Raw genomic sequence first — 243793 nt, forward strand, 5'->3', positions numbered from 1 at the left:
GCGGAGTAAATGTATTTAAAGTTTAAACGGCTTACCTGGAGCTCAGCAGCCCCACTTTCCCAATTTAGTCTAATGAAATGGCGCCTAACGCACTTAAGATATTCATGCGCCATGGCAGGAACATTTTTTATGTTGTAATCAGAAATAAAAAAACATAAAACATTACTTAACTGACAATTAATAAAGCATTCTTTTTACAAAGACGTTTTTCCTTGTTTAAAAAAAAAGGTTATTTTTTTATTTGGTCTATGTTTTTGGGCGAAGGGAGCACACCACTTAGTGCGTAAGCTGGCTGCTGAGTAACGGTCATCATAGAAACAGATAATGGCATTCTGTACAGAACTATTGCGCAGCATAAATTTAATTTGTGTGATCTCGTCTGATGGTAGAAACCCAACTCCACTGCATAACTCATGAACTAAACCCATGCTGGAACTGGAATGGAGTTGTCTGCTAGCTAGCAAAATTATCTTTTTAAACTAGCAAGCTAACGACCTGCATGTATTCCATGCTGGTTTATGCTGGTCCAGTGAAAACCCATAGAAACCATTAAGTGTTTCAATTGGTTCCTGATGGTTTTGTAATGTGTTTTGGTGTTTTATTGGGTTGGTATCAGGTAAGGGATCTTAACGGTTAACCAGGTGACCAATAGCTGATTCTTCAGTGTTTCCTAATGGGATGGATGGTCTACAGGAAACTAGTGGTCTCTCTTGTAAATCATTAAGCCAGTTCCCATTAGAAACCAAAACCATTTGGTTTTAATCCTAATGGTCCTTTTTCAGCAGGGTGGTCACCCAGCATGGTCAGCTGGTTTATTATTATTATTATTATTATTATTATTATTATTATTATTAGTATTAGTATTACATTTATTCACTCCATGCACTATTTAATAATTCTTCTTCTTCTTATTATTGTTATACAGTATCTAACTGTAATGTCTGTTACAATATAATAATCTAATTACATATAATATTTACTAATACTGTCAGTTTTACAGTTGTGAGAGGGCAGCATCTCAGCTTGCTTTAAACCACCACTGTCAGAACTGGCCCACCTCTTAAACACTAGTGTAACCACTCCAATTTAAAACTTCTGACAACCACATCTGACCCACTTGTGAAGCAAGCATGTGGCCCAGAGTCTGAATGCAATGACAAATTTTAATTGTGGCTGCCAAAATTAAGTGCTTTAATCATCCGCTATTTGGGCAGTCAAGAGAAAAGCCCAACCTGATGATACTGTAAAACAATGAATTTATGCCATTTATGAGACTGTTAAATATTAGCTAACTAGATGTTTGTGTAAACTGGCAAAAATTAGTCACCTAGTTAATATGCTAGTTGAAATGCTGCTGTAGTTGTGGATCTGGTGAACAGGGCTATTTAGAGTAAGCTTATTGCAAACATGCCAAGTTTAGTCTAATGAATGGGAACATGTTTCACACATTTCCCCTGAAACAGCTAATCATTTATGAAGTTGAAAGCTAATGTGATCAAATTCTTCACCACATCTAGCAATGTGTGTCTTGATCTCAGATCCACAGACAACTATTGGTCTAAGATCAGGTCAAAAAGAAAGCTCCTACCACTAAATTTATAATTTTTTTCTAAGAATAAAGTTCTAGAAAACATCTGTGCTTGACTTGGAATGTATTAACTGAAGTGCAGCTAACCATTTTTAAAATGACAATGTTATTTAACATGTTAAAATCAAAATAACTGACTTGCTAAAATCAAACCAGTGATAAGAGTACTCTGGCCCAAATGAAAATTTTAGTCAATTCTTACTAAGCCTTCTCCAAGTCCACAAAACACATGTAGACTGGGTTGGCAAACTCCCATGCCCCCTCAACAATCTGTGAGAGGGTGAAAAGCTGGTCCAATGTTTCATGGCCGTGACGGAATCTGCATTGTTCCTCCTCAATCTGAGGTTCAACTGTCGGTCGAAGTCTCCTTTCCAGCACCTTGGCATAGACTTTCCCAGGCAGGCTGAGAAGTGTGATACCCTGGTAGTTGGCACACACCCTCCGGTCCCCTTTCTTAAAAATAGGGCACCACCACCTCGGTCTGCCAGTCCAAGGGTACTGATCCCAAAGTCCATGCAATATTGCAGAGGCGTGTCAGCCATGACAGCCCCACAATATCCAGAGCCTTAAGCATCTCTTAACGAATTTCATCCACCCCCGGTGCCTTGCCACCAAAGGGCTTGCCAACTACCTCAGTGACCTCCACCAGGGAAATGGAAGTTGACACGCCAGAAGTCTCTGGCCCTGACTCCTGTGAGGGAGGCATGTCTCCTGGATTAAGAAGTTCTTCAAAGTGCTCCTTCCACTGACCGACAATATCCTCATTTGAAGTCAGAGTTTCTCCACCCCTGCTGAATACAGCTTGGGCGAAGCCACCCCGACCGCTCCTGAGTCGCCGGGCATTTGTCCAGAACCTCCTTGAGGCCGACTGAAGGTCTTTTTCCATGGCTTCACCAAACTCCTCCCCTGCCCTGGATTTTGCTTCCGCCACTGTTGCTGCTGCCACCTTTTTTGTCTGTCTGTACCCATCTGCTGAGTCGGGAGTCCTTTGGGCCATCCAGTCCCTAAAGGCCTTCAGCTTGACGGCCTCCCTCACCACCGGTGTCCACCAGAGGGTTCTTGGGTTACCGCCCTGACAGGCACCCACAAGCTTATGGCCACAGCTACGCCTTGCCGCTTCCACAGTGGAGGTTTTGAACAGGGTCCATTCAGACTCCATGTCCCCCACCTCCTTCGGGACATGAGAAAAGCTCTCCCAGAGGTGGGAGTTAAAATCATTCCGAACAGGGGCCTCCGACAGTTGTTCCCAGCACACCCTCACTATTTGCTTGGGCCTGCCGAGTCTGACCATCAGTCTTCCCTGCCATCTGATCCAACTCACCACCAGATGGTGATCAGTTGACAGCTCAGCACCTCTCTTCACCCGAATGTCCAGAACATATGGTCCCAAGTCAGCTGAAACGACAACAAAGTTGATCATTGACCTTTGACCCAAAGAGCTGTGGTACCATGTACACTTATGAACATCCTTGTGTTCAAACTTGGTGTTTGTTATGGACAATCCATTCAGTTCATCACACAGTGCTTTCCCAGCGACGCTGCATGGATTAGTCAAACAAATCAGCCAACAGAACCCAGTTAGCAAAATTTATCTGTACATTGAACAAACTGATCTGGTCCATATCTGGCCCGCATACTGTAAAGTGAGTGGAACTAAGGGATCTGGCCCAGCTCTGGCCCATATACTGTAAAGTGTGTAAGCTTAATGGCTGTGGTCTAGATCTTGCCCATACACTGTAAAGTGAGCATATTTAAAAGGTGTGGATCAGATCTGGCTCATAAATGGCACACAGTTGGTCCCTGGCCCAAATGTGGCCCTGCCGGATGCTACACTCATTTACTGCAGAACGTGTAAAATATTAGTAATATTTATTTTTAATAATCAATACATGTCAAAAGCCATTTCAGAATGAAAACTCCATGTTGATTTTGTTTAAATAAATAAAAAAAGTAAATTTATGAAGGAAAAAAGGCTTCGTCTTCATGATACGTCGGTGTCTGCAGTCTTTGCCTGTACATCCTCAAGAACATATGCGGCTGGCCATTCGGCAGACCATCTGCATTGAGCCAAAGAGTACTATGTTTTCCACATTAATAAATACATTTTTCACAATATTTCTGCGCAAGTTTTAAACCATGGTGGAAAAAAAAATTCTTGAGTAAAGAGAAGAGGCCACTAAAATACAGGCTAAATCTGACATCTTCCTTGTGTTTATAAGTGGCTTTAGAATATCATTTTTTAGACATTTTATTTTGAATCAGAGATGACAAAAATGTCTGAAAATGTATACTTAAGCAGTCTGTGGAACAATTACAGTCATATATGTACCTGAAGTACACATTTCAAACCATTCAGTGCGCCTTTATAAAATATATGAGATCAAGCCAACTGTGTATGAGACTGTGTATGTATTTGGAATTTAACTTGAAAAACAGCATTACTGATGCTATATGCAATAATTATCATAACTACTAGATTTTTTTTTCAAAGTTAACAAATACAAAACTGGATAAACTTCTGTTTTCCTAATGATTGATTGATTTGAAATTCATGATTTCATCCTATATTATGTGAAACATTTCTGAGATGTGCATTGAATCGCACTTCGGCAAGAGGTGGTAGTAACCTATGTAATTATACAGAGACTTTTAACTGTTTCCATCATGTACTTACGTGGATAAATTATCATAATGCTTTCTCAAACAAAACAAAAAAGCAAACACACCTAGACGGTAGACATATTGTTTATTGTGCATCACAATTAAAAACATTTTCAAATTACAAAAATTATTAATGCACAAAAGCAAATTCACAAACTAGAAATGTTTTGGTCTACTGTAGATTAGCCGTATACAATAGCTGAATGCACAAGTTTGGAAGCAAGGACTTAATGTCAGCAATTCACTGTTTGGCCACCAGAGGTCTCACTCTCCTGAGTACTAGCACTGTTCCCAAATCAAACCACCTGTACCTCATCTCCTAAACAGTCACACCTTAAATACTCCTCCCATTCAGCCAGTCAGTGCAAAGTATTGCCAGTTCCTTTGTATCTGACTACTGAGTGTTTGTTTTGTCTGTCTTGCTGGTATTTTGAGCCTCTGCCTGATCTATTGGATTCTGCTTTTGCCCCTTTTGCTCTGTCTGCCTGGCTTTTTGGACTGATTTCTGTTATGATCCTTTCTGCTTTGCCTTTTGACATTGAGTTTTGAATTGCCCTTTTTGTCAATAAATCTGCACATGGATTCTTCTCAAGTTCCTGAGTCTGCTTCGTCACACTTAATTTAATTAAAAACATTAATTATTTGTTAATATTTTTAACCTATAGTAATATATAATAAGTAACATAAGAACATATGTTTGAAGTAATTTGTTTTTCAAAGATGCTAGATAGTGGCAGTTATTCTGTGATATTAAAATAATAAAAAGTTCTAAAGTAAAAACTTACCACATATAAACATTCCTAAAATTCTACACCAGTCAAATCCTTTCCACTTCCTGATGCTTGAAGACAAGGAATGAAAAGAAAGGAAAAGTATTCAGCTATGATTTACTTTAACAGATTTCCAGATAATACAGGTTTTGTGTCAAACTGAACAACACACCTCAACCTGACAATCTGGAATAACACCACCTGTCAGCATTTCCATCAGATCCCTCTGCAGACTGAATGTGCTCTGTATCTTTGGAAGTTGTTCCACTGTAAGCAGTCACAGAATTCCAATGACAGCATGTCTGGAATAGATGGGTTTTACTTTAGAAACTGAATAATGAGCCAAGAACCTCACACCTGCAAGATCTGTAAACAACAGGAAAGTTTTATTCTAACAAACATTAAGAAACCCATAATTAAACCCATAATTCAGTTACTTATAGGTGAACCTATATTGTTATCACAAAGGCACCATGTTGACTAAAGGCTTTCAACAGAAGCGGAATAAAGGCTGATTTAAAGCTGCAAACCTAAACCCTCTTACCGTCAGCTCCAACAACAGGTAACAGCTCTGACGATTTCAACATCTTTAGGGAAGCAATCTGATCACTTTTATTGAATGACCCTATATTTTTCTGTACTTGAGTCACAATGTTAGAGCCTGCAGGCTCTCAGCCTCTCCTGAGACCGAAAAGTGCCAAAACCACCTCAGTCACAGAGGATGACACAGTGAGGTAAGTAGCTAATGTCATCTGTGTTCGACTGAGCGCTGCATCAACAGAAAACCTTTCAGAATAATCGACACTCCATGCATGACTATTGCTTAACCAAGTTCTTAAATAATGCCCTTCCTCTTTATGTCAGCAGATGGCGGTGTAGGCTAAGACTAATCACTTCCACCAGCGTTTCCCTCTGACCTGCACATTGTCCCATATGGAAATGTGATATATGGCCATACATGCCCATATATCATAAAAGGGACAGGCATATATTGCAGAATATTTGTATACATATGTATAGTGCACCTATATGTAAGTATCAAATATTGGATATGTGGGTGAATATAAATATGCATAGAATGGGAATCATATAAATACTGTGTGTCTGATATACACTATGTTGCCCAAAGTATTCGCTCGTCTGCCTTCACATGCATATGAACTTGAGTGACATTCCATTCTTAATCCATAGGGTGTAATATGATGTCGGCCTACCCTTTGCAGCTATAACAGCTTCAACACTTCTGGGAAAGCTTTCCACAAGGTTTAGGAGTGTGTTTATGGGAATTTTTGACCACTCTTCCAGAAGCGCATTTGTGAGGTCAGACACTGATGTTGGACGAGAAGGCCTGGCTCGCAGTCTCCACTCTAATTCATCCCAAAGGTGTTCTGTCGGGTTGAGATCAGGACTCATCCATGTCTTTATAGATGTTGCTTTGTGTACTGGTGTGCAGTCATATTGGAAAAGGAAGGGGCCATCCCCAAACTGTTCCCACAAAGTTGGGAGCATGAAATTGTCCAAAATCTCTTGGTCCTCTGAAACACTAAAAGTTTTATGGTGAAAAACAACCCCACACCATAATCCCCCCTCCACCAAACTTTACCCTTGGCACAATGCAGTCAGACAAGTCCCGTTTTCCTGGCAACCGCCAAACCCAGACTCGTCCATCGGATTGCCAGACGGAGAAGTATGATTCATCACTTCAGCGAACACGTCTCCACTGCTCTAGAGTTCAGTGGCGGTGTGCTTTACACCACTGCATTCAACGTTTTGCATCGTGCTTGGTGATGTAAGGCTTGGATGCAGCTGCTCGGCCTTGGAAACCCATTCCATGAAGCTCTCTACACTGTTCTTGAGCTAATCTAAAGTCCACATGAAGTTTGGAGGTCTGTAGCGATTGACTCTGCAGAAAGTTGGCGACCTCTGCGCACTATGTGCCTCAGCATCCGCTGACCCCGCTCTGTCATTTTACGTGTCCTACCACTTCGTGGCTGAGCTGCTGTCATTCCCAATCGCTTCCACTTTGTCAAAATACCACTGACAGTTGACTGTGGAATATTTAAAAACAAAGAAATTTCATGACTCGACTTGTTGCACAGGTAGCATCCTATCACGGTACCATGCTGGAATTCACTGAGCTCCTGAGAGCGACCCATTCTTTCACAAATGTTTGTAGAAGGATTCTGCATGCCTAGGTGCTTGGTTTTATACACCTGTGGCCATGGAAGTGATTGGAACACCTGAATTCAATGATTTGGATGGGTGAGTGAATACTTTTGGCAATACAGTGTATCTTTTTTGTGAGAATAAATCAGATGTAATTAAAGTCCACTTGTTGATAGCACGACTGAGACATAACAACAACTTGATCATAAAAGATTAATCAAAGATACATCAACTGTTAAATAATCTGCAGTTAAATATGAATTTAAAAAGATGCTTTTCTTTAAATGTGACAGACAGCACAAGCAATAAAAAATCAGGTTTCTGTGCTATTTCCCTTTGTGAGAAAGGATGAATTCTTTTTTTTTTTTCATGTTCACACTGTGGTCTGAAGAGCAGTCATGAGCACATTATGAGCATCTTCAGCCAGGCCATCAAGGCAACGCTTCAGTGTGATATAAACAGTGGCAAAGGACAGCGGACCATTTACCAGAGATCCCAGAATAGGGATAAAACCCAGCCAGAATTCAGCTGCTGTGTCTAAAGCCAAAAGAGAGCTACTAGCCAACATCATCATTATCAGCTGATGGTTTATTCCTGTTTCGATTATTTCTTTATTTAAAGAAAACTTTATTACAGATTTCAGCTCATCTATTGATTTCCCTGATCTGTCAGAGAGCCTCTGCAAAGAGTCAGGATCGAGACTGAAGGCATTGTAGAATTTTGTAATCGCTGTCACTAAGATCGTCACATCTACAGTTAATGAAACAGCTGCATTCACTACAGGGATTGGAACAGCTGCAGCACTAGCAGACAGCAGAGCCAGCTTCCATATTTCGCTCTGCAATGCTTTTTTCTTTCTCTCATTGACCTCCAGGGTAATGTTTGGAATGGCCAGCATCAGCACATGTCTCTGGTGCTGGGGAAGGTCAATCTCTAGAGTCTTCTGAAGATTGTTGAAATCATAGAGGGCAAGGTGAACGCTTGAGATCAGGAAGACCACAGGAGAGTCTACACCAGCCTCTTTTAACCCTAGAATGAAAAGCAAATGTTGATTTTAAAACATTGAATTTAAGTAACAACACACTCCCTCATATTAGCATTTATTTAACTTTCCTAATTAGATTTGATATGTAATACATTAACTTAGTCTTAACATATGGATATTATAATATGTTGATAAGTAAACCTTCAATGCCGTTTTCTCGGATATGACCCAGAGTCTTTTTCTCATCAAATGTCATCTTTCTTTTCTCATCCTCAATGCTGTGGTCAATCTTTGATCGAACAAAATAAAACTTCTTGTCCATTTTTACTATCTCTGCTGCTAAATTGGCGTGGCATTCTCTGAAGCGATCTGATGCGATGATGATGAAAAAATCATAGCATTGAAATTTAACCTGTTTAAGATATTGATCAGCTTTGAACTTTGGTGTTCCAATGCCAGGGAGATCCCACAATTTGACATTTGGGTATTTTGGATTTAGGGCCCATAGTGGTCTCTACAACACCAGTTGGTGCAGAGCCCTCCTCCTCATCCCCCATTCCCCTGAAAGCATTGATGAAGGTGGATTTTCCAGAGCCGGATTCTCCTGTTACAGCAACGTTCAGTTTCACACTGTCTTGCTGTTCAAAATAATCCTTAATCTTGTCAAGTGCTGAAGCCAGATCTTCACTGGCCAGCGTCTCTTTAATATCTTCAAGGGTAATGGCTTCTTCAGCAGTAATAGTCCCCTCCATCTATGAAATAAAGTACATAAGCCTTGTTTTAGTAAATGAATTTATGACTGGATTATATTATAAGTAGATGAAAAATGTGAAAGTAGTTTCCTGTGGTTTTCTCCACAATTTATTACATGTAATCAGGAAGATGAGCCAGTCATGCATTTCATTATATAGACACCTTCATTTGTAGACACCTTCACTTTGTAAATAGTCTTCTTTTTTTTATTATTTTTGCTGATGCTTTGCCACAATTAAGCTAATTTAAGCTATTCAGTTTCTTACACTGCAACGGTGAAAACAATGATTCATTAATTCATATTAATATGATCAATATTTCAACAATAAATGTAGTGATTAACACCATGTTGTAAGACAGATATTTCATCTTGTATAATACTATTGGAGGTTACGATTTGCAGGGAAATTCCACTGATTTTCAACATTGCTACATTATTTAATCATTGACATATAAATAATAGTCATTTACAATGACTTGATGTGACATGGTGTATCATAGAGAAACATCCTGACTGATTTATTTACAGTAGTGGTGTGTGGTGTCCACCGACTCGATGGCAGCCGCCAGAGCCAGCAGAAAGGCTAATTAGCCTCACGTTCGATCCAGGCGGACAAGCTGTGAGCGGTGGGTGGTGACAAAGAGGTGGAGCAACAAGCTCTCGTTCCCTCTCGGCTCAGGAGCCAGCTGATACTGATCTGGCAGGCCGCATAAGGGCCTTTTAAAAAGAGCAGAGAGGGAACAGAGAGAGAGAGAGAGAGAGAGAGAGAGAGAGAGAGAGGGGGGGGGGAGGGACGAGCAGCAGCAGAAGAAGAGACTGAGTGAGAGCTTAAAAGCTCCAGTGAAGAAAATGACTGAGAAGTCTAGATAGAAGCCACTGAAAAGTGGGCAGCATAGCGATGGTTTGCTTTGGGTACTGTTTTTCCTTACAATGTCCTACATGTACATCTCTTTTTAAAAAAGCATGTTTTAGGCCCAAACCTATTCAAAACTATTGTATTGTGAAATGGTGTGACAGGCATCAGGTAACATATTCAAACATAATTCATGCAGTACCTTTTAGTGAGAGAGCTGATAGGGCTATCAAACCCTTCAGATATTGTGAACAATTCTGAACCCCATTGAGAACAGTTCTAACTCAGCAAGTTTCTCTAGAACAGAGCATTTCCCATCCAACCACTCTGACTTTGTTAACATTATTGACTGAATTACCAGAATTTTGAAAAATCAGTAGAATTCCCCTTTAAAAGCAGACATTTTAAGCTTTTAAAACATTAATGTTGATTTTCTTTTTTACTTTGTATGTCACAGTTTTTTCCAGGAATCCTTCAGTAAATGTTACAGGTTAAAACCTAAATCTGAATACACATTTTAGTAAACAAGTACTAAAATGACTTTGGATATCTTGGGTATCTGTATTTAGTACCCTTGCCCATATTAGTACCTAATATTTGGATGATGAGCCACTGTCAGCATACTGACAATATCAAAAAGGTAGTATTCGAATTCATTATATCTTTTTAAAACTGTTACTGTTAAACAATGTAAGTTATGTAAGTCATGGTGAAAATGTTGAACTACAGATGACTGGTTCAAATAAGCTGACGTTTACAAGGAGACTTATTTGTTGATAGTGAATTGTACAATATTTATTGCAAATCCTGGTTGTCCAAAAACAGAAAGCCACTATAACAAAAACGTATCACCAAAATGGTAACTTTACAGGAGAAGGCAACAATTATCTTAATTGAAGTTAATAAAATGTAGTTTTATTCTAAGTGATATTAGACCATTTCTATTGGTCCACTCATAATTATTTTTTTACACAATGTAAAGAACAGTTGCCATGTTCAAATGTTGTAGAAAAATAAAAGAAAAAGGACAAAAATAATGTACTGTTAAGTATAAAGGTGGATATATTATGCTTTGGGGCTTGTGTAGCAACCAGTGGCACAGAAAATGTTGTAGTGATAGAAGGAGGAAAGGATTCTGCTAAATATCAACATATCCTGAAAGCTAATGTCCCACAATCTGTGAAGAAACTGAGTAGGAAAAGAGGCTGAATATTACAACAAGACAGTGATCCAAAATATACATCAAAATTAACCATGAACTACTTCATGAATTTAAAGATTAAGGTTTTGGAACAGCCTTCACTGTCCCTTGACTTTAATATTATTTTAAATCTGTTGTTAGATCTGAAACATGCCATGCATGAAAGATAACCTATGAATATTTATATCTGGACTAGATGCATTCAGCAGGGAAAAGTGAAAAAAATACTAAAACAAGAATAGGAAGGATATTTTATTAAGTGGGCTTGCACCCTCTCAAAAGCCACTTGTTAAATTTTAATTTTGGTTGCATAGTATAAAATATATTTTAAAGCATGTTAATAATTTGAAAAACATTTAAGAAACATGATTAGGTCAAATAACCAAAGCATACGAATTATGCTGTCTGACAGAATAAGGGAGGATGAGCTTCAAGCCACATCATACCGATCAGTATGATATCATATCATCTATCACTTAACAAAGAGCAAAATAATGAGGCTTATAGAAATACTTTTTAAAATATTAATAAATATTCAACATTCACTTGTGCCTTACTTGCCCCTTAAGCAATTAATTATGACAGTACCTTTAAATCAGTTTAATCAGCTAAGCATCTCCATTACCGATTTTTCAAAATGTCAGAGCACTCAGAGTGCTATGATGTGAAATGCACCGTTTTAGGTAGAGTTTAATGCTATTTCTGATTTTTTTCCAGATTTACCACTATTTTAATATTATAAACTTCCCATACTAAAAAAAAAAGATCATAATTTTGATTCCGATCACCACATCTGTAAAGAAGTCAGAGTCAGTACGTTTCTCTACAATGCACCATTTTACTTTGTTTACATCTCAATAATTAAATTTTGCAGAATTAAAAAAAAATCAGTGGAATTTCCTTTTAACTGGTCCAGTAGTTTCAACATTTTTGATCAGTGATCAATGTTTTTTTACATTTCTGATAATGTGTTGATAAAAATGCTTAGTATTAAACAATCAGAAATCTGTGTGTGGGTTGTGTGTGAGTGTGCGTGTATTAGTCCAGGGAAATGTGGTCAGTGTTGTGCAAGTACGCAGTCTGCTCTCCCTAGACATGTTAATCTCATACGCCCCATGACACGGCAGTCTGGACATTATGCTTTCACATTTTACAAAATGCATTTTGTTCTCTAATTTTGACTTCTTATGAAGTTGAATATCACATTCAGGATTAAAATGTGTTTGTATGCAATTTAGCTGCTGTACTAGTTATTAGTTAGTAATTACACACTTCTGTGGCATGCTAAAATTTAAACTGTCTCCCCTTAAACAGGACAAATTTACATTTCACAGATAAACTCACCTTGATTTCTTTGCACAGAGCTCCTTCTTATCACTTCTTATTGCTCAGACACACACCCTGTTCTCAAATGTTTCTCTGGGGAACTGCTGCAGATGATGTCAGACCCAGCAACAGAAAAATCAGTCAGGGAGGGCACCACTCTCTCTCTCTCTCTTTCTCTCTCTCTCATTTCTCTGTCCCCTCCCTTTCCACACAGACAGACACACACACATTCAGAGTTCTGTTGAGTACTAAACAGGGGTTCCCAAACTCTCCATACTCCTTTAGGAGACCTGCACTCAGAAGTTACTGGTTACTGATCAATCAGCCCTTGTTACAAAGAGGACAGGATTGTTTCTGGGGTCATTATTTGTGTCTTGGATTTTTTGTGAGAGTAAGAAAAACACTTTAGCTCAGGGGTGCACAACTCTGGTCTTGGAGGAAACACACCTGATTCAACTCATCTTTTAATGGCCAGGTTTAGTGAGTGTGTTTGAGTGGGGGAACAACCATGAGGTTGTAGATCATGTCTTGCCAGACCACATGTGTCAGGCTCCAGTCCTTTTGGGACTCAAAATCTGGTTCACTGGTTCAACTTTTTTAATGACACATGTTATATAAATCCCACATGTGTGTGTGTGTGTGTGTGTGTGTGTGTGTGTGTGTGTGTGTTTGTGTGTATGTGTATGCACTACGTACCTAATTACTTAGTCTAGCAGTTATAAGCACCCCTTACAGGTGATATGTCTGAAGTTCAAATTAACCATTACTCAATGCGATGCTTTCATAAATGCATAATTTGTGGTTTATTGTTGTGATTGTGGTGACGAGTGTGTCCCTGACAGCTTGAAGCTGACTGGGGTAAAATCCCCACAGGTGTTTGGTACTGCACCAGAGAAGGCAATAAAGCTTGTAGAAGTCGATTCCTCTTGCAAGCTCTACTCCCGACACTGAGTCTCGCCTCGCTGAAGCAGAGCTTGGTGACCATCTAATACACAGTTAATATACACGTCAACCAAGAGGTCACTTGTACAGTCTGAAGACAAAAGGGCAGGTGCTTATGGGGAGTAATTTATAGTGAAATACACTTAAACATACACACAAACAGACTGCAGTCATTGGTGTGTGTGACACTTTTTAACATGTACAGAAGTCATTTCACTGTAACAGGAAGGTACAGTATTACAAAATAAGAGCATGTACAAAGAAACTGTGTCTAGAAATTGAGGTTTAACAAAGGTTGAACAAAGAAGTGCTCTATCAGTTTAAACAGCCTGACTTACCTATTACCTATAACTCACCTTTAGTTTTATGAAGAGCGCTACCTATAAATATATGCTTGGACATTTCAAGAAGGTAAGGTAAGTCATCTGAACACTGGGCCATCAGGGGTTGTTAAACTACTAAAATATTACTTCCTGTCTTTTTTCTTTCGCACTGTTGTTAAAGGAGACTTAGATGCTGATATAATGACTCCTGTGGAGTCATGCATTCTCTCTCTCATGCCCAGCTATTATGAGGGAATGAACAGTTCTTGTGTGGTGCTCCAGTTCAGTGAAGTGTCTGTCTAGCAGGTCATCTGGTATGGATTCTACACAGTGTAGGATGTGGTATAGAAAAATTAAAAATATGCTCCCAGTCTCCAACAATTCTGATAAGCTGGTTAAAGATGAAATGGCTGATTAAACTAAAAGGAGCACATCCTTGTTCAACTTTAGAAGGGTTTGAAAGGAATTTTTTTTCCAGAAAATATTTTCCTTTGTGCTGCTTTGCATGCTCTTATTTTGTAAAATTCTGCCTTCCTGTTACAGTGAAATGACCTCTGGGCTTGCTGAAAACTGTGCACAATCATTTACACACTCACGTACAAGTAGTATTTGTGTATGTGCGAGTATTTCATAGCTGTGTGTGAGGATTGTGCGTGTGTGCAAGTGCTTTAGTGTATTTCATCCTAAATGGCTCCCTATAGGAGCTCAAGTCAGTGCACAATGTTCTGAAGCCCAACACGAGTTTGATTAGTCTTATCTGGGAAGGTATTGTTTAAAGCACAGTAGTGACTTTCTGAAGATTGCTGTCAAGATTGGAGACACAACATGATTTACAAGAATACACTTAATACAATACAATGCATCATCCAAATTCCAACATTTGCAATGCGGTGTATTGAAAAAGTCCACTAGGTGGCAGTAGTGTCCCAGATAGCAGACAGTTCTGGGCCAATTCTGGCTTACATCCACGAGTGTTGGTTGAGTTCCGGATAGATATTAGGCATGTGGGCCACAACTGGGCCAGATGCTGGACAGCCGTGTAAGGTTTTGACTCATATTTACGTTTAAGGGCCAATTCTGGTATGAGTGTTGTGGCCCAACAATGTGCTTGAAGGAAAAGGGCCACAGCACAATTAAGTTGCGGCAGATTCGTGCTCGGTTGATTTACACCTCAGTACTTTTGGCCCAAGTCTGGCATGTCATAAGTGGTCCACTGCAATAGCAGACCGTCCTGGGCCGATTCTGGCTTATATACGTGAGTGTTGGTTGACTTCAGGATGGATATTAGACATGTGGGCCAGAATTGGGCCAGATGCTGAACAGCTGTGTATGGTTTTAACTCGCATCTACTTTTAAGGGCCAATTCTGGCATAAATGTTGTGGCCCAACAGTGTGGATAAAGGAAGAGGGCCGCACCTTAACGCTGTGACAGACCAATGCTCATTGATTTGCGTCTCAGTACTTTTGGCCCAAGTCTGGCATGTCATAAGTGGCCCATTACTGAAGTTACAAAAAATAGCCAACACTTGCTGTAAGGGTTAAAACCCTCATTTAACATATTTTCCCACCCAAGTTCATCATTTTCAAATGGACAAGCCAGCAGCCAGGGCTGAAGAGAAGGCAAAGTCTCTTCAAGAAGACAAAGAACAAGAGGGTAAGTAATATACTTTAAAATCACATGTACATACATTAACATGATTTGTGATGTGTAAGTTTAGTTCAGTGAGATTAACTATTTTTAATTATTGTTCCAGTATGGAAAATGAAAAGTTATAACTATAGCTAACACTTGAAAAGCACAGGCTAGCTAGATTAATGAAATGGTCAATAAGTTCAAGGTTTAGTTACGTTATCCTTCGTTGCTAATTCGTCATGAATAATGTTAACGTATTCCTTTTAGCTAAAGGTTCAGAGTAATTAACTAACGTTAGCTTGCGGTTAGCGGGTTAGCTAGGAGCTAGCGCGTTGTCTTGACAGCAGTGTTAAGTCCTCTCATCTGCACACACATCACCCTTCTGTGTAAGTCAGTAAAACCAGAAGAAAACAGTTTGAAACAGGTGCTGTGGTTGTTCACCTGAGGTGATATTTCCTAGTTCATTTTAGGGTTCATTGTCAGGAGCGCTTTACATTAGTTAGACCTGTAAGTAGCTTATTTTTGATTATGGGTTTCTTAATGTTTGTTAGAACAAAACCTTTCTTGTTGATGACAGATCTTGACAGAGCAGTCGTTGAGTTCTTGCCTCCTTATTTAGTTTCTAAAGTAAAACCCTCTGTTTCAGACCAGCTGTTATTGGGGTTCTGTGACTGCTTACAGTGGAACAACTTCCAAATAGACAGAGCTCATTCAGTCTGCAGAGCGAACTGTTGGAAATGCTGATTGTGGTGTTGCTCCAGATTGCCAGGTAAAGGGATTTGTTGTACAGTGGAACACAAAAACTGTGTTATCTGGAAATCCGTTAAAGATGTAAATGATAGCTGAATGCTTTTCCTCTTTCCTCAGGCATCAGGAAGTGGACAGGTTTTGACCGATGTAGAATTTTAGGAATGTTTATAAATGGTAAGTTACATTAGAACGAGTATTTTGAAAACTTTTACTATTATTATTATTATTATTATTATTATTATTAAGGTCACTGAATAACTGTCATTGTGTAGTACTTTAAATATATTTTTGAACAACAAATCACTTCAAACTAGATTATTTATTATGTTACTATAGGTTATGTAATTAACAAAAAACATACATTGCTTGTTTTATCTTGTGTATTCAGTAACCTTTTTGTGTTTGCTTCTGTGCATCAATATTTTTTCTACTTTGAAAATGTTTATAATTGTGATACACAATAAACAGTCTGAATATATTCTAAATGTTTTTGCTTTTTGTTTTGTTTAAGGGATTCTGCACTGGTAAAAATTAATGTAAACGAAGCAAAATGATCATAATATACCCACGGAAGCTCATGATGGAGCCAATTTCTAAACCCACCTCTTACTGAACTGGGATCCAATGCAAATCCCAGAAAGTGTCCATGTTTAACATAATATAGAATGAAATCATGCATTTAAAAATCATTAGGGATACAGCAGATTCTCCAGTTTTGTGTTTGTGCACTAAAAAAAACTTTAGTAATTATTGCATACAGAATCAGAAAAAGTAGCAGTTGATCAAGCTAAATCGTAAAACAGTGTCACATACACAGTTGGCTTGATCTCAGGAATGTATGTATTTTATATAGACATACTGAATGGGTTGACATCTATGTTTTAGGGACATACGTAACTGTTTTCATTCCACAGACTGCTTATAATATTATAATTATAAAGTATAATTTTTCAGACATTTTTGTCATCATTGATGTAAAATAAAATGTCTGAGAAATTACATTCTAAACCCAATGAACATATAAGATTTAGCCTCTATTTCAGTGGCCTCTCCACTTGGCTCAAGAATTTTTCATCCGCCACTGTTTAGAATGAATGCAGAAATATTCTTAGAAATGTATTTATGAATATGGAAAATATTATACTTTTTGACAAAAGGCAGATGGTCTGCGAAAAGACCAGCATTATATGTCCTTGAAGATGTACACACAAAGACTGCAGATAATGACCTGTCACAAAGGTGAAGCTTTCTGTTTTTACTTATTTAACCAAAATCAACATGGAGTTTTCATTCTGAAATGGCTTTTGTCAACACTTATCAATCATTAGGAAGAAATATTACTAATATTTTGCATGTTCTGCAATAAATGAGTGTGGCATCCTGCAAGGCCACTTCCGTGCCGGGGACAAAGGTGGGTGGTCAGCCGTAACTGTGTGCCATATATGAGCCAGAACTGGCCCACACCTTTTAAATATGGTCACTTTACAGTGTGTGGGCCAGATCTGGACCACAGCCATTAAACTTGCACACATTACAGTACATGGGCCAGAGCTAGGCCAGATCCCTTGGTTCTACTCACTTCACAGTACGTGGGCCAGAGCTGGGCCAGATCCCTTGGTTCTACTCACTTTACAGTATGTGGGCCAGATCTGGGCCATATCTGTTAGTTCTACTCACTTTACAGTATATGGGCCAGAGCTGGGCCACATCCATTAGTTATACTAATTTTATAGTGTGTGGGCCTCATCTGGGCCGCATCCATTAGTTTTTCTCGTTTTACAGTATATGGGCCAGATCTGGGCCGGGGACCCAGCCAGAATTGGGCCAGAACTCAACCAAGGATGTGGCCCACAATGGCCAGATAAATTTTGCTAACTGGGGTGTTTTCTATGTAGTCCTACACCGAGGTTTTCCCATAGCCCATAGTTGACTGGATCTCTCTCTCTCTCTCTCTCTCTCTCTCTCTCTCTCTCTCTCTCTCTCTCTCTCTCTCTCGCAGGCTGTTGGATGTTTTGGGTGACTCATTTTGTCCTAAAGGCTTTTTTTTATTCAAAGGAGTTCAGTTTAACTAAGTTTCAACATTTTCTTCTTTGCAAGTGTAAGAATACAGTTTAAAAAAATCAAAGGTGGGACACAAGAAATTCTCTTTGATTGGATGTATTCTCTGATTTTTATTTTTAAAAACATTGTCCAAGAAGGAGTGTGTTGCTATTGTGAAACACTTTCCCTTTTTGAAATCATGTTCATTCATGAGCAAGACATTTTTTCCACTGTGCTAGCTGAGTTTGAGATTAGCAATCCAACCAGTGTCACTGTGTCATGTTAAAGTGATGTTGAAGATTGTTTTGTGTGTGTGTGTGTGTGTGTGTGTGTGTGTGTGTGTGTGTGTGTGTGTGTGTGTGTGTGTTTGGGATGAGTTTAGTAGTTTATTTGTCATGATGACTCATGAGATGATAGTAGCATGACTTTGCAGGACATCCTATAGAGATCTCTGATACATACAGACAGATTGAGATTAGAGCAAAGCAATGTCATCTTATGAATGGTAATTGTAATTTACTTCACTTGTACAGCAGTGTGATTGTTGTCACAGTGACTATTACCATTAAAGAAGTTTGGTTGCAGTATGGTGTGATTTCTAATAAGCACACATGGAGACTGGTTGTCTTTGAGTTTAGCTCTATTGCTGTGCACTCAGTGATGATCTCCACATCTGTTGGAGAGTAATTGTGTTTTACATAAGGCTTTCAGCTGGATGTCTGAAGAGTCTCAGGCCTCCTTAGGAGAGTCTCCATAGTCACAGAGTTTGTTTCTGCAGTTCAGGGAGGGATGTATTTGAGAATTAGAGGCTCAGCTCACTTGTGGAAGCTTCTCATTTACGCAATGAATGTTTTATACTTTCCATTTTCTTTTTTGACTTTCTCAGTTTTGCTGTGTGATTGTGACCCTCAACATATTGCATATTCATGACCATTTTTTGATTAACAGCCTATGTTGAATGTAACAGTGCAGTGCACAGATTCATCACAACCAACCTGAATTCACTGGCAGAGAACACTGATATAACACAAGATAAGCTATCTGAATTCATCACAGAAATGAAAGGTTTAATAAACATGCTAAACAAATCGTATATAAAAATACTTTTTTTAAAAACAATCAGGTCAACACAGGTTTGATCCTTTTTATTTTTAAATAACTAATAGACTCACTGAAAAACTAAGTAAATGTTACATGGAAGTCTTACAAGCTTCTAAGGTCAGTCTACAACAGAAGTATTAAACCTTCAGTGCAAAAGCAAATAAACAGCACCATTAGCTTGATGCTAACATGTAATGGTGAATTCCATAAGGGTGCTAGCAGAAATTAGCATTGTTCTTGCTGGATTAAAAGCTTTACATAAAGGGAGGTTTCAATATTAAACTATGCTGCTGCTACATCTTTCAGAAAGTAAAGTTAATGATCTTCCTGGAAAATGCCATGCTTCATTCTCTTTACTTTAGATTGTGCTAAGCTGTGGAATAAGATGACAACAGGCAAAAAGCAGCAAGAAAAAAAAATCCACTAAAGACTCGCAAAGAAATTTGAGCCTTTTTAGTTTAGTATCATTATTTGGAATTTTGCAGTGAGAGTGAGCATACCTAACTCCAAAGTGTGACATACTGGGGATCCTGGGGGTCCAGTACCTTCTAATTACACTAATCTGGCATAGCATTATGACCATCTCCTTGTTTCTATGCTCATTGTCCATTTTATCAGCTTCACTTACTATATAGGTGCACTTTGTAGTTCTACAGTTACAGACTGTAGTCCATCTGTTTCTCTGCATACTTTTTTAGCCCCCTTTTACCCTGTTCTTCAGTGGTCAGGACCCCCATGGACCCTCACAGAGCAGGTACTATTTGGGTGGTGGATCATTCTCAGCACTGCAGTAATACTGATGTGGTGGTGTGTTAGTGTGTGTTGCGCTGGTCTGAGCAGATCAGACACAGCAGTGCTGCTGGAGTTTTTAAACACCTCAGTGTCACTGCTGGACTGAGAATAGTCCACCAACCAAAAATATCCAGCCACCAGCGTACTGTGGGCAGCGTGCTGTGACCACTGATGAAGGACTAGAGGATGACCAACACAAACTGTGCAGCAGCAGATGTGCTGTCGTCTCTGACTTTACATCTACAAGGTGGACTGACAAGGTAGGAGTGTCCAATAGAGTGGACAGTTAGTGGACACAGTATTTAAAAACTCCAGCAGCAATGCTGTGTCTGATCCACTCAGACCAGCGCAACACACACTAACACACCACCACCACATCAATGTTACTGCAGTGCTGAGAATGATCCACCACCCAAATAGTACCTGCTCTGTGAGGGTCCATGGGGGTCCTGACCACTGAAGAACAGGGTAAAAGGGGGCTAACAAAGTATGCAGAGAAACAGATGGACTACAGTCTGTAATTGTAGAACTACAAAGTGCACCTATATAGTAAGTGGAGCTGATAAAATGGACAGTGAGCGTAGAAACAAGTTATGTTATAATGTTATGCCTGATCGATGTAATCTCTTGGACCCCTGCATATCTCAAAATTCTGTGGGGTCCCTGAAAATAAACTTACTATGAAGTTATGATGTTTGTTAGGGAAAAATAGACACTCAAAGACAAATTCAGGTAAAGCTAATTATTTATCATACTTCACAATCAGCAAGCTTCTATCTTTATTATTCTTAATTAAATATGCAGCACTGATCTGCCTCAGGGTGGCGCTGTAGCAAATTAGTTTACCAAGGTGGTCCTTTATAGCCTAGCAACTGTAACTATGCTTGGAATACCTTGAAAAACTTTACAGTATTCTGTGGCATATCTGTAAATCTGAAAACTTGCCCAAATTCGAAAGAGGTTGGTGGAAAGAATGAATTGTTACTCATTTCGCAAACCAAAGACAGTAGAGGAAATGTGTAAGATCTCAGTTAATGTGAGTAAGACTACATTATCAAACCAGAAAAGAGCCTTTCTGAAGAAGAACTGTTGAACCAAATATTTTGGTGCCACTAAAGCTAGCATCAGCACCGCTAAGGTGAGTTACCAGTTATCCAATGCTGGAGTAGCCAGCCGACATGGAACCCCCAAATACCAAGAAATATTTTGCACACTGTATCCTTTGTGTCTCAACAACAGTTTAGTTCTCAAATATTCAAAGTACTCAAAAGTGAGTATTTGTAGACTCTAACACTGTACAGTAGAGTGATGTGAGTTGATTTCATCGTTTATGAATATGCAATATGTCAACTGTAATTTGCTGTAGTGTGAAGTGTAGCTCCAAAAAGAAAGGCTAGGGGGCAGTATAGAAAGATTTTAAAACTTCAGAGGTAATTCTCTGCCAGTCTCAGTTCACAATGTATCATGAGCTTTAGGACAGGTGCCACCAATCTTATCCACAAAGGCCTTGAGTGGCTGCGGGTTTTCATTCCTAGCACAAAAAAGCACACCTGATTCTACTTGTTGCATCAGTTGGTCTCTGTCTTCAGATATATATGGTGTGCATCCTGCTTGTAACAAAACACTGCAGTCACACCTGTACTGAGGAATTCATGCCAAATTGAAATGCAATCACTACAGTCGGAAAATGTGAAATGCAACATGACACATGACTACTTTTCCATAGTGACATGCACATCGTGTGCCAAAGTGAAAAGCAAAATCTCTATGACCTTGTTTGCCCATCACTTGACCTCTTTACTGATAGGCCTACATTAAGAGTTACATAAAATTGTTCATTGAATTCATGTTGATCACATTTCAAGGTGGAGCCATGTGTGCACTGCATTTCACATTTTCCACTGTAGTAATTGCATTTCAACTGAGCACAAATTCCTCTTCATAGAGGCTTCCTAGCTAACTGATATCCCTAGCTAATTTACTCAATCTGCAAAGCAGCAATTTAGCTACCAGAGTAGCAAAATAACAAAGACACTCTTACTTAAAGCTAGCTAGCTAAAATAATGTCAGTCTTTAACTGCAATTGTCTCACAAATTTCTAGCTCGCATGCCATTACATTATGGAATCAATATGAGAATTTAAGAATTATTCACATAGTTACTCACATAGTTAAACTCAGATTACCAAAGAATGCATTTAAATGTCCGGTGCACAAAAAAAAGTACATTTTAAATGTTTCATTTCAGAGATTTTGAGTGTGAGCAATACACGCATACTCATACAGCTGCAGAGAGAGAAATTTTAAATGTTAATATATGGCAAAAAATACATACCAAGAAATGAGCACTCTGGGGCCTTTTTTTATACTGCTTTTCCTGCCGCATACCAATGTAACACTATCATCATACTACTTTGCTTCTCTACATGTTGAGCACATAGGATAATACACTTACACTGTCCCTGTGTGTTCTCATACTAATGTAGTACAGTAGATTTATACTATGATGTATACCTGCTAAGATGCTTATTTCTTGATATTTCTTTATAATTCTCATTTGGATGTACTTTAATTAACATGTTGGTCATAGAAACACAGCCCATGGAAGCTGTGCAAATATTTGAAAATAAAATGAATGTAATACAGTATACTACACTGTATTATTTGTACTTTATATTTACCTACATTTCCTATATTTTGAGTATTTATGACAAGAGAGTCTGAATCTTGAACAGTGAGGTAAAGTTTCTATTCGAGTTTGGGTTTGTCACAAATAGAACCTTATAATTCTCTACATAATGAGATCTCTCAGAGGTTCTCCCCATGTGTCCATTCCAGAGAAGGCTATTTCCAGATATTCTTGCAATATTGAAGTTCAGTGGTCAAAAGTAACTCATGGCAATAACTTTGTTGGGATATCAAAGTTAACTGTATTACATAAGGCTTAGGCTATTTTGAAAGTGAAATGTTTGATTTTCAATATCTCAAAACTGCACTGAACGCAGACAAAACCTTATAATTCTAAGCTAACAATATGTTGCGCTGACACAAAAGTGTGCAGATGATCATAGACTTGCTCTTGGGTAAAGATTATGAATGAAAAGGGAAAATTCTGTGTTGGGCCTCTAAAATGGTAGCATGTAAAATGCTACATGCAGATAGATTAGTCTTCACTGACACTGGTCACAAAATTTGCAAATTACTCTCAGCCAATTACAATGTCTCACCTTAGAGGTAGGTTCGTACCTTTTAAATTCACACACACACACACACACACACACACACACACACACACACACACACACACACACACATACACACACACACATACACACAAACACACAGCAGACATATGGCTCAATGTTGGTAAACAAACCATTATAGCACTTCGCGTGGCTTTGGTCATATGAACTGAGTGGTCAGATCAAGGATGTACGTTCAGCGGTCATCGTGTGTGAGTCGTAGCATGATTTGTTCTGCCAGTGAAAACCAACAGTATCAAGGTTTATTTCAAGAAGGACTTATTACGAGATAGAATGAATGCTTTGTGAATTATGTTCTTATAATAATTTTGAATGTCATGTATTGTATTTTTTATAATAACAATCACAGAGTAAGTCAAGTAGCTGGAAATGTAAACTCCACATCATTGTGCTATTACAGTAATTTGTGTTTTTATTAGAGTGAATCCTTCTCTTTTAAGTTGCTTTTAAGTTGTTATATTTAAACAGAAAAGTAATGATAATCAATATCTCATCCTCTCTGCTGAATAATGAACAGTGTGATTCATAAAGGGATGACATGGCCAAATTAAAATAGCTTAAGCCTCTTTAACACTTTTAGAACCAACTTATTCAGGTCAAACCAGTTTGATTCCAGCTATTGCCAAGGCACGGTGTGTGTAGTTTGCCCTGATACACACATCATGTCACGTAATTCAAAACTTTAAACATGAAGGTAACTCTTAAATGGCAGCCTTGAGCAAGGCCGCAGGAAGACACAACATTTTTAAAAAATCCACTCAAATTCCTCTGAGAGTGTTTTCTTTTAAAGTGGGACATGACAGTGCAGAGATGTGCCCGTCTGTTGAAATTCAGGTTCAGTAATCAGCTGTACCATGTGGTTTGGATTGTGGTTCAGAACTGGATTCTGCCTTATTCTACCAATACTGTCATATGATTCGAAAGAGAGCTAACATGCTGAGACTGGCTATAGTTCTAATGGGTCATTAATAAAAATGGGTTTAAAATAGTAGAAATAAAATTAAAGTGTTGTCCTCACTAATGTTCACAAATGCTTATGGCAATTTTTTGAGTTTGGTGAGAACATGTCTGTGTTTGGCTCACCACAGAACACTGTAATTGATTATATAACCGCAGGACAATAGTGGTAATGTAGGCAGCCTCTGGCCAACTCTCTCTCTCTCCCTCCCTCTCTCTCTCTCTCTCTCTCTCTCTCTCTCTCTGTTTGTGTGCGTGCATGTGTGCGTGTGAACACTCCACGCTGAGTGCTCTTTTTGAATTGCATCACTGACAGGCACACAAGATGCGAACTGACAGGCTATGTGTTTTGTGAGTACGTATGTGTGAGAGACAGAGTGAGTGAGATATGTTTATTCCAACATTTGTGGCTTTCCTGTATTGTTCTAACTTTTTCCCACAAGAGTCTTTTTTATTCCTCACACAAAACTTCCAGCCCCATCATCCTGTTTCACCATCTAAAATGTTTGGTTTTAATTTTGGCGTGTGCTCACTCTGTGATTAGTGCGTTAATTGCAGCACAGCATCTCTGAGAAGCAGAATAATTATACATGGCCATTTACAGGCATGCTGCTGGGAGTTGCAGAGAAAGCGATGCAGGTTTGAGGGGTTTGGTGAGTGTAGACCTTCTGAGGGTCATTTAGAGGATGCAATGGGTTGTGTGTGGAGAGAGGGATACTTTGAGGAGGTTTTAAGGGTCTTTGTGAAGCAGAGACAAAACAAAATAAAATAAAAGCAAAGTCATTCAGTACTGGTTCTGCAGTGTGACAATGAGTATGTTGCAAAGACTACCCCACCATAAGACCAAATCACTATAAATATACTGCAGGAGAGACCTTACTGCTGTGTGTGCTAAGAATCCTGCTTTACAGCAATAGTTCATTGGAAATAAAAGTTTTCCTTTCACCTTAAATAGTAGTTAATCAGCCCAGACATGTGTGGTGTCTAAAGTTTGCTTCTTTAGTTTTGCACTGAGGCTGCAAGACTAATGTAGATAAGCCTATACTCACTAGGCATGTGCATTCCAATTAATTTTGATATTAGAAAGTCTGAAAGAAGTAATAAATGGATATCCAGTTAAAAACCAAGTCTGTTTAGGATTATTTTATGACTCAATACATTTCATAATGATTGTGAAGTGTATGTGATGATTTACATGAACATGATGCTAATTTATGGAGATTGAACTTCCACATTTATTAGCTACATTAGCCCCATAGCCTCAACTGAAAGCATATCTTGGCTGTTTGATAACAGGGTAAGATGAAAATGGTATACATTTGATTTTTGGCTTAACCATGGCTTTAAGACAACAGGCCTGCAGGTACACAAATGCAGCAAAACCTCAGCACAAATACCCTCATCTCTCTGATATTGTTTATCTCTAGACCTCTTCTGCTTTTCTTCTCTTTCTCCTTTATGATTGTGTTTCAAATTATTATTACAGTATTACCTATTATAACCTGTCTAGATATTCATTATTGTCAAGTTTGTAATTATTAGTGAGTCACAGAGACGTATGTTGTTTATCAATTGTTATTTTCCCGTGTGTGCTTATCAGTGAAAAACACAAGTATTATATTATATAAACTGTATTTTGACCTTGTATTTTTGAGAATGTCAGATCATCAAAAGCAAGCTTCTTTCCATGTTTCTGTCTGTTCATTCCCTCACTCATCCTGCCATCCTCTTCTCACTATCTTTCATCCCCCCACCCTTTTCAAGTCCTCTGATGTTTTCTCTTCGCTGCAGCCCTGTGGTCTCTCTGTGTGAACACTACAGACACAACTTTCTTGTCTGTGTGTTGTGTGTGGGTGCTGAAGTCTCAGTGTTCTCACTGGAATGTGGTTTTGTCTGGCTCTCATTCATCTAACCATGACCCTTCACCTCTTAAAGCTCTAAATACTCTAACCTCAGGCCACATGGGGAATACAACAAAACACACACACACACACAGATTCAAGATTCATCAGCTATGCACTGATGTGTACAACCATGATCTCTTTATTTAGGATTTATTACCATAGTTATCAGGGTGACAAGTGACACAGTAATAACCTCTGTTTGTGCAGTGTTAGTGCAGCAGTAGGTAGTGCAGTGGTGCCATTGTCATAATGTCTTGTTGCTCTGAGGGGTTAGAATATAAGTGATCACAGGTCATTACCAAGACTTATACAATTAAATCCAACCACACAGTCTGATTGGTTGAAAACCATTCTGTGTGTATTATATCTTAACAGCATGTTTCTCTAATCATACGTGTATCATTCTGGGAGACCACTAAGTAACAACAGTCTTTGCTTTAAGCTGTTGGGATGATTTATTGACAATAGAAATTGCCCATGTTAAAAGTATACATTTGAAACAATGTTCAGGACCTTGTTTTACTATTTCCATTATTTTGCACAACTGTGTAAAAGCAATATAACACTGAAAGACATGTGTGATAGCAAGTAACATAATGGCTGTGTTGATCTGTGCTCTATGCGATCAAATAAAGCCATTTATGAAAAAGCATTCCTTCTCGTGTTATGCTACCTAAATGACCGAATAACAGTAACACTTCAAAGGGACCAGAGGGCCCAGCAGAGACAGATTGAGGCTCTAGGAAGTGGTCTGAAGTTGGGAGAGGCAGGGAGAGGCAGTAATTGTGTGTAGTTTTTAGCTGCTGCTATATATAGTCTTTAAGCACCATGTTTGTATTAACTGTGGTGGGTGTGTATTTGGTCTTTTGCCACTGTGATTATGTTATAGTTTGTAGCTTTTAGCTTCCAGTATCTGACCAAATATAGGCTCAGTACACATTTTAAGTATAAGAATATGCTGGCCCTGCTCCTATGATTCCCATCATGTTCCTACTTTCCAAAAACATTTTAGCCAACCTCATTGGCTAAGAAATATTGTGTGAATCTACATGAAGCGCAGGCCAAAATGAACCAATTCCAAGCTGCATGCTAATAGCACTACGCATGGCTTTACTACTTTTGCAACACAGCCATGGGGTAAGATATATTACACACATTTTAGATTCATTATGAGACAGACTATGTTCAGCTATGTGTTCAGTCACTTGTTAGCTAAATAAAATTAATTAAAATCGCACTGAGTTTACTGAATGCTAGAGAAAATGCCACAATGCTTCCTGTGGTTAGCTAGACATTCCTCTCCTCAGACTAGTTTACAGTTAATCACTGTTTAACTAGTCAATGAGTCATCTTCAACCAGACCCTCAGATATAGGCATGTAAACATATCTTTATTAGCCCTCACCCTCTCCACTCTGTTTTGTGCCTCCAAAATGATTGAGAGTGGATCGCAAAGTCCTTGTGGAATCTGCATCAGTGCTGTCTCTTAAAGCCCATTTTCATAACCTCCAGTTCTTTGAGATCTAAAGGAATCAAACAGTAGCTTGTTCTGTACTGTTTGAGCCAGACTGAATTTTAGTTCAGTAAAAGTAACCTACAGATTGCATACTGACAGTCATATATATAAACATTACCTTCCATAACTTGTAAACATTGGTTCCAGAGTAACAATAGACCTACAACAGGCTTTTCCTGTTCAGATAACTGCAGGTTTATGATGCAAGAAACATGTTTCTGGTCAATAATGGCAGTGTTTATAAAATATTTCATTTGTTTAAAACCAACAAAAAACAAACAAAAAGATTCCATTTGTTCTGGAAGGGGCATGTGAATGGAACTTAACAGAGTGACGCCTGCAATAAAGTTGGCCTGAGTAGGGGACAAGCTGAAGGCCATATTTAGCATGTGCCACATATCATTAATACCAGCGCAGGTTGAATGTAAACTATGCCTCTCACAGCAGCGTACATCTTAATTTAGTTGTCTCTGCTTAAGGTTAAATGTAAATATTTATAAATGTATTAATATTATCGAAGTGTTATTTTAAGCTCTGCGTAATGTACTTGAGCTCACAAGAATAATTGTACAACATGTGTGTGCTTGTTTGTTTGCCCTAACTTTGTAGAAAGACCAGAGAAATTCAGAAGGAACCCACAATGTAAGGATGAATAAAATGATCCTGGCTTTGTAAAGAGCATTTGTTACAAAACAACATGTTTGAGATTTTAAAACTGAAAAAGCAGAAACCATTTGTTTTTAGCTGCTGAGGTTAACATTAGGGTTATTGCGTCCATGTTACATAAAGGTAGTATACTCGTTTGGAAGCATTTCGGATATAATGGGCTCGGGACCAGGCAGAATTAGATTGTGATGTGGTGAGCTTTACACCCCATCACCAGCCCTGATACACTCTAGAGACTTGTAGCACAACCATCAGGAGTTATGGACATTTGAATGATATAAAATGTTACTTACCTGTATTCCTTTGATGAGCATCCTTTAGGGGATGCTGGCGAGAACAGGGGCTCCTCTTATCTCAGTCGGACGAAAGAGAAAACATTGTTATAGGTATCATGATCTTTATATATGTAACGTTTGCATATACTTACCGGGAAGACTGTCATGGGTTGCAACCAGGGGTATGTTTTGTCATTACCGTTGTGTGTGTGTGTGTGTGTGCTAGTTTTGAATCCCGGGGTTGGTTTTGGTGTAGGCTGGGGCGGAGCTTAGCGTACAAGAGCTCCAGGTCAGCCATTCATAAAAATCTCACCTGTACTCACTACTAGCCGCCCGTGTATATTAAAACAGCATGTGTTGGAGACGCATGTGTGGAGTTCCAGCCTCGCGGCTTTTACCCCAATATACTTGTACATAGCGTATATATTATTGCGTTTTCTTTCCGTTTTGTTCAGTGTTTTGTTTGTTTGTTCCTGTCCCGTCATCTAATAAATTCATTTCTTGCACCTACTCTGAGTCATCCGGTTAGTAAGCGCCGGCCCACCTACCCAGACCTTGACCACAAATCCCACGTAAAGCCGAAGTCCTCGAAGTCTGGGTTTCCTGCCGGAGATGCGAGAAAAAGCAGCTGTAACTGAGCTAAAGCTTAAAGCAGAGCAAAATAAGTCTGCATTTTTGTTTATATTATATTTTTTAGCCTAAACTAGGACATTAGCACATACTGAGACGTGTATACAGCCAAGATGGTGAAACGTTACTTCAATAAAGAACGTTACTTCAATTAGATTTTTGTTCAAACTGGACAAAATGGCTCTTCTTAACATTGGGTTGCTGACCCCAAGGATGTAATGAATTCTTTAAAAGAATAACAGCTGAAAAAGACATTTTCTCTCCAATAAAGGTGTTTTTAATCATAATATATTTGATATATACTGATATATATAAGTCCACTATCATGAAAAAAAGAAAATGATTGAAATTATCTATAATGCATTTTGGAATGAAACTTTTCACATGTAATACACATGGGACATTGTGTAAATTAAGTAATTTGTATGTGTCTGTGCGTGTGCGTGTGTGTGTGTGTGTGTGTGTGTGTGTGTGTGTGTGTGTGTGTGTGGGTGTAGGTGTGAGTGTGTGTGTTTGTGTATGGGATTAGAGTGAGAATTGTACACTCTAATCCCAGCACTGCACTGCACTGGTACTGCTTTCTCCATCTCTCTCTTTCGTTTCTCTTTCCCTCGAAACTGGCAGAGCTGAGGCGAGAGCTCTGAAAAGCACCAGAGAATAATGCAATGTTGTCCTGTTCATTCTCTAAAACAATCCAGACTTTCAGCTCTTGTTCCTTAGTCTTGGCTCTTGTCCCTTATGCTTTCACAAACAACTTTAACAATGGTCAAACTATTCTTTTTTTTCCCCTTCAACAGCTTCACTTTGTTATGGTGGAGGAGTTTGGATGTGATTTTGCTTTGTCAGGGGAGCAGTTAAACAGCCCTGTGCTGTTTTGATACTGCACCCCAGCAACCTCCAAAATCACAGCATTTCAATATCCCACAACAGAACATACATAGAGTCTTTATCATCTCTATGGTTTGTTGACACACAGGAAGTGACCTGGACATGAGCCCTCTTAGGCAGACTGCTCAGGACACACAGGAAATTATGGTGATGTCCTACACTTCATTTCTCCCTCAATCTCTAATCTCTGCCTTTCTCCCTCTCTCCATTCTCATTAGCTATCTTCTCTGCTCTGTTTTTCATCTTGGCCTTTTATCTCTCTCTGTCCCTCCTTCTCGCCTGTGCTATCTGTTAATCTTTCTCCACGTTTCTTATCATGTTATAGGGTGACACTGTGTCTCTGCTATGCAAACTCAAAGGCTTTTTTTGCTGAAACCCTCAGGAGTTACTTTTCAATAAAGGATCCGGGCTGCATTTCACAAAGCCCCTAAAATACAAGGGTAATTATACTAGAGACATTAATGAATCTCATACTGTACAGTACACACCGTTTACAATTATACAATGTCATCCATTTAGTGAGTCTGTATATCATATAAATGATATGCTGGTTCACTATGTATTTTACATTTCACTTTTAAAACCTTTTTCTTTTCTTTTTATTGTCTTTTTTACAGTATTAAAAAAAAAACAACTGCTCTATACATTTTGTGAACATTTCATGACAAATGGACCAATAGAAATGAACCGAAATTAATAGCAATAAAATCTTGATACAAACACAAATCAAAACAAAAACAGGAAATCCTTTGTATTCTGAGATACAGGGTTTTGTTGCAACATGAAGAATTATTTTTTAATTAATATGAATTATTGCCCCTTCATTGCTAAATGAATTAAAGGGGGAAACTGTGCCAAAAATATGAATTCTAAACTTTCAGTCAATACATTTGTGCAAATCTGTTGATACTGAATGTAAATTTATTGTATATGTAATTTAAACAGTATAGCAGAAGTCTAACATTATCATTAGCAACTTTCTATATATAGTATATTTCTATATAACACTAAGACTTTCTATATAATTCTATATAACATAAAGAATTATTATCATTCATGTAAATTATTTCCCATTCACTGCTAATTGAATTAGAGGGGGAAATTGTGCCACAAGTATGGATTCTTTTAGTCAGTACATTTTTGCAGACTCGTAAGCATTCAGTCTGGCCATGCATGGCGTCCTCACTTCTCTTTTCTCTGGCTCAACTCATCTGTTTCATAAACAACAAAAATGTAACTCCACTCCATCCCATACCCCTCCCTTCCTCTCTCTCTTACAATCTCTCTCTCTCTCTCTCTCTCTCTCTCTCTCTTTTTTCCTTCTCTCTCTTTCTCTCTCGTCTCTCTCTCTTTCTTTCATTCTCTTTCCCTCTTTCATTCCCTTCTTCATCCTCTCTCTCTCTCAGAGGGAGGATGTATTTCACTGGTTCAGGCAGAGAGACAGGCCGTGTAGTTCTAAATGGAACCAGATGTTCCTGTTGTTGGGAACTGGTGAAGTCCAGGCCCAAACACAACCCACTCGACTTTACACAACACGCACACAACCCAAACTTTACACAACACACATTCACAGCCACAGGTTTGTGCGGCCTTGTCTGCCAAACACTCTCTGCTGGCTCAAAATACCCAAAGAAAAACATCTCCTGTGAGTGCTGTTTCTGTGTGGTCAGTGTGGGAGAGAGTGAGAGACAGACAGAATATCTACATTGTGTTTTTTGTGTTTTTTATTTCGTTTAAACCATAAGCTTCAAGGCAGTAACAGAGACAGCAGTTATGGGTGTTGCCTTCTTAATCACATTGAGTTGTAAATGAGATTACCGCAGTTGTCTGGTGTTTTGTCACTACAAATCTGCTCTTTCAAAATGGCATAAAATGGACAGAGGCAGTGTGTGAGTGTGTGTGTGTGCATTCATGTGTGTGTTTATATGTCTCGTGAGGCATACACAGGAAATGGGATTGGGTGTGGTGATAATGTAGGGTTTTAAGAAGCAGAAAAAGCTTGACATTCCCAAACTTTCCAGCACTGTAGAGGAAAACAATACGGCCCTTTGAATGAGCACCACAACTATCCCTACTTAACTCTGTGTAATCTTATTAACCACTCTACCAACTCTACTCCACCTCCGCTTACCTCTACACTTTTCAGAATATAGGGTTCCTTGGCGCAATGCCATCCAAGAAACACTTTTGCTTCCTTAAAGAAGTGGTTTTCGTTCATAGCTCTGGGTGACCCCTTTCTGTGCTCATTTCAGTGTTTTTTCTGCTCTAGTACACCTGTTTCAACTCCTCAGCTAATTAACAGGCTTTTGCTGAGTCAAAGCTTGTTCCTTGCAAATGCAGGTAAACATGCCAGCTAGTAGTGGAAAAAAAATGTGTGGTTGTATTCTGCCTACTTTTACATTTTACAATGAAGACAGGATACATTTTCAAGTCTGTGGATTTCATCTGTTCACTTTCATAAGGATTTTAGACAGTACAGCACTCAAATGACAACAGCACAAGTAACGGGTGCTGATAAGGAAACTGATGTAGTGATTAACAGTGATGAAGGTGAATGCAATGTACAGCTTTATAAAAACACATATGACTTAACATCCGCTTCTTGAGCTGCTCAGAGAGGGGGAAGAGATTAGTAAATTGAAGAGTAACCAGTGTTGCCTGCATACATGTTCAGACATGTCCAGTCTTTCAAAAGAATCCAACCTACTTCTCTCAGGGCATCCAATATGCATTCACACACTCACACACACACACACATACATGGAAGGTTAACGCCTCTCTGTGCTATGAATTTAGACTTTGTTATAACCAGTTCAATTATGTTCAAGATGGAAAAGGGTTGAGACTTGCCTATAATGTCAAAACCGCATGTGTATGTGTAAACTACCTGCAGTTATATCACACACACACAAACACACACACACACACACATATATATACAAGCAGAAATCTGACCTGAGCAGGAGAATATGCCTCTGGATTCTACCATTTTCTAGTATGCAGTTTCCATGGCAAACTCCACCCCTTGACCTGCCCCACTTTGTCTCTCTGTGTCTTCACAGCCTCACTCTGAACCAAAACAACATTTTTAAAAGTTTAACAGCTTAAATCGGCAAACTGATAAAAAACAGTATCCTTGTAAACATTCAGCTACAGAACAGTTATATCTGATGTTCCGTTTAGAATATTATCATTCCATATTCTATCTGGCTTAAATATGTTTGCTCTGTAAAGAAAATCTGATCATGTCCCTGAACTGCAGAAAGAATTCTAAATCCCTTAGACAAGTTTACAGTGCTAACAGATCTAACCCTACTGAGCTGAAACACACCAACGATTTTCTAATACCAGGTGAACACTGTTGTGTACTGTTGAGACTGCTGAGGTTTTGTTAGCTTGTTTCCTGGAAGAACAGACTTTGTAAAAGTAGTTTGTTCAGCTTGATTCCAAAGAGCTCTTGAATCTTGAAAATCCAGAATGAGATTTCCAATTAAGTTAAATGTTTTTGTGATGCTGTCATACAGGGGTGGTGCCATATCTCCAAAAGCAAAACTAATCGGTTGTAAAATAACTCTAAACTCTCTGCTAAAATGTACCAGCAGAACAGCGACAGACTGACAGGCAAATGGCAATTTTCTCTGACTGACTGCAGACTTTCTCCACTACATATAATCTAGTTCATAGCTGTAACATATAATATCAAGTCCCAATAAACCTTTTCATGAATTCTGCCAGTATTGTTTGATTTGACCCTGCAGGGTTCACTGGGCGCTGCTTTAACAGCTGACTTGGCTGGCTCACATCTCTGAAGACCCTAGCCTAGCAAGGTAGCAAGTAAGAAGTAATGTGACTGACATTTGGTCAGTTTCACACACTGTGTTGATATAAACTGTACCCAAGTGCGTAATATAAGCTTGTGCATTGCAGTTAAATATTTACCACATTAGTGAGCTGAGGTAGGCCTTTCACCAAACATCAATTCACACAGGTTAGACCTTTTGGGAAGTGCCCCACTCTGCAGCTGAAATGGATTTTAATTTGCCTCAACATAGTCAGAAAATGGTGTGGCATTGCCCCGGTACTTTTAAAGATGCTGGAATGCTAGCTTGCCCCCATTATACCTGACAGACTGTCCTATATAACATTACACATTTCTATAATATTACCTAGTTAACATTCTCTACAGCATTCTCATAGATTTAACACAGCTGCGGCAACTCAGGAGAGGAGAGGGGCAATTTAAAGACCCAGCTCTCTCCAGCATGGAGAGAAGAGAGGGCTTTAGATAGGAAACTCCATGACTAGAGAGAGATTCTGGTTCACAGCCTAAAAAGATCTTAAGAGTCTAAGTCAGATAAATTTAGGTTGTTTTATGTTTGCTCACAAACTGTAAATAAAGCTTTTCATGTTACATCCGTGCTGGTTTGTCTGGGTGTTTTTATGTTGCATGGGCTCTCTTGCATGGGCCAGAGCTTGGTCTCCTCCTAGGACACAGCCTATGTATATATATATATATATATATATATATATATATATATATAGGCTGTGTCCTAGGCGGAGGCCAAGCCTTTATATATAAATAAATGTATGTATATATAACGTTAATGTCTTTGTCAGCAAAAGTGTGTGAACCTCTGCTTCTCTGCTTTCAGGAGCTGGTGTGACCCCTTTGAGCAGCAATGACTTTTACCAGATGGTTCCTTTAACTAGTGATCAGCCCTGCATTGACTTGGAGGAGTCTTGGCCCATTCCTCCATACAGAACTGCTTCAACTCTTAACTTGGTGGGATTTCTTGCATGAACCTTCTGCTTCTATTGGATTATGTCCTATCCTGGCCCAATAGCAGCAAAATAGCCCCAAGCTATGATACTGCCACCACCATGTTGCAAAGTAGGGATGAGGTTCTAATGCTGGAATGCAGTGTTTGGTTTTGCTAAAAATCTATTATTTAAGCCATATAGATCCATTTTGTGTTATTCATCCACAGAACATTATTTCAGAAGTCTTCCAGCTCATTCAAATGTTTAGCAAAATTTCTTTAGTCTTTAGGAAACCTCGTAGGCCAGGAGCCAGGTCTAGCATATTTTCTGCTACCTTTTTTCACTATTATTTCCTGTTAGCCTATAGCTTCGGCCATCACAAGTTGATAATGAGCAACCTCAACTCAGGGCTATTTGTTCTGGGGGAGCCTGAAACCCCCTTTTTGGGACCCGTTTATAAGAAAAATAATGTAGGTTCAAATATTGAGGTACTACAGTGGTATAGTCATAGAGGCTTGTCAGGAAGTATCTTGAAAAAAGTAGTAGTTGAGAAAACAAGATTTAGAGGTTTACTGCCATTCAATTACAAAATTTTATGTGCAGCAAAAAGACCAAAAACTCACTGTCTGCTTGACAAATATCAAAAATTAATTTTTGTTAGCACTTAGAAATTCAAATTCAAAAGCTTCAATGTAACTCAGCCTTTCTATCTTGAAAATCATGCTTGCTAGGGCCAAAATTCTGTCACTATACCTCAAATTGGAAAATGCAGACACAACACTTTCAAATGAACTAAGATACTACAAATAAAATTCTCATGACTTCGATCATTTAATGACAGTTTTTTAAACAATGTTAGATTTGGGCATTGCCGGTGTAGACATATTGTTTGCATCATTGTATGCAAAAGTTTTGGCACCCCTGGACAAATTACATGTTTTTTGATTTTCTAACTGAAAACTTACCTTCTTGACCCTAATAATGAAATATCCCAAACTAGTTATTCTAGAGGTTAACATGCTTTTGCTAACAAAAGACATTTAATGTTGGATCATTTAATAAATGGATAAACTATACAGCTATTGTGCCGTTTGTTTTATTCGGTTCTCTTTATCTACTGTTATGACTTAAATGATGATCTGATCATATTTTAGGTTACATTTATGTAGAAATTTACAAAATGATAAAGGGCTTGCAAATTTTCAAGCAGCATTGTATATGTGTGTGTGGATTAAATTTACTTTACTTTTTTAAGCACAGCCTTTTATGTCACAACATGTTTTCCTGACATATTGGAGATTTTTGCAGTGAGAAAGGCTGGGATAGGGAGGAAGCTGGCTGAAAGTCAGCGGTTTGAGGCTATGAAAAAGGAACCAGAATATATGATTTGATTCCAGCACGGGTCCCAGTGATGTTGACTCTGAACTGGAGAGCCACCACTTTCTCTTTTTGAATGTTTTTCATTGTAGTAGTTTATGTATTGTGTGTTTGCGTTTTCTGTATTGCACACTACATATATACATTACTCAAAAAGCAAAAAATAAGGCACTCACAATTTAATGTTTGCATACAGGATACCATCCAAAATATAAACCCTTTAAGACTGTGATTTGTGTGCAGTCTTTCTTTCTTTCTTCCATACTTCCTTCCTTGCTTTCATTCCAGGCTTCTACGCTCTGAGTGTGAGGCTGTGCGTTAAGTGCTGGGTGCGTCACTCACCTCCACCCTTCTGCTCCCACTCTGCAATTAGAGTAAGTATAGCACAGCAGCTGAGCCAAGATCTGCACGGTATGTGTGTGTGTGTGTGTGTGTGTGTGTGTGTGTATGTCTGTGAAAGTGTGTTAACAAGGAGTACTCTGGAGTAAGAGGTAGACGTTTCTACTGCAGACACAGAAGTGATGTAATGTGGACCCCTGGGGAATCCGGTGGTGCAGACTGATGATGTAACTAAAGGATATGTTTTACAGGCTAAAGAATCTGAAGACTCAGATTTTATAGGGCTAAAAATGTGTGTGTGTGTGTGTGCCTGAGTATGAGTCCTTGAGACTATATACTGCATTCAGCTACAGAACAGTTATATCTGATGTTCCGTTGACATTATCAAAATGTTTACTATATGGCTGAACAAACAAAGGTAGTCAACCAATACCGTGGTATTGTTATTGTCCATAATTTATGATCTTTGTAGTGAATGGATATATAATAATAACAATGTGGCATTTTGTCAATGTAATTTTGCAATGCAATAATACAGTAATTATATGTAATAATACTGTAACAGATTTTTGCAGTAACATTCATAATGACTGGCCTGATGGATGGTTTTTGCACTGATATTTTATAAGCCTGTCTTATATCTCACAAAACAGTACAGATGAACGATTCATATTCAGTATATTGAGACTCCATCTTAGAGTCATATTAAGCAGGTCAGATCACCCACGTGGCATAAAACTTCAAGGATATTTTTAGCAGCGATGCCTCCACACCCATGCTGAACTGGGAAGAGGTGAGACTGTCTCGGTGGACCGGTAAGGTTTTAGCTGACCACACTAATATTCAATAACAGTGCATTTCTTAAAGTTGAAGATTTTGAGTAAAGATGGTCAAAACACAACATCCCCCAAATTAATTTGATTGGTTGATTTGTTATCGATAAATGTTTTTTTTTACTATGAATACTATAAACATTTATGTTTCTAGTATAATGTAAAAAGAGATTTGATTTTAGAGGTATAACTAGCTGTTAAGATGTTTCCACACCCATCCTGCTTAAAGTATGTTTCACAAACACACACTGTGTGTGTGTGTGTGTGTGTGCGTGTAGTGTGTGTAAAAAGCAGAGTGAATATGGAGGATGTCATATGACTTCAGCTTTGTTGGGATGCTCTTCATGCTTCAGAGAGCAAATCACCATCAGTCACCACCATCATCCCTCAGAGGCTGCAGTGGGTATGTATATGTCCATTTGTCCAGTACAGATTTATATCTGGTTTTAGAAGCGCCAGTGCTCTTAAATCCTCATAAGTCTGCATGAGTCGACCCACACTTCTACTCACAACATGAAGTGAAAGCAATGTCCTGCATATGTGCAGAACACTTCACTGCATTTTAACATAATTTCAGGCAGAATTTCTGTTAACTTAATTTTTTTTGCCAGTACATTTTTCATTAATTTATGGATTTTTTTTTAATTGTAGCACCATTTTTATATACTGTGAACTTTTATCCATAGGTAAATGCGTTTATGATTAAAATGTGCTTCAGACAAATATCATTAAGGTGATACAAACATATGGTTGGAATACTGGTCTCTTTCTCTCGCTCTCTCTCACACACACACACACACACACACGCACAAACACACATGTAATCCTAAACATCAGTCTGTGTTACTCTGTCGCTTGGCTCAACCTCAATTCTCTCTCTATCTCTCTCTCTCTCTCTGGCCCCTCTGTCTCATCCCGTCTTTTCTCATTTGTCTACACACTTGCATAATACATAGTGTAGAATATATTACCTAAAAATTTTATGTTTATATGCAATTTTAGTTTAACTCTCACTTCCTGAACTCTGAACAGCTGCACATCGAAACTCACACAATCGCACACCAGCACAGTGGAGTCAAATATTTACTTTAGTTTTTTCTTCTTACTTTACCCAAACCTCATACAGCAGCCTCTAACCTCATGAACACCTAACAAAATGTTAAAGTTATATATAGAGCCATGCCAACTCAGACAGCCATCTGAATGTTAAAAGTTTCTTTTCAGTTTAGAAAACGGGCACATTTTTTATGAGTGTCCACACAGTTATGCTGTAGTTGTTTCCACAAGGTTCTTCTTCTTTTTTCTTCTTTTTATTATCACGTATTATCATGTAATCACAGTGAAGAAACACCTGTTGTATATAGCTCTTTAAAGAACCATTTAAAATTGTTCTATATAGCACCAAAAAGGGTTCTGTGATTGTTAGAATTTTTATTTGGTGATACATAGAACAGTTTTATTAACTGTGTACTCCATAAGGCTCTGAAATGTGTCAACAGCTCAGACTTTATTCATATGAATAAAGGGGGGCTGGAAGGATGACACAGCTCAAGCAAAGATTAACAGTTACTGGACATTAATGTGATCATTTGACAATCGCACATTCTGTCTGAACTAATAAAACAACAGACAGTTATTACTGCTCGGGCTGGTGGACCAGTTCCAAAGACCATATGCTCAGCATATTGTCCGCATGCACACTACAGCCATCCTAATAGATGCATAATGTAACCCTGACATGTCTCTCTCTCTCTCTCTCTCTCTCTCTCTCTCTCTCTCTCTCCCTCTCTCTCTCTCTCCCTCTGTGGGTCATGGGGCTGTGTAGATTCTCAGGTCTGTATCTGGCTGGCCTTACTGATAATTGGGATTCCTGATATCTGTTGGAAGTTCCTGTGTCGGAAGCATGAAATTCTAAACAGCAGCTGTGTAACCCTGAGCCACTAATTCAACATCTCTCTCTCTCTCTCTCTCTCTCTCTCTCTTTCTCTCTCTCTGTCTGTTTGGAACTCATTAAGGCATTAAGGTTAGGGTTAGGTTTAAGGTTTTAAGGACATATAGGTTATTATATATATATAATTTGTTAGGGATGCACTGATATGAGAATTGTGGGCTGATGCTGATATTTTTCACAGATATATGTGCTGATAACTGCCGATACATTGACATTTTTATATTGTAGACATTGGGAAACACCTACATGGATTTGCATTAAAGCGTAATATAACACTTATTTGTAAGTTGAGTCTTACAAATGCAGTAAAATGAACAAAATGCAGATATTTTAGTACAGTAGCCTAGTGTTTTCTAAACGTTCTGCAATAAATGCATTATCAAATGTTGTTTTGAAATATTGGCCCGAATGATTCAGAAATGATTGTGCATCCCTTTAATATTTAGGTGTTATATACACTGTCACTCAAATGTTTTAAATCACTGAATTTCATTAATATAAATGTGTGTTGCAGGTCATGTGTAAAATTCTGTTAAGAAATACTAGTCTCTACAACTTCAATAGTTCTAGGAAGCTTGTAATTTGTAGAGAAAATAGAAGTAGAAAAAGAAATTTTAGACATGATTGATGAAGAGAGAGGTAGATGATTCCATAATAAACAAGATGTAAAAAAAATCAAGAATGAAGTTATAATAAAAGTAACATCCAGAATGCCTTGTGATTGAAAAGTGGTAGTCAAATCTGGAGGCAAGTAACGTATCACAGAATTACTGTGAATAGATAATTACAATATGTTATTTATTAATACCACTTTTGCTGTTCCCAAAAAACATTAAATATGAAAGGGCCCATGTCCTACATTTTCTTGTAATTATTTTTTGATGAGGTCCTCTTATAACATTTGTGTGTTTTTATGTACCATATAATGCTGCAATTCAAGACTGATATAAGATAAATCAACTCTACAAGACTGGCTGTCTTGTATTGCACCTCATTTAAAAAGCACTCAAAACACGCCCTAGAACTTCAATATGAATTGGCGGGGCTAAACTACTGTAGACAGAATGAGTGGACCAATGTAAATGAGTCAGTTCTCGAGACATTACTATATACACATCATCTAAATTGCTTATCCTTCTGGGTCGCGGTGGGGTGCTGGAGCCTATCCCAGCTGTCATTGGGCAGAAGGCAGGATACACCCTGAACAGGTCGCCAGTCCATCGCAGGGCAGACGGACAGACATACACATTCACACACACACTCACACCTAGGGGCAATTTTACCATGTCCAATTGGCCTGACTGCATGTTTTTGGACTGTGGGAGGAAACCGGAGTACCCGGAGGAAACCCACACAGACACGGGGAGAACATGCAAACTCCACACAGAAACGACAGCTGGGAATTGAACCCAGGCCATTCTCGCTGTGAGGCAACAGCGCTACCCACTGCGCCACCGTGCTGCCCTCGAGACATTACTGAAACAGTGAATTCAAAAAATTCTGTTTTTGCAGCTTGGTTCCCATATGTGGACTGGTAGTGAATAGTATGTGTTGAAACTGACAGTGTTCATATATTATTTCCATCTCCTTTTTTTAAAAAAAAAAGTAAAGAAAATATTAGTAGTTTTCCATGATATGAGCTCTTTAAATAAAGCATCCTAAAATACATTCTGGTGCCTGGCTTATAGTATTTAATTCTGCAACCATATAAGTTATTATAGAATAAAATAACAGTTGTTAACATGATCCCATGTCCTGAAGCTGTATTAAAACAAACCTACATGTATGTATTCTATCATAATTCCTGTCTTTGGTGCATCAGATCTTGTAAAACTGCTCCATGCCTACAACTGAAGGAGGTCAAGGTAAACAAACACACACGTGATGGCTGAGCTGGGAATAGCTGCAGGCTTTGGCAAGCGAGCAGCATCTCTGGTTTTATAGGCCGTGCCCCTCCACTCTAAACATGGGCCCGGTGTGAGTGTGTGCTGTGTGTGTGAGTGTGTTTGTTTGCTCCTCTCTCTCTCTTCTCATGTGTGTGAATGAACTCCTCTGCTACTGTGCAAAGCAGATATATACACTCTCACGGGGCTGTGACCCGGAATCATCTCATTCCGTTTGTTTATTTTTCATTAGTCCTTTTTGCACCCCTCCCCTCCACTGCTGTCCTCCCTCAGGGTGTAGACTTACTCGTCCACCATCTGTCCTGTAGAAAGTGACTGGGGACAGCAGCACAGCGCTGTGTGTTTGGGTGCAGCAGAGTTTCTTGGTGTGTGTGTGTATGTGTGTGTGTGTATGTGTGTGTGTGCATGTGTGTGTGCATGCATGTGTGTTTGGGTACAGTGAAGGTGGAAATCAGCACATTCTTGAAGTTTACAGGAGTGAGTCTTTGATGGTGCCTCTGACCTCTGGTGTACTTACCTCTCTTTGACCCCCCTCTTTTGTTCCCAGTGGGACCCTGAGGCTGATAGGCATCAGCAGATGTTCTTCTGTTCATGTTGGCACCAGTGTAACTGATCTGATCCCATAGCATGGAGTTCATGTGCTTTCAGAATCATTTGTGATAATGTGTGTTGTTGTATTTGGAACAGCAGCGTGTGTGTAAAGCGGCTTGTTTGCGCAGGGTGATTGTGTAATGGTTGGAAGATGTTGTGAGATTCAAGTCATATCAAAAGCTTGTAACTCAGATTTGATCATTTTACAATATCTGCAATTGTCAGCTGCCTTTTTCGTGAACACTTCATGATGAATGGACCAATCAAATGTCCTAAGATACTAGACTTTATTCCTAGTTGGAATAGAATCTAGTACCGTAGTGCTTACATACGTACATTAAAGACACATTTTTTTCTTTCTCATGTAAAATGATCATCTCTTACATACAAGGTATTGTTATGACAGTAATGATTTATATCTGTAATTCTGTATGTTCATCTTGTTATGTATAATGACCTATACATGTTTACTAGCTCTGTACACTTATGTCCAAAGTTTTAAAATGAAGATTATGGTATAATCAGTCAATACTGATGCACTAATATATAGGAGTGTAACAATGCATCATGACATTGTGATATTGTCACACAAAATGATGACAGTGTACATGGTGGAGATGTGAAAATGCATAGTCAACAATGTACATTTTATTATGCCATCTAATGAGAGAGCAGGACATGTTTCTTAGGGGGCAAGTTAACACATTTGATTGACAAGCAGGCAAACACAAGACAGCGGTTTGAGAGAACATGAAAGATGAGAGATAAACCTTCTGAAACTGACATATGTAATAACAGGTAGAAAATATAGATCATATTTCTGTAAACATTTTTCTTTTGGAGAAGGCAGTGACCTCCAACTCCTTGACCCTGAACAATGTTAGCAACTACTGATGCATGAACACACATACACACACACACACAGAGAATGAGATGCCTCCTGGCTGTGCAGGCCATAGTCGTTTTTTGAAACATGATCCACCATTCAACAAGGTCCTCCCAAAACACAACTAAAGTACCATAAATAAATACTGGTGATATTTTTCTTAAGTGTTTAGCCCTACACTGGAACTGTACTGCTTTCTCTTTCTCTCTCCCTCTTTCTCTCTATCAATCCACCTATGTATCCTTTTGTTTTTTTCTTTCTTATTCTTATTCTTATTTATTTCTGATTCTAGTTTTCTGTTCTGTTCTATTCTGCTTTAGTAAATTTTAACACTGATATTTCTAAAACAGCACAGGCCTCAGTAGAATTAATGAAGATTAGCCTTCAGTTACTGTGATGATGTATTAGCCTGTATTGTGTTCCAAGACGCAGTGTGAGTTGTTTTAAAGGAATGTTTCACCAAAAAAAGTCAAATGCACAAAATCTTCCCTTGCCCGAAAGGAGTTGATCAATCAAGAGTCCCCAGTGTGTTTCTGTAATTTTGCAGTGAAGCTATGAGGCTGATGTAATGGAAGTCTACACAGAAAGACATTATGTTTAACTAGCCTACATAAACCCTATAATTCTAGTGCAAAACTAAAAAGCAAACTTTGGACACCAAACATGTCCTGGCTGATCGACTACATTTGGCATAAGAGGAAAATTGTGTAACTGATTTTACTGATGAAGCATTCCTTTACGGCCTATTCCGAACATACAGCAGTGATTCATTAGGCTGTGGCAAAATACGCCCTCCACTTCACATCAGTCCATTACCATTCGGCAAATGGGGTAATGAGCCTATCCCAGCTGAGTCACGCCTTCTCAGTTCTGCATTTCTGCAATGAGGTCCCGCTGCTGGCGCCATGACTCCCCCCACCTCACCTAACCCCCCTCCCCCCGCACTGCTACAGTTGGGACGAACGGCATGACAAGCAGCCGTGGACGCTACCAAATTTCTGGGGGGTGCAGAGTACTGACTCACTTTTAGTGTCTCCAGCGCTCAACGCTCATCTTCAACACAGTACGGTTCTCCGAACGCCTTCGGCCACAGCGCGGTCTGAGGTCCCGTCCTGGGACTCACTTCGACATCCGCGCCGCCCCTCTCTGCGCGGTTGGGTCAGTCCACCCACCACTTCCACATGTTAGCTTGAGTTGTTAGCCCTCCGGAGCTGCTGCAGTTCTCCACAGAGCCGATGCTGGAGGAAGACCCAAACGGAATTACTGCGTTCTTGTTGGATTAAATTCTCCGGTCGGAATCAGCTGACCTGTCATCGAAAGGGTGAGTTGAGCGCTCGTGCGTGTATTTCAGCGTTTATCATCTCCTCTTCGACTCTCCTCGGCTGCAGTCTGTGAGGTAGAGGGGGAGAGGGGGGCTGCCCTCAGCACTTCAGAGCCCCAACATTCAACGTGGCAGCGTGGAGACTCGCGCTAAACTCAGGTCTCCGGCTGTAGCAGTGAGAGCTCTGCAGCGTCGCTTTAACCCAGTCAGGCTGATGTCAGCGGTCCGCTGCGTTTGGAGACGGCGCTCCTCACCGCGGCTTCTCCAGGAGAACGTCATCAAACTAAATAGTTGAAGCCTGTTTTCTTTTCGTTTTTCTCAGCCGAAAGTTGGGTGGTTTCTTCAGGAATGCCTGAAGAAACCAGTCTGCCCGCTTTTGGAAAGGCGAGACGGAGCGGTCTGTTCTGAGGGGCTCTCAGCTCCGCAGAGCTGCGCACTTCTGTTTCCACTTTAAGACTTTAGGAGGACGAAAACACAGTTTATTAAAATCAGAAGGATAGTGGGACAAACCTTTCACTCGCTCTCGCAACACACGGTTATTTTTGCACACATTGGAAATACGCACATTCCCATACAGTTATCAGCATCGATATAACTGCTAAAGCCCTTTTCGCAGTGTAATATCAGGCACTCTGTGTTTCTGTAGAACAGATGTGTGTGTTAGTGTTCGTATGTGTTAGTGATTAGGAGTCAGTGCGTGGTGAAATGGGGACTATAGAGGTGTAAAGCAACAAACTATTAATCTTATAACGTTAACTTATGGGGCAGGGAATGTTAAATGGGTCATATTAAACTATGGGAATAGGAAATGTTCACCTGTAGGACTGGGTAATGTTAAACTAGTCTGTGGGACAGAAAACCTATTTAAGTGGGTAACGTTAATGTTAACTGGGCATTATTAAACTACATAAATAGACAAGGTCGGAGTCCCAGAATGAGTCATGTTAGGTGATGCTATAGGAGAACATTTAACTTCTCATTCTGGATTCCTAAGTTTCCTAATATAAAGTTCTCCCCTCCTCTCTTTCCCCCTCAATCCTTGTCTCTCTCTGTCTCTCTCCGTCTCTCCCTCTTTCCCTCTCTCTCTGTGTCTCTCCTTCTCTCTGTCACTCTCTCTCTGTCTCTCTGGGTCCAGGCTCTGTCTCTGTGGCCAAATGGCTCCAGGACTGAAGAATGTTCACTATTTCCTCTCTGTAATAGTAGCACACAGCTCACCACCACTCTCAACGAGCAGCTGCTCTGGACTGTTTAGAGGCCTATGGCTGCTCTTCTAAGATTTTATTCTTGTTTGTCACTTTAAAACCTCACTATTTACACTGCTAGACCTTTAAGAGTTAGCCTTTAAAGCTTTTTAAGACATCTTTTTTGGTTGTCTGTTAACTACTGAAACTACTATACTGAAATCAAGAGATCTGTTCACAGGAGGGCTCTTAATTTATTAGATGTAAACATTCAGGTTCTCATCACATCAACATCCTGGGTTCAGGATGGTGTATGTGTTTTTTTTTTTCCACGGAAGCAGTGGCTTTGTCCTTTGTTGAACTCTGAACTCTGGATTTATTTTTGTGGATTGAAAGTCTTGTTTTCTCAACATTCTCAACTCGGGATAATGTTGCAAATCCTGGATTAAACTTTACAGCCCAGGTTTAAACTGTGGTGTAAATATTCTGAATTAGTTCTTGGTGATAAGAGTAATCCTTAGTTGATGGACTTTGTGCTTATTTTGATTTCATGTACTAGTTGAGTTTCTTTTGCATTAAGTTCCCATTTAGCACCAGAACATCATGAGGGTCAGTGGCCCACTTTCTACCTTGAATCCTAATTATTCGCTTATTAATCAAGTCTTATTATACTGTAACCACTATGATTTGTAAATAATGCATCTTGAGATTGTGTCTTTGTATCAGTTATGCCAGTGCAGATGCACTATTTGTACATCAAAGTCAGCCCCAGTCAACACCTAACTCAAGCACTTCTCCTGCCTCTCAGCTCTAGTGCCATAGTTAAGTTGAGCAACAACGTAATTGTAGTCATTATTTTTCTTCTTTTGAATTTAGCTCAGAATACCAAATCATGAACCCAGTCTCAGGAACTGAACTGAAATGTAGGCTGAGGATATCGTTTTACGATATTGTGAAAGTCAGAATTGAAATGTGGACCATATACAGACCTTTATTGTTTATGGAATTAAGCTTAGTCCAGAGCTAAGAATTATTTTGCAGTAAAATACAACAACACTCAGGATTACTTTTAATCTGTACTCTGAATATAGCGGTTAGAGCCAGCCTTACCCTTAGTACATCATACTTTCATCAGTTCTGTAGTTTCCTCTCGTTCTCTGCTTCTCTCTAACTTTACTACATGTAAGTTTTTAGGAAACAGTGGAGGGGCAGCATGTCTTTTTTAGTTACATGTCACATGAACCATACATGCAATATGCCAGGAAAGAAGTAACATCACTTTTTTTGACAGTGCTTTGGCCTTCATGTTACAATATATAGTGCTCAGTTGACTACCTGAATATAATCTGTGTGTGTGTATGTGTGTGGTTTCTCATGTGGGTTTGGTCTCATTTTTTGCCTCAAGTAAAGCTAGAGTAGCAGATCAGTTCTACTTTGCGATTGGATCAGCAATGTTGGATTGCCCTCCAATGTATGTGTGTACTCTGATATGCACCTGTATAAGAGACTCCCCAGGAAACAGGTCAATTCCCGACCCTCCTCCTGCTTCCCTCTTTTTTTCCCCTTCCTTTCTTTTTTTCAGCCTCAGGATGTTTTTCTTTGCTGAGCTGTTCTTCTTTTGTGTGAGGAGCCTGCATGTGTGCATGTGTGTGTATGTGTGTGTGTATATGTGTGTGTGTGTGTGTGTGTGTATGTGTGTGTTTGATCATTATGTCTCACCTGACGAGGCAGCTTAGAGCCACTGGTGTTTAAAAGAAAACACATGCGGATTGGACCAATCAGCTGGCTTGTCTGGGGTGATGGGTGGATTTACCCCGACGTGGGCTGTGTTTAGCGCGAATGAAGCGTAGCAAAACTGCTTTGTGAAGGCTGTCGTTGAGAACATCAGACTCTGCTGCGGCATTGATGCTGGCTGGTTTCATTGCCTGCAGTTTTGATTAAAATGAATCCTAATGCAAAAACAGTCAATTTACGTGTTACACATGTAGCAAGTTGTGTAACACAAACTTTTAGAATGACACTTAATGAATCTTGATTGAAGAATGTTTAATGAGACTGATGCAAAGTGACATTTATTATCTACAATTCTGGCAAACATTAAGCAACCTGAATTGTATGCACATGCAAACTCTTCTCATTTGTTACAGCTTTATAACTTGTAACATCTTGTGAAGGCTCACTGTGGTCCCTGAGCTGACAGTGTCATTTTTTAATGCAACTGCTGGTGTGACACAGGATACATTTAGCAGTCTTAGAAGTGAAATAGTGCCAAACACATGCCTGTTAAAAGGAATCAACATGTTATTGCTACATTAGGTTGTTTAACCACTTAAACTGCTAGTTTATTACTATTTAGTAACTACTATGAATGATTTGGGAACTACTGTGATGTGTGTGAATGTGTAAGCTATGTAGTTTTGAGGAGAAAAAGGTATTGAAGGGTTTAAGGGCTTAAAGAAGCACATTTGGAGCCTGTATTTTAGGGATCAATTTTGTATTGTATAGAAGAATTAAGCAGTGTAAAACAGTAAGCTGTGTGCTGGCTTGTCCCTCCAGAACTAGAACTGGTTAATTCTGGTTGGATGATTTAGTGAATGGTGCATTAGGAGCTGTGGTTATCACAATCGTATGGACCGTTGCAACTCAGCTCGTTTGTTCGAGGTAACATATTGCCACCAAGCTCTGTTTTCTCCTTGCAGAAATATCCTAGCCTGGTGCCAGACGCTTGGCAGTGCACGTCTGTGTTTCAGTCTGGAACTGTTCAGAGTGCCTGGATACTTTTAGCAGTCTTAGCAGTAAATTCACCGCCATTGAATTAACTCTTACAGTGCTCACTGGGAACAATAATTAAAAACAGTAATAATTCAGTCTTGGTGGCCTCACAGTGTGATTGGTCAGGGGCACTGAGTGTTGTTAATAGATACAGAGATGTACTTTACTAATCCCAAGGGGAAATTTGGGAATTTTGCAACCATTGAAGAAAAACACAGAACAATAAATACACCTTATAAATGGCCACAACCACACACATCTACACATAGTGAAATTCTGTCTGTAGGTTTAAGACCGGTGGGGTTTAAGACTGTTGTTGTAGTTTGTTTTGTTTTGTTGCATTCATTATTACTAATTGTGATGGCATGTCTGAACCACAGGCCAAACAGGAAGCCTTAAAATTTTTCAACAAAAAAAGGAAGACCTGGGTGTTCCTGATGTCCAGTTAGCCTGCTGCGGTGATAAAGAAACAACTTGGAGATTTCAGGTTGGATAATGACTAGAAAGAAAGCAAAGAGCATACATTAATGACAGAGCTGGGGCTTTAACTGAAGATAACTGACTAGCAAAACTTGCTTCAAGAAAAAGGTGCTTTGAATTTATGATTCAAATGAGTCAAATACTTGCAAATGAGTAAAATGTTTTACATGAACACAATTATTACCAAAACAGGTTCATTTAAAGAAAGCAGTTGTGTTGACTAACGTTTTATTTGTGCACAACCATTTGACACAAATCCCGATTAATTTTTGCAGTGTAGCACAGAGAGAGTTTTAGTTAGATACTTTAAAGCACATGTGTAGTGTATAATACGACTGCTACAGGAGTCGTGTTCAAGCATGAAGGACTCTTCTTTGGCAGTAAAGCTATAGATATACACTGTAAAAATGTCTCATCAGTTCAATCTAAAGAAATTACTTGATGTAGTAACAAGTAATTGAACTAGTTTTATTCAACTCAGAAAATTAGTTTAGTTGAAAAAAGGTAGTTTATTTACTTGTTACCACATGAAGTATTTTTTTAGGTTAAACGCATGAGCCATTATTTACAGTGTAGTATTAAAAGTAGAAAAGAAAGGACCTGAATACTTTTCCAAGACACAATTAATACTTCTGTAAATATTTTTTTTTCTATTCGTAAAGATTTTTTTTTATGATGCTGACACAACATTGAAAGCAGCAACATAACATGTAACCCCTTACAATCTCAGAATTATGAAATCCTAAGGAATTATTATTTAGTAACTACAGGACTGCATGGCAAACTAGTAATTTCAAAAGAGTAATTCTTAGCTTATGGAAATATATAATAAACGTTTGGTGGGTCCTGGACAATTAAAGTGTTAATCATTAAATATATTTGGCATGCTCACCCAAATTAGCATTAAACTGTACATTATGAGTTTTACGTGCCTTGTGTGCGCTAACCCTATCGAACCGAGCATTTCTCCGGCGATCCATTCTCAGAATTTGCTGATGGTCCCTTTAACTTGTTTAAATCTGCCCCCAGAAAAGTTACAGTGAATGCGTGCCCGTGTTGGCCATGCCCATGTCCTGTGCTCATGCTGGCCATAGTGGAACAGGCCAACGTGTAGAATCTGCATCTTCTGTGCAGTGTTTCTGTCACCGTATAAAAGATACACAAGGCTTCCTTTATTGTTGGATTATTTTTGGTGATTGGTTTATTGTTGGTTATTTTTTTCTGAGTGAGCCTGCAAGGTCATTCAGAGCACAGTTTGGTTCAGTAAGCACTGATCTGTTTCACATAACTGATGTGTGACATATTTCTATATTTTCTTGTTTTAAAAGGTAGCGCGTGAGTTAAACAAAATAAAAATCGACTTGGCTTTGTTAGACCACATTCTTTATATCAAATAAATGCAGGAGCAGCACTCAGAAATCATGTTATTAAGATTTAGGATATTAAGCATAAATAACTACATTTTTGCGTCTGCCTTTCAGGGTTAATTTTGTGCTTTTATGTGCTTGTTTTGAGTTAAAATAGTCATAATCGCAACCCACAATCCCATAACCTGTATGCCGTTCTGTTTTCTGTGCTTATAATTATGTAGACAGAATGAGTTTCAAATACACCTGAAGTTCAGACCATGAGGACATTATTTATTAAACAGCAGCTTGAAAACATGTAGAGCTCAAAGCTGCTGCTTTCGTCTTTAATCACAGGGTGTTTAGGGGTGTAACATTTTAATACAGATAGGCTAAGATTTGTATTGTGAATGGCTAAAACAGTCTAGTTATATTTGTGTGGTGAAAAAGCTGCTAGGCTGTTTGGGAGGTGAATCACAGAGTGTGTAACTGTTGGCCTCTTTGCTTTATCAAAGCATGTTGGGACGTGTTGATGCAACGTGCATGTTATTTCCTTCTTTCCTCCTCCCTCTCAACCTACCTTGCCCTTCTTTCTCTTTCTCTCGCTCCCTTTCTCCTACCCAACACATGGATTCCAGATGTCTTAGTATATAGTCACGTGTTCCTACTCGGTTACTTTAATGTTAGAAGCAGAAGAGCAGTGAGAGCAGAGACAGAGATGCTGTAAGTAGCTCTCCCATGTTGGCACTGGTTTGCCTCTTTGTCACTTTGTGGTTTTGTCTAACTTTATTTAGCCTAGCCTATAATTAAAAACCTTAAAGCTGCAGGTGAATTTCCCATGTTATAAAAAATATCATCCTGCAATGAAACAGTACAGTTGACCAACATAGACCAAGAATCAATAAATGGCCAGTTGTGGATTTCTTAACTTGATTAAGTCTGAAACCCTTGATTATGTCTGAAATGTCTTATTGAATTTTGAAACCAGTCCACACAATGAGGAGATGTGACTTATCATTTGCTGAACAATGCTTAGTTACCATTCCAAGTTCATCATTAAAGTTGCATGTTTGTCTAAATGTACATTTCTGTAGCATCCAACTTGAAGCAGTCAGGGGTTTCCACTTGAGATTCCTTTGTGGCCCTCAACTCTGCCAGCGTGTATCAGTGTGCAGCTATAAGAAAACTACCGAGGAAGAGAGATTGCCATCGGGAAGGTTTGTCCACTGATGTGACAGACTGAAAGCACTGATGGGGCAGAGAGGGGGTTTTTGGGCTCCCACAATAATTAAGCACATGTAGAAAATTACAGGAAGTGAAGGTATAGACCCAGTTACTAAAGTTAACACACAATGGCAGACCCCTGTGGAATTGTGTAGGGGGCCTCTTTATATAGTAGGGTATAGCAGGCTTATGCCATGCTAAGAGACAGAGGTTCTAATATAGCTGTGTGAATGTGCACAGACGTGCTACTGTGAGTTTCATTTTTTAGACACATAGTCAAAACTCACCTCTTTTAGCTGCATCCTTGCTAGGCAGAAGGTGAAAGCAGCTCTGCTAAAATTATATTCTGTAATACGTTCCTGTTACCACTTCAGGCAACACTGCAGAGCTGTCCTGTGAAAAGGTTGTAGGTTGGGTGCCAGTAATCTAGGCCTGTCACAGTTATTACACAATCACCTGATCGCAATTATTTTAGCTGACTGCAGTTATTTTCCACTGTTGTTGGCTTTCACAGTCATATCGTTGCTGTCCAAAATAAATCTCCATTTTTTTTCTTTTTCTTTTTCTTGTTTCATTTCTTTTTAACACAACGGTGGTTCTTTATAGTGTGTGAGAATTTCATGATGGACCAATAGAAAATGCTCCAGAATTACTTGGAATCATATCTCTTTCCATTACCTTATGTTAAAAAGTTCTGTCAGAGTTTGGTCCATTACACTCTTATTGATTATCCACATTGCTGTCTGTATGCACCACCAGGTTTTATAAGTCTGATGAGAGACTAACTTTTGTTTATCAAGCTTCAGTTAGCTAATGACCAGTAGCAGTTTGCTTGCTATGCACACTTTGACAACAATGTGTGCCCTGGAACAAGATGTAGTCGCTGGTTGGAAAAAAATGTCATGGCATCCCTTCTTCAAAAGTCATTCATTTGAATTGGTAAGTTAGTGTCATGCAGGTCTGTTTTTGTTTTTGCCATTTTTTGCATCACCTGCATTGATAAATCATGCTAAAACAACGCTCTGTGATTGTTTAGTTAGCATGTCAGACAGATCATACAGAAACAGGAGTCTGGGAGTGAGATGAGCGGAGAGCACATCTCAAGGGTGTCGGGCAGAGGCAAAGCAGGTATAACTAGGAAAGCGAGGGGTTAATGAGGCTAATTGTAGGGTGGAAAGAAATCAAAGTGACCCTTAGGCCCATAGATTACTTCAATCAATCAATCAATCAATCAATCAATCAATCAATCAACCTTTATTTAAACTCTTTAAAAGTGTAGCTGAGCCGATACAGAAATCAGGGATTGAAAAAATTTCGTTGTGAAAACACATCAAATGCTAAAAAATTAAATAAAAATGAACAAATTAATCAAATTAATCTAATCAAAATAAACCATTAAAAGTGCAAAAATAAAAAAAATGTAATAAGTAACAGATCATATAGGGATAAAATAATAAAAACAGTTAATAAAATAAATAAAAGAGTAGAATGGGTATTGTATGGATAACCAGTCATCTTAAAGCAGAGTCTAAAGATTTGACGGTAGTTGCAGATGCATTTCTACATATCACATCACCACAATCCAGAATAGACAATAGCTTTGTTTTAACAGTCTTTTTGCTTGTGTGCGTTGGGAAACACATTTTGTAGTGATAAAGGAAGCCAAGTTTTACCTCAGTTTACATGTAAGCTCATTAATGTAGTATTTAAAATGCATTTGTCACCTTATCATATGCCAAGGCATTTTTATTCACTAACTCTTTCAATGTTAGATCCCTTCAGGATTGTGGTTTTAAAAGTGTTAAAATCAATGTTGGAGGCTCTCAAACATAAAAACCAGCATAAATTTAGTTTTCTCAACATTTAAGACTAGTTTATGATTGTAAAAAAACAATTGTAAGGCATTAAAAGAATACTGTAGTTTATCCACTGCGGCACCAATATAGTTAGCTGGGCAGTACAGATTGATGTCGTCAGCATGTAAATGTACTTTGCAATCGACGACTTGTGTGTTAGCTAGCTGATTATAAAGCTCATGCATGTAAACTGTAATTTTGTTTGGGCAAAATGGCTTCATTATTGGACACTCAGAAGAAGTAGGGGGCAAAATGACGGTATTTATCTTTATCGTGATAAATTATGTCACATTATATCACAGTATATATTGTGGATATTGAACCACTGACCAACTGCAGGTTTCATTAAAAGAAGAATAATAAGGCCTGTTTAATTGTTTTTTAAGAGTAGATACACAGGATCAGGACAATGACTCTTTGATAGTTGATCAAGCTGGTTTTAGACAGAAACAGTGACAAGTACATTCTATAAACAGAGATGTCGATGCAGGAAACACCTGTAATTTGCTTACAGAAAACTCAGCAGAAATATCAGAGATGGTCAGCCGCTCAAAGTGCATCCGGAAATTACCGTGGTGTTTTAGAGCGCTTGTTTACTAAAATAGCATTTCTTGAGTTCAGTCTTTCAGAAATACTACAAGTTGGGTCTCATTAATCACCACTTTTCATGATTAGCTAATTACAAAAGAAAATATTGTGATAATTATATTTTAACATATGAATTATTTATTTTATGAATAATTGTGCAGCTCTACTGTTTGAATGCACTAAAAAATGATTTATGATGTAATTGTGTCAAATGGTTGCACCTATATCAACACAACTGCTTTCTTTTAAGTTTACTTGTTTTAATAGTAACTGTGTTCATGTAATACATTTTCTTCATTTGCAACCATTAGACACATTTGAATCATTCAAAGCATCTTTTTTTCAGTGTAGTGTGTTTCATCAAAAATCACTGGAAGGAGACACTGCTGTAAATACATACATGATACGTCGGCCAGCAAGACCAAAAGCACAAAAATGTGTTGCATTAATTAAACTTGCCTGGCTCGTTAGCTGGCTGACATGTCATAGTTATGCTGATTTTACAGGTAGGCTCTACAGCTCATTCCCATTGCGATACAGTGATATTAGTTATCTTCTCAAATAAAAGTTACGTTACATTTACTTTTGAACGTTTATACATGTGTTACATATAATGGCTCCATCCCCTTTGAGTGTATTCTGGAAACATTTCCGTTGTGTTGTGACTGACTTGCAGCCTCTCTGATGTTTTCTTTATTTGAGAAGCATTTGTTTGCTCCTGTATTGCAGCACATATGTTGTTATTCTGATGAAAGTGTTTTCTTAGTTTGCAGCTCGTATTTTATTGTGCAGTGCATTGGGTCTTGTTGGCCACTGCACAGGTTTAAACCTAGATTTATGCCATTGGAAACTGAATGTGAATCATAGTTATTAAAATATGTTAGAGTGGCTATCTCAGCTTCTGACCACATCCATCATCATGCATATGCAGACGAAGCGATCAAATTTGGCTGTTAAAAATGTACACAATCGTTGCATTCGGTAAACATTTTCTTGAGATTTGCTGAAGAGCGTTTGACATCTGTGTACGCAGTGTGATGCAGTGCCTCCAGGATCAGTGACAACTGGTGATGTTTTGATTTTGTATGTCGATCCAGGCGAGCGTGTTCTCTTGGAAGATATAACGTGTGTGTCTGTGTGCAAGTGTGGTGTGTCCAGAATCAAAGGCGTCCATTGTTGGAATGAGAAGCAGATGTTAGACTGGAATTCTCCTGACTACAGCAGTTCTTCTCTCTTGCGCACACTTTCTCTCACTCAGTCTCTCACAAATCCACACTGGTCTTTTTTCTCCACTCCTCCCTCGCCATCTTATATTCTCCCATTTTATAAAGTGTTGTGTTTCTGTTATTATTTGTTATTTCCTTCCTCTGTGTCTCTCTCGAACTGCAGCATCTTATCGTTGGGCTGCTAATGTAATTCTGCTGATACACTAACATGCACTGCAGTCACATAGATGTTCATGTCAGACTACAGCACACATGATTTTACATGAACTTGGTTAAATATGTCTGTGTGATTTGCTTGTACACATAAATGAAAAGCAGTAGAGAGAGATGTGTGTGTGTGTGTATGTGTGTGTGTTCTGCCACGTTGTCAGCACGGCTGAATGGTAGGAAGTGACTCAGGCTCACTTGGTTTTAGAACGGCTGCCTCTCTCTCTCTCTCTCTCTCTCTCTCTCTCTCTCTCTCTCTCTTTCTTTTCTTTTTTTTACTTGTTACAATTACTAAGTTGTAACTTTTAAGTTCAGTATTATTACAGAGGTGATGGGTGTGGATATAACTGAAATAGGGTTGAAATTAAATGAAATTTGAAAATCAGAGAAAAGGAGTGGGCTGTAGTTAACCTAAATTAGTATATTCAGCAGCTGCAATCCTTCTCTCCAAACAAGAACACAGTCAGTTGACTCTATAGCTGTGTCTGTGTGACCATAGCACAATTTTCAAATATCCACTTAACCCACTGAGTACTGGGTCCAAGAAAAAAAAGACAGTGAAAACACATTTTAATTATATATATATATATTTTTTTTTTTGGGCTGACAGCGATTATCTATCTATCTATCTATATATATGTATATATATATATATATATATATATATATTGTATGATATATATATTGTATCACATAATGTGTCAGCCCAAAACCGTGTATATCTTTTGAAAATGCCTGTTATCCTTAATAATGGGTCAGATTTTCATGCTAAATGGAAATGTTCCTAAAATACACAGCCTGGACACACATCTTCAGTATTATCAACTGAATGCCAACAGAACTTAGAGGACATGGGAACATAATATGGAAACAGACTAGTCACTCCAGTTAATTCTTATGTAAGTCAATATGTGTTTGTCCAAGTAATTTTGGAGCATTTCTATTGGTCTATTCATCATGAAATGACTGCTACTGTGTTCAAATGATGTTGAACAATAAAGATTGACAAAAACAGAGATATGTTTTGTTTTTGTTTTTTTGGATAGTGATGATATCCTATCATCTTTCTTTGAATAAATATGAAGGTAGAAAGAAAGAGACTAACCTGTGTAAGAGGTAATGACATTAGGAACTTTTTCTTTATATAAGCTCAAATAACCGACTGTTATGTGTATGTGGGTGTGTGTGGATGGGGAACAAGTCAGTGAGATTTGTGTCTGTGCAGGCAGATGTTCAGATTGTCACCAGCAAGCGAAACATTCTTTGATGATGAGATCAGAGCAGCGGGACGGGTGTGTGTGTGTGTGTGTGTAGAAATGTTTGCGCCACTAGTCTGTTAGAATGCATTTGAAAATGGAAATCTCTCTTGGTTTATTTAACTGTTTTCTCTCTCTCTCTCTCTCTCTCTTTTTCTCTCTACAGGGAGTTGACCAGTTGTGACACTGGCGTGAGTGTGTGTGTGTGTGCACGTGTGTGTGCTGGTACTAGTAGAGCTGTTTGTGTATATGAGTTTACTGGTACCAATACAGGAGTGAGAGAGAGAGAGTGAGTGGGCGTCTCTTGGGGCGGAGCTCCGAAGAGGGGCGGAGTTTCCAGGCAGAAGTTGGTCAAAAATGAACAAATTGACGTTCCACAACAACAAGACCATGCAGGACCGCCGTTGTGTGTGTGTGTTTCTCCCTAATGATGACACACTTAACGTCATTGTCACTGTGAGTTTACCCGCCACAATTCCAAAGCACACACTCTTACACACGTGATGACTAAACACATCCTGACATGTTTCTGCCGGCACATTCGGGATTTCCCTTAGAACATTTTCCAGCATTGCCTGCTGGAGGGCAGAGCATGGACCAGCGGAATTGTGTAATATATTTCAGTTAGTGTAAATGTTTAACATGATTGTAAAGGTCAGTATTACTACAAAGCATAAGAGAAGGACTAAAAAATCTTTTATCCTTCATTCTACAGTAGTAGCCAATAGACAACTTGCAGATAATTTTCTAAAAGATGTAAGGTTGTTAATGTAGAGAAACCATTTAATTTAATCGTTGCTTGATTGAGAACCTCAGATTGGTCTCATTTTCACTTATTTCATGAAATTATACTGAAGTTATTAAGTTTTGAGAGATGGGCTAACATTATGGACTTTTAAATTTTTATGTCCATAACCAATTTTCTATGTCAAGTAAGGACTGTATTTCTCATGGAAGCCATCCAGGATCTCAGTAAAACACCCTATTCACGTTATGAACACTTCATGAATGGCTCAAATGCTTTTCACTAACATGGGTTGGTTGCAGTTGGTGAAAGTCACAGTATACTGGTTATAGTATAGGTTACAGTTGTTAATTGTTCTTGCACATGAACCATCCATTATTTTATTTTGCTGCTCACCCCTACTAGTGAATTCTAATGAAGGGGATAACTGTCTATGAATCGTTGAATAAAACTTCACAACCAATTCCAAATGAAAACATCCAGCTACTAAATATATTCAAAATTATTGGTCTGCTTTTGCCTTTCTCAGAACACCAAGTATATTGTTTTAAGAATTATAACAGGGTGGAATTAGGAGATCATGTCTACGTCCAAACCACCAGTGTAGCTTATTCACAGGTATCATTAGTTTGTGGAAAGCATGGTCAGTGTCTGGACGCCCCTGCTGCAAGCTGTGTAGTTTGCATATGGGTCAACACTATTATTAGCAGATGCTAATGATTATTATAAACTGATGTTGATAACAGGGTAAGATGTTTTCCATAATTGATTACTGGATGCTGTTCCTCTCTCTCAGGTGAAGACTTTGTGTCAGGAACTGTTGGTGCAGGTGTGTGATCTGCTCCGTCTGAAGGACTGTCACCTGTTTGGCCTCACTGTTGTTCAGAGTAAGACATGCTATGTGCATGCAAGTTTCTGTACAAGTCTTGTGTTCTGTGTTGTTGTTTTTATGTGTATGTGTGGATTTTAACTTAGGCTATCTTGTGTTCTTGTCTCAGACAATGAGCATATCTATATGGAGCTGGGACAGAAGCTGTCAAAATACTGTCCAAAGGAGTGGAAACGAGAGGCGAGCAGGGTAACACACACAGTCCAGTGCATGCAGATTTGTATGTCATATATAAAATTGAGTGTTAGCCAGATAGCTAACTGCTGAAAAGCCAAATATTTCATTGCAGCTGTATAACGGTAGTAACTGTGTCTAAAACATCATCAAAACAGAGAGAATGGATTACTCAAATGACAGGAGTGACTTGTCAGATGTAAGGTAGGGATGGGTGATATGGCACTTTGGATATGGATTTTCATGATACATATTAAGATATTTTGAGTCACAGACACAATTCACTAGTAACGCCACATTTAAAACCATTGTTTTGTATTTAACATTTGACACACTGTTCTGTGTCAATTAAGCAGGACTAATTATGTTCTCTTTTTAATAAAACATGCTGTGCTCTTTTAGTACTGATGATACCTACGATATGCTGAGAAAAGCATATTGTGAATCATGATAATAAAAATGTATTGCAATAAAAATATTTACATAATAAATTTATTATTTATATATTGCCCACCTCTAATGTGAAATAAAATTAGCTAAAAGCTAAAGTTAGCTACCAGGCTGTATAGATACTTTACCTCAGTTTGGCTCCTTTTTCTCTGGCATCCATTTTGTGGTAAATAAAGATATTTTCTTGACCTTTTTGTTCAACAACAGAAATAAGAGTTACACTACTGTTAGCTTGGCTGTAGTTATTAGCATAAAGATCACTGGCTAGCATTCAGGATTAGTTGATCCCACAGGGATTCCCAATGAGTTATTATGTATTTGCATAATGTATGCTGGGTATTGTAGTAAGAGAACATTGCTGAATAAAAATATGAAAACAGTATAAAATTGTAATAAAATGGTGAATTCTCTGAAACCGCTGAGACCGCTACAGAATACAGCATAACATGACAAATAACATATTAAAATCTGGTTTAATGCCATATGTCATTAAAATAAAGATATGTAACAATATATAAACAATGATGACCTATAAGTCTGAATCCTGATTAATTTAATTTTTGCAATCTATTAAAGGGAATTGATCAGTTTGGACCTCCGATGATCGTACACTTCAGAGCTCAGTACTATGTGGAGAATGGCAGGCTTATCAGGTAAGAGAACATGTAACACAGATGCACATAAATACACACAGTGGTAACAATGTTTTTGATAGTCTTTTATATTCTCTGATTTTGTCACTTCCAGTTTGGATATAAAAATATTTTAAAATAATGGCAGTAATATGATTGTTTACTAAATCCTAAGTAAAACCTTTTATTTTGGCATTAATTGTGTTTTTGTTTGTAAAACTACTATTTTTCATTAGAATAAATGCAAACATAAATACAGTAACTAGAATTTCTTTTTTGTAGTAGCAGTTGAAATCGTGTGAGCTAGTTTGAAAAACAAATTTTGGTTCCTGATGTGTCCTGGACACTCTTAGCCATTATATGGATTTTTTAAATTCCATCATTAGTATACTTTATCATAATGAAGTATTGATTAGCCAAACCATATGTCCTTTACAGCTTCTTTCTCTCTCTTACACAGTGATCGTACAGCGAGGTATTACTACTATTGGCATTTGCGGAAGCAGGTGTTGCATTCCCAGTGTGTGCAGCGAGAGGAGGCTTATTTCCTGCTAGCTGCGTTTGCTCTGCAGGTCGACCTGGGAAATTTCAAACGGAACAAGCACTTTGGGTCCTACTTTCAACCGGAGGCCTACTTCCCTTCCTGGGTGAGCACTGTACTATATTCCTTATACCTTTTAATCTTCTGTTACAAGATGCTTCACTTGTCCTGTGATACGTTTTAGACATCTGGTGGTAACTTCATAGATCTTCTTTCCATGGGCAGTTTACTGGTGTGCTCTGTCTCTTCAGTGCATTTGTAATCTTATATCTTATACACAGACACTCAAATATATAACACTACAATATAGGCCTATGGTTCCCAGCTGTGTCCAGGAGTATTCAGTTCTGATATTGTAGGGCCAGAGTCCAGCGCAGTTTGATGATTTGGCTGCTCAAGCACATTTGATTAAACTCATTACTTAATTACCAGGATTAGTGGATATGCTGGCTCCAGTTTTCAGACTATAACACACCCAATGCGAAGACAATAAGCAACATGACTATAAAGTTAACTATTCAGACATTATTTTTTTTACTTTCTGCCTCAAAATTATACACACTGGACACAATGCGATTTTTAAAAAAGTTTAGCCATGCCATTCGCACTGTGGAAAGAAAAGAACAACAGGCAGAGTGTCTTCAAGCGAGAGAGATATCCTTCGCTCCTCACAAAACAGGCAAACAGAAACACTGGGCAGGCTACCTTTCATTTTGGAAAAGCCAAAGGAGAACGGACAATTTCACCCCTTCATTCAGGAGCTGAAATAGCATTTTTGAACATAGCTTGGATGTCTGTCGCCCAGTTTGAGCTACTTTTTGAGATGCAGCAATGGGACAAACTAACCCCTTTGACGTTTGTCAAAAGATGCTGGTTGCTGGCATGGAACACAGCCAGTCATCTTGGTCATTGCCATGCAAGTACCAGAGACAACAGTGATTGGTCCATGTCACCCACAAAGTTCGGAAAAATTATACAGAGGGTGAATAAAACGTTGCATTTTCTCCTTGCAACAAATTGTGTTCGAAATGTACAATATATCGTCATATATGTATGTGTTGGAATAAAATTATTAATGTCCAGATAAATTGTGTTCAATATTTGAAGGCCAATAGAGAAGAGAAACTGATGAGCCCTGATGTAGACGATATAACACTCCATATAAAAATGGAGTATTCAGTAGGGCTTGGGTTACAAAATCATTTATAAAATATGGACCACTTGAAAAAAAAAAGATATGAAAACACATGATCTAGCCCCAATGTACCCTAATAGACAACACTGAATCCTCACATGTCCTATAGTACAATACTGTATCTTTCTGTATCACACTGTGCTCTTATAAATGAACACATATATTGTTTAATGTGCATTAAATGAGTGTGACACACTATGGATTCGTAGTCTGTCCTCGACCACTCCTTTAAACTAGTTACTTTTCAGCTCATTCTCACTGCTTCAGTTTCCCTCAGGCACTTAAAAGATGTGAGTGGAATGCAGTGGAGGTCCGTTGCTGCACATCATTCAGTGCAGTTTTAATTGCTCTGCTCTAAATTTCACTGTGGTCCTATTCCCAAAAAATAGTGTACATTTTTATCCTTTATTATTTTGTAGCATCTTCAAAACATTTTCTTTTCTTTAACATTTCACTCTGGTTTCTCAGGTTACCTCGGGTTTCCTCTTATTTTGTATCTTCTAAATGCAGGTGGTTGATAACAGCAAAAGAGCTGTGTGCTAAGGGAGAGCACTTATAAAGCAGCTCATCACTCCAACTTTGTTGTCCTTGTAGACTGAAATGTTGCAAACTGAGACTGTCTTTTGCATTTGACCCCTCTCTCTCTCTCTTTCGCTCTTCCTCTCTTTCTCCCACTATCTTTCCAGGTGATCACTAAGAGAGGGCGAGAATATATTCTGCGTCACATTCCCAATATGCATAAGGAACAGTTTGCTCTGACTGCTTCAGAAGCTCAGCTGAAGTACATCAAAGAAGCAGCACTCCTGGATGACGTCACTGTCCACTACTACCGCCTCTACAAGGTCAGAGGGGAAGTCTGTGTGTGTATTTATGTTTGTGAGTGAGAGAGAGTTTTGAGAATAACTTGCTGAATATTTCCCCTTTAGGATAAGAAAGAAGTGGAGGCGTCTCTCACTTTGGGACTTACCCTGCGTGGGATTCAGATCTTTCAGGTGAGTCTGTGTTGTAGTCAGTATGCATTTTTTTCCATATTTAAATGTGTTTCTGCACTAGGTAAAATCCAGTGTTTCTACTTTAGAAACTTGAGAAAATATCAGCGAGTTGACAGACAGATTATATTTTTGTTGTTGTGGTTTAGAATGTGGGCGCTGTGAGGCAACTCCTGTATGACTTCCCCTGGACCAATGTGGGCAAACTCGTATTTGTGGTCAGTACTACATACAGCTAGACTTGGAATGATTTTGCCTTCATACACAATTAAAAAGAATATTGAAATTTCATAATCATTTTAACAGAGTAACCACTGCACACAATGCTATGTTATTATACTACTTTATAATTCTTTATAATAATACTTTATAAATACTTTATAACTTTATAATAATAAATACTAATTATATAAACCTCTGTTCATGCTCTCTCTCTCTCTTTCTCCCTCTCTCTCGCTCTCTCAGGGGAAGAGGTTTGAGATCCTGCCCGATGGCTTGCCCTCTGCCAGAAAGCTCATCTACTACACGGGCTGTCCTATGCGTTCCCGCCACCTCCTACAGTTGCTTAGCAACAGCCACCGCCTGTACATGAACCTTCAGCCTGTACTTAAGCAGGTCCGGCGTTTAGAGGAGAATGAAGGTAACACAACATGTCCACATGTTCACCATGTTAACATGTTTTGCAGAAAGCATTGCAAAATGCCATGGCGTTCTAAAGTGGTGATCAAAGACAGATAACTTAACAAGAACTTACTATAAATGCAAAATTACAGTGTGGTATCTATTAATTAACTTGTTTTTCCAAAAAACAAAAATTCCAAATTCCTTCCAGTATGTAGTTTCTAAGATTTCCATTAAGTTATTATTAAATAACATTTATTGACATTACAAGTGATTTCAAACCTTTAAACATTAGAGTATGTCTGTGTGTTTGCAGAGAAGAAGCAGTATCGAGAGTCGTATATCAGTGATGCTCTGGAGCTGGACATGGAGCAGCTTGAGCAGCGTTCTCGTGCGAGCGGCAGCAGTGTGGGGAGCGTCTCGCGCCAGAAACGCTTCTCACGACACTCCACAACCAGCCACAGCAGCTCCCACACATCAGGCATTGACACAGACAGCTTCCGTACCCCAGCACACACATCCCACCGGCCGTTACGCACACACTCTTCCTCCAACACTAGCCATGCCAGCACACACACATCCGGCATTGAGAGCAGTGGCAAAGAGCGAGGCCTGGATGATGATGGTATGCATCTTACACCCACCCTTAAAGTTTGTTCATTAGCTTATTTAAAAAAAATTATAAAATGGAGTTTCTGGAATTGAAGTGTGCAAATTTGAGAGTGGGAACCCTCTAGTAATGGGTGCATGTTGTGAGAGATACGTTATATTACTGTTCATATCACAGCCCTCAAGATCTGAGTCTGTTTATACAGACTGCGACTTGTCTTTTAGTCTTAAAAATAAAAATTTAATATTGAAAGAAATAAAAATAATATAAAATATTATAAATAGAATATAAATATATTATAAAAGAATATAAAATATCCAAATAATGTAAAGGTTCTAGTAAGAACCTTTAAACTGATATAGAGACTTTACATTACATGACATTATGTGAAGGTTCGATAAACCCTTAAGAAGGTTTTTCATCATGCATCGTATAAAGAACCCTTTATGGCACCTTTTTAAAAGAGTGTAGGGTAGACATTAGCACGGTTTTAGGAAAAACCTTTATTTTATCTTTCTAAAATAATCTTTACATTATGAGAAAGTTGTTTAAACTAAAGGATCTTCACACTTACACATCACACTCACACAACCATTTACAAAAATGGTTCTTTAAAGAATCATCCACTGAAACATTCCTTGGTGAACCAAAAATCGTTCTTCTACGGCATCTCTCCAAAGATCCCATTTTGTTATCTTTATTTTCAGACTGCTGCCTAGGGGTCAGGTCAAATAGTTAGAATAACTGTTCAGTTAACTACCAGTCGTTACAAAAACCCTGAACTGAGTTTAGATACCACCGATGTAATCAGATAGGAAAGACCACAACTGTGTAGTCTGCATGAGTTAAATCTTGTGCAGTTATTGATACATGTGTTCAGAGTTATATTTTGTGTTTCTGCAGAGATTGAGATGTTGGTTGATGACCCTAAAGACTACGAGGAGCTGCATGAGTTAGCGCTGGACCTCAGTCAAGACCTCTGCATTCATATCACTGAGGACATGCTATCATCTGCACAAAACAATGGATACTCGGGTATGAACACACACACACACACACACACACAGATTGCTTCACTTTCCAAAACACAGTGTAATGTTCTGATCATTTAAGATTGATAATCTTGATGACAGCAGTGTGTAATGATCTTTTGTAAACTGAACATATGAATTAATGATGATGGTGTGCACACAGGTTTAGTTGTGAAGGAAGTGAGCTCATCAACATCTAGTTCTTCTGAGACTGTGGTGAAGATGAGAGGCCAAAGCATTGAATCCCTTCCTCAGGTAACACTCACTCTCACACTCACTTCTTTATTGTTCCATGACTATAATCTACAACAGTTACCGTTCAATGTTTTCGCAGTGGGTAGGAAATGTGTCGACTACGCCATCTGCTGGTTGAATTCAAAACATTTTGAATCACCAGTTATTTTGCCATAGGGAAAATATTGTTAACAAATTAAAAAATGGAACTTGGGTGAAACCATCATTTTGCTACCATACATGCACATTAGCTACAAATGCAATATAACTGCAGAATATTTAGTGAACTATATAACTATAAAGATTAATGAAATAGGTAATGCGTTCATTACATATGTAAAATTTTATTACTTAGAAACATAACAATTCCCTAGAATGTAGATAGGGATCCATTTCACAGCTGTACTTTCTGTTGTTAGTTGTCATTGTGTTCAAGTGGATGTTTAAGCAGTTATAAATCACTTGAGACTCATATCACTTACTAGATTCTGTTTTTACTGGACTCTGAATGGATGAATGTATGTTTTGTAGACGGTGTCAGGCAGGAAGTCTCAGAGCTCAACAGATCGGCACAGCCAGTCTCTGGATGATGTTCGTCTGTACCAGAGGAATTGCCAGGAGTGGGCGGAGCTCTGTCAGGATACTGCCCATAGTTACACGTTTGGCTGTGCTGAAGACCTTGGCGATGGTGTCGGCTGTGTCTACCAGGGACTTGCGGAACAGTGTGCTGGTATCCGTGACAACCAGCACCCTTTCCCCATCAAAAGAACCAACAAGTACTTCTCCCTGGACCTGACTACAGAGGAGGTGCCTGAGTTTGTAGTGTGAGGGTGATAAAAACAAAACAAAAGGACAGAGGACTTTTAGTGTGTGTGAGAGAGTGTGAGGAGAATAATGTGATGGAGCTGCTGATTTCAGCCTTTGGAAGTGAAAGGGAAACTGCGCCAGTCTGTCTCACCAGTCAGCTGCTTTAGGCAAGAGTGAACTCTTATCTAGGAGAGTGTGTGTGTGTGTGTGTATGCTGGTCTGTCTGTCTTTGCATGCTAATCAGAATGGGATATTCCATTTCATGTTTATTACATTAATCAGTGCTATTGGACCTTAAGGCACACCCACACTGACACTAACATCTCTGTACTATAAGTGCAGAGTGAGTTGAGGAATCTGCCACTATGAGATTAGAAGGACAATATAAGAGTCTTTAAGACTCAGGTGTCAGGTTATTTTAGTGTCTATGTGTGTGTGCCACAGTGTTTCAGTGGAAGTGTTACTGACAGACTCGATCATACCATATGAGCTATGAACCAAAGACAGGCAGCACTCAGTGTTCAATAAGAAAAGGAGTATACAGCCATATTGTAAAAATCTTTGAGGACAGGAAAAGTGTGTGCGTGTGTGTACTAACGTGTATTATGATGTGGTGCTGGCCACGCTGTCTGAACCACCTGTGCCTTTCTTACACTATGCAAATTCTGAGACCCATAAACTGTTCTCTCAGCTCCTCAGTCTTGCACCAAATACATTTACCCCAACACCAAGCAGACAGGCAGAGATCACTCAAAACTGCTACAGACAGTTTTGAATGAGGATCGTGGTGGAAGTTCCTTCTCTGATGTTCTCTAAGCTGAACTATGATAAATGGAAAGACCAGTGCAAGAAAAAAGATGCAAAAATATCTAAATTCAGATTTTTTTAGGTCTTCCACACACTGACAACTGGTGCTTTGAGTTTACATGATTCAAACATGTCAGTTGGCACATATCACAAGTCAAGTGTGCTTCTTTGTGTGGTTGTGTTATTCACATGCAGCTAACTGACAAATTTGAATCAAAGCACCATTTTTTCAGTGTTGTTAGTTAAGCCACCTGTCTGCTCTGTGGTGAGACACACACACACATATATATATATATATATATATATATATATATATATATATAAGCAATTAATGAGAGAGCCGAATGTGGATGTCTTTACAGGTAGAATGATGGACTGGCTGTGTGAAATGCATGAGGCTGTTTTTTTATTATCATACTTTTGTACTCAAAGTGCACTTGACTAACTCTCAGTGAATGGGACAAAGTGGACTTGGAGTGTAAAAGTTCAGAGATTGAAAAATGGCTAGTGCCAGAGTTCCAGCCAGAGAGCTGTCTGAGTAGGCACGTATTACACATTGGGGAGGAATTCTTTGATCATAAACTAAAAGGGAAGCTGGGGTTCCTCAAGACGTTGCAGCCCCCCGTTCAGAAGCCTCTAAAGCAAACCTTTCCTGTGTTTTCATCATTAAGACCATAAGCTTTTTCTTTGTCATTTCACTAATTGTTGATCACATTTCTTTGTTAGTTATTTTATAAACTGGAACATGTAACTTAAAAATGTTTTATTGAGAATTTTAACTGGTATAATGCATGAATTGTTGCTGTAAGAGTGAGAGCCATGTATTTTTGTTAGGTCTGCCATATGTCAGTATTATTCCTGAATGGAAGTCAGTATTAGAAACCATTTCTCCCTTCTGTGTGTGTGAGTGTGAGTATGTGTGCATATGCTTATTCTCACTATGAAATTAGCCAATAACCTCTCAATAATCTATCAATAACTAATGAAGACTTTCCAGCTGAACCTGTGAGCAATACGTCATCCTCTCACTAATAATGTCAGAGTGAAGCTGGAGTGTGTTGGTTTTTATATACACACACATGCTCCCTTCATCACATTTAAAAAAGAGCAAAGACCCGTTTAAAAGTTTCCTTTATGTTATGTTTTCTTTTTTTGGGGTCTTCAGCAGCACTTTTAAATGCCCTCATGCATGTGGGTAGCCATTTCAGGTTCTTGTACATTCTTTTGGATAACAGTACAACCACACTTGTGGTGTAGTTATTTCCCATGTTCATGCTTTATATTACCACAGGGTGATAGTACATTTGTCGCTCTTTTTCTCTTTGACTTAACACTTAACACAGCAACCAATATTGTAAACGTTTTAATAATATATGTTTTCTACATTTTAATCAGTTATTAAAACTGCAGTTCATAAGTAAGACAGATAAATCAAATCCCTAACATTGTATTCAGATATGTGATGTTCTCTTCTGCTGGATGAAAAAAAAACATTCTGCACTCACAGAGATTTAAATCACTTTTGCTTGTGACACTCAAGAGCTAATGCACAAGCACAATATAACTGGACTGAAATGGGGTTCTGCCTGCAGATAACACCCACGTCTGTTCTTGCCCTTTTTCATTTGTCTGCAGTTAGTTATAGTCCTTTCTGTGAAAGGAAATGCCCTTGTAAAAAAAAGAAAGAAAGAAAGCAAATTAATATTTTTTTTTCTTTTTTGTTTTGTAAACCCTTTTGATCAATGCTTATGTCCCCGTAATGAAGTCTGATGCGTGCCTTGCAGGTACTAATGTCCTCAAATGTACGCAATAAAAGGTACCTTCATTTTTCATGTCCTGCTTTTTGTGCTTTTTTATCTTTATTCTCATATTGATTGCATTTTTGTATACATTAATATTTACTCTCCTAAATATTTTAACACAGAAGAAATGCCTGCTTAATGAAGCATTAAACTAAAAGGTGAATGGAGCCTGATCTATACATCAACTCTGTTTTTCTCATACAGCATTACTGAAAGGCAAAACACATGAATGCTTTTGGTTTTCCAGTGTATACTGAAGAAATTTATTAAAAACAAAATATGATCAAAGTACAATGTACCAAATATTGACAGTAAAACAAAAACACAATTATCAATGCAGTTCAGAATTGTGTAACACTATTCTGTGTTAAATGAGGAGAAAATACATCAGTTGTTGTACGTCTAAAAACAACATTTAAGTCTTCTGTCAGAGTAACATATGGGAAGAAGTCATTGTTAAGTTCGTTTTGAGTAACTGAAAAAAAATCATTTAACAGTTTCATTATTATTGTTAGTTGTTTAGCACTGTGGGATCCTGACACAGAAAAATGCCAGAGTGGTTGCACAGTTCGTGTTTGCCCAACCAGCTATAAAAAGAGAAAAAAAGATTTGTATTAAAAGTCTGATCCCTGTTTCGTACTGTATGAATTCCTGCTACAGCAGTTATTAAATACAACAGACATAAATATGATCAAGAGATCCAATTAATGAATATGAATCAACAGGTCCAAAACATGTTAGTAGCAAACAAGAATAGAACCCAGTCGTCATGTATAGCACTCATTATCATAACCTTTAATGGTGTGGCAACATTTATTGACCAACTGTACTAAAATGCATAAATGGTGAAAATAAAAAGTGACAATTTTCTTGATTGCAGTAACAACATCATTTGGGATAACAAATTCCAAATGATATTGTTTATAACTGTTTTCACCTTATATAAAGGCAAGAGTACCATTATTAATATATAATAACTTTATTGTGAAATCATTATAAAAAGTTATTTTGAGTCTTTTATTAATGGATTTTAACACTTTTATTAACATCATAAGACCTCACATGTTTCAATAATGCATCTGAAGCAGGTAAATCAAAGTGCTGCTTTTACAGCTGATGTGGTGAAGGTTCTTACCGCGTGTCTGCAGGTAAGCGCAGGGGTTGCTGGACACGCTGCTCAGTGACTGCCAGTTACTGTAGTAGAATCCTGCCCTGTCAATCCACATCCATGTGTTCTGGAGAGAAAAGACTGTGTTACACTAAAGCCAGTATTACAGCTGCATGTGCAGTTTAACACTAACTTCATAAATCATCACCTGGAAGTTGAAGGCACCAATCCATGCAGATGTCTGGCCTCCGAGGTCAGCCAGATTCTGCAGGAACTGATACTCAGCTGGACTTTGGACAGAGGCTAGACTACCCTGCTGACTGACACAGTGGTTCTGGAGAGAGAGAGAGAGAGAGAGAGAGAGAGAGAGAGAGAGAGAGAGAGAGAGAGTTGGGGGGTGTTAACTCAGCTAATCAGGATCTTTTTACTATCCTTTACTTTTCCCTCCAGTCAACTCTGTGGTGAAACTGAACCAGATGCAGATCTATCACTGCACTCATGGAGGCTGGAACTGAGACTACAACACACTTTACCTCTGCGTTGAGCCAGGACATCCGAGACCTGACCAGCAGAAAACAGCGGGAGCCGTGCCTGAACCAACCAGCAGGACACTGGACAAAAGTAGCTGTGAAAGACAGTATAATCATTGTTAAGCATTACCCATTGTTAGGAAACCACAGGTTATCAGAGAACTTTGAAGGACAGAGTCATTTTCCATTACCTATATCTGCAACCTCAGCTGTGTCCTCAACTACAGGCTCAAACTCAGCTAGGAGAAAAGTACAATTATAAGCATGTGTTGTTCACTTAAAATCAAAGTAATGTTTACAGCTCAGAGTCAAATATTTCAATAATATTTACAAATTCTGATTCTATTTATCTATTATTCTACCTATTCTACTTATTATGCACATGGTACATAGATCTACTTTGTGTTTGTGCCGCACATTTACAGGCCGAATACATTGCATTTAATTGCTTAATTAAACATAATTTTTGATACATGCTAAAGGTGCACCAACTTCTAAAGTGTTTAAACATTCACTTTATAAGTGAATGATGTTTTATTTTAAGTGATGTATTAAGTGAAATGAACACAATATAATACTATTTTACATCTTAGATTTAAAAGCTTGTGTCACTGTTGCTTGAAACACCAACAAATGAAGTCCAGAAACAAACCTGGAGAAGGGTCCAGATGCTGGTCATTAACGGGTTCAACAGCTTCATCTACATCAAGGGAGAGAGTAAATCAGTGCGTAAACAATGCTGCTATGAGTTTCTTCAGTTATAGCACTTGTCCTTAGTTACAGACAACTGGGGTCACAACACTATGGATGAGTATGAGACCACAACAATATATGTTGTAATTTCTTGCAGCTGATCACTAACTGGTGCTTTGAATCAGGTGTTTTAGATCAGTGAAGACACTGAACTATGAAGTAATTTGGCTCTCCGTGCTTGGCTTTGAGGGACATGCTGTTATATTTTAAAAACATCCTATGAGTTGGTATAAATGTGAAGTGATACTCACCAACCGGAGCTCCGTAACTAAAGCTGACACAAAAAAGACACAGCAGAACCAAAGTGTTCATGGTGATGGTGGTGATGATGATGAAGGCAGTCTTGTCTGAGAGAGAAAAGAAAGAAAGAAAAAAAAATAGTTGAGATTATTACACATAGTTAGTTGGTTCGATCATGCCAATTGACAACATAACAAACAGAGCAACAGTCACTAAAACCTTTCCTAAATCTGCTACAGAGACTCCAGACTCTTTTTATTTGCACTGAATTAGTAAGTAAATATGATGTCAAATATATTACATTGTATAAGACTCTGCAACCTAATATCAGAAAGAGAACTGAAAAAAGAGTTTTGGGTAAATCAGGTTAAAGACTTTAACCCCTTAAATGGTCAGGGCCCATTGAGGGCCTTAAAGTCTTATTACACATTTCTATAACCTAATTATACATCAGCCAGTTTGCACTGAAGTCCTTGTAGTTGCGGAATATTAAGCCTTAGTATATAATAGTGAGATTTTAAGAGTTAAAGACAAAAAAGTGTCACAAAAGATAAGATCATATATATAGTTGGAAAAACTAAAAGCAGATACTACAAATTAAAACTGAATAGAAAAGAAATAATGAACACTGACCTGTGAATCAACCTGTGAGTCTTGCAGATCTGTGCTGACAGTTTGAGATGTGCAGCGTTTTATACTCTCTAAACCCCCATAATATCCAGGAAACACTTTCACTTTCATTTTTTGGGTCATTGATCAGGTAAATCTGCTGACTAAGAGACATAGTTTATCACATCATGCCCCACAGTATTATCACTTCATTCACCCAACCTGCTAGATTTTGACCGTCATAAAAAGTCTTCCTTAGACCTAAATTGGCACTTATGTTCTCAGTGTTCTGAAAATGTGATGATGTAAAACCTGACATAATCATTGATGAGAAGTAATAAAGATGTTCACCTGTGAAACTGATGTTGTGAAAGACTTCATCTGTTTTCTTATGAAAATGCACATAAGTTATAAGTAGAACTCAATAGCAGAGTGACTGGATTCAACACTGTATTTATGTCTATTCTCAAAGAATATTAGAGCACAGACACCGACACAGAGTTCTGTCAGTTCAAGTTTCATTCTCTAATCTAGTCTTTGCCCCAAATGTTAAAATAATCTGTGTTTGGACCTGGAAAGCCAAACAGGTTATATGTGTTACCTCTACAGTACAGTATGAAGACCATTCAGTAGCAGACAACTTTAGTGTGTAGAGGAAAGATAAACACTGCTGTTGCTTTAGTGCTTTTACATTAAAACATTACCTTTTATTGCTCTCGTTAAATGATAAAAGGCGTAAAAGTGTATTATCTTTTTTTACTCAAGTATAGTCAAGTTTCTCACAGCAGATACAAAGTCATTATTACATTCTGTTCACCATCTTTTAAAATGAGGTAAAAACACTTTGCACAGTACATGGAAAGGTTAATGTTTATGCATTAATATGCCAAATTACTAATTAAATAATACAACATAATATATGCAGGAAGATAGACATACATCTCTACATATGAAGATGTATGTTTAAATGTTATAAAGCATTACATAAAAATAACTGTCTAACCCTTTCTATCATTTACATCTTTGAATGAATGTGTGAATTAAGTACTAAGCTGTTTTTCTATAGCTTACTGGAATCCACATAACTTTGGCTGATAGTTAACATACAGCACTTGACCTGTTTAATTAAGCATTGACTACTGTTAATAATTATACCTCAATAAGCATGTAACATAACAGCTTATTGTAATAGAACAATAAAACAGTTTTTTGCCTAGAGTTATCTGCAGAGCCTGGTTGTAAGTTCTGCGTAATCAATATCAGACTGCTTCCTGGTGCAAAGAGTGCAACTGATGGGATATTGTAACGTATAGAGAATAATATGAACTTCACTCAACACATTACTCTTTGACCTGACATCTAGCAATAAATAGTTTTCTCACTGAGAGCAAAATTAGTTTATTCTAACTGAAGTTATTTGGGCCCAACTTTTTTTTTTTTTATGCACTGTGATTTTCTATGAGCCACTCTTTTAAACATGATATGTTTGTGTTTTATTAATTTAAATTGGATTCAAATATCTGGCAACTTTAATTGCCAGTGAGCAAAAAGCTTGAATGCACAAAGCACAAGCACTAAAATCAAAACTGTTGAGATAAAAACAGAGGGTTATTTAGTGACATGCTCATTTTATAAAATCATAAGATTCTGATTACAGGCTTATTTAGAACAAGTCAAATGTTTGAGAAAACCTAATGAAGGATTTTTCTTTTTTACTATCTTCTCCATTAAAAAACAAAAATGCAAACCACATCAAAATTAGGATAGAATAGAATGCAAATAGATTTCAAAATGATTTATTTCACTTGTAAATCATTACAGAACAATGTAGTAAACTGTAAATGGTTTAATTGAGCATAAAGTTTAGTAAGTCATTTTACAAGTGCTCACTATGAACCTCCTTCAGCTGTACGGACAACATCAATGCCATACTCGATTGAGCATGTCGGGTGTCACTGTATTCAGAGCTCTTTCAGTGCAGTTTCGGAGATCATCCAGTGTTGTGGAACCGATGACGATGGTCTCCGTCTCCTCGCTGACTGAAGGGATTCATCTTCTAGTGACAGTCAGAAACTACAACAATTGGTATGGGATTGGTTTCTAGGCACCTCACAGTTGTAAAAATATGGTGCTTTGAAATCAGATGAATCTTTTTGAATCACCCTGTAGAACAGATACAGCCTGTCATTTTAAATCTGGCTAGCCAGAGTTGGACCAGATGCGGGCCACAGGTTTGTGTTCGTTGGGAAGAGAAGAAAATCTACTATATAAAATCTATAAAAAATAAAAATACACCAATTTTCATAGCCTTTACCTGTGTAGCAACAAGATTTACCAAAATTCTATGCCATGATACCATGTGAAAACGGATGATAAATTTGATTTGATAAACTTCATATGATGTAGCTCTAAAACTGAGCTCCAAAGTCACTGTTAATAATTAGTGCTCCAACAGTTGTTTTATTTTAAATGTTTTGTCAGTGAAACATCACATGCTCTAACAAATTTCACATGGTTTAATGGTTATTATTCTTTTGTAATATTAATATTCTTCACCTTATTTAAATGCATCAGTAGCAATAAAGTTTCCTATTTAATTCATATAAGGATCATTCTGATTTGGTTCAAAATCAGAGTTAAAAACATGTTTTACGTTAATTATGTTTATTTTATTAAACAAATAATTGAACATACTGTTTTGTCACTAATCAGAATGACTAGTAAACACAGCTTTAAACAGTTGTACATAAATAAAATCATAATATTTTTATTAAAACATTAAAAGGTTTACTTAATTGCAGAATATGTGTTTCGGGAGTCACTATTCTTAAGGTTACACACTGATTTTCAGACTTTAGGACACATTTACATTTATGTAAATGTGTCGTTACAGGAAGAAGACCCTGGGTTCGATACCCAAGCCAGGCAACTAGGGTCCTTTCTGCATGGAGTTTGTATGTTCTCCCCTTGTCTGCGTGGGTTTCCTCCCATAGTCCAAAGACCATCAGGCCAACTGGGGATGCTAAATTGGCCTTTAGTGTGAATGTGTGTGTGAATATGTATGTCTGTGTGTCTGCCCTGAGATGGACTGGTAGCTTGTCCAGGGTGTTTCCTGCCTTCCTCCCAATGAACACTAGAATAGGCTCCAGCACCCCCCTAACCCACAGGGATAAGTGGCTTAGATGATAAATGGATGGATGGATAGATGGATGGAAATAAAAAGGTAATCCTGCTTAAAAACAACAATAATGTTTCCATGGTGCCCTTTTTTTTACTTTACAGTGGTACAAAACAAAAAATAATACACTAATCTTGCTTAAAATGTTAAATGTCTTTAACTTTGTGCCTTTTGAAAATCAGTTCATCTTCTACTCACTTAACTAGTCACAGTGACAAATTTGATCGGGGTGTCGAAATGTTTGCTTGCCACTGTATCTTGATTGTTGTTGTAATGGTGCTTGTGCATTTACAAACTATTTGCTCACAAACAACTAAAGTTCCCAGACATTCAAATTCAATTTTCTTTAAAATGCACAAAAATGCACAAACAATAAATGTTGATCATGTTTAAAAGAGTCACTTGTAGCACATCAAAGTGCACAGGAAAACACTGGGCATAAATGAGTTTAGTTAGAATAAACTCATTTCAGTGTCAGTGAGAAAGACAGACAAACTACTTGGCACTAGATGTCAGGTGAAATGTCTTTCACAGGTTGAGAGTAATCTGATGAGTGAGGTTCACGCTGTTCTTTATGCGCCACAGATTTCCCATCTGTTGCACTGTTTGCACCAGGAAACTGTCTGATTCTGATTATGTAACAATCACAAACAGACTCTGCAGATAACACAGAAAGACATAAAATATGTTTTATGGTATATTATGTGCTCATTGAGGTACCATTTTTAACAGTGTTCAAAGGTTTATAAAACAGGTCAAATGTTATCTGATTTATATTAGCCAACATTTATGTGCATTCCAGTAAACTGTACATGAAAAAACCTGGTGATAATCTTTTTACTGCATTTAAACAGTTAGATTATCATTAAAAAGATTCTTCAGTAGTTAATGTACACATTCATTCTAAGATATCAATGATTTTTACATAAGGTTTTATAACATTTAAAGTCTTAACATGTGGAGACATATGATGAATTTACTTACTATCTAAATCCATGTGCACTGTATAACAAACCCAGTTCCAAAGAAGTTGGGAGAATATGTGAAATGTCTATTAAAAACAGAAAGCAGTGCTAGTAAACTCTTTTTGAGCTGTATTAAATTAAAATGATACAAAAACACAATACTTAATGTTTTCTTGATGAAATACACACACGCACACACACACACACACACACACACACACACACACACACACACACACACACACACACACTATCTAAGTCGCTTATCCTCCTGGGTCACTGCCATCACAGGGCTGTACATATATACTAAATCCAATATGATGCAAGCAACATGTTCCAAAACAGTTGGGACAGGAGCATGTTTACCGCTGTGTTGCATCACCTTTCCTTTTAACAACAATTAATAATCGTTTGGGCACTAAAGACACCAACTGATCCAGAAGAAATTGATAATAGATAGTAACAGATAATTTTAACACTTATTTAACAACTCATTTTAACACATGGTTTGTAAATACAGTGTTAACTCCAGTCACTCTGCTATTGTGTTCTACTTATGATTTTTGCCTCTGTAGTTCATTGTAGTAATAAGAAAATAGATGAAGTCTTTCACAACATCAGTTTCACAGGTGAACATCTTTATTACTTCTCATCAACAACAGCATCACATTTTCAGTAAACTGTGAACACGTGCCAATTTAAGTCTAAAGAAGACTTTTTTATGATGGTCACAATCTAGCAGGTTGGGTGAATGAAGTCAGTGATAATACTGTGGGGCATTGCATGATAAACTATGTCTCTTAGTCAGCAGATTTACCTGATCAATGACCCAGAAAATAAAAGTGAAAGTGTTTCCTGGATATTATGGGGGTTTAGAGAGTATAAAACTCTGCACATCTCAAACTGTCAGCACAGATCTGCAAGACTCACAGGTTGATTCACATGTCAGTGTTCATTATTTCTGTCCTCTTCAGGTTTAGGTGTTAGTATCTGTTTATAGTTTCTCTAACTATGTATGTGATATTATCTTTCATCTTTTCACTGACAGTTTTGTGTATTTAAAGTCTTTAACCTGATTAACTCAAACTCTTTTTTCAGTTCTCTTTCTGTTACTTAGTTGCAGAGTGTTATGCAATATAACCTGTTTGACATCACATTCACTTACTAATTAAGTGCAAATAAAAAGAGTCTGAAGCCTCTGCAGCAGATTTAGGAAAGGTTTCAGTCACTGTTGCTCTGTTTGTTATGTTGTAAATTATGTATGACTGAGCTAATTATCTGTGCAATAACCTCAATTTACCTTTTTCTTTTCTCTGTCAGACAAGACAAGACAGCCTTCATCATCATCACCATCACCATGAACACTTTGGTTCTGCTGTTTCTTTTTTGTGTCAGCTTTAGTCACGGAGCTCCGGCTGGTGAGTAGCACGTCACATTTATACCAACTTTTTTAAGATGTTTTTAAATTATATCATGTTCAGCATCTTCTCTTATCCAAAAGACCTGATTCAAAGCACTGCTTAGTGATCAGCAGCAAGAAAATCATAAATATTAATGTTGTGGTCTCATACATAGTGTTGTGGCTCCAGTTGTCTGTAATTAAGGATGAGTGCTATAAGTGAAGAAACTCTTCTTACGCACTGATTTATTCTCTCTCGATGTAGATGAAGCTGTTGAGTCCATTAATGACCAGCAACCAAACGCTGTTCCAGGTTTGTTTCTGAACTTCATTATGTTGATGTTTCAAGCAATAGTGATACAAGCAGTCCATCCTATCGTTGTTTATATATATACATACATACATACATACATCATCTAAACCGCTTATCCTTCTGGGTCGCGGTGGGGTGCTGGAGCCTATCCCAGCTGTCATTGGGCAGAAGGCAGGATACACCCTGGACAGGTCGCCAGTCCATCGCAGGGCAGACAGACAGACAGACATACACAGTCACACACACTCACACCTAGGGGCAATTTAGCATGTCCAATTGGCCTGACTGTATGTTTTTGGACTGTGGGAGGAAACCGGAGTACCCGGAGGAAACCCACGCAGACACGGGGAGAACATGCAAACTCCACACAGAAATGACCCTGGTCGCCCGGCCGGGAATCGAACCCAGGCCCTTCTTGCTGTGAGGCGACAGCAAAATCTCATATATATATATATATATATATATATGAGATTTTGATATTGTGTTCAATTCTATTTTTGAATGTAAAGCTTAAAACACTGCATTACTTTAGAAGATGATGCCCCTTTAGCATTTTTTAAATGGCTTTATTGTGCATTATCAAGTATTTTTATTTGATTAAGGAATGATATCTGTATATGTGCACAAACACAAAGTAGATCTATGTATTGTGTGTGCTATAAGTATGATAGGTAGAATAAATAGATAAATAAAATCAGAATTAATAATTATTACTGAAATATTTTCAACTCCAAGCTGTTAACATTACTTTAAGTGAACATGCTTTCACACATGCTTACAGTTGTACTTTTCTCCTGAATTTGAACATGTAGTTGAGGACCCAGCTGAAGTTGCAGATATAGGTAATGGAAAATGACTCTGTCCTTCAAAGTTCTCTGATAACCTGTGGTTTCCTAACAATGGGTAATGCTTAACAGTGATTATACTGTCTTTCACAGCTACTTTTGTCCAGTGTCCTGCTGGTTGGTTCAGGCACGGCTCCCGCTGTTTTCTGCTGGTCAAGTCTCGGATGTCCTGGCTCAACGCAGAGGTAAAGTGTGTTGTAGTCTCAGTTCCAGCCTCCATGAGTGCAGTGATAGATCTGCATCTGGGCCAGTTTCACCACAGAGTTGACTGGAGGGAAAAGTAAAAGTCTAAATATCATTCAATGAGAGATCCTGATTAGCTGAGTGCTCTCTCTCTCTCTCTCTCTCTCTCCAGAACCACTGTGTCAGTCAGCAGGGTGGTCTAGCGTCTGTCCAGAGTCCAGCTGAGTATCAGTTCCTGCAGAATCTGGCTGACCTCGGAGGCCAGACATCTGCATGGATTGGTGCCTTCAACTTCCAGGTGATGATTTATGAAGTTAGTGTTAAACTGCACATGCAGCTATAATACTGGCTTTAGTGTAACACAGTCTTTTCTCTCCAGAACACATGGATGTGGATTGACAGGGCAGGATTCTACTACAGTAACTGGCAGTCACTGAGCAGCGTGTCCAGCAACCCCTGCGCTTACCTGCAGGCACGCGGTAAGAACCTTCACCACATCAGCTGTAAAAGCAGCACTTTGCTTTACCTGCTTCAGATGCATTATTGAAACATGTGAGGTCTGGTAATAAAAAACTCAAAATAACTGATGATTTTGATGAATAATGATGAATAAATGATTTCACAATAAAGTTCTAACTGTTTATTTCTTTATTATGTATCAGTAATGATCATGATACTATTGCCTTTATATGAGGTGAAAACAGTTACAAATATAAACAATATCATTTGGAATTTTTTATATTAAGTGATATTTTTGCTGCAATAAAAAATAGCAATTTTATTGTCATTTTTCTGCATTTTAGTACAGTTGGTCAAAAACTGTTACAGTAAAGTATGAAACAGTGATCAGACTTTTAATGCAAATCTTTTTTTCTCTTTTTACAGCTGGTTGGGCAAACACGAACTGTGCAACCACTCTGGCATTTTTCTGTGTCAGGATCCCACAGTGCTAAACAACTGACATTAATAATGAAACTCTACAACAACAACTGATGTATTTTCTCAAATAACACAGAATAATGTTATGCAATTCAAGACTGCATTAATAATTACAGCTATGTTTGTATTAATGTCAATATTTTAATACTTTGTACTTTGATAGTATTTTGTTTTTAATAAATGTCTTTAATATACACTGGACCACTAAAAGCATTCATGTGTTTTGCTTTTTAAAGTACTGGGGTGATGCCATGCCACTTTTTCCTAAGTTCAGGACACTTGCATCAAAAGGAAAATCTCTGCTCTCCCTAAACTGCACAGGGAGCTGACTTATAGAGACAACACAAAAAAAGGATATGGGTTGTCCGTAATGGGCAAAAAATAGGAGAAATCTTAGAGATGACCTGAGATTATATTGAGATAATTATCTTGATATGTTTTCTTGGTATAATTATCTGAAGACAAAAGTTTTGAGATATTTATGTATAGATAATAGGCCTCATTAACCAATGTCTTTTCTTTAATTTGTTCTTGAGAAAGGTCCCAAGAAAAAGTCTATGTCAGATTCATGTCTAATGGTGCTGTGATATAATGTAATCATATCTGTTGGTGAGCATAAAGTGCTATAGTGGGCAATTTTTCTCTATATATCTCGAGACAATTATCCTGAGATAATTATCCCATGAAAATGATCCGGGTATAATCTGCCTGTTTTAATGTTTTACTTTTTACAAACACTCATATCATTCCTGCAGCATGAGCTGCTGTGAATAATTACATCTAGCCATAAAATAATAGCAAAGAGATCATCAGTAAGTATCAGTTACAAGATTGGTTATATTGTAATTGATAAACCAATCATAAAGAAGCAGATGTCAAGTAGAGTTATTATTTTTGCTTTGTTTGTGAAACATAAAGTGCTTCTAATTTCTATTTTGATTTTGGCAAATGTAAGAGTAACAGAACGTTTACATGCCTGCACCATTTCTGACCAATAACCGAACACCCACATGGTACACTTTAGCCTTTGCAGGGTGAAAAACTGAACACTATATCACAAAAAACCCAAACTGTGGGACTTTAGAAAATGAACTGGGTATGAAAACAGCCTGATGTTTTTCAGAGATGTTAGCTCGCAATGTTTGCTATCTGAGGCTGAACACAAAGAAATACAAACACTGAAACCATTTATAAATAGGTTATAGAGACATGAAAGGCAATATTAGTTAGTATTAATTTTGAGTGTTATGTGAAATATCCAGCAAAGCTTGAATGAAAAGTATAACATGATATATAAAATAAAATATGATACAACACTTAAAAAGGCTGGACTATGTGGGCATGGATAATCAGCAGCTTGATTGACAGCTCTCTGTCCAACACTCCTAGCCAGCTCTGTATACTTATACAGAACTCAGGATTACAGTTCTCAGTTCTAACACATCACAAAATTCAAAATCTTTATTCTGTTCTGCCAGCTGCCTAATAAGATGGATTACTCGAAGAGTAGGTCTAAAGTGAGTGTGATTGAGGGAGAACTGGTACTAGTGTTATTTAACAATCAGCAACGGTAAAAACTGTACTGTATGTTGAGCTGTATGTTGACTAGTCATTGCTGGTTTGTGTATTATAGTATTTCACTCACAGTCAGGCGAGTGAAAATTTAACTCCCTCTAGTGCTTCACTGCAGTCGCTGGAATTGTGACACTGGGCTAAACAATGTTTACTTTTTCAGGATGTTTTCTTTCTCCACAAAAGAAAAAAATGTTTTAAAAGCATTTTTTAATTTTACAATTTTCTTTGAGAGAAGGGAAGTTGTGTTGAAATGCACGTTCTGTTCACTTTCTGAGAAAAAAAGCCTTTGCCCTTTTTTACCCAGTTAATCAAACATTGATTTATGTGTTTTCTCCAATACTGATAAAAAAATATAAATAATAATTTTTAAAACACATTTTTTCAAAATGATTTGATGTGATCGTGTAGAACATTTATTTAAGATGACTACAAGCTCCAAGGTGGACAGGAAAGAGATTTTTTATTGTTTTATGATAGAAATATAGGTCATTAACTTTCATTTATCATTCATTTGTTCATTACATAAAGGGGCAGGCTGGGCTGCTGTAATGACTGTAATGTATCACACAGTGCATTGATAGAATGCATTCAGTTTAAAGATGCCTGATTCACAAGATGAGCAATAAAGCAATAATGACATTTCAAGTAAATCTTCCACAGATTTGACTCATCTGCATTGCAAAAAGTGCTGAATTGACAAATTTTATTTTTAGTCTATCAGGTTAAAACACTAGGGAGATTAAAAGTAGTCATTAGGCATGAACTTACAAGTGAAGAGTAACGAAATAATGAACTATTATCTGTGAATTAAAGCCTTTATCTTGCAGATCTGTTGCTGTTAGTTTAAATTGGGCATTTATACTTTCTAAATCTTAATATTTGCACAGGCTCACCAGTAAATCAGTATTTCTTTATCTGCTGACTAGACAGCAGAGTTTATTATGCCATGTCCTCTGCAATGTTATCACTGACTTTACACGCTGCTTTTAGGTTACAACCATCATAAAAAGAGCAGAGGGGTAGGAGGGAATGCCTGCCATCCACCCAGTCAAACAAAATGACAATAAAAAACATTCCCCTTATAAAGCACCTCTTACACCTTTCCACCCCCCAGATTAGTGTAATATCACAGAAGATATCTAGATACAATATATAGCATTTATGCACAAACTCAGTTCCAAAAAACTTGGGACAGTATGTGAAAAGCAAATAAAAACAAAAAGTGTTGATAGGTAATCTCACTTTGATCTATAGTTAAACAAAATCAGTATAAAGACAAGATATTTATTGTTTGACTTTATCAGCTACAGCGTTTTTGTAAATAAACAGCTTACAGATGTTCCTCAGCAAGCAATTGTGGAATTTTTGCTTTATTTTATGTATTTTAGGTATTTTATGCAGTACAGTGCATGATACATGACATCATCAAAAGATTCAGGGAATTTCGGAAAAATCTCTGTGCATAAAAAGTTAAGCCAAATACCACAACTGAATGCCTTTGATCACTCAGACGGCACTGCATGCTTTTGTGATGGATATCACCACATGGGCTTGGGAATATTTTGACAAACCATTGTCAATAAACACTGCTCATTGCTGCATCCACAAATGTAAGTTAAGACTGAAGGATGCACAATCATTTGCCATATGTCAACAACATTCAGAAACGCTGCCAACTTCTCTGGGCTCAAGCTCATCTGAAATGGACTGATGCACAATGGAAATGTGTACTGGGGTCCAACTTTTCAGACTGTTTATGTAAATAATGGATTTTGTGTTTCTTGGGCCAAAAGAAGTAAAGAACCATCCCAATTGTTACCAGCATGAAGGTCAAAAGCCAGGGGCTGTCATGGTATGGGGAGTTATTAGTGCCAATTGCATGGGCAACTTGCACATCTGTGAAAGCACCATTGAGGCTGAAAAATATATATTTTGGAACAACATATGCTGTCTTTTAGATGCTGTCTTTTTCAGGGGCATCCATGATTATTTCAACATGGCAATGCCAAGAAACATTCTGCACATGTTACAATAGCATGGCTGAGTAAGAGCTGGGTAGCGTATGAGTGCTAAACTGGCCTGCCTGTCTCTATTTTACAACATTTGGCACTTTATAAAGTGCAAAATTCGACAACGAGAGCCACGTATTGTCGCACAGCTGACATATTTTATAACTAAAGAATGGCAAAAAAATCCCTTTAAAAACTGGATCAGTTTGTGTCTTCAGTTCTCAAATGATTAATAAGCGTTTTTAAAAAGTAAGGTGATGTAACACAGTGATAAACGCACTCCTGTTTCAGCTCTTTCTGGACATGTTGCAGACGTCATTAGGAATTAGCATATATTTACAAAACAATTAATAAAGTTTATAAAGTAAAATATCAAATATCATGGTTTTATACTGTTATCAATATGATGCAGTGTAATACAGGCCAGACAGAATGCTTACTGTTTTTAATTGGAATTTTACATACTGACACAAGTTGGAATTGGGTTTGTAATCAATGTTCTGAAATGGATGTACAGACTGACAGAGTCGTTGATGAAAAGTATTAAAGATTTCCTACAGAAATTAAATGAATTACAGAGACAAGAGACACATAAGACAGAAGTAGAGACAAAAGCTGAGTGATTGGAGTCAAACGTGTATTTATGTCTGTTCTCAAAGAACATTAGTCCTGTTCTGTCACATCAAGTTTCATTGTCTAATCTAGTCTTTGCCCCAAGTGTTAAAATAATCTGTGTTTGGACCTGGAAAGCCAAATAGGTTATATGTGTTACCTCTATAGTACAGTATGAAGAACATTCAGTAGCAGACAACTTTAGTGTGTAGAGGGGTAATGAACCCCTCTGTTGCTTTAGTGCTTTTACATTGAAGCATTACCTTTTATTGCTCTCGTTAAATGATGAATGGCAAAACATACTATTATCAATTTTTTGTTTGTTTGACTCATCAAAATCAGACTGCTTCCTGGTGCAAAGAGTGCAACTGATGGGATATTGTACTGTATAGAGAATAATGTGAACCTCACTCATCACATTACTCTTTGACCTGACATCTAGCAACAAGTAGTTTGTGTCTCTTTCTCACCGACACTGAAATTACTTTATTATAACTAAATTCATTTGTGGCCAACTTATTTCCTGAGCACTGCGATGTGCTAAAAGATACTCATTTAATCATTTAATTTGGTCAACATTTGTTTTCTCTAAATGTTTGTGCTTTTTAAAGAGAATTGGATTTGAATATTTGGCAACTTTAATTGCTGGTAAGCCAGTAGCTTGTATGAACAATGGACAAGCACTATAATCACAGCTGTCAAGATAAAAACAGGGTTATTTAGTGACATGCTCATTTTATAAAATCAGAAGATTCTAAATACACTGTAGGCTTATTTAGAACGAGTCAAATGTTTAAGGACGCCTAATAAAGACTTTGCCATATGATACAATGTGATACAAGAGATGATAAATCTTTAAAATTTAATAAAAATTCATTCAATGTAAAAAAAGTCATTTTAACTGACCTCCAAAATTAAGTGTTTTGTTTCTAATGTGTTTTGTCAGTGACTTAGCAAAATAAAGTAATAAACAACATCACATGCTTTAACAGATTTCAAATGCTTTAATGGTTATTATTCTTAATATTCATATTAATATTCTTCACCTCATTAAAATGCATTAGTAGCATTATTTGTATAATAAAGTTTTCAGTTTAGTACATACAAGGATCATTCTACTGATATAGTTTAAACCTTATATTTATTTTTTTAAAACAAATGATTGTACATACTGTTTTGTCAATAACCGGAATGACTAGCAAACACAGCTTAAAACTGTTGTACACGAATAAAATCATAATATTTTTATTAAAACACAAAAGGTTTACTCAGAGGTGAAATATGTATTTCGGTAGTCACTGTTCCTAAAGTTACACACCAATTTTCAGACTTTAGGACATATGTACATTTATACCTCACAGCAAGAAGGCCCTGGGCTCGATTCCCAAGCTGGGCAACCAGGGTCCTTTCTGTGTGGAGTTTGCATGTTCTCCCTGTGTCTGTGTGGGTTTCCTCCCACAGTCCAAGGACAGTCAGGCCAATTGGAGATCCTAAACCCACTGCTATAAAGCTCTACAGTGAGCCTCCTCACTGCAGAGAGGGTGCTGATCTCCTGCTGTCTGAACTGTGCTGAACCATTTCACTATATCACCTCTCTTGTTAATACACACTGTGCAATGTATCATAACCTGCTGCAGTAATGATACTTTGACTATGCACTTCAGACTGGAAACGGAAAGTGCTGATACTGAATCTAAATTGCCCCTAGGTGTGAATGTGTGTGTGAATATGTATGTCTGTCAGTGTGTCTGCCCTGTCATAGATTGCCAGCCTGTCCAGGGTGTTTCCTGCCTTCTGCCCAGTGAACACTGAGATAGGCTCCAGCATCCTCCACGACTCGGAAGGAAAAGCAGCTTAGACTATGGATGGATGGATGGATGGATGGATGGAAAGATGGAAATTAAAAAAGTAATCTTGCTTAAAAACTACAAAAAACATGTGCATGGTGCTTCTTTTTACTCTAAAAATGTATAAAACAAAAATAATACACTAATCTTGCTTAAAATGTTAAAAAGAATGTTTCATCTTTAACTTTGTGCCTTTTGAAAATCAGTTCATCTTCTACTCGCTTAACTATTCACAGTGGCAAATTTAATTGGGGTGCCCAAACTTTCGCTTGCCACTATATCTTGATTGTTGTTGTAATGGTGCTTGTGCTTTTACAAACTATTTACTTACAAACAACTAAAGTTCCCAGACATTCAAATTCAATTTTCTTTAAAATGCACAAACATTCAGAGTTTAATACACAATCAATAAATGTTGATTATGTTTAAAAGAGTCACTTGTAGCACATCAAAGTGCACAGGAAAACACTGGGCTTAAATGGGTTTAGTTAGAATAAACTCATTTCAGTGTCAGTGAGAAAGACAGACAAACTACTTGCCACTAGATGTCAGGTGAAATGTCTTTCACAGGTTGAGAGTAATCTGATGAGTGAGGTTCACACTGTTCTTTGTACACCACAATTTCCCATCTGTTGCACTCTTTGCACCAGGAAACTGTCTAATTTTGATTATGTAACGATTACAAACAGACATACAATATGTTTCATGGTATATTATGTGCTTATAGAGGTATAATTATTAACAGTGTTCAAAGGTTTATAAAACAGGTCAAATGTTATCTAATAACTATCAGCCAACATTTATGTGCATTCCAGTAAACTGTACATAAATGCCTCTGTCACTAGTGATAATCTTTTTACTCCATTTAAACAGTTAGATTATCATTTAAAGATTCTTCAGTAGTTAATGTACATATTCATTCTAAGATATCAATGATTTTTCCATAAAGATTTATAACATATAAAGTCCCAATATGTGGAGACATATGATGAATTTACTTACTATGTAAATCCATGTGCACTGTATAACAAACCCAGTTCCAAAGAAGTTGGGAGAATATGTGAAATGTCTATTAAAAACAGAAAGCAGTGATTAGTCAACTCTTTTTAACCTGTATTAAATTAAAACCGTTCAGGTACAGTCTATCCCAGCAATGATATGTAGAAGGCAAGAAATACCCTGGACAGGCCACCAGTCCATCACAGGGCTGTACGCATATACTAAATCCAAATATGACGCCAGCAACATGTTCCAAAACAATTGGGAACAACAGTTAATAATCATTTGGGCACTAAAGACACCGACTGATCCAGGAGAAATTGATTGTTTTGCCATTTTTCAGTTATAAGTCTTCAGTTTTGGAGCTGTATGAATAAATCTTTTGACAGTTTTCTGCACTGTTGAGGAAGCAATACCTAAAATCCTTGCAAATGTTCATTGAGAAACGTTTGTAAACAGTTGGACTATTTGCTGATGCAGTGGAAAAACTGAACCATCCTGGCTGATAAAGGTATAGGCCTTTCCTGGATCTTCCTTTCATACACAAGCATGAGCACATCATCACTCAAAAATACTATTCCTGGTCTTAAATTGCCTCAGTCACAACTTTTTTGGAATGTGTTGCAGATGTCAATTTCAGAATGAGTGTTTATGTACAAAAAACAATGAAGTTGATTAGACAAAACATTAAATATCTTATTTTTGTATTGGTTTCATTTAAATACAGGTCAAGGTACATTTACAAACCACTGCTTTCTGTTTTTATTTCCATTTTACCGACATTCTAAAAATTGGCTTGTTCATTCAACCTATAAAATGATAATGTGGTAACAAGTAAATTACATAGTTTTATTCAACCCAAATAAATACTTTGAACTTTGAAGTCTGCTGTGAGAAACCTGACTAAACTTGGGTCAAACTTGAAAAGCCCAGAATAGACTCTACTAAGACGTACTTGCTGTTTTGAGGATTGGATGTGACTCAAAAACCATAAAAATATGACTAGCTGGGATTTTAAAAAATCTTTTTTCAATCTTATTTGTTAATTTGCTATTCATAATAAGTTTTGCTATTCATCATTTGACAAGAAAAGTTAAAGTTAATTTTTCAATATAAATGCAATAAAGCAACACAAACTCAGTCTTTTTTTCCCCTGTGCACAATAAAGTTTTCTGCTACTGAATGTTCTTCATACTGTACTGTAGATGTAACACATGAACTTTCCTGAATTGTTAAGCCAGGTCCAAACACAGATCATTTTAAGATATGGGGAAACACTAGATAAAGAAACTAGAAGCATCAGGAATTCAGTACATGGACAATTTGTTTAAAACGGCTGTGTTTTTCTGGAAATACCACTACAAACTTATTTGGTTTATTTGGCATTAATTATATGTGTTCCATATATCCATATCATAACATCGGACTCGACTTCAGTGTCTGTGCTCTAATGTGGTTTGAGAATACAGATAGAATTACAGTGTTGACTCCAGTCACTCTGCTATTGTGTTTTACTTATGACTTATGTGCCTCTTTTCCCTGTAGTTCATTCCCGTAATGAGAAAATGGATGAAGTCTTTCACAACATCAGTTTCACAGGTGAACATCTTTATTACTTCTCATCAACGATTATGTCAGGTTTTACATCATCACATTTTCAGTAAACTGTGATCATGAGTGCCAATTTAGGTCTAAGGAAGACTTTTTTATGATGGTCACAATCTAGCAGGTTGGGTGAATGAAGTGATAATACTGTGGGGCATGATATGATAAACTATGTCTCTTAGTCAGCAGATTTACCTGATCAATGACCCAAAAAATAAAAGTGAAAGTGTTTCCTGGATATTATGGGGGTTTAGAGAGTATAAAACTCTGCACATCTCAAACTGTCAGCACAGATCTGCAAGACTCACAGGTTGATTCACATGTCAGTGTTCATTATTTCTTTTCTTTTCAGTTTTAAGTTTTATTATCTGCTTTTCGTTTTTCAACTTTATATGTGATATTACCTTTCATCTTTTTACTGACTCTTTTGTGTCTTTAACCCCTTTAAATCCCAGGCTTATTATATACTATGGCTTATTATTCCGCAGCTACAAGGACTTCAATGCAAACTGTCTGATGTATTATTAGGTTATAGAAGTGTGTAATAAGACTTTGCGGCCGTCAGCGAGCCATGACCATTTAAGGTGTTAAAGTCTTTAACCTGATTTACTCCAACTGTTTTTTTTTTAGTTCTCTTTCTGATACTAGGTTGCAGAGTCTTATGCAAAGTAATATATTTGACATCATATTTACTTACTAATTCAGTACAAATAAAAAGAGTCTGGAGTCTCTGTAGCAGATTTAGGAAAGGTTTCAGTCACTGTTGCTCTGTTTGTTATGTTGTGAATTATGCATGACTGAGAAAACAAACTGAGCAATAATCTCAACTTACCTTTTTCTTTCTTTCTTTTCTCTTTCAGACAAGACTGCCTTCTTCATCAGCATCACCATCACCATGAACACTTTGGTTCTGCTGTGTCTTTTTTGTGTCAGCTTTAGTTACGGAGCTCCAGTTGGTGAGTATCACTTCACATTTAAACCAACTCATAGAATGTTTTTATAATATAACACCATGTTCAGTGTCTTCTCTGATCCAAAAGCCCTGATTCAAAGCACCAGTTTGTGATCAGCAGCAAGAAAATCATGAAATATAGTGTTGTGGCCCCATTTGTATGTGACTAAGGATGAGTGCTACAACAGAAGAAGCTCAATGCTTCTGATTTATTCTCTCTCTTGATGTAGATGAAGCTGTTGAGTCCATTAATGACCAGCAACCGGACCCTGCTCCAGGTTTGTTTCTGGACTTCACTATATTGATTTTTCAAGCAACAGTGATTCAAGCAGTCTGTCCTCTCTTTTTTATGTCTGAGATTTTAGTAATGAGTTAACGTCTATTTTTAAATGTAAAGCTTGAGACACTGTATTTTTACTTTAGAATATGATGCCTCTATATTTATTAAAATGTCTTTAATGTGCATTACTCTTGTAAGAGCATTATCATGTATTTTTATTTGATTAAGGAATAATGTCTATATATACGCACAAACACAAAGTAGATCTATGTGCTTAATAAGTAGAACAGGTAGAATACAACAATAAATAAAATCAGAATTTATAATTATTATTTAAATATTTTCAACTCTGAGCTGTAAACATTACTTTGATTTTAAGTGAACAACACATGCTTATAATTGTACTTTTCTCCTAGCTGAATTTGAGCCTGTAGTTGAGAACACAGCTGAGGTTGCAGATATAGGTAATGGAAAATGACTCTGTCCTTCAAAGTTCTCTGATAACCTGTGGTTTCCTAACAATGGGTAATGCTTAACAGTGATTATACTGTCTTTCACAGCTACTTTTGTCCAGTGTCCTGCTGGTTGGTTCAGGCACGGCTCCCGCTGTTTTCTGCTGGTCAAGTCTCGAATGTCCTGGCTCAACGCAGAGGTAAAGTGTGTTGTAGTCTCAGTTCCAGCCTCCATGAGTGCAGTGATAGATCTGCATCTGGGCCAGTTTCACCACAGAGTTGACGGGAGGGAAAAATAAAAGTCTATATCAAAATATCATTCAGTGAGAGATCCTGATTAGCTGAGTGCTCTCTCTCTCTCTCTCTCTCTCTCTCTCTCTCTCTCTCTCTCTCTCTCTCTCTTTCTCTCTCTCTCTCTCTCTCTCTCTCTCTCTCTCTTCTCTCTCTCTCTCTCTCTCTCTCTCTCTCTCTCTCCAGAACCACTGTGTCAGTCAGCAGGGTAGTCTAGCATCTGTCCAGAGTCCAGCTGAGTATCAGTTCCTGCAGAATCTGGCTGACCTCGGAGGCCAGACATCTGCATGGATTGGTGCCTTCAACTTCCAGGTGATGATTTATGAAGTTAGTGTTTAACTGCACATGCAGCTGTAATACTGGCTTTAGTGTAACACAGTCTTTTCTCTCCAGAACACATGGATGTGGATTGACAGGGCAGGATTCTATTACAGTAACTGGCAGTCACTGAGCAGTGTGTCCAGCAACCCCTGCGCTTACCTGCAGGCACGCGGTAAGAACCTTCACCACATCAGCTGTAAAAGCAGCACTTTGATTTACCTGCTTCAGATATATTATTGAAACATTTGAGGTCTTATGATGTTAATAAAATAGTTAAAATACATTTTATTAATGACTTCATAATAAAGTTCTAACTTTTTATTTCTTTACGATGTATTAGTAATGGTACTATAGGTGACAAGTTATAAACATTAACAATATCATTTAGAATTTGTTATCCCAAGTGTGTGTTTTCACTGCAATAAAGAATATTTGCAATTTTATTATTTTAGTACAGTTGAAAATAAACATTGCCACACCCTTAAAGGTTATGATAAACAGTATTATACATCACGGGTTACTAGCTTGTTTTGAACCAGTTAATTCATATTCATCAACTGGATCTCTTGATCATATTGATGTTTTTTTATATTTAATAACTGCTATAGCAGGAATTCATACAGTAAAGTATGAAACAGGGAACAGACATTTAGTGCAAATCTTTTTTTTCTCTTTTTACAGCTGGTTGGGCAAACACAAACTGTGCAACCACTCTGGGATTTTTCTGTGTCAGGATCCCACAGTGCTAAACAACTAACACCAATAATGAAACTTTAGAACATGAACAGATGTATTTTCTCAAATAACACAGAATAATGTTATGTAATTCTAGACTGCATTAATAATTACAGCTATGTTTGTATTACTGTCAATATTTTAATATTTTGTACTTGAATAGTATTTTGTTCTTAATAAATGTCTTTACTGTTCACTGGACCCCTAAAAGCATTCATGTGTTTTGCTTTTTAAAGTACTGGGGTGATGCCACGCCACTTTTTCCTAAATTCAGGATGCTTGCATCAAAAAAAAATCTCTGCTATCCCTAAACTGCACAGGGAGCTGACTTATAGAGACGACACAAAAAAAGGATATGGGTTGTCTGTAATGGGCAAAAAACACACTTGTCTTAGAAATGACCTGAGATTACATTGACATAATTATCTTTATATGTTTTCGTAGTATAACTGTCTGAAGACAAATGTTTTGGGATAATTATGTAAAGATAAAGGGCCTCATCAATAAATGTCTTCCTAAATCTTTTCTTTGTTTTGTTCTTGAAAAAGGTCCCAAGAAAAAGTCTATGTCAGATTCACAACGTTCTTAAAGCGCAGAACTGTTCAGACCTTTGTGCTTGAGTGTGTGTACATTCTGCTCTTACCTAAGAGCAAATCCCACATTAAAAAAAACATTGGTGCCTGACAGAATCTTCCTGAAAACTCTTTTTAGAAGAAATTTCTTCTTAAGAACGGTTGGTGAATGAGGCCTACTGTTCTCAGGAAAATGTAAGGGTGTTATACCCACTCTGGACGCTAGATTCAGCTTTAACTCCTATGTTGGGGTGTTCTGATTAAAACTGATATTGAAGTCACACTGATATTGGTTCAGGAAACCCCTCTGAAACAGTCTGTTGAGTTTTAAAACGTGTCTAGTGGTGCTGTGATATAATGTAATCATATCTGTTGGTGAGAACTGAAATAAAGTGCTATAGTGGGCAATTTTCATTAGAATACTTTCAGTCACGGATACACAACTTCCGCACCACTGAAAAATGGACAGTGGGCTTGAAGAGATATTAGTGAATGGAATGCTGCCTGAAAGGCATATTGGTGTCATCTACAGGGCGGATTAGGGAATATTCAAGTTTTCTCTATATATCTCGAGACAATTATCCCAAGATAATAATCCCATGAAAATGATCTTGAGATAATCTGCCTGTTTTAACAATTTACCTTTTACAAACACTCACATCATTCCTGCAGCATGAACTGCTGTTAATAACTCCAAACTAGCAATAAAATAATAGCAAAGAGATCATCAGTAAGTATCAGTTACAAGATTGGTTATATTGTAATTGATAAACCAATCATAAAGAAGCAGATGTCAAGTAGAGTTATTATTTTTGCTTTGTTTGTGAAACATAAAGTGCTTCTAATTTCTATTTTGATGTTGGCAAATGTAAGAGTAACAGAACGTTTACATGCCTGCACCATTTCTGACCAATAACCGAACACCCACATGGTACACTTTAGCCTTTGCAGGGTGAAAACAACTGAACCAAATTAAAAAGATACAATATCACAAAAAACCCAAACTGTGGTGCAGACCTTAGAAAATGAACTGGGTGTGAAAACAGCCTGATGTTTTTCAAAGATGTTAGCTTGCAATGTTTGCTATCTGAGGCTGAACACAAAGAAATACAAACACTGAAACTGTTTATAAATAGGTTATAGAGACATGAAAGACAGTATTAGTTAGAACCAGTGGCCTAGTTGCATTTTGTCATTCATCAAGTTGAGTTTTTTTCTTAACACCACTTTTGAAGATGTTGCACCACCACTCTTATGAAATAGTAAAAATGTTTGCATGATACTAAACTTGAGTGTTATACTAAACATTCTGCAAAGCCTGAATGAAAAATATTAGAAATAAGTATGATAAAACACAACTTAAAATCGCTGATCAGGCATATCTGAGAATTCTGTGGGCGTGGCTAATCAGCAGTTTGATTGACAGCTCTCTGTCCAACACTCCTAGCCAGTTTTGTATACTTATATAGAACTAACACAGAACTCAGAATTACAGTACTCAGTTTTAACACTGCACGAACTTCTCCATCTTTATCCTGTTCGGCTAGCTGACTAATGAGACGGATTACTTGAAGAGTAGCTCTAAAGTGAGCGTGATTGAGAGAGAACTAGTACTAGTGTTATTTAACAATCAACAACTGTTTTGAGAAACTGTACTGTATGTTGAGCTGTATGTTGACTAGTCATTGCTGGTTTGTGTATTATAGTATTTCACTCACAGTCAGGCGAGTGAAAATTTAACTCCCTCTAGTGCTTCACTACAGTCGCTGGAATTGTGACACTGGGCCAAACAATGTTTACTTTTTCAGGATGTTTTCTTTCTCCACAAATGAAAGAATGTTTTAAAAGTATTTTTTATTTTACAGTTTGTTTTGAGTGAAGGGAAGTTGTGATGAAATAAGTGTTTTGTTCACTTTCTGAGAAAAAAAACTTTCCCCATATTTTCCAAGTTAATCAAATATTGATTTGTCATGTGTTTTCTCCAATAATGATATTGGAAATATACTTAATTTTTTTAAACACATTTTTTCAAAATGATTTGATGTGATCATGTAGAACATTTATATAAGATGACTACAAGCACAAACGTGGACGGGAAAGAGATTTTTTATTGTTTTATGATGGAAATATAGGTCATTAACTTTCATTTATCATTAATTTGTTCATTACATAAAGGAGCACACATCACACTGTCACGCTCCACTGTCATGCAGGTTCAGCTGCTGTAATGACTGTAATGTATGGCACAATCACATGCATTGATAAAATGCATTTAGTTTAAAGATGGACGATTCACAAGATGACCAATACAGCAATAATAACATTTCAAGTAAATCTTCCACAGATTTGACTTATCGGCATTGAACATTTGCATTAAAAAAGTGCTGAGTTGACAAAAACAATTTTAGTATTTTAGTCTATCAGGTTAAAACACTAGGGAGATTAAAAGTAGTCAATAGGCATTAACTTACAAGTGAAGAGTAACGAAATAATGAACTATTATCTGTGAATTAAAGCCTTTATCTTGCAGATCTGTTGATGTTAGTCTAAATTGGGCATTTATACTTAAATCTTAATATTTGCACAGGCTCACCAGTAAATCAGTATTTCTTTATCTGCTGACTAGACAGCAGAGTTTATTATGCCATATCCTCTACAATGTTATCACTGACTTTACACGCTGCTTTTAGATTACAACCATCATAAAAAGAGCAGAGGGGTAGGAGGGAATGCCTGCCATCCACCCAGTCAAACAAAATGACAAAAAACATCCCCCTTGTAAAGCACCTTCTACACCTTTCCATTCCCTGGATTAATGTAATATCCCATAAGATATCTATACACAATATATAGCATCTATGCACAAACTAAAATCCAAAAAAAGTTAAGACAGTATGTGAAATGCAAATGAAAATAAAAAGTGTTGATTTGTAACCTCACTTTGATCTATACTTAAACAAAAGCAGTATAAAAATTAGACATTTAATGTTTTATCCTTTCAATTTCAGTGTTTTTTGCAAATAAACAGCTTACAATTGTTCTTCAGCAACCAATTGTAGGATTTTAGGTATTTCATGCTCTACAGTGCATAATACATAACATCTTCAAAAGATTCAGGGAATTTGGAAAAAGCTCTGTGCGTAAAAAGTAAAGTCAAATACCACAACTGGGGACGTCTGTACTTTTTTCGACATGACAATGCCGAGATACATTCTGCACGTGTTCCAACATCATGACTGAGTAAGAGCTGGGTAGAGTATGAGTGCTAAACTGGCCTGCCTGTCTCCCTTTTAAAACTTGTGGCACATAATGAAGTGCAAAATATGACAAAGAAGGCCTTGTATTGTCACACAGCTGATGTATTTTATAACTAAAGAACAGCAAAAAACATCCCTTTTAAAACTTGATCAGTTTGTTTCTTCAGTCCTCAAATTATTATTAAGCATAAAAGCATAAAGGAAAAGTGATGAAACAAAGTGATAAAATAATCTGTGTTTGGACCTGGCTTAATAAATCAGGAAAGACAACCAGGTTACATGTGTTACCTCTACAGTACAGTATGAAGAACATTCAGTAGCAGGAAACTTTAGTGTGTAGAGGGGAATTAAACACTGCTGTTGCTTTAGTGCTTTCACATTAAAACATTACCTCTTACTGCTCTCATTAAATGATGAATGGCAAAACTTATTATTATCTTGTTTTTTATTTCACTCAAGTTTAGTCAAGTTTCTCACAGCAGATACAAAGTCATCATTACACTCTGTTCACCATCATTTAAAATGAGGTGAAAGCACTTTGCGCAGAACATGGAAAGGTTAACATTTGGACATTAAAATGCCAAATTGCTCATTAAATAATACAACATAATATGTACAGACAGATACAGACATATGTCTCTACATACTGGGAATGTAAATGTTATGAAGCATTATATAAAAATAACTGTTTAATCATTTCTATCATTTACATCTTTGAGTGAATGTGTGAATTAAGTACTAAGCTGTTTTTTATACGGCTTACACACAGCACTTGACCTGTTTAATTAACCGTTGACTACTGTTAATAATTAGACCTCAAAAACAGTTTCCTGTAATATAACAATAAAACAGTCTTTTGTGTTGTGTTATCTGCAGAGCCTAGTTGTAGTTGTTGCCCAATCAAAATCAGACTGTTTCCTGTGAAAAGAATGCATTTAATGGGATATTGTGGTGTGTAGAGAATAATGTGAACCTCAGTCATCAGATTACTCTTTGACCTGATACCTAGCAACAAGTTTGTCTCACTTTCTCACTTTGTCAGTGACTTAGCAAAATAAAGCAATAAGCAAGAACATCACATTATAATAACGTAATAATAACGTTTTAATGGTTATTATTCTTAATATTCATATTAATATTCTTCACCTCATATAAATGCATCACTAGCATTATTTGTATAATAAAGTTTTCAATTTAGTTCATACAAGGATCATTCTACTGATTTGGTTCAGAGTCAGAGTTGAAAACACATTTTACTTTAATTATGTTTATTTTTTTAAAACAAATGACTGAACATTCTGTTTGTTATTAACCAGAATGACTAGCAAACAGCTTTAAACAGTTGTACAAAATAAAATCATAATATTTTTATGAAAACACAAAAGATTTACTTGATTTGGCAATATGTGTTTCAGTAGTGGCTATTCTTAAGGTTGCGCACTGATTTTCAGACTTTAGGACATATTTACATTTATGCCTCACAGCAAGAAGGCCCTGGGTTCAGTTCCCAAGCTGGGCAACCAGGGTCCTTTCTGTGTGGAGTTTGCATGTTCTCCCTGTGTCTGTGTGGGTTTCCTCCCACAGTCCAAAGACAGTCAGGCCAATTGGAGATCCTAAACCCACTGCTATAAAGCTCTACAGTGAGCCTCCTCACTGCAGAGAGGGTGCTGATCTCCTGCTGCCTGAACTGTGCTTAGCCACATCACTTTATCACCTCTCTGCTGTAATCACACTTTCACTATACACTTTAGACTGTAAACACTGCTGATACTCATAGTTATGCTTGGTAGCCTACCTCATACCAATTAGTGCAATACCTGCTCTCATATAAATACAACAAATCTGTCTTTTATGCTATGTAAATATGCAACAGATATACTTTTATTCCTACTCTCTCATAGTTTTCTTAATTTATGTCTATTTTTCTATTTCTGCCTAATTTATATCTATCTAAATTGCCCCTAGGTGTGAATGTATGTGTGAATATGTATGTCTGTCAGTGTGTCTGCCCTGTCATAGATTGCCAGCCTGTCCAGGGTGTTTTCTGCCTTCCGCCCAATGAATGTTGAGATAGGCTCCAGCATCCTCCGTGACTCAGAAGGATAAGCAGCTTAGACTATGGATGGATGGATGGATGGATGGATGGATGGATGGATGGAAAGATGGAAATTAAAAAAGTAATCTTGCTTAAAAACTACAAAAAACATGTGCATGGTGCTTCTTTTTACTCTAAAAATGTATAAAACAAAAATAATACACTAATCTTGCTTAAAATGTTAAAAAGAATGTTTCATCTTTAACTTTGTGCCTTTTGAAAATCAGTTCATCTTCTACTCACTTAACTATTCACAGTGGCAAATTTGATCGGGGTGTCGAAACTTTCGCTTGCCACTATATCTTGATTGTTGTTGTAATGGTGCTTGTGCTTTTACAAACTATTTACTTACAAACAACTAAAGTTCCCAGACATTCAAATTCAATTTTCTTTAAAATGCACAAACATTCAGAGTTTAATACACAATCAATAAATGTTGATTATGTTTAAAAGAGTCACTTGTAGCACATCAAAGTGCACAGGAAAACACTGGGCTTAAATGGGTTTAGTTAGAATAAACTCATTTCAGTGTCAGTGAGAAAGACAGACAAACTACTTGCCACTAGATGTCAGGTGAAATGTCTTTCACAGGTTGAGAGTAATCTGATGAGTGAGGTTCACACTGTTCTTTGTACACCACAATTTCCCATCAGTTGCACTCTTTGTACCAGGAAACTGTCTGATTTTGATTATGTAACAAGTACAAACAGACATACAATATGTTTCATGGTATATTATGTGCTTATAGAGGTATAATTATTAACAGTGTTCAAAGGTTTATAAAACAGGTCAAATGTTATCTAATAACTATCAGCCAACATTTATGTGCATTCCAGTAAACTGTACATAAAAAACCTCTGTCACTAGTGATAATCTTTTTACTCAATTTAAACAGTTAGATTATCATTTAAAGATTCTTCAGTAGTTAATGTACATATTTTTTCTAAGATATCAATGATTTTTACATAAGGATTTATAACATGTAAAGTCCCGATAAGTGGAGACATATGATGAATTTACTTACTATCTAAATCCATGTGCACTGTATAACAAACCCAGTTCCAAAGAAGTTGGGAGAATATGTGAAATGTCTATTAAAAACAGAAAGCAGTGATTAGTCAACTCTTTTTAACCTGTATTAAATCAAAACCGTTCAGGTACAGTCTATCCCAGCAATCATATGTAGAAGGCAAGAAATACCCTGGACAGGCCACCAGTCCATCACAGGGCTGTACGCATATACTAAATCCAAATATGACGCCAGCAACATGTTCCAAAACAATTGGGAACAACAGTTAATAATCGTTTGGGCACTAAAGACACCGACTGATCCAGGAGAAATTGATTGTTTTGCCATTTTTCAGTTATAAGTCTTCAGTTTTGGAGCTGTATGAATAAATCTTTTGACAGTTTTCTGCACTGTTGAGGAAGCAATACCTAAAATCCTTGCAAATGCTCATTGAGAAACGTTTGTAAACAGTTGGACTATTTGCTGATGCAGTGGAAAAACTGAACCATCCTGGCTGATAAAGGTATAGGCCTTTCCTGGATCTTCCTTTCATACACAAGCATGAGCACATCATCACTCAAAAATACTATTCCTGGTCTTAAATTGCCTCAGTCACAACTTTTTTGGAATGTGTTGCAGATGTCAATTTCAGAATGAGTGTTTATGTACAAAAAACAATGAAGTTGATTAGACAAAACATTAAATATCTTATTTTTGTATTGGTTTCTTTTAAATACAGGTTAAGGTACATTTACAAACCACTGCTTTCTGTTTTTATTTCCATTTTACCTACATTCTAAAAATTGGCTTGTTCATTCAACCTATAAAATGATAATGTGGTAACGAGTAAATTACATAGTTTTATTCAACCCAAATAAATACTTTGAACTTTGAAGTCTGCTGTGAGAAACCTGACTAAACTTGGGTCAAACTTGAAAAGCCCAGAATAGACTCTACTAAGACGTACTTGCTGTTTTGAGGATTGGATGTGACTCAAAAACCATAAAAATATGACTAGCTGGGATTTAAAAAAATCTTTTTTCAATCTTATTTGTTAATTTGCTATTCATAATAAGTTTTGCTATTCATCATTTGACAAGAAAAGTTAAAGGTAATTTTTCAATATAAATGCAATAAAGCAACACAAACTCAGTCTTTTTTTCCCCTGTGCACAACAAAGTTTTCTGCTACTGAATGTTCTTCATACTGTACTGTAGATGTAACACATGAACTTTCCTGAATTGTTGTTGATTATTTTAAGATATGGGGAAACACTAGATAAAGAAACTAGAAGCATCAGGAATTCAGTACATGGACAATTTGTTTAAAACGGCTGTGTTTTTCTGGAAATACCACTACAAACTTATTTGGTTTATTTGGCATTAATTATATGTGTTCCATATATCCATATCATAACATCGGACTCGACTTCAGTGTCTGTGCTCTAACGTGGTTTGAGAATACAGATAGAATTACAGTGTTGACTCCAGTCACTCTGCTATTGTGTTTTACTTATGACTTATGTGCCTCTTTTCCCTGTAGTTCATTCCCGTAATGAGAAAATGGATGAAGTCTTTCACAACATCAGTTTCACAGGTGAACATCTTTATTACTTCTCATCAACGATTATGTCAGGTTTTACATCATCACATTTTCAGTAAACTGTGAACATAAGTGCCAATTTAGGTCTAAGGAAGACTTTTTTATGATGGTCACAATCTAGCAGGTTGGGTGAATGAAGTGATAATACTGTGGGGCATGATATGATAATGATAAATGATATGATATGATGATGTCTCTTAGTCAGCAGATTTACCTGATCAATGACCCAAAAAATAAAAGTGAAAGTGTTTCCTGGATATTATGGGGGTTTAGAGAGTATAAAACTCTGCACATCTCAAACTGTCAGCACAGATCTGCAAGACTCACAGGTTGATTCACATGTCAGTGTTCATTATTTCTTTTCTTTTCAGTTTTAAGTTTTATTATCTGCTTTTCGTTTTTCAACTTTATATGTGATATTACCTTTCATCTTTTTACTGACTCTTTTGTGTCTTTAACCCCTTTAAATCCCAGGCTTATTATATACTATGGCTTATTATTCCGCAGCTACAAGGACTTCAATGCAAACTGTCTGATGTATTATTAGGTTATAGAAGTGTGTAATAAGACTTTGCGGCCGTCAGCGAGCCATGACCATTTAAGGTGTTAAAGTCTTTAACCTGATTTACTCCAACTGTTTTTTTTTTAGTTCTCTTTCTGATACTAGGTTGCAGAGTCTTATGCAAAGTAATATATTTGACATCATATTTACTTACTAATTCAGTACAAATAAAAAGAGTCTGGAGTCTCTGTAGCAGATTTAGGAAAGGTTTCAGTCACTGTTGCTCTGTTTGTTATGTTGTGAATTATGCATGACTGAGAAAACAAACTGAGCAATAATCTCAACTTACCTTTTTCTTTCTTTCTTTTCTCTTTCAGACAAGACTGCCTTCTTCATCAGCATCACCATCACCATGAACACTTTGGTTCTGCTGTGTCTTTTTTGTGTCAGCTTTAGTTACGGAGCTCCAGTTGGTGAGTATCACTTCACATTTAAACCAACTCATAGAATGTTTTTATAATATAACACCATGTTCAGTGTCTTCTCTGATCCAAAAGCCCTGATTCAAAGCACCAGTTTGTGATCAGCAGCAAGAAAATCATGAAATATAGTGTTGTGGCCCCATTTGTATGTGACTAAGGATGAGTGCTACAACAGAAGAAACTCATAGCACCATTGCTTCTGATTTATCCTCTCTCTTGATGTAGATGAAGCTGTTGAGCCTGTTAATGACCAGCAACCGGACCCTGCTCCAGGTTTGTTTCTGGACTTCACTGTATTGATTTTTCAAGCAACAGTGATTCAAGCAGTCTGTCCTCTCTTTTTTATGTCTGAGATTTTAGTAATGAGTTAACGTCTATTTTTAAATGTAAAGCTTGAGACACTGTATTTTTACTTTAGAAAATTATGCCCCTATAGCATGTATTAAAATGTCTTTGATGTGCATTACTGCTGTACCAAGATTAAGGAATAACATCTGTATATATGCACAAACGCAAAGTAGATCTATGTGCTTAATAAGTAGAACAGGTAGAATAAAACAATAAATAAAATCAGAATTTATAATTATTATTTAAATATTTTCAACTCTGAGCTGTAAACATTACTTTGTGTTTAAGTGAACATGCTTACACACATACTAACAGTTGTACTTTTCTCCTAGCTGAGTTTGAGCCTGTAGTTGAGAACACAGCTGAGGTTGCAGATATAGGTAATGGAAAATGACTCTGTCCTTCAAAGTTCTCTGATAACCTGTGGTTTCCTAACAATGTGTAATGCTTAACAATGATTATACTGTCTTTCACAGCTACTTTTGTCCAGTGTCCTGCTGGTTGGTTCAGGCACGGCTCCCGCTGTTTTCTGCTGGTCAAGTCTCGAATGTCCTGGCTCAACGCAGAGGTAAAGTGTGTTGTAGTCTCAGTTCCAGCCTCCATGAGTGCAGTGATAGATCTGCATCTGGTTCAGTTTCACCACAGAGTTGACTGGAGGAAAAAATAAAAGTCTAAATATAATTCAATGAGAGATCCTGATTAGCTGAGTGTACAAAACATGAAGGAAAAGGCTTTAAACGCCACAATAAATACAGTGTACTTAGTACTCAGGTGTGTGTGTGTTTATTTGATTCATCAGAAGAATATGGTTCATTAGTTGAGTTTTGATTATGCTGTTTTTGACATAATACAAAATGAATATGTTTCTCTCTATATACATATATCTACATTTCCCTCTCTCTTTTCCACCTTTGTTAAACCTCTCCCTCCTCTGTCAGATTACTCTGTGGTTTAATGCACTTGATAGGCAGGCAGGTTTATATTATCAGAGGGGAGTTTCACTGCATACACCTCTCTCTCTCTGCGCATGCGTGGGTGTGAGCGGTAGAGTGAGCGGAGCGCGGTGAGCGTGGTTGGCGTTTTGCCAAACTTCTTTTCTCTGTTGTTGCGTCGTTGTCCGTCTGTATCTGTAGTTTGTTTGAGTGAGTTTGTGTGTGAGTGTGTGTGTGTGTGTGTGAGTGAGGTGTGGTGGGGTGTGTGCGGGGCGTCTGTTACCGGCGTTTTGCTGGGAGCATGGCGTCCCAAAGCCCCAGGCTGTATGAAAGCCTGTCTCGCCGGCATGGTGTTAAGGTGGAGTGCCGCGCGAGTGTGGAGGAGTGCTGTTTGGCGGCGGGGAGCGTCGTCGGGTACAATAATGTTGTGTCTGCTTCGCGTATGAATAGTGCTGTGGTGATGTTCCTGTCCACTGTGGACAAAGCCAACGAGTTGGTGCAGAGTGGACTCGTGATTAATGATCAGTTCGTGTCTGTTCTGCCCCTCAGTACTCCCTCCAAAAAGATCATTCTGTCCAACGTCCCCCCGTTTATCTCTGACGAGCTGATCGCTCAGGAGCTGTCCCGATTTGGAAAACTTGTCTCCCCCATTAAAAAGATCCCCCTCGGCTGTAAATCGCCCCTGGTGAAGCACCTGGTGTCGTTCAGGAGGTTGGTTTTCATGGTGCTGAGAGATGGTGAGGACGAGCTGGACCTGGTGCTGAAGTTCAGAGTGGAGGGGTTCGAGTACACGGTGTTTGTGTCGTCTGACACCAACATGAAGTGCTTCAGGTGCGGCCAGACCGGACATCTCGTCCGAGCCTGCCCTGAAAAACTCGGTGCTAACGCGAATGATGCCGGGAGCGCGGAGCGGCCGGGGCCTGCCGCGGCTGAGCCCGCGGTGGCCGTCCCCCCTGCGGCTGCTGCTCGGCCGGCTGCGCGGGACCCGGCGGCTGCGGCGCCTGCGGGGGAAGAGCCGGCTGCGGCCGTGCCAGCCTCGGAAATGTCTGCTGGGGTTGCGCCGACCGCGGACGAGCCTTTCCCGGCGGCGCTAACCGCGGAGGAGCCCGCTGTGGACGAGCCTGGTGGTGAGGAGCAGGAGCGGGGGATTCCTGACCCGGGGGAGCAAGATAACCAGGTAAGGGACAGCGGTACTGAGATCAGTCTAGCTGGTACAGCAGTGGAGGCTACAGTGGAGGTGGAAATGGAAGTGGAGACTGTTTTTAAAGTTCCTAATAAAAGAAAGAAGCGGAACCGAGGGAAGGGCACTAAACAGGCCAAAACAGACAGCAGTGCGGTGAATGAGGTGGAGTCTGAGAGCGAAGGCTCTCTGTCTGACTCGGGCTGGTCGGTGTGCTCGCAGGAAGAGAACATGGCTGTGCTCTATAAAGTTGACGATATAAGAAAGTTCTTGCGGGTCACTAAAGGCCAAAAGGGAGTCCGTGTTGAGGAGCATTTCCCAAACAGTTCACAGTTCATTCATGATGTCAGGCATTTTAGGAGGGAAGGGTCCTTCACCGCTTTAGAAGTCTACAGGCTGAAGAAGATTCTGACCAGACTGAATAAAGTGAGCACTGAGGATGAGGTCTGACACTTCCTGCCCTCCCTGGTTCAGAATGGCCTCTGTTTTTAGTGTTTTTTATCTATTTTATTTTTTAATGGGTGATGTCAGAGTGGCGAGTCTGAACATTAATGGGGCGAGAGACTGTGGTAAAAGGGCAAAGCTATATGAGTTGGTGAAACAGAAGAGACTTGATGTTATATTTGTACAGGAAACGCATAGTGACGTCAGTAACACTGCAGACTGGGCTAAAGAGTGGGAGGGGCTTGCCTTTTTAAGTCATAACTCTTCTTTTAGTGGTGGGGTGGCTGTTCTTTTATCACAGAGTTTTACTCCTTATTCTTATTCAGTGGATGAAGTTTTAAATGGCACACTTTTAAAAGTGACAGCGTGTTTTGAGAACACTGTTTTTGTTTTTATTTGTGTTTATGCCCCAACTGGGGGGATGGACAGGATGTCCTTTTTGGATACTCTGGACACTGTAATTGCAGGTTGTGGTCCTGATGAGTTTTTAATACTGGGAGGGGATTTTAACTGTACAGCAGACAGCATGGACAGGAACCATATGGAACCGCATGCTGCGTCCCGTAAGAGATTGTGTGGGATGCTGGAGGCCCATGACCTGTGTGATGTCTGGAGGAACTTCCATGGAGGGCAGAGACAGTATACCTGGGCACATTCAAGAGATAACACACTCTCATTGGCAAGGCTGGATCGATTTTATGGTTTTAGGTATCAACTTTCTGCTTTTACACGCTGTCTTATCTCCCCAGTTGGTTTTTCAGCATACTGGCATTTTAACACTGCGCTTTTAGAGGATGCCAATTTTAGAGAGTCTTTTACTTTTTTTTGGGATGTTTTTAGCTCAATGAAAACATCTTTTAGCTCCCTGCAGCAGTGGTGGGACATAGCTAAAATACAAATTAAAGTATTCTGTCAGCAGTACACTCTCAATGTCACAAGGGACATAGCCAGATCTCTCAAAGCTCTGGAGACTGAAATAGTGGCGCTCCAGGGTTTAGCAGAGGCCACAGGAAATCGGGGGCATATTGAAGCTCTGAAAACTAAAAAGACTGCATTGGCTGACCTTTTAGGCATAACAGCACAGGGGGCGCTGGTCCGCTCACGTTTCCAGTGCGTGTCGGAAATGGATGCTCCTTCAAAGTTCTTCTTTGGTCTCGAGTGCAGAAATGGACAGAAAAGGTTTATGCATGCTGTGCGTACAGAATCAGGGGATCTCTTATCTGAGCCTTCTGAAATTCGTCAGCAGACAATCAGCTTTTTCTCAAAGCTGTACGAGAGCGAGTGGGCAGAGGCACGAGAGGTGGAGGAGGGATTCTTCCGTGACCTCAGCCAGCTCACGCGAGAGTCTGCTGCAGTGCTGGATGCCGATATCTCTCTGGGGGAGCTGTATGAGGCTCTCCAGGGCATGGAGAATGGTCGGGCGCCAGGTATTGACGGTCTCCCTGTTGAATTTTATAAAGCGTTTTGGTCAGTGTTGGGGCAGGATGTGCTGGATGTCCTCCAGAACAGCATAAGGGAAGGGAAGCTTCCGCTGAGCTGTCGGAGGGCCGTTCTAACCCTGCTACCCAAGAAGGGGGACCTAGCTGCACTGAAGAACTGGCGCCCCGTCTCTCTGTTGTGCACTGACTGTAAGCTGCTCTCAAAAACGTTAGCCTCGAGACTGGGGAAGGTGATGGAGCAGGTGGTTCACCTTGACCAGACGTACTGTGTGCCTGGAAGGTCAATTTTTGACAATGTATATCTAATTCGTGATGTTTTGGAAGTCTCCAGACTATTGGGCTTAAAGACTGGTCTCATTTTTTTGGATCAGGAAAAGGCATTTGACCGGGTTGAACACGGCTATCTGTGGAAAGTTCTGGAGAACTTTGGTTTCAACCCAGGTTTTATAGCCATGATCAAGGTTTTGTACAGTGACATTGAGAGTGTACTCAAAGTTAATGGTGGTTTATGTGCTCCTTTTAAAGTGCACAGAGGTATTAGGCAGGGCTGTGCTCTGTCTGGCATGCTGTACTCTCTAGCTATTGAACCTCTGTTGTGCAAACTGAGAGACTGCATCTCCGGTTTGTTTATACCTGGCTGTTTTGCTCCACTGTGTGTCTCAGCATATGCAGACGACCTTGTTGTGATAGCAAGTACCCAGACTGATGTGGATGTTTTAGCTGGAATTTTAAATGATTTTAGGGTTTTATCGTCTGCAAAAGTAAACTGGACCAAAAGTGAAGCAGTTTTAGTTGGTGATTGGGATGGTGGGGAACCCGCGCTTCCAGATGGGTTGATGTGGAGAAGGGGTGGTTTTAAATATTTGGGGGTGTATCTGGGGGACAGTATCTGTAGTGCACAGAACTGGGATGGCATGGTGGAAAAGATTAAAGGACGCCTCAGTAAGTGGAAATGGTTAGTCCCCCAGATGTCCTATCGGGGAAGGGTGCTTGTTATCAACAACCTCGCTGCATCATCGCTCTGGCATAAACTGGCCTGCGTGGACCCCCCACCGAATCTGCTGGCGAACTTGCAAGCCGTGCTAGTGGACTTCTTCTGGGATCGACTGCACTGGATTCCGCAGGGAGTTCTACATCTGCCAAAAGAGGAAGGGGGACAAGGACTCGTCCACTTGGCTAGCAGGGCCGCTGCCTTCCGACTCCAGTTCATCCAGAGACTTCTTGCTGGTCCCAGTGAGCTGGTTTGGAGGGCGGTATCATGCAAAATATTACACACAATAGGTGGTCTGGGGTTGGACAGAGCATTGTTTTTAATGAGCACCAAAACACTGGACATTGCTGGGTTGCCTGTTTTTTATCGAGGACTTTTTAAAATCTGGAACTTTTTTAATGTGAATAAACAGGCTGGCTCCGCTTTGCACTGGCTGTTGGAGGAGCCTCTTTTCAACGGCACACGACTGGACTTGGCGGGCACGATCACCCCTGCACTGACTAGAGTCTTGTTGTCATCAGGAGTCACAACCCTACGCCGGCTGGTGGACGTCGCCGGACCAGATCTCACTCGGGTGGAGGACGTGGCTGCGAGGCTGGGGATGAGATCTCTGCGAGTTGTGGCTCAGCTGCTCGAGGGCTGGAGGACAGCTCTCTCTCCTGAGGAACGCGAGCAGGTGAGGGCCTACAGTGCAGGGGTGGTCAGTCCTACGGAGCATGACCCATTCCCGGACATCACTATCACGCCGGACCTACAGGACTGTGAAGGTCCCCCTTCTGGAGTGTGATGGGGGAGTCCAGAATGAACTTGGGGACAGTGTCTGGTAAGCTGCTGTACAGAGCCTGTGTGAAGGTACTGAATAAGAAAAGACTGCACAGTAGAACCGACACACCGTGGCGTGATGTTTTTAATCTGAGTGATGATGTGAAGCCGGAGTGGAGAGCACTGTATAAACCACCATTGACTAAAAAAGTAGCTGACCTGCAGTGGAGGATTTTACATGGTATTGTCTCAGTCAACGCTTTTATTTCTGTTTTAAATCCTGAGATTTTACCACAGTGTCCTTTTTGTCCCCAGAGAGAAACTGTGTTTCATGCTTTTATGGACTGTTTTAGGCTTTGCTCTTTGTTTGAAGTTTTAAAGACTGTTTTTAGGTCTCTTAATGTGACTTTTACACTCCAGACTTTTATCCTTGGTTTTAAGTACGTCAGAAGAGAGAAATCCAAATGCCAACTGATCAACTTCATTCTTGGGACGGCGAAAATGGCGATATATATCAGCCGTAAGAACAAGGTGGCGCATGGTACTGACTGTGAGGCCACAAGGATTCTCTCTAGGCTGGTGAGATCAAGGATTTTAATTGATTTTAATTATTATAAGAGCGTATGTGATGTGGAGGCCTTTGAGGCGATGTGGTGCTGTGGTGGGGCCGTGTGCTCAGTGTGCGAGGGTGAGCTCTGCTTCGCTCCTGAGCTCAGATGAGCCGGACTGGGTTTTATTTGTTTTCTTGTTTTTATCTATTTATACAGTGTTTGTCTTATTTTTATTTAATCAATTCATTTATTTCAATATAGTCTAAGATGACACTTTGTGACGGATGACTGTTTTTAAAAAAAATGCTGGTTCAATAAAGGACCATCAAAAGTCAAGTCTCTCTCTCTCTCTCTCTCTCTCTCTCTCTCTCTCTCTCTCTCTCTCTCTCTCTCTCTCTCTCTCTCTCTCTCTCTCTCTCTCCAGAGCCACTGTGTCAGTCAGCAGGGTAGTCTAGCGTCTGTCCAGAGTCCAGCTGAGTATCAGTTCCTGCAGAATCTGGCTGACCTCGGAGGCCAGACATCTGCATGGATTGGTGCCTTCAACTTCCAGGTGATGATTTATGAAGTTAGTGTTTAACTGCACATGCAGCTGTAATACTGGCTTTAGTGTAACACAGTCTTTTCTCTCCAGAACACATGGATGTGGATCGACAGGGCAGGATTCTACTACAGTAACTGGCAGTCACTGAGCAGCGTGTCCAGCAACCCCTGCGCTTACCTGCAGACACAAGGTAAGAACCATCAGCTGTAAAAGCAACACTTTGGGTTACCTGCTTCAGATGTATTACTGAAACATGTGAGGTCTTATGATGTTAATAAAAGACTCAAAATAACTTTTTATAATGATTTCACAATAAAGTTATTATATATTAATAATGGTACTATTGCCTTTATATGAGGTGAAAACAGTTATAAACAATTTCATTTGGAATTTGTTATCCCAAATGATGTTGTTACTGCAATCAAGAAAATTGTCACTTTTTATTTTCACCATTTATGCATTTTAGTACAGTTGGTCAATAAATGTTGCCACACCATTAAAGGTTATGATAATGAGTGTTATACATGATGACTGGGTTCTATTCTTGTTTGCTACTAACTTGTTTTGGACCTCTTGATCATATTTATGTCTGTTATATTTTATAACTACTGTAGCAGGAATTCATACAGTACGAAACAGGGATCAGACTTTTAATACAAATCTTTTTTTCTCTTTTTACAGCTGGATGGGTAAACACGAAATGTGCAGCCACACTGGCATTTTTCTGTGTCAGGATCCCACAGTGCTAAACAACCTACACTAAAAATGAAAATTTTTAATGAGTTACAATAAATTCACCAATGGTTTCTTCCCATATGTTACTGTGACAGAAGACCTAAATGTTGCTTTAAGATTTACAACAATATCTGATGTATTTTCTCAGATAACACAGAACAATGTCATGCAATTCTGAACTGCATTAATAATTACGGCTATGTTTGTGTTAATGTCAATATTTTAATACTTTGTGCTTGGATAGTCTTTGTTTTTAATACATTTCTTCAGTATGCACTGAACCCCTAAAAGCATTCATGTGTTTTGCTTTTTAAAGTACTGGGGTGATGCCACACCACTTTTTGCCAAGTTCAGGATGCTTACATCAAAAAGAAAATATCTGCTCTCCCTAAACTGCATTAGCAAAACCTGTCAAAATGTCCATTTCACCTGGGGGGGCGAGGCATTTCAGTAAACAGTAAAGCCTGAGTGAGCTTGTGCTAAGTGAGAGGAGCTGCCTGCAAAAGGACATCTGGACACAGGGTTAAAAAATAAAGGATATGGATTTTTTATAATGGGCAAAAAAAACACTTGTCTGAAAAATGACAGATTATATTGAGATAATTCTTTATTGAGATAAATCTTGATGTGTCTTCTTGATATAATTTTCTGAAGACAGGTTTTTGGGGATATTTATCTAAAGATAATGACCCTCATTCACCAATATCTGTCTAGTTTTTTCTTTCACTTGTTCTTGAGAAAGTCCTAAGAAAAAGTCTATGTCAAATTCATGGTGCGTTCTTAAACTGCAGAATTGTTCACACCTTTGTGCTCTTGAGTGTGTGTAGATTCTACTCTTAACTAAGAACAAATCCTAAATGGGAAAACATTGGTGACTGACAGAATCTTCGTGAAAACTGCATAAGTGGGTTTTAAAGAGAAATTTCTTCTTAAGAACGGTTGGTGAATGAGGCGTACTGTTCTCAGGAAAATGTAAGGGTGTTATATTGCCAGAATGACAATATAATGCTTTTCAGGCAGCATTTTCACTTCATCCCAGCCCTGCACCCCTAGTTTGGAGTGTTCTGGTTAAAACTGACATTGAAGTTTGTGGTTCAGTAAACACCTCTGAAACAGTCTGGTGTGTTTTAAAAAGTGTCTAATGGTGCTGTGATATAATATAACAATATCTGTTGGTGAGAACTAAAACATCCAAGTTTAAAATAAAGCGCTATAGTGGGCAATTTTTATTAGAATAGTTTTAGTCACGGATACACAACTTTCAGCACACTGAAAAATGGACAGTGGGCTTGCGGAGATAATACTGAACAGTGAATGCTGCATGAATGGCATATTGGTGCCATCTACAGGGTGGAGTAGGGAACACTCAAGTTTCACCATATATCTCAAGACAATTATCCTGAGATAGTTATCCTGTGATCTGCCTGTTTACACATTTTGCTTTTTAAAATCAAAATAGCAAAGAGATCAGTATCAGCGACATGATTGGTTACATTCTAACTGGTAAACCATTCATAAAGAAACAGATGCCAAGTAAAGTTTACTGTTATTGCTTTGTTTGTGAAACACATGAAGTGCTTCAATTTTCTATTTTGATGTTGGCAAATGTAAGAGTAACAGAACGTTTACATGCCTGCATAATTTCTGACCAGTAACCGAACCCCCACGTGGTACACTTTAGCCTTTACAGTGTGAAAACAACTGAACCAAATGAAAAAGACACAATATCACAAATAAACCTTATACTGTGCTGCAAAATGAGCTGTAAAATAGTAAAAATGTTTGTAAAAGTAATAAAGTAAAATAAAAATGTTTGCAGGATACTAAGTTAATGAATTAGACATCCAGCAAAGCTTGAATAAAAATATAAGACATAAATATGATACAGACAAAAATACGACTTAAAAACGCTGACCAGACCCAATCTGAGAACTGTGTGGGCGTGGCTAATGAGCAGCTTGATTGACAGCTCTCTGTTCAACACTCCTAGCCTGCTCCGAAACTTATACAAATCATTCAATTTTAATGTGATGGAAACTGGATGAAAAAAGTCACAGACGAACAGATGTGCAGACGGACGGACGAACAAACGGGTGGGTGAAGGAACACGTGAACGAACAATGTCCGTGTATGGATAAACGAAAGAACGGGCAACAGATCTTTACAGCCAGATGGTCTGACTAGCTTTTGGTTATCCAAGGTTAGCTTTAGCTCGCCAAGTTTTTCTGACTCTGAAACTGTTTTGTGTGGGCGGGGCAAGAGATGTCAGCCTTATGATTGGTTTGGAAATGCTTACGAATGCGTGACCCACTATTAGGACCACCAAGTTTACATCAATAGTAGAGGAGTATGGTGATGCGTGTTGGTCATTAATTGGTCATTGGAACATTATTCAAAGGGCACACTTGGTACATGTTTACTCATTCAGTCTATGCTACAGACACGCAGAGTACAGAGGTTTAAACCAGAGCTTGGTGCTGCGAGGCAGACATCCATTACAGAGTGGAATAGTAAAAATGTTTGTATGATACATAAACTTTTACGGTAATTGAACATCCAGCAAAGCTGGAATAAAAAATATAAGACACAAGTATGATAAAACACAGCTTACAAAACGCTGATCAGACACACCTGAGAACTATATGGGCATGGCAAATGAGCAGCTTGATTGACAGCTCTCTGTTCAACACTCCTAGCCTGCTTTGCCACTTATACAGAACTCAGAATTACAGTACTGGGCCATCACACTACACTGAATTCTCATCTTTATCCTGTTCCGCCAGCTGCCTAATAAGATGGATTACTCGGGGAAGATCTAAAGTGAGCATGATTGAGGGAGAACTGGTACTAGTGTTATTTAACAATCAGCAACTGTGAAAAACATGAGTGTTCTGTTCTCTTTCTAAAAATAAATATTTCCCCATGTTTATCCAGTTAATTAAACATCAATTTGTCATGTGTTTTCTCTAGTACTAATATTGAAAATATAAATAATACTTTTTTAAACACATTACTTTGAAATAATTTGATGTGGTCATGTAGAACTTTTATTTAAGATGCCTACAAGCACAAAGGTGGATGTGAAAGAGATATTTTATTGTTTTATGATGGAAATATAGGTCATTAACCTTGATTGATCATTAATTTGTTCATTAAATAAGGGGGCACAAATCACACTGTCACGTTCCACTGTCATGCAGGCTGGGCTGCTGTAATGAATGTAATGTATCACACAATCACATGCTTTGATAGAAAGTGTTTAGTTTAGAGATGCTGGGTTCACAAGATGACCAATTCAGCAACAATGACATTTTTGGTAAATATCCTGCAGATTTAACTCATCTGCATTAAATATTTGCATAAAAAGTGCTGAATCGACAAAAATGATTTTAGTCAATCAGGTTAAAATCCTCCTGCCTTGCGCCCAATGACAGCTGGGATAGGCTCCAGCACCCCACCGTGACCCAGAAGGATAAACGGTTTAGATGATGTATGTATGTATGTATGTATAGGTTAAAACACTGACTTTATCATAAAAAGAGCAGAGGGGTATTAGGAAATGGCTGCCATCCACCCAGTCAAAGAAAATGACAAACATAGATTAGTAAAGCACCTCCTACACCTTTCCACCCCCTAGATTAGTGTAATATCACATAAGATATCTATAAATGATATTTTCATTCCAACCATATGTGAGATTTATACACCCAGTAGTCCTGGATGTATCAAAAACATAAAGGATAAAAAGCATTAACCAGTAAAATAATGGAAAATAAGTTAACAAAACTGAACTGCTCCTAGCTTCATCTCTCTGGTTAAAAATAAATAAATACTAACATGAAGCACTAATAAATTAGCACTGCATATAGTAAGTGGTAAGCATGCCACCCCCACACCCCCCACCCCCACATACAACTATGTAATCAGTCTTCCGAAAACATGATGGTGCCCGGGCTGATTTAATCGTTGATGAGAAGTCATTAAGGGTGTTTTCACAGTGAGAGTGAAGGGTAAAAACAAAACGCTTATCCATTTCCTTATTACAGATATAAACTACAAAGAGAGCGGACATGTAAGTCATAAACTGAACACAGCAGAGTGACTGATGTCAGTGCTGTATGTCTCCCAGTATTTACAAAGCACATAAGTGTGCATGGCCACTGATTTAGATGCAAGTCATCATAAACAATTAAATAAGGAGCGATTTCAAATCATTTCAGTCACGTTTTCACATGCATACAACAGATTAATAATTAAATAATACATCACACTACATACATTACATACAATATATGTCCATCTGCACTGAGAATTGAAATGTTATAAAGCAGTATGTTAAAAAAACAAACACTTCCTGTTAAAAAACAGAACAGTTCAGAGGATGCAGAGTAAAACTGATTTGCAATCATTAGCACTGACAGAACTAGCGATAGAATAAAATTTTGTGGAGAATTATTTTTCCTGAGACAACTAAACTGCATACACACACGTTTTGCTCCCCACGTGCAGGTGACAGTTCGTGTGCAACACTTGGCTGGTTAAGTTAGTGTTAATTATTATACCTAAATAAGCATGTAATATACAAGAAAACAGAAATGTTTTATCATTTGCTTGTTATCTAATCATAATCGTTGACTGTTTCCTGGTACAGAGAGCGTAAAATAGGGACAGTGTGGTATATAAGGCACACTGCAAAGCCATCTCATCAGATTACACTTAACCTACCACAGAGATACAACCTGACAACTACCAATAAGGCTGCAGGTAAGAAGTTCTTCTTTTTCTTCACTGACACAGAAATTTGTTTTTCTAAGTCTACATTAAAGAGGAATTCCATTGATCTTTCAAAACATCTGCATAATTAAATTGTTAAAATTTGAACAGAGTCATTCAGGGTGGTTTGATGTGAAATGCTCCATTGTAAAGAAACTTTCTGAGTCGGAATGCTTTAAAGTGGTGTTGAGGAACCAGAATCCCAGAGTAATAAATGGCTCTAAAAGCTGCATCGCAGAAAGAAAATGGCTGATACCTGAAACATTGTTTTACTTTTGTTTTGAGATACGATTTTGGCCTGAAGCCTTTTTTTTAAATCACATTATGGTGAAGTAATACAAGCAGGGTGCTGTAAGTCAAAAAGGTCCCCAGAGAAAACGTATCTTTTCAGATTTACCACTATTTACCATCATCAGCATTGAATAGAAAACTTAGAAGACAACAAATGTTATGTTAGATAATAAACAATAAACAGCTATATTTGCATTGTAAAGATTCCTGATCTCCACCACTGTAAAAAAAAAAAAATCAGAATACTTTCTCTACAGTGCACCTTTTTTGCATCAAACCACTCTAAGTGACTTTGTATACATCTCAACCATTTAATTATGTAGAAATACATTTTGAAAAATCAAAATTCCTCTTTAAGTGTGGACTGAGGGCTAAAATACACAGTATTGTTGACTTTTTAAAAAGTAGTGTACATCTACCTTTGCTATGTTCCACATTCATTAATGAAGTGTCCACCTACTCAGATCACAAAGAGAGGCAGGGAATAGGGTTGTTGAACTACAGCTGTTTGATACTGGATCACTTTGGGGAAAACATGACTTTGTTCCTCATCCCTATTCACCTTTAGTTCAGTCATCATCATGAAGATCTGGATTGTATCTGTGCTGCTGTGTGCTGCCTTTGTTCTGCAGACCACAGGTAAGAGACTTATGACAAAATATGGCATTTATAGTCAGAAAAAAACAAACCATGGCTGGTCAGCTGCAGCTTGCAGTAATTAATGATACATACAGAGTGAGTGTAAGTTAAATTTATAAGATTACTGAGAAATGCTTGTCATTTCTCCAGAGGGAGCAGTTGTGGCTGAACGTGAGCAGAATTTGAATGAAATTCCAGGTTAGTGCCCATCATTAAAGTTTGGGATATAAAGGGATATAAAGAATTTTACTTGTCTACTAAAACAAAATCTCCTGGACTAGTACCACACTATTTAATGGGTAAACCTCTAATTTTGTCCTATTTCTATATTATACAGCAACATTATTTTTTCACACATGCAGGATGTGGAGGTTAACCTCTTAAATGGCCTTAAAACGTTTTCTTACACACTTTTATAACCTAAGAATAGTTTAGCCAGTTTACACAGAAGTCCCTGTAGTTACTGAATAAGCCTGGGATTTTAAGGGGTTAAGTACATTGTGGCTGTCCTGACCTTACAATAATATTTCTTAGTAGAAAGTCTAAAGGCTGAAAATGGAGTGGAAGATCTCTCTCTAGGAGGTATGTATACAATTTAAAAAGCTCAATTAAATTTTTAAAAAGCTAAAGTAGTCTTTTAAACAATGTTCATTCTTTGGTTTATTTCTACAGGGGAAGCTGGTGAACTGAGTGTTGAGGAGCTGGTTGCTGCAGGTCAGTCATACTTCTGCAAATAAATGCAATAGTTAAAAATGGCATTGTATTACTCCATTAAGTAAACTGCACTTGTTCATTAAAAAGACAACCTACATTGCTTCTTGTAGTCTTTGTCATCTTGTAGTGCAGTCTTTGTCATCATTTCAACAACTGTAAACAATCTACATTACAAACTAATACTAAATTTGAAAATGTTCTTTTTTCATGATATATGTTGTTAGGAGTGGTCTTTATACCTGCCAGAAATATCAGTGCTATATTAGGAATATTACCACCTTCTTCAGAGAAATAAAAATGTGTTTTCCATTAACATCAGCTGTTATTCCTTTCAAAAACTCATTATATCCCAGATTATTACGAATGGATATACAGCATTTCAGAATGAAACTTAAGATCAAGATCATTTCTCTTTACAGCTGATGATGAGAGACAAGACAGTGGACCAGTGAACTTGATTGCAGGTAATTTCAATGACCAAGTCAATAAAACGTTTCATTTTGGTGAAAGCATTTCTAAGTGATAAGTTTCTGTTAAATCCAAATTACTGTGGTTAAAACAGAGCTGCATCTTGTCTTTTTGTGCAAAGATCGGGCAGTGCTCTGTCCACCTGGCTGGTTTAGACACGGATCACGCTGTTTTCTGCTTGTGAAGACAACAATGACATGGCTTAGTGCTGAGGTAAATATCTGCCTTCACTTGCCAAAATTTCTCTTACAAACACAATCATAACTGGCGGTTGTTCTGTGCTCGGAGTGCCAGTAGCAATGGCAGGGGTGTGACACAGGAATTTTCTTCCTCTATTTTTTCATAACCACACATTATTCTCTACTCCAGTACAAATTTTTAGGGGTGCATATCTTTTGTGGAATGAAAAGAGTTTGATATTGAGAGTCAACATTATTAAAAAACATACCATTCTGTCATGTTGTCTGTTTTTTTTCTTCATTTCATTCATGTACTTTCTCTCTCTCCAGAGCCACTGTGTGAATAACCAGGCTAGTCTGGCTTCTGTGCGGAATCCTGATGAATATAACTTCCTCCAGAGTTTGCTTACAATCGCTGGTATTTCAACTGCTTGGATTGGTGCTTACAACTTTCAGGTAATATGTTCATAAAGTGATGACAACTGACTTTACATTTCCCTTCTCACTTTACACATTTAAAACGTGCACTGGCAATACGCATGGAAGACCACAGATTCCCCTCTAACTCCTAAAACCACCCTGAATGAGCTCATAAACATGATAAATGACCACTTATTAAATGAGTTTAGTTTGAACATGCACACAAACAAAAATGTTTTTTCAAAAATGAAATCATTATCATTTTAAGATTATTGTGTAAAGCCATACAACAGGTACCAATGAGATTTTTTAAGTCCAATTATTTAACTCCTCGCACATTGTACTAATTGTTTTCAATAGCACATACTTTAATGAATAATTACTGTTGAATTACAGCTGACTTAAGACATTCCTGTGAAGTCCTCTAGTAACTGTGTGAATTGTGTTTTATCCAGAGCACATGGATGTGGATTGACAGGGCAGGATTCTTCTACACTAACTGGCAGTCACTGAGCAGCGTGTCCAGCTACCCCTGCGCCTACATGAGATCCACTGGTAACTTTAATTTATCAGTTTAACACCCATTTGCACTGCTGTCTGCTTTCATTCAGATGAAACGTGTTTTCTAAATTCTCTCTCTCTCTCTTTTCAGCTGGCTGGGCAAACACAAACTGTGGAAGTCGATATGCCTTTTTCTGTTCTGTGACCCCTACAACCTGCTGAAGATCACATATGTACATTTCCATCAAAATGAAGGAATATCATTTGACCCCTAACTGTAAATAGACTTACTATATGTCAACATGAAAAGTACTAATGTATGTATAGTTTTGCATTTGTTCTGAGAATATTTGGTTGACTGATGTGTTTATGTTATCATAAAAAATAAAAAATATAAATTGAATGAAACTGTGATCATTTATTGCAATGTGTTCATGTATGGATCACTCATGAGCTTACTGATAATGATTAACAAAGAACAATCATTCAGCACATAAATGAGGAAAGACAGAACAGAACGTGTAGAGAACAGACCTCCTCAAAACAGGTCTGCGTCTGTCAAGACATCTTACTTTGAAAAGTTAAACGCTTTTGGCCTTGGCATTAATTCTTTTCCTGGGGAATTATTTGATTACATTTTTGGCTTTAAGCCCTTGATATGTGTTATTTTAAATGGTCGCTGCTCCTTACTTATTTGTATAATATGTGTTGATGCAAATAAAAAATAAAAAATGGCATATTGTATCCGCTAAAGGACGCACGACACCACAGTTTATTGACCTCCTAGCGCAAATCGTATCGGCTTCACAGAGCAAACTGGTTTATGTTGTAGCAGCAGTTAAGTTCATGCCTAAAAGGAACACTTTCATTACATGATTAATTAAATATTGCTGCATACAATTAAAGCCATTTTTGATTTCTGTATAACATATGCGTAAGCTGTCGGGCTATGAACTGGCATTGAAGTTTGTGGTTCAGCAAACACCTCTGAAACAGTCTGTTGTGTCTCTGTCCAACACTCCTAGCCAGCTCTGTATACTTACATAGAACTTATACAGAACTCAGAATTACAGTATTCTGTCCTCACACTGCATAAAACTCTCCATCTTTATCCTGTTCTGCTAGCTGACTAATGAAATGGATTACTGAAAGAGTAGATCTTAAGTGAGCGTGATTGAGGGAAAACTGGTACTAGGGTTATTTAACAATCAACAACTGTTTTCAGTAAATCAGTATTTCTTTATCTGCTGACTAGACAACAGATTTTATTATGCCATATCCTCTGTGATGTTATCACTGACTTTACGTGCTGCTTTTAGATCACAAACATCATAAAAAAAGGAGAGGGGTATGAGGAAATGCCTGCCATCCACCCAGTCAAAGAAAATGACAAACATAGATTAGTAAAGCACCTCCTACACCTTTCCACCCCCTAGATTAGTGTAATATCACATAAGATATCTATAAATGATATTTTCAATCCAACCATATGTGAGATTTATACACCCAGTAGTCCTGGATGTATCAAAAACATGAAGGATAAAAAGCATTAACCAGTAAAATAGTGGAAAATAAGTTAACAAAACTGAAAATTGGAGCTCCTAGCTTCATCTCTCTGGTTAAAAAAAAATAAATACTAACATGAGGCACTAATAAATTAGCATTGCATATAGTAAGTGGTAAGCATGCCACACCCACACCCCCCACCCCCACATACAACTATGTAATCAATCTTCTGAATACATGATGGTGCCCGGGCTGATTTAATCATTGATGAGAAGTCATTAAGGGTGTTTTCACAGTGAGAGTGAAGGGTAAAAACAAAACGCTTATCCATTTCCTTATTACAGATATAAACTACAAAGAGAGCGGACATGTAAGTCATAAACTGAACACAGCAGAGTGACTGATGTCAGTGCTGTATGTCACCCCGTATTTATAAAGCACATAAGTGTACATGGCCACTGATTTAGATGCAAGTCATCATAAACAATTAAATAAGGAGCGATTTCAAATCATTTCAGTCACGTTTTCACATGTAAACAACAGATTAATAATTAAATAATACATCACACTACATACATTACATACAATATATGTCCATCTGCACTGAGAATTGAAATGTTATAAAGCAGTATGTTAAAAAAACGAACGCTTCTTGTTAAAAAACAGAACAGTTCAGAGGATGCAGAGTAAAACTGATTTGCAATCATTAGCACTGACAGAACTAGCGATAGAATAAAATTTTGTGGAGAATTATTTTTCCTGAGACAACTAAACTGCATACACACACGTTTTGCTCCCCACGTGCAGGTGACAGTTCGTGTGCAACACTTGGCTGGTTAAGTTAGTGTTAATTATTATACCTAAATAAGCATGTAATATACAAGAAAACAGAAATGTTTTATCATTTGCTTGTTATCTAATCATAATCGTTGACTGTTTCCTGGTACAGAGAGCGTAAAATAGGGACAGTGTGGTATATAAGGCACACTGCAAAGCCATCTCATCAGATTACACTTAACCTACCACAGAGATACAACCTGACAACTACCAGTAAGGCTGCAGGTAAGAAGTTCTTCTTTTTCTTCACTGACACAGAAATTTGTTTTTCTAAGTCTACATTAAAGAGGAATTCCATTGATCTTTCAAAACATCTGCATAATTAAATTGTTAAAATTTGAACAGAGTCATTCAGGGTGGTTTGATGTGAAATGCTCCATTGTAAAGAAACTTTCTGAGTCGGAATGCTTTAAAGTGGTGTTGAGGAACCAGAATCCCAGAGTAATAAATGGCTCTAAAAGCTGCATCGCAGAAAGAAAATGGCTGATACCTGAAACATTGTTTTACTTTTGTTTTGAGATACGATTTTGGCCTGAAGCCTTTTTTTTTAAATCACATTATGGTGAAGTAATACAAGCAGGGTGCTGTAAGTCAAAAAGGTCCCCAGAGAAAACGTATCTTTTCAGATTTACCACTATTTACCATCATCAGCATTGAATAGAAAACTTAGAAGACAACAAATGTTATGTTAGATAATAAACAATAAACAGCTATATTTGCATTGTAAAGATTCCTGATCTCCACCACTGTATCAGAATACTTTCTCTACAGTGCACCTTTTTTGCATCAAACCACTCTAAGTGACTTTGTATACATCTCAACCATTTAATTATGTAGAAATACATTTTGAAAAATCAAAATTCCTCTTTAAGTGTGGACTGAGGGCTAAAATACACAGTATTGGTGACTTTTTAAAAAGTAGTGTACATCTACCTTTGCTATGTTCCACATTCATTAATGAAGTGTCCACCTACTCAGATCACAAAGAGAGGCAGGGAATAGGGTTGTTGAACTACAGCTGTTTGATACTGGATCACTTTGGGGAAAACATGACTTTGTTCCTCATCCCTATTCACCTTTAGTTCAGTCATCATCATGAAGATCTGGATTGTATCTGTGCTGCTGTGTGCTGCCTTTGTTCTGCAGACCACAGGTAAGAGACTTATGACAAAATATGGCATTTATAGTCAGAAAAAAACAAACCATGGCTGGTCAGCTGCAGCTTGCAGTAATTAATGATACATACAGAGTGAGTGTAAGTTAAATTTATAAGATTACTGAGAAATGCTTGTCATTTCTCCAGAGGGAGCAGTTGTGGCTGAACGTGAGCAGAATTTGAATGAAATTCCAGGTTAGTGTCCATCATTAAAGTTTGGGATATAAAAGGATATAAAGAATTTTACTTGTCTACTAAAACAAAATCTCCTGGACTAGTACCACACTATTTAATGGGTAAACCTCTAATTTTGTCCTATTTCTATATTATACAGCAACATTATTTTTTCACACATGCAGGATGTGGAGGTTAACCTCTTAAATGGCCTTAAAACGTTTTCTTACACACTTCTATAACCTAAGAATAGTTTAGCCAGTTTACACAGAAGTCCCTGTAGTTACTGAATAATAAGCCTTAGTATGTAATAAGCCTGGGATTTTAAGGGGTTAAGTACATTGTGGCTGTCCTGACCTTACAATAATATTTCTTAGTAGAAAGTCTAAAGGCTGAAAATGGAGCGGAAGATCTCTCTCTGGGAGGTATGTATACAATTTAAAAAGCTCAATTAAATTTTTAAAAAGCTAAAGTAGTCTTTTAAACAATGTTCATTCTTTGGTTTATTTCTACAGGGGAAGCTGGTGAACTGAGTGTTGAGGAGCTGGTTGCTGCAGGTCAGTCATACTTCTGCAAATAAATGCAATAGTTAAAAATGGCATTGTATTACTCCATTAAGTAAACTGCACTTGTTCATTAAAAAGACAACCTACATTACTTCTTGTAGTCTTTGTCATCTTGTAGTGCAGTCCTTGTCATCATTTCAACAACTGTAAACAATCTACATTACATACTAATATTAAATTTGAAAATGTTCTTTTTTCATGATATATGTTGTTAGGAGTGGTCTTTATACCTGCCAGAAATATCAGTGCTATATTAGGAATATTACCACCTTCTTCAGAGAAATAAAAATGTGTTTTCCATTAACATCAGCTGTTATTCCTTTCAAAAACTCATTATATCCCAAATTATTACGAATGGATATACAGCATTTCAGAATGAAACTTAAGATCAAGATCATTTCTCTTTACAGCTGATGATGAGAGACAAGACAGTGGACCAGTGAACTTGATTGCAGGTAATTTCAATGACCAAGTCAATAAAACGTTTCATTTTGGTGAAAGCATTTCTAAGTGATAAGTTTCTGTTAAATCCAAATTACTGTGGTTAAAACAGAGCTGCATCTTGTCTTTTTGTGCAAAGATCGGGCAGTGCTCTGTCCACCTGGCTGGTTTAGACACGGATCACGCTGTTTTCTGCTTGTGAAGACAACAATGACATGGCTTAGTGCTGAGGTAAATATCTGCCTTCACTTGCCAAAATTTCTCTTACAAACACAATCATAACTGGCGGTTGTTCTGTGCTCGGAGTGCCAGTAGCAATGGCAGGGGTGTGACACAGGAATTTTCTTCCTCTATTTTTTCATAACCACACATTATTCTCTACTCCAGTACAAATTTTTAGGGGTGCATATCTTTTGTGGAATGAAAAGAGTTTGATATTGAGAGTCAACATTATTAAAAAACATACCATTCTGTCATGTTGTCTGTTTTTTTTCTTCATTTCATTCATGTACTTTCTCTCTCTCCAGAGCCACTGTGTGAATAACCAGGCTAGTCTGGCTTCTGTGCGGAATCCTGATGAATATAACTTCCTCCAGAGTTTGCTTACAATCGCTGGTATATCAACTGCTTGGATTGGTGCTTACAACTTTCAGGTAATATGTTCATAAAGTGATGACAACTGACTTTACATTTCCCTTCTCACTTTACACATTTAAAACGTGCTCTGGCAATACGCATGGAAGACCACAGATTCCCCTCTAACTCCTAAAACCACCCTGAATGAGCTCATAAACATGATAAATGACCACTTATTAAATGAGTTTAGTTTGAACATGCACACAAACAAAAATGTTTTTTCAAAAATGAAATCATTATCATTTTAAGATTATTGTGTAAAGCCATACAACAGGTACCAATGAGATTTTTTAAGTCCAATTATTTAACTCCTCGCACATTGTACTAATTGTTTTCAATAGCACATACTTTAATGAATAATTACTGTTGAATTACAGCTGACTTAAGACATTCCTGTGAAGTCCTCTAGTAACTGTGTGAATTGTGTTTTATCCAGAGCACATGGATGTGGATTGACAGGGCAGGATTCTTCTACACTAACTGGCAGTCACTGAGCAGCGTGTCCAGCTACCCCTGCGCCTACATGAGATCCACTGGTAACTTTAATTTATCAGTTTAACACCCATTTGCACTGCTGTCTGCTTTCATTCAGATGAAACGTGTTTTCTAAATTCTCTCTCTCTCTCTTTTCAGCTGGCTGGGCAAACACAAACTGTGGAAGTGGATATGCCTTTTTCTGTTCTGTGACCCCTACAACCTGCTGAAGATCACATATGTACATTTCCATCAAAATGAAGGAATATCATTTGACCCCTAACTGTAAATAGACTTACTATATGTCAACATGAAAAGTACTAATGTATGTATAGTTTTGCATTTGTTCTGAGAATATTTGGTTGACTGATGTGTTTATGTTATCATAAAAAATAAAAAATATAAAATGAATGAAACTGTGATCATTTATTGCAATGTGTTCATGTAAGGATCACTCATGAGCTTACTGATAATGATTAACAAAGAACAATCATTCAGCACATAAATGAGGAAAGACAGAACAGAACGTGTAGAGAACAGACCTCCTCAAAACAGGTCTGTGTCTGTCAAGACATCTTACTTTGAAAAGTTAAACGCTTTTGGCCTTGGCATTAATTCTTTTCCTGGGGAATTATTTGATTACATTTTTGGCTTTAAGCCCTTGATATGTGTTATTTTAAATGGTCGCTGCTCCTTACTTATTTGTATAATATGTGTTGATGCAAATAAAAAATAAAAAATGGCATATTGTATCCGCTAAAGGACGCACGACACCACAGTTTATTGACCTCCTAGCGCAAATCGTATCGGCTTCACAGAGCAAACTGGTTTATGTTGTAGCAGCAGTTAAGTTCATGCCTAAAAGGAACACTTTCATTACATGATTAATTAAATATTGCTGCATACAATTAAAGCCATTTTTGATTTCTGTATAACATATGCGTAAGCTGTCGGGCTGTGAACTGGAATTGAAGTTTGTGGTTCAGCAAACACCTCTGAAACAGTCTGTTGTGTCTCTGTCCAACACTCCTAGCCAGCTCTGTATACTTACATAGAACTTATACAGAACTCAGAATTACAGTATTCTGTCCTCACACTGCACAAAACTCTCCATCTTTATCCTGTTCTGCTAGCTGACTAATGAAATGGATTACTGAAAGAGTAGATCTTAAGTGAGCGTGATTGAGGGAAAACTGGTACTAGTGTTATTTAACAATCAACAACTGTTTTCAGTAAATCAGTATTTCTATATCTGCTGACTAGACAACAGATTTTATTATGCCATATCCTCTGTGATGTTATCACTGACTTTACGCGCTGCTTTTAGATCACAACCATCATAAAAAGAGCAGAGGGGTATTAGGAAATGCCTGCCATCCACCCAGTCAAAGAAAATGACAAACATAGATTAGTAAAGCACCTCCTACACCTTTCCACCCCCTAGATTAATGTAATATCACATAAGATATCTATAAATAATATTTTCATTCCAACCATATGTGAGATTTATACACCCAGTAGTCCTGGATGTATCAAAAACATGAAGGATAAAAAGCATTAACCAGTAAAATAGTGGAAAATAAGTTAACAAAACTGAAAATTGGAGCTCCTAGCTTCATCTCTCTGGTTAAAAAATAAATAAATACTAACATGAAGCACTAATAAATTAGCATTGCATATAGTAAGTGGTAAGCATGCCACACCCACACCCCCCACCCCCACATACAACTATGTAATCAGTCTTCTGAATACATGATGGTGCCCGGGCTGATTTAATCATTGATGAGAGGTCATTAAGGGTGTTTTCACAGTGAGAGTGAAGGGTAAAAACAAAATGCTTATCCATTTCCTTATTACAGATATAAACTACAAAGAGAGCGGACATGTAAGTCATAAACTGAACACAGCAGAGTGACTGATGTCAGTGCTGTATGTCTCCCAGTATTTACAAAGCACATAAGTGTGCATGGCCACTGATTTAGATGCAAGTCATCATAAACAATTAAATAAGGAGCGATTTCAAATCATTTGTCACGTTTTCACATGTAAACAACAGATTAATAATTAAATAATACATCACACTACATACATTACATACAATATATGTCCATCTGCACTGAGAATTGAAATGTTATAAAGCAGTATGTTAAAAAAACGAACGCTTCTTGTTAAAAAACAGAACAGTTCAGAGGATGCAGAGTAAAACTGATTTGCAATCATTAGCACTGACAGAACTAGCGATAGAATAAAATTTTGTGGAGAATTATTTTTCCTGAGACAACTAAACTGCATACACACACGTTTTGCTCCCCACGTGCAGGTGACAGTTCGTGTGCAACACTTGGCTGGTTAAGTTAGTGTTAATTATTATTATACCTAAATAAGCATGTAATATACAAGAAAACAGAAATGTTTTATCATTTGCTTGTTATCTAATCATAATTGTTGACTGTTTCCTGGTACAGAGAGCGTAAAATAGGGACAGTGTGGTATATAAGGCACACTGCAAAGCCATCTCATCAGATTACACTTAACCTGCCACAGAGATACAACCTGACAACTACCAGTAAGGCTGCAGGTAAGAAGTTCTTCTTTTTCTTCACTGACACAGAAATTTGTTTTTCTAAGTCTACATTAAAGAGGAATTCCATTGATCTTTCAAAACATCTGCATAATTAAATTGTTAAAATTTGAACAGAGTCATTCAGGGTGGTTTGATGTGAAATGCTCCATTGTAAAGAAACTTTCTGAGTCGGAATGCTTTAAAGTGGTGTTGAGAAACCAGATTTCCAGAGTAATAAATGGCTCTAAAAGCTGCATCGCAGAAAGAAAATGGCTGATACATGAAACATTGTTTTACTTTCGTTTTGAGATACATATATTTTGGCCTAAAGCCTTTTTTTTTAAATCACATTATGGTGAAGTAATACAAGCAGGGTGCTGTAAGTCAAAAAGCTCCCCAGAGATAATGTATCTTTTCAGATTTACCACTATTTACCATCAACACTGAATAGAAAACTTAGAAGACAACAAATGTTATGTTAGATAATAAACAATAAACAGCTATATTTGCATTGTGTACTTATTGTACATCTCAACCATTTAATTATGTAGAAATACATTTTGAAAAATCAAAATTCCTCTTTAAGTGTGGACTGAGGGCTAAAATACACAGTATTGGTGACTTTTTAAAAAGTAGTGTACATCTACCTTTGCTATGTTCCACATTCATTAATGAAGTGTCCACCTACTCAGATCACAAAGAGAGGCAGGGAATAGGGTTGTTGAACTACAGCTGTTTGATACTGGATCACTTTGGGGAAAACATGACTTTGTTCCTCATCCCTATTCACCTTTAGTTCAGTCATCATCATGAAGATCTGGATTGTATCTGTGCTGCTGTGTGCTGCCTTTGTTCTGCAGACCACAGGTAAGAGACTTATGACAAAATATGGCATTTATAGTCAGAAAAAAACAAACCATGGCTGGTCAGCTGCAGCTTGCAGTAATTAATGATACATACAGAGTGAGTGTAAGTTAAATTTATAAGATTACTGAGAAATGCTTGTCATTTCTCCAGAGGGAGCAGTTGTGGCTGAACGTGAGCAGAATTTGAATGAAATTCCAGGTTAGTGTCCATCATTAAAGTTTGGGATATAAAAGGATATAAAGAATTTTACTTGTCTACTAAAACAAAATCTCCTGGACTAGTACCACACTATTTAATGGGTAAACCTCTAATTTTGTCCTATTTCTATATTATACAGCAACATTATTTTTTCACACATGCAGGATGTGGAGGTTAACCTCTTAAATGGCCTTAAAAACGTTTTCTTACACACTTCTATAACCTAAGAATAGTTTAGCCAGTTTACACAGAAGTCCCTGTAGTTACTGAATAATAAGCCTTAGTATGTAATAAGCCTGGGATTTTAAGGGGTTAAGTACATTGTGGCTGTCCTGACCTTACAATAATATTTTTAGTAGAAAGTCTAAAGGCTGAAAATGGAGCGGAAGATCTCTCTCTAGGAGGTATGTATACAATTTAAAAAGCTCAATTAAATTTTTAAAAAGCTAAAGTAGTCTTTTAAACAATGTTCATTCTTTGGTTTATTTCTACAGGGGAAGCTGGTGAACTGAGTGTTGAGGAGCTGGTTGCTGCAGGTCAGTCATACTTCTGCAAATAAATGCAATAGTTAAAAATGGCATTGTATTACTCCATTAAGTAAACTGCACTTGTTCATTAAAAAGACAACCTACATTGCTTCTTGTAGTCTTTGTCATCTTGTAGTGCAGTCTTTGTCATCATTTCAACAACTGTAAACAATCTACATTACAAACTAATACTAAATTTGAAAATGTTCTTTTTTCATGATATATGTTGTTAGGAGTGGTCTTTATACCTGCCAGAAATATCAGTGCTATATTAGGAATATTACCACCTTCTTCAGAGAAATAAAAATGTGTTTTCCATTAACATCAGCTGTTATTCCTTTCAAAAACTCATTATATCCCAAATTATTACGAATGGATATACAGCATTTCAGAATGAAACTTAAGATCAAGATCATTTCTCTTTACAGCTGATGATGAGAGACAAGACAGTGGACCAGTGAACTTGATTGCAGGTAATTTCAATGACCAAGTCAATAAAACGTTTCATTTTGGTGAAAGCATTTCTAAGTGATAAGTTTCTGTTAAATCCAAATTACTGTGGTTAAAACAGAGCTGCATCTTGTCTTTTGTGCAAAGATCGGGCAGTGCTCTGTCCACCTGGCTGGTTTAGACACGGATCACGCTGTTTTCTGCTTGTGAAGACAACAATGACATGGCTTAGTGCTGAGGTAAATATCTGCCTTCACTTGCCAAAATTTCTCTTACAAACACAATCATAACAGGGGGTTGTTCTGTGCTCGGAGTGCCAGTAGCAATGGCAGGGGTGTGACACAGGAATTTTCTTCCTCTATTTTTTCATAACCACATATTATTCTCTACTCCAGTACAAATTTTTAGGGGTGCATATCTTTTGTGGAATGAAAAGAGTTTGATATTGAGAGTCAACATTATTAAAAAACATACCATTCTGTCATGTTGTCTGTTTTTTTTTTCTTCATTTCATTCATGTACTTTCTCTCTCTCCAGAGCCACTGTGTGAATAACCAGGCTAGTCTGGCTTCTGTGCGGAATCCTGATGAATATAACTTCCTCCAGAGTTTGCTTACAATCGCTGGTATATCAACTGCTTGGATTGGTGCTTACAACTTTCAGGTAATATGTTCATAAAGTGATGACAACTGACTTTACATTTCCCTTCTCACTTTACACATTTAAAACGTGCACTGGCAATACGCATGGAAGACCACAGATTCCCCTCTAACTCCTAAAACCACCCTGAATGAGCTCATAAACATGATAAATGACCACTTATTAAATGAGTTTAGTTTGAACATGCACACAAACAAAAAAAAATATTTTTCAATATTTACATCATTTATAAGACTATCGTGTAAAGCCATACATCAGGTACCAATGAGATTTTTTAGCAAAATAATTCAAGTTTGTTGCAATAAAATTATTTAACTCCTCACACATTGTACTAATTGTTTTCAATAGTACATACTTTAAGGAATAATTACTGTTGAATTACAGCTGACTTAAGACATTCCTGTGAAGTCCTCTAGTAACTGTGTGAATTGTGTTTTATCCAGAGCACATGGATGTGGATTGACAGGGCAGGATTCTTCTACACTAACTGGCAGTCACTGAGCAGCGTGTCCAGCTACCCCTGCGCCTACATGAGATCCACTGGTAACTTTAATTTATCAGTTTAACACCCATTTGCACTGCTGTCTGCTTTCATTCAGATGAAACGTGTTTTCTAAATTCTCTCTCTCTCTCTTTTCAGCTGGCTGGGCAAACACAAACTGTGGAAGTGGATATGCCTTTTTCTGTTCTGTGACCCTACAACCTGCTGAAGATCACATATGTACATTTCCATCAAAATGAAGGAATATCATTTGACCCCTAACTGTAAATAGACTTACTATATGTCAACATGAAAAGTACTAATGTATGTATAGTTTTGCATTTGTTCTGAGAATATTTGGTTGACTGATGTGTTTATGTTATCATAAAAAATAAAAAATATAAAATGAATGAAACTGTGATCATTTATTGCAATGTGTTCATGTAAGGATCACTCATGAGCTTACTGATAATGATTAACAAAGAACAATCATTCAGCACATAAATGAGGAAAGACAGAACAGAACGTGTAGAGAACAGACCTCCTCAAAACAGGTCTGTGTCTGTCAAGACATCTTACTTTGAAAAGTTAAACGCTTTTGGCCTTGGCATTAATTCTTTTCCTGGGGAATTATTTGATTACATTTTTGGCTTTAAGCCCTTGATATGTGTTATTTTAAATGGTCGCTGCTCCTTACTTATTTGTATAATATGTGTTGATGCAAATAAAAAATAAAAAATGGCATATTGTATCCGCTAAAGGACGCACGACACCACAGTTTATGACCTCCTAGCGCAAATCGTATCGGCTTCACAGAGCAAACTGGTTTATGTTGTAGCAGCAGTTAAGTTCATGCCTAAAAGGAACACTTTCATTACATGATTAATTAAATATTGCTGCATACAATTAAAGCCATTTTTGATTTCTGTATAACATATGCGTAAGCTGTCGGGCTATGAACTGGCATTGAAGTTTGTGGTTCAGCAAACACCTCTGAAACAGTCTGTTGTGTCTCTGTCCAACACTCCTAGCCAGCTCTGTATACTTACATAGAACTTATACAGAACTCAGAATTACAGTATTCTGTCCTCACACTGCATAAAACTCTCCATCTTTATCCTGTTCTGCTAGCTGACTAATGAAATGGATTAGTGAAAGAGTAGATCTTAAGTGAGCGTGATTGAGGGAAAACTGGTACTAGGGTTATTTAACAATCAACAACTGTTTTCAGTAAATCAGTATTTCTTTATCTGCTGACTAGACCACAGATTTTATTATGCCATATCCTCTGTGATGTTATCACTGACTTTACGTGCTGCTTTTAGATCACAAACATCATAAAAAAAGGAGAGGGGTATGAGGAAATGCCTGCCATCCACCCAGTCAAAGAAAATGACAAACATAGATTAGTAAAGCACCTCCTACACCTTTCCACCCCCTAGATTAGTGTAATATCACATAAGATATCTATAAATGATATTTTCAATCCAACCATATGTGAGATTTATACACCCAGTAGTCCTGGATGTATCAAAAATATGAAGGATAAAAAGCATTAACCAGTAAAATAGTGGAAAATAAGTTAACAAAACTGAAAATTGGAGCTCCTAGCTTCATCTCTCTGGTTAAAAAAAAATAAATACTAACATGAGGCACTAATAAATTAGCATTGCATATAGTAAGTGGTAAGCATGCCACACCCACACCCCCCACCCCCACATACAACTATGTAATCAGTCTTCTGAATACATGATGGTGCCCGGGCTGATTTAATCATTGATGAGAGGTCATTAAGGGTGTTTTCACAGTGAGAGTGAAGGGTAAAAACAAAACGCTTATCCATTTCCTTATTACAGATATAAACTACAAAGAGAGCGGACATGTAAGTCATAAACTGAACACAGCAGAGTTACTGATGTCAGTGCTGTATGTCACCCCGTATTTATAAAGCACATAAGTGTACATGGCCACTGATTTAGATGCAAGTCATCATAAACAATTAAATAAGGAGCAATTTCAAATCATTTCAGTCACGTTTTCACATGTATACAACAGATTAATAATTAAATAATACATCACACTACATACATTACATACAATATATGTCCATCTGCACTGAGAATTGAAATGTTATAAAGCAGTATGTTAAAAAAACGAACGCTTCTTGTTAAAAAACAGAACAGTTCAGAGGATGCAGAGTAAAACTGATTTGCAATCATTAGCACTGACAGAACTAGCGATAGAATAAAATTTTGTGGAGAATTATTTTTCCTGAGACAACTAAACTGCATACACACACGTTTTGCTCCCCACGTGCAGGTGACAGTTCGTGTGCAACACTTGGCTGGTTAAGTTAGTGTTAATTATTATACCTAAATAAGCATGTAATATACAAGAAAACAGAAATGTTTTATCATTTGCTTGTTATCTAATCATGATCGTTGACTGTTTCCTGGTACAGAGAGCGTAAAATAGGGACAGTGTGGTATATAAGGCACACTGCAAAGCCATCTCATCAGATTACACTTAACCTACCACAGAGATACAACCTGACAACTACCAGTAAGGCTGCAGGTAAGAAGTTCTTCTTTTTCTTCACTGACACAGAAATTTGTTTTTCTAAGTCTACATTAAAGAGGAATTTCATTGATCTTTCAAAACATCTGCATAATTAAATTGTTAAAATTTGAACAGAGTCATTCAGGGTGGTTTGATGTGAAATGCTCCATTGTAAAGAAACTTTCTGAGTCGGAATGCTTTAAAGTGGTGTTGAGGAACCAGAATCCCAGAGTAATAAATGGCTCTAAAAGCTGCATCGCAGAAAGAAAATGGCTGATACCTGAAACATTGTTTTACTTTTGTTTTGAGATACGATTTTGGCCTGAAGCCTTTTTTTTTAAATCACATTATGGTGAAGTAATACAAGCAGGGTGCTGTAAGTCAAAAAGGTCCCAGAGAAAACGTATCTTTTCAGATTTACCACTATTTACCATCATCAGCATTGAATAGAAAACTTAGAAGACAACAAATGTTATGTTAGATAATAAACAATAAACAGCTATATTTGCATTGTAAAGATTCCTGATCTCCACCACTGTAAAAAAAAAAAAATCAGAATACTTTCTCTACAGTGCACCTTTTTTGCATCAAACCACTCTAAGTGACTTTGTATACATCTCAACCATTTAATTATGTAGAAATACATTTTGAAAAACCAAAATTCCTCTTTAAGTGTGGACTGAGGGCTAAAATACACAGTATTGGTGACTTTTTAAAAAGTAGTGTACATCTACCTTTGCTATGTTCCACATTCATTAATGAAGTGTCCACCTACTCAGATCAAAAAGAGAGGCAGGGAATAGGGTTGTTGAACTACAGCTGTTTGATACTGGATCACTTTGGGGAAAACATGACTTTGTTCTTCATCCCTATTCACCTTTAGTTCAGTCATCATCATGAAGATCTGGATTGTATCTGTGCTGCTGTGTGCTGCCTTTGTTCTGCAGACCACAGGTAAGAGACTTATGACAAAATATGGCATTTATAGTCAGAAAAAAACAAACCATGGCTGGTCAGCTGCAGCTTGCAGTAATTAATGATACATACAGAGTGAGTGTAAGTTAAATTTATAAGATTACTGAGAAATGCTTGTCATTTCTCCAGAGGGAGCAGTTGTGGCTGAACGTGAGCAGAATTTGAATGAAATTCCAGGTTAGTGTCCATCATTAAAGTTTGGGATATAAAGGGATATAAAGAATTTTACTTGTCTACTAAAACAAAATCTCCTGGACTAGTACCACACTATTTAATGGGTAACCTCTAATTTTGTCCTATTTCTATATTATACAGCAACATTATTTTTTCACACATGCAGGATGTGGAGGTTAACCTCTTAAATGGCCTTAAAACGTTTTCTTACACACTTCTATAACCTAAGAATAGTTTAGCCAGTTTACACAGAAGTCCCTGTAGTTACTGAATAATAAGCCTTAGTATGTAATAAGCCTGGGATTTTAAGGGGTTAAGTACATTGTGTCTGTCCTGACCTTACAATAATATTTTTTAGTAGAAAGTCTAAAGGCTGAAAATGGAGTGGAAGATCTCTCTCTAGGAGGTATGTATACAATTTAAAAAGCTCAATTAAATTTTTAAAAAGCTAAAGTAGTCTTTTAAACAATGTTCATTCTTTGGTTTATTTCTACAGGGGAAGCTGGTGAACCGAGTGTTGAGGAGCTGGTTGCTGCAGGTCAGTCATACTTCTGCAAATAAATGCAATAGTTAAAAATGGCATTGTATTACTCCATTAAGTAAAACTGCACTTGTTCATTAAAAAGACAACCTACATTACTTCTTGTAGTCTTTGTCATCTTGTAGTGCAGTCTTTGTCATCATTTCAACAACTGTAAACAATCTACATTACAAACTAATACTAAATTTGAAAATGTTCTTTTTTCATGATATATGTTGTTAGGAGTGGTCTTTATACCTGCCAGAAATATCAGTGCTATATTAGGAATATTACCACCTTCTTCAGAGAAATAAAAATGTGTTTTCCATTAACATCAGCTGTTATTCCTTTCAAAAACTCATTATATCCCAAATTTTTACGAATGGATATACAGCATTTCAGAATGAAACTTAAGATCAAGATCATTTCTCTTTACAGCTGATGATGAGAGACAAGACAGTGGACCAGTGAACTTGATTGCAGGTAATTTCAATGACCAAGTCAATAAAACGTTTCATTTTGGTGAAAGCATTTCTAAGTGATAAGTTTCTGTTAAATCCAAATTACTGTGGTTAAAACAGAGCTGCATCTTGTCTTTTTGTGCAAAGATCGGGCAGTGCTCTGTCCACCTGGCTGGTTTAGACACGGATCACGCTGTTTTCTGCTTGTGAAGACAACAATGACATGGCTTAGTGCTGAGGTAAATATCTGCCTTCACTTGCCAAAATTTCTCTTACAAACAGAATCATGACTGGCGGTTGTTCTGTGCTCGGAGTGCCAGTAGCAATGGCAGGGGTGTGACACAGGAATTTTCTTCCTCTATTTTTTCATAACCACACATTATTCTCTACTCCAGTACAAATTTTTAGGGGTGCATATCTTTTGTGGAATGAAAAGAGTTTGATATTGAGAGTCAACATTATTAAAAAACATACCATTCTGTCATGTTGTCTGTTTTTTTTTCTTCATTTCATTCATGTACTTTCTCTCTCTCCAGAGCCACTGTGTGAATAACCAGGCTAGTCTGGCTTCTGTGCGGAATCCTGATGAATATAACTTCCTCCAGAGTTTGCTTACAATCGCTGGTATATCAACTGCTTGGATTGGTGCTTACAACTTTCAGGTAATATGTTCATAAAGTGATGACAACTGACTTTACATTTCCCTTCTCACTTTACACATTTAAAACGTGCACTGGCAATACGCATGGAAGACCACAGATTCCCCTCTAACTCCTAAAACCACCCTGAATGAGCTCATAAACATGATAAATGAACACTTATTAAATGAGTTTAGTTTGAACATGCACACAAACAAAAATGTTTTTTCAAAAATGAAATCATTATCATTTTAAGATTATTGTGTAAAGCCATACAACAGGTACCAATGAGATTTTTTAAGTCCAATTATTTAACTCCTCGCACATTGTACTAATTGTTTTCAATAGCACATACTTTAATGAATAATTACTGTTGAATTACAGCTGACTTAAGACATTCCTGTGAAGTCCTCTAGTAACTGTGTGAATTGTGTTTTATCCAGAGCACATGGATGTGGATTGACAGGGCAGGATTCTTCTACACTAACTGGCAGTCACTGAGCAGCGTGTCCAGCTACCCCTGCGCCTACATGAGATCCACTGGTAACTTTAATTTATCAGTTTAACACCCATTTGCACTGCTGTCTGCTTTCATTCAGATGAAACGTGTTTTCTAAATTCTCTCTCTCTCTCTTTTCAGCTGGCTGGGCAAACACAAACTGTGGAAGTGGATATGCCTTTTTCTGTTCTGTGACCCCTACAACCTGCTGAAGATCACATATGTACATTTCCATCAAAATGAAGGAATATCATTTGACCCCTAACTGTAAATAGACTTACTATATGTCAACATGAAAAGTACTAATGTATGTATAGTTTTGCATTTGTTCTGAGAATATTTGGTTGACTGATGTGTTTATGTTATCATAAAAAATAAAAAATATAAAATGAATGAAACTGTGATCATTTATTGCAATGTGTTCATGTAAGGATCACTCATGAGCTTACTGATAATGATTAACAAAGAACAATCATTCAGCACATAAATGAGGAAAGACAGAACAGAACGTGTAGAGAACAGACCTCCTCAAAACAGGTCTGTGTCTGTCAAGACATCTTACTTTGAAAAGTTAAACGCTTTTGGCCTTGGCATTAATTCTTTTCCTGGGGAATTATTTGATTACATTTTTGGCTTTAAGCCCTTGATATGTGTTATTTTAAATGGTCGCTGCTCCTTACTTATTTGTATAATATGTGTTGATGCAAATAAAAAATAAAAAATGGCATATTGTATCCGCTAAAGGACGCACGACACCACAGTTTATTGACCTCCTAGCGCAAATCGTATCGGCTTCACAGAGCAAACTGGTTTATGTTGTAGCAGCAGTTAAGTTCATGCCTAAAAGGAACACTTTCATTACATGATTAATTAAATATTGCTGCATACAATTAAAGCCATTTTTGATTTCTGTATAACATATGCGTAAGCTGTCGGGCTATGAACTGGCATTGAAGTTTGTGGTTCAGCAAACACCTCTGAAACAGTCTGTTGTGTCTCTGTCCAACACTCCTAGCCAGCTCTGTATACTTACATAGAACTTATACAGAACTCAGAATTACAGTATTCTGTCCTCACACTGCACAAAACTCTCCATCTTTATCCTGTTCTGCTAGCTGACTAATGAAATGGATTACTGAAAGAGTAGATCTTAAGTGAGCGTGATTGAGGGAAAACTGGTATTAGTGTTATTTAACAATCAACAACTGTTTTCAGTAAATCAGTATTTCTTTATCTGCTGACTAGACAACAGATTTTATTATGCCATATCCTCTGTGATGTTATCACTGACTTTACGCGCTGCTTTTAGATCACAACCATCATAAAAAGAGCAGAGGGGTATGAGGAAATGCCTGCCATCCACCCAGTCAAAGAAAATGACAAACATAGATTAGTAAAGCACCTCCTACACCTTTCCACCCCCTAGATTAGTGTAATATCACATAAGATATCTATAAATAATATTTTCATTCCAACCATATGTGAGATTTATACACCCAGTAGTCCTGGATGTATCAAAAACATGAAGGATAAAAAGCATTAACCAGTAAAATAATGGAAAATAAGTTAACAAAACTGAACTGCTCCTAGCTTCATCTCTCTGGTTAAAAATAAATAAATACTAACATGAAGCACTAATAAATTAGCACTGCATATAGTAAGTGGTAAGCATGCCACCCCCACACCCCCCACCCCCACATACAACTATGTAATCAGTCTTCCGAAAACATGATGGTGCCCGGGCTGATTTAATCGTTGATGAGAAGTCATTAAGGGTGTTTTCACAGTGAGAGTGAAGGGTAAAAACAAAACGCTTATCCATTTCCTTATTACAGATATAAACTACAAAGAGAGCGGACATGTAAGTCATAAACTGAACACAGCAGAGTGACTGATGTCAGTGCTGTATGTCTCCCAGTATTTACAAAGCACATAAGTGTGCATGGCCACTGATTTAGATGCAAGTCATCATAAACAATTAAATAAGGAGCGATTTCAAATCATTTGTCACGTTTTCACATGTATACAACAGATTAATAATTAAATAATACATCACACTACATACATTACATACAATATATGTCCATCTGCACTGAGAATTGAAATGTTATAAAGCAGTATGTTAAAAAAACGAACGCTTCTTGTTAAAAAACAGAACAGTTCAGAGGATGCAGAGTAAAACTGATTTGCAATCATTAGCACTGACAGAACTAGCGATAGAATAAAATTTTGTGGAGAATTATTTTTCCTGAGACAACTAAACTGCATACACACACGTTTTGCTTCCCACGTGCAGGTGACAGTTAGTGTGCAACACTTGGCTGGTTAAGTTAGTGTTAATTATTATACCTAAATAAGCATGTAATATACAAGAAAACAGAAATGTTTTATCATTTGCTTGTTATCTAATCATAATCGTTGACTGTTTCCTGGTACAGAGAGCGTAAAATAGGGACAGTGTGGTATATAAGGCACACTGCAAAGCCATCTCATCAGATTACACTTAACCTGCCACAGAGATACAACCTGACAACTACCAGTAAGGCTGCAGGTAAGAAGTTCTTCTTTTTCTTCACTGACACAGAAATTTGTTTTTCTAAGTCTACATTAAAGAGGAATTCCATTGATCTTTCAAAACATCTGCATAATTAAATTGTTAAAATTTGAACAGAGTCATTCAGGGTGGTTTGATGTGAAATGCTCCATTGTAAAGAAACTTTCTGAGTCGGAATGCTTTAAAGTGGTGTTGAGGAACCAGATTTCCAGAGTAATAAATGGCTCTAAAAGCTGCATCGCAGAAAGAAAATGGCTGATACCTGAAACATTGTTTTACTTTCGTTTTGAGATACGATTTTGGCTTGAAGCCTTTTTTTTTTAAATCACATTATGGTGAAGTAATACAAGCAGGGTGCTGTAAGTCAAAAAGGTCCCCAGAGATAATGTATCTTTTCAGATTTACCACTATTTACCATCATCAGCATTGAATAGAAAACTTAGAAGACAACAAATGTTATGTTAGATAATAAACAATAAACAGCTATATTTGCATTGTGTACTTATTGTACATCTCAACCATTTAATTATGTAGAAATACATTTTGAAAAACCAAAATTCCTCTTTAAGTGTGGACTGAGGGCTAAAATACACAGTATTGGTGACTTTTTAAAAAGTAGTGTACATCTACCTTTGCTATGTTCCACATTCATTAATGAAGTGTCCACCTACTCAGATCAAAAAGAGAGGCAGGGAATAGGGTTGTTGAACTACAGCTGTTTGATACTGGATCACTTTGGGGAAAACATGACTTTGTTCTTCATCCCTATTCACCTTTAGTTCAGTCATCATCATGAAGATCTGGATTGTATCTGTGCTGCTGTGTGCTGCCTTTGTTCTGCAGACCACAGGTAAGAGACTTATGACAAAATATGGCATTTATAGTCAGAAAAAAACAAACCATGGCTGGTCAGCTGCAGCTTGCAGTAATTAATGATACATACAGAGTGAGTGTAAGTTAAATTTATAAGATTACTGAGAAATGCTTGTCATTTCTCCAGAGGGAGCAGTTGTGGCTGAACGTGAGCAGAATTTGAATGAAATTCCAGGTTAGTGTCCATCATTAAAGTTTGGGATATAAAGGGATATAAAGAATTTTACTTGTCTACTAAAACAAAATCTCCTGGACTAGTACCACACTATTTAATGGGTAAACCTCTAATTTTGTCCTATTTCTATATTATACAGCAACATTATTTTTTCACACATGCAGGATGTGGAGGTTAACCTCTTAAATGGCCTTAAAACGTTTTCTTACACACTTCTATAACCTAAGAATAGTTTAGCCAGTTTACACAGAAGTCCCTGTAGTTACTGAATAATAAGCCTTAGTATGTAATAAGCCTGGGATTTTAAGGGGTTAAGTACATTGTGTCTGTCCTGACCTTACAATAATATTTTTTAGTAGAAAGTCTAAAGGCTGAAAATGGAGTGGAAGATCTCTCTCTAGGAGGTATGTATACAATTTAAAAAGCTCAATTAAATTTTTAAAAAGCTAAAGTAGTCTTTTAAACAATGTTCATTCTTTGGTTTATTTCTACAGGGGAAGCTGGTGAACTGAGCGTTGAGGAGCTGGTTGCTGCAGGTCAGTCATACTTCTGCAAATAAATGCAATAGTTAAAAATGGCATTGTATTACTCCATTAAGTAAACTGCACTTGTTCATTAAAAAGACAACCTACATTACTTCTTGTAGTCTTTGTCATCTTGTAGTGCAGTCTTTGTCATCATTTCAACAACTGTAAACAATCTACATTACAAACTAATACTAAATTTGAAAATGTTCTTTTTTCATGATATATGTTGTTAGGAGTGGTCTTTATACCTGCCAGAAATATCAGTGCTATATTAGGAATATTACCACCTTCTTCAGAGAAATAAAAATGTGTTTTCCATTAACATCAGCTGTTATTCCTTTCAAAAACTCATTATATCCCAAATTATTACGAATGGATATACAGCATTTCAGAATGAAACTTAAGATCAAGATCATTTCTCTTTACAGCTGATGATGAGAGACAAGACAGTGGACCAGTGAACTTGATTGCAGGTAATTTCAATGACCAAGTCAATAAAACGTTTCATTTTGGTGAAAGCATTTCTAAGTGATAAGTTTCTGTTAAATCCAAATTACTGTGGTTAAAACAGAGCTGCATCTTGTCTTTTTGTGCAAAGATCGGGCAGTGCTCTGTCCACCTGGCTGGTTTAGACACGGATCACGCTGTTTTCTGCTTGTGAGGACAACAATGACATGGCTTAGTGCTGAGGTAAATATCTGCCTTCACTTGCCAAAATTTCTCTTACAAACACAATCATAACAGGGGGTTGTTCTGTGCTCGGAGTGCCAGTAGCAATGGCAGGGGTGTGACACAGGAATTTTCTTCCTCTATTTTTTCATAACCACACATTATTCTCTACTCCAGTACAAATTTTTAGGGGTGCATATCTTTTGTGGAATGAAAAGAGTTTGATATTGAGAGTCAACATTATTAAAAAACATACCATTCTGTCATGTTGTCTGTTTTTTTTTTCTTCATTTCATTCATGTACTTTCTCTCTCTCCAGAGCCACTGTGTGAATAACCAGGCTAGTCTGGCTTCTGTGCGGAATCCTGATGAATATAACTTCCTCCAGAGTTTGCTTACAATCGCTGGTATTTCAACTGCTTGGATTGGTGCTTACAACTTTCAGGTAATATGTTCATAAAGTGATGACAACTGACTTTACATTTCCCTTCTCACTTTACACATTTAAAACGTGCACTGGCAATACGCATGGAAGACCACAGATTCCCCTCTAACTCCTAAAACCACCCTGAATGAGCTCATAAACATGATAAATGACCACTTATTAAATGAGTTTAGTTTGAACATGCACACAAACAAAAAAATATTTTTCAATATTTACATCATTTATAAGACTATCGTGTAAAGCCATACATCAGGTACCAATAAGATTTTTTAGCAAAATAATTCAAGTTTGTTGCAATAAAATTATTTAACTCCTCACACATTGTACTAATTGTTTTCAATAGTACATACTTTAAGGAATAATCACTGTTGAATTACAGCTGACTTAAGACATTCCTGTGAAGTCCTCTAGTAACTGTGTGAATTGTGTTTTATCCAGAGCACATGGATGTGGATTGACAGGGCAGGATTCTTCTACACTAACTGGCAGTCACTGAGCAGCGTGTCCAGCTACCCCTGCGCCTACATGAGATCCACTGGTAACTTTAATTTATCAGTTTAACACCCATTTGCACTGCTGTCTGCTTTCATTCAGATGAAACGTGTTTTCTAAATTCTCTCTCTTTCTTTTCAGCTGGCTGGGCAAACACAAACTGTGGAAGTGGATTTGCCTTTTTCTGTTCTGTGACCCCTACAACCTGCTGAAGATCACATATGTACATTTCCATCAAAATGAAGGAATATCATTTGACCCCTAACTGTAAATAGACTAACCTTATGTCAACATGAAAAGTACCAATGTATGTATAGTTTTGCATTTGTTCTGAGAATATTTGATTGACTGATGTGTTCAGAAAAATAAAAAATATAAAATGTATAAAACTGTGATCATTTATTGCAATGTGTTCATGTAAGGATCATTCATGAGCTTACTGATAATGATTAACAAAGAACAATCATTCAGCACATAAATGAGGAAAGACAGAACAGAACGTGTAGAGAACAGACCTCCTTAAAACAGGTCTACGTGTGTCAAGACAAATCTTACTTTGAAGAGTTAAACGCTTTTGGCCCACATGCGTTGGCATTATTTACTTCTTTTCCTGGACAATTATTCGATTACATTTTTGGCTTAAGCCCTTGATATGTGCTATTTATTTAAAATGGTGGTTGCCCCTCATAAATTTGTGTAATATGTGTTGATGCATTAATTAAAAACAACAAATAAAATAAAAACATGGCACGTTGTATCCGCTAGAGGACGCACAACACCGCAGTGTATTGATCTCATAGCGCAAACTCGTCTTGGCGTCACGGAGCAAACTGGTCTATGTTGAAGCAGCAGTTCAGTCCTTCCCAACTGAAGGGAACACTTTAGTCAAATGATTAATTCAATATTGCTGCATACAATTAAAGTCATGCTTATCTTCTGTATAACGTATGCCCAATCTATTGGACTGTGGATCAGATCCTCATGAACCACACCGTTAAAACTCGCTATTGCCCCCTTCGATAGCTCAGTTGGTAGAGCGGAGGACTGTAGTGGTGGATTAACAGACATCCTTAGGTCGCTGGTTCGAATCCGGCTCGAAGGAGGATAGGTTTTTTACATTTTGAGCTGTGTAAATCTCATGTTAATTTTTAGACAAATTAAGTATTTTTCTTGTGCCGCCTACCTACACAGCCTAATTTTAAATAAAGAGTGATTCTCTTATAATTTGAAAATTATGCTCCCCTAATCAGAATCAAAATCAGGCTTCTTAGGCTGTCTAGGTTCCACAAACAAGGCTACAAACATGGTCCATGACCTATAAATATAACTTTTCTCCACACAACTGTTACATCTGGAATAATGAGTACATTACTCACCAGAATAGATCTCTTTTTTAAGGTTCCAAGCTAACAATGTACTAGTTCATCAACTGTTGAATGCAGATAGTCACTTTTAAGTATTGATAAGCTTCGTGTCAAATTCAGCTGCCAGATTTCAGATAAAGAACGCTTAATTGATTTAAGATCAATAACTGACGAGCTTGTTTAAAGACCAGAGCATGTGTCATGATACGGATCACAGCACTATATCCAAGCACTTGTCTTTGCATAGCACTGATATTACTAATGACAAATGTAGCAATAAAATGGTTCGTTTAATGTTTAATTATCCTCGTACTTAAAAATGTATGTGGGTCTCAATGTTTCCTGACCTAAAATGGGAAGATACTTGCTATGAACTCAATCGATAATGTATTAGGAATAGAACCAAAGAAGTCGTTTTTAAGGTTGCTATAAAATAATGTATTTACATAGTTCATGAGTGTCCAAAGTCTCAAGGCCAAATACAGCCCGCGGACAGACTTTTAATAGGCCCGTAGTTTCTGCTTTTAGACTGCGTCATAAGTGGCCCGCCAGCCAGTACACTGCAGTTCTTCCTTTGACCTGATGGTGGCAGCAGTGCTGTAAAATTACAGTGTAATGCACCGCGCTGAATCTCACAGCACCAACTTCTTATCACAGCAAATTCAGTAGTTCTGTAGACATTAACCGTTTTTAAGGTCGAACAAAAAATGTGACGATTTATGCTGTTTAGTCTGCTCTTTTTGTTTAATAAAATGATTTCTGACTGAAGTGGCTGTAGTTATTTGATGTGTAAAGAACAAAAATTAATAGATTTTTATTTAGTCTCAATAATTATACTTCTTAACAAGCAAGCATTTCAATAGGAATATACTTACATTAAACATGTTTTAGTGATACTCTTAAACAATGTAATTATTTGTTATAAATTACTCTAAATGAGCAATCCAACAATAAAAAGCCTCGTGATAGGAAGCACAGTGGGTCACACTGACATTCACACTCTGATCCTACGTACTGATACGTTTCACTGACCAGTGTAAAACATGCACGCGTTGCAACTCCATCAGTAGATTTATACATGTTTGAGGGATCATCGCTAAATTCAGAATGGATCGCCGGCAAGACACTGAGCTCTGTAGACTACTCTACACTGTACATCGGTTGTATTTTCCATGTTTTGAAAACTTAATGTTTTGAATAATTTGTTAATAAAATTCCGACTCTTAGGCATTTTGACTTTGAAAAATTTAGACACCCCTGCCATAGTAAAATAAGGAGAGTTCGGTACATGACATACCGTGAACCTCAAACAGTCCTCCTTCAAACACAAATCCTGCATTTGCAGAACAGCACAGTTAAACAAGCAAATTTCAAAATAAATAACCTAAACTGTTACATAGCAGTCTTACATACATGTGCAGAAAATGTACTGCTCCAGGCTGTGAATGTCGGCACGTTTCATACCTTTCCCATGGAACTGTGCACGGCATGGCTGATGTTCTTCTTTCAATGAGGCTGAAGTTGGCTTCTTCGCGTATTCGCAATTTATTCGGCAGCTTTTTTATCAAATGTTCCGTTCCACCTTAAATGCTGCAGTTTCGCTCAGCGATTCACTCTGGAGACATATAAGAGACTGAATACAGGGGAAGTTCAACTTCATTAGCATCACAACCCCGACAGCAGCCTGTAAGTAGCAGCCATATGCATGATGGCTGATTGTGGTGGATGATTGTATCCACTTTTTGACGGTTGAAGCCAGATTATCTGAAATTTAAAGTTTCATAGTGAGCTAACAACTGTAATTTCCTTTGTGTTGTCGAGATGGAAAGCAAATAACGTTAGCTAACATAGGTAACGTTAGCTACTAGCAAGCTCCAAGTAACTAGCATAACTAACTAAATAGTTAATATTTAATTTATTTATCTGCCTGTGTGTTTCCACATGTATAACAGGTCACACTGTGCCGCAACAAAGAGATTACTTATACAAACAGAAAAGCAAATATCATATCTGTCATGTTTTAAATCTATCCAGTTTACGCACCTAGAAGGCGGAAAATACTTAAAGTTGGACGATAGTTCCAGTCCTAAAATCTGATTGGCTGAGCCGCTTTCGAAGCCGTTGTAAAATCCACGATATATGCGCACCTCTGGCGCCTCCCACAGCAACTGAATTGTATATTATTACACCACGGTACAAAGAAAACCGTTATGCTCGCATGGACCACCAAGTGTACTGATGAAGTAAGAACCCGTTTTTATTTAAACTGAGGGGCTGGCGACTTATGTTCTTAACTAGAACGTCTGGTCAGCTAGCTAACAGGCTAAAAGATAGCCAACAGCCTAAACAACCCCATCATTAATAGGCTTGAATTAAAGTATTTACGATATAATTAACGGTAAAACAGCAGGGTGAAAGTGTGAGTGAGCCGTATGAAATGATTGTCACTTGAATGAATTACACGCTTGAACTGTTCATGTTTCAGTCAGAAGTAGCATTAAACCCAGGCTGAATCCCAAACGGCTCAGAGGCGCTGCTGGGTTGGTGCTAAATAAGACTCGCGGTGATAATTTGGTGACCAAAAAGTACTTATAAAGCAAAGGTTGTTGCATTAAACGGTGCTATGTTATGATATGTTCATTGTTATGAACATATCATATCAGCCTCTCGTGGCTTATTGCTTTAGTACACGCAAGGGTTAAATAGGCCATTAGTTAGTCAGGCCAGCCAACAAGGCAGAGCAGCTGGACATGCTTGAGGTCAGCAGTAGCAGGAAAAGAACAAGAAAGCTAAAAAGACTATTTATTTGTTGGATGAATTTGTAATTATTTCCATGTAATGCCCTCTGTTTATTCTTTTTTATATATGTATCAGATGTGTTACTGTGTAAGTGTGTATCTCAAGCAAAAAAAAAAAAACGGGAGGAGCAAGATGATGACCCGGGTGTGATGGGTCAGAGATGATTTTTTTTTGGTGGCAGAGCTGTGCTGGACTGTGATTAAGGGGGTGACTGACTCTGTAATGGCTGTGTAGAACTGAGCCAGCCACTCTTCAGGCAGGTTGGATGTCCCCTTTATTGATCACGTGGTATTATTCTTGGTATAATTCTATAAATGCATCCATCCGTTTTTTGCTCAGTCTTCTACCCGGTTTAGACTTTGACTATTCCACCCGCTAGCTGAGACTCCTAGTATCACACAATGCTACACAGCTGATAGGGATAGGCCTAACACCTACTTCCTCCGCGACACGTGGTTCTCGTAATGCCGACAATGCGACCTCTGGTCAGCTCTCTATATGTTGGTAACAAGTTCCTGCGGCTGGCTAAGTTGTATTACATCCGAAAAATTGTTGTTCCCTGACCGGGAATCGAACCCGGGCCGCGGCGGTGAGAGCGCCGAATCCTAACCACTAGACCACCAGGGAGAGCTGTACTGTATGAAAACAGTCGGGATAGTAGCCTTGATCTTTCAACCTGTTCAGGGTATATTTTCCACCGGCAGAATCGTTTACAGTTTCAAAGAATTGTGTGTATACGTTAGCTAGTTAGTTAAAAAGCAATGTTTCTCAACTGTTTTCTGATTGACAAATGACAAATTTGACTAGTGACTTAGAAATGTGCAAGATCTTAAATATTTTGTCACTTTCCTTTCTTTAAATTTCCTTTTGTAGTAACCTGTCCGTCTTCTGGCTGTTGTGCCAGAAGCCAGCTACTCTTGCAAAGGATAGTGGTGACTCAAGTATAGTAAATTCGAAACAACTTTTAAAAAGCTGGGGAGCAAACTTAGAGGAAAATGATCTTTTTTGTTTAAATCGGCGGTGTTGGCACTTTAATGTCAACGTTAAATTATTCAACCGTTTGGAGCACGCGCGATTTTATGTCGAAGGCGTACCAAGCTCTCTCTGAATTTTCAAAAGCTGTGCGCCCAACGTGGGGCTCGAACCCACGACCCTGAGATTAAGAGTCTCATGCTCTACCGACTGAGCTAGCCGGGCTGATAGGGCACATGAACCAAAGTGGTATCTATGAAGTCTCTATAGTCAGATATTTGTTTGTGCTGCCTGTAGTCCGTAGTCTGACAAAATTTTTACTACAAAAGTTGTCATGAAATAAATCAGATAACTATCACTCATTCTTTATTTTTCATCAATAACATACCTCGGTATTGTAGTACGTTATTTACATGTATCCCATTACTATATACATGTACTGTTATTTGATCCTGCATTCATCTCAAACATTGTAGCTAGAGAAGTAGACCAAATGTTCTCCTCCAGTGCAGAAAATAGACTTTTATAAAAGAGCTCAGGAAATGGGAAATGTCCATTCATACATATGAATGTCCAATCATGACTGCAGTGAATCCCACTTCCTATTTGTTCTGAACGAGTTTAAGGAGGTTGTACTGCTCAGAAAACACTTGACATTCAGCAAAGTCTACGTTTAGATTCCTTCTCACAAAGAAAAGACACTAACAAGAATACAGACAGTTTCTGTATAATTCAAAGCAGGTGAGCTCTATAACCAAAGTAGTAACCTGAAACATGGAAATGACTTGTGCAATATGTACAACATGATCTAAACCTGTGACATCTCAAAGACATTTACCTCAAAATGAACATGGAATGGGATGAAATAAAGAAAAAACATGCACTAATGGTCTAGAATTTGAACTGAAATAAGTAAAGAAAAATGTGCAGATCAGTCACAGAACAGTACCTTAAATCAGGCCAGCAAACGCCACACACACACACTCATACATGTAATCCAAGTACAAATGCATGCATACAGTTGATGCATGGACTCACACATGCATGTCTTCACCCTTACAGAGACACAAACATGCCTGCACACCGGCACGCAATTTAGGTCACAGAAAGAGGAGCATAAACAGGTCAGTTACTGACCGAACACAGAGACTGGACAGGAAACAGGGTAGGCATGGAGGGCAGTGCAACACAGCTTGCATCACAACAAAGTACTGGACAATATTTTTCAAGGAAACTGTCACCATTTAAACCAAACAGACCTAACACTCAGACCACACTCATGCTAAATTTCCAACAGACTTGTTCAAAAATCTGTTTAATTACTGCAAATCGAGTTTTTACGTGACTTGTTTTATTTTTGCCAAACTTTTTTCTTTTTTTAATTCCAAGCTGTTGCTCCCCCTTCCACCACTTCCTCATAACCTGTTCAATCGTACATTTTTTTACACTACAACCTTTCTACTGGATGAACACTATTCCTCCAGATCCTTTTAAAAAAAGCAAGCAGTACTTATTCATGTATTAACTCGATCATGCTGTACCATAAACAATACTCTACCCCTATGAAAATCAAGGACTTAAAGTTTTAATTATAACAGCCTGTCAAACCTCAAAGAGGCACTGACATTTGATATGGAGAAATTAGGTGTACAGGGAATACGTGTAAACCTGGACTGTATAAGACATTTTAATTAAGAACAACTGTGAACAATTGCTTTTCAGTTCCAACCTAAACGTTATCTTTGTCCTAAGAAACTAGTAAATGATCACGACTCTGTGAAGGGGTACTTCAACAGTCTCACTAATTTGCTCTTTGAGCCATACCACATCCACAACTTTTACAAAAAATAATACAATAAAAACATGAGTAGATAAATCTAACACATGGAATGGAATTACAAGATAATATCAATTATAATGCAAGTTAAGTACTCATGATGCTGTTTATGTAACTCTCAATCATAAGTGGCCATAAAAAGGAATGTTTCTGAGGAAAAGAGCACAAATCATTTGAGGGCACAAGTGGGTTCATCAAGGATCTTGCTCTTTTGCACTTTCTCCTACAAGCGTGCACACACACACACACACACACACACAAACACACACACACACACACACAAACACACACACACACACACTAGGCACAGTCTTTCATTACAGCTTCAGCTAGACAACTACCTAATGTATCAGCAAATAAGGTTAAAACTACTTTCTTTGGCCTTTCGTTTATTCATTCTTTCTCTTAGTTCCTTCTCTTTGTCTCGCCTCTATTCCTTCCCCCTCCCAGTCTTCTAATCTTTCAGCCAATATACCTTCTCTTCCTTCATTCCATGTATCTTTCAGTTATCACCACCTTTCAACTATAGCCCAGTTTCCTTTATAAGTGCAGTGGTATTAGTGCTACAGCACTAAAGCCCCAGAGTCTATTATTCAGTACCCAGAACCACTACAGAGATCTATAGGCAAATAGATATGGGATTTATTCAAGAGTTAATTCTCTTCCAGGTATAATTCCAGCCCTAATCAGACACACCTATTCTAACTTATCCAGATCTTCAGGAGCATCAGAATATCAGAACCTGAAGTGTCAGTCTAGGATTGATACTAAAAAAGAACAGAACTTCAGCTGGAGGGCTGGGCACGCCTGGTTTAGATAAACCACAGTACGCATTAATATGCATATATCTAAAATACTGGGCCCACAACACAGCAACATGTAAGTTAGGATCTGATCTTTCTTTTCCTCTGATGTAAAGTCATTGCTGTCACTAACTCACTCACAGCTTCTCTCTCTCTCTCTCTCTCACTCTCACACACACACACACACAAACACACACACACACACACACACACACACACATACACACGCGTGCCCCAGAAACGACTCTTCCAAAATCAGCACCACCAACACACAAAAAAAGTTTGTCCAGTCATTCTTCTCTCCATTCTATGTCCATTTCTCACACATCCAGCCTTCTCCTTTTGTTTGGACTTTTTGCCTCCTTTCTCCTGCTCCTCACAGCTGCTGTCCATCCTCCTCTGTGATGCCTTGGGCTTTCAGCTCTTCCAGCACATTATCTAAGTAGCCAGGGTCAGGGTACCCATGGCCCGTGAGGTTGGAGCCAAACTCAGTCTTGTGGTGAACTTCGTTCCAGATAACCGTGTCTGACTCGCCAGTGGTGCTGGAGGTGCCCACTGAGAAAATCAGTCGCCTGTCCCAAGCTACCAGCAAAAGCCTCAACACCTACAAGACATGAGAAGGCTTTCATTTTAATACATTAAAATACCTTTTAACTGTGCTCATAATCTACTATTACTGAATTTAGGGATTAGATTAGCTGTTGCTGTTTGTGTGAAAATAACATATGCACCAAATCATGCCGATCTGATACAGTGCTCTGTTAAGGGCCTAGGGCTAGACAATGCACCAGTAGTGCCTCACGTAAAAATACAAAAAAAATTATGAGTACTGTGTTTTCATTTAACTTTTCACATTCTGCAGTAAAATCAAATAAACATGACTAATTATGTTTTTTTTTTTAAAAGAAACATGCAGTTGTTTAATGTTCTTTAAATATTGACAATGTTCACGCTATGCTGAGAAAAGCATGTTGTGGTATATTATGAGTTAATCAATCAAGATATTACAAAACATTGTCATATTGCACATGCATAGAGGCAAAATGTGCCATAGTGGAAATAGACATCCATACACCAAAATTCATTTTAGTACTATTCAGCTTTTAAATTAATATAGTGTCCTGAAAGGTTTATAAATCTGCACTGCTACAACTGACCGTGACCATGACTAGGAAACAAAATCTAATGTGGTCACGCCTGACTGATATGCGATCCATTTAATAAGGTTGGTACTGGTGCCACTGTTGATGCAGTATTTTGAAGAAATGCATCACTACAGCTAGCTTGCAGGGACCAAGATGCAAAAAACCATCAGAGCAACAACAGTAGCAACTTTCAGCTCAGGAGGTTTCAGGACTGGTGCTGAGAAATGCTGTGATAGTGCCCATGAGACATGTGAAGTGCCGACCTTGCGTCCTTTCTCGCTGTCTGGAAGATAGCAGTGACGGGGAAATCCTCTTGCAGTGAATGGCTTTCCTGGGTTCGGGTGCTCAGGGCTCTTAAAAATAAAAAAAATAAAAGAACTGTATACACAAGCCTCTCTCAGCTCTGGAGGAAGGCAAATCATAAATACAGCTTTTGTGTATGTTTGCGTCAAACACTAAATGACAAGGCTGTACCTGTATGCCGGGTGGTATGTTATAAATAATGCGGATGGTTTTGCAGTCAGGGTGTCCTGGCAGTGAATGGGGGATGACATGGTACTCCATCTTGCCGGGTGGCTGGTTGCCCGTCTTCACACCATAGATGGTCTTGCACGTGGGGCACTGTAGGCTGCCGTCTTTGTTGCCATTGTTGTACATAGCAACCAAGCACTGCAGATGGTACTGATGGCCACATTGTGCCAGTCGACCCACTGACTCTGCACGCGACACACCACCCACGCCTGGGCCTTTATACCCAGAGGGACCGGTCAGAGCCTCCATACAGATAGTGCAGTCCTAAGAGGAAGCAACGGTAACATTAATTGTACAACTTATAGTATATACACACTATGAGTCAAAACACTGTATTAATATTGAAAAGATTTAATAGATTTAATGCTTCTGTATAATTTAAGTGCAAGGAACAATGTAAGCAGAAACTGAATGGAATTAACATGATATGGTTTTAATATACAAATTTTCTGACTTTTTTTTTTTGGATTAAGTCACATGGTCTTACCAGGTACATGTAATAAGCTAATATTATTTCTTGGGGGTTAACAGGCGAGTAGTCTGGCACATTGTAAGCTGTGTGGCCTTACTCCCCACCCCTCTAGCTCACAGCCACGAGTGACAAAAGAATACAGTGAGGATGTAAGGCTAAGAACAATGACGTACCTCTTCAGGAGGATTTCTGACTTTCTGCAAGTACCTCTTCACTACTTCTTCAGGAGTCTTGCCTAGAATGGAAAAAAGCCAATTTGAGCCTGCACAGCTTTGCAAACAATCACTTCAGTTCTGTGTATAAGATAAATGAGACTGCAATGTGCTATTATAGACAAAGGACAGGCTATCTTTCGTTGGAACCAGTTTGGTTGGATAACCTGGTACAAATGTGTGTGCCAAATCTCACCCTTGCGAGCCTGTTTTTTGGTGGTTTTGCGGCAGCAGTGTCCAAGGCCAGGGATGGGTTTGATGTCACTCTTACTGACAGGAGGAGGGTGCAGCACCAGTTTAGGAGGACGAGTCAAACACACAGGCAGCGCTGCAGCGCTCATTAGAATGCCGGTGATTCCTGCAAAGCACAGAGGATTAACGTCTGACTAGAACAAACTTGCACATGTAGAGGGCACACAATACTGGTTTTGAATGAGCAGCTGATGGCCTTTGTAGATTTATTACGGGTGAGTAGTAAACATATGAGCCAGATGAGACAGAGATAGTATGTGTATATTTGTTTCTGTATTTGTGTTTGTATCATATCAGTTTGTACTCATTATTACCTGCTAAAGCTGGATGAACAGGGCTGGAGCCATTGAGGTTCTTTACAGGTACTGTCGGTACTCTAAAAATAAAAGAAAAACAAATGTCGAACCACATTATGTGTCATTTTATATTGAAGGCTAAAGTGTTGCTAACCTACCATATGGTATCACACACACACACACACACACACACACACACACACACAATGACAACACCAAAAATAACTACACACAGAGATCTATGCAGTCCTACACAGTTTTCCAAACTGTGTTCCCACAGCACCACATCCTTTTGAAATCAAATACTTACTCAATATGAGTGAGCACAGTCATATTTCAGTTTAGTCCAAACCAGGTAAAAAATCTGGTACAAATCTGTATATACAGAAAAAAACAGAACTCCTTTTCCTAGCTCAGAGGAAGATTTAGAAGGAAAAAGAAAGAGGACTTTATCTCCAAAGCAGGTATTCTGTGTAGTATCTTCTTTATCCTGTGTCTGAATCACAGCAATCGCATTCTCTCATTATATTTCTCGACTCTGAAAGTCTCTCCAGTACGCAGATCACTATCTATGCGGCAGTGTGACAGTATCTCGGCTACCTCACGAGTATCTGAATGCCTTGTGATCATCTTCCTGCTCTCTTATAGACCTAATCCATTATAGACCTAATCTATTTCCATCTGGTGACTGACCTCACAATACACAAGTGTCACATCTGCAACAGATTACCTGCACGTCACAAGCTCCTGAGACTACAGCCTGTGCAGACATACACCTGCCTCCAGCTACATAGACGCAGACAAATACACACATTTCCACATATACAGTATTTAAGTGATGCAACAGGAACATATGTTAATCTACAGAGAATTAAGAACAGCATATCTTGACAAAACAGAATTCTTCCGAATCTACAAACCAACTAATTTCAGAACTTCTCAGCAGTCTTTTTGAGTTTCGACAAGAATCACACAAATGTACTTCAGAACCCTCTGAGATATTACATTACTTTTAATTCTTAAAAGAAAAGTTTTTAACAAAGATTTGCTGTTGATTTGTGACGCTTTCTAACATACTTGAGGGGAAAAAAAAGAGAGACAAAATTCTGGACAGGAGAAGAGAAACTAGATTTTTTTCCAGTAAACAGTCTCGGTTACAGACCTCATTAGGTCTTGTAAACCCATTGTTTTATTAAAGATGCAAACAGACAGGTACTAAGGGTGACAATTAAAATTGCCATTCTAAAAGAATGAGTAATGATTAGTTGGAAATCTGCATGATAATGAAGCATATCATCACTGCCAGAACAAAACCTTGCATCTTGGAAAAATTAGTTTTGAAGGACAAGAGAAAAAAAAATTTCAATATAAGCTATTGTAAAAAAAAAAATCTTGTTAAGTAGTTTTGGACTACTTCTGTTGGTCTGTTCATCAAAAGACTTTGTTCAGCTCTGACGATATTAAAAATTCCCCTACTACAAAGAACAGAGCCTGATGTACACACCCATTTATATGCATTTTTGCTGTTTAGTGTTTTTCTTATTTAAGTCATTTTAAAACCTTTGAAGGGCTATGCATGGCTTGTTATTGTTGATACAACAACTCAGTTTTGTAGTGCCGCCACAGTGAATAAAACGCAGTTAGTACAACCTCATCTGGCCTCCTGGGTTTCATGTATTAACTAGTATTTCTGGCTTAAATATTCCTAAAATGGTTAGATGCATTGGGTCCTTCCCATCCTTCCAGGCATGCTTTATGTTGATTGTGAAAATAAGAGCCAGAAGGATTTAGTGATCTGATCACTGATAACAGTGTAATAATAAACAGCTAATGCAGTGATGTGTTTGCTACAGGGAAACTGTGCTCCTTCTACGTCAGCTGTTGTAAAAAGGAAGGAGGCAGAGTAATCGCATCATTCATATTACCTAGTGTATTAGTGTACTGCTAATGCACTGCAGTGTGAGTAACGAGGCAGGTGCGAGGTGAGACAGACGCTGGAGACTGTTTACTCACGTTTGATCCCTTACTAATCTGGGAAGCATTAACACAATTGCTGGCTGCCCCACTGAGACACAGATACACAAACAGACACACAGTGATGACAGAGATAGTAATGAGTAGATGCAATAATACCAAGTTAGCCAGTGATTTGAGTAGGGCTATGGAAAAAAGGCCAGAGTTAGCAACAGAAGAGTATAATGATAGAGTTAATGAATGACCAGGTAAACTTTCAGGTGAAGTAATAAGCTAATGGGAGTAAAACAATGGCTGATTGAACAGTAGATGAATGAGTGTAAGATTTCTGTGTGCTTCCTAAGCAGCCCTTATGTGAAGCAGATGGAGAATGTTGACCTAATCTGACGTATTACCTTCTACAATTAGATTTAGTGCTAGTCAAACATAGAGCAGGTACAGTGGGGTCCAAATGTCTGAGACCACAGTTGAAAATGCTTCTATTTTGCATTTCTTTCCATTTTCTTCCATTACAAATGATTATCATCATAAAAATTTGACTGAAAAGAAAATTTTTGAATGTCCTTGAATGTTTACATGAATGTCAGAACTTCTGAGTATTTGGTATGCCCCCCTTTTGCTTTAATGACAGCATGCACTCAAGCTGGCACGGACTCCAGACATTTGTGGAAAAGCCTCTGACCAGTAGATCAAATCCAACTAAATCTCACCTGAACTTTTTTAAAAAAAAAACTGACCTTTGTATAGTGCAGAATTTTGTATATTTCATTTTAACTGTCACATATTTTCTTTGTTTCAATTTTTTAAAGATTCTAAAACTTATTTAAATAAAACAAAACTAATAATAATAATAATATTTATGGGCCAATTTATATTTACAGGTACACTGCACATCAAAATCTTGGGGGGATACCTTGTATTCTTTTTACATTTTCTGAGTAAAGCTTGATTTTCACTTTTTGTAAGTAATAAAAAATAAACAGTTGCAAAGATTTGGCTACGTACACAAGTTTTCAAAGTTTACAGAAAGCCATATGCTTCAACTACAAATTAGCTCAAAGACTGAATCAAATCAAATGACACTTAAACCAGAAGCATGAATATAGTCACTTTCACAGACTGTGAAGAAAGCAGGAAAGGAGTGTAGGTATTCGTAGGTTGCTCATTTTTCCTGGCAAAAGGAAATTTCTGAAAAGGAAATTAAAATCAAAATAACTCAAATTAATATAATTACAGGTTAGACTACACAAATTTAATAGCTATATTCCTACATAGGTGTTTTCAGCTGATGAAGGCTGTGGTAATGGTCAAAATCCAACAAAATCTGAAAGTGCAGTGCCTTTCATTTATAGACTGATGTTCAGAGAGTATCAAGATTCAGTGTTATTAAACTTTGTGTGAGGACAATTTAGTTAAAGGTAATTTAGAAAGGTAGCATATAAAGAAAACACAGTCATGCTCATCCTGCTATTTCACCATCCTCTAACATGACTGCATCAGCTAAAGTTACACAGCTCCCTCAACAGGTGGAGCACTGCAATCCTGATCATCTAAATTGTGTTACACCACCCTACTTTTAATTTTTAGTTTGATGCAGGTGTTGTTAATTTGCTGTCATATGTGAACATGCTACATTTACAAGGAAAGCACAATTTATTTTTTACAAATCTTGTCTATACATTTAACATTCTCACCAGCCGTCAGTTAAACACTCATTATTTACTTTTCTGCGTGCCTGACTAGGAGCGAGGGATGTGTGTTTTTCTGAAAACTGAGATTTCTAAACATACTCAATTGAATGTCTGTCCTGTTTCTGCACTTTGTTTTGTTTTGACATGCTTGTTTTCAATGCATGTTCTATGCATGCTGTTTCAATAAAACATGTTCTCAAGTTCTTATATCTCTTTAACCCTTCATTTTCTAAAAACCACAACACTCTAATCTTCGTTTTCTTCGTAATTTCCAGCTCTCTGTTCTGCTGATTCTCTGATCGGAATCGGCCAATTTATTATTTATATTTTGGCTGAATTGTGTTGCAATTGTACAATGTAAATAACGTTGAGTAAGGTAAGTCACTGCTACACCTTTACCAAAATGTTGTAGCATACGTTATGCATGGCTCACTGTGTTAAACAGCCAGTTGCTTCTCATTTTTGATGTGGCACTAAATTTGATTCACATTATTTAAATATTCTACAGATTTTTCCTGATTTTTCATTTACAAACTTAAAATACTAGTTTGTCTAATTAAACTGCAAATAATTTTATTTATATTACGGCTAATGAAATGCACTGGAAATGTGCTATTTGCATTTCATATGTACGTTTAGCCCACACAGCATGAGGTTCAAGTTAAAAAATAAAAGCTAATAAAAATGATCCTTGGGCTGTTGTTGTCCTCCAGTCTGTCATACGCTACCATAACAGCATCTGTAAAAGGCTACTCATACACTGCTCCTTGAGTTGTAGTGTGGCTGATTCTCGCCAAAACCAATACCTCCAGACAGTATAATGACTGCCCTTTTGTCTTTCTATCCCTTCGTCCCTTCTCACCATACACACGTACACACACATTTGCAGTGAAGCAGCATTGTGTTGCTAATGCTGACTAGGCTTTGCCATGCCAACAAAGGTTACCATAGAAACCAAGCATGAGCATACAATGGCCAGTAGAGTGGGGGGTGAAGCCTGGGAAGTTGATGGAAAAGAGGGGGAAGGAGAGACAGAGAAGGAGGAGGGAGGGGAAACAGAGGGAGGTAATGACCCTCCCTGACCCCCTCCACTTTCCTCCTTTCAGTGTCTCACTGCTTTTTTTGTAGCTCCCTCTCTTTCTTCTTCCACCATTCCTCCACATCTCATTCCTCCACTGTTCATGCACTCAGTTCTGTCCCCAGATGGTCATCAAGCTGAGCTGTGTTGGATGATTTAGCACTGTGAGAAACACACTGCCCCCACACACTTTATAAACGTACACACACATACACACACACACATACACACTTGCCTATACGCACTCCCAGACATTCAAACATTCACAAATGCGCAACATGTGCTGAGCAATACACACCCAAATTTGCAGCAGAAACACTTTTAAACAACTAAGAATGAACATAGATCCTCCCAAAATCATCTGGACAACATACAAAACCAATGAAAACATCTCAGTTCCCTAAACTGTAACCAAAAACACATGACAGAAGACCTAAACCAACAGTATTAGAATCAAAAACAACAACATGCTCACAAGCAGCATTATGGTTCATCTAATGTCCTAGATTTGAAACCCTTCAAGCAATCTAACCAAATGACAGAGAATCAATTTTCATATTTCTTCTTATTTAAAATTAACTGAGAAAGGAAGCACCTGCCTATTTAGGCACACTTGTTTTTTTAAAACCTAAGTTGCTTAGGTTTACTACATTATCACAACAACAAAAAAGCTATACTCTGAAATGCTGGAGAAATTACAAGATGATACAAAAGAAACTTGGCACCATATCATGCTGTTTTCCGCTAGGCTCTAATTTGTTAAGAATCTTTTGTAGGGCTGAATGATTTGTGGATTTTTCTTACCAATACTGTGATTGTAGTTTAAATGTTATTCTTCTCCAAGAACTATACCCCAGGCCTTTATTTATGTATTTTTCCCTATAAGACCAGCACTCTTTCAGAATGAGACCTGAACGCTGAATGTAGTGATTCAGAATGCTACTTCACAAGCTCTGTGTTATTAGGTTAAAGCCTTTTTTTAAGTTAAAATGTTCAAAGACAATGTTAAATATTGTATAATATGACTATAATTACAGCTCTTTCAGTTTGAAAATTGCACCCTTTCAAACAGCGATTTTGAAGCAAAACTGATTACTCGTTCAGCTTTAATCTCATTTCAATAAGACTAAATGGCTTGGGCTTCTAAGACATTAGCTGAGTAAACTGTCAATACCCAATGTCAGTACATCAGCCCACTAATAACTACAGCTTCCCACTGACCACACATTGGCCCTCCCATCCACCAGGGACAGCAGAGTGCAGGGTAATGACTTTAGTAGCTGTTTCTTCTCACCCAGAGGCAATGAGCGCACGTGACTGTGCCATGGCGATTCTTTGTAGAGCTGGCCGGCTCAGCCCTGCAAGACTGGCACGAGGAGGCAGAGGAGCGGCACATGCCGTGGAACGCTGAGGCGGAACTGTTGCTGAAGGCGAAGGTGTGGGTGAACACAATGTGGTGCTCGATGCCACAGTGATGAGCGTTGCAGTTGGCACTGACGGAGGAGATGTTGAGGAGCAGTTTGGCACAGTTAAAGGCTGCTGGCTGGATCCTGAAGGAGGTGGAGGAGGGGGCAAAGGTGGAGGAGGTGGACGACCAGAGGACAGCGAAAGGGTGGCAGTGTTCGAGGTGAGCATGGACAGCGAATGAGCAAAGGCAGCAGCGTTCTTGCGTTCTTGCGAGAGGGAGCGGTTAAAGGACAGCCCATGAGGCAGCGTCTGTGAATATGAATTAGACATGGATGAAGTCTTAGACAAGGAGGGAAGTGTCCCTAGGCTGGACTTAGGACTTGGGGGCTTCATTTGAGGAGGTCTGCGCCCTAGTGTGTGTGAAGCCAAGGCATTTGCTTTCACACTTAAGACAAGCATACACTGCTGGCAGGCACATGGCTGTCCAAGAGGGGCAAGAGACGACATTGAAAGAGTTCCACTAGGATAAATCGCGCTCCCATTATCACTTGAGCTAGAACCAGACACTCCTACACCCAGAAGTCCTCCAGTTGAGCCTCCACCTGACGGCATTCCACCAGCTGCCCCTCCAGTACCAGCTCCCCAAGCCTGGGAGGCTTTCGGCAGTGGCCCAGAGACCAGTGGGTAAGCTATGTCTGAGCGTCTCTGAATGCGGCGGCGTCTCTGTGTTTGTCGGTTGACCTGAGTCATGCTCTGGAAGTCCACGAGGTAGCAGAAGCCAAGTGGTGCCAGGTCCAACCAGGGCTGCTGGCGGTCCTTCGCCGCTTGCAGGGCGATGCAGACCTCCATGTCGTACGGTGTCCAAGAACCCGCATCATTCTCCCACTCCCACAGCCAGCCTTGGCCTGGTGCTGAAGTAGGATCATAGAAACTCCGTCGTACTGGCCTTAATGTACCTGTGGAAAGACACAGTGAGATTAGACTATATACCTATAAGAGAGTTCTAATTAATCGCAATGCCCTGCAGTGACAAGTTTAACAGCAAAAGGAAATTTATTTTGACTTCATGCATAATAGGCCTCATACATGATATCTCGCCCAGCTAGCTAGGTAGCTGTTAAACTGTATAAAATGTGTTACTTGTATACAGAACTTCAGAGTAGCTTTTATAAAACAGCTTAAGACAAATTTTTTTCTTTAAAACAAAAATTCCAAGTTCACTTTACATTTCTTAAAAGTGAAAGGGGCACGCTCAATTTGTGAATCTAATAGATCTACATTGCATACAACATCTTCTGTGAATTCATTATTAATTAAAATACTAATTTAAGGACTTCTGTACAGTTTCTGTTTAAAACGTCTACTGTCTGATATGTATGTATAAACTGATATTCCAAATTACAGAAGACATTTTATAATGTCAAACTGCCATTCTGGGTGGTCTGCAAGAAGAAGTCTTTTTTTGTAAAAGAAAAACAAGCATACCACACACTGATGTCATCTAAGTTTGAAACTATGCCATTGTTTAAAATTTAAGTCTGTGCCTCCCAGCCCTAGCACATATCCACAGTTAACTGAATAAACACAAGAAGTAGCTATGGAATAATCAACAAATGATTAAAACATTAGATCATTAGTTTGACAGTAGTTTGATAGTAGTTCATCCATTCCAAGAAAAAAATAAAAATGAGCAGGCTTTTGTCCACAGCGGTACAGAAAGTCAATGCTTGTTTGTACATGAGCATACGCAATAGATCAAACACATACGTCTTTGTATATGAGCATACAATAAGCTCTGTTTTAGTTGCTATTCAACAGACAACACTGTGGGAGTATTGACATTGCAGCATACACAATGTAATTCTGATTTTCAACAACATAGCCTACTCTAGACGCAATGAACACACAGTGTGCTGCTTGATGAATATTTATAATTTACACCAATTCACCTGAACAGAATTAAATATGATACTTTTCCCCTATGAGACCCTGTTGAGTCCTGCAGTGAGGGGTAAAGCAGCACCCAATCAAATCTCATCCACTAAATACAAGTAGTGTATGCCATGGATATTCAGCCAAAACCCAGGCAGTGAGGAAAAGGACACATTCGCAGACTCCTGGCAGTGGGTGGAGGGACATACAAGCATGGGAGAAAGGCCTAAGAGGGTCAACATTTGCTTTGTGCTGACAGTGAATGGTGATACATGCCAAAGCTAACAGTGGATATTACTGTGACCTGGGGGACAAGAGAGTGAAAGAGGAGACTTCATTCTCAGTGAACATTTTTTGTTCCTGAAGATTAAGTTTCTGAATGTAGCAAAATGTTGACAAACAAAAGCAGAGGACTTTCTTCAATGTGATACTTTTTCTTGGTGCTAAATTTCCAAACATTTCCAAGTTCATCCCTTCACCTTCGAGCTTAGAATATAGTCACTTCCTCCTAGCCCTTTCGTACCAAAGTTCACATTCTTCCCTCTGTAAGGGGATAATCTCGTTTTCTTTCATTAAAGCAAGAATGGCAGAGTATTCCCTTGGCCATTAAGTGACTTTTCTCTTGCTCCACATGAGTCAGTGCCACTGGGGAGAGGGTGCGTTTTAAGAGTGATTAAACAGAAGGTAGGAAGAGGTGTGGTCCAAAGGCCTTCAACAGCAAGTAGTTGTGAGGGTAAACAGAGCTTTTACACCTGTGTGCAAGTATTGCTCTTGCACAAAAGCCAGGATGCAATGTGGCGGTTTTTCATTTGTTTGACATCCTACTCCTGACAGTTTCATTACAATTTACAAGGAACTCCAATAAACTGATCATTTACATTCATAAAAAAAATGATAAAGTCAGCTACAATGTTTTGTAAACATCAACCTGTTTGCCAAGATACACAAAAAGCAGACAAAAATGTAAATGTAACTTGATTTTCCAAATTTTAAATTAAATGCAATACACAGTAAATGCATATTTAATAAAATTTCGCCGTTTTTTAAGTCTGTGTATCCATGAGTTGAAAAGGATGGTGTTGTGATTGACACTTTTCCTGAAAAGTGGGTAATAATTACCTTTGAGTTTAATTATTACAATGTAATTGCAGTTTAGGTTTTATTCACTAAAATGATAAATTATACTAGTAATTTGGGGGAGGGTTCCCAGGCAGGGATTAAGCTTGGTAATGGACTACATTTTCCTTTCAGCGGGGAATCTCCATTCAAAATGGTGTGTAGTCCAGAACAAGGCTTAACCCTGTCTTGGAAACTGTCCCTCTACACTTTACAGTTTAGGTTTTAAAATGCAAAATTGGAATATAAACAATTTATGTTTGGTTTAAATTTAAATTAGGCTAAACACATTGAATACTTAATTGTCATCTTTGATCAAAATAAACAATTAAAATAAAAGAAATCCAAAGAACTGCAAAAACACAACAGGCGTGCATGGACAACCTCTTTGGTGTTTTATCAGAATAGTCTCCAACCCTACATTTTCCATTTAACAAACTGTACATATACAACTAAGCAGCTAAAATTACACTTCAGTGTTACTGTTCCATTCCTCAAACATATTTCCCATTATTTAATACAGAACACATACTACATGCTCATGCACAAAATTGCACAATGTCTACACTAATACAGTGAGTTGTAGTGAGTGACTAATGGCACCAAACACAACATACTGAAAACTGCCTGATGTTCTTTTCCCAGTCCAACACAGAAACATTTTTCAGTACTAATTCCTCCTTTTCATATTGCAGCCACATCAACAGATGGTCATGTCCACTTTCACATGCCAATCAATTTATCCACAGTACTAACGTGTGGAAATGCATCCATATATGCAAGTTTGTGTCAGCATGTGTGTGTGGCGACGGTCAGTGTCACAGTACATCACAGTGTGTGACATTAGGTTCAAGATCCCAGGACCTCTGAGGAGAGACAAAGTCTTAAAGCAGGTGTACAGAGACTGTCCATCTGTTCAATTGTTAAGAACGCCTTGCTTCTACGACCCCCTGCTCCCCCAACCCAGATCTCATCCTCCCTCACACTGACTGTGGACCCCTCCTCTATTGTTATTGTTATTCAAGCAGTAAATTTTGTGAATTGCAATTAAAGTTTAATGGCTTTGGAAACTGTTACATGCTGGAGGAGAATGTGCAGAAAAGACAGCATCCCTGACCAAACTGCTTAAAACTGCTCTCAACTCTTAAGCGCTACATTTCCACCACACAGCTGACAAGTTTGGTTCCTTTCTTCCCGCAAATGAGAAATCTGCTAAAACATGGGCAGGATCTGTTTGTTTCTTCTACAACATAGTGATAAAAATGTTGATAATAAAGCTTTCAACACAGAAAGAAAACTCAGGTAGCTTTTAGATTATTTTGATTATTTCATCCTATTTCATTTTATTTATCACTAAAGAAACAGGCCTCAGCCTAGTGAAGTATGGATTACAAACTAAAAGCTGACTTTTCCTCCATTTTTGCTTCAGCTTTGAATGAGTTCTATGACTAAGATGTGGCAAATATCACCAACCAGGCAGTGGACAGGGGAGACAAGGCATACTAGAAAAATAATCTGATTGAGGGTAAATGGACCTTACTTTTCCTTCTTTTTCCTGCACTAAGGGGAACTGCAATGATTTTTTCAAAAATTTCAGCATTGGTTGCTTGTCATGCAGACAGTTTTTGTAAAAAATGCATAGGGCCATTATTCTAGAGAAATTCACTGACTCAGAAGTGTGCAGAATAGCAGTAAAAAGAACCTTGCGTCCAGAACCTCTAAAAGCTGCCTCACAGAAAATTATAACACAAATTGATTACAAATACACTGCCTGATGCCTTTCAAGACTGTTTTACATTACCTTTACAATACGGTGCATTTTTGCCTAAGGTGTATTTTTTTATAAAGAAGTATATTCTGATTAGTAAAGTACACACAAGAATTTGTCAGTGAAAGTAGTACTCAAAGTAATATTGTTAATAACTAACAACACTTCTGCATTATTAACAGTACATATCGTAGCTGTCAAAAAATGGCAATTTTACAGAGGGCAAAAATTTCATTTAGTTGTAATGTAAGTTTATGTAAAGAGAGCATATTCCATGCATTGTAAAGGGCAGACGCTGTGCTCAAAGGATGTAGAAAAATGAAAATCGAAAAAAAAAAAATAAAAATCCCTCCTGTTGACTTTTTTTAATGAAAAGAAGTCACAATCTCCACAGTAAACTATCACAAACAATATTTTTTTCTATCTGCGAATGTTATGTGCAGTTACTTTATACTTAATTAACTTAAAAAACAGAAAGAAAATAGTCACTGCGGCATGTGCAAAGCCTCGAAACTTAATGTATAAATGACTCATAAGGACTGGTTAGGCAGGTCAAGAACTGTCATTAGGAACTTTCAGCTGATGACAATTCCAGAGTGTAATTAATCCTCTGACTTCTCTCACTTGTGCTAACACTTGGGCTCAGTCATGGGAAAGTACAGCTGACAAGAGTTTGCTGTGTGCTTTTTAACAGTTTGCTGTGAGGTCATGTTTACTTCCTTCCACTTCATGAATCAACAAAATATGTAATTTGGCCAGGGGTGCACAAACTTTTACATATATCTGTAAGAACCTTATTTATGTTGTAGATGTTACAACCACCAGTTCCTATCACTCACATTGTAGAACTGGTCACCAAAATGGACTAGAAAGGACTATTTTTCTTTTTGAATATTCTGTGTGACTTTATTTACTTCTCAACAAGAAATTTATGCTGACATTTTCGAAAATCTGGTGAAATTCCTCTTTAATGATTTAGGAAGTAATTCAAAAGTGAAAAAAGCAAAGAATCATAAGGCGGGGGGTGGACTATGGCATTATGTAGTAATTATATATATAACCAATATGCTCAACGTACCATAAAAACTAATCTGAATTACAAATGCGTTGCGACTTAAAGCTCCAACCTACCTTTGTTTTAACATTTTAAAACAGAACTTTTGGAAGATGGCAAACACACTGTTCCACACGTGGTCAATTTGGTTGATGTCATAACCATTTTTGTCGTAATGTTCAAACACAAAATTACGAAACAGATCAGTTCAATGTGTATGTTGTTCACAGGCCTTATCTTTTTGCTCTTAAATTAACACAAATCTTGCCTTTGAAGCCCCCCACCCATCACTTTTACTTCTCCTATGCGCATTATTTATTTTTTCATTTCCCTTTTCGATCAAACAATGACCTGTACACATACGGAAACATGACACTAAGGCTTCTTCTGCAGAAAAGAGGGGGTGGACAGTTCAGTAAATAATTAAAAAAAACAACAAAAAAAACTAAACCTTCTCTCTCCACTCCACAGCATAATCACATGAGAGTCATTAGGCAGACCAAAACAATGCAGCCTTGTGTATGCATGCGCACGCACACATGCATGGATGGATATGTCTGTGTGCGCGCATGATTAATCTCTAGCCTTCACTGGAAAACATGGGGTGAGTGACGGCACCCAGGGGCCTGGGGCTGTTGAAACTCTATACAGTCAGTTGCGCAATCGTACGGACAAACTTACAGCCGCTCCTCTCTGTTTTCCTTCTCAGTCTTTCTCTCTGCATTATTTCGCTAACCCCTCTCTCCCTCAGCGCCTGCAGAGCACATAGCAGCCCCCGCCCCCCCTTTGCCTTTTGTGCAGCATTTTTCAACTTGGAAGTGGTCGGTCTCCCTGGGCCCTGCTTGCTTGAGACACTTTCTTGGAACTTCAGCGTTTGATTTGTGTGTGTGTGTGTGTGTGTGTGTGTGTGTGTGTGTGTGTGTCTGTTCTTAGGTTTTGTGGACATTTGGAATGACTCTTGCTAGGTTGGACCAGCTGGACAGAATGGGGGGTTATTCCACAGCTGACTGTCTTTAACCTCTCTGCCAAATACTGAGCCAGACTATGTTTCTTCTGTCAGATCTCACTGACTCCACACACACAAAAAACATCCTCCTCACAAGAAATTCAGTCTTAATCAGAAAGTTTCAGTTTCAGAATGACTGGAGCATGTGAGTTTTGTTAGACTTTTCTGTGGAAAATCTTATAATTACTTTTCTAACCTGATTACTCCTGAGAGAAAAATAGGGACACTTAATGATTCTGTAGCAAATTAAGATAAACTGAGTGTGAGTTACTGCTTTTGAGCATTACTGACACCTTTACAATAATGCACTCAATTCTCTGTGACAAAACGGTAGTATGACTAGTTGAAATGCTTACTATCACCGATGACTGGCAGAGAAGAGGAAATACATTTACCTCACAGAGACCACAAAGTTAGGCAAGATTTCACTGTAATCTGAGTACACCTCACATCAGAGCATTCATGAAACTTGGAGAACGAGAATAAGAGTGAGAGAGAAGGGGGGAGGAGAGAGAGAAAGAGATTTTTTTTGTTGCTAAGACATCATGTTCTTTGTGGATACTGTACCAACAGTTAGCAAATTACAGATTATTACTATTGCTTTACAAAAAAAAACAGCAGAGCCTCTCTGATGCCTAAAAAATGTTAACAATAGAGGGCCTTTGTGGATACTGACTGCAATAATAGCAAAGCCATTATAGATTATTATTTCCTACATAGACTACCCTGTGACACCTTAAAGACTTAATAAGCGGAAAAGTGTCTTCGGTCTCTAGGTTGGGTCACTTCAGCAATCAAGCACAATGGTGTTCAATTAGTAATGCTCAGGGACATACTATTATTATTTTTCCTTTCACCAGGAAAGGTTGTACCTCTCTCTTTGTCTTTAGAAAGCCTTGTCCTCTGATCACATAATTAGAAAGCACACTGTGCCTAATCATTCCGTCTTGGTGAATTCTCTGCTCCTACTTGCTCTGAGAATTCTGTCCCACGCTCTCGACTCCACTCACATCTGTTCCTCCAATTCAACAAAGAGGGTGGGTGAGGGTGCCTTTCCCAAACACTGGAGTCCCCCTCACTCGCAGATATTCTTAGTCCCCACCCCCACCTCTATCTAAGCCTGGATAGAGCGCCCTTTCTCTGTCTATCTGCCTGCCTGCATGCCTGCCTGCCTTTCCCTCCACGAAATCCCAACCCAGGACAAAACTCCCATGAGATCATCTGTCACAAGAAAAGAATGAGGTTTAAAAGGGTACCTTTGGTGATCAGGCTTCTAAGGAAGACTGTCTCCTTATATATGTTTTGAAATACTGTCTCTAGTTCAGCTCTGTCCTCTCTCATCCCTTTCTCCTCTTTGTGTGTCATTCCCATAACATTTCCATACAACACAACAGCTGCATGGGTATCACTGGTTCTAATATAAAAGGAATGTGGCCAGGCAAAAGCCTGCTTTCCAGCTGTTTTGTGGTATCACTTTGCCCCCCCTACTCACTTCAAACCAGTGACAAATGACAAACCAGTGAGCTATCACTGCAAGTCCTCTCCAACTTGTGCGAGGCACCACTGACTGTCAGCTCAGCGTGGCTGTCACAGTTTACTGGAAAGGGTGTGAACGACAACTTAACCGAACTGTTGCAACACAGTAACAGCTAATGACAAAGGGAGCTTTCCGTGCTAGCAGCACTGCCAAAAAATACATTTTGCTGACATTTTCCAAGATGGGGTGTGTTTCCAGCTATCGTACATAACCCTGAATAGTGCGGACATGCAATTTAAAGACGGTCATCTTACCTGTGTCCTGTCTGAACTGGTGCATTGAGTGCAAGTCAATGATATAGGGCGAGAGGCGGTTGTCGACTTGGCCTAGTACGACGCTGCCGCCCCGAGGATCGCTTCGTATCACCGCCTCGATGTGATGAGACACGGCCGGGCTGTAGGGCCGCCAGCGCCCGTGCTCGTTCAGCCATTCCCACACCACCGCGGCGGAGGCGAGTAGCATCGTGTCCCTAAAAAAACACAGACACACGGCTTTCAGATACAGCCTCACTGCTACGCTCTCAGCAACTGCAGCTACAGAAATGGGTGGCGGACAAACACGGGCAGCGTCACTGCCACTGCACAGCATCTAAAACCCTCCGGTTATGGTTTAACATAACGCTAAATAATGTCGAACAAACCCCCTCATTCGTTCACTCACATTTAGTCAGCTTTGGGGAAGCTAAGGCAAGAGAGAGCAGCATCTGGTCAGAAATCTCCGTCCCACTTCCATGGCTGGACACAGCGCAGCTCCTTTCGGGGGTCAGAAGCCGATTAAACGAAACCACAGGCGAACCATTTATCCGTCTCATTCGTGTTCACCTCCTCTTTCGCATCCACACAGTTTAGGCTTTTCTCTGCCTCTGTCACAGCCGAGACGCTCGCTCCGGTTAGTGAAGAGCGCTGTGTGACACGGAGCTCACAGCTTACAGCGTGGCGCTGTTCACAGCAGCGGGGACTGCTGGAAAACACGAGTCCAAACGCCTTTCAGTTACTGGAGCGGAGCGTAGATTACAGACTACAGAACAACTGACAGGAGCGGCTTTACATAAACCTGGGCTGAGCTCTCATTCTGTTACTCCCATATCCACTCACTCATTCACTCACCCACTCTCACTCTCTCTCTCTCTCTCTATCTCTCTCTCTCTCTCTCTCCCTCTCTCCCTCTCTCTCTCACACACACACACACACACACACACACACACATATATACACGACAAACAGGTTTGGTTGGTCTGTTATTTTCTACAAGAAACCAAACTGCTGAATGAGACATCCTGCTTCTCGAGTTTAGCCACAGTCGTTGGACTGAGCTAAACAGAGATACTGAACACTCCAATAGGCTAACTAAATTCAAATTGAAGTTTCATTTGCTTTTTCGCCCATTAAAGCAAAACAAGTGATCTACAAGGACAGAACTAAGTGTTGTAAACTGTAGACAATAAACGATCATGTTGACTGATAAAGTTCTCAGTTTTACTCACTCTGCGACGCGAAATCCAGCAGGTTGCTGTTTCAGTCCCAGGAGCGGGACCTATCCACCTTATTTTCCATGAAAATTACACCCTAGCTTTCTGCCCCTCAACCTGACGTCATATCTTGTAGGATGACAAAAGGTCCGGTGTTCTTTACTAAAAGCAGTTTAGAAAATTGTTAGTCATTTTAACGAAGTCAAACGTGTTTAGCTTCTTGCGGTTGCTGTATTCTCATCAGCTTCAAAGTGATGGGCTCGTAGAGATCCTTCATCTTTTTGAACGGCTTCTTGAACGATTGGTGTCGGTTCAGCTTGGTACAAAGAGTCGGCTCAGCTGAAAGATCAACAGCATTTCGTGAATTTCATTACTGACATATTTTCATCCATAGATGATTTTTGAGTGATTTTATTCACTTTATGCAAAAATCTATAGTGTACAAATGAAAAAAAAATATGATTCTTATGAAAAAAAAATCAAAGCTGCAGGCCTACCTCTTACATATTTTGTCTGAAATTGTGATACATATCTCTGGGAAACAGGCTCTATCGATAGTATTGATTGTGATAATAGTATCAATTCAATAATTCAGTGGTTCCCAACCTTAGTCATGGGGTACCCCAGCCTGCACATTTTAGTGCCCCCCTGCTCCCAACACACCTGATCCAATTAATCAACTCCTTAACAAGACCTTTATGATTTGAAGTGGGTGTGTTTTAGGACCAGAAAACAATAAAAAGTGCAGGGCATGGGTTGGGAACCTGCACATTTGTTTGAACTGTCTGGTTGAAAAATTAAATGTATTTATTTTTATGAGAAGAACAAACTTAAAAAAGACATGTAATGAGAGCGTATGGGGCAGAGTCACCCAGAATTCCTAGCAAGCTAGTTAATTACTGTATATTAGTTCTATTTTTTCTTCAGATATGTTTTCAAAGAGACAATATAGTTTGTACTCATTGCAATTATGTCAATATTGTGAAAATAACCCTTTAATGTTCTGCTCAACCATTTGGTAGAGCACATTTGAGTCACTATATATGCCACAAAGTGCCATCTTGACCGTTTAGTAGATGTGAATATTTTAAAAACTGTGGGGTCAAAAAACGAAAAAAAAAAAAACACTGATTGTTTTTATTATTGCCCCAAACAAATAAAAAATACAAAAAATAAAATTCCTTTGCTTTTGTCTGGGTGAGGACACTAAAGGGATAAACAAATTAATGATGTTAAAGTTATTGAAACTAAAAAAGGTCAGGTTTGTGCAACACCTTAAATGCAACCCCTTTACCAAAAAAGTTGGGACGCTGTGCAAAATATAAATAAAAACAAAATTCAATGATATGCAAATCATTTAAACCCTATATTTCACTGAAAATAGTACAAAGACAAAGAATCAAATGTTGAAACTGAGGAATTTTATTGTTTTTTGAAAAATATATGCCTATTTTGAATTTGATGCCAACAACATGTTCCAAAAAAGCTGGGATGGGGGCATGTTTACCACTGTGTTTCATCATCGCTTCTTTTAACAACACTCTGTAAGCGTTTGGGAACTGAGGAGCCCAATTGCTGTAGTGTTGAAAGTGAAATGTTTTCCCATTCTTGCTTAACATAGGATTTCAGCTGCTCATCAGTTCGGGGTCTCCTTTGTCGTATTTTTCATTTTATAATGTGCAAAGGTCTGGCAGACCAGTTTAGCACCCAGACTCTTTTAATACAGAGCCATGCTGTTGTAATACATGCAGAATGTGGTTTGTCATTGTCTTGCTGAAATAATCAAGGCCTTCTCTGAAAAAGATGTCGTCTGGATGGCAGCATATGTTGCCAAAACGTATATATCGTTCAGCATTAATGGTGCCTTCATAGATGTGCACGTCTCCCATGCTGTGTGTACTAATGTGCCCCTTTACCATCATGAATACTGACTTTTGAATTGTGCACTGATAACAAGCTGAGTGGTCATGATTTCCAAAAAGAATTTAAATGTTGATTCATCGGACCACAGGACACTTCTCCATTTTCTTTCAGTCCATTTTAAGTGAGCTCGGGCCCAGAGAAGATGGCAGCATTCCTGGATCCTGTTCATATATGGTTTCTTCTTTCCGTTTAAGAGTTTTAATTAGCATTTGTGGATGCAGCAACGAACTGTTTTCACAGACAATGTTTTTCAGAAGTGTTTCACTGCTCATGCAGTGATTTCCACTAAAGAATCATGTCTGTTTTTAATGCACCAAAGATCATGGCCAGCAAATACTGTTTTTTGGCTTTGTCCCTTGCATACAGAGATTTGTCCAGATTCTCTGAATCTTTTAATGTTATTATGTACCGTAGATGATGGAATGCAAAAGCTCTTTTCTATTTTATGTTGAGAAACGTTATTTTTGAATTATTGCACTATTTGACTGTGCAGTCTTTCACAGTGGTGAACCCCTCCTCATCTTTACTTCTGGAAGACTTAATCTTTTCTGGAATGCTCATTTTATACCCAATCATGTTATTGACCTGTTGCCAAATAACCACCAGGTGTTTTTTTTAGCATTACACAACTTTACCAGCCTTTTGTTGCTTTTTTGGAACGTGTTGTTGGCATCAAATTTAAAATGGGCATATATCTTTCAAAGAACAATAACATTTCTCAGTTTCAACATTTGATATGTTGTCTTTGAAGCAATTTTGAAGAAATATAGGGTTTAAATGATTTGCACATCATTGCATTTTGCTTTTATTTACATTTTTCACAGCGTCCCAAATTATTTGGCAATGGGGTTGTAGTTTGAGTTAATTGTCTTGTGAGGGCTACAGTGATGTGCTGTAATTGATAGAGACAACATTTTACACAAAGCTAAACACTGTTAAACTTTGCACTAAGCGCTTTCCTTTGCACTAAAAAAGGGACTTGGTCTTAGCAGTTGTCAGTCATTTAACAGATCTCAGGCAGATAATTTCTTTTAACTTTGAAACAATTAATTGATGCTATGTCAATGCCTGCCCTAAAAATGTTTGTGTAATATCACAGATTCGCAACATGCTGTACATAACTTTGAACAGGCCACTATTTAAATAGTCACATCCTTTAAAAAGACACTGAGTATCTCAACCTGAATATGCCAATACACTAAAATAACCTAGGCTAATGTTTTGGTATGCAATTGTTTATGCACCATTTGGGCTTAGCCTGCTATTTAGTGCTGTAGTTTCCAAAAATAGCCTACAGTAAGATACCATCAGTTCACATCTAACAATTCAAGATTTATCCAAGAATTTGTAAAAGCATTTAGCCTAAAATTGCTTGGAACATATAAGTGCCTCCTGTTGGAAACAGTTATTCTCCCAAGCTGCAATAATGCATGCACAAATGAGCAGTCGGTAGAGGTGTAAACCCTGTTGGTACACTTGCAGTCCTTCAGTCCTCCTTCGTGCATGGACGCCTGAAGAGCAGGAGTGTCTCATTTCTCATTCTGGTGTTCAAAGGGTTACTCACAAGCACAGTTTATGTGCCCTTAGTGGGGCCTTCGGTTAGGACCGCATGTATGTGGCCTTTTACCCAAAATTCCTTTGTGAAGATACATATGAGGACCAGTCAAAAGAGGAGGGATTTGTTAACAGCTGTCTGACCAACATGGTGCAGAAGATGTGAGCTAAAATGCATTTGTTTATTAATTGACATTGTAATTGAGTTGCATTATGCGTGTCTATGTAGAGCCACGGTAGATGATTTTTCTGGATGTAGTAGATACCTGTATGGCCTGTGTGACGCACAAGTCTGTCCCAAATTAACTTATTTAAACCTAGCACAAAAAACTAGGACCGTAGGGCGTAGGGCATCTTTTAGGACAGGCCCAGAGAATTCAAAGAAAAGCAGCTGTAAATCTGATGCAAGCGAAATTTTATTCCATTAGATGGCGCAAGTGCCTTACAAAAGTGCCTGTTTTACCGTATAGGCGGTAGTGTTAAAGACAAACCCAGTTGTATGTCATTTAGCCCAAAATGTCTTATTAGTGTAGAACGATCTTACTCATCACAATAATTTTTTATTGTATTTTTTAAAATGTTAGCAGGCGAGAAAGAAAGTGTAGAAGCGTGTATGGATAAAAACACTATTGTGCGCTCCGGCTGTCCGTAGGGCTCCATAGCTCAGGGGTTAGAGCACTGGTCTTGTAAACCAGGGGTCGCGAGTTCAAATCTCGCTGGGGCCTCAACACCACTTTTTTCTTTATTTATCGGTTACAATAGCACTGAATTCAGACACACATGTAAACCGGACGTAACAATAACATATTTGAACCTTATTTCCTTCCTGCGTTATGCTTTAGTCTGTGTTGAGAGCGAAGTAACCAACATAAAACAGAATAAAAAAAATAAAATGGCATGAGTAAGGGACGTTGAGAAGGCAAGATTCAAAGGGGAATATATCCTCTGGGATAGTTAAGTTAGAGGCATAAATTGAATTTACACAAGCAGTGGTGACACAGTTTGACTATACGTCCCGCTCAGGGTCTGAATATCTCTCAATACAACTTCACTGTGTCTGAAGATCGAGATCTCATGGCTTCTAGAAAAGTTACGTCTTACAACTGGCTTTTAAAAGTGAACATGGATTATTGCAAAAATCTACATGGGATTTCATTACATTTATAATGAAGGGAGTGTTTAATTGATGCCCTGCGATGGACTTGCGACCTGTCCAGGGTGTATTCTGCCCTTCACAGAACGACAGCTGGGATATGTTCCAGCACGCCCCGCGACCCAGAAGGATAATGATGTGTGCGTGTGTGTGTGCGTGCGTGCGTGTGCATACACAACACCTAAACACTGAACCCGTCGAATGTAACACGCGGTCTTCGTGTCATTTCCTCTAAAGTAGCCCTTCTGTGAGGTTTGCCAGAGCCCGGATAGCTCAGTCGGTAGAGCATCAGACTTTTAATCTGAGGGTCCAGGGTTCAAGTCCCTGTTCGGGCGAGAGTTTTTCTTATACAAAAGTATGTGTCATATAAAACTTAGCATACAAGGTAACTTCAGCTTGTCTACGTTTTAGCAAATAGTTCACAGTTTTAGTGTATCTAGCGCTTTAATCCCATTACCGAATCACTTATGCCACATAAAGAAAAAAAACAGTAGGCTATATCTTATCATGTAGCCCTTTTAGTCCTTAGCTAGTTAGCTTATGTGTAACAGTATTAGACTTATAAAAGACTCATTAGCCTGAAGCAACTGAGGATAAGGCGGGAGCTCCCTGCTTTCTTTGACAAACACTATTCATATACATTTATCTAACACAATATGATAAATACAGTATATGTTCAAACAAACAAACAAAGAATACTTAATTGTGTTGTCTGATATTGCCATCTACATTTGTAGCATATTCAGGACGCATTAGTGCCAAATATTAATGTTCTGCTCAGGCAGTACTGGGCTAGTCAGACTGCCTACCTACCCTCAACATTATAACTGAGAAATTACGCACGCTACAATTTGTAGTAGTGATCCGTCTAATCTAAGGACCACTCAAGAAAATATCCTATTCGCCCAACGTGGGGCTCGAACCCACGACCCTGAGATTAAGAGTCTCATGCTCTACCGACTGAGCTAGCCGGGCTGTAAGTCAGAACGGACCTGAACGAGACAAATGCGCCCACCTTCCAAGACGGGACAAGATAGGATAACTCGGTTGTATATCTACAAATAATAATAGCAACCACTGTGACTTGAAGCCTGAATTTTGTTCCCACACGTTTATTGATTTGTAAATAGCACTATGCCAGCACAGCAGCAGAAACTACACACTACTTTTGGAGCAAGAAGGAAAAACGTGTACCTGTAGAATTTTGGTTCAACTACTAATTGTATGGAATACATAATGGCAGCGATCAATGAACTACTAGAGACAGCTATTCTGGTTTGGCACAACATGCAATGATGCAAGACCACCCGTTAGATTTGGGACCAAAAACATCACGTTCCCTGACCGGGAATCGAACCCGGGCCGCGGCGGTGAGAGCGCCGAATCCTAACCACTAGACCACCAGGGATCTTAGAGACGGAGGGAAAGTATGAAACAGAGAAACTACAGGATTTCACTGTGCCGTCTTCTAAATAGCTGAATAATTAGTAACGCTTATAAACGAGTTTCACATAGCAACACTATGCAAATAAGTGTTTTGTTCAGACATTGTCTACAATTATACGGTCTTTATCAGACCAATTCAGTGTTCATTATTGTCATATTTCACACAGTTCGGTTTACTAAACGGGTATTTCAAAATAATTAAATCAGTAAAGTTGGTCGCAATACCCAGATGAAACAATGAGCTGCAGGTGTGACTGTAACCGAGTAATCTGTTTAAGTAAGCTTCGGTGTTAGTACCAGGCAACAATTTAGAGCCAACGGGAAATTACAAAACACACAAAGAAACAAAAGTCCAGGGGGTGGGGTCTGATCCAAATCCAGCTCCTCCGGTGTCGTGTTTTCACTGGTCTGTATTGCCATGTGAGCTGGACTCAACAACGCGATTTCCACGTTTTTGTTCAGGCCGCTCATTAGTATTATAATTTTGCCACGGAACAACAAGGAAGGCAGTGCACAAAAAGGGTAGGTCTGTTCTCTACGCTGCTTGAGACGTGGGAAGTGGGATTGTGTAGTGTAGCTGTCTGTCTGGCTAAGCCGTGTATCTGGCTACTTCTTTTACATAAAACGATCGCCCGGGTCTGTCGAGAGACGACCAATCGGATTCGGTCTCTTGAGAAAAAGGTCGAGTTAACGGCTAACTGGCTAACAAATGCAGCAAGAGCTAGTGAAACTCAGCTCTGTGTTTGCACGTTGAACATTTCATTGTACATAATGTTTAAGTGAAATCAAGAGTCAGTGACTCAGCTATGGTTTTGGTCTGGAGGATTGCTGACCGGCCGGGGTTCTTAGTGTGGTTCATCAGTTTACTATGAAAAGTATTTGACACGGATCATTGCTGTAAAAGGGGTGATAACTAAAAAAAAATCACATTTTAAAAAGAAGGAGGGCTAAAATGTACCCCTTCAAGGGAAATTGCAATGTTTTCCCCCAGATTTTCTGCATAATTGTTGACATTCAGAGTAGTTTGATGTGCAACGTGCCATTCAGATTTGCTCACAGTGGTGTTGATGGGAACCAGTCAGAACATTTTAATGCCTCTAAAAGCTGGTCCCAAAGTTATTACTCAAAATGGTTATGATTGTGCTGCCTGATCCCTGAGACATTGTTTTATTATAGTTTTGAGCTCTATGTTTGGTCTAAAACTTAGGCTGTTGTTCAAAATCTATTCAAGGTGGAGGGATACATGCAGGGCTTTGTAAGGCCAAACAGACCCCAAAAAGGACTGACATTTTCAGATTTATCACAATTTTATCATCATCAACATTGCATGTAAAAACTCAGAGGACATGTGTCTGTTAACTGGTCATATTGAATAGTAAATAAAATTGCTATATTTGCATTGTAGAGATTTCAATCCCTGGTTCCTATCACCGCCACTGTAAAGAAACCGGTCTGTAAGTTTTTCTAAGATGCATCGTTTCACATCTCACATTTCACATTTCAGTGTGAATGACTTTGTTTACATCTCAATGATTTAATTATGCAGACATTTTGAAAAGCTTATGGAATTCCCCTTCAAATTCGTAACATGGAACAAGATTGATATGACTTGTGAAAAAACAACTTTCTCTCACATCTTATTGGTCATAACCAATAACCAGACACTTTCAAGATCTGTCCAGAGAGCCACTTTCCAGAACCAGCTGTCAAGACAGAAAAAGACACAATTCAGATCTTTCCAGAGAGCCACTTTCCAGAACCAGCTGTCAAGACAGAACCAGATGCAGCCACCAGCCTTTCTATCAGCACATGTGTATTCACTGTACTGGTTTTTAATGTATCCTGGTTAATCTAAATATCCAATGCGTTAAGTCTACCTTCTTTCTGGGCGAGCTGACAAATCAGAGCACACTCGGCTCATTGAGAGGCGGGGCTTAAAGACACAGGCAATCTAGTGTGAATAGAGATGTATGGTATGAGAAAAATGTGTTTTTGGAACACTGAAGCACGTAAATCTATTCTAGTAGACCCCAAAAATACAATTATCAACAATGAAAATGAGCATAATAGGTCCCCTTTAAGCCTTTTCCTCATGTAAATCATTTCAGAATGTCCCACAGTTTTCAGAGTGGTTCCCAAGCCAGTCCTGGGACCCCATGATCTGCACTGTTTTCTCTTTTTCTACTCTAATACGCCTGGCCCAGCTTGTTAATCAGTTGAATAAGGGATAATAGATGAGGGAATGCATAAAACTGTGTATGTTGTTGGGCCCCAAATTGGAGCTAGCTATAACAATAATGTGTACTGCATATTTTCTTACTGTCCACAGATGCATATAACAATTTTGAGGAGAAGGCAGAGTCCTGTCATAGAAAAATGCATCAAGTGTTGCAGTAGTAAATATCACTGCCCATTTTGCAAACCTCAAGTTTACCGTCCCGCCATGGAACTACACCAGGTGCAATACCATGTCCATAATCATTTAAGTCTGGCAGTAAAGCATCAAGGTAACTCGCTCTTCTGTTGTTTTGAAACATTCATTACGCTACTAATACATGGGGAACGTCTAGGATATATATGGCAATTACTTCTGTCATTTTATACACACTTTTTAAATACTATGCATATCATTTTCATACATGCTCTGTTTTTACCCTTCTTTATACTTTCACTTTCAGAGTTCTACATAGTCAAATGCAATTTGTACTGCAGAGACCAGGCACATTTTCACTGCTGCTATTGCCCAACGACCATTATAAGGAGGGTTCAAATAGTAAAACATTTGACAGCATGTAGAAAACGATGCTTGATTACAAAACCATCCATCAAAATAGAACCAGATGCCATCACTGATCCCACCATTAAAAGAGAACCAGACACAATCCAGATCTGTCCAGAGAGCCACTTTCCAGAACCAGCTGTCAAGACAGAACCAGACAAGTCTCAGGTCTTTCCAGAGAGCCACTTTCCAAAACCAGCTGTCAAGACAGAACCAGATGCAGCCACAAACCAGCCACCAGCCTTTCTATCAGCACGTGTATATATTGTACTGGTTTTTAATGTATCCTGGTTAATCTGACTATCCAATGCGTTAAGTCTACCTTCTTTCTGGGCGAGCTGACAAATCAGAGCACACTCGGCTCATTGAGAGGCGGGGCTTAAAGACACAGGCAATCTAACAGAGTGTGAATAGAGATGTATGGTATGAGAAAAATGTGTTTTTGGAACACTGAAGCACGTAAATCTATTCTAGTAGACCCCAAAAATACAATTATCAACAATGAAAATGAGCATAATAGGTCCCCTTTAAGCCTTTTCCTCATGTAAATCATTTCAGAATGTCCCACAGTTTTCAGAGTGGTTACCAAGCCAGTCCTGGGACCCCATGATCTGCACTGTTTTCTCTTTTTCTACTCTAATACGCCTGGCCCAGCTTGTTAATCAGTTGAATAAGGGATAATAGATGAGGGAATGCATAAAACTGTGTACGTTGTTGGGCCCCAAATTGGAGCTAGCTATAACAATAATGTGTACTGCATATTTTCTTATTGTCCACAGATGCATATAACAATTTTGAGGAGAGGGCAGAGTCCTGTCATAGAAAAATGCATCAAGTGTTGCAGTAATAAATATCACTGCCCATTTTGCAAACCTCAAGTTTACCGTCCCGCCATGGAACTACACCAGGTGCAATACCATGTCCATAATCATTTAAGCCTGGCAGTAAAGCATGAAGGTAACTTTTTTGAAACATTCATTACACTACTAATACATGGGGAACGTCTAGGATATATATGGCAATTACTTCTGTCATTTTATACACACTTTTTAAATACTATGCATATCATTTTCATACATGCTCTGTTTTTACCCTTCTTTATACTTTCACTTTCAGAGTTCTACATAGTCAAATGCAATTTGTACTGCAGAGACCAGGCACATTTTCACTGCTGCTATTGCCCAACGACCATTATAAGGAGGATTCAAATAGTAAAACATTTGACAGCATGTAGAAAACGATGCTTGATTACAAAACCATCCATCAAAATAGAACCAGATGCCATCACTGATCCCACCATTAAAACAGAACCAGACACAATCCAGATCTGTCCAGAGAGCCACTTTCCAGAACCAGCTGTCAAGACAGAACCAGACAAGTCTCAGGTCTTTCCAGAGAGCCACTTTCCAGAACCAGCTGTCAAGACAGAACCAGACACAATCCAGATCTGTCCAGAGAGCCACTTTCCAGAACCAGCTGTCAAGACAGAACCAGACAAGTCTCAGGTCTTTCCAGAGAGCCACTTTCCAGAACCAGCCACTTTGACAAAAACAGTCATCGAGACAGAACCAGATGCAGCCACAAACCAGCCACCAGCCTTGCTTTCAGCACATGTGTATTCAGTGTACTATATTTTAATGTACCCTGGTTAATCTGAAAATCCAGTAATCTGAAAATCATGCTGTAAAATACAAAGTCTTAAATAAAAAATCTAAACATTCTTAAAAACACTACTGAATGCAGCAAGTAGCCTATTAAGACGACGTGGTCTGACTTCAGGCCTGGACCAATGGGAACACGATAAGAGGAGCTGGATTTTTATGCAACTCTGTTGTTTCTCAGGTACTGGGTTGAATTTGCAGCTTGTACACGAACAGTTTACTTAGTCAGTTCTGTTCATTGTACGAGCTAGAATTGCGACCAGTCAGCTGCAAAACACCCACACTCCACATTTCTTTCTGTTCTTATGCTTTACCATTTCCTGAATATGACCCATAAGCTAACAAGCGAGTTAAAGGTATTTTATATCCAGGCTTTCTTCGTCACTAATGTTAGTCAGCTAGTTAGCTCAGTGGTTCACAATCCTCGAGGAGCACCTGCACTTTACTGTGTTTCCTGCTCCAGCACACCTGATTCATCTAATAAGCTAATTAATGAAACCATTCTAAGTGGGTGTGTTGGAGCACAGAGCTCTCAGGACGGAACTAGATGCAACCACTCAGGGTCGGTTTTGGGAACTTGTAGCCTAGCGTGAGCTAAATAGTGTGTTTTTGGCCAGATAATATACCATTTCAGTAACGTTAGCTTAGTAATGTTCTATGTAAAACTAGTTTTCAAACTAACAAACAAAACAGCAACTCTTACTAAAACCACTATTATTATTTTCTTTGCCAAGGTTTTCGTGCTACAGTGCTAGGTTAGCTAGCATATGTGCGTGGCGTAAAGCAAGCGTAGTAGTTAATTGTCTGTCTCCGTCCTGCTTTAAGTAACGTTAAAACCGCCTTTACTTACCAGTTACTGTGTTATATTTTTAATACTTTGGGGAAAGATGTTGCATTGTATCTGCTGTAGAGGAAAAACAGGTAACAGTACAACGTACAACGTGCGAGCTGTTTGTGTGTCTTAATATGACGAAACCATCGTCGTGGCGAGAAATTACGTCACAATGCGCTTTTCTGAGCGTATCGTCAATAGAGCGCTGCCTGTCGAGTGTTTTAGAGAGATGATTATTATTAATGAATGTTTCTGTACCTTTTGTGGTTTGGAAAAGGAAACAGTTACCCGTCTGTTTTACCAGTGTACTTATACTAAAGTGTTTTGGATTGATGTGGAAAACTTTGTTAGAAGAAAGACTAGACACTGTATTACACTGGATGTTTCAGATGTTGTTATTTATTTTACAGATTAGATGTTAAAGTATTTCTTTTTGTATAATACTTCATTATTATGGGTAAATATCATTTACATAAGAAGAGATGGTTTGATTATAAGCCAAACTTTACACATTTCTTCTGTGATCTTAAGGAATATGGCACTTCTTTAAAAAATAGAAAAAACAAGAAAGCAAAAAGGACTTTGGAATTATATGTTGATTATGATTTATTTAAGGTGTAAGCACACCCCTGGCTGTTGGTTGTTCTAAGTTATGTTATTGTATGAATTCTTTAATAAAGAAAGGAAAAAAAAAAATCAATAGAATCCTGAGCAATTGCATAACTTACCTCATACAATGCTTTAGACCAAAGATAAACAGCAAGGCAGACCTGCAAAGAAAGTCTCTGATTCAAAGTTAGACCATTATCTTATTTAGTTACGTAGAAAGGTGTGTATGTTTGTTTGTTACATTGTAGTGTTCTGTATTTTATTTTTTAATTAATAAAACACAAATGCCACCTCTGTTTTTAGAGCTTGGAAGGATCACCCTTCACAAGTGGCCATAAAGAGGGGCAGCCTTTATGGATAGCCCTCTTCAGAACAAACTGGTTTTCAGTAGGGTTCAGTTGACTACATATCATTGCCGCCAGAACAAAACTTGCTCTTTACGCTGTCAGAATAAAAAAAAACTAAAAAAAACACACATATATATATATATATATACTCACACGTGTGTATACTCACGTGTGTGCATGTATATGTATACACACACACACATTAAGGTTTTTCAAGAACACGTATGAAGTATTAAAAACACAAGCCTTTTTTGTTTTCTGATACATTCATTACTCCATGCATCATTGCACAATAAGCTCTTCTATTCAATAATTCTATATAATAATTCTATTCTTGCAATAGACAATATAGTGTCCAAAGTGATTTACTCTTCATTTTGCTACAAGAAATATACATCAGAATAGGCAAGGCCCAGTTTTTATTTTTATTTTCCCAAATTTAATTTAAAAGGTTAGATAGGCTACTCATGGGTCCTCCTCTTTATATAACACACAACAAAAAGTATATTTGTTGCTTAGAAAAGTCCAGACATAACATTTGCCATCAAAGTCATTTTTAATTATTCTTAAAAATTCTTAAATAATTATCTTTCAACAAAATGCAAGATGACAGCACTATATATGTTTTTTTCTAGGCAAATACCCTCACTATTAAAAACTGACCAGATATTACAATATTACAAGATACTGATTTTCAAAAGGGCTTCCTTTTAGATGCCTCACTGAGTCTGTTTTTCTTCCAACTTATCACATGCACAACAGCAACTGCCAGCACCAATCCTAGCTGCCCAAAACCCAACACTGCTGCAAATATTGGGTAAGGGATGAGACTTTTTTCTGCCACTGAAAGAACTGCATCTGAGGAAATTAAGAGAAAACAGTTACCATAAGAGTATGCGACTATATGGATATCAGAAAAGATGAGTTATTGGCTTTGTAGATGCTGATAAGAATTTTTGAACTAAAGAAATGTATGATATGATCATCAGTGTGGTCTGTACAAGCTTTCAGAAATCAAAGGTGACTGCATTTATTGCCTTCGTACAGCCTTACAAAGACTCAAACTGAGCAGTGCCATGGGTTTTAGCTTACCTTTTTCATAGTTAGAGATATTTTCAGCTCTTATTTCTCTCCATGGGTGAATAGGCTTAGCTGAAAGATGACACACATATAAAATCTTATAAAGAGATCTGCAGATCACAGCACTCAACTAAATTTAAATTACACCAAAAATCTGTTACCATATATGTGCACTCCTTCTTCAAACTCCATGCGTTTGCCATCTGCAGTTCCACAGTAGTACGAGCCGAGATCACTTTTCAAGACATGGGAAATCTTCAGTCCAAAAAACATGTCCACCAGACAACCCTTAAAATGAGTGGAATTGTAATTCCAAACTTCTGACAATTTCCCATCACTCTTCAGGCCTGTAACCATCAGAACCCTTGGCCTTTCCTCCATGCTCACTCTCAACCAGAAGATCTCATGGTGCAAAGAAATGTTACACTTCAGTACAACGGTTTCTCCAAGTGTAACTGGTTTCATTTCTACTGCCTCCAAAGCTGTCAATGGTAGAACAAGGACCACTGCTACAGAAAAAAATACATATATATTAGAGTACACTCTTAAAAATGGTTCTTCAAGGGTTCTTTAGTAAAGAAAATTGTTCTCTGTAGAACCATTAACACTCAAAGAACTATTTGCATGCTTAAAGGGTTCTTTGCATCGTGTGACGATTCTTTGGATTAACAGAGAACGTGTTGTATATGGTTCTGTATAGAACCTTTTTTGAAAAGGGTTACAAGCTTGACATCATAACCATAGAAGAATCTTTTTTGATGCTAAATAAAACCATTTTTAAAAAGATTCTGTATAGAACCATATACAAGACATTCTCTGTCAATCTGAAGAATCATTACACGATGCAAAGAACCCTTTAAGCATGCAAATGGTTCTTTGAGTGTTCCTAGTTCTGTATAAAACTATTGTCGTTACCAAAGAATCCTTAAAGGATCATCTTTTTAAAGAGAAATGTTGCTTTAACTTACCATTTAATGCCATAGCATTTTATTTTTACAAGGCAAACCAGACAACTCAATGCCCTTTTTAACAATATTAAGGTATGAAACTCACCAGCACATGAAAGTAACCAAGACAGCAGCATCCTGTGTTTCCACGTTGAGTCCATGCTGTTTCTTTTCAGAGTAATTTCAAATGTGCCTGATGTAAATGAAAGTAAAACTGCATTTTTCCATTACTCTGCCCCCTCACACCTAAAGCAAACACGTCTTTGAACACCGCAAATTTCTAAAGAACACAGGCAGGATGTATTCCCTGAAGTCACACAAAATAAAAGTGCTATTTTTTGTAACACATTCATTCTTTGGCACAAAATGATAGAAACTAGATGTCTCTTTTGCTGAAAACTCTGTTATGACTAATCACTACTTTATTGCTGCCTTTAAAAGAAGAATTATTGCTTGTGTCCAGTGAGGTTATATATTTAGTTCTGTATTTCACAATTAAAAAAAACAATCAACCAATCAAACAACTAACTGAAATAAATAAATTAAAATCTTACATCACTACTCAAAGGGGCAAAATTCTGCACTCACCAACAGGAAGCTGCCTGTAAACGGATGTGGGGCAACTTTTGATCTCTTATGTGTGACTTCCTCAACACATTTACAACAGGTCTGTGTTTAGTGGTCACGTTTTTCTGGACCAGTTACCACAAACATTTTAGGACCAAATCTCCAATGAAAAACAGTAAACAATGAAAAATAGCAACAGTATGAATTAAAACAAGACCACGCCACATCATTAATTAGTCTTCTTTACACACATTTACAATTCTGGATATCAGCAGTGCAAATGCTTAAAATTTTGCGTGTGGGTTTTAAACAAAAGTACCCAAACATTATGCCTCAACAGGGCGTGAATATTTGTATCTGTCACAATCATGCTAGCTGATGATTAATTGACTTTTAAAAAACTGCATTTCACAATTACACTTTTCTATTCATTCTAAGCCATTATTAAAGCCTATATTGACCAAATTGGTCACTTACAGTTGACTGGGGCAGACATAGCAGGACAGAAATTTGTGTGTGACTTTGTACGAACAAAAAAGTATGTATTCATCAGCATAAGCGAAGATAGGTTTAAAAATTGAAATTGATATGGATATTCAGACAACATATTCAAAATATAAATGTAAAGGTCACACAAAATAAAGCATTTTCTAGATATTAATGCTGTTCTTGTGCAAATTGCACCTGGTGTCATTACAAAAGGCATGGTGAAAGTGACGGAGCTTCCTAAAGTTCGCAGGAACAACGTTATCAAACACCACTCGAATGGAAAAGGCTACAGAGCCATAGCAAGGACCTTAAACGTCCCTGTCAGTACAATTGTTTCAAAAACACACAAGAGGAAAGCTCATCCAACCACAACTTATCGTCCAAGCACAGGTGCACCACACAATATTTTTGAAGGTTAAGAAGGTAAATGAAAAGCTGACACTCAAAAAGAACTGCATTGCATCCTGAAAGCAGCAGGAACAACAGTTACACAGTGAACGATAAACAATGAACTGCACTGCAGTCATCTCTGTTTATATACCTTACCCAATACTCCACCACTAAAAAAAAAGAAACAAAGACTTTTTATACTTTTGCCATACAAAAGAAAAATAGAACTCTTTGGCAAAAACACCATAACTATAGTGCAGCATGAAGGTGGGAGCATCATGATAAGGGGCTGCTTCTCTGCAAAAGATATTCTGGCATTACGTGTCATCAAAGGAAACATAAGGGGGACATAGAAGAGGAGACTTGAATCCCATCAGCCAAGAAACTGAATTTGGAAAGAACTTGGGCATTTCAACAAGACAGTGATCAGCAACATAAAATCAAAATAAGACTAGACTGGTTTCTAAAAAGAGGCGAATGCTTGCATGGCTTAGCCAATCTTCTGACTTCAGTCCCATTGAACCTTTGTGGAGGATTTTGAAATTGCAAGCACTTTAGAGGGACACTCGTAACCTTGATTAAACAACATTAATGAAGATGGCAATATTTCAAACAGACAAAGACACGATAAAGAGCTTAAATATAAAAGGGTAACCACCGATTTTATAGTTGAAAAAAACAAAGAACACACATTCTTCAGTGCTACAGGTTGTAATAGCACAATTGCACAAGATGCAGAGATATTTAACAGTAGAACAACATGAAGCAGTTTTAAAATTTAGTTCACATCTACGTACTGCACATGTAATTTTCTGCAGCAACTGAGATTCAACGTCAATGTTTTTGTTAAAGCTATACAGCATGGAACTGACTTAGGTATTGTGCTTAAAGTGACTTTCAGGAAAACTTGCAAAAAATTTAGGAACATGTTTCGTACACTGACATAACATCATGTAAACATTTGCTTCAAAAGTCAGTCATTAATCAGCTGACACAAAATGGTCTTAAGGCCTTCAAAGTAAAAAGTAAAACCACAGTGGTTCTAGAGACAAATTGCACACAACTTGACCACTTACTGCTCAATATATATATAATTTTGTAAATTTTATTTTAAATAAAGCAAGAATACCTAGCTCTCATATGGGGGAAAAGCATGGTATCTCTCCAAACAATGGACATTACATTGATCACCAAAAATACACAACACTATGTAGCTTGTAACATTCTAAAAGATAAGTAAAATAGTCCGGAACCAATTTATTAACTGAAACTAAACTTTTCAGTACTCTGAAAGAAATGTAATATGGCAATTCTGAGAGGACAATCTTTAACGAAATTTAACAAACTGATGAACCTCCCACTGACTTTATGATGCAGCAAACCAATGAACAATTTAAATGGACAATTTGACAGACATTAAACCCTATAACTTGCAGCTGCAAAATAACCTTCAAAAATCCTTCAATTAAAATCACTACACATCTCTGTCCACATATCAGAATCCCTAAACATGTAAAACCATCTAAATCAGTGAATCTTAGGTACATCGCTTTGTCACCTTTTGTCTGCTTTGACCTCTATTTTTGTTTTAAGAGGCCACAGCATGTTGAGACAAGTCATGCAGTAATGGTGTTATTTAAATAAAATCTCCCAGAATACAACGGCTAATGTCTCCAAACGCATACAGCTCACTATAAATCGAAAGGAGTAACTGTACAGAGATGCTTCATTTATATGGGTCCAGATAACATTGGTGAGTGAGTGGAAACATTAAATATATTACAACACACATTTTAAATTTTAACCATAGTCTTTGTACTCAGAATAAAATTTCAATTCTGCTTATTTGCATTTCGGATTCTTCATTTTGCATCTTCATTTCTGCTGTCCTTGTAAGAGGTAAAACTTTCAGCTGGCTCCCATGTGTTTTTCCATTTTGCCCCACTGAAAGACAAAACAATATATGTCTCATACAATACACAATACAAGTCCTATAAACTGACTGGCACAAGACAGTTTTTAACCAAACAGGCTTGTAGAAACAAAATAATTGTTCTTCAGTCCATGTTAAATGCAAAATATTATTGGCTGAGCAAGCCAACTGTATGCAAGTTATATTTTAACCTTACAGCTCATAGTCATTAATAGCATTGTAGGTCATGGCACAGTTTCATGGCGAGTTAAAATGGAACAGAACAGCTTACCATAATGAGCAAGGCATCCACTTAACTCTGACTTCATTTCGGCCCTTAAAATTGAGAGAACAGGAAAGTGAAACATGAGCCCAAATAACAACAATTTTACTTAACATAAGCTTTTAATTTAGTATCTGAGAAGCACTCTAAAGAAATGTGCAAGCCAGGTTAGATGTGTTTGGGTGTTTGCTTGTGTCAATGTTAGTGTCTCCTTAAAAGGGAACACAATGACAGTGAACATCTTTTGTTTGGAAGACAGCTGTAACTTGTTGGTTTTTAGCCTGAAAAAGGAATAGCTTGGACTTGGACTCAGTTTTGACTTCCGCACAGTACTGTACACCTACTCATTCATGCAATTCATGTAAGTCAACACGGACCACAAAGAAATCTTTCCTACACCTTGTGGAATCAGTGCCAAAAAGAATCAAGGCTGTTTTGAGAGCAAAGAGAGGCCCTACCCAGTATTAGTATAGTGTCCCTAATAAAGTGCTTGGTGGGTGTACATTTATTTTTAATACTTTTTTATATACCAAGAAAATTGGTTGTCATCTAAATTAATATTCTTTGAACCTACCTTTGTGTTTCGCCATCTAAGAATTTTCTCAACAGGAAATACCCCATTGTACACGTCATGATTGCAATCTGGAAAAAAAATAGTCATCCTATTGAGATCTTTGAAACATTACAATTTACAGTGTGAAGGATCACAGTTTGACCACAAAATTACAAACAATAATTTATCCACTGCTACTATCAACCTTTTATCAACCTTGAAGAGACTTCATGAGGAAATCGCTGGCTCAAAAACTAGATGTCAGAACTTTACCTGACATTTTCCGCTTTCTTGAAAGTGAATTTAATCCCGGTGTTAATTCATCACTTCCACCAGAAGATCCTTCTTTACATTCTTCACTGGCGACTGTAGGTACAGTCAATGATATTGAGCAACTCTCCTTTTTTGTTGGCTGGATTTCGCCAGAGGCAGCTGGAATGACAGGATCTCTCATCTTGTCATCTGATTGCTTCATGTTTTCATTTATCCCAGGTCCTGATCTAGAACCCAAGATACCTTTGGTCACGGTCTGAGAGCCAGATTCCTTGCTTGGCTCAAGTGCACTCATAACTCTGTCTGTTGATGGCACATTGGCATCCATGCTAGATGTAAGGGTTTCCACTCCTGAGGGCAGGTTCTGCACCATGGCCATGGAGCTCAGACTGGCTTTTTCATCTTGCAATAAAGAGCTTTTAGGGCACAAGGCAGCTTCCAACTGAGCATTTGAAATCCTCTCCAAGCGAACCTCCACCTTGGCCTTAAGTTCTTTGGGCAGTGTAAGTTGCGGGGGTTTGGGGTTGTCTTGGAGAGAATTCTCAGCAAGATTAGAATGGGCATGAATCCTCTTGTGCATATTCCAACCACACTGGGTAGCAAACATATGACCACAAAGATAGCAGCAGTATGGGAATGGCTTGGTTGAAGACTGTACACTTCGCCTGTGTGCAGCGAGATTCCTCAGATTTTTGAATGTCTGTCCACACCTGTTGCACTCATGCATAGTGGAGCACTTGTGGCCTTTGAATTGCATCCGTTCATGAAACTTATTTCCACATTTCCTGCAGGTGTATACTTGTAGAACCTCCTGGGGATTGTTATTTAGCTGCTTCTCTTGCTCTGAGCATTGGTCTGACGAGCAGCACAAACAAGGCCTCTGGCTGTTAAGGAGCTGTCTGTCACGAAGTGTGGGTGTAGTAGTGATGCTACTTTTTGAGGCCAATCTTTTTTGGATGTATTTTTTCCTTGTCACCACTGCTCCCCTCTTACCTCTGTTCTTACTGAGTATTATTATGCCAGTACTAGAGGAGGGTAGTTGAGGGTCAACCACTGAAATAGCCTGGAGTGGCAATTTTGACACCACTTCGGTCTGTGCTGATTTTTGAAGTTCTGTGACTTTGGACGATTTAGCAGGACGACCTCTTTTACGTTTAACTACAGTCTGGGAAACTTGGATCTCTTGGGTGTGGTTTGGACTGGTTATAGATGAGTTAACACCACATATATCTGCAAAAATAAAAAAGTTAACTTTTAAGCACTGAAAAGATATATTCAACATTTTGAATAACTACAGGTTCAAATTTTTCATTGAGATTACGTTTTTAGGCAATAAGGTCTCTAAAGCTTTATTACCTGGTGTTGTCTGTGAAGTTGCTGGTTCATGGACCACCACGCTGCTCTCTGTGATCTCTGGGTTCTCAACTATGGTATCCTTAGATATTTGCACTACACCCTGCAGTGGAGGAGGAAAGAGGTTTTACTTCCAGTTTCATCAAAAGCTCTTAAGAACCACACTTTGGCTGATGACTTAAGTCATAAGAGGTTAAAACCTCAGTCACTACAGTTCAAAAGCAAGTTTTAAGTACTGAAAAAACAAAAGGTTTCAAATAACACCAACCACCCCACTAAAACGTACAATATGTATATTTAATATACTGCAATAATGCAACTTTCGACCTGTTGGTGCAGCTGCTATGTTGCTTCATATATTCCTTTAATAACATTAAAATAACTTTACACACATACACATACATTGCGACAATGTTTTCACAATATGTTGTTACCAGAGTGGTATGACCATATCAGACACTAACGAGGTTCCAGAAATTGTGCAAGGAAAAAGAAGACATAGTTGGTGCACATACAAGGTATGCCTACAAGGAAGGTGTGTCTAATACAGTGACCAGTAAGTGTACACAAATGTATATAGTGTTTAAGAAAAACGCAACACTGCTGTGCCTGACAAACTCATACGACATACATTGGCATGCCACTACTGGTGATTTCCTTGTTCTAACACTCCAACTAAACTTTGTCCCTGCTCTACTGATAATAGTCCACTACCCAAATAATATAATGGATAAACTGTACAGTAATAGATGGGCTACAGTCAGTAGCTGTTTACATACAAGGTGCACTTATATGTTCGATGTTTCTGAAAAAAATGGTCAATGAGCATGGGCACAAGGTTAATAAACTGACCACCAAATAAAAGTGGGAGGGATCTTAATACACGATTATTTGTCTTTTTTTAAGTTGAATGATTCTCAGTTTGAGAAACAGTGCAGTCCATAAATGATTGGACAGGGACACAATTTCGGTTGTTCTGAATCTGCATTCTAGAAAAACAGAAGCACAAAAGAGCTAAGAAAAAATTCAAAGTTTATTGTGGGTGGATGGGACACTGGCATCTACAATCTATTGCCTTTGATTCTCAACACGAGCACCAAACAAGTAAACTAATGACGCAACACCAGATAGCTGGTTAAGAATCAACTGAGCATCCGACCATCCATTTACTTATGGTCCCCTGAAAAGCAGGAGGAAGAGATTATAGCCATGTCTCAGCCAAGGATGCAGTCAAGGAAGGCTGCTTTTCTCATATGTTTTGTCACTCAAGACTGTCCCGTTTTGTAGGAGCCTTCAAATGCAGCCCAGAAACGTGTCCTTCATTTGTAAGAAACTGAAGGGCATAATTTGTGTATCTGTTGAGGGCTTCAGTCATCCACAACCCTTCATATGCTGCGCAAAAATTATTTGAAAAACGTCAGGAAACATCCACAAGTGGTGAGATGCTGTGGCACCAGAGTTTGTAATGAAATGTAATTAAGTGTACATTTTAAATGAATATTATTAAACATAAGAATTAAACACATCTTGTTGCTTATGTCAGTAAACCGTGACTTGTCGGCATATCTTGAATGGACATGAGTGAGCCCTGAAGAAGAGGTTTAAATACCAGTGCTAAAGATTTCTCTCCTACCATGTCTGCAGCCTTCATTTGAGGCACCAGTGTAAAAAGAGCTGTGATTCCTATACGATTCTTTCAACAGAGATGCCAGTCACACCTGGTATTAACATTTGTTTAGAATGATGCAATCATAAGCAGACAGTTCAGACATATAGCCATTTACATCTGACATTTCCATGTATTTTTAAAGTGCCTCCAATGGTCACTTGTGATATGACTGTGTGACAAGTTTCACTGGTGCTCTAGCCACAAGAAATCCTTCTTGGAGGGGAACTCAGTGCAAGAGTCCAGCACGGTTTAGTGATTTCCATTCTCTAACATTTCAACTAAACCCTGTGATTAACCGAGGAGTTGAATCATGTGTGTTTGAGCAGGAGAACCACTCCTGCTCTTACAGCTAGTTAGCGATTGATCCGCTCTCAGCTGGTGGTCGCAAACTTAACTGTTGGTGCGATTTCCAACCAATCCTGTAAGGATTACATTTTCAGTTACGATGGAGAGTTGATTAAATGGTACTTCTATGGCGTTTAGGACACATCAGAACACACTGCAAATGGTACAATTAGAGACACATTAGACGCCATTTACAACTGTAATAGTGCAATCCTCTTAGGACTGGATCACACAAGTATGTTAATTGCAGGTGTGAACAGGGCCATAGAAACCTGCTAACTGAAGTTAACACGCCACACCTTAAGCCCAATGTCTAATTATTTACAGAGTGCAATGTGTATGAAAAAATTACATACCTCACTTCCTCTCTCCTCTGGGCAAATGGTACTAGCGTCTGAAACAGCAATTTGAGGGCTCTCATGCGACACCGATACCTCCTCCGTTTCTCCTTTGAAGCTGACAGTTGTTTCACTTCTCAAAATAGCCTCTGCCCTCTGCTCCTCACTCACTTCCAACTTCTGCTTCAGCTCATCAATTTCTTTCCAGCTACGGGAGATCTCCACCCTAGTCTCCAAGAGCACTTCAGCAAAAACCTTCACAATCTCTGAGGTTGTTTTCGCCATAAGAGACTCAATGAGAGTCTGAAATTTGGCAGATATGGGGTCCTCCACCTCCATGCTGCTTGATGAGGAAAAACAAACAGCTCAGTTGCAGAGTAGAAGAAAGCAGGACATGGACTTACTGTAGGGGGGAAAAGTTTTATTTGGAACAAATATGCAGCTTTGCAAAATAAATGCAAACAGACGTAAGATGTAAGATGTCAATGTAAGTTACACTAATTCATGCTCTGCAAATCACAAAAGATGCTCATCCATATTATTTCAGACTAATTGGAGAGTTAGAAACAACACAGCAAGAACAGATTAATCAAGATGCTATATTTCCCATCTAAGATGTTGATTTTATTTTTTTGGAGAGGTGGTAACAGCCAAGCCAGTAGAGCATCAGCACACTCTAGTCAACGTGCTCCTGAACAATTAGTTTTGAGAAACCCATTAACATTTATCTAGTGCTTCTGCAACAGCCCATGGAAACACAGTTTCCCCAGACCTAGATTAAGCCTAAGCCTAAAGTAAAACTTTCTAAAATTAGTTCACCACTGGCATGGCAGTTTAGTCCAAGACTAGGCTGAAACTATATCTGGGAAACTGGCCCTTTGTCCTATCTGAGGTCCTGTCCTAAATGCTAAGTTATATGGCTCATGCTGTAAGAATTCCCAGTCTATGTGCCTCCTTAAAAAATCAGTCGGAAAAAAAGCAGTCAATAATACAGAAGAGACATACAGATGTTGTGTGAGAGAAATGCCTGATAAAAGTACATATTCTCCGAATTGTTCATATATTCATCACTGTTTTCTGTTTGAGAAATTGAGTCATTTCGGAAATTTCAGTTCCACTGTATCTTCAAAACAGCCAAGCCATACTGTGATACAAAAAGGAAAAATCATCAATATATACAGAGGCATTTACTGCTGGTAACTACAAATGCACGTAGCTAGCGTTAGCAAGCTAAAAGATACTCGTAAGCAAACTCACGATTTATGCCTGTCTATTTTAACCTTGTGCGCAGTAAAAACGAGTTTACGAGGGATGCAGAATTTATAAAAGAGGTTAGAATTGTGAAGTTAGTAAAGGTCCTGTCCTTACATTATACTCCGTGTATACTATTTCCCCTCCATTTACCGGCTAGCTGTTCAGGGAGTTCAGGAAAAACGCAGGTTTTGTTTGGTAAACCGCTACGGAGCCGATTCATCTCCTAACACAGATCTCTTATCATGATTAACACAACACACCAAGAATATGTATGCAAACAGTATTTATGCTGATTTCTTCAAACATAACAAAGGTCCCAAATGACTTACCCCAAATGCAAAAAGAGCGTTTTCTCTGACTGATTCCTCCTTTTTATCACTACAACGAGGGAATTCTCCAACGGGAGAGAGCTGTGTGATCTGGGAAAGAGCCGGATAGAAACACTCGCTATGTGTTCGGTTCCATGCAGGGGGAGAAAAATGTTAAAAACGTTTGAAAAAACAACATAAATGTAAATCAAACCGTCGTTACTAATGAAAGTTCGAGCGCCAATATTTTACAAATAATATTTTATTTAAAAATGTATTTTCGCACAGCGCTGTTTATAAATGTAAGTGTGGAAAAGTTAGACTACCGATACAGACGAGGTACTTGAAATAATACACATTTATGCATGTTTTTCTTAATTTTTTATAGCTTTATTTGGTTTGTCAAGTAAACAAATCAACAATCACAGTTTTAGGAGCCGAAAACGCTACAGAGTGGCTGAAACAGACCCTTCTCAGTCTTGCTGTGACTGAAAGGGGACTGCAGGTTGAATAAATGAAATTTCCCCTTAAACTGCCTTTTCATACATGCAAATGTGTAAGTGCAGAAGGGGTCCCGAAGCCAGAAAAAAAGCCAAAACACAGACCACAACAGTGGATGACCAATAGCTACTTCCAGTATATAGGCATATATCAAAAGAATAAGCTTATGCCTCTAAGGGGACACAACAAAATGCAGCCGCTACTAAACTTTGAGAATAGAAATACCAGTTTACAGTTAGTTAAAAACTAGTTAAAACTAGTTCTGAGGCAATGTATTATGGACAGATGATAAAGCTATTTTCTATGAATTGTCTTTTTTCTAGAGTGATGGACTAAAGTAATGGACAGAGAATAATACTGCTTGATCCAAAGCATACCATTTCATGTGTGAAATATGGGGGCCATAGTACCATGATTTGCATGAGTGCTTCTTTAAAACAAGAGACCACTGGCATAGGTAATAAAAGTGTATCAAAGAAGGGAAAGACAAGAGGAAAAATCTTACACAACTAAAAAAAATCTCATTCTAGCTTTACATGTGTTTGAAATACACAGATACATGTGTATACACACACACACACACACACACACACACACACATTATTTTAGCTGCTTATCCTCCTGGGTTGCAGGTGTTGCTGGAGCCTATCCCAGTCATTGGGCGTAAGGCAGGAAACACCCTGGACAGGTCGCCAGTCCATCACAGGGCAGAGTGTTTATATGATATTTTACAATTTGACAATTTATGTGCACAACAGTAATAATTATATACTGAGTATGGCCTTTCTTTGCTCTCAAAGTAGCCTGAATTCTTTGTGGCAAGGATTCTACAAGATGTTGGAAACATTCCTTTGAGATTCTGGTCCATGCTGACATGATTGCACTATGCAGTTCCAGAACATTTTTCAGGTGTACTTTCATGCTATGATTCTCCTCTTCTACCACATCCCAAAGGTGTTCTACTGGATTCAGATCTGGTCACTAGGAAGGCCACTGAAGAACACTAAACTCATTGTCATGTTCATAAAACCAGTATGTGACTATGTTTGCTTTGTGACATAATGATGGAAGTAGCCATTAGAAGATGGGTAAATTGTGACCATAAGGGATACACATGGTCACCAACAATACTCAAACAGGTTGTAGCATTCAAGTGATGAATAATTAATGATTGATTAATTATGATTGCTTAACAGGCCCAAAGTGTGCCAAGAAAACATTCCCCACACCATTGCACCACCTCCACCAGCCTACACAGCCAACACAAGGCAAGTTGAGTCCATGGACTCATGCTGCCAAATTCTAACCTCAGCAGAAATTGAGAGTCATCAGACCAGGCTACATTTTTCCAGCCTTAAGCAGTCCAGTTTGCTGAGCCTGTGCCCACGGCAGCCTCAGCTCTCTCTTCTTAGCTGACAGAAGCGGAACCTGATGTGATCTTCTGCTGTTGTAGCCCATCCACCTCAAGGTTTGATGTTAAATGTGTCTTTTCTGCTCACCACAATTGTACAGAGTGGCTATCTGAGTTACTATAGTCTTTCTGTTAGCTCAAACCAGTCTGGTCATTCCCCATTGACCTCTCTCACCAACAAGGCATTTCCGTCCACAGAACTACCGCTTACTGGATGTCTTTATTGCGCCATTCTGAGGAAAGAGAGTCTGTTGTGTGTGAAAAACCTAGGGGATCAGCAGTTATAGAAATACTCAAACCAGCTTGTCTGGCAACAACAATCATGCCATGGTCAAAATCACTGAGGTCAAATTTTTTCCCCATTCTGATGGTTGATGTGAACATTACCTGAAGCTGCTGGTCCTAAATCTGATTTAATGCACAGCAGTGCTGCGACACAATTGGCTGATTACATAATTGCATAAATGAGTAGATGTACAGGTGTTCCTAATAAATTGCTCGGCAAGTGTATATACACACATCCTGAAAATCCATTATCCATTTACCCACCACAGTCCCCTGGTGCCATACTTTGATTATCAGCTGCGGATTAGCAGCACAGAATTGCCAGTTTAACACACCTACCTTGCACCTACACCCATTGGCTACTTTATCGCCTACATTTTTCATGTACAGTTAGTGTGCTTGATTGTAGCCTATTTGTTACTGCATAATTTATGAACAACCCAAACCATCCATCATTGGAAAGGGACCACCACAGGACCACTACTAAACAGATATTATTGGGGTTGTAAACCATTCTTAGCTCAGCAGTGATACTAACATTGCACACTGTGCAGGGCAGGGGGTACTCCAGGACCAAGGTTGTGAAGCTGTGGTCTAGAGGATGACTAACAAAATTGTGCATGGAAAAAGATGAGCCATAGTCTCTACCTGCGGACCTACAAGCTGTTCCAACAAGGTAACTGTCTAATAAAGTGGCAAGTGCCCACAGTGTTTAAAAATCCTGGAAACCTATCCCAGCGCTCATTGGAAACATCCTGGACAGGCCGCCAGTTCCTCACAGGGCAGGCGAACATCCTTGAATAATCTCCACAAATTTACTTTCATCCAGTTTCATGATCTTGGTGGCACAGTGGCTATTTTTGCCAATCCGACTGAATTCATTACGATTACAGATTACGACTGCGGTGTTTATATGCACTCTACTCAACAATCTGATGGAAAATCTCCGTTTACATGCGCAGTACAAGTAATCAGATCCAAAATGACGCACATGCGTAGAGTACCACTTAGTGCAAACGTTACCATGACAGCAAGCATCACGTGAGGTCCTGTCAGAGACGAGTTTTCAGTTGGCGCGCTTGTGTTTTTAATGGCTTTGAAATTATGGCAGACTCAGAAAAACGTACTTCACATGTACTTATTAAGGAAGCGGCGAGAGGAAGACGTCATGTTCCGAGACACATAAGCCGGACTTTAGTCCCACCTCCGTCTTTTCAAGTTCAAAGCGTAACCTTCGTCTCCTCTGAAGACCAGTTTCTGTTCCCGCCACGCCAAACGTTTTAAAACTTTCGCTATGACGCGAACGCACATGCGCAGAAGATACTTACGCGTTCCCATTGGGAATGTAATCGGATACAGGCCTTTACACGGTTATTATTCTGCTATTTAACGTATTATTTACAGGATTACCCACCTCGTTCAACCGGATAGAAATGGTATTCCGAATGGACTCAATCGGACATGGACGCATTCTGATTGAGCTATTAGTCGGATTATTAGGCTGCATGTAAGCGTGGCTAGTCTCTTGATAGTCTAAAGATGGGCATAAGCGAAACCTTATCTCAAGCACAACAACCCTCTGAAGGATCAACCTTCAAGCCTCCAAAGTTCCAGAAAACAAAAGAAGCCAAAAAGTAATCTAACAATACCTATTCCTACAGTTTTGGAGCAAGGAAAAGATTCATATGCAATTATCGGACAGTAACATAAAGACGATGGTGACTCTATGATTGTAAAAAAATGCACAGGTTAACAAGATTACCAAGCAAAAAGTACATACTCACACAATAATCAGGAGACAATTCTCATTCCTTTCACTCCAAAGAGCACCTGTATGGTAGGTGTCTCTAATAAATTGGCTAATGTTGACTTCTAGTGTTCTATGTCATGTATTATGATGTGTAAGTTTAATCATAAAGTGGGTCAACTACTGACAAAAGAACCCAGCAGAATATTTGATTTCAGAGGCTTTATTGTCATTTATACAAAATGACAACATATGAATAAGCAGATATTAGCAGATATTAAAATTATTTACAACCTACTATTTACTCTGACAAAAACAAAACAACAAAAAAAACTATTTACATTTTTTTCTCATCTTTTCCAACCACTGTTTTTTGTCCAGTGTTTCAGTTTGAGGGCAGTAAACAATTCCTTTGTACTGGCTATGACCAGTGACTGCTGAGCGAAACTGGCCGCATTTTTTACAGGTGTTTCCCTGCACTACTCTGTTGTAGGCACGTTTCTGGCGGGGCTGGGGAGGGTCCTGGGTAGCACATTGTTGTATGGTGTTCTGAGGTGGGGCACAGACAAAAGTGGGCATTGGCTGGAGCACATGCAATGCCTGCAACACTGGTGCTGCCCTGACTGAAATGTGTGGCACCACTTGCAAGTACTGCGCAGGTTTTGGAGCTGGCCCAAACAGCTCCCTCTGTGTAGACAGCTTTGGCCTAATTGCTGGTGGTTCACCTATATCCCTTCCCTTTAGTCTGGGATGTCCTGCTATACTTTCTGGAGGCATATAGTCTTGTGCCAATGACTGGTGTTGGGTGGGTTCTACTGGAAGAAGTCTGGCCTGCACAAGTGGGTCCTCAACTTCTGGTAGTGATGGAGCATGGTCCTCCTTGAGCAATACAGTCAAACCCTGGTCTTTTATGCGGTGATTGTGCCACTGAATCAATGAGTTCTGATTCACATCTACTAACTGCAGGGATGTACCTTGTATTACTGCACTGTTCCCCAACACAAGCCCTCTGATCTTTCTATAATCTTGCAGAATTGATGTCCATTGTGTAAGCGTTCCCTCATGTTTTTTCTGGGGACTGCAGTGGATATCACAGAGCCTGACAAAAATGGCTTCTAACAAGCGGCAGCAGTCAGGCCGCTGTGCTGATGAGACACTTGCTCCTAGGTCACGTTTTGTTGTGCTCTCCAAACCTGGTGTGAAAGTGGCCTCTTTTTCTGGTGACTGGAAATGGTTAGTCAACAACCTGCCCTGGTTCTGAGCAACAGAAACTATCCGCTGCTTATCCCAGGTGTCCAGATTCTGCCACAGGTCAATGATCATGCTGGCTTGCTGATTTGTCAGGGTCATGGTAGTCAGATTTCGCAGTTCCACTAGGTACTCAGCTAGTCTTTCCACATGGTGAAAACCAGGAATGCCCTTTTCGTCGACAGCCTACACAAATGGAAATAAATGTCATTTAATAGAACTTTTGATCTCACAAATTACACCTATTTGTATTGTCTATACAATCTACAGAAACTGGGCACAATGTTGTATAAACTAGCCTTACTGTCTCCTCATCCTGGATATCTTCTGCAGCAAGAAAGTCTGTGTTTAAAGCCAGAGCCTCTGTGTTGGGGGAGGCAGAGGCCAGGGTGGAGGAGCTGCAAGAAGGTTGCAGAGGACTGACCATAGAAATAGCCTGAAGTGGAGACTTTGACACAACTTCGACCGTTGATTTTTGATGCTCTGTGACTCTGGGTGATATAGCTGGACGACCTCTTTTACGTTTAACTACTGTCCGGGACACTTGGCCCCCTTGAGTTTGGTTTGGACTATTTACAGACTGGTTATTATCAGATGTATCTGTAAAATATGAAAGCATAAAAACATTTTTTTATATTTAATATTAATCATAAAATTTAAAAGCAGATATATGTTCACAACACTTTTTTGGGTTATGAAAATATGACATCAAACACTTTAAGTAATGATAAGCATGGTGAAGCCATCATCAATTGGCACTTGAATCTTTAAGCTTTACCAGATGGTGTGGTCTGTGAAGTTTCTGACTCATGGATCACCACACTGCTCTGTGTGATGCCTGTGTTCTCAGTGGTGGTATCTCTAGGCATTTGCGCTACATCCTACAGGGAAGGAAAAAAGAAGCTTTCAAACAACACTGCACTAAAACATGTGTATATTATAAATGTACATCTCTCGAGGCAGATGCAGTGCTGTTTCATCGGCTCTGGGTTTTTATTACTAAAATTACAACAAAATAAAATATAGCAAGCAATTATGTCCTACACACATAAAATATGTGGAAAGTAAGAACAAGGGAGCTGTCTAGTTTGCAGATTTGAGGAGTGTTGCAATTCATAGGTTTTATGTAATGGAGGCATGTTAGTGTCATATCAATATGAAATACAGTCATGTCATTTGGGTGATTTTTTTCTATTGGATTTGATGAATGTTGCTCCAATGTGACAAATTAAAAACAAATCGTTTCTATGAGATGATGGAGAGAAGAATAGAAGAATAGCAATGATAAAACGAAACAAACAGCTTTTAGACAAAGTTTGGTGGCTGTATCTTGAAAACTGAAGGTATCAGTGGGTTCTAGTTGGAGGACAGATGGGTGATGGAAATCAGAGCACGTATCTGTCTAACCCTGCTATCAATATGACAAACACTTATGTCCTTTTTATGTGGGTTTGTGTGTCGCAAAATCAATATGTTTTCCTGAGGCAGTGGAAGGATGAAAGAAAGATACAGACTGTCATTTTGTATCAAAATCTGTAAAGTTATTACAGGATGATGAAGGGATGAAAGAAGGGACAGCAATTGTCTGTCTAACCCTGCTATCACTATGAAACAGAGATAAATCAAATTTTGTTTCTATATCTCACATCTGACACGAGCACCTCCTCCATTTCTCTTTTAAAGTTGACAGTTGCTTCACTTCTGAAAAGGTCCTCTGTGCTCTGCTCCTCGCTCTCTTCCAGCTTAAGCTCATCAATTCTGCTCCAGCTTTGGGAAATCTCCAGCCTTATTTCCAAGAGCACCTCAGCAAAAACCTTCACAATCTCTGAGGTTGTTTTTGCCATGAGTGACTCAACAAGAGTCTGAAATTTGGCAGTTATGGGGTCCTCCACCTCCATGGTATTGGACGAATAAAAGACAGCTTAGCAGAGAAGAAAGGAGGATATCCACTTTCTGTAAAACAAAGTTACGTAGTTATATGCTGGAATAAATAAAAACAAAAAAATAATAATAAATGTAACCAGAGAGTTTGCAAGAAGTCAGTTAAATTAAGTTTTGTTGGAGAACTATTAAAATCTCCTCTAGGGATGGACATCATCATGCAACATCGTTTTATCTAATACAAAGTAATACCAAAGCTCATCCCACTCCATTACAATACATTTAAGTACACGTAAGACAGGGAAGTCTTTCTGATTTCCACAGTAAAATCAGACATTTTTATGTAAAATATTTTAATTTACAGCTCTGCTTAGATTTGCCATTTCAATGAACGTGAGATCAGTGACCGTTGCCTTAGATGCAATATCTGCTAATTATGTTCTGACATTCTTGATTATATATTGCATGTTGGGTAAATAAAAATACAATATAATCTGTTTTTTTCAACTATACTTGCCTTGTTTGAATATCCAATTAATCCCTGTAAAATATTTCATGACAGCTTCAAATAGTTATTTCTGGACATAAACATAAAACACAAAGTGCAGGCCTCTTTTATGTGACCTCTATTATGCCAAATCATCAAAACAAGTACTCTAAACAGTAAGTAATGAGGCAACATCATAATAAAACAGGGAACTGCACCGATTTTTCAAAAAGCGTAAGATGTAAAGAGTGGTTTGAAATGCTCAGTTCTAGAGAAACTCACCAAATCAGATTCACACTTCAGCATTAAACCGGTTTATAAAATGAGATACTTTTATATATAGCTTATATATCTATTTTCGTGTGAGAATCGAAGAAAACGACACGATCGAAAGTATCGATGATTCGGTATCGACAACCTAACCGTTAGCAGGCTCGGAGAGACCACGGCGAGATTTGTATTTACTGTATAATTTACTCTTCTTAGCATTAAATCGGAGGTTGGTCTGGATGTGTAAAGTAGCAGTTATAGCTATACAAGCTGTTAATAAATGTTATCTCCTGATGTTGCACTACATACGGGCCACTTTATTTCCCTATATTTACCACGTTTACTAGCCACCGCTGTGATCCGTGAGTGGAGAGAAGGCGCCGATTTGTTAAACCGCTATTCATTAATTCCCAACTCTCAGATCACAACTATCAGCTTCACAGCGGACACGACCGCACACACTGCTTATGGTGTATATGACCAGACAGACAAATGTCCCAAATGACTGACCTTAAATGCAAACAGAGTGTTTTTTCTGTGACTGACTCCGTCTTGTTGTTACGGTCCTCTCCGGCTCCAGTTTTCCAACGGGACAGAGCTGCGTGACTTGAAGGACCCGGATAGAAACACTCACTGCGTGTTTGGTTCCATGCAGGAGAAAGTTTGCAACCAAATTAGTTTTTACTAATAAAACTATTAGTCGTCTAGCAGTGTTTAATCATCGGACACAGTCTGATGCAAAATTGCAACATTTGTTTAAAGTACTCTATTTTTATCTAGTTGGGACTAAAGAGCACTAAAACTCCAGCTTACATCTAAATCTAAACAGTCTACGCTCCACACTTCGGCTTCGTCTGCGGCGAATTAAAAAATAATATTGTAATAAGTAATATTGTAACTTTACGGTGTGGCAGTCAAACACTATATATATATATATATATATGATGTGTCATATACCATATACCATGTGATGTGTCTTAAAAGTACTTTCAGTAATGTGATTTTTTCTTGGCTAAAATCTATTTGAACTTCAAAACACTAACTTTAAAAATGTAATTTTAAAATGCAGTCTGGATTTTCTGTCAAGTAAATACATCAGCAGTCATACAAGGTGGACCAACAAAGTGTGTCTAAGTAAGTGTACACCGTGTGTAAAAACTGCAGCAACAATACTGTGCCTAATACACTCATACCAGCCCTCCCACACACTACCAGGTCAATACCATGCTGCTATCATTGCTGTGCTGAGAATGGTCCAACACTCAAATAATATTTGGTCACTGGTGATCCTGCCTTGCGATGGACTGGTGACCTGTCCAGGGATTTTGCCTTCCACCCAATGACTGCTGGGATAGGCTCCAGCTCCCCCCGCGGCCCAGAAGGATAAGCGGCTTAGAAGATGTGTGTGTGTGGTGATCCTGTGGTGGTCTCTTTTCAGTAATGGTGGAGGGGGGCTGATAAATTGTGCAGCAATAGATAGGATACAGTCAGTTATTGCACACCTATAACTGGAAATGGATGGTAGGTCTGTCTGAAATAATGACCAATGAGTGTAGATACATGGTCATACCTAATAAACTGGCAACTCAGTGTGTATATACATTAGATTCACCCACTTGCCAAACAGCACACTGTGGCTACAACCCAGTAATTCGAAAACACACAGAGATGGTTGAGGTTTAGTTGTTTAGTTGGAAATAAAACACAAGTATACAGGCATCTGCAAAAGTAATTATAAGCGAACACACCCTCTACAGGGAATACACTTAAATAGGCAATTGTTCTGCAAATTTTAGTGCACAATTCCTATTTAATTTTTGTGAGTTTATATTGTATCAAATTAAATATAAAATGCACAAAAAGTTTTGCACAGGCCATATTTTATGTTTTCTTTTTTTCATTGTTAAATTAAGCAAATAAACAGTAACTGTTCATGAATGTACAAAAATGTACTCAACAAACAGAACAATCCACATAATTATGCTGCCACTGAAGAAAATTTAATGCACTTAAATTCAAGTTATTTAAATTCTAAGGAACCACAGCACTTATTTTAGGCAAAACGTCCTTTAAGTTTGTGCCCCGAGTTCTTTTATTTCTACCACCTCATTTGTTACCGTCATACAGAACTTGGCTGAAAAACTACTAAAATCTCCTCTCTGTGCCAGTAAAACACTGCTTAAAGAATTCTACTATGCTCCAACTTAAAATAAGGATGATATGTTCAGTCATGACAAACATATAAAAGATACTAATTACAAAAATCTGTTTGGTCTTTTTATTTTTTGAAGAACAGCGAGCAGGGAACCCTCAGGCAGTATACTTCTCTTCCCCTTGCCTTTGAGATTTGTGGTAGTGTACATAGTTTTTGTACAGCTCGCTGAATACCTCCTTAACACCCATTTGCAGTGTTCTGTTCAAGAACTTTATATCCTGTTCGGCACAGCCGTCCAGGATACGGTAGATGCCTTCTGTCAGGTGTGCCTTGATTTCTGGCTGGAGCGTCACCTTGACAAATTAAACAAAGAAGTACTTATTATAGCTTTCATCACTGAGAGAGTAAATTTGGTACATCAAAGTTCTGGCTTTGAAGGAAAGAAACATGGTCTTTTAATGTTTAACTTGGCAGTATTTCTAAAGCCGTTTACATTGTGTTACAGCAGGAAAAAGACCGGTAGATGGAGCTATTTCCTAATGAATAAATAAATTACAGTATCTAAAAATGTCAAAGTAGGAGATCATTCTTGTAGGTAGTTACGTTTTTAGTATTAGTTTGACTAGTAATATAGAGGAGTGCAGGGAGCAACCTAACACAGAGCACAATTTAACACTGACTTTTTATGCTGTTTCCAGCATAAAACATCATAAGTTTTTTTTTTTCCAATACTGAGCTGTTTGTGTAAACCACAAAATCCAACCTTTTATTACTTTAATCACCATCTTGTTGCCTACAACGTAGCTTCAAAACGTAGTTTTGAAGCATGTGACAAACAGTGTTTCAGGCATTAGAAAACATTCGGAACCATTTCATGTAATAACTTTCTATGAGGTAGCTATCAGAGACATTAATCCCTCCAGATGTATGGCTTCTATCACCGCTGCTTTGAACTATTCTAACTTGGCCACATTTTACATCAAACAACTCTGAATGGCTTTGTTTACATCTTAATCATTTAACTCACCATTTAAATAGGTGGAATTCCCCTTTAACCCCTTCACATTCCAGATTTATTTCACACAAAGGCTTATTATTCAGTAACTACAGGGACTTCAGTGCAAACTAATGGAGCTATTCTTAGGTTACACAAGTGTGCAATAAAACTTGCCCTGCCCATCTAAGGGGTTAATGTGTGGGGTCTGGATCTCGCTTCTAAAAAAAAACATATTTGGAACAGCCTCTAAGGGGTTTTGCCAATTTGAACAGCACACTAAACCTTTCTTTGTAAACAGAGGGGTCTTTTGCAAAACATCAATCATGTGAATACCTCAAGTACAGAGACAGAATGGTTTTCTATCTGTACACTAGATCTTACCCGCTGCAGTTCGCTGACATACTGAGCCACAATGAAAGATGACAAGACTGTGAAACCATCAGCTGTGTTGCCAATGTGGGTGTACATTCTCTCCACTAGCATGGCACACTTCAGAAGTGTCCCAGAATCTTTCTCTGCCATGGAAACAGAGAAAAATGAACTGGATTAAATTTTATAAAAAGCCATTAATATGTAGAGATTTTACTATGAAAGTAGCATCGGAACAGCATGAACCCATCCACTGTAAACAGACCTTATAGTATGTTTTAACCTTTATGACTGTCATACTTATTATATAATTGCTACATAGTTGCTGCTTCAGCCTTTCCTAAGCAGAGCTTAACAATTTTTGTCACACTCAAAGTTCCTTTTACTTAGCTCTATTGTTTAATCCACACATCATCTACTGCAATCAACTATAGTAAACCTTACTACTAAAGTTTGTTCTTGAATTGTAAGCTAATAAACGCTAGCTCAGCCAAAAATGTCTTAACTATACTAGAGACTTCTCAGAATAATGGTTATGGTTATAGTGATCACTGACCTCTAAAAACAGAAATCCTGATCTTGGTCAAGACATTTATAACAATAAATAGAAGTCAAATTAGCATTAAAATACAAAACCAGACACTTGCAGCTAATACACTGCATTTGATAATTAACACAATACAATCCATACAATACCACACTTTTTTCACTAGTAAGTGAATTTTAAGCATGTTTTTTTTCACACGGTTGCTGTTCAACCCTACTGTGAAATGATACAGCTTGCTGAACGAGTAATCATTTAGCAAGCTGTATAATGTTCTGCACCACAGTGCACTTATGTGAACCGACTGGATTCTTTTTCCATCTGCCATGTTGGAAAATCAGGACAAGGAAGTTAAGACGAAAATCAACATGGACAACAGTGGGTCATTGACAATGTACTGCGTACATAATAAAGCTTGTCATTGCTCCCCATTCTGTTCACTGATAATGTGGAGGCTTTTGAATTGTATGAGCTTGTCTAAACTGTTTTTGGTTTTGAAATGATGTCAGATGAGGTCAATCAGTGAATACTACTTTACTAAGCCATCCTATCCAACTGGTTCTGCTTCATTTAACTGTGCTGAGGAAGCTGTGCCCTGTTGTGGGCATCAATGAATCTGGCTTAATGAATGTATTACTAAAGATTTTCCAGTGTTTCCAGCCTACCTCTCTCCTTCTCGCCCTTTTGCCTGCCCTCATGTATGATTGACGTCACTAGACGATAAAAACAGTTCAGGAAGGTCGGAGCAGCCTTCAGCATCACCTACAAAAAAAACACATGAACGCATTTAAGAACATACAGTCAAAACATTTCCTACAGGAACAAACCTATAGTTTTTTGCATTTATTGTGGTACAATTCAAAGTGCTATTAATTTAGGAAATAAAGGTCCATTCCCAGGCTTTTAGCTGTTGGAACGAGTAATCATTCAACAAGCAGTGAAATGGTTGGATCCATGCACCTAAAAATCACTGCCAAAATCATTGGCTGCTAGGAAAAGTCTCTGCGTTTACATTTGACTCTAGTTTGTCTTTGTTTCCTATATACCAAGCAAGCATATATTCCCTTGCTAAAGGCAAAGAGGTCAAGTTAAAGCAAAACTGATTGACCAGCCATTCTTTAGTTAATTTCTTTCTATTATTTTTTCCACAGAGGAAACTGACTGTTTTCAAGTATTAGCACATAAATAAAGGTCATCCTATTGTAAAGTCCATCATTTAATGCAGCAAACGTTTAGTTAGAACAGCACTACTGCTTCATTAAACTTCAGTAAATTCTTTAATCCTTTTCCCCAAAATGTACCAACACAAATGTTGTCACTGAACTCAGGCCCACACTGCAGTTATCATTCACCTTAGGGTAGCACAGGATGATGGCAAACAGGGCTTCATGGATGGCCTGGAAGGCAGAATAGTAGTCATCCATGGACTGGCTGTCCAGAGGCACAAAATGGAGAGCTCCCAGTCCCGTGATAACATGATGTGGGTTAGAGAGCCAAGACTCCCCCTGTCGAAGCAGTGTGGTCAGGGTTTCTACTGCTGGCACAGTCAGGGCACTGGTGAGGGAAGCCACTCCACTAGACTCTCTAATTACAAACTGAAATAGAGGCATTTATTGATAGTGAATGTTAATAAAACAATTTTACAATTCCAAAGTTCAAATTCTGGCATTTATTGTGTTTTTCTATACCAAAGCAAAATCAGGCAAAAACAGTAAAGCATGGAGATAAACATCAGTAGAAAACATGCAACAATAATGCAGTTCTTTAGCCTTCTAAATAACAGTGCATTTAAGTTACTGTATACAGACAGAACCAAATAAGTAAGAACACACATCTAAAATAGAATGAAATACTCACAACAAGAGAAGATAGGATTTGTGGAACTGTAAGCCAGAATGGCTTTGAGCAGGTGTCTGGCAACGAAGAGCAGGCCAGCAGCTTTATTAGAGTCAGACTTGCAAGGACCTCCTGTCAAATGTGATATTGGACTAATTTTAACTACGAGTAAAAAGGTTGAACAAACGTATGATCTAGGGTTGGGCAAAGTGGCAGCATTTATCATTAATATGATAAATTATGTCACAATATGCTTTTCTGAGCATACTGTGGATTTCATCAGTACTTAAAAAAAGGACTTCCCAATGTCATGTTTTGTTATGAAGAGTTTAACTGGATTTAATGCAGTATGTGAAATACTGAATACTAATAATTGGATTCATAGTTTTTGTTTTTTGAAAATGTTGCACTACTTTGCCTGTTAGACTCATCACATTACAAAAAAAAAATACTGTAACATATTGTGCACTGAGAAAAACACACCAATACAGGTAATGTACATAATTATAATGAACAGAACAAAACCTTTTAGTACTTTTTAAGATGCAAATTCAAATACTTCAAATTTAACAATTTAACATTTAATGCCACAAAGGGAAACTCACTGTGTGGCAGCCTCCTCCAACCTTTGAAGCAACAAGTCCATCCCGAAGCAAGAGAAACAGCAAATGGAACTGCTCTTTAGAACAGTTGCCCATCAGCTGAGCAAGCATGTCCTTAACTGGTGCCTCAAGTTCCTTCACTTCTGATATAGACAGCCATGTACCTGACATAAATGGATAACTTGGGTGAAATGGAATAAAGAGTGTCAAACATGTCACTTCACAAACAAGACCTCAATGCCTACCTGATAACAGTGTATGGACACTCTGCAGAATCGTAAAATGGGGATCTTTAAGATCCAACTCCTTAGTTGCCTCTGCAGCCAAATAAAATGCTGAAAGATAATGGATGGATGAAATAAGAAAATCCATGGGTCGAGGTGCTGGGCATAATTCCTTCAAGATCTGCTGGCCAAAGCTCTTGTAAAATCCCATGTGGGAGATTTTGTCTTTTCCATTTCCTTCAGCAATGTGTTCAGTCTGATGAGAAGCCTTTGCCAGTTCACTCTTAATCATCACTGTTACCACATCGACAAAGAATGACTGCCTGAGCATGCTGCCTGCCTTGCCAGTCAACACAGCCTGGATGGCAGGCCCCATTATGGAGACAATTTTCCCCAACAACTGAATAAGAGTCTCATCCAGCTGCTTTGTCTTTCCAAGGATCAGCATAATTTCTTTACAAAGTGTGCTCATTGTTGCTAGATGAAGCTGTACATACAGAGCCTCTTCACATTCCCCAGAATCACCAGCAGACGTTCCACCTAGAGCAACTCTCTCAATCATGAAATTTGCAAACTTTTCGAGATTTATGCGTACACTACTCTTTCGGGCGATTATGAGCTGGATTAGGCATTGAATGAAGCTTTGGACTGACTGAAGAAAAGGAAACCAGGCCGAGCTGTCCACACTACAAAAAAGGCCCTTGCTAAAACATGAGGAAACAGAGGTCATGGCTGCCTCTAAGAGTGTACTACCATGTACAACCTTGAGGACTATATAAGAATTCTGCCCCATCAGCAGCAATGCCATGAGTCTGAAGAGCTGTTCTAAGAGGCTGATGGGTACTGACAGTGCTCCATTTCCATCACACTGAACACAAAGGTTCATCATGAATGAACTCAGAAAAAGCTCTAGGTAATCTTCAGGAGACATTGCATGTGGATTCAGGACACTTGTGATCTTGACTAACTGCAGAAGATGACTTACTTGTGTTTCAGATACAGGTATCGAAACACCAGTTTCAACACAGTGCATGATCTCTTGGGCTATGGATTTCAGTCTCTTCAAAGAAGGTGAGAAATCAGCCGTGTGCTCTTCCTTGTCTACAGATTCAACACCAAATTCTGTGGAAGATTTCAAAAATGAGGGTACATCAGAAGCACAGAGCACCTCAAAAACCCTCTTTGTTATAGAAGTCACCACTGCAGAATGTAACTGTGGTAATTCACAAAGAACCATACTCTCAAGTAGCTGTTTTGAAATCAGGAAGATGGACCGATCTGTCTTCTCCGAATTGCTTCCAAAGTCACTCTGAAGTAGGGAGTTCAACATTGTGTCTGCTATATAAGATGCATCCTCCAGGGAGAGATATGGGGCAATTAAAGGCAGATTGGTGGTTACAACAAACCAGTAGGCCACAGAATAGGTGTCACTATTCACACTGCAAAGCTGGAGATCCCAGGTTTGGTCACTGCTCATATTTATTAAAGGTTCTTGTCTATTTACAACATACTGAGCAGTTTCACAAAGAATGCTTTTTGTGTCTGCATTGGGTGAAACGAGCAAGTGTTTCTTCATCCTTTGGAGAGCTAGAAGCTTCTGCAGAAGCCTACTTAGTGGACTACTGACCCTGCCTGCTGAGCCCATTAGTGCCAAACCTTTCTCTACTGTATCATAGACAGGGCTCATGTCATGGTTTGCACCTGCTGGGGATGTGTATTTACTGCAGTGAATTTGAAAGAGGGCATCAGCCTCATGCCAAGTGTGAGTAAGAAGAAGAGTCGTCTCTTGAATTTTCTCTCCCCAGAGGGTGTCTGTCATTAAAACCCCCTCAAGGCACTGTAAAAGGGACCTAACAAACTTAAGCATCTCCTCCATTAAACTCTGAGTTTGCCTGACAGTAGGGACTGGCGTGCTGTCATCTAGGGTCTTCAGATTAAAAATAACTGCATGAAGGAGGATGCTCAGAAAGAACAGCTTCAGTGCAGACTCGTTTCTCATTTCACTCACATTTGGCATATTCTTCAGAATAAGCCTGCAGATTTCAAGATTCTGGCTGGGAGGGTTGTCCAAAAGACACTGAGTCAAACTCTTCTGCACAGCCTCAGGCAACAGCTCCTGCCTCAGTTCATCAGCGGCTGGTCGACAGATTACGACCAGCAGTTCCTCAAAGAGTCTCGGCAGCTGTCGTAGTTTAGCATAGGTCTGAATGACCGCACACATGAGCGTTTCACGGGCTTTCTTTACCCTTAATTCAAAGTTGTCCGCATCCACCCAAGCCGTTGAGATAAGCTCATCAAGATCGGGCTCCAGGATTTGGTGGTTCAGTGTAAGCAGAATTTTCAGGCAGCGGTACCAGGCTGGTATGTCTGTCTGTGCGTTATTAAAAAAAAGCTGTGCCACTTTCCTGTAGAAATGTAACTGCACCTCTTTGTGATGTATTCTGTCTGCGGCTACATTATAGATATCTCCAGCCAAGCAGGAGTTCAAAATGTTCTCTAGTGAAAGCAAAACAAGGCTCCAGTTTTCTGTATTAAATGTTTCCTTGACGCTCAGATCCTCTGTAAAATCTAAAGCAGTAATAAACTTTGCCATAATGTGAAAGCAAAGTAGCTTGTTCTCTTCTTCCTTGCAAAATGAATCTAAAGCAAATTTAAAGAGTAATGGGAGAGAATTGCACCTGACAGCGTAAAACAAAGCTTCTTTGTCATCTCCATGTCTGTGGACAAGTTTCGACAGAATTGTTGCAACAGGGCAGAAGTACGTATTGCTTGCAGATCCCTTTTTGGCACCTGATCCTCGTTCTGATGGCACAACCTCTTCTTTGTAGTATGGTAGGCGGTCATGGAAGAAAAGAGCTGACTGAAGAATCAGGTCCACTTTGCTCCGGATGTCTTTGTTCAGATGCTGCCGGATTCTCAAGTCATCTTCCTCAGTCCATGCCCTTGTGGTCAGCAAGTGTCTCAGCAGACAAAGCGGCTGTAAAAGGTGTTCAGTGACCTGGGTAAAAACTCTGTTGGTGTTGCCTTGCTGTTTTTGTACAGTCAGGTAGGTACTGAGAACAAGAAACAGAGCCTCAAACACCTTAGGTCTAAGAGGCTCCGATGATTCCTGTTGGCTAAGCTGGAAGCAGGCCAAACCACAGATCCTCACCAGCAGTTCGACCAGCAGATCATATCTGGCAGTGTAGCTCACAGAGAGGACAGGAGAGGTCAAAATCCCATGGCAGCAGCTTAAAACCGTGGACAGGCTAACAGACAGCACCCCTGAGGTGCCTTCTAGGATCCTTTCATTGATTATCTATTGAAATCAAAACAAAAACAGAAAATATTTAGTGAACATAAATTTAATGACAGATTGTTTAAAGCAAAATGTATTATTGTATAATTTCTTTAAAAACTATTCTCCTGGCCCAGATAAAACATTCTTCTGATGACAAACTAGTTCATTAAGTAATTATCTATACCAATTTGTTTATACATATATTAAAAAAAAATGGCCCTGCAATGAAATTGCCCTGCGATGGACTGGCAACCTGTCCAGGGTGTATCCTGCCTTCCGCCCAATGACAGCTGGCATAGGCTCCAGCACCAAACCGTGACCCAGAAGGATAAGCGGTTTAGATGATGTATGTATGTATATATTAAAATGATATAATTTGTACAGGCAACATATGCACTTAAAAGGGCAGTGTGTAATATTTAGTAGCATCTAGACACTGCAACCAACTGAATATCCCTCCCTCACCACCCCATCCTTTCCAAGCATGTAGTAGAACCTACAGTGTACGTCAGGTTTTCTACTGTCACAGGGCTCATTCTTTCATAGTTACAGGTCATTATACAAGAATGAAAATCTGGTTCTGTATACTATAATATATATATATACACACACACATATGCAAAGCATAAAATAATGTGTTGATTATTAGCTACCTGAGACACTGCTGAGTTCAGAGTAATATTCTTTCCCTGGCTCAGGACATTACTAAGTTTCTTGCTGTTAAGAACATCATCCAAGTAGGTCCATAAGCCTTCCACGACTTTAAGTGGCACCTCTACTTTCTTGTTGTAGTAACAAGAAAGAGCATGTGCAGTCCAGTCAAGCAAAACCTGCAAAGACATAATCATGAAAGATGACTGGGCAATCTGAGCGATATAAAGAGGTATAGTGTATTCCTTATGAATATATCTGTAAATCTTGCTGTGATGTGTATGCTGTTCTTGGCAGACTTTTTGGGGGACATAACAGTAAGTATGTGCATTTAGAATCCTTGAAAGACTTCAGTCTTTGCCTAGTGAACCAAAGGCTCACATATAACACACTACTGCATTACTAAAATCTTCTGAAAGTCTATTACTTCCATTACATTACATGGCACCAAAAAAGAATATTAACCTGCTCCTTGTTTGGGAGAATGCACTGACTGGATTCCCATGCAAATCGAGCAAGCTTCAGCTTATCTGACCATGGAGTTTGAGCACTTTTCAGCTTTTGATGAATGCCAGCGTATATGGAAGCCATGTCCAAAAGCGCTTGTGGCTGAGGAGAAAAGGAGGAGCATAAAGAAACCATTATTGAGAGTACAAACACAGTAGTGTGCAAAGGTTTTAGGCACCTGAGAAACCACATATAAAAAGCTGTTATCTGGGCATGATGTGTTGATTTAACGCTTTAATATTTTAATAAATAAAAATGACAACAATACAATAAGCAGTGATTTTAAGTATGCCAATGTGTTCATTGAAACATTTCCAAACGGTTTACTTTCTTTAGTGTGCTGGCACAGTTATTTGAAGTTATCGTCCAATGTCTAGTTTGGTTAATCAATCCTTCCTTAAATTAAATCAGGTGTAACGGTGGCACAATGACTGGGGCATCAACAGATCCAATTCGGCGTTGTATGGTGTTTATACTGGCAAAAACACACAAATTGCCGACATAAATGATTTAAACAATTTGTATTTAAAAAAAATGCATAAATAGTCTAACCCACATCAGAAGCTAAGCAGTTTAACTATTGCAAACACTGTGCAATAGTCATTTCTAAATAACCTAAGTCATATCTAAATATCTAAATAAATGATCCGCAGTTTCCAGAGGATATAACGTTAACTAGATAATCAGATTGCAAAAGACCATGTTGAAGGAGGATGAAGGACCTCTTTCCAATACAATACAATTCAAATCAATAATCAAACTGACATTTTTGTATGTCTACACAAAACCATCCAAACTCCTTCAATGACTTTTGTGGCCAGTCACTGCTTCTCATTTCTGCGTTACTCATCTATACGAACCACAGTGGCAATATCGTTTCCATCAACCAGAATGACTGTCAACATTGTGACCCAAAAACAATCTAAATGAAATCCACGCGATAGCGTATACCTCATGCAAGATAAATCAAACATACAAATGAAAACAGTTCGCTGCTTTATCTGGATCAATGTTCCTTAATAAATTCGGTTAAACTCTGAAACATTTAGGTCTGTTATGTTTTGAGGCTCCAAAACGTTGGCTAGCTGTTAACGCAGTGATAGCAAACATTAATTTCGTGTTATAAGTGTGAAATAATTAGTCGTTAAAAGCGATTTGCTTTCATCAAAACACAAAAAACACTTACGGTCACATCACACACGTGGTCCTCCTTAAGCAGAGTTGCGAGTTAACTCTGACCCTGCACTTCCGCACAGGCAGTAATAATCGATGGACTATTCGGCGGAGAGATTTTTGTTTCATATATTTTAACATCAACCTTAAACTAGTATTTTAATCTTTACACACATATATAATCCTTGTCTCATTGTTCATGTGCTCCAAACACCTGAACATTTCTCCACGCCACAGAAGGTCTGCGTGTGAAAGCGCCAATTAGTTGTTACCTGTTCTGAATAACTAAGGCAATTTGTTCATCTTTACAGTAAAACAGATGAGACACGTGGGTGCCATTTCAAAACTAAGAGGGTGGCATCTGTAAGCTCACATTTGCGCATATTATTATTAAGTTTTTATGTATGTAAACGCTGCAAAGATTCTCTGATCTTCACCTCATATACTAGGACGATTTCCGGGAAATAATGATTTCAAGATCGGCGAATCCGCGTTGTCGTTGGAATCGATAAATCGCGTTTTATTGGACATGTCTGAAAAAGTGTACTGTCTATGGAGCAGCCATTGAACTGTAGTAGTCCAGTTTCTTTTAGTTTCGATACTTCACACTTTAGGACATCTACCGGGTTCACCTCTTCAGCTGTGTTTTTATATTTAACGCTGTAGCTGACATATTTTGCTGCCAAACGCATCACGTCCATCTTGGTTGTAGACTGCAGGGGCGAGCACGTTAAGGTGGCTGTGTCAGGTTTTGGTGACAGTGGGGCGCTGCCGGTGACCGGACTGGGTGGAGAGGAGATAACGAGTTAAAACACGGCTGTGTGGAGCTGTCACTGACAGATAATGCTGTTCAACAACCGTCGGACACGAACAATAACTTGGCCCACATCGGGCTTGGGTTCTCTGAAGAGATCAGGAGCCGAAATGCTGCTGCAGTGCTGAATGAAGCTGCGTTTGAAAACAGCTGTGAGTTACTCTGACTGATGCGTTTAGTCATAGCTGTTAACCTCAACTGTTAGTTATATTTATTAGAGCGTGGGTTTCGTACTTTCTGCTCTTTTTCACAGCATTTGATAATGAAAGTGATAATGATTCAGGCTGGATCACAGCTAACTTAATGTGCAAATGCAGGACGACTTTTTATCCCTTTTATCTGTAACTTTATGGAGTAATGATGCTGCGAATGACAAGATTCACCGCGGCAGGAAAACTGCTATCACAAAAGTGGAGCATTTCCTGCTCCCATCCTGAAAGACTTTACCAGCTGCCTTGTCGGACTTCGGGAAGGTCGCGGAACAAGCAAGTTTCAGAGCGGGGAGCTGAACATTATGGGGTCTGTTTTGTACCTTTGTACGTGAGGAACGTCCCGTCCCAACATGCCTGTATCCGCCTGGGAGTGGGCTCTGTTCTCCCTGGTGTTTGGCCACACTCCATGCGGGCTGTTGCTCTCTACAGCACCTCAGCGGACTCGAAGCGAGCAGAGCATGCGGGAAACGAGAAAAGTCAGGTCAAGACCAACGACAGACCTGCTCGGATACCCTCAAATGACCTCAAAAAGTTGTTGCAGCTCGCCTATCCGGAACGCTGGAGACTGACGGGTATTGACTCAATTATTTGATCTGTTCAGGTTTTTATCTCACTTCCTTTGTATCCAGTGTCATTTCAGGTAACATACATGCCAGCCTTAAAGGACCCACATCCTACATTATCCCCGAGGTTCTCTTATTATGTCTTTTTGGATTTATGTACCAAAACTGTCAACAAAATATTTGTACATGACCATTTTCTGACCTCTTTTTAATATTATGTTTAGAATTAAACCAGTCTTACTGTTTTGTTACTGTGCCTAAAAGACAGGTACAATATTTGATTGGCTTCCCTGTATTGAACCTCATTGAAAAAAGCAGTCCAGACTGAATCACCCCTTTTAACTTCAACGTAAATAGGCAAGGTTGAACTGCTGTAAGCGGAATAGGTGGATATATGTAAATGCATTCATTTTTGTGACATTACAAAAAACAGTTATTTCCAAACAGGCTGTTTTTGCAGCCTAATTTCCATATGTGCGACATATGAACTAGGGAGTATATGGTAATGTTTTGAAACTCTAACAATGTTTACATGATATAACAAACTGTCTTCTTTTAAAAAGATGAGGAAAATTTGCTTTTGCATCACTGAATTTTAAGCTAACACTGACTAGGTAACACTGATGTTTCTGAACGAAAGCATTTACTAGGCATTGGATGTTGGCCATTCTGCATTTAAAAATGTATCTAAATTTCCGTTGTCATATTCTGTTGTCATTGTCACATGTTTCCAAGTTGTCATTGGATCGTGTAATATGTTTGTGCTGATATCTATCTTTCACTGCAGCTGCGGTGGGCTTCCTGGTTGTTTCCAGTGCTGTCACTATGTCTGCCCCATTTTTCCTGGGTCGAGTGATTGACACCATTTACACAAGCTCATCTGCAGACTTCAGCTCCTCCCTGACGTCGCTGTGCATCATGCTAGCAGGGATATTCCTGTGTGGAGGTGCTGCAAATGCTGCTCGTGTCTACCTCATGGAAATTTCAGGTGAGATCTCAGTATGGGCCATGCTGCAAAAGATAAAGTCACCTGAAGAACAGTTATATAGGTTATTTTGTTCTTTTTTAACTTTCACAGTAAAGAGGAATTTGTAACAGGGTATTTTTTCTTTATGTGAGCCTGTCAGTGAGATTTGCATTAAATCAGGTCTGACTTTAATGTGTTCTAAAATGTGGTCTGTGATGGTTTTTACAGGGCGGCGGATTGTGAGAAGCTTACGTGAATCCCTTTTTTCCTCGATTTTGAGGCAGGAGGTGGGATTCTTTGATAAAACTCGTACTGGTGAGCTCATTAACCGCCTTTCAGCAGACGCATCTGTGGTCGGATATGCGCTCACTGACAACTTGTCTGATGGCCTTCGGTCAGTTGCTCAGGCGGCCGCTGGAGTGAGCATGATGGTAAGCAGCAGGCTAATTGCTGCCACTTAACAATGTCGACTGGAATTTGATAACTTATTTAAGGGAACAAGTTAAATAAATAAAAATAAAGATTGTTTGTTTTGGTTAACCTACAGCACAAGTTAATGCATGGAAAAGGTTGGTGACTATAAACATTTGGGACAGTTTAATTACAAACTTAACCTGTTTGTTCTGAAATGAGGTGGTGTTTATGGAAGTTATCTCCTTGGTCTTGCTGTTCATCTTGGTTAGATTGAAAAAGATGGTCATGTTATTTGGAACTTGACTGATGCTTTAGCCCAGCATGTGTCTGGATTCCACAATATGTCAGATTTTTATTGGAAAATATATCTCTGATATTATACTACTGAGTCAGTATAACTTATTTGAGACAAGAGGTCTTGGTGATTTCTGACTCTAAATGAATTAACAGTTTGACTTGAGATTTTCAGCTTTCACTTTCCTTTTCTTCAGTTCTACGTGTCTCCCAGTCTGGCTACCTTTGTCCTAATGATTGTGCCTCCTATGGCTGGCCTGGCTGTTATCTATGGAAGATATTTGCGCGCCATATCCAAACGAACACAGGATTCTTTGGCAGAGGCTACACAGGTTAGACCCAGCTCTGTGTATTTTTTATTTAGCTCTAGCACTGCTCCTGTAGTAGAAAAGTGAGCTCAACCAAAGCCTTTGTTTTTGGAAGGAAAATCCTTTGTTTTAATGCTGCCATAAAGATTTCAGAGTGTTATATCAGTGTAATTACATCAGATCACTTTATTAATTAAAGGGTTAAATAACTAAGACCATCTCTTTATTCTTTATTATGTGTTCAATAGCTGGCAGAGGAGAAGATCAGTAACTTGCGGACAGTTCGTGCATTCGGCAAAGAGCTGACAGAGGTGCAGAAGTATGCAGAGAGGGTGGACCATGTTCTCCATTTGGCTAAGAAAGAAGCTGTGCTTCGCTCTGGGTTCTTTGGAGCTGTATGTGTTCATTTAGTTACTTACAAAAACATTTTCAGATTAATGTCTTAACCTGCAATTGTTATGTGAATATTTATTGTAGTGCAAAACATATTTTTATTACATATTATCTAGGCAGAATTTACTGCCCTATATTCTTTATTGCAGATTATTTGAACAGCTCATATAAACAGGCTCCGAAAACTTTGAACTGTGTTTTTGTGTTTAGACGGGTCTGAGCGGGAACATCATCATTCTGAGTGTTCTGTACAAGGGCGGGCTGCTGATGGCCAGTGAGCACATGACTGTAGGAGAGCTCTCCTCCTTCCTCATGTATGCCTTCTGGGTGGGCGTCAGTGTTGCTGGTGAGGATGAACTGCTCTGCATAATCCAAATGACACACTCTACTCACTTTCCCTAAGTATACAATGTAAATGCGTCATGGTAGTTTGTGTAGTTTTACTTTAGTTTTCCAAATTTAACTTATTCCCTTAAACTCTAGGCTTTTTATGCTCATTATGTTATTATGTAATAACTAATATGGAACTGCTATATAAGGTCTGTAGTTACAAGTGAGGAATTGAAGTGTGGACATTAGAGTTTAAGGGGTTAATGATGCTCAGTGAATTCAGTTCAGTGAAAATATTGTCTGACTCTTCATCATTCAGTGCTTGTGTTACATTACTTGTACTATTTGACACGATGGAATTAGTACTAGTACTATTTGACACACAGTTAGAAAAGTGATATTTGTGCACTGTTCATTGAAAGGTTTCAGCTCATTCTACTCTGAGCTGATGAAGGGTTTTGGTGCTGGAACTCGTCTTTGGGAGCTAATGGAGCGAAAGCCCGAACTTCCTCTCAATGGTATGTATTCCCATTCCATATATCACAGGTTCTTTGTTAAAAGCACAGGTTATTTTATCCTTATCAATAAAGTTATGACACAAATACTCCCCAAACATTATTTTTTGTCATGCATCATGCACCTATGTCACATTTGTGTCTCAGAGGGACTCATGTTAAAACCAGAGCAGCTCAAAGGAGCTCTGGAGTTCCATAACGTGTCCTTCGCTTACCCAACACGAAAGGATGCCCCCATCTTTGAGGACCTCAGTCTGTCTGTTCCAGCTGGCTCAGTGATGGCTGTGGTAGGGCCCAGTGGCTCAGGAAAATCTACCCTGGTGTCCCTTCTGCTACGCTTTTATGACCCAGACTCAGGTGAGGACTGGGTCTTTTTAGGATCTCCTCTTTTGGTAGTTCTTTTACAAACAGTGTCAGGGTTAGGAGATATATTTGACATATTTGATATATTTGAGTGTTAAGCATTTTGAGTGTTGAGCATCTGTCTTGTATGATGGATTACTATAGGCAATAATTTTGACATACATCCCTATGTTTAGTAAAAGAAGAGAAAACCATTGATTCAAACACACTTACAGTAGAAGCCATTGTACAGTTGCTTTGCTAAGTACAGGGAAACATGAAAATTGTCTGTTGTAATCACAGTCATGCTACAGATGCAGCAGATTTAAGTTAAAAATGCTGAATTATTCCTCTAATGTAGTTACAAACCTTTAATATGATTATACTGAAAATGTGCCATGTCATTAGTATTGATTTGCTCTTACAGCCCTATTCAATTTCTTACTCTGCCTTTAGGCATGGTAACTGTAGATGGTCATGACATTCGAGATTTGAATCCTTACTGGCTACGGAGTCATATTGGAACAGTAAGCCAGGTAGGCAGAGCACAATAGCACCTGAAGCAAGAAATTTAGGACTTACACTGTTACTTAAGATCATTATATAATGCCTATACCTAAATTGGTTTAAAATTGTGTTTTTTTTTGTGTAGGAGCCAGTACTTTTCTCCTGCTCCATTGCTGAGAACATTGCTTATGGGGCAACAGACCCCAGTAGGGTCACACCACAGGACATCGTCCGTGCAGCGCAGATAGCTAATGCACATGACTTCATTCATGGTTTCCCCAAAGGTTTCGACACTGTGGTTGGCGAGAAAGGGGTCCTGCTCTCAGGTACTAAAAATAAATATATCTTTATTATAGTCTCACTTAAATGTAATTTCTGTAATTTCAAATATGTCATTATTTTTTAAAACTCTTGCCCCACTGAAACAAAACTGTATTCTTTCCCCTCTACACTAAAATTTGAAAGTCACTTAAATTTAAAATTGTATGGCACTGTCCTTTCATTTTTTGAGCTAACTCAACTTTAGGGCACCAGAGGAAAGCTGTCAAGTATGTTGCATTATAATTTTAACTATTAATTTTTCACAATGAAATAGATATAATAAATGTACATTTTAAGTGAATGTAAATGTGACATTTCAAACCTTGTAGGTGTTACAATGTGTCCCCCCCTCTGAGAGACTCTATTTGAACCTGCCGGGTGTAGAATGTCTCATACTAGCTCATGCTTGTACCTGGCTCCACCCCTACATCATTACACACACATGTTGCCTATTGTCTGCACTCATTTCGTCCCACATATAGACCTATGTTTGTAGTTGCCGTTTGTGAGGTCTCTGCTGTGTTAAATTGTTTAGTTCTTGATTTGCATGAGAGTATTCCAAGTCTCTACTTTCTCTCTTTTGTTTTGAACGTGTACATGTTGAGATGGAATTACTGCGCTCCTCATTAACACTCTCTTGCAGATGCCTCACCGTGTTTATTACAGAAGGAGAACAATACACAGCATCTTATGATTCGATTTGATTTGTGATACTGGAGCAAAATTTGAATGAAAAATTGATGTGTAATCTGCGGTAAAATCTATTAATGAGGCTAGAGCTGTCGGGATGGAGGAGTGTGGCGCTTGGAATGAATGTGCAGGAGTGGGCTGTTAATTGGTTTGCAAAAACATCAGTGCTCAAACCACGCAGTGGCATTAGATGGCATTATTAATTGAATATCCATTCTCCATGATGCATTGTGTTTTTGCATTGCAGCATTACACTGTTTTGATGTAGAGTTAAATCTCTGTTAATGTAAAACCTAGCATCACAATGTCATTGTTTTGCACTACAGGTGGACAGAAGCAAAGAATTGCTATTGCAAGAGCCTTGCTGAAGGTAGTTCATTTTGCTTCTCCCACTGAATATTTCATAATACATTTCATTCTATTCAACATTACAGACTAATATGACTCTTTTGTCTCTGACAGGATCCCAAAATACTGTTATTAGATGAAGCCACAAGGTAAGATAATGATTTGCAATAGATAAATGAACTATTATACATTTTGACATGTTCATATAATCGTTCCTTTGTGACATCAGTCAGGATTGGGACCCTTGGTTTAGCATCTAGAGTGATATCTTTATAATATATATAAGCTTTATAGCAAACTGGATAGAGGGGTAAAGGCACTACTATGATGTTCTAAAGTCCGTTTTTTTATTGCCACTCTAGATTTGTAGAACTGCTTTTGTTTCCATCAGATTTATTGTATACTCAATATTTCTATTAATATATTTGTCAAACAATAGAATACTGATTTTAAAACACAGAAGTGACATTCTACAGCACTGTAAGCCAAAGTAGTAGAGCTGCAAGTGTATCAAATATGAATATAAAATATGGATGTTTATAACATTGTTATATCACAAAAACTATTATAATTAAATTGTGAATGGTAGTTTCATTGTTAATCAGCTCTAAAGGAGTGGGCCGCTTGGTCATAATGCAGCATGATATTTTGTTTTTGTACAAAAACTCACGTCCATATCGTAATTTTTCAAGTGTTCTCTACTCCTTTTTTGCCACTGTACCCCAGTGCTTTGGATGCAGAGAATGAATTCCTGGTGCAGGAGGCTCTCGATCGGCTGATGGAAGGCCGCACCGTGCTCATCATTGCCCACCGTCTGTCCACCATCCAAAGTGCAGACGCTGTGGCTGTGCTGGACCAGCATCGTGTGGTGGAATGTGGCCGCCATGTTCAGCTTCTTGCGAACCAAGACAGCCTTTTCCGCAAACTCATGGAAAAGCAGGCCTTTCTACAGTCTGAGCAGAGAGAGGCTCTCTCCAAGTAGAAGAAATGTAATGTTATGAAAGCACTGATAGAAGTATAAGTATATAAACACTGGAGTACAGCTTGAAAATAAGCAGATGTTGATGCTGCAGCTGGAATTGTATTTTCTTGTGTCTGAGTGCCTATGTACAGTATATATTCTTTCACCAATATTAGGGAAAGACAAAGAGAAAAAAACTTTATATTTAAAAGGGACTTAAGTGTAGGCCAGTTTAAAACACTGCCACTTTACATGTAACTAGATTTTTTTTACCTTATCATTGATAAAGACAGGGTGCTACTGTGATGTCAGTTTAAATAGCTGTCATTGAATATTTGACATCATATGATAAGAATTTGTACTAACACAGTATGCACATAAACATGTTAATATGGATGTGCAGTATTTTTGCTAATAAGAGACAAAATGTATGTAAAAACTAACAATAGGTGTGAAAGCTTATTATTGTGGTTCCTGTTCAGTAGCACTATAACATTATACAGTAGTATAACATGGAGATCCTGTCTCTGATATTTCAGTTGACAAACCTAATGAGCTCATAAATTGTGTTTAAAAAAGTCATAATCTCCACCACATTAATCAATGTAAAATCACATTATAAGTGCTGACACTATAAATCTATGTAGTTCTTTAGCACATAACTTCCTTCTATACAACATCAAGAAATAATCTGATCATGTTAACATGACTGCACAGTCTGTCTGAATCACTAATCACAGATATTACAACAAAATTCTTCCTGATTTGTCTTGTGTATTCATGTTAAAGTAGTTTAAAGAATAATCACTCGCTGGTGTAACAGGAAATCACTCATATATTTTAAACTGAGAGATGATTATTATTGTCACAATGGTATTTGCAAGCATACACTATTAGAAATTTTTTGTTGCTTATATGTTGCTTTTTCACTCCTCAATCAGAATGTTTTATCGTTGTGATGAAATGCTTCTAAGTTATGGGAATATTTTAATGTTTGGCATGCTGATTTATCAGAATTGTTTATATAGAGTAAAACACTTATATAGACATTGAAGTTTTGATTTTATTCACAGTGTTTAATTTAGACTTAAGCGGAGAAACGGGCACCTATCCTTTCTCAGTCCCAATCGACAAGTCTCTCATGGATTCAGTTGAAGTTGACCAAGCACTTACCACCAAAAGAGGGCACTGTTGCCCTTAGAAAAGATTTGCATGAGTCATGACACCTTATCTGAAACTCATTTTGTAACTCTTTTTTCCTGACCAATCTATGTCTAATCTGTCTCTGAATTAAAAGGGTGTATCCTATGACATGACAATTTCTTACTTAAATCATAATTTACATGGACTATTTCAATTACATTACATTTTCAATCATTCCATATATCGATTAAAAATTTTTTTGAGTCTCTGCCAAGACCATGGGATGTGATTTTATTACACTGTATCTCCTGACCAGATTAAAGTCCAAGCAGAAGGAACCTACCAAATTAAGGCTCTTCAGAGTGCTCTCCTGTTTAGCCAAGCGACTAAGCTGCTTAGTTCCCCTGGTGACGCACGGCCTGTGGCAGTTGCTCTGTCTGTCTGGCCTTGACAAGCAAATAGACTCCAATAAAAGTGACGTAGCTGTAGTGGTCTGTGGAGGGACATCAGCTCAGTCATATGGCAGCAGCAACCTCAGTTTCCATTTTTTAGGTGCAAAGCTAGGCTGATTATGTGCCCATGTTATCAGACTGGAATTATCACATACAGTCAGCTCCATAATTGGTAAAGATGACTTCAAAAAAGTTCATTAAAAAATGTCTCTGTAGTCATTTACCTCAGTCTTAGACTGAACATATGAGAGACCTCTAACCTTATATTTAGGTAAATTTAGTCTGAGAAAATAAAAACTCATCAAAAATGTTCATAACAAAACCACTTCACAATTATTGGCACCCCTATAAATTCTTATGAACAAAAGATGACTTATATGGTCATCCATGCTCACCTATTTCACTGGATCATAAAAATGACATAGAGGCCAGATTCTCTTAGTCATTCATTGATATGAGGAAGATATATAAATCATAAATCAAGCAGTGCCTGTACAAAAATATTGACATGCCCAAAAAAGGCCATGTTCACTCTTAGTGCAAGAATAAGTTGTAAACAACCAGAGCTGTAGTGGATCTGCCTGGAGGCAGATGCAAGTGTATTTTCTCCCTCCACGTAGTGAGGAGGACAGTTAGAGAGGTAAAGATTTCTCAAAGTATCATGATTAGATATCTGCATAAAAAAGTAGCATTTTGGGGCCATGCCAACAACTATTCAGAAAGTATGCCGGATCAAAACGTTTTTGGGATGGATCCAAAACATACACCCAAAACATATCCAGATCAACACAAAAATGGTTCAATGACTACAGAATCAACTTTTGACATGCCCATGCCAGTCCCCTTTCCTAAACCCTACTGAAAACCTGAGGGGTGAGCTGAAGAGGGGAGTCCAAATGGACTTAGGACCCTGGAGGATCTGGAGAGATTCTGCATTGAGGAGTGGTCTCATGCTATGTATTCTCCAGTTTCAATAAGAGCTATAAGAGAAGACTCACTGCTGTTATGCTAGAAAAGGGAGGCTGCACAAAACATGAGAATTATTTAATATCAAGTTGTCATACTTCTCTTATATTTTCAGTATGACACTGAATTAATTAACCACAAAGACATTTTTATTATATATACATATTTTTAAACTTTTACAAAGGGTGACTTTAATTATAGACTTGGAACATGTGGAATAGATAGCTTGTTTGTTTTCTGTGTTCTCTCCAAAAAAAGTGAAGTGTGGCTACAATTCTCTGCACATTTAAGTATATGTCTTTAGTTAAACACTAATCTGTAACTGCTTGTTGTTTCTGCTCCAGTTGTTTGACTGGACATGATTAGTAACAAAGCTAACCTCAAAATCATACAGTTAGAAATCAGGTACAGCATTTCTGTGACGCTGGACTTAAATAGTAGTGGTATGTGCTGAAACTTTTATTGTAAAGCAAAAACACTGAAAAGGGCAATATTTCATCTTGTTTGAAGACCACACTACAGTTAAGACTGTATACAGTTACACAGAAAACTGTGTTAGCCTTCATGAGGAACATCAGACAGACTCGCTCATGCTCGAGATCACTGACTTTAAAAGAGACAGCAGAGTTTAAAATTATCACTGCTGTTGTTTATCATAGACTTTACATGGTCAAAACACCAATACATTCAATGGCATAACTGCTAAGAGAGAAAGAAAAGAGCAGATACCTTCATTTTTAAACTTCAGTCAGAACGGTGGCTAGTATTCAGTTTAAGTAGGCCATAGTACTAGGAAATTGTTGTGATATTTTTCCTGTGCTGTGAAGATGTTTCCACCACTGGAAAAAATACATAGCCATTTTGTAAGGCATAATAATGAGCAAGTTTCCCATAATTATGACTTAGCATCTCATAATAATGACTTACTTCCTCATAATTATGACTTAGAATCTCAATTGACTTACTGTCTAATAAGTAATCTGACTTAAAATCTCATACTTTTGACTCACTGTGTCATAACTGAGACTTGGAATCTCATAATTATGACTTACTTTCTCATAATTATGACTAAGAATATAATTATGACTTTCTCATAATTATGACTTAGAATCTCAAAATTATAACTTTCTCATACTTATGACTTAGCATTTCATAATAATTTTTTTTTGTTTGTATGTTTGTTTTTCTTTACATTATTATGACAAACTATATGGTCTTTTTTCTTTCAAGTGGCGAAAACTGACTTCCATAGTTTAGGAATAATCTTTTACATCAACAAACTTCAACATCAGCGGTTTAATAGTCTTAACATGTCTGATAAGTTTTGTCTCTCACACAAACGGCTTCGGACACTAAATAAACGACAGAAAGCAGAAAAGCGGCATTTATGTACTCCATAAAATATAATTCACAAGACTTAAAACTACAAAACGTTAATGCAAACCAACCTACTCTACAGGACAAGCAATGGGAAAGATCCCGTTCATAAACACTAAAACTCAGAACTTTCTAATTTTTAGTGACTAATTTGCAATACTCGCTTTAAAAATGAACTCCTGCGATGTGCCGAGCGAGACAAAAGTCGTAAAACTTTCCTCAACAGCGCCGTAAAAGGGAAAAAGATAAGAAAAGTAGCAGGTTTCGGTGCAACACCCCGTTCATTCTGGCCACGATGAGAGAACTTTGAGCTGCAGTTTTCATAAATCCTGGACTATCTGTTGCTATCCATAGCCAAGGGCTTTCATTCTAATGCTCCAGCCCACTTGCAGCAGATCCGGCATGCCATCGTAGTAAAGGAGCACCATGTGCATCCTACTACTCCCCATATACGGTTCGGGCGCCCTGGCTTCGAATCATGACTATCACGCCTTATTAGGACAGTAATGCACTTGTAACCGAGGGAGGCCGGCAGCTACTCTACGAAGTCCCGTCCAAGAACCTAATATGGGTGCAGGCTGGGCAAAAACCCAACTGAACACACCGACGTCTTCAATGGTGTGCATGGGGGGTAATAAAATCGTTGGTATATAAGGACCCTGTGGAAAGGGAGTCCTTCGTAGCTGGAACCAGCAGTGGTTGCATTCTGCACTGAGCTTCATCTAGGAAAGGTACCACCAAAGGTAAGGAAGATGGAAAAAAACAATCTGGACTGACTGACTGAAAAATAATGTTTGCTTGTTTTATTTATGCGAATGCAGTTAACCCAATTAAGCTAATTAACTGTAGTCATAGATGTCATATAGGCAAAATGACACATTCAACTAGATAATTTAAAAGAGAGAAAGGAAAGTATATAGTATTTTGTTTGCAGATAGACCTTAATATTTAAACTTCAGTCAGAATTGTGTATTGAGATTGTAAACATTTTAGTTTTTTTTATCATGCATAATTTATAGACTGTCAAAGGCTTATTGATTATACACATCCTTGTCATGTTCAGACAGATGCCAGTTAAATCTTTATACCCCTTTTACATTGTAAAACTTAAAACTTTTACAACTATATATATTCAACCCGGATGAGCGCAATGCACACTACGCATTAGGATGATTTGGACAGCATTAGGACGTTTTGATTAGACTCAAATTACACTAATAAAAATGGTTTGTCAGTTAAAACTAAAAATTACTTCATGTGGTAACCAGCAATTTTACTGGCTTTATCAAACTCAAATAAATATTTAAGTTTTGATTCATCTCAGATGAATCTTATATCTGCTCATTAACGTAATGTATGCTGATGATCCTCAAAAGTGTAGTGTAAAACTGTGACATTTTTGTGTTGTTCTGTACTGTATGTGCTTCAACAAACCCACTCAATGATCTATCATCATGTTGACACTTAGAACCCACCAATATGTGTGACGACGAGGAGACTACCGCCTTGGTGTGCGACAACGGCTCTGGCCTTGTGAAGGCTGGCTTCGCCGGTGATGACGCCCCCAGGGCTGTCTTCCCTTCCATCGTTGGCCGCCCCCGTCATCAGGTATGTTTACCATGACCTTGTAAAACATGACACTGTAACTCTTTAGACAGCTTTTATAATAATCAAGTCTAGCCAACGGCAAATGAAGTAATGTAATATTAAATCACTCTTTGCCTTCTGTCAGGGTGTCATGGTGGGTATGGGTCAGAAAGACTCCTATGTAGGAGATGAAGCTCAGAGCAAGAGGGGTATCCTGACTCTTAAGTACCCCATTGAGCATGGCATCATCACCAACTGGGACGATATGGAGAAGATCTGGCACCACACCTTCTACAACGAGCTCCGCGTGGCCCCCGAGGAGCACCCCACCCTGCTCACTGAGGCTCCCCTGAACCCCAAGGCCAACCGTGAGAAGATGACCCAGATCATGTTTGAGACCTTCAACGTCCCCGCCATGTATGTGGCCATCCAGGCTGTGCTGTCCCTCTACGCCTCTGGCCGTACCACTGGTGAGGAACACATCACACATGCACAGAATCTGCACTATTGCAATAATTTAGGGTGGATTCAGATATTACAGAACATCAGATAATAAGAGGCACTTTGAAGTTTAGCTGATCCTAGTATAGTGTAGTAAGTTATTACTAAATGAGTGAGGAAATGTTACTAATTACATTTTAAAAAGTATTTTTGTAGTAACATTCAATAAAGGAATGGCTTTGTCATTGAAGGCCTATGACATGCATGCTCCATATTACCTGATGTCCCATAATACCCCAGATCCATCCTAATATTTACAATCTACTCTATGCCAAAGTACAAAATCTGAATGGGTGAATTTCATACCTTCATTTGCTGCGTTTCAGGTATTGTGCTGGACTCCGGTGATGGTGTCACCCACAATGTGCCCATCTATGAGGGTTACGCTCTGCCCCATGCCATCATGCGTCTGGATCTGGCTGGTCGCGATCTGACTGACTACCTCATGAAGATCCTGACTGAGCGTGGCTACTCTTTTGTCACAACCGGTAATTACTCTCCACAATTCTATTAACTGAAAATCACTGCTAATTTGTGACCAATTTCTCCCCTCAAAACTAATCTGAAAGAGGGGTGTCTTTGCGTAATCTGCACATTTTGCTAATTCATACAATGCTCTGTCACAGCTGAGCGTGAGATTGTGCGTGACATCAAGGAGAAGCTGTGCTATGTGGCTCTGGACTTTGAGAACGAGATGGCCACTGCTGCCTCCTCCTCCTCCCTGGAGAAGAGCTACGAGTTGCCTGATGGCCAGGTCATCACCATCGGTAACGAGCGTTTCCGCTGCCCAGAGACCCTCTTCCAGCCTTCCTTCATTGGTGCGTAGTTATCCACTCCCTCTAAAACATTATGTCACAACTTTTGTCGCATCAGCTGATGACATTTCCCTTCTTCTGAACAGGTATGGAGTCTGCTGGAATCCATGAGACTGCCTACAACAGCATCATGAAGTGTGACATTGACATCAGGAAGGACCTGTATGCCAACAACGTCTTGTCCGGTGGTACCACCATGTACCCTGGTATTGCTGACCGTATGCAGAAGGAGATCACTGCCCTGGCTCCCAGCACAATGAAGATCAAGGTAACATATTATATAAATGTTCTTTGCTCTAATGTATCCCCATTCTACAGCTAAAGACATGCAGATCTCTGAAACATACCCTTCTCTTTCTTATCCTAGATCATTGCTCCACCTGAGCGTAAGTACTCTGTGTGGATCGGTGGCTCTATCCTGGCCTCCCTGTCCACCTTCCAGCAGATGTGGATCACCAAGCAGGAGTATGATGAGGCAGGACCCAGCATTGTCCACCGCAAATGCTTCTAAATTCATTATCATGGTTATCATCTGCGTCTGCTCGCCATGAATCACACAGTAGTGGAGCACTGTGCTGATATGGGACAGATCTGTTGGAGATTTATGTCGTAACCCCATGTCACGCAATGAATATGCTTCAGTGCAGAATGGGTAAAATCAAGAAAAGAAGATCATTGTGCATTGTCAAACAACGCAATGTAAAATGTACATACATTTTAATTTATTAAATTCCATCATTTGGTATTTTTTGAGATGTGTCTATGTGCATTATTACCTTAATTGCATAACGCACCTTGCATATGGTTTTTGGGGGAATGTCTTGATATTTCAACTTTTGATTAGACGTGTAGTTTAAGACTGAAAAGAAGAAAAAAAAAACGCAGCAAAATCAAAACTGTGTTCAGCACATATTTATCCCCTCATTTCACAGAAATAATGTGTATTAAAAGTGTCCAGTAATGTTCCTCTAATTCAGTTAAACAGGCCAAACCTCTCACAGCTACACCAACCATAAAACTGACAACAATCAGGCGCTCAAAGACTGTCCATGAGGCAGAAAGAGATGTGACTGAGTTCATTTCTATCTTTATCACACTTCACACTTGTATGGCTTCTGCCTTGAAAGCTGACTCCAGCTTGACTTGAGAAGAATGTTGGAGCCAGACACAGCTGATATTCGACACTCAGTAATTCACTTAATATATGGATATGAGAAAGGGTGAAAGCTGTTCCTATAAGGCTTGGAGCAGGAATAGACGTGAGTCAGTCCATTGTTTTTATCTCTCTTTAAAAAAAGGTGAAAAAACAACTAGGTTGAAAGGTGTTTTTCTACTTTTGCTGAAGGCTCTCCAAACACACAAAACTGACCGTTGAAAAAGGCTAGAATATATGACCAACGAACAGAAAGCAACGACTATTTTAGCCATAACAAAAAACAATGTATTTTTCTGTGCACAATATATGATTTAAATCACACTCCACTCACTCCCCGAGCCTGTTGCTGTATTCACCCCCGTCCTTCACCACCTGGCGGAGCCAAACTCGAGCAGCACAAAGCAGCAGCACCGCCAGCACGGCTACAAACACCACCTGCTTCCGTTCGTCTTCGCTGACAACCAGAAACTGTAAGTAAAAGCCCTGGTTTGGCTATTCCTGCCTTCCTCACTTTAGAATGAACTAGGGTTATGTTGACGAATCAAAAACACGTTTACCGATATCTTGTCGTATCCGTGGATTGTTGACACAAACTGCTATAGTTATTTTAGGCCGTTAACGTCTACAGGCTGTTACTCCTTCACGGATCATTCAGCAACGCACTCCTCAACATTGTAAACACGGGGTTAGCCAGCTACGACGACGCCTTATGTAAGATAATGTGTATCTAACAAACTGGCTCTGCCTCCATTATGGCAGTTTTGAACAATAAAAAGCTGACAGGATTATCGTGTCGTATTTTGCTTTGCTGTTTAGACCTGTAACTAGATTACATATGTGACTCAAGGAGTAAAGGCGCCATAGCTTAAGCAGGCGGGTCCATGGAGGGGTGTGTCAAAGAAGTAGAAGCAGCTGGTCAGCCATTGGCTTCCTCTCAGGAAAAGGCTTCGCCTTTAGAAGTGTTTTCATTTAAATGTCGGGCGGGAGGCGCTAAGGGAGGAAAAACAAAACGGCGCAGCCGAGCCCTACGATCTGGTGTAGGTTAGCGTACACAGTGTCCTCATATACATGATGTGTTAATGTGTCGCCTTGCCGGAAAGTGGCTGATTTTTAACCATCTTCCTTTACAGCGTTAAGAGTGGAGGAATATGGTGACAAAGCGGATTAGATCGGAATATATGAAGAAATTCAAGGATCCGAAATGGGAAACGTATGCAAAATGTTATGAGGATCTGGTGAAGTACAGGTTATCCAGGCGACTCCTGGAGCAAGCTCATAACCCCTGGTTTTGGGGGGAATGGGGAAGTGACACCGAGTCTAGCGGTAAATCTACACCTGTGAGCAAAAGTAAAGTTGAGCCGCTTCAGCTGAAGGAGGAAACTTCACTTTCACCAGCACCTCGATCTGGGAAGGAAACACCAGAGGCAGCTGCTCCTGAACAGCCCGAACCAGTACACGACAGAGAAATACAGTCCCCTATTATAGGTAGGTCCTGAAACGCTAAAATATGTAATACTTTAACACTGTAATTACCGGGACTACACAGGGTATAGCTTTGTAATAGTGTAATAGGCTTCGTTAAATGTTAACCTTCATCAAAATAACCATATTGTGACTATAAAATTTATGAACTCAATAAATCTCTTCTCTATCACAGAACAAGTCACAGGAGATGTTGAAGCTCAGGAGGAGGAGGAAGAGAAAAGCAGAGAGGCTTCACCTGTCACCTCTGTAATCCAACCAGAAACAGATACCTGGGCCCAGAGGAAGACCAAGAGCAAACCCCGCCATTCACACAAGCCAAGCAAGTCTAAAACCAAGCCTCAAATAACCAAAGACATGGGAACAACCAAAGACACTGACAAAGAAAGCAGGCACCCTTTTGCTATGTATGGATCAGGAGAGAGACAGGCAGAGGTGGCCTCCAAAAAAACTCATAATGTGGGTCCTGCTGCTTCAACCAAGGAGGTGAGCTGCTTCTGAGCCGCACAATGTGCATTCTGACTTCAAGCGATCTTCTGTGGATAAAAAGCTGTATTGCAATAGAAAGTCATTTGATTATGATTAACAATTCAAGTTCACAAAAGTGGTTAGTTTTTCTGGGAGCAGATTAAGCCCCAGTGAACCAGTCCAAAAAAGCGATGAAGGAAGAAGAAAACCTAAATTTCACTGTTAATAGGGATTACATATTGAAAAGTACATTTACATATCTCTCTGTTAGGAGTGTAACAGTACAACATATTGTATTGTTTAATATGAGCATCTCAATTCAATACTTAGAGGTGCTGAACAATACATTCAACAGACTGTAGCAAACAAAGTACTCATTTTAATACTCATTATATTGAAGTGTATGTAGTGTAATTAAAATTAAACAAGCAAGTTTACAATGAGGGCAGACCCGTCGCTGAAAATATTGCTCCTTTGGTACCTCAAAATCGGAAGCAGAGAGGAAAAGCACACTATTCACAAGTGTATATTAGCCTGGGGCTAATATTTTAACGTGTGTGTTGTGCATTATTAAAAAAATAATGCACTTTTATTATGCTGGATGCACCATAAACTAAAAATGGAAACTTTAACATATTAACATAAGACAGATTTTCAGGCATTCCGTATTTTTGCTGTATCAAAAAATGTATCAGATCAGACATTGATGTATCACTGTATCATATTTCTATCTTTCTATCTATCCATCCATCCATCCATCCATGTTTTAGAGGTGTAACGATTCACAAAGTTAACAATTTCGTTCAATATGATATGGTGGGGTCTAGGTTCTACAATGTTGCAAAAATAAGGAGTGACAACAATACATTATGTTAACTCGTGTCTGTTTAGTGTTTACTCTCAGTGGTTTAACTGGAGTCCTCTGGGTTAAATATCAATAAGAAAAACTTTTGACTTAGAAAGTGATTTATTAGATGTGCTGGTTCAAGTTTGTCTGTTCCTCTTTGCCTAGATCCACGAGTCAGCACTACGAGCAAAAACCAGACGAGAGATGGAGAAGCAGATGAAAAGAGAAGACAAACGGAGGGCAAAATCTGCTGACTTGGAGAAGATGAGCAAAAGCAAGATCGTCCCTGATTACAACCCCTGGATGACGGAGTACATGCGCTGCTTCTCTGCTAGGTCGCGGTAAAATCAAACACACATTACTATATGAAGAGAAAATCAACTAAAAAGACTTTGACTTGGCAAACCTCTCAGGCTCCCAGCAACATTCCATATGGACACTGGTGGAAAATGTATGACCACCTCAGCCATCTTCCTAAGTGGCTTATTGCCATGAAGAATCAGATATGTCAAGCTGACAGTTTAGCCCTGATTTCAGTAAAAGCATTAATGCAATTTATTTATTTGTACTGGAAATGAAAATGGTGCATAGCGAATGCATTGCCTCAGCACTTCATCACATGTCACTTTTGTTTACTGGTATTCGTTATTAGTGTGATTTACTTTAGAAAATCATGGATGTGCAGCACAGTTCACTGTTTTCACAAGCCACATTTTAGAGCCACAAACAGCCACCTCAGGATTAGCTCAGAGTAAAATGTACATGTTGTGTGTTTTTTGTTGTGTTGTTACAGTACTAAAACTGGCCTGCTGTCAACAATCACTGAAACTGAAAAATAATTTTTAGTATCCATACTGTACCTGCTGCATCACGAACAGTCACTCTAATTCCGTATTAAGGGCGCTGGTCTAGAATCTAGACTGTTAATGTTTTTGTATTTTCTAAGAATTGCGTATGGTTTAAATTTGCACTGGTAAATTATGTATTGTTTCGTTCTTTGTCTATTGAGGTCGTTCATAAGTTTACATTCATCCATTCATTCCATGTGATCCACAGGGTACTGCTAATATGAACTGGGTCAAGTTGCCCTAAATTCACTCATCTAATGTTTGCTAGTCTTTGTCAACAGTGTCTATTGTTTTATGTGAAGATGTATTGCATAGTATTGTTTTTCAACAAAAAATGCACAGCGTGTGTTTCAGGGGTGGTTAAATTGCAGGCCAAATTACAGTTTAAAGTTTTAATACAGCCGATTCAGCTAAACTGAATATTAAGCCCAGAAGCTCTTGGTGTGTGACAAATGCAGCATAGAGGGGGATTTTGGTGCATTGTATCAGTATGTTGTCATTTTCACTGTTTTGGCCTCTCTGGCTTCAGCCACTGCAGGTTTTTCTTGCAGACTAGTGAGCTGCTTCAGTGCTTATCGCCTACAAGGGCTAACAGAACCTGAAACAGGAGCTCAGAAGCCAACAAGCCTGTGAGAACTATGATCTTTTTACATGTTTACCCATGTAAGCTTGACGCTGCTTACATTTTAAAATATGTTATGACAGCTGACACCCACTAAAATATTTAGCCAAGCTTGTCACCTTGAATTCTTGTCAGTATACACCTGTCAGTGAAATATTAGATGTTGCTTTCAAATCTGGCCAAAGAATGGCAACTCTGATGACAATATTTAAGGCAGCTCAAAGAACATGACTATAAAACTTGAAAAAGCTAATTGAGAATGTGGTTCTGTAGGTTTCTAGGTAAACAATCAGATTCAAAAGTCATACAGTTGTAAGCAAAAGTTTGAACACCCCCAGTCAAATGAGATTTTAGGAACTCTAGGAATCCTCTACAGAGAACACACTTACATGTGTTATTTTAATGCACAAGTTCTATTTATTTGCTAAGTTATTGAAAAAAAGGGGCGCCAAAACTTTCGCCTACAAATGTAAATGCTACACTGAGAGTCAAAATGTCAAATAATTGTACTCTGTCCTAGGTGACAGTATAAAGGCTGCATATCTTTTTTGTATAGTGGTAACTGTTTATGGTGATGATGATAATGAAGCCATAATATTGCTCCTGAGCCACTGAAGCACAAGGATAATGTACAACCTGCCGTCTGTGTAAAGAGCCAAGAAAGCTGGTTAGAAGGGTGTTTACAAAAGACTTGAGTGTTTGGATGCTTGCCTGTATTTGAATGTGAGTTAGTATATGTGAATGTGTAACAGTAACAGCAGACTGGTGTTAATGGGATTCTGCATTACTACTGCAGACCAATGTGGGGACGTAGTCTTCTTAAACTCTTTTTCACAGAGAGAATTTCTAGATCTTTTCAGAGTATTTTAGCACAACAGCTATTTTAAATGGTGATTGTTAAAGGGTGTGACTAATAGTTGTGAAGATCAAATTTTTATCTATTGCTTTTACTCAGTGTACTTGGATTAAATTTATTGTTTCTAGGCCTCAGGCATCTGTTATGTCAGTGCAATTAAAATGTGCTTATTTAATGTATTAATAAATCTTTTTATAGTTTTACCACACTTTTGTGTACATATGTGATTACCAGTCATGTTTCTTACTTATTGTTATGACAGATTTTTAATAGCAGCAACATGATGATGCTAATATCTTTGTATATTGCATTATGGTATAATAATAATTTGATGAAAACACTTTTAGCTCTGTATGTGTGTAGCTTGTATTTAGATACATACTGTTATTCTGAAATCTATAGACAATATTATCCACTCCTAGTTCTGAATAGCATTTGCCCCTCAGTTTTATGATGTGCTGATACCAGGAAATAATCTCACTTTAGGAATCAGAGAAAGTTGCTTTGTTGAGTCTTTAGAAGCATTAAATGTGTATATACATATTGTACACATACCCCCATTTTTCAGTTTTTAATTTTCTAAATCATTTGAACACAGCGGCTGCCCTTTACATTGTGTGAAAATGTAATGTCGAATGGACCAATAGAAATTCTCCAAAATTGCTTGCTATAAAATCTCTTTATATCAATTTACATTAAAAGTAAAGGGGTCTGGCCCTCTCCTGTAAACTTGCCATCTTGGAGATACTTATGAAATACTAGCATTTATTTGATGAATATAATTGCACAACATAACTTTCTTTGTGTTTGCTGTCTTTATCTGCACAGTAAGAAGTAGCTTTCCATTTATTATTTATTAATGACTCAGTCGATAATGACTCAGATTAGTGACAAGATGAAGTTATGGTGGTCTGTATCAACTTACATAAGCAAACTGTTTGGGAAATAAAGCAAACCTAGATTAAGTAAAATACTCATTTAAATTAAGAGCTTCTGCCACCAGCACAATAAACATGCCTTCTGTTACTAATGCCCAATTCAAAGTCTGTTTCCCAGAAAAGATCTGTAGCATTTAATCTAGACAAGCTGATTGTTACTTTAGCTTGTTTATGCGGTGGGAGAAATCAATGATTCAAGGCTTTTAATAAACAAAAAGCTATAGAAAGAGCAGCGTAAGAGGCATTTGTTTAGCCTCGATACTTAAATTGTGTCTGTTATATATGTTAAATAACATCAATTTATAATAGGATCTTATGAATAAATGATACGACCCATGACCTCCCATGTATGAAAATCTTGGCTAGGTTTGAAGTGAGGGTCCAAGAATAAGCAGAATGTAGCACTCAACATACATTGCAATTTTCCAAAACACTGTAGTTGGCTGCACATTTATATCTATAACATTTAAAAATGAGACACTAGTTTTAATAACACTTTGCATGAGTCAATCCAATGAACATTTTCAAACAGGACAACAGCATGTAAATATGCTGTGGAAGATAATACTCTGTGTAACAGTGACTTTTCAATCTACATTTTAAACTTCCTTCATTATGATATATGTATATGAGAAGATAGTGGTTGTTTATATATACTGTATTTTGACATTCCAGGTTTTTTACAGTAACATAACTTTCTTATACATGTTGTGCACCAAAAACATCAGAACAGAAGAACAGTGCATTCTTGCAAAATACGGCAATCACTTTTATAAAACATTGTATATTCCATTATATTGCCCTACCAGACCAAAAGGAATACTCATCTGCAGAGCGAGAGAGAAAAAATGAATAAAAATGTATTGTGTCATGGTAAAACCAGTGTACGTAACAGATGTCACTGATAAGACCTTCCAAGTAAACACTGGCCTGCTCCCGAACTGATAAAACCTAATCGTTGAAGTTCTGGTAATGCAGTCCATAAAACATGCTCCAAAGTAATGATGTAAGCTCTTTTCTACACAAGATCTACATATGTTAATGGGAGTAGAATAGGACACAGAGGGTTAAGATAGCTCAGTGCAGAACTTTCAGCAAGGGCCTAGTTTCATCATCCTCAGGGTTTTGAACACAGCGGGTATCTTTGCCTAGGCCCAGGGGGCAGTTAACGGTTTCCAGACTTCTGGAGCGCAGAGACGTCCCAGGATCTCTGGCACGTCTGAACCGAAGTAAAAGGAAGGTGAGGGAAGAGTTGCTCCACTTTCTTGGGCCTTTCACCCCATTCCCCACTGATATCCTCCTTATCTTCACAAAACCTGCCTGAAGACCAAATGGGGAAACATTCATTTAAACCATGAGCATATCAACAAACGAAGATTTGTGCAAGGACTTTAACACACTGAAGAACTACACCAGCATAATAAATAAAGAATGCACAAAAAAATCAACGTTACCATTCATGTAATTTATGCTAGCCTTACTGGCTGAATAACTGCTCTCCTCCACAGATACACACACCTAAATCTGAATGCTGATCATCTTGCATTTTTAAGCCAACTGCCTGAACATGTCCTAAGTCTTTAAAAAACCTTTTGCTGTCCAGTCTAAGGAGCTTCAGTAATATTTCTCATGAATTCCTCTCTTTTGATTTGCATTTGAACAAAATTCTGATGTCATTTGTCATTTTCAAAATTATGGCAGTGCAGGTCAATCCCACTTCTGGACCGATTAAAACATCTGACGATCTTTTTTGGTGTTGTTCTGTAAGACTACCTTTATTTATTCTTTACTTTATTTACTTAGAAGAAGATTACGAAATTCTTTGGAACTAATTATGCAGAAATCCAGATCATTCCAAAAGGTTCACAAACATTTTCACTGCTGTGGGTGTTTTTGAAGACCTCAATTAGCTCTATATATGTTCATTTAGGGTTGGATATCCAAGAACAGGGTGGGCACTCCTGGCTTTGAGAACCAAGGGCCTTAGACCCATCGTGTCTACAGTTCCATATAAGGGTTCTATATGGCACAGGGGCCCCAACTAGCAGGGGTATCAAATCCCAGTCTTGTGGGGTCATGGCCCTAATTAACACCAGCTAATTATCATAACCTTCATGAGCTGAATCAGACATGCTCAAGGAGAGAAAGCACTAAACAGGGTTGCATCTCTCAATGACTGGAGCTGCACACATGTTCAACAAGTACAAGAAAAATATTTCCACCAGGAGTTTTAACGAGTGTTGCAAATAGTATTAATCACTTGGGATGATATTCCAGGTCTTGTCTTGCATGCAATTTCACAGTTTGCACTGCAGCTGCGTTTTGAAAAGAATTCAAAAAATGAAATAGGAATTCACACCATTACTAACTAAGACCTTCTTATTCATCTCTGTGTATGGAGTATTAAGTTGTCCATGAGTAGCTGCCTGTTAATTAGTCTTCTCCTTCCACAGATACCTTGGATCCACCTTGGACCTCTATTTCTGGTTAGCAATCCAAAGTAGCCAAATAAGGGTCCTTAGAAACCTCCCTGGCTAAGGGTCTAGGAAGGACGCAGGGTGTCTGGAGTTAAATATAACTACTGCCCTGCAGTGTTTTTTGTGTGTGTGCGCGGTCCAACTGATAAGTTCTGGGGGTGGCAACAAGTTTAGGCAGTTGCTCTTTCTCTGGTTAGGAAAGAGGGTGAACCTGTGGGAGTATCTGTGCATGTTTGGGGGAGTTCGGGAGGGGGACATGCTTAGCATGGCTCGGCATCGCTGTGTCATCGTCACTTGCGCATGCAGAAGCTAACTTGAGCAGGGCTCGGGGAGGGGGGTTGTTAATGACCAAAATAGTCCCCAGTATCAAAGAGGACTCCTCCTTCCTAGAGCATGCCAAATACAGTACAGATGCTGTTGAGCTGTGACTAACATCCTTTTACAGACAAGAGGGACAGGCAGGGGTAATTACACAGAACTAGCAGTTATAGGCGATTTAATAAGAGACTATCATTGACCTACTCATTATTGACTACTGATGTGAACACAGCCAGGAATTATGTTTGCTGCTTTGCTATAATATGAAAATACTTCATGTACAATATGTAGTCTACATAAAGTGAAAGGGCACAGGATATCATACTTTTTTAAAAAATCAATTTTTCCTCATTATCACAGACAAGTTCCAATCCTGAATCCTGGATTTACCAATTAAAGCATAACATGTAAGCATCTAAACTCTATTATTAAAGCAACTACCTTAGACCTCAGATGCAGATTATAATGTGTAAAGCAATGTGAATAACAGCATCCCTCATTAAATCTGCTCTTGTTGGAATGCAGCTTGGCTGTTTTTAGAGAATTTAGCATTTTAAAAGTTGTGCACAGGACAGGCAGTGGATTTTGCTATCTAAACAGTGACAAGGTGATACAAGTACATCAGTGTCCAAAATGCCTGATGTATAAGCACCAGGCCAACCGTTTTCCTAATTTTTTCTTATTTAATTCAGACATAACAGCTTATAAATAGACAATTCTGTCATACACCATGCTAGTAACAAAACTAATTCCACTCAAACTTACACATTTAATGTACAAGGGGTATAAAATGCATTGCTAGACTGCAATGTTAGACTTTATTATAATTTATTATGATAATATTCAATAAAGTATGTTGCAAATGTAAAATATAAAAAAGCTTTGTATAACACTGCATCACTGTTGGTTGGCCCTCACTAGCAGCGCGGCGAGAAACACATTGGTTTATTTTTTTTTATAAAACACTCTCCGGCCATATGCCAGCATATATTATTTCAATGATGTCTGTAAATAATGGTAATTATCAGACTCACTCCAGTGGTTGGATCACATGCCACTACTAAACTGGGAAAATTTAGTTACAGTGCACAATCGAGCTGGAACTACAGGAAACACTAAAGCTCGGCTTGCTGGTGTCACTCAGTCATTTTAAACTTTTAGTTTCTAATCACCTCCACTCTGCCTGCAACTGTTGTACCTGATTTTTACTATTATTGTGTTATTTTCATTATTTTAGCTATTTTATTTTATTTTCCCCATTTATTTCTGGCTTATTTATTATTATTATTCTTATTCTTGTTTTAATTATGATTATTTTATTATTATTTTGAGTCATTTTAATTAATTTTAGTTTTCTTTTTTAATCTTATCCTCCTTTTGCTTTATCTTCTTTTGATTTTATTAACTTTTAACATTTTAGTTAAGCTTTAATTATTGTTTTACATTAATAATAAAATATATTAAACTGTAATAATGTTTCATTTTTTATGCTTACCTGATTTAAGCCATTTTTTTTATTAAATTTACTTTTATTACTTGATATGTTCATCATCAATCCCTTTTCACTGTATTAACTTGACAACATTGTAAATGAGGGTCACCCTCAATGTTCTCCGAGGTTTATTAAACGGTGATTGATTGATTGATTGATTGATATTGTTTTTATTGTCTATATTCCTGTGCAAATACATTATTTGGCAAAAAATATGTGGACACCCCCTCTAATTATTGAGTTCAGGTGTTTCAGTTACACCTATTGATAAGAGGTGTATAAAATCAAGAACATAGCTATGCAATCGCCATAGACAAACACTGGCAGCAGAATAGGTTGAACCGAAGAGGCTCAGTGATTTTTAACATTGTAATGTCAAGGTGGACGCCACCATTTCCACAAGTCATTTTGTGAAATTTCTGCCCTAACAGATCTGTCTCAATCAACAGTAAGTGCTATTATTGTGAAATGGCAGCATGTTGAAGCAACAACAGGTCAACCATGAAACGGTAGGTCAGGTAGACTCACAGAGCGAGGCCACCAAATGCTGAAGCACGTAGTGTGTAAAACTGCCTATCTTCTGTTGCAAGACTTACTACAAAGTTTCAAACTGCCTCTGGAAGCAACAATAGCACAAGAACTTTGCATTAGGAGCAACATGAAATGGGTTTTCATGGCCGAACAGCTGCACACAAGATTATAATGCAGAATGTCAAGAGTCAGCTGGAGTGGTGTAAAGCATGCTGCCACTGGACTCTTGAGCTGTGCAAACGGGTTCTCTGGAGTGATGAATCACGCTTCACTATCTGGCAGTCTGATGGAGGAATCTGGCTTTGACGGATGCCAGTAAAACGCTATCCACAGAATGCACAGTGCCAACAGTAAAGTTTGGTAGGGGGAGGAATAATGGTATGGGGATGTTTTTCAGGGTTTGGGTCCTTAGTTCCAGTGAAGGGTAATTTTAATGTTATAGCATACAAAGATTTTTTTAGATAATTATGTGTTTCCAACTTTGGCAACAGTGTGGGGAAGGTCGTTTCCTGTTCCAGCATGACTGGACACAAAGATAGGTCCATAAAGACATTAGCTGTGGCCAAAACCGCATACTACTATACTATATGTCCTAAACTAATTAATGAGCTTTTAATGGTGACGTACTAATTTTGATATACTAATTAGTATGGCAGTATATGGTTCAGGACGCAGCCTTAGTTTGACAAGTTTGGTCACTGAACACCTTTGGGATAACTTGGGACAACAACTGAGAGCCAAGTCTTCGTGTCCAACATTAGTGCCTGACCTCACAAACACTCTTTTGACTGAATGGGCACAAATGTCTACAGACACAACCCAGAATCTTGTGGAAATCCTTTCCAGTAGAATGGAGGCTGTTATAGCCACACAGAGTGGGCCAACTCCACATGTCCAACAAGCTCTTTAAAGTCTGATAATAAGGTGTCCTCAAACTTTTGGCCATATCGTGTAGCTCCTGCAGTCACATTTATGTACTTAATGTATTTTGAAAAATAATTAGCAAAGTATACTAAACCATAGCAAAATACTCAAACTGATTGGAATAGAGGTGAAATTTCAGGTTTCATCATGCAATGAATCGTTTACTTAGAACTGTGAATGAATTTGGTCATCATGAGGCCAGAGATTTACACCCTTTCTTTCTGAAATTCTGCAAGTAATCAAAAGTAAAAAGTCTTCTCTCACCTGGCTGTTTGGCTCTAGCGGCGCTGGCGCTAACAGCCACACTCCTGCACACTCTCGGCCTGAGCTCGTCTTGGGGAGCGTAGCTGCCGCAGTGCTGCATCACCATACTGAATCCCTGAACCCATCCGCTCCGGATCCAGCTCACCTATCCAACACAACCAAAACCCTTCACAACACGCTACATCACAACACAGTGCATTCTGCAACAGATTAAACTCTGCAGTAGTACCTGATTCTATTTTGTTGAGAATTTTGCGGGCACACTGAACAAAGGCCTCCTCCACATTCTCCCCTGTTAAAGCACTGGTCTCCAGAAACATGAGTTCTGAAATGCAAGCAGACTTATGTTCAAGAACATTTTATAAATTAAACACAGTTTAGGCCACTACTAGCCTTACTGACTAATACATTAGCACATTCAGGTACATTAGCACACACATACAGTTAGTGATTAAATGTATTAACAGATGTATTCAAGTTACTTACTAACTGTATATTCACTAGCAGCATATATACATATGAACTAATATGTGTTGCTTTTGTATGTCACTTGGCTCAACTTGCATATGGACCAGAAGAGAATCTTTGGCAATGTTCCACTCAGTGAAGTTGTGTCTAATTTCAAGTCTACAGTGGCCTCTTGTGGTACAATCACAGTACAAACCTTAAATGTCACCTGTCTTTTAAAACAGTAAAAGCGGGTTTTAAAGTTTAAAATATTTTAGGTATATGATTATCATAGCAGCAACACAAAATACACAAAAACTTCATTCTAATAAACATTAATAACAATAATTACATTTTAAGTATTAATATTAAGACAATATAATGAGAACTGTATTTTACAGCAGCCAGTGTTCTCTCTCACAGCAAACACATGGATTTAGTAAGCTGTCTCACTGTACTGGAAACTGAGGACATGCACGTTTCTTGCAAGACAGACGTACCATTCTCTTGAGCGAAGCGGGATGCCTCCAGAAAAGTGACCTCACGATCAGCGTCCAGGTCCTTCTTATTGCCGCACAATATTATGACAATGTTCTGGCTGGCCAACATCCTGGCATCTGTCAGCCAGTTGGTCAGAGCATTGTACGTCTCCCGGCTGATAAAGACATATAGATTAACCTACTGCAATAAAAACTTATTATAGCAGAGTTGTGGAGTGCAATCTAACTCCCACAAGAACACTACTGTACTCTGATAACATACCTGGTAATGTCATACACAAGTAGAGCTCCTGCTGCACCTCTATAATAGCTTCTTGTTACAGATCTGATGAGACAAAAGAATTAATTACAGGACAGAAATACTCACTGCATTGGTTATTTGGAAACACAGCGTTGTTGTTCATAACATTTAGAAAATAATGCAACTCATATATTTAATGTTAGAATTCATTAAGGCTGCGATATGGACAAACACCATATTAGCATTTTATTGTAATTAAGATGTGCCTTGTACCTTGCAACATTTTAATTTTTAACAAGGTTAAAAACTGGCCTTTTTTTTACAGTGAGGGCAAACAAGTATTCAAACACTTTTGTTTTAGTTATTCTATATACTTCCAGTGCACATAATCCCCTTCAGATTGATTAATGTCTTTTGCTTTTGTACTTCTAATTATAAACCAAAAAAAAAAATGTATTCACAAGCATAGTCAAAAAAAGAGAAATTTATAAAGGAAAAAAATATTCACATCACCAACTAATAACATCAGTGCTTTGCTGTTAAGCTGTTGTTGGCAGTTACAGCTTTGAGAGATCTACTGTAAGAAGTAAATAGCTTTTCACAGCACTGTGGTTCAATTTTTGCTCATTCCTTTCAGCAAACAGTCTTCAATTCCCCAAGGTTATGAGCATCCCCCTGATGGGCCTGAAATTTCAAATTTCAAAATCCTCAATAAAATTTCAGAGGGATTCAAGTCAGGATATTGGTTATGGTGTTCATGGGATCATATGCGCATCTGTTCTTTCACCAAATGTGACAGGCTGAATTATTGCCAAAGAGTTATATTTTTGTTTACCCTGACTAGAGCATATTGTTCCAAAGGAGTTCTGATTTGTCTTAACGGTCGTGTGCTAATTTTAGATTCGCATCACAGAAACTCATGTTGAGTATCTAATGATATTCAGGAAGCTAACTGCACACAATTTAAAAAGGGTGATTTATTAAAAGGCTTGTTTGCATACTGCAGCATTTTGCAACATCAGTATTGCAAAAGCCAATGATTACCAATAATATATTGTGCAGCTGTACTTTTTGACAGTAAGCTATTTTCTTCTGCTGTTCTTGAATTCCGCTCTTTAAAGTGTTTCACGTGCACCACACCATAAATGTTAAGCCTGGTTTAAGATAATGGCACTTTCCTAGTGCCCCTTTATGCATCAACATGAGCATAGCAGTGATCAATCAAGCATTCTGCAGCTTAATCTTAAACTGAATGAATACCAGAGCCTCACTCTCCTAGTCAAAACCAACAGCTGAATGATACATTCATGTTACAACCTTACATGTTCTTAACTGTACTAAAACGCAAATAACCTTTTTTTCAAACTTCTTTAAAACCTTGAGCAACAATGACCCAACGCATTTTATCAAAGTAAGTTATGTCAAAGTACAAGTCTATGGTGGAAAAAGTGGTCCTATGCAATGCTGCATATTGCTGAGTGGCCTAGTTTGTCTTCCACCCAAACCTCTTTGAACACACCTGAATCGTTCCTGTCCTGCTGTGTCCCAAATTTGGAGTTTGACAAACTTGTTGACCACATTGATGATCTTTGAGCCAAACTCGACACCAATCGTATGGTTTGAGTCATCTTTAACTGCAGGTACAGGAAAGAATACTGTCTTATGGCATGCATGTAAACAAGTGTGATGATTATGTTTTTTTCTATTTTAGATATACTTTAGATAGACATACATTTCTTCTCTATGAACTGGTGAAGGAGACATGATTTTCCAGTTCCTGCATTCCCAATCACTAGGAACTTGAACAGGAAATCTGAAAACAAAACAAGAACATCTCATTAATATAAACATATCGCTTGCTCAATGGTTAGTCTTAAACCCCCAAGGGAAACTTGGGTTCTTGGGTAGATTAATTTTGTTTTTGTAGGCACACATTATACACAATTTACATGTGCAATATATGTCCTGTGAATAACTTTTCAATTCCCAATAAGTGGCTGGTGTATTTTGCAAACATTCTCCTCTTTCCATGGAAACTGGGCAGTTCTAATCTTGAGCTTACTTAAGCAGGACCTTCACCAAACACAAAGCTAATGTGTTCCCTCATGACCTCTTCAGCCAGAGAAACTTAATATGAGAAAGCTAATGGTAATCAAAGCTAGCCTAGCAAGCATAATTGTGCTATTTAGCCAGCTCATCTGTCTGTCCGCCTATCGTGTGGTCATTTTTACATTCGTCTATCCGTTCATTCATTCACTAGCCACATTTGGATAATGTGTTTGTGAGCCATGAACACAACAGGGTAGTCTACAATAGTGTTTCCCCAACCCTGGTCCTGGGAGTGTCCTGCCCTGCACATTTTAGTGCTTTCCCTGCTTTAAGACTCCCACCACACTTCAACTCAGTACAGCGTTGTTAATTAGCCAGTTCGTTGAATCAGGTTTGTTGGGAGCATTGAAAAACACCAAAATGTACAGAGCAGGGCTGGGAAACACTGGTCTACAACACCACCTGCAAATGTAAAGCCTGTTTTAAAGTTTTAAAGCCTCAGTCTTTTTTTACTGTTTGCGCTGAATTGTTTATTTCTGCTTCAGTGGTGTAGCAGGCTGGAGCTGTTGGACTGAGGGATGGCAATCATGCGTGGTAATGAGAATATGAGGACCATGCTCAGACGGTTCTGATCAGTGTTTTTTTTTTAAGCAGTAGAAATGTTGAGTTTTTTCATGCAAACTTTGCTGGATGTACAACACTCATCATTAGTATCACACATACATTTTTTAATATTTTGCATTGTGTTCCCTGGGACTTTAACCTGTGTCTGGAAAACTAGCCCTGAAAGACCACCACACTGCTTAGTTCAGCTTTTTCCCTTTTTTTAATTGCTTTAACACAAGTGACTTAACCAACAAGTGAAACTACTGAGATTATTAATAGTTTAAACAGCCACAAGAATCCCAAACTGAGCAGTTATTATACCAACTACAGTGTTTAATGCAGCGTTTGCTCTAGTAAAGCATAGTATACTATAGTATTCTAAGATAATACAGTAACTTACCCTATTTAACAAATATAGTAGTGTTTTTGTAGTACAATAGACAATACACAGACTATGTAATATAGTATATACAAGCCATTTGACATTTTATATATATTTATTAACCCAAAAAAGTACACTATCCTGTAGAATATGGCTAGACCTGGCTTAAGTCAGGCACACATTGTCAGCGTATTTTTCTAGTAAGTTGAATATAGCATTGTGGAATGGCACAGAACAGAGTAGTGTTATCAGTAGTCTTGGATAAATTGAGCTAGTTATCTGAGCAAACACAGCTGATCCAGGCTTCGCTGCGCTCTATGTAACTACGGTACTAACAGACAATCTTCTTATATCAAACCAGCGATAAACAGGATAAACAGGTCGTTCCTGTCCTGTCCTAACATTGACATCCCAAGCTCGAGGTTCCTGCTGGATAAACTCCGCATCCATCCATCTAGCAAACAGCCTGTGTTTGTATGCGTCTCCTCCCTCCGGCCCTGGGTGCTAACAGTACATCTCAGCGATTAGCCTGCAAGCGCTTACAGCGACGGATGAGAACTGAGCACCTGCTAAATCTACACAGCCTGGCTTCGAGAACCGTGACAACAGACTAATGCACAAAATAAGCTTCCGTACCGTACGTCTCAGACATGGCAGGCGCTGTGTTATTTCAGATATGTTATTTTTTTGTGTCAGTTCAATCGGAGAGGATATTAAATGAAGGAAAATCCCTCAGAGGGATCCGCGCATCCTGTCGGACTTCCCAGGCTGTGAACTTCCTGTCGAGATTTTCAGAGTAAAAGTCATAGACTACTACTGAAGAAATACCGACCGAAAACATGTAGTTAAGGTAGGTCCATACGGTGTTTAGACTCTAGATTTTTGAATGATCTACAGTCCAATTTTAACATTTACTGTATCTAAATAGGCTGTAACTGATTAAAAAATCCTGTAGATTATGATATGGACAGCGATGGCATTCGAGTGTGCATTATTGGCCATTAAATAACATTTTATGGGTTATAATTTTTATAGATGTTCTTCTGAGTTTTTTCATGTCCAACTAAACTTTATTAAATTTCTTTATATACGGGGTGGTTTATACATATTTTGTATTTTTGTTGTTTTATTTGTCTGTCAGCCTGTTTTATATGACGTAGGTGCGTTTTTAGTGCTTCCTAAACCTGGTCCTCGAGCCCCGCCTGCCCTCTACGGTTTAGTGTCCTGCTTTAACACACCACTTCTCTCCACCTCTCACCCACTTTTACTGAAAAGTAGTAGCGTAAACATTTGTGACCACATGGGGGTAGTAGTTCATCACGGCCTGGTCAAATAACTCACAACACTCTTGCAGCCAGGTTTATACAGACAGGTGACAAACATAAAGTTTCTCAGTATGGAGGTCACCATGAGCTGCCAGAACACTTTTCATGAGCCTAAAATTATCATAAATTCTTCAAGTCTCTGGAACTGTGCTGGAGGGATGGTGTTTTGATGGTGGTGGAAAGCTGTTGATCATGTCAGTAGTGTTCCAAGTTGAGTCTTTCAAGTTGAGATTTGGTCACTTTGAATTTCCATGCTCATCGAGCCATTCAGTGACCCTTCCAGTGACCTCTTCAGTGTCATCTTGGTTGAGATCACAGCCATCAGAAATGTTTCATCATAGGATAAAGGTGATCAGTCAAAATAACTTTGCATTGATTTGC

General features: G+C 38.3%; 19 protein-coding genes, 2 long non-coding RNA genes, 7 other non-coding genes and 1 pseudogene across 44 annotated transcripts; 16 read left to right on the plus strand and 13 right to left on the minus strand.

Annotated features, from left to right (window-relative positions):
• Positions 1-7558: 7558 nt before the first annotated feature.
• On the minus strand, positions 7559-28547 carry LOC118809962 (annotated as a pseudogene).
• A 15035-nt stretch (positions 28548-43582) lies between these two features.
• On the plus strand, positions 43583-66107 carry frmd6 (FERM domain containing 6). The gene is made up of 14 exons (XM_036574620.1): positions 43583-43945; positions 56248-56537; positions 57623-57713; positions 57825-57904; positions 58916-58992; positions 59432-59618; positions 61394-61549; positions 61634-61699; positions 61846-61914; positions 62162-62336; positions 62634-62942; positions 63831-63962; positions 64122-64213; positions 64724-66107. Exons 2-14 carry the CDS (start codon positions 56439-56441, stop codon positions 65018-65020), a joined length of 1830 nt encoding a protein of 609 aa, XP_036430513.1. The 5' UTR covers positions 43583-43945; positions 56248-56438; the 3' UTR covers positions 65021-66107.
• A 1731-nt stretch (positions 66108-67838) lies between these two features.
• On the minus strand, positions 67839-70991 carry LOC118810668 (ladderlectin-like). The gene is made up of 8 exons (XM_036574621.1): positions 70873-70991; positions 70251-70346; positions 69899-69946; positions 69438-69485; positions 69250-69341; positions 68925-69050; positions 68744-68843; positions 67839-68195 (listed from the first exon to the last, which is right to left on the minus strand). Exons 2-8 carry the CDS (start codon positions 70309-70311, stop codon positions 68128-68130), a joined length of 543 nt encoding a protein of 180 aa, XP_036430514.1. The 5' UTR covers positions 70312-70346; positions 70873-70991; the 3' UTR covers positions 67839-68127.
• Positions 70992-75824: 4833 nt separating this feature from the next.
• Positions 75825-78871, plus strand: LOC118810673 (ladderlectin-like). The gene is made up of 8 exons (XM_036574628.1): positions 75825-75935; positions 76312-76409; positions 76656-76703; positions 77516-77545; positions 77642-77733; positions 77904-78029; positions 78111-78210; positions 78617-78871. Exons 2-8 carry the CDS (start codon positions 76349-76351, stop codon positions 78682-78684), a joined length of 525 nt encoding a protein of 174 aa, XP_036430521.1. The 5' UTR covers positions 75825-75935; positions 76312-76348; the 3' UTR covers positions 78685-78871.
• Positions 78872-87510: 8639 nt separating this feature from the next.
• Positions 87511-90549, plus strand: LOC118810672 (ladderlectin-like). 2 transcript variants are annotated; one of them, XM_036574625.1, is made up of 8 exons: positions 87512-87639; positions 88178-88273; positions 88500-88547; positions 88966-89013; positions 89110-89201; positions 89479-89604; positions 89686-89785; positions 90295-90549. In XM_036574625.1, the coding sequence occupies exons 2-8, from the start codon at positions 88213-88215 to the stop codon at positions 90360-90362; spliced, it is 543 nt and encodes a 180-aa protein (XP_036430518.1). In that variant the 5' UTR covers positions 87512-87639; positions 88178-88212; the 3' UTR covers positions 90363-90549. The 2 variants fall into 2 exon arrangements, with proteins under 2 accessions (XP_036430519.1, XP_036430518.1); XM_036574626.1 differs by lacking the exon at positions 88966-89013 and having other exon boundaries at positions 87511-87639.
• Positions 90550-99098: 8549 nt separating this feature from the next.
• Positions 99099-108080, plus strand: LOC118810671 (ladderlectin-like). Its single transcript, XM_036574624.1, has 8 exons — positions 99099-99224; positions 99763-99858; positions 100093-100140; positions 100548-100595; positions 100692-100783; positions 106939-107064; positions 107146-107245; positions 107737-108080. The coding sequence occupies exons 2-8, from the start codon at positions 99798-99800 to the stop codon at positions 107802-107804; spliced, it is 543 nt and encodes a 180-aa protein (XP_036430517.1). The 5' UTR covers positions 99099-99224; positions 99763-99797; the 3' UTR covers positions 107805-108080.
• Positions 108081-112490: 4410 nt separating this feature from the next.
• LOC118810669 (ladderlectin-like) lies at positions 112491-116178 on the plus strand. 2 transcript variants are annotated; one of them, XM_036574622.1, is made up of 10 exons: positions 112491-112554; positions 113423-113493; positions 113644-113691; positions 114028-114075; positions 114166-114207; positions 114627-114671; positions 114797-114888; positions 115185-115310; positions 115730-115829; positions 115927-116178. In XM_036574622.1, the coding sequence occupies exons 2-10, from the start codon at positions 113436-113438 to the stop codon at positions 115995-115997; spliced, it is 630 nt and encodes a 209-aa protein (XP_036430515.1). In that variant the 5' UTR covers positions 112491-112554; positions 113423-113435; the 3' UTR covers positions 115998-116178. The 2 variants fall into 2 exon arrangements, with proteins under 2 accessions (XP_036430515.1, XP_036430516.1); XM_036574623.1 differs by having other exon boundaries at positions 114031-114075.
• Positions 116179-118230: 2052 nt separating this feature from the next.
• Positions 118231-121976, plus strand: LOC118810677 (ladderlectin-like). Of its 3 annotated transcripts, none has more exons than XM_036574635.1 (10): positions 118231-118343; positions 119201-119271; positions 119422-119469; positions 119826-119873; positions 119964-120005; positions 120425-120469; positions 120595-120686; positions 120983-121108; positions 121528-121627; positions 121725-121976. In XM_036574635.1, the coding sequence occupies exons 2-10, from the start codon at positions 119214-119216 to the stop codon at positions 121793-121795; spliced, it is 630 nt and encodes a 209-aa protein (XP_036430528.1). In that variant the 5' UTR covers positions 118231-118343; positions 119201-119213; the 3' UTR covers positions 121796-121976. The 3 variants fall into 3 exon arrangements, with proteins under 3 accessions (XP_036430528.1, XP_036430529.1, XP_036430530.1); XM_036574636.1 differs by having other exon boundaries at positions 119829-119873; XM_036574637.1 differs by lacking the exon at positions 119422-119469.
• A 2056-nt stretch (positions 121977-124032) lies between these two features.
• LOC118810675 (ladderlectin-like) lies at positions 124033-127696 on the plus strand. 3 transcript variants are annotated; one of them, XM_036574630.1, is made up of 10 exons: positions 124037-124143; positions 124925-124995; positions 125146-125193; positions 125553-125597; positions 125688-125729; positions 126149-126193; positions 126318-126409; positions 126708-126833; positions 127274-127373; positions 127471-127696. In XM_036574630.1, the coding sequence occupies exons 2-10, from the start codon at positions 124938-124940 to the stop codon at positions 127569-127571; spliced, it is 657 nt and encodes a 218-aa protein (XP_036430523.1). In that variant the 5' UTR covers positions 124037-124143; positions 124925-124937; the 3' UTR covers positions 127572-127696. The 3 variants fall into 3 exon arrangements, with proteins under 3 accessions (XP_036430524.1, XP_036430523.1, XP_036430522.1); XM_036574629.1 differs by having other exon boundaries at positions 124038-124143; positions 125550-125597; XM_036574631.1 differs by lacking the exon at positions 125146-125193 and having other exon boundaries at positions 124033-124143; positions 125550-125597.
• Positions 127697-129770: 2074 nt separating this feature from the next.
• On the plus strand, positions 129771-133530 carry LOC118810676 (ladderlectin-like). 3 transcript variants are annotated; one of them, XM_036574632.1, is made up of 10 exons: positions 129771-129885; positions 130754-130824; positions 130975-131022; positions 131378-131425; positions 131516-131557; positions 131978-132022; positions 132148-132239; positions 132537-132662; positions 133082-133181; positions 133279-133530. In XM_036574632.1, exons 2-10 carry the CDS (start codon positions 130767-130769, stop codon positions 133347-133349), a joined length of 630 nt encoding a protein of 209 aa, XP_036430525.1. In that variant the 5' UTR covers positions 129771-129885; positions 130754-130766; the 3' UTR covers positions 133350-133530. The 3 variants fall into 3 exon arrangements, with proteins under 3 accessions (XP_036430525.1, XP_036430526.1, XP_036430527.1); XM_036574633.1 differs by having other exon boundaries at positions 129773-129885; positions 131381-131425; XM_036574634.1 differs by lacking the exon at positions 130975-131022 and having other exon boundaries at positions 129773-129885.
• Positions 133531-135571: 2041 nt separating this feature from the next.
• LOC118810679 (ladderlectin-like) lies at positions 135572-139256 on the plus strand. Of its 3 annotated transcripts, none has more exons than XM_036574639.1 (10): positions 135577-135688; positions 136471-136541; positions 136692-136739; positions 137099-137143; positions 137234-137275; positions 137695-137739; positions 137865-137956; positions 138255-138380; positions 138819-138918; positions 139014-139256. In XM_036574639.1, the coding sequence occupies exons 2-10, from the start codon at positions 136484-136486 to the stop codon at positions 139082-139084; spliced, it is 627 nt and encodes a 208-aa protein (XP_036430532.1). In that variant the 5' UTR covers positions 135577-135688; positions 136471-136483; the 3' UTR covers positions 139085-139256. The 3 variants fall into 3 exon arrangements, with proteins under 3 accessions (XP_036430533.1, XP_036430532.1, XP_036430531.1); XM_036574638.1 differs by having other exon boundaries at positions 135578-135688; positions 137096-137143; XM_036574640.1 differs by lacking the exon at positions 136692-136739 and having other exon boundaries at positions 135572-135688; positions 137096-137143.
• A 629-nt stretch (positions 139257-139885) lies between these two features.
• Positions 139886-139974, plus strand: trnay-gua. The gene is given in 2 exon segments: positions 139886-139922; positions 139939-139974. It is a non-coding gene; the product is annotated as a tRNA-Tyr (tRNA).
• A 3616-nt stretch (positions 139975-143590) lies between these two features.
• Positions 143591-143662, minus strand: trnae-cuc. The gene has a single exon. It is a non-coding gene; the product is annotated as a tRNA-Glu (tRNA).
• Positions 143663-144159: 497 nt separating this feature from the next.
• Positions 144160-144232, minus strand: trnak-cuu. Its single transcript has one exon. It is a non-coding gene; the product is annotated as a tRNA-Lys (tRNA).
• A 1448-nt stretch (positions 144233-145680) lies between these two features.
• dtx4b (deltex 4, E3 ubiquitin ligase b) lies at positions 145681-165277 on the minus strand. 3 transcript variants are annotated; one of them, XM_036574642.1, is made up of 9 exons: positions 164779-165277; positions 164373-164587; positions 155593-156661; positions 149574-149635; positions 149204-149365; positions 148969-149030; positions 148267-148587; positions 148056-148145; positions 145681-147251 (listed from the first exon to the last, which is right to left on the minus strand). In XM_036574642.1, coding segments are annotated over exons 1-9 (2211 nt in total). In that variant the 5' UTR covers positions 164781-165277; the 3' UTR covers positions 145681-147023. The 3 variants fall into 3 exon arrangements, with proteins under 3 accessions (XP_036430535.1, XP_036430536.1, XP_036430537.1); XM_036574643.1 differs by lacking the exons at positions 164373-164587; positions 164779-165277 and adding an exon at positions 163838-163961; XM_036574644.1 differs by lacking the exons at positions 164373-164587; positions 164779-165277 and adding an exon at positions 163454-163469.
• A 4438-nt stretch (positions 165278-169715) lies between these two features.
• On the plus strand, positions 169716-169788 carry trnat-ugu. The gene has a single exon. It is a non-coding gene; the product is annotated as a tRNA-Thr (tRNA).
• A 690-nt stretch (positions 169789-170478) lies between these two features.
• trnak-uuu lies at positions 170479-170551 on the plus strand. The gene has a single exon. It is a non-coding gene; the product is annotated as a tRNA-Lys (tRNA).
• A 567-nt stretch (positions 170552-171118) lies between these two features.
• trnak-cuu lies at positions 171119-171191 on the minus strand. The gene has a single exon. It is a non-coding gene; the product is annotated as a tRNA-Lys (tRNA).
• A 361-nt stretch (positions 171192-171552) lies between these two features.
• Positions 171553-171624, minus strand: trnae-cuc. Its single transcript has one exon. It is a non-coding gene; the product is annotated as a tRNA-Glu (tRNA).
• A 415-nt stretch (positions 171625-172039) lies between these two features.
• Positions 172040-175320, plus strand: LOC118810681. Its single transcript, XR_005007437.1, has 3 exons — positions 172040-172184; positions 173992-174169; positions 174341-175320. It is a non-coding gene; the product is annotated as an uncharacterized LOC118810681 (long non-coding RNA).
• Positions 175321-178485: 3165 nt separating this feature from the next.
• Positions 178486-180514, minus strand: LOC118809963. The gene is made up of 5 exons (XM_036573479.1): positions 180506-180514; positions 180024-180110; positions 179132-179479; positions 178983-179042; positions 178486-178748 (listed from the first exon to the last, which is right to left on the minus strand). The coding sequence occupies exons 2-5, from the start codon at positions 180076-180078 to the stop codon at positions 178585-178587; spliced, it is 627 nt and encodes a 208-aa protein (XP_036429372.1). The 5' UTR covers positions 180079-180110; positions 180506-180514; the 3' UTR covers positions 178486-178584.
• A 1561-nt stretch (positions 180515-182075) lies between these two features.
• Positions 182076-189765, minus strand: zgc:66472 (uncharacterized protein LOC327494 homolog). 3 transcript variants are annotated; one of them, XM_036574646.1, is made up of 7 exons: positions 189673-189726; positions 188108-188432; positions 185741-185840; positions 184385-185614; positions 184133-184200; positions 183568-183611; positions 182076-183307 (listed from the first exon to the last, which is right to left on the minus strand). In XM_036574646.1, the coding sequence occupies exons 2-7, from the start codon at positions 188426-188428 to the stop codon at positions 183226-183228; spliced, it is 1845 nt and encodes a 614-aa protein (XP_036430539.1). In that variant the 5' UTR covers positions 188429-188432; positions 189673-189726; the 3' UTR covers positions 182076-183225. The 3 variants fall into 3 exon arrangements, with proteins under 3 accessions (XP_036430539.1, XP_036430540.1, XP_036430538.1); XM_036574647.1 differs by lacking the exon at positions 189673-189726 and adding an exon at positions 189458-189538 and having other exon boundaries at positions 188108-188429; XM_036574645.1 differs by having other exon boundaries at positions 182080-183307; positions 188108-188429; positions 189673-189765.
• A 4049-nt stretch (positions 189766-193814) lies between these two features.
• LOC118810683 lies at positions 193815-198070 on the minus strand. Its single transcript, XM_036574648.1, has 5 exons — positions 197992-198070; positions 196490-196796; positions 195622-195724; positions 195148-195443; positions 193815-195029 (listed from the first exon to the last, which is right to left on the minus strand). Exons 2-5 carry the CDS (start codon positions 196739-196741, stop codon positions 193929-193931), a joined length of 1752 nt encoding a protein of 583 aa, XP_036430541.1. The 5' UTR covers positions 196742-196796; positions 197992-198070; the 3' UTR covers positions 193815-193928.
• A 1501-nt stretch (positions 198071-199571) lies between these two features.
• On the minus strand, positions 199572-209918 carry urb2 (URB2 ribosome biogenesis homolog). Its single transcript, XM_036574649.1, has 10 exons — positions 209833-209918; positions 208605-208748; positions 208142-208318; positions 204230-207506; positions 203988-204148; positions 203404-203514; positions 202899-203141; positions 202212-202308; positions 201015-201148; positions 199572-199989 (listed from the first exon to the last, which is right to left on the minus strand). The coding sequence occupies exons 2-10, from the start codon at positions 208728-208730 to the stop codon at positions 199792-199794; spliced, it is 4524 nt and encodes a 1507-aa protein (XP_036430542.1). The 5' UTR covers positions 208731-208748; positions 209833-209918; the 3' UTR covers positions 199572-199791.
• On the plus strand, positions 205284-225392 carry acta1b (actin alpha 1, skeletal muscle b). Its single transcript, XM_036574651.1, has 8 exons — positions 205284-205305; positions 222423-222479; positions 223205-223344; positions 223469-223793; positions 224151-224312; positions 224451-224642; positions 224726-224907; positions 225007-225392. The coding sequence occupies exons 3-8, from the start codon at positions 223216-223218 to the stop codon at positions 225148-225150; spliced, it is 1134 nt and encodes a 377-aa protein (XP_036430544.1). The 5' UTR covers positions 205284-205305; positions 222423-222479; positions 223205-223215; the 3' UTR covers positions 225151-225392.
• On the plus strand, positions 210387-219106 carry abcb10 (ATP-binding cassette, sub-family B (MDR/TAP), member 10). The gene is made up of 13 exons (XM_036574650.1): positions 210387-211417; positions 212196-212396; positions 212604-212806; positions 213281-213415; positions 213640-213786; positions 213995-214130; positions 214537-214632; positions 214777-214986; positions 215428-215507; positions 215624-215804; positions 216816-216859; positions 216952-216986; positions 217564-219106. The coding sequence occupies exons 1-13, from the start codon at positions 210991-210993 to the stop codon at positions 217817-217819; spliced, it is 2151 nt and encodes a 716-aa protein (XP_036430543.1). The 5' UTR covers positions 210387-210990; the 3' UTR covers positions 217820-219106.
• On the minus strand, positions 225232-226465 carry LOC118810689. The gene is made up of 2 exons (XR_005007438.1): positions 226353-226465; positions 225232-225498 (listed from the first exon to the last, which is right to left on the minus strand). It is a non-coding gene; the product is annotated as an uncharacterized LOC118810689 (long non-coding RNA).
• On the plus strand, positions 226140-231126 carry ccsapb (centriole, cilia and spindle-associated protein b). 3 transcript variants are annotated; one of them, XM_036574654.1, is made up of 4 exons: positions 226140-226265; positions 226926-227280; positions 227453-227763; positions 228758-231126. In XM_036574654.1, the coding sequence occupies exons 2-4, from the start codon at positions 226944-226946 to the stop codon at positions 228935-228937; spliced, it is 828 nt and encodes a 275-aa protein (XP_036430547.1). In that variant the 5' UTR covers positions 226140-226265; positions 226926-226943; the 3' UTR covers positions 228938-231126. The 3 variants fall into 3 exon arrangements, with proteins under 3 accessions (XP_036430547.1, XP_036430548.1, XP_036430545.1); XM_036574655.1 differs by lacking the exon at positions 226140-226265 and adding an exon at positions 226347-226832; XM_036574652.1 differs by lacking the exon at positions 226140-226265 and having other exon boundaries at positions 226353-227280.
• Positions 231127-231760: 634 nt separating this feature from the next.
• Positions 231761-242870, minus strand: rab4a (RAB4a, member RAS oncogene family). Its single transcript, XM_036574656.1, has 8 exons — positions 242724-242870; positions 240783-240863; positions 240570-240684; positions 239072-239134; positions 238810-238964; positions 238092-238187; positions 237863-238007; positions 231761-233176 (listed from the first exon to the last, which is right to left on the minus strand). The coding sequence occupies exons 1-7, from the start codon at positions 242737-242739 to the stop codon at positions 237892-237894; spliced, it is 642 nt and encodes a 213-aa protein (XP_036430549.1). The 5' UTR covers positions 242740-242870; the 3' UTR covers positions 231761-233176; positions 237863-237891.
• Positions 242871-243793: the final 923 nt, after the last annotated feature.

This window comes from Colossoma macropomum, unplaced genomic scaffold, assembly GCF_904425465.1.
Source record: "Colossoma macropomum unplaced genomic scaffold, Colossoma_macropomum, whole genome shotgun sequence".
Taxonomy (NCBI): domain Eukaryota; kingdom Metazoa; phylum Chordata; class Actinopteri; order Characiformes; family Serrasalmidae; genus Colossoma; species Colossoma macropomum.

Bases quoted from the DNA above. Each gene is read 5' to 3' on its own strand.
- LOC118809963 (XM_036573479.1), bottom strand. From the start codon at position 180,078: ATGGACTCAACGTGGAAACACAGGATGCTGCTGTCTTGGTTACTTTCA. The intron at 179,043-179,131 runs GTAACAGATTTT...GTCATCTTTCAG, and splicing joins AGAAGGAGTGCACATATATG to CTAAGCCTATTCACCCATGG. The intron at 178,749-178,982 runs GTAAGCTAAAAC...TAATTTCCTCAG, and splicing joins TATCTCTAACTATGAAAAAG to ATGCAGTTCTTTCAGTGGCA.
- frmd6 (XM_036574620.1), top strand. From the start codon at position 56,439: ATGAACAAATTGACGTTCCACAACAACAAGACCATGCAGGACCGCCGT. The intron at 57,905-58,915 runs GTAACACACACA...AATCTATTAAAG, and splicing joins GGAAACGAGAGGCGAGCAGG to GGAATTGATCAGTTTGGACC. The intron at 61,550-61,633 runs GTCAGAGGGGAA...TTTCCCCTTTAG, and splicing joins ACTACTACCGCCTCTACAAG to GATAAGAAAGAAGTGGAGGC.
- acta1b (XM_036574651.1), top strand. From the start codon at position 223,216: ATGTGTGACGACGAGGAGACTACCGCCTTGGTGTGCGACAACGGCTCT. The intron at 223,345-223,468 runs GTATGTTTACCA...GCCTTCTGTCAG, and splicing joins TTGGCCGCCCCCGTCATCAG to GGTGTCATGGTGGGTATGGG. The intron at 224,643-224,725 runs GTGCGTAGTTAT...TCTTCTGAACAG, and splicing joins CTTCCAGCCTTCCTTCATTG to GTATGGAGTCTGCTGGAATC.
- urb2 (XM_036574649.1), bottom strand. From the start codon at position 208,730: ATGGCTTCCATATACGCTGGCATTCATCAAAAGCTGAAAAGTGCTCAA. The intron at 203,515-203,987 runs GTGAGTTTCCCT...CACATTTGACAG, and splicing joins TTGGAGGAGGCTGCCACACA to GAGGTCCTTGCAAGTCTGAC. The intron at 201,149-202,211 runs GTAGGCTGGAAA...TTTCCATGGCAG, and splicing joins AAAGGGCGAGAAGGAGAGAG to AGAAAGATTCTGGGACACTT.
- zgc:66472 (XM_036574646.1), bottom strand. From the start codon at position 188,428: ATGGAGGTGGAGGACCCCATATCTGCCAAATTTCAGACTCTCATTGAG. The intron at 185,615-185,740 runs GTAATAAAGCTT...TTATTTTTGCAG, and splicing joins AACTTCACAGACAACACCAG to ATATATGTGGTGTTAACTCA. The intron at 184,201-184,384 runs GTAAAGTTCTGA...TTTTTTTTCCAG, and splicing joins AAGAAAGCGGAAAATGTCAG to ATTGCAATCATGACGTGTAC.
- LOC118810683 (XM_036574648.1), bottom strand. From the start codon at position 196,741: ATGGAGGTGGAGGACCCCATAACTGCCAAATTTCAGACTCTTGTTGAG. The intron at 195,725-196,489 runs GTGAGATATAGA...CCTTCCCTGTAG, and splicing joins AGGAGGTGCTCGTGTCAGAT to GATGTAGCGCAAATGCCTAG. The intron at 195,444-195,621 runs GTAAAGCTTAAA...CATATTTTACAG, and splicing joins TTCACAGACCACACCATCTG to ATACATCTGATAATAACCAG.
- LOC118810668 (XM_036574621.1), bottom strand. From the start codon at position 70,311: ATGAACACTTTGGTTCTGCTGTGTCTTTTTTGTGTCAGCTTTAGTTAC. The intron at 69,486-69,898 runs GTTTGTTTCTGG...CTTTTCTCCTAG, and splicing joins GCATCTGGACCCTTCTCCAG to CTGAGTTTGAGCCTGTAGTT. The intron at 69,051-69,249 runs GTAAAGTGTGTT...CTCTCTCTCCAG, and splicing joins TGTCCTGGCTCAACGCAGAG to AACCACTGTGTCAGTCAGCA.
- LOC118810677 (XM_036574635.1), top strand. From the start codon at position 119,214: ATGAAGATCTGGATTGTATCTGTGCTGCTGTGTGCTGCCTTTGTTCTG. The intron at 119,272-119,421 runs GTAAGAGACTTA...TCATTTCTCCAG, and splicing joins CTTTGTTCTGCAGACCACAG to AGGGAGCAGTTGTGGCTGAA. The intron at 121,109-121,527 runs GTAATATGTTCA...TGTTTTATCCAG, and splicing joins TTGGTGCTTACAACTTTCAG to AGCACATGGATGTGGATTGA.
- LOC118810679 (XM_036574638.1), top strand. From the start codon at position 136,484: ATGAAGATCTGGATTGTATCTGTGCTGCTGTGTGCTGCCTTTGTTCTG. The intron at 136,740-137,095 runs GTTAGTGTCCAT...AATATTTTTTAG, and splicing joins GAATTTGAATGAAATTCCAG to TAGAAAGTCTAAAGGCTGAA. The intron at 137,957-138,254 runs GTAAATATCTGC...CTCTCTCTCCAG, and splicing joins TGACATGGCTTAGTGCTGAG to AGCCACTGTGTGAATAACCA.
- abcb10 (XM_036574650.1), top strand. From the start codon at position 210,991: ATGATGCTGCGAATGACAAGATTCACCGCGGCAGGAAAACTGCTATCA. The intron at 214,131-214,536 runs GTGAGGATGAAC...GTTCATTGAAAG, and splicing joins GGTGGGCGTCAGTGTTGCTG to GTTTCAGCTCATTCTACTCT. The intron at 214,633-214,776 runs GTATGTATTCCC...TTTGTGTCTCAG, and splicing joins GCCCGAACTTCCTCTCAATG to AGGGACTCATGTTAAAACCA.
- LOC118810672 (XM_036574625.1), top strand. From the start codon at position 88,213: ATGAACACTTTGGTTCTGCTGTGTCTTTTTTGTGTCAGCTTTAGTTAC. The intron at 89,014-89,109 runs GTAATGGAAAAT...TGTCTTTCACAG, and splicing joins AGCTGAGGTTGCAGATATAG to CTACTTTTGTCCAGTGTCCT. The intron at 89,786-90,294 runs GTAAGAACCTTC...CTCTTTTTACAG, and splicing joins CGCTTACCTGCAGGCACGCG to CTGGTTGGGCAAACACAAAC.
- LOC118810676 (XM_036574632.1), top strand. From the start codon at position 130,767: ATGAAGATCTGGATTGTATCTGTGCTGCTGTGTGCTGCCTTTGTTCTG. The intron at 130,825-130,974 runs GTAAGAGACTTA...TCATTTCTCCAG, and splicing joins CTTTGTTCTGCAGACCACAG to AGGGAGCAGTTGTGGCTGAA. The intron at 132,240-132,536 runs GTAAATATCTGC...CTCTCTCTCCAG, and splicing joins TGACATGGCTTAGTGCTGAG to AGCCACTGTGTGAATAACCA.
- LOC118810675 (XM_036574629.1), top strand. From the start codon at position 124,938: ATGAAGATCTGGATTGTATCTGTGCTGCTGTGTGCTGCCTTTGTTCTG. The intron at 125,730-126,148 runs GTCAGTCATACT...TTCTCTTTACAG, and splicing joins TGAGGAGCTGGTTGCTGCAG to CTGATGATGAGAGACAAGAC. The intron at 126,834-127,273 runs GTAATATGTTCA...TGTTTTATCCAG, and splicing joins TTGGTGCTTACAACTTTCAG to AGCACATGGATGTGGATTGA.
- LOC118810671 (XM_036574624.1), top strand. From the start codon at position 99,798: ATGAACACTTTGGTTCTGCTGTGTCTTTTTTGTGTCAGCTTTAGTTAC. The intron at 100,596-100,691 runs GTAATGGAAAAT...TGTCTTTCACAG, and splicing joins AGCTGAGGTTGCAGATATAG to CTACTTTTGTCCAGTGTCCT. The intron at 100,784-106,938 runs GTAAAGTGTGTT...CTCTCTCTCCAG, and splicing joins TGTCCTGGCTCAACGCAGAG to AGCCACTGTGTCAGTCAGCA.
- dtx4b (XM_036574642.1), bottom strand. The intron at 149,031-149,203 runs GTGAGATTTGGC...TTTCCATTCTAG, and splicing joins CAAAAAACAGGCTCGCAAGG to GCAAGACTCCTGAAGAAGTA. The intron at 147,252-148,055 runs GTCGGCACTTCA...CATGTCTTGTAG, and splicing joins ACAGCGAGAAAGGACGCAAG to GTGTTGAGGCTTTTGCTGGT.
- ccsapb (XM_036574654.1), top strand. From the start codon at position 226,944: ATGGTGACAAAGCGGATTAGATCGGAATATATGAAGAAATTCAAGGAT. The intron at 227,281-227,452 runs GTAGGTCCTGAA...TCTCTATCACAG, and splicing joins AATACAGTCCCCTATTATAG to AACAAGTCACAGGAGATGTT. The intron at 227,764-228,757 runs GTGAGCTGCTTC...CTCTTTGCCTAG, and splicing joins CTGCTGCTTCAACCAAGGAG to ATCCACGAGTCAGCACTACG.
- LOC118810673 (XM_036574628.1), top strand. From the start codon at position 76,349: ATGAACACTTTGGTTCTGCTGTTTCTTTTTTGTGTCAGCTTTAGTCAC. The intron at 77,734-77,903 runs GTAAAGTGTGTT...CTCTCTCTCCAG, and splicing joins TGTCCTGGCTCAACGCAGAG to AACCACTGTGTCAGTCAGCA. The intron at 78,211-78,616 runs GTAAGAACCTTC...CTCTTTTTACAG, and splicing joins CGCTTACCTGCAGGCACGCG to CTGGTTGGGCAAACACGAAC.
- rab4a (XM_036574656.1), bottom strand. The intron at 239,135-240,569 runs GTGTGTTCAAAG...TTGTCTCATCAG, and splicing joins GCAGGACAGGAACGATTCAG to ATCTGTAACAAGAAGCTATT. The intron at 238,188-238,809 runs GTACGTCTGTCT...CTTGCATTTCAG, and splicing joins CCGCTTCGCTCAAGAGAATG to AACTCATGTTTCTGGAGACC.
- LOC118810669 (XM_036574622.1), top strand. From the start codon at position 113,436: ATGAAGATCTGGATTGTATCTGTGCTGCTGTGTGCTGCCTTTGTTCTG. The intron at 113,494-113,643 runs GTAAGAGACTTA...TCATTTCTCCAG, and splicing joins CTTTGTTCTGCAGACCACAG to AGGGAGCAGTTGTGGCTGAA. The intron at 115,830-115,926 runs GTAACTTTAATT...CTCTCTTTTCAG, and splicing joins CGCCTACATGAGATCCACTG to CTGGCTGGGCAAACACAAAC.